Genomic DNA, 288,358 nt, shown 5'->3' with positions numbered 1-288,358 from the left:
AGATCTAAGGCCTGACAGTTCAATTCAGCCATGAGTTTGGATAAACCTTGGCCTTTGATTAGTTTTGTGGGCTTTATTTCAATATCATATCCCAAAATAGTGGCAATCCATTTGCCTCTCTTTCCTTCAGACCCATTCCGTGATAGAATGTCCTTTACTACTGAATTTGGAACATATGCAATGATGTGTGAGTATAAAACATACACTCTAAAATCCTTTATGGCTTTTACTAAAACAAGAGCTTTTTTTTCCATTATATTATACTTTAGTGTAGCATCTCTCAAAGATTTGTTGAAAAATGAAATACGCTGCTCATAACCTTGATCATTCTTTTGCAACAAGACTGTTGCAATAGTGTGTTCTGAAGAAAAAGTAAAAATTATAAAATCTTTTTTGAAATCAAGACTTATGAGGACATGTGTTTTAGTAAGGGCTTCTTTGATTGCTTCAAAAGAGTGCTTAGCCTCTACTATCTACTTAAGTGTTGGATCTTTCTTTAACATGTTATTCAATTCTTTGATTAGTTCTGCTAAGTTAGAAATGAATCTTCTAAGAAAAATTATTTTACCTAAGAATTACTACAATTCTTTAATGTTCCTAGGGTGACTGATATTTAGGATTGCCTCTACTCTAGCTGGATCAATTCTAATGCCCTCTTTTGAAATTATGTGTCCTAGGAGTTTACCTTCTTCTAGCCCAAAGAGTGTCCTTTTGGGATTCAATGAAATGCCAAATTTTCTACATTTAATAAAAATTCTTCTCAAATGATCTAGATGTTCGTTATCTGTTTTGGAAAACACTGTGATAGCAACTTGGTAAACAACTAAAAAGTCATGGATTTCATTTGCAAAATCTATGTCCATTGCTCTTTGGAATGTTTCTCTAGCATTCATCAATCCAAAAGGCATTTTCAAATACATGAAAGGACCCTAGGGAGTGGTAAATGCAGTCTTTTCTTGATCCTCTGGTTGAACTAATATTTGGTTGTATCTAGAAAATCCATCAAGTAATGGAATTCTAAATGACCCCACTACCCTCTAGAGAATGTGGTCCATTTTAGGGAGGGGATGGTTATTCTTCAGTGATACTTTGTTCAAGTTTCTAAAATCAACACTGAGTCTAATTTCTCTTGTTTTTTTTCTAGTGGTGACTAAATTAGAGATCTAATCTGAATATCTAATTGGTGCTATGATTTTTGATTCATACATCCTTTTTACTTCCTTTTCAATCAATGGAATAAGAACTGGATTAATCCTCCTAAGGTTTTGTTTAAAGGGTTTATGATATTCTTTGATGGTTATTTTATGTTGAATAATGCTGGTGTCATAAGATTTGAGGTCTTCATAACTCCAGGCAAAGACATCTTGAAATTTGTTAAACAAACTTATGTATTTCATCTTTTTAGCTGGAGGTAATGCTTTGGATAATTTAATAAGCTTAGTTTTTTCTTCTGTTCCTAGGTTGCATTCTTCTATGTATGATCTTAAAGGCTCCATTTTTGGTTTTCTAGCTACATCATTTGAATCAAACAAATCTTCTAATGGGACTAATCATTTAGGAAAAAAGTTATTTTTAAGGTTTAAAATCTCATAACCAACATTAACTAGTTCTTCTATTTCTACTTTTTAAGTTATCTATTTCTAATTTAGTGAATTTAGTGGGTTTATCTACATCATTTATATCTATCTCACCATATACGATGTCTTCTACTATACAATCAATATCTATGTTACAGTTTTGGAATTCTCTCTCAGCATTCATAAAATCATAGATTTGAGAATCTTGTGAAAAAATCTGCGAATATTTCAGATTATCAAGTATAACAGGCCTGTGTCTTACCTCTGCAGTGTACTGGTGATTGGGCTAAAAAGGTAATCTGTAAGTGCTAGCAAAAGTAGCCAAACTGTGTGATTGCATGTTCTGTTTCCTAGGAATAATTGCAAAATCAATTTCAATAAGTTCCTTAATCAGATCTAGAACAATTTCTCTATATTGGCTAAGTCTATCATTATTCAGATAATACTCTCCTTTAATTTGTTTTATGATCAATTCCGAGTTTCCCATGATAGAAACTCTCTTGGCTCCAAGGTTTCTTATAATTTTCAATCTTAATATCAAAGCTTCATATTCTGCCATGTTATTTGTGCATTTAAAGTTTAATCTAAAGGCATGACCTTCAGAATGATTACTTTCCATGTTATGAATCCAAACTCCTGCACCTGCTCCTAATCTGTTCATTGAACCATCAAAGTCTATGTGCCACCTAGATTCATGAAATATATTATCATTGTTAGGTTCTTTATGTTCTTGTTTTACAACTGCATTGTTGTCTTTTCCAATGTCTGAATTACACAAAATGAAAGAGTCCATATCAGAATGTACAGAATAAATAGGATAATTCTATGGTTTGTCTGTAGTACTAACCATGTATTTCATTAAAGTTTCTCTATAAAGCTTTTTAGGCTAACAAAATATTGAAAGTGTGGCATAAGACATGCCTAACTATAGATATCCCTACAATTATTCTCTCCATGAGTGAGACAATAGCATTCCATACTTTGGAGGGATATCAACAACTTCAATATCCATGACAATACTCATACCTGGGTATTGAACTAGAGTGACACACAAGTCTTTTATTAGGCCCAAGCATTTAACTTTACTAGAATCAAAAGAAAAAAAGATCTTTGTATGGTCTAGTTATATCTAAATCCAATGTTTTCCATGATTTTTTTAGGCATTAAACTGTGATATGCTACTGAATCTAACATAGAATTGTGTATGATTTGATCATGAATAGTCAAGCTAATGTAGAACGGAGGAACACCGTGTTGTTCATGTTTGGAATTTACTTCAAGACCAGATATTAACTTTGGTTGGTCATCATTTAGATTAACAGAGTCTTCTCCTTCATCTATATTCAGTGTTTCAATGATTTGGGCTTTGTAGGAATCATTTTTTATCAATTCTCTTAAAGTAACTGATATTTTCAATTTGGCGATTTCAGTTTGGATATGAAATGGAGTCTGTTTTTTTCCTAACTGAATGACTTCCTCCTTGGAAATTGGAGTTTGTGTAGTATTTTCCTTCTTATTTTTCAGTTGGTAATTCATTTTTTGTTTGGGTATCCATTGTTTTACTATTTTCAATTCTTTGACTTGGAATAGTTTGGGAAGTAGTTGAAATCTGAATAGCATTTGAAGCTTGAGTATCATTTGATTTTTGGACATCCTTTGAAATTTTAATAGCAACTGATTTTTGAATATCAGCTGAATTTTTAACTAGAGTATCTGTAATGTCTCCAATTTTTAGACCGGCTGCAACTTTTGGAGTGAAAGTTTTTTGGGTTTCTCTAGAGAGAATTTGTAGCACTTTGGTTGCAGGAGCTCCCACTGTTTTCTTAGTCTGAGTTTGGACAGTTTTATTAGTAGGGGCTTCTGTGTTTTTCTTACTCCTAAGGTTATATTGCTTATGAAATTCATTAATGGCAAATTCATAACCTTGTTTATAATCAAAGGACTCTCTATATTGTAACTATAATTGTTGTAACATGCATAATTCCTATTCTTCTTGGGTAAGAAAAATAATATTACCATCATTTATTCCCATTAAGTTAATCTGTGTGTCTTGATATTCTTCATTTTGGTGAGAACTTTCAGCATAGTTTTTTTGGAAATGTGGTCTAATCTGTTGATCAGGTGGCCCTTCTCTAGGGTTACCAGTATTGGGATTCTTCCTAAAGTCTGGATTTTTTATTTGAGGACCTTGTTGTTCATTATCCCATTGTGTTTTTCTTTCCATAATTTCTAATCTATCCACTAACTTTTCTAAACTTATAGCCAAAGTATCTATCTTAACATCTGAAGCGGATGGTTCTTCCTTAATGTTAAATCTCCTCTCATTCCTCATTCTAGCTCTTTTAGCCAACAAGTTAGCTTCTACACTAACTACATCACTCTACATCTATTCTAAAGTTGGAGGGTTTCTTTCTCTCAATTGGTAAGACATATCAATGTCAAAAAAATCAGGAAATTTGATTAGTGCCAAGTCTAGTGGAGGTTTTATATTTGTAGGGATTTCATTATAAATATTGTTAAACCTAGTGCAATAGTCCTAAATAGATTCATTAGGAGCTCTTCTAATGTTTTAATATTCAGATAATATTTGTAAAGGATTTTTCTTCCTTTCCCATCTATTGATAAACAATCTATGGAAAGCAGGTAAAGAAACAATATGACCAACAGGTAAATATTTAAACCATTTCTTGACATCTCCTGATAGTGTTTGTGCAAATAATCTCATTTGAACATCTTCTTCATCAATTTCATGTAATTCAAAATGATCATTCATTTTATTTACATGTTGTTGTGCAGTATATTGACTAATACCATCAAACTGAAAGATTTTACTCTAATAGTCTTGGGGCATGGCATGTGCTTGAGCTGGTAAGGTCAAAGGAGCATATCTGGCAGCCATGGCTAAGATTCTATATTGGCTAGGAGGTAAAGTGGCAGTTCTTGAACATGAACTTGAAAGGCTTACAGATGAGCTTGAAGTGCTAGAAAATGAACTTGGAGTATTTGGAGATGGAAATAAAACTCTGGGCGGAAGAGGAAGCTTAGGGATGAATGATTATGTGGAATGAAGTATAGTGGAAATGATAAATGAGGTGGTACTAAATAAAGATGAATTTGCAGACTCTGAAGGAATGGTAGAAGGCTTAGGAGTAGCAGCAATTAGGGCAGCAAATTCAACTGACCGTTGAAAATAGGCTTCGTCTATGTGTCTTATAGTATTTGAGGTTAAATCATTAAGTTTTTCAAAAGTGTCTAGAACATGTTGATCTAAATCAGGATGTATAGTATTCTTATTTGATTTAATAAATTGAATAAAACTAGGGTTGATTATAGTATCATGGACAAAAGTTTCAGATTTGGTACAAAACAATGAATGCTCAAATGATAAATCAAATTGAAGATCCTCTAAGTTTGATAACTCTTTAGGAAGTGAATTTTCTTTGGTTAGTTGACTAATGCTTTCTTGAATTTCTACATTATTTTTTTTTCTCAATATTTTATCTGGATTATCAACAATTATAGTAGGGTTTGGATCTGGATGTGCCCTGGCATATTATGTTCTTTTGGAAGCCAATTTTTTTTTTTTTTTTTAATGAAAACTTTGACAACCCTAAAATGGCCTTAAGGTGAAAAGATGAGATTTAGGATTTCCTTTAAGGCTTATTGAACTGTAGACTGATTTCCCCAGTATGGTCACCACTATTTTATCACTCTAAAATTTCCCTAGGGTTATCATGTTGTGTTTAAAGAAATGATAGAGGTAACCACAAAGCTACCTTTTAGATCAGGATCTAGCCTTACTAATGCTCAAAGAGGGCTCTCTCTTAATGATTTAACTTTATTGGATTAATTGATTTTAGGATAGTTATTTAAGCTTGGTTGGTTTTTAATTTTAATTGGTGGTGGAATCATTGATTTAGATGGATAGATAAGTGTCTTTTTACCATTGGACCATGGAGTCCAAATGTCAAGAAAATAGGACTCAATCAAGTTCTAAAGATAGTGTTCATAGGGTAAGGTAGCTGAGTAAATTTCAAATCTTTTAAGCTGGATGGTAAAGTGGTTTTTCAATCGAGGTCAAGGAGCAGTTAAGGATTCCTCAAACCAGATAATGAAGGAAATGAAAGAGGTCAATCGAAACTAGGGAGCAATGAATAATTCCCTACTATGGATATCAGAAGAAAACATCAAAATGAATAATTGTTCAAGACAGAGTGTACTTAAACAAATTATGAAGTAACATTCCAGTTATTTCATTCAAATTTGAAAACATGTATGTAGGTGAAATACTTAAGAAGATAGAACACCAACAGTCATAGAAGCTCTTGCCTACAAACAAATCCTTAAGGAATTTGCCATGGCCTCTGGCTTGGAAGTTAATCTTTCCAAATCTAAGATATTTTTCTTCAATACTCATATTGCTATTTAGAATAACATATCTAGAATTATGGGATTCTAAAGAGACTCTCTCCCCTCGAAATACCTGGGGGTTCCTTTAACTACAAATCTGTTTCACAAAAGTATTTGGGAGCTGATTATTAGTAAGCTGCAAGACAAAACTAGGAAATGGACTATAAGATCTTTAAATTTCGCTGGCAGGTTGGTCCTCACAAAGGTTGTGCTTCAATCTATCCCAATCTTTATGATTTCTGCCATCCCTACCCCTAAATGAATTCTGCATCAAATGAGAAACATACAAAGATACTTTCTGTGGGGCAAGGGGGAAGAAAAGAAGAAATGGGCCTTAGTTTCCTGGGATAAAATTTGCAAACCCAAAAACTACGAGGGTCTAGGATTGGATGATCCTAAGATTATTTGTAAGGTTCTAGGGGAAAAACTATGGTGGAGATGGATAAAGGAACTAGAAGCACAATGGGCTATTACTTGGAAAGAAAAATATGCAAGTGCTTGGACTGATAATGAACGCATAAGTATGGATGGGAATATAAGAGGTTCTCATATTTGGAACAAAGATTGGGATAATAGAAGATTAATCCAAGACCACAGCTTCTGGGAAATTAGAGAGGGAGAATTAGCCTTATTCTGGGAGGATAGATGTCAACAAGAACCTATTCTTTTTCAGGAGGACTAGGAGGACCTCAAAATAGAGACTGATTCTAAGGAGCTCACCCAAGTTAGGGATTTCTGGGATCGAACCAATAGTGCAGGGAAATGGAGAAAATGGAGAAAATTAGACCTCCGAGATGATAGTCATATTAAAACCAAGGCTGGAAGACTAATGAAAATGTTGGAGGAAAGAAAAATTCTAGTTTCTAGGGGGCATGACCAGATGAGATGGGGCAACAACAATGAGGGGAACTTCAATATTAGAGAGGCTAAACTCATACCCCTTGATCTTGATCCCCATGCTCCTAACAAGATTTAGCAAAACCTTTGGAAACAACAGGGTTGGATGAAAATTAAACTCTTTTTGTGGCTAGTTCTACAAAGGAAAATCCTAACTTGGAAAAATATCAAGAAGAGGGGATTCCTAGGGCCCTCCAGATGCCATCTCTATGAAGCCTAAGAGGAGACCATGGAGCACCTTCTCAACAATTTCATTTTCATCTCCAGATTATGGGATTCTTTTGCAACTATCTTCCATCAATCAGACAGAGATATGGGATGTATTTTCAATCCTCTAACCAAATGGAGGAGGAACTTCTCGGATAATGAAATTCTTGGTTCCGCATGGGCTCTTACACCAAGCTTTATAATTTGGAATGTTTGGAAAGAAAGGAACAATAGGATATTCAAGAATGTTAAGAATTATTCCCAAAACATCTTTGATCTGATCCTAAAACATATTAAGAAAACGGTTAGTACTACCATCAGAAATCTTCCCTTGAACCCCCCTTCAGCCACAGATTGGAGGATTCTCTGCCAGCTAGATTTGCAAGGTCTAGTTCCTCAGGGCTTAGTAAGGAAATATTCTATGGAGGACCCTGAGCTAGACTTCTAACATCCTCCCCCCAAGGGCTTTCTCAAATTCAACATCGATGGGGCTTCCAAAGGTAATCCGGGTGAGGGAGGCCACAGAGGGGTGTTAAGAGATGACACGGGAGATATTCTTCTCATCTTTTAAGGCCACTTAGGAAAAACCACCAACAACATGGCAGAGTTAATGGCCATGGAATAATGTCTTGAGTTCCTGGTTTAGGAAAATCATCATAACACAATCATTGACGCTGACTCCAAACTCATCGTGAACTCTGTCAAAAGAATAAGCTGGAGAACAAGACTGGAAAAAGCCTCTTCAAATTGGAGGCTAATCTAAGTCTTCCAACAGATTCATAGTCATCTACAGAGCCTTAGAATAGTCAGATTTTCTCATGTGCATAGAAAGGCCAACAAGCTAGCAGATTTACTAGCCAATCAAGGAGTGGTATGCAAAGATAATAAGGCAATGATGAATTGGCATGAATCCCCTAAAAACAGGCTAAAAATGGATTGTCAAAATCAAGCTAATGAAGACAATACAACGTTCCTTAAGAGAGAAATGGAGATGAGCACTATTAATCAGCTGGGGTTTGCTCAGAGGCATGCTCACAATGGGGTTTTTTGATAATGGTTCGACAAAGAGTACCGGAGATCCTCGGATCAATGGATGCACAGAAATTTACAGTTGCACTAACGAGGATAAAAGAGTTTCAAGGATGGCAGATAGGAAAGCGATGAAAGCTTTGCGCATCGGGTCAAGGAGGGTCGATGATGCGAAAATTCAGAAGAGGTTGTAACCTGATTACCAGAAACCCAGAGATTCTCTTTCCCAACCACTCTTACCACAACTAGGGTGGTTTTCTGTTGATCGCAGCCTGCACAAGTGGGAAGCGGTTTTTGTTTTTTGAGAGCGATCCCACTCAGGTAGCTCCACGTGGCGGTGGGGTCGGAAGAAATACCACCTTTATCACACACTATTTTCCATGTAAGTTGGTGGGTGCGATTTCCTTCTCCACCGTTAGATCACTTAAGGCATTTCAACAGTTCAGATTGATCGGGCTGGTTTGCAAATACTTGCGGTTTTTGGTGAGCAGCTTTTTCCTGCGGGATGGGTCTACAACCGTTAGATTTCTTAGATAAGTCCAACAGTCGAGATTCAAAGAAGAAGGCTAGGTCTGGCAGAGATGAGGTTCTTTGGGGGATAAAAGGTTCTTCGTACGGGCAAAAAAACCCTAATCCAAGTTTTCAAGTGGGAATAAGGTATTTTTTTGCATTTAATTATATGTCATTTAAGGATCCTACTCCAAATTCTTATACTCTACTTTGGAGGATTGTAAAGTTTTGAAGTTTCCCTTCTTGCTTTGAGCTTGGGAATTTTTATGTACTCTATGTACTTTATTTTGTGATTAATGAATAGAAGGTTCGACTCTTGCATTAGCAAAAAAAAGAAATACTTAAGAAGATAACAATTTAACAAATGAAAGATACTTCACTGAAGTGGCCCAACACATGAATCTTGTAATGAAATGCCTTTCTTACTCAGTCCAGTCTGCTGACTTGAAAATATTACAATAAACCCTCAGGTTTTAAATCAATGTAACTAAATAAATGTCTAGTAATCCACCTCTCTATACTTCGAATTATCAAGTAATCTATACAAAAAACTATTACAAAATATCCTAAATTGTTTTACGAATTATTCAAGGAAAAAGAAATATCTTCATGCAAGAAGATAGAGAAAGATATGTAACTAATGCAAGTTTTCCCTCTTTTATTGTTTATTGTTTTGATCTTTTGTTGTTTTCTACGTTGGTTTTCCTTTTACTCTGCCTTTGACTAATACTCTTTCATCTTTAAACTCTATTTTTCATATGATACTCTTTGACTTAGTTGATCTGTTGTTTTAACTTCACTGCCCTGTATTTCACTATTTACCTTGCATTTTTACAGTAAATCATTCAACTTTTCCCAAGTCTCTGCATCTAGTAATTTAATCTTTACCATTCTTCTGTAGACTTCATTAGTTTCTGTGTATTTTGCAAAAGTGGGCTTGTTTATAAAAAGATGTTTTACCTCATGCTAGAGGCAAAAGAGGTTTTCAAAAGTTTGATAAAGAAATTTTCCTGTAGGAATCCCTTTCATAGAGGAATTATTGGCTTGTTCCTTTATCACTTCTGTGATTTTCTTATCATAGTCTTCATGTGGCATCAACTTGTCATTAATCACCAATGGATTAGGTAGACCTTTCTGCCTCAAAGCATCGAATTTCACCATAAACCTAGCTATTGCTAGCTCCATTATTTGGCACTTCTCCTCAAGTTGTATCATCAGGTTCCTCTTGGTGATTACCTTCTTTACCTCTAGTATGGTCTCAGTTCTGTTAGCCATTCCAAGCTCCTACAATTCATACTTTTTCTTTGAGTGAAGGAACTAGATTATTTTTTAGGCTTCTTCTGGCATATTTCCACGTTCGGGTCTAACCCTTTGAATTGCCTCACCAGCCTCTTTGACTAAATCATTTTGATCAAATATTACCTATATAGATGGCCAAATATCATTAACTGAGTCAATGATATTGGCCCATAAAAGTTGTGTTTCTTGGGCTAGTGGATTTTTCCGTGTCAATTCTTCTCTAATTTTTGTATCCTTTCATTCAACCTGTTTAATTTCTGCGTTTCATTCCTATTCATGATTTGAGCCAATTTATTTTCATCCTCTAGACTTTTTATTTTTCCTTCGAGTCTATTTATTTCATTTGTTTGGATGGACATATCTTCCATGGCTTTGATCAGTTTACTTGCTACATCACTTGGATGAGTTGTTGCTGTTGTTGAACCTGTTGCTAATGTAGTTAGAAGTGTTGTAGCTACTGGAGCTGTTGCGGCCAATGAAGCTACCAAAGTAGAAGGAATTGTTATAGTTATTGTAAGAATAGCAGTGACAGTAGTTGCTTCCATGTTGGCATGTTTCTCCTACACTAACTTATCCATCTCATTCTCCATTTCTTTTAATTGAGCATTTAACTAAAGAATGAGATCCATCATCTCATCTTTTTGGCTGTGATTCTCTGGAACTTCCTTGGTCTGTGGATGTTTAGAAGGAGGCAATTTTAGTTGTTTCTTTAATGCAGCAATGTCTTCATTTTTCTTTTTTATGAGCTTCTCTGTTGCCTTGATGTCATTTGGATTATATCCAACCTCAATAACCAATTCTTCTAATGATTTAATTCTATTATCCTTTTCTTGTGAGGATGCCTTCTCTAGTTTAAACTGTGTTGTGATATTCTCTAGAGAAGTTTGAAGTTTTGTAGACTCATAGCTTTGTTGGTCATTGTTGAGTATATCATTTCTCCTGCTTGCTTATGAAATTCAATCTGATCTATAGGATGAACATTCTTGGCCAAAACTTCAAATTTTGTCTTGTTGTAATCTACTCATGACTTAGGCTATTGTACTGTAGGCTGCAAAAAGGTCGTTTGCATTTTTCTGGTTTTAATTTCAAAAGATGAAAGTAACCTATTCTGATTACTAAAAGTTTGTTTTAAATACTGGGCATAGGTTTCAGTTTTAAATGCCTCATTTCTCAACTCGATTTCTTTATACTTCTCCTTATATCTTTTTCTTTATCCACTAGTTTGTTGGATGAAGAAACTTCAATACTAAGCTACTTCTGAATAATTTGAGCATTGGAGGTTGATGGCTAATGAGTTTCTTCTAAAACTGTTGGACCTGTATTCTCTTTAACCACTGTGCCAATATCAATGATTTGAATTGTCTGAACTGTCTCTTCTTGCTCATTTACAGGATTTAGCTTGGGCTTCTTCCTATACAAAATTTCAAATGTGTCATGTGTTGTATCTATGCTTGAGCAAGAACCTTCTTCCCTAGTCCTTTCTACATTTTTTTCCTATAGGGCTGGAGTATGCATAATGGAACTAGTATCTCTCTATTTCTCCATATCTACCAAGGTGTTTTCTAACCACTCTAATTGGTTGGCATATTTTCAATGTCTGGCCAGGACTCATGCATGAAAGGGCTCGATTTAAACTTGAGTCTTAGTTTGTTTATGAATCCTAAAGGGTCATACTACCATTTGAAACTGCTACTGAACTTCATTTCCTATAAACATTTTTTTTCTTCTTCTACAGCCTCCCTATTATTGCAGATAAAAGGACCAAACTGGTCTTTTATTTTTGAACTGTGTTTTCTTCCTTGCTAATAGAAAATTCACATCTTTTAAATTTATAATCTTCCTGACATATTCTAACGCAAATATCCTCATGGGGAGATATTTGGGCAACTTATAAGGAGTGAGTTGGCATCCATACACCCTAATTTCAGTGTGGTCCTAGTATAAATACCGGTCTCCTATTCTACTATTTTTAGACAACTATAACACTCTCTTTATCTCCTCACTGATCCTGGGTCAATTGCTACTGCTTAGCATATTAACAACTGCGTAAACAAGAGAATCAATGAACCCCTTGTAGCTGAAAACAGTGGAATATTTTTGGATTAAGGGTGTCCAAAAGATAACAGATTTAGGATGACCCTTGGTGTCCAGCTTTTGGATGTTGACTGGAAACTTGTCTGATAGGAAATATAGGAACATATGGAACAATACTGAAGAGTATTTGAATACTCTTCCATTTGGAAATCTAATCAATTGATCATGGATTCTATCTGCTAAGAACTGGGAAAAATTGAAAACTGTAGCTAGAGGCTTACCTGGGAAAAAAATAGAGAGGAAAGCAAGTATAGGCTCATCTACATGCTCATCAGTGGTATATCCTAGAATGCAAGATAGCATGGTTACAATTTGTCTGGCCCTCTCAAAGAAAATGGTGGCAGAGTATGGAGGACTGTCTATAGGAATATGAGCCTCTTGTAGGATGAAAGTCTAAAAATTTTGAGATCTCTTTGGGTGGTCCAGTTTTAGGTACAGGTCAAGTAGGTTTTCAATGGAAAATGGGGTTTCACTAGGCTTTGGATGGATATGCAACATTTGGTTTATTGACTCTGCAGTGATTGTAAATAAAATCTGCTGGTTAGGAGAGACTATGGCTCTTTGGCTTGGGATATAGTAGAGTTGACATAGGTGTATGATTTTAGGGAACTGGTATACCCGTGGGAACAAGTATTTGGGCAAATTTGATTCACATAGATGAATGTCATCATTTTGTTTTAGGAATTTATCTTTACTACATTTGTGGAGTTTTAATATATGGCTAGGGGAAACAGTGTCTTTGAATTGGAAATCTTTGTCAACCAATGGGAGGTGGTGAATAACCAAGTGAGGGGCTTGCAGGGTTTTTTCATTCAAAATTCTTTGGGAAGCCATAGTTTTATTTATTTTATTGAATTAATCTTTATCTGGCTTAAGGAGTAAGCTTAGGACTTCTACAATAGTGCAAAAGGTGAATAGAGTCTGCAGAAAAGGGGCTTTTTGGATGCACAGTGTTTTATTTAGTTTGGAAAGGTTTTTTAATTAGTTCAATTGATTAACCTTTTATAAATATTGTGCAGAGCTTAAGTACACTGCCTTTTTGGTACTTTCAAGAATACTTGGAAAACGAAGATTTCGTGTGCAATTAGGGTTCTATGGGAGCAGCAGAGGATTCAATTGTCTTTACGCTACTTCAAATTGGAGTCTGCAATGTCTTCTAATCATAAATGGCGTTAACATAGTTGATTAGAGTTTCTGGGGTTTAGAATTGGTCAGCAGAGGTTCTTAGCAATGAAATAACAGTGAAAAGGGTAAAAATGGCAGCTTTTTGGTTTTTAACCAACAATGGTTAATTTTGGGCACAGATTTAATGTTTGAACAGTAGGTGGAGGCAGTATTATGGTTTATCTCACAACTTTTGAGTGTAGGGTGGTATTTTTTCAGAGGACGTGATGTAACGTGGGGCTACCACGTAGCAAACGGGCGATCGGGAAAAACCACAAATCTTGTGTGCTTTTGGGATGCTAACGATCAGATTTGGGAGCACACAATATGGTTTGTGGACCGTTGGATCTGGAGGTGAGTGATCGGAGGGTTATCACGTGGGGGAGTTGTGAGGGATGAGTCGGGGATTGATTGGCAGGGCCCGGGATAAGTGGTGTGGTGGGTTTAAATATATACAAAGGTTTTGTGAGGGTTGAGGAGTTATAAAGTGGGGGCTTGAAATATATAAAGCGGGACTATAGGTTAGAATAATATAAGCGTTGAGTTAAAAGGGTATCGGGAGGGTTTTTCAATGTGGCCTGATACATTTAACTTTTTAAACTTAGGATAAGGGGGTTTTAGTGGCTTTAAATGGAAAAGGGAAATTAATAAGGGAGAATGATTTTTAAAGGGTAATGTCTAGAAAAAGATGTGAAATAAAGGGGAAAAGGGTTAAAATGAAGGGAAAGGGTTTTTACAATGGAAATGTGTTAGAATAAGGGGAAATGAAAAGGTAAGGGTCCTTTGGAATCAACAAGGGGAAGAATATTAGCGAATGAAAAGTAATGAAGGGAAATTAATAAACTAGACATGTAGGGGTTTAATGAAATAGGGGGAAATTAGTGAATAATCTTTAGTATTCAGGCCCAAAATTATATATAACTTTTAGGGTAAATACCCAAAGTAGTATATGACTTTTGTGAATGTCCTTTCTCTTTGATAATTCGTCCTACATGTGAAACATAGGATTAAGCATAATGAATGTGTATTTGAGCTTGCAACCTTGTGCATTCTAAAACCCCTTTTACCTACCCTTTATTTACCCTAGAATTTTCTCTTCATTCATTGGGTGCATTTGAGCTTGCTGACCGTTTATTTCTTTTTCTTTGATAAGCAAACTGTCTATTTCTAATCATATAACTTCCAATGGCTCAGATTAAACTATTGAGCTCATTATGGTTCTCTACCTAACTACTGATATGCGAAGATTAAATAGTTTGGCTAAATCTTTATTCTTTATCTACCAACTTGAAATTTAAAGCATGAATGAACCAAGATTAAACTATTTGACCATCATGGATTGTGGCATTTTTGACAAGCTACACACAATCTTATTTTTGTAAGGAAAAGTAAAAACTAGTGGCATTTGAATTTACATCACTTTTAGAATCTATTTTTTATCTCTTTTGGTGGGGTTCATATTTTATTTTATTTTTTGATCCTTTTGTTTTAGTCATTTGATTTTTCTTTTAGGACCTACCCTCTTTACATTTTTTATTTTTAATATGGGAAAACATTTTGTAGAAAGAAAAAGTATGTACAATATTACAAGACTAATCATAGCCAATTCAAAATTATGAATCCTATTATTATAGGACCCTAACATAGTCACTAAACGAGGCATTCAATCACCCTTGGACTTTGGACAATGTAAGGTTCCAATGAAAGAAGGAACCATGATTGAATACCCCCCCCCCCCGACCCAAGTTTCATTTGTTGTCACAGGGGTACCCCCCACCCCACAATCGACAATAGCCATATATCATATTTGAAATTATTTTTGTCGTCTAATTATTTTGACAAAACCAAGAGTGGCACGCAGAGTGCAGACCACCCCCCACCCTCCTCTGTTAATCTCACAAGGGGAGAGGCCCCACACTCAATTTGAGTCGTTGATTATAGTTGTATGATCCAAGTCATCAAATCCACAACCAATCATTGTAATCACCCTGAAGAATACCCACTCTTTGAGGGTAAGTGGAGTTGATTAGGTCATTAATACATTGGATATTTCTAAGCACGAATGGAATATGGTTGACATAAGACACATGAAAGCAATTTTCAATGATTAGCGAACATTTCATTCACCTCTGAGGTGTTTTATTATGTCAATATAATCCATGTGTCAAAATGATCATCATAGTATCACTTTTTAGTCAACCTTTTTCGTAGGCTAACTCCATTACCAAAAAACATTGTCTAAATAAATCTAAAACAAAACATTTATTTCCTTGATTACTCTCCAAAAACCTTTTTCTTTGGATACCCACTCCTCTATAGTTACTAAAGACAATTAGCTAACCTAGATTATACTCCTTATATTGGAGTATATAGACCATAAACAAATCTCTATAAAATTTATCAACATGGTTTTAAAAGAGGTTCACTTCCATTTTTTTCTAAGATAAATATTAAACTTCCATGAAATCAATGTTTTATAAATTTCTTCATTTTGTTGCAACCAAACTGATGTTAAAGGAAAATAATAATACATGTGAAATTTTTAATGTTAAAGGAAAATATAAAATTTGTGTAACAAGAAGTAGGAAAGATGTACAACTTACACCGAGCTTCTACTACCATGAGAATTTAAAATGGAGTTGCAGTTTGATGACAACCAACATCAAGGATCTCTTTGATCTAATGTCCCAACAACATATCGCCTCCGAACGATCATTGACACCAAAATGAACTTACACCCTCAATGAAATCAAGCACCCATGGTTAATCGTGTTCAATGGCCCTCACCAATCACACACGTGCACACACACACACATGAATGAGTTCCATGACTATACCCCACATCGGTGTGTGTCCCCAATGATATAACGGTTGTGACCGCCCGTCAAAATCAATGAATTTGAATGATTACTCTCCATCCCCACCCATGACACTATGTGAGAAAAATGTTATGCAAGGGAATGTATTTACAGAGAAAAGAACACAAACTTTCTTCCACACACGTGATCGAATATTGTGTCACATGCTAGATATGGAGAGAAATATTAACCAAGGTAGAGGTAGATCAAATCACATTTTGCCCTGACCATGGATGCTTCTTATTCAATATTAAACCCATGTTGGTTCCAGTGAAACACAGTGTCGCCTGTGATTTCAAAAGTCAAATTATTGATAGAATTATTCATCCATTTCTCACTATGGAAAATATTGCTAAAGAAAAATAAAAAGTGCTCAATATTGACATGAAGATTGAGATTTTTTTCTATTTGCAAGCAATAGAGTTAGCTCTTAAACAAACATTTGTAATAATAGAACTAAACTTGTTTTATCAATTATCTATTTCCAAGACCGAATATGCATGATAAATCTATATGTTGTGCTAATTGCATTTCTTTCAATAGTTATAAACACAATTACAACTGAAAAATTACAAACAATTCATAATTATTATATTTTTATAATCATTGCAAATTTCAATATTGAGATTAATTCAAATAGTGAAAATAGTAAAATGTGACTAGATTACATATAATCAAAAAAATTACAAGAAATACAAATAACTATCTCTCATGATCTAAAGGCCATAATTGATGAAATTTGGACAAATTTTGTTGTTGAACAATGTCATGTCAATATTTCACATTCATACTAGAGTGATGATGATGCAGTTAATGCTTTATTACATTTCATGTGATTCTGTGTAAATAGTTGGTGTACTAGATAGAATTATTTCCAGGTGGACTTTAACACACTGTTTCTGAATTTTTTCTCATATGTTTCTTCCCTTATTTATCTTAAGCATTAACTTATTATACACATAACCTAAGGAAATAGAAATCTGAGAATCACTATTTTACTTTACACATACTTATGTATTCCTTGAAAGAAATTTTGGAGTTGTTGTCACCCCATTCCCTAATTTGTTACCTTTTATGACTTCTAGCTTTGAGTATTGAATAAGCTACAATCATAGTCACTTACCTCTTTTCCTATTCCATTACATAGGTCTCTCAACTTCTTCATCATCCTCATTCACAACAAGTTGATGACTGAGTAAATAAGACAAAGAGTACCTTAAATGCTCTTGCCATAAAGAGTACATCTATAAGCTATGAGTTTCTCAGGGATGTCAATTGAACTTGTTGTTTCATACATTCTTTTGTACCAAATTGGGCCTTTGGTGTTGTAAGGATTCTAGTTTTATTCAGTCATGTAATTTTCCCTATGCTTCTTCCTACAATGCTAAAACAACAAGACTTACGCTTCATCTTCCATTTCAGTTATGCATTTTGAATAAGAGTCCATATTTCCTTGGCTTGTATTCTATCATTCATTTTGACCTAGAAAATGCTTAGATGTGTGGAATCTATTATAATTTCTTCTTACCGCCAATTATTTAACCTATCTTTTGATGTCTTATGCGTAAACAATGTAACAATGTGATAAGTCTATAGCATGAACAAAGTAATGTCAGAACTTTGTAGCACGAACAAAGAAGAAAAATTAGCAAAATTCAATAGGTTTTCATTCGCTTAAGCTTTAAATACATGATCATTTCACCATTAATTTTTTACAAATGATTTTGATTTCGATAGTACTTTTCATTAATATCTGAAAAGATGTCTAAAACCGAACTCTTCATTGAACAAATATTGTAGTAATTCCATATAATTGTGAAATAACCCCCAATCTACGAGTTAACCACAATAAATTTTATTACCCTTAATTACATGTGTTAAAATTTAACATACATGGATTAATGATTTAATTGCAAATATTAACACTAACGTTTCACCTATTTTGGCTAGATCAACATCCATAAATCATGTATTGCAACTACCAAGTTTCCTTGTTTTGGGTGATATGTCATCACTTTGCACAATATACTTTCCATAGTGGCTATTACAAACTTCAAAACTTAAATTTTCACGTTATTTGACATACATATTTTCCCGTTCTATGGAAATGTTTTAGTGAAATGTCACATAAACCCAATCAAACTCCTATGACATAGATTAAGTCTTTTTGGAGTTTATTTTGCAAATTGACTCGTAATCAAGAGATCGTTCCAGTGATTATTAACATGTACTCTCAAACATTGTGTAATGATTATTGGTTGTAAACAAATTAATAATGTGCATAGGCCTTTACAACTAGAATCTATTCAATACATACACAACATCATTTCAACTTACATTGAATGACAAGTTTAACAAGAATTTAAATGAGGCTTCCATGCCAAAAAACACTACTCTACCATAATGTTGGAAATAACACTGAGAGGGGGGGTGAATCAGTATTATCAAGTCAATTATTTCCTTTTTCAAATCCAGATCATATACGCTACTTCAGTTAGTGAAAACCGCGTATATACACAAATACGTATAAGGAAACCCGCGTATACCATGCAAACTTATAATTTACTTTATCTTACAGATGTTGATCATTAATCTGTGTATCAGAATCAAATAAACAGTAACCAGAAACAGTGAAACAGAGAAGAAGACAATCACACACAAGAACACAAGATATAAGGTGGAAACCCAATGTGGGTGAAAACCACCTGCTGCAATTCGTCTCTATCTTCTTTTTAATTAGAAACTTCTTTTTACAATGATTATGTACTGGTGCAGTCCTTTACCAGTACGCAGGCTGCAACCTGCAGAGAGCTACAACCCTCTCTTGTTCTCCAGCTTCTCCTGGAAGGGAGCTACAACCCCCTTAGCTCTTGCACTAGCCAAGATACTATTACGTAGGTGCTGGCATACAGAAGGCTACAACCTTCTCTTTCTTCCAGGGACCACGTTTCATAAATTTTCAGACTGGATCCATCAATCATCAAGAATTTCTGCATCAAACAATCTCCTTTTCACCAATTAGAACTGAATCAAGTAGACTTCTCTGACAGCTATACCTAGAACACAGTAACAGTAACCACACACCAAATTCTGAACCCAGAATACTGCAACAATAAACAGAATCAGCTAGAACACAACTCAAGAGATGTACGCTACTTCAACAACTAGAAACCTGCGTGCATACGCTTCTGTGTTTAGACCAACCTGCGTATACACTATTTTTAATCACAGAACCAGCGTGTATACGCGCCTTCGCTTCACTGAACATGCATATAGATCTATAAAGGATAATTCATTCTTTCAAATATTCAAACCTTAATTAACCTAGATTACCAGATTTATAGATCAAGCATGCGCCACATATAACGGATCAAAATCATACAAATATACCATTATTCAAGCCTTAAGATTATGACCCATCAATAGAACTTATCCTTCTCTTTGCTCTAAGGTTGCTCCTTCATTCAAATTCAAATCTGCACCATAACCCAATCACCAATATTTTAGATCTAGCACTTTATCAGATATTCAATAATTCAGATGATTCTTTGCGAAATGATCTCCTTCCTCTTTTATAGTCTTAGGCCTTCCACAACACCATGGTCCAAAACCATAACAAAACAATACCATGGACCTGATACTTAGGATCAACACTCTTGACGAGATACCATGGCCCAAAACCATAGGTTCAATTACCGAGGACTAAGTACCACGGACCAAAAGTAAGTTCTCCAACATGTACGTGCTTTTCTTTGTGTGAAAGTGCATGTATACGCATACGCACCTTTGTAACGTCTAACTCGCGTGTATACGTGCCTTCGTCTAGGTGAACCTGCGTATATATCTTTTCCTTCATTCTGAGAGCCTGAACTGAGATCTGTCACCAAAGTGAGTTTCCATCAAGGACAACACCTATGCCACACCAGTGCCATAAAGCCAACCTGTGTCATAGTGCCAACAATCTCCCCCTTTGGACTTGATGGCAACCCCAAGATCCTCAAAGTCATTCTCCCCCTTTGTCATCAAGGGCAAAGGGTTGTGCTCCCCCTGAGTACATGCTGAAATCTCTGCTCTACTGTGCTAACCATGCTCCCCCTGACTGTAGGCAAGATCTACAAAAAGATGTTCTTCAAGAAGAACCATGACTTATACATCATAAAAGACCTTCCTATCCCAAAAGACTCTATACATGCATTCATCACCCAACCAAGTGGGGATCATCCACCCAACCAAGTACATTACATCATTCATCCCAGGCATAGTGGGGAAACCCAAAATAGGTCGTTACATGACCTTGACACAATAAAAGAGATACATGACATAGATACGAAATATCTAGAGAAATATTTATGAAAGTCACCAATAACTGATATCAGCAGCATCTGTCAATCACTATTCAGATCAGCAACCATGTTTTCCTTCTGTTCTCCCTCTGCATTTGTTCCACCTGAAACCAACAACAGTTGTGTACTAGAACCAAAAGCTTCTAAGATAATTCCAAGAATGCATTATCAGAAGTTTATCTACTCCCCATGAACCTGTGCTAGATGGTCTCTATGAGACCCATATCATACTTTCTTCATCTAGAGTTTGTCCCCACTGATTTCTTCCAAACCGCCATATACGCGACTGTCTCTGCATAAACCGTCGTATGTACGTGGATCCTCCTCAGGCAACTCGCATACAACCATTTTTCTCTGAAAAAGACAAGTTTCAATAGCAAGATGACACATCAAGTACTCCCAGCTTCTGTCTAAGGTATTCAAAATTTTCCCTGGGCAGGGCTTTGGTGAGAATATCAGCAACTTTTTCCTTAGAGGGAACATACTCCAATTTGACCTTTTGTTCCAATACTTGTTCCCAGAGAAAATGATACTTGATTGGTATGTGCTTAGTCTTTGAATGCATGACAGGATTCCTTGAGATACTGATAGCACTTGTATTATCACATAAGATGGAGATAGGTGGAGTACAAGTGATTTGAGAATCCTGCAAAGTTTGCATCATCTAAAGGAGTTGAGTGCAACAAGATGCGGCAGCCACATATTCTGCTTCAGCTGTAGATAAGGCAATCGAACTCTGTTTCTTGTTGAACCAAGATACTAATCTAGAACCCATAATGAATGCACCGCCACTTGTGCTTTTTCTGTCATCCATGCTTCCAGCCCAATCTGCATCTGTATAAGCATGGAGAGTGAGATCTGTATCTCTCGGATACCACAGGCCATAGTTTTGAGTTCCTTGAAGATACTTGAAGATTCTCTTTACTGCCTGAAGATGAGTTTCCTTAGGATTTGCCTGAAATCTTCCAACCATTCACACTACATGCATCATGTCTGGTTGGGTACCTATTAAATAAAGAAGACTTCCAATCATGGATCTATAAGTTGGTTGATTCATTGTTGCTGATTCATCATTTGCACTGAGGCTGCATCTTGTAACCATAGGGGTACATACTAGTTTCGAATCTGCCATGCCATACTTCTTCAAAATTTGCTTGAGGTACTTGGTTTGAGATAAAAAGATACCACCTTCATTTTGTTGGATTTGTAATCCAAGAAAATATGTCAGTTCTCCAAGCAAGGACATTTCGAATTCTTTCTGCATCACCAAGGCAAAGCTTTGAATCATAGCTTCTTCATTGCTGCCAAAAATGATATCATCAACATACACAACAAGTATTAGCAATTTGTTATTTTCAATTTTTATATAAAGATTGCTATCTGTTGATCCTTTTGAGAAACCTTGTTGATGAAGATATTTGTCCAGACGATAATACCAAGCCCTTGGAGCTTGTTTAAGACCATAGAGAGCCTTATTAAGTCTGCATACAAGTTTTGGATCATTTCCAAGGATGAATCCATCTGGTTTCTCAATATACACTTCTTCTTCTAAGTCTCCATTCAGAAAAGTTGATTTCACATCCATTTGAAATACTTGGAACTTCTAAAAGCTTGTGAGAGCAAGGAACATTCGGATGGCCTCAAGTCTAGCAACGGGAGCAAAAGTTTCTTCAAATTCTATTCCTTCTTGTTGAGCATACCCTTTACAAACAAGTCTGGCCTTATTTCTAATAACTTCCCCATTTTAATTCAACTTGTTTTTAAAGATCCATTTTGTCCTTATGACATTCTTATCTTTTGGTCTAGGAACCAACTCCCAAGTGTTGTTCTTTTCAATATGCTCAAGTTCTTCATCCATTGCTTTGACCCAGCATTCATCTTTGCATGCTTCTCTTATATTTTGTGGTTCAGTGGAGGAGAGAAATGCAAAATAGCTTGAAGCTTCTGTAATTGTTCTTCTTGTTTGTATACCTGCCTCTTTCTGCCCCAAGATTTGAGATTATGGATGATTCTTTTGAACGTACTTGGATGGAGTCTTTTCTTCTATCCTTATCTGTTCTTCTGGTGCCCCATGGGTTTCTTGTTCATCATGAATCTGATTTGATGTTGATGGATAGTCCTCATCATCTTCGAAATCTTCAGATCTTACCTGCCTAGGAGTGTTTTCTTCTTCATCAACCACTACATCAATACTTTCAACAAATTTTCCAAGCCTTTTATTGCAACACTTGTAAGATTTGTTGTGGGGAGAGTAACCAAGAAGAATGCCTTCATATGCTCTAGGTTCAAACTTTCCAAGATTTTCATCAGTATTTTTGATATAGCATTTGCTTCCAAAAATTTTGAAATATTTACCGAAGGAGTCTCACCATACCAGAGCTCATGAGGAGTTTGATTGTTGTTCACCCGGACATTTGTCTTGTTGAGAATAACAACTGTAGCAAATGCGGCTTCACCCCAAAAGGTTGCAGGAGTTCCAGACTCATCAAGCATAGCATGAGCCATTTGTTGAACCATTTTGTTCATCCTTTCCACTACTCCATTTTGCTGAGGAGTTCTAGCTGTAGAGAATTCCCTTCTTACTCCATGTTCTTCACAAAAATCAAAAAAATCATTTGAGGTAAATTCTCCTCCTCGATCAGACCTGAGGAATTTGATTCTGTGATCTGATTCGTTCTCCACCAAGGCTTTGAATGATTTGAACTTTTCAAAGGCTTCATCTTTGTGCTTCATAAGTCCTATCCAACACATCTTGGAAAAGTATTCTTCTCCTCGAGGTGACCTTTTCCTAGATGGACCACATACATCAATATGGACAAGTTCAAGCGGCCTGCTGGCTGATCTTTCCTTCTCAGGGAAGTTAGCTCTGGTTTGCTTACCAAACTGACATGATTTGCATATTGTATTGTCTGGAATTCTGATGTCTGGAAAACCACGAACTGCGTGGTATTTGCATGCTTTCCTTATCTGTGAGAAGCTAAGATGCCCCAATCTTCTGTGCCAGAGCCAGTGTTCATCATTCTTTCTTAGATAGCATTGATGTTTTCCTTCTTTGAATATGTATAAATTATTTGGAGTTCTTATGCCTTTGATCACTGTTTTTCCTGTATCAAGATCACGAACACTATGTCCATTTGATCAAAATATTACCTTAGTTCCTTGATCACACATCTGACTAACACTTAATAGATTATGCTTTAAGCCATCAACATACATGAAATTTCCAGATTTGACCCTTTCTTTCAACTGAACAGAACCTTTACCTTTTATGAGAGCAGGGGTCTGATTTCCAAAAGAGACCTTCTTCTCCTTCTCTAAGGCACTATATGACTGAAGTTTTTCTTTATCACCTATCATATGTTTCGAACATCCACTGTCGATGTACCATTGATTTTCCTGCCCTTCCGCATATAAGGCTATTCCACATCTTTCTGGTTGTGGTTCTTTTATTCTCCATGATTTGGCACTTGAGGCTTGCTCCTTCTGAGTTGTCTGCCGAAACCTACTCCTGCATTCAGAATCTTCATGACCCAAATTGTTACAAATAGAACATTCTATTTCATTTTCAAGAGCAGAGAAGTTATTGTAGGTCCTTTTCATGATCCCAGTCATACTCCTATGTTTATGAGCTTCTCTAGTCATGATTGTCTTATAGGAAACAAATTGAGCTGCTTTGTGACCAAAGTTATGACAAGAAAAACATTGGCCATTGAAGAAACTCCTGTGATTATCAAATATACTAGCCAAATGATTGTAGTTCCTATTGACATCCATTCTTGAGGAAAATTGAGAAGATTTTACATGTGGCTGGTTGTAGCTTCTGTTTGTCTTTAAAGTAGATTATACCCGATTTACCTGGTAGTCTTTGTTCATTCTTGAGGTAAATTGTCCCTGATTTACCTGGTGATTTCCATTGGGTCTTTGTTCACTTCTCCTTGTTGAATCAAGATAACTTTTGGAGGTAGATGGTTTCTGCGCTTGAGTTGTTTCTTCATTATATCCCAGACCTGTCTTGATTAGTGGAGAACGCTGCACTTTGATAATCTCATCTAAAGTGTTAGATCCTTTAACAAATCTAAGATTAAGAGCTTTTGTTTTCTCAATCTCTTTTCTAAGTCCCACAATTTCACATTCTAACTTTTCATGATGTTTTTCCTTTTCAACAAGTTGGAATTGAAGAGTATCTATGATCACATTCTTCTCTTCATAAATACCTTCTTCATCTATAGCATCCAAAAAATCATCATCTTCAAAAGCCATTAAAACTTTATAATTATGACCTTGTTCATCTTCATCACTATTTGAAAGTCCATCACTGTCTTCATGAGCGTAATAACTTTCCTTATTTATATTCTGTTTCTTGTTCCATCTAACAAGTTCCTTACCCTTGTCAAGCTTATCTTTATGAGGATATTTGGCAGAGTAGTGACCAACTCTTTCACAAGCAAAGCATTTTAAAGGTAACTTACCTCTGAATCTTCTAGCACCCTGTTGAAGGTTCTTGACAAAATTTGATTCTTCCTCTTCTTCTGGCATATGTCCTGAGTCATAGTAATCTCCTTTGCCTGAAGCCTTGAAAGCAGCTTCTCTCCTGTCTGATGGTCCTCCTTTCCTCATTTCGTAAGCAGTCATAATTCCATGCAGCTGTGACATGGTAAGGTTTCGTAGATTCTGTTTTTCTTCTATTGCAGAAAATTTAGATTCAAACTTAGAGGAAAAAGATCTTAGAACCTTTTCAACCACAAACAACCTCTTTTATTTCTTCACCCAAGTTTTTTCATATAATTAACAATCTCATCTACACGAAGGAAATAGTTAGCCACACTTTCATCATTGTGAATTCTTAGATTTTCATACTGAATTCTGAGGGTTTGAAGTTTTGCTTGTTTTACCTGTTCATCTCCTTCATAGCTTAGAACAATCTTGTCCCATATTTATTTTTCAGATTTATACTGCATAACCTTGACAAATTCTGATTGAGATAGACATCCTAATAGAGTATTGACAGCCTTTGCATTTGTTTCATATTGCTTCTTACCAGCCGAATCTGTAGGAGTTATGTATGGAAAAGTGTACCCTATATCTATGATATCCCAGACTTCTGTACCAAGAGATTGAAGATAGGTTGTGACTCTTACCTTCCAATAGACGAAGTTGGTCCCATCAAAAATTGGTGGCCTGATCGATGCTTCTCTCTCGTAGTTGCTCATGATGATGGATCTTCCTTCAAGCGATCAAGCTTCTTCAAAAGGACCTGCTCTGATACCAATTGTTGGAAATAATACTGAGAGGGGGGGTGAATCAGTATTATCAAGTAAATTATTTCCTTTTTCAAATCTAGATCATTTACGCTACCTCAGTTAGTGAAAACTGCGTATATGTGCAACTACATATAAGGAAACCCACGTATACCATGCAAACTTATAATTTACTTTATCTTACAGATGTTGATCATTAATCTATGTATCAGAATAAAATAAATAGTAACCAAAAACAATGAAATAGAGCAGAAGACAATCACACACAAGAACACAAGATATAAGGTGGAAACCCAATGTGGATGAAAACCACCTGCTGCAATTCGTCTCTATCTTCTTTTTACAATGATTCTGTACTGGTGCAGTCGTTTACCAGTACACAGGCTGCAACCTGCAGAGAGCTACAACCCTCTCTCGTTCTCTAGCTTCTGTTGGAATGGAGCTACAACCCCCTTAGCTCTTGCACTAGCCAAGATACTAGTACGTAGGTGCTGGCCTATAGAAGGCTACAACCTTCTCTTTCTTCCAGGGACCACGTTTCATAAATTTTCAGACTGGATCCATCAATCATCAAGAATTTCTGCATCAAACAATCTCCTTTTCACCAATTAGAACTGAATCAAGTAGACACTTCTCTGACAGCTGTACCCAAAGCACAGTAACAGTAACCACACACCAAATTCTGAACCCAGAACACTGCAGCAATAAACAAAAGTAGCTAGAACACAACTCAAGAGATGTACACTACTTCAATAACCAGAAACCTACGTGCATACGCTTCTGTGTTTGGACCAACCTGCGTATATGGTGTTTTTACTCACAGAACCAGCGTGTATACGTGCCTTCGCTTCACTGAACCTATGTACAGATCTATAAAGGATAATTCATTCTTTCAAATATTCGGACCTTAATTAACCCAGATTACCAAATTTATAGATCAAGCATGCACCACATATAACGGATCAAAATCATACAAAGATATTATTATTCAAGCATTAAGATTATGACCCATCAATAGAACTTATCCTTCTCTTTGCGCTAAGGTTCCTCCTTCATTCAGATCCAGATCTGTACCATAACCCAATCACCAATATTTCAGATCTAGCACTTTATCAGATATTCAATCATTCAAATGATTCTTTGCCAAATGATCTCCTTCCTCTTTTATGGTCTTAGGCCTTCCACAATACCACGGTTCAAAACCATAACAAAACAATACCATGGACCCAATACTTGGGGTCAACACTCTTGACAACATACCATGGACCAAAACCATAGGTTCAATTACCAAGGACTAAGTACCACAGACCAAAAGTAAGTTCTCCAACATGTACGTGATTTTCTTTACGTGAAAGTGTGTGTATACGCATATGTGCCTTTGTAACATCTAACCTATGTGTATACGTGCTTTCATCTAGTTGAACCTACGTATATATCTTTTCCTTCATTCTGAGAGCCTGAACTGAGATCTATCACCAAAGTGATTTGCCATCAAGGACAACACTTGTGCCACACTAGTGCCATAGAGCCAACCTGTGTCATAATTCCAACACATAATTTAATTCAATTTTAAATAAATCATATTTTAATTTCTATTGGTTCACACTACACTAAAAAATGGAATTTTAAAACTAATCTCATAACTTTAATACTAATTCTAAATTCTCATTTTAAAACTAATTCCATAACTTGAATCCACAGGGTGGAAAGCTTAAAATTTCTGTGTGGAATAAAGGATATGAAAAGGCGAGGTATGTGTGGGAAAGCCATTATACACCCGCTTTTTCACCTTAACACACATTCTCCCTGGCGCACACTTCCATCTCACACAATACTATTCTACATGTTCCTGACACTTAATAAAACTAGTAGAGTGAAAATTGCAAACTCGGGTTAATCAAAAACCACAAAGCATCAATTTCACGTTATTTTTCTCAGATATTTTCCCATTCCATGACAATGTTTTGTGAAATGTCACATAAACTTAATCAAACACCCACAACATGGATTAACACATACTAAAAAAATAATTAAGGCTTAATATTATGATTAACAAAAGCTCCCTTGCCAATAAATGTATGTCTTTTAAGCATTTATTTTGCAAATCGATACCTAATCAGGACATCATTCAAGTGCTTGATACCATTTAATCTAAAGAATTGCATAATTATTATCGATGGTAAACGTACAAAAGTCATTAAAACTACACACTTGGTTTAATTAAAAACTGCAAAATGTCAATTTTCATATTATTTAACACACATATTTTCCCATTTTGCGACAATGTTTTGGCCAAATGTCACATAAACGAGATCAACCTCATGTGGCATGGATGAATATATATTAAAAAAATAATTAATGCTTAATCCTATGATTAAAAATATCCCCCTATTTGTAAATGTAAGTCTTTTCAACATTCACAAAAACCCCTATGCTAGTAAATGTAAGTCTTTGGTGAATTGACACATAATCAGGACATTTTTTGAGTGCTTAATAGCATTTACTCCAAAGAATTATGTAATGATTATTATTTTGTAAACAAATAAAAGTGGAGAGGGCTTTGCATCCTATATTTGTCATAGCAAATTATGGAAATGGGATGTGCCAATGCATACAAAAAGCAATTTTTGAATAAGGACAACCCGCAAACCTTGCATTTCCTTAGTCATTCTTAGTGCTAACTACCCAAAGTGGTAGGGACTATGTTTTATGTAGATATCCTTCTTTTTTTAATATATAAATGGATAACACTAAATATAATCCTTTATATTATAAAAATATTGTTGACAAAGGAGAAAAGGTATATGAGCCCACAAATGGGGGTACAAAGAGGGTGAGAAAAGAAATAATATTTTCATTTCTACTAGGTGTCTCACTCTCATTCCCTGCATCGTTTTCCAATTATGTTGAGAATTCTTACAAACCATCCCTCGATCGTTTTCGCATGATGTTGAGAATTATTTCAATCCTTGATCATGACATTGAGAATTCTTACCAACCTTTACTTAAGTTATCCAAAATTGAGATATGTGGTGTTCCTTAAGGAGCACATAGCCCTATGTAAGGTTTGGATTATACGAGACACCATATTTTTTTATTAATTTTGAACCATTTTAATTGTTTAAATATTTTAGTAACTTATGACATAAAAACATACTAACAATCTATTACAATGAATTCTATGCATGTAAGTGACTAAATAAAATTGGAAAGTTAAAAATATACAACACCCATTAATAATTATTAGGCCAGAATTATCCATATCCAAACCAAATCATTATATCACCTTAGGAATCCCATTAGACAATAATCAAAACATATTCCCCTTCCTATACTAGAGCAGCAAAGGGAAAAGAATTCCTAAAAGATTGTACTACATAGAAGGGAAATTTGTTACCTAGTGTTTTTTTTGTAAGTTGATTTGTATTACCTCAAAAAAGAAAATTACATCATTCCATCCATCATACATAAGCATAGTTCAAGATGATACATTTACTACGGTCCTAATCTCAAAGACCAAGATTGATCATGGGTTTGTCCTTTTTGTTTTTCTTTTATCAATATCAATCCATTCTGAGGAGTTATCAAGAACATATGTAGAAGACACAATGACTTCATTTCTTTGACACAATTCCATTGTTAGGGGTTTATAAGTATATGTTATTTCCTTATCATTATCTGAGTTATCTAACTCATCGAAATGTTTATGCCCACTCATTGACAAAGCCAAGATTACGGGGGAGTCTCTTTCATTTACATTCAATGGTTGGACCCCATCATCTAAGGGATTATATGGCACAACATGTGGTTGAGCTGAATCTAAAGGATTCATTTTTTATAGCAATCTTTTTCTGCTACATGTTTCCTTGCTTGTGAGCCAAAGAATTCTTAGATCCTCTTTGATCTTTTGGGTCTTGTAATGTAACCCAATTTCACAATATTTTTTTCCTTGTGTTACCTTGCACATTTATTTGATTTATATATAGCATGCTTGTTTATTCTATTGTAATATGGTTTTATTCCTAGCCATTCTCCATCTGAGGCTAGAAGGACTTGCTTTCAAATTATTCTCCTTTAATTCTAGTATGGAAAATTCTCCTATGTATGAAAATTAACTATAGTTATTAACCCTATTCACCGAGCCATTCATATGTTAATCCTATATTACTTAATCCTTGTGCCATACAATTTTGGGTTTCGTTTAATCATAGACATATGGTTTCTTCTAGTCCTTGTTTAAAAGGTTTATGTCCACTTTACATTTAGAACCAACAACCTTGTATTTATATAATGATGAGCCTTACCACCACACATCACACCGCCGTTAATCTTGGGGTGTTAATAATATTTTTTTCTATGGTGTTTCTTTAATTTGGTACAAGAACGTAATGTATCCTATCCACCCATTAACATGTTACGTGAACCTAGCCACGCAGTTCCTCTTGTCAATGTTGGATAGTTGGGATCATTCAAGGTGATCCAATAGTGGGTTTGGAATTTTTGTTTTTTTTGCTAAGGTAAACTACCCTTTTTCTAAATGATTGGCTCCATAGGTAAGTGAATGATACTTGTTTTGGTTCTTTATTTTTCCTTCTTAAATTATCATTATGCTAAACAGTTTTTCATACTAACCTTTTACTTGGTAATCCTTTACAAGCTAGAGGCCCTAATTAGTGCTGAAAATGGTTCCAGTATTTTCATTCCTCCAAAACACATTATCTCTTGGCAATTTTCAGTCAACTTCTTTCCAAAGAGTCTACTCAACTCTTAGTTTGGTTTGGTAATGAATGGCCACCTAATTTTGTCTCAAGTAAACCAAGAGGATATTATCAGTCCCTCTCTATTTTTGTTTTGATTTGGAGGTTATGCTATATTTTTTTCTTCTTTTTAACCTTCCCTTCATTCTCTTATGTAGACCTGGTGTGTAATTTGTTATGGGTTTCCTAGAAATAACTCATTATTTTAGTGTTTTAGCTATGAGGGTTTGTTACACCCTACAGGTAATTTCTTGTTTTCTATCAAGTTTTTATTATGTTTGGAGTACTTGCTAACATTTTTGAACCTTTTATTTTTTATTTTAACTCATGTGGTATCTTTTTACAGGGTTCTATGGTGATGGTTCTCGTCTAGATTTTCCTTGGGTTTTAGAGCGATGACATTAGATTAGTTTTTCCCTACATCTCATGTATGTAGGCATAACCATGGGTTAGTTATATCAATTAAATGTAATGGATTTACACACATTTATTAAATTTTTTACACAAATAATCATAGTTAACAGTATCATTCAGGGCTTAAATTCCTTTCCTTTCCTTCTTGGCCTATTTGCTAAAATTGTATCAGTTTTTGGTTGGCCCTTGTCATTATACAGGTGATACAAGGCCTTCTCCTTAGAATATTATGCAGGTAATTTTCCTTATCCATTCCTCTATTTATTTTTGTTTGATTAAATTCCATGTATTTCATGTCGTTATACTTTCCCTTAAATCTACTGAAAGAAGTCCATGTCAGTGTTTCGATAGGTGTGCCATAAACCCCAGTGAGTGAGCCATCTCAACATCCTTTCTCAAATTTTCTAATTTTCAAGCAAGATATCATTGAATCCTATTTGAACCCTCTCTTGTTACAAGTTGGATGTACAAAGAATTTCTCGATGGCTGAGACTGAGCGAATGGTCAACTTCTATTCCTATTGCCAAGGGTTTACTTACTTAGTTTATGAGTACCCTTGGGGATCCATGAATGTTTAGTTACTTTAGATTTTCTTATAAACAATTTTATATTTGTATCTTACTGGTATTCCTATGTTAATTATTTATGTCCTTGTATAATGGCACTCTTTTGTTGCTCAAACATTATATTTGTAAATGATGAATACATTATCCAAAATTTATTCACCTTGTTTTGTTTTCCCATTATTTAATATTTTAAGTTATAAGTTATAATTGTAACACCCATCTCTGATACGCTATGGTGCTTTTTCTACCCATTGTAGTGTTTCAACACACACACACACACACACACATTTAGTATTTATTAGTTTTACCGATTGTTAACTAATACTTGCTTTATCTAAAAATTGCTATTATTTTCTTATTGCATGCTTACTTAATGTTATCACTTAGATTTTCCTAGAAGTTGTCAGAAGGAGGAAAGGGGTCTGAGGTAAACAAAAACCAACTTTTAAGTACAGAATCTTGCCAATATGTACTCAGAGAGGGCTCTTTCTTTATGATTTAGCTTTGTTTACTAAGGTATTAGGCTAGGTATGAAAGCTTGGGGTTTTGATTTTGATTGGTGATGGAATTCAGGAACAGATGGGTAAAAAAAAGTACTTCAAGCCATTGGGCTATGGATTCAACTGAATATGGCTTACTGGATTGGGTTGATTCAACAAAGGAGGGCTTCAAAGGGCAAGATAGTAAAACAAGAGGCAAATGGTAACTTGAAAAGGTGGAATGGTTTCAAAAGGGAGGAAGGGCAGTTAAGAATCCTTCAACAAGTTTCGAGGGGAGGGAAAGTGGGTGATCACTAATAAAAAGTAGTTAAGAATTCTTTACTAAATGATCACAATGAAAAAAATAAGAAACAAGGAGCAACTAAGAATTTCTTGTCTATAATAGTTTTGAAGAAAACATTAAGAAAGATAAACCTTTTAAAACAAATTGCAATAAAGCACTTTTTGAGATATCAGTATTTCATTTATCATTCAGATTTCATGAAAACAAATATTATTAGTAATAGACAGAGGAAAAACAATACTAAACAAGAGATATAGAATACTTATTGACCATTGTTTTGCACGAGAATCCTTGTGAAAGTCCTTTTCTTTATTCAATACTTCCAGCTCGCCATACAGGAGTTGCTCCAATAACACTTCTTTTTCAAAATAACAAGTTTACAGAAATGTATAAGAATCCAAACAAAAAATACTTCAAATGAAGAAGTATTTTTACTAATTGTAAATTGAAATATCTTGAAAACATATCAAGATTAGTTTCACAAATATCTCCAACTGTTTACATTAATAGAACTTAAATGAAGGACACTCAAAAATAACGAATATATTTAGCACTATTTTTATGAATTTATGGTGAAAAAGAAGAGAAATTCGAATTTGATAGCAACTCTTAGTTCATGATGAGGCATCCCAATCACTAACTGCATCCTTCCTTTGTGCATTCTGCCCCAGAAATTCTACAAACTTAGGGTCCAATGATATGTTTGTATATCTCAATCCGTGATAGATATGTAAAAGTGAAAGAGTTTATTGTAGATAGGAATTCTTTTGAGATAAATATCTCTTGGTTTCCAATAATTCAGCTCTAGCTGTTCACAATATTCTCTACAAAAAGATGTCAAAAACAGGACTTTGCACAAACTAAAAACTAGGCTGTGAAGACATGCACTTATATCCCTTTTGGTAATATCTGTGTAAAAAGTGAGATAGGTTTTTGTAAAATAGCCTGTTGGGAACACAAACCTCCTCCCGTTTTTCGAAATACTTCTTGGATTGTCCACAATAGTTTCTGCAAAACTATGACTTAAACAGGGAATTTCTGAATAATGTACCATTTCTGCTCTAATTTCATCTTTTAACCTTAAATTCCTTTCAACTATTTTTCACTTTTGCTTTGGATAAAATTCATTGTATCTGGTGAAAGTTTTTTCATCTTTGTTTAACCCTTGATTTCTTCATGTTTACTTTTATTGTTTACTGTTTACTTTTTACTTTTACCGCTCTGTTTTTCATCTGTCTTCACTTTGACATGAATTTGTATACTCTGTTTTGTAACTGTCGTCCCTGCTATTTATCTTCATGTTAGCTGATTTACTTGAATTTATCTTTAATCCTGATACACTTTGTTTGTTCTTTACTGTGTCCTTTTACCTTCAATGTGTAGTTTAGGTTTTTACTATCTGTTTCAACACTAAATCATTTAATTTTATGTTTCCTCTGCTTGTCTTTTAACTGCGTTTTATTTTCCATCTCTATTTGAATATACTTGATAACAATATTGGAGTAAATAGGTCTTATGACTAGTATTAAGACTGTTTATCCAAGGTTGTGGTCTTTTGATCACCTGTAAAACAAAACAAACTATTAAAAAAGCATTGGCTTGCAGGGGAAGTCGAAAAGGTTTCATTTGAGCTTGAGAGGTCTATGGAGTGAGTCCAGAATGCTTTCGGGAGGTAAACCATGCTTGAATCGGTTAACAGAGGCTTCAGGTGGCGCATATGGGTTACATAGGGTTTTACTGCACAATCAGGTGAAAACGAGAAAAACTGGGGTTTTTGTGTTTAAACGGGTAAATGGTTGATATTGGTGGGTAAACTTTGAATAAATAGTGGAAAATTTGTCATATGTGGAGAGTGGGAAGCGAGGATGGTAAGCGGATTTCATCGCACCACTTTTGGGAGACGAGTGGTTTTGGAGGAGGGTCGCACGATTCCATTGATCGATTGAAACGTTGCATCAACGAGTTTTGGAAAACCACCCATATTGTACCCTAAAGGTCGAAAAAAAGGCCTACGTGATATAAGCGAGGACCGTCGGATCTAAAGGATCCAATCGGATAGTATTCGGGGCAATGACATGACTGATGTATAACAGGGGCAGACCCGATATTAATTAAAAGACTTAATCATATCAGGGGCGATTTGATTGGTCGTTGAGTTCTTAATTAGCCTTGATGACTTAATTAATTCTCATTAGCATGGCGGGGAGGTTGGGTTCTTAATTAACTACGGATTAGCTAATTAATATCGTTTATTGTTTTATTTATAGTTATATTTAACCATCGGGGCGGGATATGTAAAAATTTGGGGTTTTTATAATAATATGGGTGCGGGTGTTTTGTTTTTGGGGAGTTAAATAATAATACACGTTAAAAGTTAATATGACTTTTTGGAAATTTAACATGCGCTAAGATAAAACGTTTCTGAAAGTGTATATCATCATATAACATTTATAACTTAGGCTAAACGAATATGAGGGTTTTGAGATATGGAAATGTTTTTAATTTCCCTAAGTAAATAGTATTCTACTTAGGAAAAGCTTTATAAAGGGAGTGAGTGACTTTATGAAGGGGTAATTGTTGATGAAAGGGACTTAAGTACTTTAGGTATTCCAAATTATTGGGCCGAGGGTCTGGTCCCTCCAAAAGTCAAAGAAATGCTCTGAGCCCCTCTAACCTGTTGTAGATACTTTTAGAAATTAGGGCAAATTAGTGAATTTCTAGGGAAAAATGAAGTAAGGAACTTAATTAATTTGACTTTGTTTCCTTGATGTGCTGTCTCCAATGTGAGTTGTGCTTTGTCCAAGTGATGAAAGAAAAATATTTAAGCATTAAAATTAACCATTCACCACACATCTATTCTGCAACCATCATCTACTTACCCTACCTACTTTATCCTAGCATTTTCACTTCTTTATTAGGGTGCACTTAGATTGGCAAACCCTTATCACACTTTCTTTTCTTTTACATAGTAATACCTATCTAAAGCTACACGTATTACATCCAAGGGCTTAGATTAAACTTTTGAGCTCCTTTTATTCACTCTACCTATCTACTGATCTGCCAAGATTAAACTATTTGGTCAGATATTTATTCTCTATTTCTAAAACATGGAATTGAAATATGAACTAGCCAGGCTTAAACTGTTTGACTATTCATGAATTGTGGCATAGGTGACAAGTTGCACACAACTTTTATTACACAAAAGTAAAATAGTAGTTGCATTTGGACTTGCACACTTTCATGGTCCTTTTTTTTGCGGGGGGGGGTTCATTTTCTTTCATTTTTTCTTTTTCTTTATTCTTTTTGTCCTTTTATTCTTTTTCTAGGACATACCCTCTTTACATTTTTTGATTTTTTGATTTTTTACAAATATGGAAAACATTGCAGAAGAAAAGGTATGTACATATTTCAGAACTAAACCAAGTCAATCATGATATATGACACCTATTGTTATAGGAACCTAACAGCGAGTTCACTTGGGGATGGCTTTCCTTGTGAAATGTCAAGAATACCGTCGACTAGTAGCCTGATCCATTGGGCCAATCCCACACATGTGTATGTACTGCTGTATAATCTTTTGACTGAAAACCTTGAACAGAAATTGTAGCCTTTTTTGCAAACTGAAATCTGGTATAACATATACTTGCTGATGGAAACTAAATTTATTCAAACCAAAATCCTACCTACTTACTCTAATCAGATTTCTAGCTGCTAGTTAGGTAAAATGAAACAACCAATGCAACCACTCAAGCATCATATACATTGGTGACTTTTATTGCTTGTGCTTGTTGGAAGTGGTTAAAATTGAAATCTTGAAATCAAATATAGCTTTGTTAACCTTTGAGAAGACAAGGAAATTCATGATTTCCTTTGTTAACTCTAGAAACTGTAGAAAAGGATCTTGTGAAATATATACACTATTCTTGAACTGATTCAAACAACTATGTAATTGTTCTGGATAGCCTCCATGCCATGAAACTAAAATGTCACTTTTATCTTTACCACCCTGCAGACTTTCATATGAGCATTGTGATGATACTCCTATTGATTGAAATGTCTGGCTGGTGAAACCATTATCATCTTCATTTTGACTCTCATAGTATGTTGATGGAGAAAAATTATGATTGCATTCATTATCAAACTCATCAGTTATGGGATCATGAAAAACTTGGAAGGATTGATGCAACTTATTACATATTGGTTTGAATGGAACTTCATAAGTTTCTACAAGTTGCTCACCCTTTTCTTTAGATATTTTATACCACATTCCCTTTATGTACCGAAATGATTCAAAATGAAGAGGCAAAGAAGCTTCACTTATTTCCAAATTTTCTACATTTTCTTCCTCACTTTCATAGCTGAAATGAATAAGCTGATCACTATTCTTAAGTTGGTGAAACTGGATTTCATTATTCCCCAAACGAGCCTTTGATTGCTCTGTAAATTTAGTTTGGATTTGAAGAACATAATTATCATCATACTGATCATATTTGGGTAAATCATCAAGAGAAGTAATGCCATCAAACACACACATTAGATCAGGAGATTTCTCCTCCATATATTTCTTTATAAATCTATCTTGTGATCTATGGTAGCTGGAATTAGCAGGAATTTGTTCATGATTATTAATATCTTGTTGTACTGATGGCTGCAATATATTGACCAAAGTATAATGGTAATCCTACCATATAAGATCTTCTGGATGATTTGTACCAAGAAAACAAACCTCATTCCAAACTGTTGCTTGATTTAAGTGATTAGCCAATTGTTTCTCCTCCTTATTATCCACTGTAACCAAGTGCTTTGAATACTCTTGATCTTCATCAAATATAACAACCTTATCACAAACAACAGGAAAATCATTATCATTATCTTTTTCATATAGAAGCTTTCAAGGGAGTTGCAAACTCTCATTAATTTTAGATGAAAGATCATGATTTATCAGAGTATGTTGTCTTATTTCATTTATATGCAAGGAAAGGAAATTTGTGACATCGTTTTCATCAAATAAATTTGACTGGTCTTTGATTTATGAAGAAACCACTACTTGTTGAAGATGGTCTTATGGTTCAATATTTTTTAGCTCTATCGCCTCTACCTCCAGATCTCCGGACTGTTGTTGGTTTTCATTGTTGTTTTCTATTTGAGCAAGTTCAGAGAACTGAATTTCTTCTTTATTCTGATTAGTTTGTTGTGCTGCAAGAATTGTTTCCTGTGGGGAAACTTCATGGGCCTCTGAACAACATACATCATCTTTTTCTTTCTGAGGGGAAGATAATTCAAGCAAGGCTTCTAGTTTTTGAAAAGGATTTTCTTCTAAAACCTCTAATATTTCATGATCCATGAACTAATCATCATCATCATAGTAATTTTCAAGATATTGAATAAAACCTTCAAAATATTCACAACAGTCTTGAATTAGCAATAGAGATGAATAACTTTCCTTGTATTTGTCATGAAATGCAGCATGAAAATACTTTAAAGAGTATATGCTAGAGGCTGGTAGATTTTTATACCAAGATCTAGCTTTTTCTTCTAAAGTTATCATAAATATTTTCATAAGGCAATCTTCATGTAATTTGACTTTAAACTTTCGAATGTGCATATGAAATTTTAATAAATGTAAAGCAGCATCATCTCCTATTTCATCTTTAAACAATGGAAGATTTTTTTACCAATTAAAGTTGGGCAAAGCATTTGGAAAACCTGGAATCTTTGACCTGTCCAAAGGAGCATACCACCGTTGATTTATTGAATTCATCTTGAAAACACTCAATGCTAAAATTGGGTCATCGTAGGTTCTTAACAACTCTAGATTCTTTTAGTAGTGGAGTCTTGAGTATTTGAGGCTTTTTGTTTGGAAATTGATCATCTTAAGATTCAAAAGGAAGATATATATTTACAATTTTCAAAGGGAAAATAATTAAAAAATTAATCTAAAATCTTCTCTAAAATACAATATACATTGGAAAATTCTATCAATTTAGAAAGAACATAATGTCTCAGATAAAAATCCAAGTTAAAACCTTGATCTTCTCACATAGTTCTTTCAGGTTCATTCCTCCAATGGAGTCTTTATTGTAGAATTGATTTGGAGTCGCCAGGTGGATGATTTTAGCCTTTGTATGTCAGATCACTATCCACCATCATAGATAAGATCTAAACCTGTAAAACAATTCTAAAGAAAATGTTAGTTCTCCCCAGCGGAGTCGGTATTATGTTATCACTTAGATTTTCCTAGAAGTTGTTAGAAGGAGGAAAGGCGTCTGAGGTAACCACAAACCAACTTTTAGTACAGAAAGGGGTTCGAGGGCTCTCTCTTTATGATTTGGCTTTGTTTAGTAAGGTATTTGCTAGGTATGAAAGCTTGGGGTTTTGATTTTGATTGGTGGTGGAATTCAAGAACAGATGGGTAAAGCAAAGTACTTCAAGCCATTGGGCTATGGAGTCAACTGAAGATGGATTAACTAGATTGGGTTGATTCAGCAAAGGAGGGCTTCAAAGGGCAAGATAGTAAAACAAGAGGCAAATGGTAACTTGAAAAGGTGGAATGGTCTCAAAAGGGAGGAGGGGCAGTTAAGAATCCTTCAAGAAGTTTCGAGGGGAGGGAAAGTGGGTGATCACTAATGAAAAGCAGTTAAGAATTCTTTACTAAATGATCACAATGAAAAAACTAAGAAACAAGGAGCAAATAAGAATTCCCTGTCTATAATAGTTTTGAAGAAAACATTAAGAAAGATAAACCTTTTAAAACAAATTGCAATAAAGCACCTTTTGAGATATCGTTATTTCATTTATCATTTAGATTTCATGAAAACAAATATGATTATTAATAAACAGAGGAAAAAAAATACTAAACAAGAGATATAGAATACTTATTGACCATTGTTTTGCACGAGAATCCTTGTGAAAGTCCTTTGCTTTATTCAATGCTTCCAGCTAGCCATATAGGAGTTGTTCCAATAGCACTTCTTTTTCAAAATAACAAGTTTATAGAAATGTCTAAGAATCCACACACAAAATACTTCAAATGAAGAAGTATTTATACTAATTGTAAACTGAAATATCTTGAAAAAATATCAAGATTAGTTTCACAAATATCTCCAACTGTTTACATTAATAGAACTTAAATAAAGAACATTCAAAAATAACAAATCTATTTGGCACTATTTCTATGGATTTATGGTGAAAAATAAGAGAAAGTCGAATTTGATAGCAACTCTTAGTTGATGATGAGGCATCCTAGACACTAACTGCATCCTTCCTTTGTGCATTTTGCCCGAGAAATTCTGCAAACTTAGGGTCCAATGATACGCTTTTATATCTCAATCTGTGATATATATGTAAAAAGTGAAAGAGTGTTGTGTAGATAGGAATGTTTTTGAGATAAACCTCTCTCAGTTTCCAAAAATTCAGCTCCAGTGGTTCACAATAGTCTCTGCAAAATGATGTCAAAAACACGACTTTGCACAAACTGAAAAATAGGCTGTGAAGACATGCACTTATCTCCCTTTTGGTAATACACGTATAAAAAGTGAGATATTTTTTTTTAATTAGCTTGTTAAGAACACAAACCTCCTCCCGTTTTTCGAAATACTTCTTCGATTGGCCACAATAGTTTCTGAAAAACTATGACTTAAACAGGAAATTTCTGAAGAATGTACCATTTCTGCTCCGATTTCATCTTTTAACCTGAAATTCCTTTCAACTGTTTTTCACTTTTATTTTGATAAACTTCATTGTAGCTAGTGAAAGTGTTTTCATCTTTGTTTAACCCTTAATGTCTTCATGTTTACTTTTACTGTTTACTATTTACTTTTTACTTTTACCACTTCGTTTTTCATCTATCTTCACTTTGACATGAATTTGTATACTCTATTTTGTAACTGTCTTCCCTATTGTTTATATTCATGATAGATGATCTACTTGACTTGGTCTTCAATCTGATACTCTTTAATCCTGATGCACTTTAATTGTTCTTAACTGTGTCCTTTTACCTTCAATGTGTAGTTTAGGTTTTTACTGTCTGTTTCAACAGTAAATCATTTAATTTTATGTTTCCTCTGCTTGTATTTTAACTGTGTTTTATTTTCCATCTCTGTTTGAATATACTTGATAACAATATTGGAGTAAACAGGTCTTATGACTAGTATTAAGACTATTTATCCAAGGTTGTGGTCTTCTGATCACCTGTAAAACAAAACAAACTATTAGAAAAGCATTGGCTTGCAGGGGAGGTTGAAAAGGTTTCATTTGAGCTTGAGAGGTCTATGGAGTGAGTTCAGAATGATTTTCAAGAGGTAAACCATGCTTGAATTGGTTAACAGAGGCTTCAGGTGGTGCAGATGGGTTACATAGGGTTTTACTGCACAATCAGGTGAAAACAAGCAAAACTGGGGTTTTTGTGTTTAAACGGGTAAATGGTTGATATTGGCGGGTAAAATTTGAATGAAAAATGGAAAATTTGTCATATGCGGAGAGTGGGAAGCAGGTTTGGTAAGCAGATTTCATTGCACCACTTTTGGGAGGCGGGTGGTTTTGGAGGAGGGTTGCGCGATTCCCTTGATCGATTGACAGGTTTCATCGGCAAGTTTTGGAAATCCACCCATATCGCACGCTAAAGGTCGACCAAAAGGCCCGCGTGATATGAGCGAGGGTCATTGGATATAAAGGATCCGATCAGACGGTAGTCGGGCAATGAGATGACTGACATATAATAGGGGCGGGCCCAATATTAATTAAAAGATTAATCATATTGAGGGTGATTTGATTGGTGGCTGAGTTATTAATTATTCCTAATGACTTAATTAATTCTCATTAGCATGGCAGGGAGGTTGGGTTCTTTATTAACTATGGATTAATCTTGTTTATTGTTGTATTTACTGTTATATTTAACCATAGGGGCGGGATATGTAAAAATTTAGGGTTTTTATAATAATACGGGCGCAGGTGTTTTGTTTTTGGGGAGTCAAATAATAATACAAGTTAAAAGTTAATATGAATTTGTGGAAATTTAACATGCGCTAAGATAAAATGTTTCCAAAAGTGTATTTCATCATATAACATTTATAACTTAGGCTAAACAAATATGAGGGTTTTGAGATATGGAAATGTTTTTAATTTCCCTAAGTAAAATAGTATTCTACTTAGGAAAAGCTTTATAAATGGATTGAGTGACTTTATGAAGGGGTAATTGTTGATGAAAGGGACTTAAGTACTTTAGGCATTCCAAATTATTGGGCCGAGAGTCCGGTCCCTCCAAAAGTCAGAGAAATGCTCTGAACTCCTCTAACCTGTTGTAGATACTTTCAGTAATTAGGGGAAATTAGTGAATTTCTAGGGAAAAATGAAGTAAGGAACTTAATTAATTTGACTTTGTTTCCTTGATGTGCTGTCTCCAATTTGAGTTATGCTTTGTCCAAGTGATGAAAGAAAAAGATTTAAGCATTAAACTTAACCATTCACCACACATCTATTCTGCAACCATCATCTACTTACCCTACCTACTTTATCCTAGCATTTTCACTTCTTTATTAGGGTGCACTTATACTGGCAAACCCTTATCACAATTTCTTTTCTTTTACATAGTAATACCTATCAAAATCTACACTTATTACATCCAAGGGCTTAGATTAAACTGTTGAGCTCCTTTTATTCACTCTACCTATCTACTGATCTGCCAAGATTAAACTGTTTGGTCAGATCTTTATTCTCTATTTCTAAAACATGAAATTGAAATATGAACTAGCTAGGCTTAAATTGTTTGACTATTCATGAATTGTGGCTTAGGTGGCAAGTTGCACACAACTTTTATTACACAAAAGTAAAATAGTAGTGGCACTTGGACTTGCACACTTTCATGGTATTTTTGTTTTTCTTGGGGTTCATTTTCTTTCATTTTTTCTGACCTTTTCTTTATTATTTTTGTCCTTTTATTCTTTTTCTAGGACATACCCTCTTTACATTTTTAAATTTTTTTATTTTTTACAAATATGGAAAACATTTTCAAAAGCAAAGATATGTACATATTTTAGAACTAAACCAAGTCAATTATGATATATGACACCTATTGGTATAGGAACCTAACACTTAACCCTTTCTTTAATTCTCTACTCACAACATATTGTATTCATTATTAATTCATAATGCATTTCTTTTATACAACTACTATTGATAACAAAATAACTATAATGCAACTCTTTCACTTATCTAGAAAACTTGGTCTTTTGGAAATATTTTAGGAACAAGCATGATTCCTTCAATCAGTGAGTTTCACATAACTACTCCCCCCGAGACGAAGACCTTTTTCTGTCAGTAAATATCATTAACCAATGGTAGTTCATCCTTCTCCTATAGATGCAAGAAACTTCATGCTCTTTCTCTTCATGTGTGTCTACACATTTTCTTTTATTTCTATGCTTAGGATATTTTTTCTTTCGAGCAAAATCTTATTCCTATCTTTTGTTCTTTAGCCTGTGTTTTTTCTCAAAAAATCATAAAGAGTTTAATAATAATCATAATATCCTCTTTTTCCCACACATCATAGCACTTATCTCTAGCTCAGATGTCTCTCTAATGGTGGTTATTCCTCCTGGAATCTTAGGGATCATGGAAGTTATCCAATCACTTAACAATTACTTGAAAACAAACAAACCTAATTACTCTCATACTTGTTCCCATAGTATTACCAAATAAAGGAAATAATTTATTTATTTAATATTTATTTATAATAATACACATATATCTACACGTTTTTTTCCCAAGGGTACACAAATATCTACACTTGTCCTTTAAATATTTCAAATTTAGTATCAACCTCATGGTTAGTGTATGTAATTCAAATATTTACAAATAAACATAAGACCATATAGCCTTGCAAAACTTAATTGCACCAAGGGTATCAAATTTCCCCTTCCCTTAATTTAAACATCGTCCTTGGTGTTTTCCCTTCCATCTCTCAGGTGGCCTCCTCAAGGCAAAAGTGCTTCCATTGCACTTTAACTTGGATGATATCTAAATTCAAAAGTAAATTTTCCCTCTTACCTAAAATTTGTGGAGGCTCACCTAGAATTTACCTTCTAGTTGAACCTCCACCACATTCCAATCCACCACATTCCAATCAATAATATGAGTACGATCATGAATATATTTGTTTAAAAGTGATACATGAAATAAATTAGGTACTTTTATTTGGGTTGGTAGTGCTAGATGGTAGGCCATTGGTCCTAATCTAGCTAGTATTTCAAATGGTCCACAAAACCTAGGCGTTAACTTAGCACAACTTCTCAATTTCAAAGTTCTCTTCTTGGGCCTGACTTTAATATATGCATGTTCCCCCACTTTATATTCCTTATGAATCCTTTTATATCTTTTATGTCTAACTCAAGCTACCTTTAATTTTTATTTTATCTTTTTTATTCCATCTCCTCTAAGAGATTAGGTCCCAAAGCTAATTTTTCCTTTGGTTGACTCCAACAAAATGGAGTATGAAATTTTCATCCATAAAATACTTCAAAGGGACTCATTTTAAGAGATGTTTGATCATTTTTTTCATAAGAAAACTCAATCATATGTAAGTAGTCTCCCCACTTAGTGGGTTGATCCACCACATACATGCGAAATATATCTTCAAGAATCTAATTGGTTCTTTGGGTATGTCCATATTTTTAAGGATGGTAAGAAGTTTGGATATTTAATTATGTACCCGTCCCTGCAAATAGTGCTTTCCAAAAAATGGAAGTAAGTTTTACATCTCTGTCAAATATGATTATTTTCGATAATCCAGGAAGTATAAAAATCTCTTTCATAGAAAATACAACTATATGAGCAACTTTACATGTTGATTGAACTAGTATAAAGTGGGTTTTCTTGCTCAAATTATCCACTACAACCATGATTAAATCATGTTTTCTTCAAGTTATATGTAGCCATGTAATAAAATCTAAAGAGTAAATTTCCCATTTCCATTCAGGAATTGGAAAGGGGTTTAATAAACCAACAAGATTTTGGTGTTACACTTCAAATTTTAGCCATTCTAGATACTTTTCTAAAAATTCAGCTACTTCTCCTTTCATTATTGACCAGCATAATTCCTTTATAAGCGTTGTAATAACTTTCTAGTATTCAGGATGAGCTGAAAAGGGCCTTTTATGATGATCATCTAGGAGCAATTGCTTGAGTTTAAGAACAATAGGAATGTAAAGACTAATTCTGAAGGTTAATAAATCATCCTTAGTTAATGCATATTTTGATTTTTCTATTTGGCCAACTTTGTTTATTACTTTGTCCTATATTTTCCTATATATTTGATCCTCCAAGGTTGATTTCTTAATTTCCCCATAACATATGTTTTAACATTGGTTAAAGAAATTCCACACACCTTATTTTCATTTTTATTTATTACATCTACAACTTTATTTTATTTTCATTCGATATGTTTGATATCAAAATCAAACTCACTTAGAAAATCCATCCATATCGTTTGTTTGGAATTTAGATTCAGTTGGCTAAAACAATACTTCAAGATGATATGATCAGTGATTAATGTAAATTTATTACCTAAAAAATAATTGTGCCACATTTTTAATGCATGCATTATGACAACCATCTATAGATCACACACAACATTATTTTTTTCATGATCTTTCAATTTTCTATATAAATAAGTGATCACATGTTTATCTTGCAACAACACCCCACCTAATCCTTCTAGGAAAGAATTTGTACATGTTATGTATTCTTTATTAGGATGAATAATTTTAAGTACAGGAGCTACAACTAATAGATATTTTAGTCATTCAAAACTTTATTGGAACTTTTGAGTCCAAATAAATTTAATTCCTTTTCATAGTAATGTGATAGATAGGACAACTTAGAGAAACCTTTAATGAACCTATTATTGTAGACTGCAATCCGAATAAAATATCTAATGTATTCCACATCTTTACGCATAGGATGATTAAGGATTGCTTTGACCTTTTCAAGGTCTACTACAATTTCTTCTTTGAAATTACATGTCCCAAATATTGGATTTGGTCCTAATATAACTCACACTTATTGAATTTGGCATAATGTTGATGTTCTCTAAGTGTTTGTATCATTATTCTTAGGTTTGGTTCATATTTTTCAAGTTTCTTAGAATAGAGTAAGATGTAATCAATGAAAAACAATACAAATTTATCCAAATATTTGTTGAAAATATTGTTCATTAAACACATGAATGTGGCTAGAGAATTTGTGAGTCCAAAAGGAAGCACAACAAACTCATAATGGCCATATCTAGTTCTAAAAGTAGTTGTATATATTTCCTCATCCTTAACTCTAAGATTATGATAACCAAATATTAAATATATATTGGAAGCGATAGTGGCTCCCCTTACCTGATAAAACAAGTCATATATTATAGGTAGAGGTTATTTGTTTTTTATTTTTAGCTTATTTAGCTACCTATAATCAATACACATTATGAAAGTACCATATTTCTTCTTCACAAACAGTACTGGTGCTCCCCAAGGAGAGACACTTGGCCTAATGTATCTCTTATTCAATAGTTCTTGAAATTGCATTTTCAGTTCCATAAACACTGGTACACTCATTCTAAGGGTGCCTTGGACACCAGTGTGGCCCCAAGTAATAACTTAATATTGAAGTCAATATCCCTTTTGGGTGATAGTTGAGGAATTTCATATGAAAAAACATGCTTGAACTCTCGTACCACCTTCAAATCATTTAAATTTCTTTCCTTAGTTTCTTGTGAAATTCTTCTACTTGTACAACAAATAATTTACAACCTTTTTGGGCACATTTGTTTAGTAGTAAGGTTGATATTTTCCTCGTATAAATTGATCTCTGCTTTTCTAACCAGTCCATTCCTCCCAATATATCATAAGATCCTAGGGGTAAAACATTTAGGTTAATTTTTTCATTACACCCATTCAAATTAATAAGATAGTCTGTAACCCAAATGGTAACCTCCCTTTTGGTACCACTCGCTAGTTGGACCAACTAATATTTTTTGTATTTTTATGTTCAACTTAATTTTTTCAACTATTTGTGGATTGACATAACTTAAACTAGCCCCTAGATCTATTTAAATGGACACGTGTTGGTTTAAGATATTACCCTCTATTTCAATTGTACTACATTGATCCTTAACCTGGAAATATTTTAGGGATGCATTGATTCTAATAATGTTTCTATCCAAAATGGAAAGTCTTCAAACATTAAGAAAAGTATCGGGAAAATTAGCTTGTTGCGCGCTCGTGAGCTAGCCCGCACCCCTGCCTTTAGCACTGCCTCTTACAGTAGCCCTGCCTAGTAGCCTGCTGCTATAAGGCTTCCTTCCTCCCCTTTGGCCTCTTGTTGGCAGGTTCCATTTGCACTGACCACTCTTGTTCCAGGCTTGGCAACCTTCTGTTGCTGAGCTTTCTTCTGCCCAATGTCTCATCAATCGAGGGATGGTCCTCATTCTCTGAATAGCGATCCAAACCAAGAAGTAGCTTCCACCTCCTTAATAGCTGATCAGGGAGTTCCAAAAGCCAAACCAGTTGCAAGTAAATTTGTTAAAAAACTAGATGACATTCCTGAAATATCCTTACCTCCTACTCTACCTCGAAAAGCAGCCATTTCTTTGGTCGAAGGGGGACTGATTGGGTAGTTCACAAGTCTGTGGCCCTCCCCCAGAGCAGTTCAAAAATGGGTGGAGAGAAACTGGAGTGCCAATATACAAGGGAAAATTGCAATCAGGTTCTGTGGAAGGGGCTACTACACATTTTTATTTGAATCTAAAGAAGATAGGAACCTTATTTTCAGGAATGGACCATATTTCATGGATTCGAGAGGCCTATATTTGAACAGGTGGTCTCCGGACTTTGATCCTGAGATGGACATCCCAAACGCAGTGCCGGTTTGGGTTAGGTTGCTGCATCTCCCACTTCACTACTGGGGGGACGAATCAGTCAAAGCTATAGGGAATGCAGTGGGCAAGTATATTGATAGATGTGAACCAAAAGACAACATGCATGCTTGCGCCAGGATCTGCGTGGAAGTAGATTTGGGAAAAGGGCTCCCAGAGGCAATCAAACTCAGGGTGGACCAGTGGACACACATCCAGCAGCTGGACTACGAGCAAATCCCCTTCAAATGCAAGGTATGTCACGAGTATGGTCATTTCGCTAATAGATGTAGCAAGCTTAAGGATGTAGAGACAGTTGAGAATGCAGAAACCCAAGAAAATAACTGGGAACAAGTGAAAAGGAAGAAAACTAGTAATAAACAAAATGCCCAGAACCCTCCTCAAGCAAATGAAAATACTGCTACTTCCTCTCACCCCCTCATCATCCCGGCTCCTCTGGTTGAACCATCTTCTAATCCCTTCGAACTCCTTGAAGATGACCCTCCATCTCCTCACTCCCCTCCCCAGCTAAATGCTAATTCCAGTGCTTCCTCCCCACCCCCCAGCTTCTCGCCCCCCCCCCCCCTCAATTGATAGAATCCTCACCAGAAATAAAGTCAAAGAAACAACCAATGCTCTGGAACAACCAAAAAAATCCGGGAGGAAATCCAACAAGGAACTTAGAGATGAGGCTGCAGCAAAGGACATTGCTATCGAAACTCAACAAACTATGGACACCTTCTTTGGAAAATAGAAAGGGAGTGTGGAGAAAACACAGCCAAAGGACAAGGTTGGGAACCACCATAAACCAAGTAAATAATGATCTTAGTCTCTTGGAACAGCAGGGGTTTGGGTTCTGCCTTAAAACTCAACGCGACAAGCGATTTGATAAAGCAAGAACAACCATATATTTTAATGATCCAAGAGACCCACCGAGAATTTCAAAATTTGATAGCAACTTCAAAAAATTATGAAGGAATAGCAACAAATTCAAACGGCGCATCAGGAGGCATTGGTATGTTGTGGAATAAATGGAACTGGAAAATTATCAACCAAAAACTCAACAGCAGCTGGGTTAGGACAAATCTAATAAAGAAGAATACAAACATCAAATATACGGTTATAAATATATACTCACCAAATCATTATAGAGACAAAGCCTTATGTTGGGAGTCTCTAAAAGAAGAGGTACAAGATGCCCAAATTGACAACCTAGTAATGGGAGGGGATCTAAATCTAATCTAGAATATAGAGGAAAAGCTAGGAGGTAGATTCATAGGACATTTTTCAAGTGCTTCCCTGGAGGATATTATTGCTGAACATAAGTTGCTTGATATCCATCCCAACAATGAAAAATTCACATGGAGCAACAAAAGAACGGGCATTCATAACATAAAAGAAAGGCTTGATAGAATCTTGATCCAGGAGGATATTGCAGCAAGTTTCTCATCCATAAAGAGTAAAATCGTGCATGCCTCGGCTTCTGACCATAAGCCGGTTGCGCTCATTTTGGACAAGTGGGAAAATCAGGGTCTGATTCCATTTAAGTATAGCAAAATTTGGGACAGCAAGGATAGCTTCAGGAATTTGATCAAAGAGAGCTGGGAAGAAGAGGTTCTGGGCTCCCCACAGTATGTTTGGGAGACTAAGCTCAAAAATGTGAGAGAAAAAATAAAAACGTGGGCCAGAGAAGAAGCTTTAAGGGACAAGAAACGAAAATCAGAATTGCAAGACAAGCTGGAGAAGTGGAACAAAGAAAAAGAAAGTCAGCAAGTTACTGAACAAGACAAAGCTCACGAAGTAGAAATGTTTGTGGCCCTCTATCAGCAAAATAGAAATGAAGAGGAGGAACTTAGACAAAAATCCAGATGTCTATGGATCCAAGCTGGGGACAAGAACACAACCTTTTTCCACAACAACCTCAAGATTCGCCATGCAGGCAACCAAATTGACAAAATCCATGTGGCAAGGTAGGAAATCAAGGGGAAAGAGGAAATAAAAGAAGCAGTGTTTCACCACTTTAAATCCCTCCTCATAGCTGAGGAACAACAAGTGGATAGCGTTGATTTTCTTCATCAAATTAGCATCAAAGTCAGAGATCAGCAAAACAGTGAGCTTGAGAAGGAGGTAACAGCAAAAGAAATAAGGGAATATGTTTGGAGAATGCAGCCGGAAAAAGCTCCAGGCTCCAATGGATTCACCATCGCCTTCTACAAGTGCCATTGGGAGACAATCCAAAAAGATCTGGTACGTATGATCAAGAATGTCTTCAAAAAGCACAAAGTGGGGGAAAATACAAAAACTTCTCACCTGGCCCTTATCCCCAAGGAGCCAAATCCTGTCTCCTTTGATAGATTCAGGCCAATTTCTCTTTGTAACTCTTCATATAAAATCATTACCAAGATTTTGGCAAACTGTCTAAAAAAATCCTTCCTTGTATCATTTCGGAAAACCAAGGGGACTTTGTCCCAAAAAGGCAAATAACTGACAATGTAATCCTCATTCAAGAAGCCATACATAGCAGCATCCAAAACAATGAAAGAGGAATGGTTATAAAGTTGGATATGGCTAACGCTTTTGACCGTGTTTGCCATTGTTTTCTTGCTGCAGTTCTACAAAAGTTTGGCATTTCAAACAAGTTTATTAGGATCATCGAAGCATGCATCTCCAACCCATGGATCACACCTCTGATTAATGGAAGACCCAGTAGATACTTTCGTAGCTCTAGAGGATTGAGGCAGGGATGCCCGCTCTCTCCTTTTTTGTACATCATTATGGCAGAAACTCTTAGCATACAGCTGGAAAATTAGCATTTGAGAAGGGAGATTACAGGCATAAGAATTGCTCGAGGTGTTAAAGAAATTAATCACTCTCTCTTTGCAGACGACACCCTTTTGATTGGGGGAGCATCCAGTATAATTGCTAGAAGGTTCAAAAAGGTGTTAGATGACTTCCTAGCTGTCTCTGGAGGTCTTTTGAACAATAAAAAATGCAGAATATACACCTGGAATGTGCCAAACAACATCATGCAAAGGATTTCCCAAATATTGGAAATCCCAGTACAGCAAAATTGGAGCCACTTCATATATTTGGGTTTACCACTAGCCAAAGAAGGGATTAAGACAGAGACTTGGAATAAACAAATCGAGAAAGTAAGAGGGAAAATCCAAAGTTGGGGAATGATGTGGTTAAACTTGGCTGGTAGAACCATCTTAATCAAAGCGCTCCTTTCGGCTTTGCCTATCTATCAGTTTTCATTAATTTTGGCCCCAGCGAGCATTCATAAACAAATGGAGCTTATAATCAGAGGCTTCCTTTGGCGGGGGGAGATAGGACTCCAAGAAGTTCAGTTTGGTTTGGTGGGATCAAGTCACTCTTCCATTCGAATATGGAGGTATCTCCATTCGTCTCCCAAACATAACAAACAAAGCTCTTGGTATAAAATTAGTCTGGCACATGCTTATTGGTCAGGATCAGTGGTGGGGAGAAGCCTTGGCCAGGAAATACCTCAATGGTTAGAGGTCTTCGCTGATTAATGGGCTGATCCCGGACCACCCTTGTACCCAAATTTGGAGACTTATCAAAAAAACCATTCCCCACATCAAAGATCAATTCTCAAAAAATCCTGGAAATGGAGAAAACACTTCCATCTGGAACGATAGAATCATGGGAGTAGCCCCATTAAAAGGACACCACAATCTGAATGATCTTCATGACTGGATGGAGGAGAAGGGCATATCTTCCTTATCCTCTATTTCAGAGTGGGATCAAAATAGATGGACTGCTTGGAAAAGGCCATCTCTTCCAAATCGCCTCTCTGATCAGTGGGAAGAATTGAAGGCACTTCTATATGGCTCAGCTCCGATAAACAAACAGAATATGGATACCTATATTTGGGACCCCAGCGGAGGAGACTACACTATCAAATCTGGTTACAACTTCCTCCGCAATTATAGCAACTTCGATAATTGGAGCCTCTGGCCTGCTGTGTGGAAGAATGCTTGTCTTCCTAAAGTCAAGTTCTTCGTGTGGACCTTGTTAAAAGGGAGGATTCTTACTACTGAGAATTTGAGGAAAAAGGGCATTCATGGGCTGTCAATGTGTGTTCTTTGCCAATCTGAAGAAGAGAGCTCCCAACATCTCTTCTTGAACTGTCCCATAGCCAGACAGTGCTGGAAACAGGTTATCAGCCCCCTCGAACTGAATATTGAGCCAATTGTGCAGTTATCTCCATTATTCAAAAATTGGGCTCACAGCTATCCCCATGCAAAGCGAAACAAGGCTGCCATCATAAGTGTTTGGAAGTGTCTCCCCTCCACACTTTGCTGGCACATCTAGTTGGCCAGAAACAAGTGCATCTTCAAGGGCAAAAAACCAAGTTCAGGGACTATTCTTTCCAAAACTTGGGCTCAAATTGCGGAAATGATCAATGCCAAAGGTATGCCTCCTCCAGATCAAACCAACTGGACACATGCAGAAAAGGTTTGGTACAATAGGATTCCCTTGGATGGCCTAGCCAAGATTTATATTCCAAAGAATGTTGGAAACAAACAAGCAAATTGGAAGCTACGGGGAAATGAAAGGGAAGTAGAGGGATGGATCAAAAACCAAAAAAACTTCATACTCTTCTTTGATGGAGCTTCAAAGAACAACCCCGGAAGAGCTGGGGCGGGTGGGCTAATTCTGGATCAACAAGGTGAAACAATATCAACGTTCGAGTGGGGGCTTGGGACTCTGTCAAACAATAGAGCAGAGGCTTATGGTTTGTTAATGGGAACCAGCCTCCTCACAAAGCTCCAAGCCAAAGATCCAATTATTATCGGAGACTCTGCTATTATAATAGCAGCAATGGATTCTGGAAGAGAATTTAAAAACCTAGCCTTGAATAAGATAAAGCAGAGAATCAATGATAATGTCAACCTGTTAGGGAAAGTGGTCTATAAACATGTGCTAAGAGTTCATAACCAAGCAACAGATGCCTTAGCCAACAAGGCAGTGGATAAAGAGGTTGCGACAACAAAAAAAAAAAATTCTATCTACGAAAAAACAATACCATAACCAGTCTTCTTGGGTGATATGGCCCATAATAAAATCCTGGAAAAAGCATCACTCATGGGAAGAAAAAGGAACTTAGTACTATGCATACCCAGACCATGATTTTCCAGCATATGACAGACACAAAAAACAAAGGACATCCACCTAGAGCAGCATAGAAAATCTTCCCCATTCAGAGCAATAAGTAGCGGATCCTCATGAAAAAAACATATTGTCCTCAAGACATGACAAAAGTAGGCAAAAGTCTTTTCAAGTGTAGGGGAATCAGATTTGTCACAAATCGCAATGTATCAGCTACCAGGAAGGATCACGAGGAACCTCCCATCAACTATTATAAGAAGCAGCCCGGGATCAGGTTTCCTCATAAGAAGAAGCCTCTCAACAGCGCTTGCAGAAGTTCAGGTTGCAATGTCTATTTTTGGAGGTTTCCTGAGGAGCATTAGAAGATACTCTTTTTCCCTTTTGTGCGTCGATAGAGGTATTGTTGTTTTAGTTATTTATCTGTGCAATATTTCTGCTAACACCCTGCTTGTTCTTGTGGTTTCGTTTAGTCTTGAGCTCAGGGCTTTTCAAGCTATTTCAGTGGTGACTCACTGTTCTACGCAGTTCAATCCCTCTCCTTGCCCCCAGATCTTCTCCCATCCACCCAGTTTCTTCCCTCCCTCATTGACAAAAGTTTCTCTGGGCCCCAGAAGTAAATCTGATCCCCCTATCAGGCTGATCCTTCCCCAATGCCTCATCCTTCCTCTCAAAAGCACTCTCACCTTCAAGCATCAACATCAGTCAACGATTAGTGTCTTAGCAGCTCAGAATGGTTGGAAATTCCATCAAATGGATGTGAAATATTCTTTCCTAAATGGAGATATGAAAGAGAATGTTCTTAGTTCCCAACCAAAAGGATTTGTTATGAAGAGTCAGGAACAAGAAGTACGCAAGCTTGAACAATCCTTGTATGGCCTCAAGCAAGCACCATGATCCTGGTACGATAAGTTAACTGAGCATCTTTTGAATCTCAATTTCAAACATTATGATCTTGATGATGCAACCTTGTTTGTCAAGAAAGTTGGAAAAATAGTTGTATATCTTATGGTGTATGTATTTGACATTTTGATGACAGGGAACAATGAGAGCTACATTGCAACCATAAAGAAAGAACTGAGGAAAGGTTTTGAAATGATAGATTTGGGCTAGTTCACTACTATCTTGGTATTGAAGTAACTCAACATCCGAAGTTTATATTTCTCTCTAAGAATAAGTATATTGAACATCTATTGAAGAGGTTTAGCATGATTGAGTGAAATCCTTTGGCTAATCTGATGGAACAAAAATTAAAGCTCACATCCACTAAAGGAAAAGAATTTGAGAATGCAACAAATTATAGAAAACTCGTATAAAGTCTCAAATACCTGACTACTACTAGACTAGACATTTCATTTGTTGTTGGAATCCTCTCCAGGTTTATGTAAAAGCCTTGTGAGGGTCACTATTCTACTGAAAACATATTTCTAAAGTACTTGAAGGAAACTCAAGACTTTGAACTCAAGTATACACAAGTGGATTACTTCAGCATCATTGGATACTCTGATTCATATTTCTATGGAGATTAAAGCCTGGAGTATCTACTTTAGGTTATTTTATGATTCTTGGATCAGGAGTTATCTCCTGGAGGTCACATAAACAATCAGTTCTAGCAAATTCCAAAACTGAAACAAAATATGTGGAAACAACTGAAGCAACGAAGGAAATTATGTGGCTCATGAAACTTCTCGAATATTTGCAAGAGAAACAAGTGCATTCAACTCCTCTTTTGATTGATAATACTTCTGCAATAAACTTGGTCAAGAACCCAATGCTCCATGATCGAATGAGGCAAATCAATACAAAATACCATCTGATTCAACATCATGTTGAGTCTAAAACAATCCACCTACGACATTGTTCAACAAATGAGCAGATTGCAGACATATTCACCAAAGTGCTTGGAAGGGAAAAGTTTGAAAGATTCAGAATGATTCTTGAACCCACCAACATCCCTTCAGGTTAAGGGGGGGAATGTTGACACCTAATGTTTTGGATTAGGTAAACTGATGTAAATATTGTAAATAGTAAAAATAAAGGGAACTTGGAAGACCAAGAGATATTTAGAGATGAAACCCAATAGTCTCTCTCTCCTTGTATATATTCATATTCTCCCTTAATGAAAATCAATTCAATTCATGGATTTACTCCTAGCCTAACACATTTGAGGTGATCCAACGATAGGTTTGACATTTTACTAAGGTAAGTTACTCTTTGACTTAATAATTTACTCTGTTAGTTTTGGCCCCAAATGTCTATGTCATTGTTAAGGAGGGGTTTGAACCTGTCCCTCTTAGTTTATCTATTTCTAATTTCATTAACCAGCTTTACCCTATTCACATTCCCATATATTATCTCATCAGGTTGTTGGATTTTTTGATAATGGAAAAAGATGTAATGACAAGTAAGCGACTGATACTTGTTTGGGTTCTTTATTTTTCTATCTTAAATTATTAGCTTGTGGAATAGTTTTGTAGATTGACCTTTTACATGTTATTCCTTTACAAGTTGGAGGCCTTGAGCACAGTGTCATTAATGGTTCCAATGTTTCCATTCCTTCAAAACACACTATTCCTTGGAAATGTTCCATTGGTTTATTTCCAAAGAGTCTATTCGACTTTGAGTTTGGTCTAGAGATGAATGGCCACCTACGGGTTCGGTCTCAGGTAAACCAAAAGGGTCTTATCGATCCTTCTACCTTTTTGTTTTGATTTCAAGGTTATGCTATATTTTTTCTTTCTTTTAAACCTTCTCCTCATTCTCTTATGTAGACCTAGTGTGTAAATTTGTTATGGGTTTCCAGAAATAAATATCGTACAGTGTTTCAGTTGTGAGGGTTTGTTACACACTACACGTAATTTCTTGTTTTCTCTCAAGTCATCATTATATTCAGAGTTCTTGATAATGTTATTAAACCTTGTAATGTTGGTTTTAACTCTTGTGGTGCCATTTTTCAAGGTTCAATGGTGATGGTTTTGGTCTGGAGTTTCCTTGAAGGTTTTAGAGTGGTGGCATTAGATTGGTTTCAGCCTACATCTTGGACTTGTAGGCTTAACCAATGGTTGGAGCTATGAGATGACAGCTAAGGGATATACCCACATTTCTTAGGGATTTTATGCAGATAACTACAACTAAAAGTGTCTTTGAGGGTTTATATTCCCTTCCTTTTCTTCATGGTTTATTTGCTAGAATTGTATCAATTTATGGTTGTCCCTTCATGTTCTATAGGTGATACAATGGCCTCTCCCTGGAAGACTATGCAAGTAATTTTCCTTATCTGTTCCTCTACAATTTATTTTTGTTAAATTAAGTGCAATGTATGTCATTTATTTATATTTTCACTGTAACAACACCCCTGACTTAAAACCATAAATAAGGGGCGGTCACCATGCAAACCCAGTCTTCAAAGTACCATTATGAAAATGGGGTATAAAAATTTTGAATTTTTTCAGTCCTCTCTAAACCCAAAATGATCATCACCATTGATTTCATATCGTTCAGACGAATCTGGTGATATAAAAATTTTCCTCATTCCAACCTCTTGAATTGAGAGATGTGGTCCTCCAAAGATATGCCCCACTTTACCCTGCCACATCATCTAACTGCCACATGGTAGTCTACCATTGGCCCACATGGCATTCGGGCTCATAAGCTAGTCGGGGTCGACCTTCTCCCCAATGCGTGATTTCACATTCCTATGGGTCCAACCCCCAACTCCTGACCTATTTAGGGTCGGCTTCACTCTTAGATCACATTAACTCTCCTTATGCCTCTCGGGTTGGTCTAACTAGACATGTCCAAACACATCATCCTATCTGCCCCACCTTAGCGATTCCTAATCATGACACTTTATTACCCATTAAGGATTCCTTTCCAAGCTTGTGTGTAAGGTAGGTTGCATGACCTCCATTTCCCATTGGTCCACTGCTCCACCATTGGGCTGACACTGCAACCTATGCCACATCACCTGGGCTTCCTTGACCCAAAATCCTCCCTTATTGCACCATTTAACTCTTCCAGGGTTGTTTTTTTTGGTTGATTCATCAAATGGGACCAATTCTCCACCAACCACAGTGTACGCTCAATTAATGTGACATGAATAACACCATCCCACTTCTTTGACCACAATACTCAAATTTGTTTCTTCCTGTATGCCTCCAGGGTGAGAGGGTGAGACCTACAGGCTTACGTGGGCTATTGGGTCTCACCTCTACACACCACTACCTCTAGTTGGCCCAAGTAGCTATCATGTCACCGTAGTGTCTAATTGCACATTCGATTTCATTAATCAACCAGGTGGTTCCCTTTTGGGGCACATGCAACGGTGGGTCACATCCTTTCACATCAATTTCTCCTAATTGGTGCATGTGGTTATAGCACCACTATTTATCAAACCTGGAGAGACTCTTGGGACACGTCATCGCGATACCTCCATCCTAACGCTTTCCTTTGTTACACTCACTCATGCCTCTAGGTATTCTACTGTGGGATAACTTATCAGGTGGGACCACCTTCCCACCAATTGACCATCTACAATTATGTGGTCTTTCCATGCACACCCTTAAGTGATATCATTGGGCTTTTACTTGTGCTTGCTCGCACTTCCTCAAAGAATGAACTACCAAGAAACATTTTCTTGTGGGAACTACCTAACCAAGGGCAAGCCCATTGGGCTTGTGTGTCAACCAACTGATCTTAGCTGATGTCATCGCGATCAATTCCTTTGGCAACACATTCAACCTTTCAAGATTTACCCTTGAGCCACGTAATATTACCTTCGTCCAATAGCGTTGAGGGAAATCACGTGTGCCAATACCAGGTGTCCATGGCTAGGTTTTGGTCAGGATGAAGAATAAGGTTGGCTAGATTTCATTATAAGTTTAAGGCTTTTCCCTCTTCCACCGCATCAAGGCTTGCACTCAAACTCTGCCATGGCCTGACTGGGGGAACCTTGCCAAGCCTTATGTGATGTGTACAATTTGGATTTTTATAAGTATCATGAGAGATTGCTCTAGCTCTCCATCAAGCACATTTCTCTCATTATTCTATCCATGAATTTTCACAGAGGTTCTGTAAATGTCAATATAAACACCAATGTTTGGTACTGTTCATGGTGGCTTTCTAAAGCACCCTACGGTGCTACCCCTCTTGAGCTTCAGTGAAACCTACTCTAATGAGTTAATGTACCTCAAACATTCCCCATATGAAAATAATAAATTCTACATAGGGTGGCATAGGAGTTCCTACAACCACTCTGTTGAGGACCTGCAATGAACTCCTAAAGGGGCTCCACCTCTCCTACCACATGCCAAGGGTTCCATGTTCCAAAACAAGCCTGCAAGCGGCTACATGGCGCTATGTGTTACCGGGAAAAGTGTCTATTTAGAACTGCTCAATCCCACTAAGGTGTGACAACTGCCTTAGAAACAAACAGAGAAAAACTACTTTTGTATTTCCTTTATGAACTATAGACAGAGAAGAATAGAAAGAACCAACCTGTGTCTTGTGCTAATCCTTTGATCCAATCCCTCTCTTCTTTGATAGCTTCCAGCTACTTGCTCCCTTACTTGCCCAGCTTCACCAAGTACCTGTAAGATCACAGAATAAGAAAACTATACAAAGACATGGATCTATATTCATAAATAACTTAGGATCAGATTTAAGTTAACCATACAAATGTAACAAGCATCAATGATACAAAAGCATGGAGGAAAAACTCAAATAGTTTTTATTGATAAACAAGAAGAACCAGGAGGAGTTACAACCAATGATTCCTGACCCAGCATCAACCTCCCAGCAAAGAAGTCCCTCTTCACCTCCAACAAAGCATAAATCACCCAATACTCTGATATTTGTCACAAAACCAACAACAATTCCTTACAATGTGCAAAATTCCAGCCTCTGGATCTCTGGGATGAGGGACCCATATATAAATGTATGCAAGGAGGATGAGTCAGCTTGCGATTTGATTAGTGTCTTCTCTCTGTTAGTTCTTGCTTCCACTTGGAGACTGAAGGCCTCTTACTCATCCTTGGTCGAATTCAGTGAGGCAAGTGTCATAGGAGAAGATTTTGGAAGCTTCCATTGTCTTTCCACCTCGCGGAATGACACTGCCATTTGCCATTTCTTGCCCAACGCACCCTCATAGTGCATTTAGGTGCGTTGCAACGCACCTAGCCAGTGTGTTTAGGTGCTATGCGATGCACCTAGCCAGTGGAGCAGCTGAAATGATCCTGTTTTGACTTATTCTGAGCAGTTTCTGGTGGAGAACTTCTGGGAGAAGCTGTAATTTGTTGACCTTGTTCCTTTAGGGGTTAGAACAACACTTTTAGGGACTTAGGAGCCCTTGGTTTATGGACATTTCATGCTTGGAGTTGCAAGGCACAAAAATGTCTATAACACTATGCAAGGGCTTCCATGGCCTAAACAGGAACACTAGGAAGCTTGTCAAAGACCTCTAGGATGTTAAGAATGCAAAGCTAACTGATCCTTCATGCAAGGGTTTCAAGCTATCCTTACACTTAAAATAGGAAACAATTATTTCACCGTTTGCATAATGCCACCTCAGTGGATTGACAGGCTTGTAACTAAGTGAATAATTATACATGTGTATACAGAGACCCTGCCAAGTAGGAAGTCTCTTATGTAATCATTTCATATTAATAGAGGGGATTTTTATTTCCAACATTTCCAAGTTTTAATCGAGATCCCTATGGATCCTTCCACTTCCTGTAAAATTTCATAATGTTTTTGTGTTATTTACATATATGCTATCAACACCACAGTTGAGCATTTCATGTAGAAAAAAATTCCAGTTTAGGGATACATCATAACCATTAATATGATGTAAATAATTACACATTCTATTGCATATTATACGTGTTATGAATAACACCAACAATAATTTCACACAACACTCCATTTCCAATCCAGAAGCACACACTTGCTTGACTTTCTTAGCAATGTCATTCATTTTAGAGATGTGATATATTTATATATATGATTCCATCATAACTATAAGTGCCATTTCCATGTGAGGATATAACCACATACTCATTAAATTAACATCATAGTTACAGTCCAAAAATCTAGAGCAATTTCAAACCGGAAATTCATCATAAATTCATTAACATTTAAACAATACATAAGGGTACTTATCTTTAAAGTTGTAGGGAAACTAAGTCAGGTACAAGGACTCTCCACCCAATCGTAGATAATTGCAGCCAAGATCACTTGCAATTTTCACCCCTGAGCTAGATTCTAGAGACTAAGGGAGATTTCTTTAGGGATCAATACATCAAATGTCAGCTAATATATGGAATCCACAGGACCTCCTTCATCCACCCACCAGCCACTCGCTCCAATAGCATACAAGGAATATTGAGGCCAACTGCCTCCACCCTCTACCTACCCAATGGCATCCAATCAATGCATACAAGGAACCCATAGGTTCACGATCTCCACCCAAGCACACAAGGAATCCAGAGACTTCTTCTTCACCCATGTACACACAAGGAATCCAAATACCAACTTCCTCCACCCCAAGAGTGTCAAGGGAATCCAAAGAAGAAATCCCCACCATAACACAGTGGTTCCACCCACTCTGGGGAATACATAACTCACTGCAATAGCAAGAGTTTTCAAAGGCTCTACCTCCAAGAATCGAAGGACACAATCCTCCACCCACACCACTAAGGGATTCTAGAGAAAACAATCTCTCTGCTTTGGTTTTACTGGGACTATAGAGGCATTGTTCCTCACCAAGGAGAGACCATATGTCCACCGAAATTGCCAACCAAAATCGGTTCACTATCCTCTGCCTGCTCTTCTCTTTTGCATCTTTCTTTCTTATGTTCTTCCCCCTCCTTATGCTCTTTGTATTCTTAGCACCTTGATCAAGAAAAGTTCCTCTTTCCCTCTCTCAATGTTGTCAACATCAATTCCAATGCCCTCTTTCCTCCCTACCTTGACTTCTGACTTCTTTTCTAGGCTTGCATTTACTGCCTCATCCTTGTTGCCTTGTGAGTGATATCCCAAGCAACATCAGCATATGTACCTCTTCTTGTAACCCATTTAATTCTGATAAAAAAACAATCCATTAAACACACCAAACAACCTTTAATGGATGTCCAAAAAATTCATAATTTTTTGCACAAGAAAACCTCTACATCCCAAGAAAGAAATCCTCCTCCTTAGTTTTGGAATTTGTGTCCCTTGAATCAGTATCCTTTTTCAATTTTGTGTCTACAAAAATATTTACAATGCATTTTTAAGAGAGAACCATGGTTGGCGTTGTCACATTTACCCTAAATTTACTGATAGAATTCCATGTGGATGTTTCAATAGGTGCACCATAAACCCTAGTTCGAAAGCTTCTCAACATCCATTCTCAATTTTTCTCATTTTCAAGTAAGAGACCCTTGAATCCTACCTGGGCCCTCTCTTCTTACTGTAACAGCCCTGGGTTAAAAGTTCACATAATAAAAGTTAATAAAGGTAAAATAAGATCCACAAGAAAGGGACACTTATTCCAAGTTGAATGTTAGGAAAAATATCCTAGTGGGCATTACTTGATGTGTTTATGACTAAGGGAAACTAGCAAAGGAAATGGCTAAGGCTTTGGAAATGCAAAAATGTATTTTTTGCACATTATTTATGAAAATAATAGAAATTAGGAGAAAAGGAAGGTGAAAGGTCGCAGGTTGCATGTGAGGAGGAAAATGAAGGAAAATCAGGGAAAATTGAAGAAATTAGAGGCATCATCAATAAAAAGACCTTAGAACATCAATTGGTAGCCTTTTGTCATCTTATCATCAGTTTAGTGTTATAATTTATCTCAAAGAGGATAAAGAAAGTAATCAAACAATGAAAGGAAAGGAAAATCAAGGAAAGGAAAGGAAAAGCAAAGAAAGACAAGGAAATCAAAGGAAGGAAAGGATCAAGAAGCTTCAGTAGGAATATTTGTAGGTAACAAATTGCATGTGTGATTTCCTAGCTAGTTTTGATATGCATGGTATGTGCATGTTGGTATTTGGTTCTTTTGTTTTCATTGGCATGGATTTTGTCAGGATTCAACAACGAATTTTAGCCTACCCTTTCCATTTCTAGATAGCCATGGTGTGATGGGATTTTTCTCAGTTTGAGCTTTGGATTGCCAGATGGTTTTGTAATCCAAGGTGAAGTGGTCTCAAGAAAATTCCAAAAGCCCTTGGAATCCCTTTACCGGTAATGGCAAGATACATTGTAAATCCTAAAGGTGGAGATAGGAAAATTCCTCAAGGATGGTGAAGAAATTTTGAGGCATCCAAGCTTGGTTCATTTTTGTGATCTCGACACCAGTTTAGGTGTAATCACAGTATGGTGATGGTGGAGGTGGTTTAATATCTAGATTCCCTTGGTTTTTTATTGATTGGTTTATCCCATGAGATCCCACATTCATGCTTGGAATATGGCACAGGGGTGATTGGCTAAAAGAAATATCTAGTTCAACCAATCTATGGTCATGTGGAACTTGGAAGTCCCAAACCCAGTTTGTAATTGCCTATGTTTAATAAAAGCTAATTTTCTCTTTATTTCATGAGTGAATGTACTTTTTATTATGTGGCTTTAATGGTTGTTCTCTTATGGTTATTTATCTAGTTATATGATGGTTATAAGCATGGTTTTCTGAAAGATATCAGTCATGGCTCTATTAATGTTTTTACTTGTAATAAAATAAATAATGAATCCAACACCTTATTGATGTTGTGACAGCTAATGTGAGAAGGTAAAGACCCTTCTTGTTAAACATCAGATAAGTTTTCAATCCCTCATGTTTATACTTGCATTCATGACCTGTAGGTGTCATATCTACCAAGTGTTTGACAGAATAACAGCCCCAGTTGGGTATGGTCAGGTCAAGTTATGCTTCAATTTTTTGGTCTACAAGCATTGTATTCATGTATTTTATGAGTTCTGGAAGTTTCATGGATTTCTGGGTAGAGGCTTAGCCCCAACCCTAGAAAGGAGCCTTAATTCTCGCATTCATTGGCACAACATTGGTAGAGAAAGGCCATAGTCACACTGATGTAGGCCTATGGGAGAAACTGGTAACCCATAGTCACATGGAAGCCTTGATAAGGGAGCAACTGGGGCTGTAGGTTAGGGAAAATGTGAGTTGTCTCAGGGGTCAGACACCTGGAGGGGTTCAATTACTCTTGGAGGTCCTTTGGCACCTAAGGGAAGCCAGTAAAGTCTTGTTGTGTCAACTTCAATTCCTTACGTTCATCTAGGAGGTTGATTCATATCATATTAACCCCTCATCTAATGTTTACCTAGAATAAGCTGATCAAAATGGGTATATGTGAGAGGAGGTGACATTACAAGGCGGTATCAGAGCAGGTTGCACTTCCTTTGGGTCATATCTGATACCATAAGGTGGTATGAGAACATGCTTTCACTCCCTATGGGTAAGTATGATGTTTTCAAGGTTATGGTTGTCATGCATGGGATCGAGGTATACAATTGGAATGATCATGCATGATGTTGTTGTGATTTTATATTATTACATGGATATGTTTATGATTATACATGTACATGATAATGTGAATTGATCTTGTAGATAAGATTAGCCTCCCTTGAACATCACTAAGATGGATTTAATTTTTGTATCTATTTGGTTTAACTGACATGGTATAATTGCAGGAAGAAGAGAAGTCAAAGATGACGAGTAAAATGGTAGATTGCAGTTCCTGTGACTCTCGCTAAAGATCAGTTGAGAAACAAGGAGAAGAGTATTCTCTGGGTATAGCAGAGATATTGAGGAGGTTAAGGAAAAATATTATAAGTTGTAATGTAGATAATGACAGGTTGGTTGAGGCTCAGGAAAGACTAGCAATGTCTCAGCAGAATAAGATAGAGGTTAATGCAGCAATCCTTCAAAGCTTGTCAGAGTTACAGAGACAGAGACAACTGAGGATCAATCAAGAGTAGGAAGAGAAAACTAATGGATCCTATGGTAGAAAGTCTCGGTCCGAATACAAGTTAGATACAGGGGACAAAATCAGAGGTGGTAGATCACTAGATACACCAAACAGGAGGATTGGTGTGTATGGGAATCATTCTAGTTCCTCATCTAGGATACATCATTACATTCATCATCGTCATCATCTTTATAGGAGGGAGTATTTACCTAAGGAGTTCAAGAACGTGAAGCCTCCTATATTTTATGGAGAGATGAAGATTCCAAAAGAGGCAGAGGCATAGCTTCTTGGAATGAAGAAATTATTCAGATTTAATAGCTATTCAGAGAACATGAAAGCTAAGATAGACACTTTTAGTCTTAAAGGGAAGGAAAATATCTAGTGGGAGGATTTAAAGAATGTAAAAGGTATTCAGAAAGAAGACTTGATTTGGGATGAGTTGGAGAAGATCTTCAAAAAGAAGTACTTGTCAGAAAAGTAATATGATGCTAGAGGTAAGGAGTTTTATGAGCTACAAATGGGTTATATGACAGATGGTGATTAAACTAGAATATTCTTGGAATTGTTGAGGTATGTTCCGTATCTCAAGGAGGAGAAAGCTAAGATCTAGAGATTCATCAATGGATTGCTAGTAGCATCTAGAGACCAGATTGAGTTTGATGAGCCTAGATCATTATAGGAAACCATCCATAAATTGAAGCATTGTTGTGAGGAGTGAAAGTGAAAAGCTGATCATAAATGTGACTTGAATGGAAATCAGAAAGTAAAAGGAAAATGGCCACCGAAGTGGGGAAGACCTCAAGATGTAGGTGAGAAATTAGTTGTTGCTCCTTACAAGAATTTCAATGCAGTTGAGAAGGGGCATTTTCCCTAGCCTCGAGAGCAACAGACTAGAGGTGATAGTAGAGCACCGTTGCAGCATTGGATATGTGGTAAAGATAATCATAAGAAGGGTTTTCCATTGTACCAGGGATGTAGGCCTCAAATCAATAGTGGTTAGGAGGTGCAGACAATTAAGGATGTTGGTCATAGTATTCCTCGTATTTATGTGGTTGTGGATAGCATGCATGTGGATCACCAGGCATCTATCATTGAGATGGACGGCAATATTTGTGATCAATCTATTTTTATATTTATTCATATTGGATCTAATTATAGTTATGTTAATCCTCACCTAGTGGGTAAGTGTGGCTTGAGAAAATAAGTGCATGCAAAGTTTAGGTTGGTGCAGTTGGCTATAGGTATGAAAAAAAGAGTTCATCATTTACTAAGAGATTGTGCATTTGAGTTGAATGGTATGCCTACAACAACACATTTTAATGTATTTCCATTGGCCTGGATCGTATAGTATGATTTTGGGTATGGATTGGTTGTGTCTTCACAGGACCAAGGTAGATTGTTATGACAAGGCTATTGAGTGCCTGGATGATAATGGAGAGAAGAGAATATTGCAGGGGAAGAAGAAGCCTACATCAATGAGGATGGTCACAGCTATGCAGGCTAAGCGCAATAGTAGAAAAGTGTGTATGGTGTTTGAGATTCATATTTCTAGTGACACAGGTAAGGATGTTGAGGATGCAGAAATCTTCAAGAGGTACCTTATATTGCAGCAGTTTCACAATGTGTTTCCAACAGAGGTTCCAGAGTTACCTCCGCACAAGGAAGTAGATTTTTCTATTGAGTTGGTACCAGGGGAAGCACCAACATCAAAGGCACCTTATAGGATGGGCACTCCAGAGTTAGTAGAGTTGAAGTTGTAGATGATGGAAATGTTTGACAAGGGATACATTAGTCGAAGAGTATTGCCTTGGGGTGCACCAGTATTGTTCGTGAAGAAGAAGGATGGTACTCTTAGATTGTGCATTTATTACAGGAAGCTGAACAAGGTGACGATCAAGAATAGGTATCCATTATAGAGGATTGATGACTTGTTTGATCAAGTGAAGGAAGAAACAATGTTCTCAAAGATATATTTATGATCAAGATATCATCAAGAATGTATCAAAGAAGAGGACATCTACAAGACTGCCTTGAGGACCAAGTATGGGCATTATGTATTTGTTGTAGTTCCATTCAATTTGACTAATGCTCTAGTTAATTTTATGTGTTTGATAAATAGTGTGTTTCATCCTTATCTGTGCAAGTTTGTTATTGTATTCATCGATGACATCTTTGTATATTCTAAGAATGAGGAATAGCATGCCAAGAATTTAGTAAAAAGATTGAGATTTCTAAGAGAGCACTAGTTGAATGCTAATCTTAGCAAGTGCAGTTTATTTTAGATAGAAGTACACTACTTGGGATATGTTGTTTCCAAGAATGGCATAGAAGTAGATACGGAGAAGATAAAGGATTTCATGGAGTGAGCAAATCCTAAAAATGTGGAGGAAGTCAGATCATTCATGGGCTTAGGAGGTTACTATAGGAGGTCCATCGGGAACTTCTCACACATTTCATATCTTATTAAATCATTACAGAGGAAAGGCAAGAAGTTTGAATGGATAGAGGAGTTTGCAACCAATTTTGAGTAGTTGAAGTAGTTTTTCACAAATTCTCAAGTCTTAAAGATTTCAGATCCAAATAAAGAGTTTGTAGTTTGTGCAGATGCTTGCAAGAGAGGGCTTGGTGGAGTCCTTATGCATGAGGGACAAGTGATATGATATGAGTCTACAAAACTGAATGAGCACGAGTAGAACTACGTGACTCGTGAACTTGAGTTGGAAGCTATTATCCATGCCTTGAAGATGTGGAGACATTATCTTCATGGTAGGAGGTTTCTATTTATGAGCATCACAGTTGACTAAGATATTTGTTTGACCAACGAAATTTGAATGCTAGACAATTTAGATGGTTGGATACCCTTATTGAGTTTGAATTTGGGATCAGATAAATAAAGGGTAATTAGAACAGGGTTATGGATTCTCTCAGCAAGAATGTGCAGTTGAACCATGTTACAGGAGTGAGCTCATATGGGACAGATTTACAGGATCAGATCTTATAGGCAGGATAGTAGGATGACAACTACATGGAGCTTATGCATAGGTTACAATAGGGTATAGGTGATCATATGTGGATTATCACCTTACATCAAATAGCTTGGTGAGATTTAGGGACATGATCTATGTGCCAGATGAGAGTGAACTCAATAAGCTTATCTTGAGGGAGTTTCATGTAAAACCATACTCAGGTCACCTAGATTACCAGAAGACACTGACAACAGTGAAGAAGCTAAACTACTAACCGAATCTCAAGAAGGAAGTGGAAAATTTCATGGTGAGATGTTTGGACTATCAACTATTCGTAGAAGAGTGTAAGCATCCAATTGGGTTGCTTCAGTCGATTCTGATTCGAGACTGGAAATGGGAGGTCATTTCCATGGATTTCATTATAGGTTTTTTGAGTACATCAAGACAACATGATTCTATCATGGTTGTAGAAGATAGGTTTAGAAAGGTAGCTCACTTCATTCTAGTAAAGACTACTTATTCAGCTAATGAGGTAGCACAAGCCTTCATCAGGGAGATCGTGAGATTGCATGGTGTTCCAAAAAAAATTGTGTCGGACAGATGCCAAGTTCACTTCCAAGTTTTGGAATGAGTTGTTTGCAAGATTGGGGACGGAGTTGGCCTTAATCATAGCTTATCATTCATAAATAGATGGATATATAGAGAGATTCAACAAGATATTAGAGGACATGTTGAGGATGTATGTCATGCATTAGCAGAGGACATGGGAGGAGTACCTTCCATTGGTTGAGTTTTCATACAACAATAGTTATTAAGAGTCACTGGGGATGAGTCTATTTGAAGGAATGTATGGTCAAAGTTGTAACACTCCCATAAGCTGGAGTGATTCAGTGAACATGGTACTTATTGGACCAGACTGCATGTTTGCAGACATGGAACAGGAAATGTAGGTTATAAATAAAAATCTAAAGGCAATATAGGACAGGCATAAAATTTATGCATACCAAGTTACGTAGGGAATTTAAGGAGTTTCAAGTTGGGGAGCATGTGTATTTATGCATCAATCCCAAGAAGATCTCCTTGAGGATAGGATCATGTGCCAAGTTGGTACCATGATATTGCAGGCCTTTTGAGATCGTTGGGAAGATTGGACCAGTGGCCTACGGACTTGCATTGCCTCCGACAGTGAAAGTCCATGATGTTTTTCATGTTTCATTGCTCAAAATATATGAAAAGGATGTTGATCATGTTATTGATTGGTTTGTATTGTAGGTGGATAAAGAAGGATAATTCTACCTAGAACCCCAATTCATATTGCAGCAAAAACATCTCATGCTCCAGAACATATCACTCGAACAGGTTAAACTGCAGTGGAAGCACTTTGGGCCTGATGAAGCTACATGGCAGATGGATAATCAGATGCAGAATATCTATCTTTAATTGTTTGTCGGTGAAGGAAAACGAGTCCTGGTATTTGTACATATTTATGTATGGTTTCTATTGTAAATATCGTGATGAGCTAAGCTATAAAGCTCCAATAAGAGGTATGGTTGTCATGTTGTCATGTTTTACATTATGGTTTTTCTTTTGAGCAAGATGTGATTGTAAATATTGCAATGAGCTGGGTTATAAAGCTCCATAGATAGTATGTTTTTCCTCTTCAACAGTTTTGTTGGTTCTAGGAGTGGTTTAACACCGAGGACAGTTTTCTCCTAAGGGGGAGGGGTCTGTAACAACCTCGAGTTAATAGTTCATGTAATAAAAGTAGGTAGAATAAGATCCACAGGCAAGGGACACTTATTAAAAGCTTAAAGTTGGGAAAAATATCCTAGTGGGCATCACTTGATGTGTTAATGGCTAAACGAAATTGGCAAAGGCAGTGGCTAAGGGTTTGGAAAGGAAAAAAGGTATTTTTGGCACATTATTTATGAAAATAATGGAAATTAGGAGAAAAGGAAGGTGAGAGGTCACAGGTTTCATGTGAGGAGGAAAATAAGTGAAAATTTAAGAAATTAGAGGCCTCATCAATAAAAATACCTCAGAGCATCAGTTGGTAGCCTTTTGTTAGCTTATTGTTAGTTTAGTGTTAGAATTTGTCTCAAAGAGGAGAAAGCACCAAGAGGAGAAAGAGAGTAAGAAAGCAAGGAAAGGAAAGTAAAATAAAAGAAGGACAAGGAAAGCAAAGGAAGGCAAGGATCAAACAGCTTCAGTGGGAATACTTATAGATAATACATTACGTGTGTGATTTGCAAGCTAGTTTTGACATGCATGGTATGTGCATGTCGGTATTTGGATCTTTTGTTGCCATCGGCGTGGATTTTCCTAAGATTCAACAGTGGATTTTAGCCTAGAATTTCCATTTACAGATAGTCATGGTGTGATGGCATTCTTCTCAGTTTGAACTTTGGGTTGTCAGATGCTTTTGGAATCCAAGGTGAGGTGGTCTCAGGAAAATTCCCAAAGCCCTAGGAATCCCTTGACCAGTAATGACAGGATACATAATAAAGCCTGAGGGTGGAGATAGGAAAATTCCACAAGGATGGTGAAGAAAGTTTGAGGCATCCAAGCTCGATTTAGTTTTTTGATCTCAAAACCAGTTTAGGTGTGATCATCGTATGGTGAGGGTGGAGGTGGTTTAACCTCTGGATTCCCTTGGCTATTTATGGATTGATTTATCCAATAAGTTCCCACATTCATGCTTGGAATATGGCACGAGGGTGTTTGGCTGAAAGAAAAATATGGTTCAACCAATCTATGGTTGGGTGGAACGTGGAAGTCCCAAACCCGGTTTGCAATTACCTATGTTTAATAAAATCTAAGATTCTCTTTCTTTAATGAGTAAATATACTTGTTATTATGCGACTTTAATGGTTATTCTCTTGTGGTTATTTATCTAGTTATAGGCATGGTTTATGATTTTAATTTTAACAGAATTAATAATGAATGCAATACTAATTGATGTTATGACAACTAATTTGAGAAGGTAGAGACCCTTCTTGTTAAACCTCAGATAATTTTTCAGTCCTTTATGTCAAGAATTTCATTCATGAACTGTAGGTTTCATATATACCAAGTGTTTAACAAAATGAAAATATTGGTTGGGGATGGTTAGGTCAAGTTGTATTTCTAATTTTTGGTTTACAGGCATTGTCTTCATATCTTTTATTAGTTCTGGAAGTTTCATGGATTTCTGGGTAGAGACTTAGCCCCAGCCCTGGAAAGTAGCCTCAATTCACGCAGTCACTAGCACAAAACTAGCAAAAAAAGGGCATAGTTTCACTGATGCAGGCCTATGTACCAACTAGGAACCCATAATCGCATGAAGGCCTTGGAAAGGGAGTGATTAGGGCTCTAGGTTAGGGAAAAGTTGAGTTGTCTCAGGTGTTGGACACTTGGAGGGGTTGGGTTACTCTTGGAGGTCCTATGGCGCTTGAGGGAAGTTAGTAAAGTTTTTTGTGTGGACTCCATTTCCTTAAGGTCATCTAGGAGGTTGACTCATATCATAGTAACCCGTCATCTCATGTTTATCCCATGTAAGTCGGTGAAAGTGGGTAGATGTGAGAGGAGGCAACGTTACATTTACTGGTAAAACATATAGATAAGTTCTTGGTGGTTGAGAATAACTGAAACAATCACTTTCTATTCCTATGGCCAAGGGTTTACTTACTCAGTTTATAAGTACCCTTTGGGATGCTTGAATGTTGAATTACTTTAGGTTTTCCTATAAAAAATTATATTTATAACTTACGAGCATGCTTGTGGTACTCATTTAGGCCCTTGTATAATGGCACTCTGTTGTTGCTCAAATATTAGATTTATAAATGATGAATACACTATCCATATTTTATTCACCTTGTTTTGTTTTTCCATTATTTATTATTTTAAGTTATAATTGTAACACCCAACTCTTATATGATTTGGTGGTTTGTCTGCCCACTATAGTTTTTCAATGTGTGTGTGTGTGTGTGTTCTCAATTTGACTCACTATTAACAAATACTTTCATTATCTTAAAATTATTATTATTTTATTTTTTCATGTTTATTTAAATTTTTCATTAATTCTCTATTCGGAACATAATGTACTTACTATTCATTCATAATTCAACTCTTTTATACAACTACTACTGATGATAAAATAACTAACTATAACACAATTGTTTCAATTATCTAGAAAACTTAGTCTTTTGGAATTGTTATAGGAACAAGCAGGTTCTTCCCAACCCGTGAGTTGCACACATCTACTTCTCTCGAGCCTCAGACCCCTTGTTGTCAATAAAATGTCATTAATTAGTGCTACTTGCTCCTTCCACTGCAAACTCAGGCAATATCCTGCCCTTCCTCTCCATGTTTGCACATTTTCTTTGCTTTCTATATTTAAGATTTTTTTCTTTCAAAACAAAAGCTTCTTCCTGTCTTTTCTTCCCTGGCACATGATTTGTTTTCTAGCAGACTTAGAGAGAGTAATAATAATCATAATATCCTCTTTTTCCCACCCAACATAGCACGTTTTTCTAGCTATGTTGTCTCTCTTGAGGTGGTTATTCCTCTTGTAATATTGGGGATCATGGAAGTTATAATTGTGAAAAATTCCACTTTAACGTATCCACTACTTGTGACTCCAACGACTTAACAATTACTTGACATCAAAGTACCCTAATTACTCTCATCTTGGTTCCCATAAAATTTCCAAATAAAGCTAATAATTTATTTATTTATTTATAATAATACACAAATATTTACGCTTGTCCTTTAAGAATTTCAATTTAGGCTTTCCATCCATGACTTTTTTTCTTAACATTTGGAATGGGAGAGGGCCCTTGATAAGAACGAAATGCATTCTAAATATGACCAAGTTGCTGATAGATCTTGCAGTGGAAAGCAATGTTCTCATAGTCCACTAGTTACGAATAAACCTTAACCTTCTAGTCGAGGGGGATTTTATCCAATGGCCCTTTGCTGAGATCTATTCCAACACATATGTGAGAAAAGTTGATAATACCCTTCTCAAACTATTGTAGTGGCTACAACACCCTCCAAAATTTTGGCCCACATCCAAAATTCGGAACCTCCCTTGAAATTTACTTGATGTTTGCAATCACTCGGGCTCACCTTGCAAGCTCATGTCGAGTCTTTTCACCCTCTTTACTTAACTTTTCAACGGATAGCATGTTTCATGTTGGTCCAATGTCGCGCTTGCAACCATGTTCTGGTCTTGCACAAGGTTTTTTCTCCGTGTGTACATGTTGTATTTGCTATGTAAACATCTGTCTTACTCACACATGAAGTTGTATCCACTGTTGCGTAAGCATAGTCACAGTCATTCAATGATCCATCGCAAGCATTGCGCTAGTCTCTCGCACCATCAGTTAGTAATGTTAAGCACATGTTGTCTTGATGGTTTGATTTTTCTTATCGTCAAGTTATGTTGAGTGTGTTTTCACAATGTTCACGTATGCACAAATTCACTTTGTCACACACTTAGTCATTTTGCTAAAGTTTCGACGACTGGATTGCCATCTAATAGCTAGACCTCCACCTTGAAATTAACTCGACTGATTGTCACCCAGAACAGAGCAAAAGTGTCCAACAAGCCATTTCAATCTACGTTGACTGCAAGATAACCATCCAACCCTCTTGCTAGTCAACCAGAGAGTTTGACTAGGCAGTCACCCCGGTACTCACTCCCGTAAAAAATTGTAGAAGTTGCAGACCTTTCCCACTTTGCTAACTAAGAAAACTACGCAGACAGGTCAGAAATACACCAAATGTCTGACCCTGTCTCCCCTCTAGGATTGCGCATTTTTTCCAGCGAGTCAGCAGTAAGCCGATCGGCTGCTCACCTAGAAAATTGAGTAGATTTCTGTGAAAGCCCCTCAGCATCCGAACATCCTGCTCAGCTTAGAAACTATGCAGAAGTGGTCAGTAGGTCAGCATCCCATCAATTGTGCAGTTTTTGCTTCCAAGGCCCTGCTACACAAACTGCTTCATCACAGAAATTGCGCAAATATGCCCTCCAGCCGGGCCAGATCCTGTGAATAGTCACTACCGATTTGGATTGTCCATCTCAATGTCCCAATGACCTCTACGCAATTTTCACCAGTAGTGCCCAGAGCTCACATCCTAGCTTGAAACTTTCCTCGCGTCATTTCGCAGCCTTTTCCTCTCTCCCTGTCACCTACATCCAAAGCCGAATGAGCATGCATCATGATACACTAGGAGGTTTATGGATTTGATGTCATCTTTTCATGAGTGATTACAGATACAGGGACATGAATGAACATGACATGACGATGAAGACGATGAAAAAGGAAAGTACATGCAAATGGATGTGTCCGTGAATAGGTGAAACATGTGAAGAGACAGTTTCACGAAAGGACAAAACATGTCAAGAGACATTTTCACGAACGAATGAATGATGAAACATGTGAATACATATTTTTGTGAATGGACAAACATGTCAAGCATGCCAAAGTTCAAACAAAGGAGCAATGTGCACATGCAACGTCGAGAGAACCTAATGACCATCGAGGACCTTCTTTGTATTTTCATATTTAAAGGCTTTTCATGGACTTAATTACTTATTCATGGATTTTATACCATTAATTATCCTTGTAACAAATATTTGTCTTTCCTAAAGTATTTGATAAACAAATGTATTAATCGTTGTGCCAAAATGGTCGAGTGTGGGTAGGATTCCTGCACCAGCTGGCGGATTCCTACACTCCAGTGTTGGCTGACCAACCGACGTGTATCTTTAGTAAAGGATCAGTTGACCTCTAGTTGGGCTTGAAGTGGGAGAGAAATTAGCGGATTGAAGATCAGGACCTTTGCCAGATATCCTAGATTAGTATTTTGTAAACAGCTGAAAAGCTTAGTTAATCGACTGTTATGATTTCGTTACAGCCGTAGGCTTGAAGGCTTGTATAGAATGTCAAACTCTGATAGGAATTAGTTAGCGATGCTATGGTAAAATTTTGCTAAGAGATTGTAATTATTTTGGAGTATCGTCTCTCTAGGTTGGATTGCAGATCCAAGATGTATTTTTGCTTCTCAAACTAATATAAAGGAATGCGCCAGTACATAGTTTCATTTCCATTTGCATTGTGATGAATCTTTGACTGGGCCCAACCAACCCAGATCGTTCTCCTTTTCTTTAAAGGTGTGTTAATTTACTTTAAAGTGCAAGAGTCAATATGCTATTTACTTTGATTTGTCTCACAAGTTACAAATTTGATTTCATTTATAGTTATTGTGTTACAAATCCATGGTGTGCAGGCTTAGAATTATTTGATTTCAATTTCCATAAGCCTTCCTTTGTAACGCTTGATTTCATTTCTGCAATATTGGTACAAGCATGTTGCCTGTACTAGTGCATTTATGGTTCTGCAAGTTTATTTCATTGGTTCATTTTCCCAAGTCTTTTACTCCTTTCCTTTCACAAAAGTTCTACATTCCTTCCTACAAGATTGATGTTTGTTTCTAAACTAAGGGAATTATTAATATATGAGGTTTCACTTAAGATTTAATTATGTTGTGATGAATATGGAATAAACGTTGTATTAACTTACAGGTTTGTTCTTGCATTGAACACTTCCGAAGAAAGGATTGAATTTCATGATTAACTATTAAATGAACCATCTCAATTAAAACATTAAAAGGAAGATCTAAATTTTATGCACAACTATCTCAGGAAAAGCATGTTTACGCAACTAGATAATTTCCATAATTACATAGAATATTTACCTGTTTTAAAGAAAGATTTACTTTAGCTTTTGAAAATCAGTTCATGTCTAGAATATAAGTTTGGTTGAAGCATCTTTCTTCTTGTGAGAATTTACTTTCGATTTTGTTTTCTTTGCACTCTATTTCACTTAACAGGATTTTTATTTTTCAAAAGTAATCTAGAAACCAAGTGTAGAAATATTGATTATCTGTTGCAGGAACCTCAGATCTAGTACAATATTACAGTGTTCGATCCTAAAGACTTAGAGTTCCTGCACGAAGGTAAAAAATTCAGTACAAGTACAAAACATCCTTCCAGTGTCTAAACCTCATTCTAGTGTAGCAACAACATTCTGTTACAGGAACGTTGTTATAGTACAGGAATAATAGTTTAGTGCAGGAAAGAATAAATTTGAGAGAGATACACTGAATATATTATTTATCAAATTGTCTCACTGAAGGTAAATATAAAGGGTCATTTCATTAGTTAATATTGTTCACAATGAATTAAGAATCCATTTTAGTTTATGCAAAAGCAATTTTCATTTATTCTAGCACCAAATTTTCTTTGAGTATCAATTGTCGCTTGATCGTCATTTTTCTTTTGATTATGTAAATTTGTGATTTAAGAAGTAGGAATAGAATCAGGAAAAGTTTGTATCATTTATGGAATTTCCTGTGCTTCACCTCTAAGTTTACAAAACTGCTGGTTGACAATTAAGTGTTGAAGGAGTCTGTTGAATTGTGATTCCTGCACCCAACATTCCGGCATCGTTGCCGGGGAGGCAATTAAAATTGGTAAGAATTTTCCAAAAACAATTCCAACAACAGGTTAAGTCTGTTATTACTTTTTTTGCAGTGTGCTTCTATTGTTTCAAGGATTTTATGAGTGTTGATTTCTCATTTTAATTGTAGCATTTTATTGAGTTTTTATTTTGTCATTTTTTGAGATGAATGCCTAAAAAGGGTAGGGATCCAAAGCCCAATAAGGGTCAAGGAAACATTGATAAATCTGAAGCTTTTTCTCATATTGGGCCTTCTCTTACAGGAAGAAATTCCAAACAAACGCAAACCCACCACACATGAACTGTCCACTTGGATTATGGAAACAATGGTTCAAGTGTGACACAACCAGCTAAGGGGAAGAAGGAGACTGTTGGACTTCAAGCTGATTTGACCCATAGTCGACCTTCTCAACCTGTTGAGAGTGTTTTATATGGAGGTACTAAAATGGCATAACACGAAGATCATGTTGATGGAACGGGCAAGAATCGGGTAAATGAGGAACAATCCACCTTTTTATTTCCAATCGTGGATCCGGATATAGTCATGCAAATGAAGAATATTCCTCCATCAGCTCTTCCTCATTTCCATGGTAAGGTACATGAGGACCTAGATTATTTTCTATTTGAGTTTGGTATCTTATGTAGAAGCTATGACTACTCATCAGATGCTCAAAAGTTAAAGTTGTTTCTTGCAACTCTCAAGGACGTAGCACTACGTTGGTTCATGGGATTAGGAGGAAACACTATAACTTCCTGGGAGAAAATTAAGAGAGTATTTTTGTTAAAATATCAAGATTATTGCAAAACTAGAGAGATGCAAGACGAGATCTTTACCATTGTACAAGGTGATGATGAGACCTTAGAGGACTATTTGGAAATATTTTTGTATATCCTCCAAAGGTTGAAGCACAGATTTGATCTAAGTACCATGAGAACCTTGTTCTTATGTGGACTTGCTGATGATGCTAGGAATAATTTAAATTTGTTAGAACAATGGGGATATTTCTCAAAAACCTTTTGATCAAATTTGCGACATGTGCAGGAAATTCTCAAGGAACCAATCTAGATCCGGCAAAGGAATTTGAAGTAGAAATAACAAACTTGGATCTACTGATGCTATGATTATTGGTTTGGAGAATAAAATGGGCAATATGAAAATTGAAATAATGAATAGTGTTAGAAAACAAGTAGACTCTTTGAAATTTTAGAAAAACTTGAAAAATAACAAGAGTCATTCTCTATTTTTTGTCCAAAATGTAGGAAAAAGCATCATTTGAAAGAATGCCTTGATGATGTTAAAGGAAGTAACAAATGTGTAATTTGTACAGAGAACCATGCCACCGAAAAATTCCCCTCCATACCTAGATTGAAAGCAGTGTTCAAGGTATGGCTCCTGAAGTTCCACCAAATTTTTTTAGTTATAATGCACATCCATATTCCTATCCTAACACTAATCACTCTCAACATTGGCAGCATGGGAACCACTATCAGTATGGACCACCCTCCCAATATTAACAACAAGGTTAGAGAGTTCCAAACCATTCACATCATTCCTATCCTGCACCTATGCAATCATATCATCCTACATATGCACCTTACCCAAGTCCACAACCATCATTGCCCCTGTTAAGTCAACCTATGCCACCATTACCTTTACTTCCACCTTTTATACCACCTCAACTTCCTGCTCAACCCATACCAAATTCCAATAAAAAATCGATACAAATGATTAATTCCATGAACCCACTTCTTCCACCCAGTTATCAGTCCATGTTAGTTGGGGTCAATGACCTCCAACTAATATCGAGGAAGGTAGTAACATCTAAAAAAAACAAAAAAACCCATGGTGATTATTGAAGAGAAAGGCGAGGAGGAAACTCCTATCCATTCTAGAAAAAATGTCACCATTCAGCCTATCCCAGTACCTTCTGAGCCTTTTCCATCTTCTTCAAACCAACCTCCCTATCCAGAGAGGCTAGTTATGGAGAAGAATGACCCCATTCCTGAGTCTAGTCTAGCTTCTAAGCTTAGGAATGATTTTATAAAAGTCCCTTTTCTCCAATCTATCATAGAGATCCCCATCTATACCAAAATCATTAGGTAAATTTGTCTCAAGAAGCCAGGAAGGAAAATAGTAGAACCCAAAACTATTCAATTTGTTGGAAGAGCAGCATAATTGATGACAGGGTTTGTGCAAATGGAAAAATACACCAGCCCTGGAAACCATGTTGCCTCTGTTCATATAGGTGATTTCCTTGTATCCAATGTGATTATAGAACTAGGGGAAACCATTAATGTTATGACCAATAAAACCATGGATCAGCTTGGGTTGGTCCATATTCATCCGACTCCCACTGTGCTTGAATTTGCAAACAGATCTAAGATCAAGCGGGAAGGAGTGTTGGATGATTTGGTTGTTTTGATAGACTCTTGGGAATATCCCATAGACTTCATTGTGCTTTAGTCAAAGAATCATATGGGAGGACATCCCTTGATCTTGGGACGACCATGGCTTGCTACGGCTGATGCTTACATTGGATTTCGTTCTGATGACATGTACATTTCACATGGGGACTCTAGGAATAAAGTCACCTTATATCCACCTGCTAGATCTATCCAGGAGTTTCGAGATACCTTATTGCTAGATTATAATAGTGATGAGGAGACTCAGTTAGTTTCTGTGATACATCATCATACTGAGTCAACTCAAGAGGGTGAGATATGAGACTTCCTAAATAATCTAGACACTATGCCAAATTTTGAATCATTGTGTCAGATCTTTAGTCTGGATTTTCAGGAAAGTCATGATCCCCAACCTTCCTCACCACGATCTCTAGCAGCATCTCTTTTCACTCTCGAACCTGAAACCACTCTTGTTGAAATTATTCCAAGCAAATTTTTACATATCAGTTCAAACCTGGATTCCTCTCAACAAGAGAAGCTTGTTAGTTTGTTGTGATACCATCTTGATGCCTTTGCATGGGGCTACAAAGACATGAAAGGTATCCCTCCTGAAACCTATACTCACCACATTTATATTCAGGAAGGAGCCCAACCTGTCTGACAACCCCAAAGGCGTATGAACCCATCTCTAAGAGATGTTGTGAAGGAAGAATTACAAAAACTCTTAGATGTTGATTTTATTTATCCTATTTCTGAGAGCTAGTGGGTCTCTCCATTGGTTTTGGTCCCGAAGAAAGATGGGAGATGGTGCATTTACATTGATTATAGAGAATTAAACAAAGACACTCTCAAGGATTAGTTTCTCATTCCTTTCATCGATCATGTGCTTTATACTCTTTCTGGTAAAAAGTACTTTTTTTTTAGATGGTTTTAGCGGTTACAACCAAATACAGATCACACCTAAGGATCAAGACAAAACCACCTTTACATGCCCATGGGGGATAGTTTCTTATCGAGTTCTTCCCTTTGGGCTATGTAATGCCCCAACTACCTTTTAGAGGGTAGTTTTGGCCATTTTTACTGACCTTGCGTGTGTGGAAATCTATACGGATGACTTTTTTGTGTTTGGTGATTCATTTCAGGAAGCCCTAAAAAATCTAGAAAAGTACTTTTTCATTGCCAAGAAGCTCATTTTTACTTGAGTGATAAAAAGTTTAGATTAATGTGTAAGGCAAGAGTAGTTCTTGGCTACCTCATTTTCGGCAAAGCTATCCAGGTTGACCTAGCTAAGTTAGAAGTTATTTTTCTTCCCGCACCCAAAACACAAAGGGAAGTGAGAGGTTTCCTAGGACATGCAGGATACTATAGGAGATTCATTGAGAACTTTTCTAGAATAGATACCCCCCTTTTTTTACTTTTAGCTAAGGATAGTGATTTTTCTTGGTCCACAGCTTGCCAAAAGTCTTTTGAGACATTACAGGAAAAATTAGTACAGGCACCAGTTTTGAGAGGACCAAACTGGTCCCTTACATTTCACTTTTCCTCTGATGCCTCGGATACTGTCATTGGTGCAGCTTTAGGATAGGAAGAAAAAAAATAGTCCTATGCTATCTACTTCATCAGTAAAAACTTGTCACCCGCTCAACTGAATTATACAGTAACTAAGAAGGAGTTTTTAGCTGTGACTTTTGCTATTAATAAATTTAGAAATTACATTACAGGATATGAAGTCTTTGTGCATACTGATCATTTCACAATAAAATATTTAATTAATAAACCGTTGACTAGCGGTAGAGTGACTAGGTGGTTACTTTTGTTGCAACAATTTCATGTTACTATTGTTGATAGACCAGGAAAATCTAACGTTGTAGCAGATTATCTTTATAGATTAAATAATCCTGGTGAAGTAATTCATGTTGATGATAATTTCCCTGATGAAAATACTTTTGTTGTGTCAACAAAATCCCCATGGCTTGCTGACATAGCCCACTATTTAGTCACTGGAAAAACACCACCTCACTTATCCGCTAGTGAAAAGATAAATATTATACAAAAAAGTGTTGCATATTCTTATGTTCATGGATACCTCTTTTACACTGGACCAAATCTCATTATTCGTAGGTGTGTAAGAGAGCAAGAAGTGTTTGAAATATTGAAATCTACCCATGATGAACCTTGCAGAGGCCATTTCATTTATAAGAGGACTGCATACAAGATTCTTCGAGCTGGATATTATTAGTCGTCCCTGTTTAAGAATGCCAAATAATATGTCAAGAAATGGGATAGCTGTCAATGAACGGGTCATCTAGGACAAGCCAATGAGATGCCTTTGTGTCCCTAGGTTATGATTAGACCCTTTGAAAAATAGGTTATTGATTCTATGGGACCTATAAACCTAACATATTTAAATAAAAATCATATATTAGTTTGTACAAATTTTGTCAAATTGGGTAGAAGCTAAATCTATTTATTTTGCTACTGAAAAAGTTGTTGAAGACTTTTTATTTACTGAAATATTTACTAGATTTGGTGTGCCTAGAGAAATTGTTTCTGACAATGGACTACATTTTATTTCTAATCTAGTATAGGGTGTGATGGAGCAATACAAAATTTGGCACAGGAAATCTACACCGAACCACCCGCAAGAAAATGGCCAAGTGGTATTCATAAACAAGGTAATTGAGTCCATCCTCAACAATACAATAAACATGCATAGGAAGGCTTGGGCCAACTGATTACCCGAAGCCTTATGGGCATATCAGACCACTTGGAGGAACAACACAGGACATACACCATATGAGCTATTGTATGGGAAACATGTCCTTTTGTCAATAGAGTTCCAGATCAAAAACTTCAGGACTATAGTTGAATTGGGGATAGATCTCTCATAGGCACAACAACAGTGTCTACTACAGTTAAATGAGTTAGATGAGTTTAGACGAGATGATGTTCAGCATAATGTATTAGTTCAACAACAACGCAAGAAGTGGCATGACATTCCATCAAGAATAAGCAACTCCAACCAGGTGATTGGGTACTCCTTTATGACTCCATATTTAAACATTTTAAGGGTAAATTCCACACATGTTGGATGGGACCTTATGAAGTGGTGAAATGTTTTGAAAATCGAGCGATAGAAATCAAAACTATTGATGGGTGATATTTAGTATTCCTTGTGAACGGGCATAGGCTTAAGGTATATTTTCAGCCCCTCACAAAGGAAGATTTTATGTAGCAAGTACAACAACAATCGAAAGTGAAGATGGTAGGTGGCCATGTGATCTAGGTGGATGTTGGTGGCCACCTATCTATCCCATTTGGACCCCCACAAGTGTCTCTTTCAGTTTTTCTGTTTCCTTAATTATAGCACAATTTACTATTTCTAGCAGTTTTTCGGGTCCTAAACTTCCGGAGCCGTTTTGAGGCCCTAAACGACGTTTTTTGGGAAATCCACCGCCTGCGATTTTTTTGGTCTAAAAATTGTCTTTTCCATCGTAGTCCTCGAAGAGATCTTTCCAACGGGCTATCATGCGCGTCAAACAGAGATAGTACGACCAATTCGCGACCCCGGGAAGTTGATGTACCAACTTACCCAAAAGCGGGACCCACAATTTGGCGTTTCATCTTCTAGGGTTAGGTTTTGGAATGTGAAGGGTTTTCCATTATTTCTCAACAATAAATAGGCCCTCGAGCCTCATTGTAACACAGTTTTTGGAGAACAGTTCAGAGGCATGTAGCCGACACATCTCTTCTCAGAGATAAGCTACCATCGCCCTAGCTCGGTTATTTCCATTTCTATTTGTAAGCATATTTCAGTATTTTACAGTAATGAAATGAAGTATTATTTCCACTGCATATTTGTCTTTATGGTTATCTCGGTATTTTGTTGCGTTCTTGTTTAAATCCGGATCAGTGTTATCAGAGCAGGTTACGATTCCATGGGAATGAGGGTTTCATGCATATTTCAGTCTCAATTTTTTTGCAGGAATTTTTTTTGGGTGGCGAATTTTCAGATCAGATCTGAAACATTTGGTAAAAAAATTTACAAAAAAAAAATACAGATCTGGATTCCTCTCGAAAAATCACCCAATTTCAAAAAAAATGGGGTCGAATTGGAGTTCGGATGTGGGAGATATCGCTGATTTAAAATCAGCTATTTTATCAGAATTTTTGTGATGGCGGAACTGTTGCAGTGCGAATCTGAGATCTCAGAGTGTCTAGATAAGGATTTCCAGCTCATGGGAAGATGCAAAATGAGCCTTCTGGTTCTAAAAACAGGTTATAATAAATATTCTGAGTTATATTGGCCGAGTTATGTCCATTTTAACTTTGGAGCAGCATTTGGAGTGGGTTTCCATTGGAGACGTGCCCTCCCACCCCACTTTAGTAGGCACCTGCTTCACATTCATCAGTTTCAACATAGCAGCATTTGGCTTGGGTTATTTGGAGACGTGCCCTCCCACCCCAGGTTATGTAGGCACCTGCTACTTCATCAACAACCAACATAATGGTTATGGGTCAACCGCATAAAATCCTTGTCATCGAAGTCCATTTGCTAGGCTGCACACTGTCAGAATCACAGTTGGTCACAAGCATTACAGGGTATCTCTATCCTCGGATCTTCGTTTATCAGGGTTTTGGGTTAAACACATAAAACCCTTATCTTCAATGGCTCTTCATATCCACAAAGGCTACGCAGGAGGGAACTTTACGCAATGGGGACCATTGCTTCTTAAGGCGGGAGGAATGATCCGAATGGAAAATGGCATCAACCCATGGTACTCATCCACCCATATTATTCATCGACCCATGGAATTTACCAATGGTATTGTAAATGGCATCCGCCCGTGGTATTGTAAAATCCACCCATGGTATTCATTCACCCATGGAATTGACCCGTGGTATTGTAACTGGAAAAATACTATAAGTAACAAGTAACATTTTGTAAAAGGACAGATTGTCCTCCACAATGTAGCCTTTACAGTTCAGAGGCATGTAGCCACCACATCTCTTCTCAGAGATAAGCTACCATCGCCCTAGCTAGTTTATTTCCATTACTATTTTAATAAAAAGTTTCTTTGTGGTTTTGTTTATTGGGCATTCTCCTATTTTTCTTTTGGCAATTCAAGTTTTCAGATCTTGGGGGCCTCTCCTCCCAAGATCCATTTCAAGTTTTCAGATCTTGCAGGCCTCCCCTCAAGATCCGGATCACCATGCCAACTTGTTATAACTTTGATTCATTTTTTCCCTGAAATTAAAATGAAGAAGGAGAAAAAAAATGACAAAAAAAACAACAACAACGAAGAAAAATATTTTTCCTGTGCTCGTGAAAATCAGTTTACTAACATGATTGCAGAAATATCAACCTGAAAAATAGCTTGCTGGCAAGAATATCAAATTCCAATAGAATGGGAATGTTGCTTGATCTTTAGATGTGCTAACTGCCACCAAGAAGAAGCAGGTTCAAGTGCAGGAACCAAGTCCTTATCCAAGTTTGGGATAGCTGGCACGAAATTTTTTATTTAAACAACAATCAATTCCCGTTGCATTTATTTTTCGGTTCATCACTATTCAGGCATATTTCAGGTAAAATTATGCCCTTCTTCTATTCCCATTTTCGTAAAATTCCCTCTATTTTTCTTCTTTTTATCCCATAACATTTACCACCCCTTCCTTCACATGGAAGTTGTCCCTATCCAATTTCGTTCTTCCCTCTTTTTCCCTGAATTTTTTTCCCATAACCCCTTTTCGATATGTCCCTCTTGGTAGTCTCACTCTTGAATTCCCTATCATCCTTCCCATTCTGAAAATTTACCCCCTTTCCCACTTCTTTTAACCCTCATGGATCATATTGAAGAATCTGATTCAAGCTTATGAATCAGATCAAAAGGCATGTATTGATACAGAAAAAGCTAGCAAATAAAACCTTCTTTATGATTCAGCAAATCCTTTAGAATCCAGCCTATGAATTTTATCAGAAATTTTTTGGCCACAATATCCCTGGTGTAGGTATATGTGTTTAGTGCAGGAATGCTCAGTGCAAGAATGTTTAGTGTAAAAATGTTTTGTGCAGGACTGTTCGAGTGTGGAAATGTTCAGTGTAGGAATGTTTGGTGCAGGACTGTTCGAGTGCAAAAATTTCCAGTGCAGGAATCCGCACTATTGAGCACTCCCAAGTACAAAACTACATGTCTTGGTGTAGGTGTTAGAGACTAGATTTGTCTCAGGCTGAAAAGACAAGGTTCTAGGTCCACATCAAACCACGCTCAACCTCGTAGCTAGCCCTACGAGGACAGGAAGGGGCTCTCTCCGGGTCAGTCTCGGCAAAAGGTAATTGATGAGGCTCGAGATGACTAAATCTGCAACTGATCTTAGGCTAGGTATTAAGTGCAAAGGATTTGATTTGAGTTTTTGGGGTTTTTGTGTTGGAAACAGGGAAAGGCAAATTGGACTCAGGGATGAGGCACAATTTCTGCAGAGTTCCGATTGGGGCAAGGAAGGCAATCACTTTGATGCTTTAAAGTGAGTGAGATGGATAGATCAGACTGGTGAGGAGCTAAGGAGAGCAAGAAAGTCTCAAGAATTCTCCTTAAACGGGTGAAAACATGGAAATTTAAACAAATTCAAAGGCAGAGCATAACAGTTAATGGATTCCACCTTAATCACTCATTTTTTCAAATTCAGAAGAAAAGAGAGGAAAATGATACACATTACACTAATGAACTTACAAGTACTTAGAGAAGAACACCATCAAAACATAAAACCACATGGATCCCAAATAGTGCTACGAAACCCTGGTCTTTCCTTAGCCAAAAATGCAGAGATAGAATGTACAATGATATGCCAAAGCAATCCCTAGTGTCCAACCCTGAAAATGACCTAGAAATTACATGATATAGACTAGCCCAACCCATTCCCTTGCCTCTAGGGGTTGAGCTCATCCTTCTAGGAGTTGTTTCAACCAATTCTAAACAAAGCACTAAAATCTAGGCAATCAAAAAAACTTGCTTCTATAAGGTAGGAAACTAATTCATTCATTAAATTTTCACTTTTTAGTGAATGAATCCTCTAGAACAAGTAAATAAGTGCCAAAATTACATCATTTTTACCCAATTACATCAAGATAGATCAAAAATTACATCACAAAGCAAAACTAGTCAAACTGACTGAATTTCTGAGCTGGAAGGTGAAAAATTGAGCAAAAATCCTATGTGCGCCACGACAAAATCTGTATGCGTCGCGCCACTTTGGAGCTGATTTTGAGGTACTTCCAGAAGTCCAAATTGAGCCCAAGTGTGCTTTTTGGAAAGACCCACCTGTCTAATTTCCAACCCAAATGGAATTTCGGAATTTGGTGCCCATTTGCCCCTCCAAAACCTCAATCTCCCAAGACTGCTTCCTGTGTGTGAAATTAGGGGTAGGGATGTCATTTTTAGGGTGTTTTTGACCTCCTGAGGACTCAAAACTTGCACAAACTTCTTGGCCATGCACCAAAATTCCTGATTTTTCATGAAAAAACCAAAAATATAAAGTTTTTTTCATTTAAGGCCTCCTATCATAAGCAGCGCGCCACGTGGCGCGATGCACAAGGAGAAAAACCCCGTTTTTTGTACAAAAATTTGCAAAAATACAAAAAATGCCCCAAATTTCTTGAAATTTGGGCTGGCACTTCCTAATTAAGTATTATGCTGGGCTAAAGAGGCTTCATCCAATATATGAAGACAATCGAGCTCCCTTTGCCTCTTTTGCTTCTTATTGCCTTCCTCAATTTTGCCTTCAAATTCCTGATTCCGGCCTTGCACACCTTGTTTCATGCCATGTAGTGGAAATCCATGTGCCTCAGCAATGCATGATCTTTGTCGGCCTTATCCAATAGCTTCTTTAATTGCATGTTAACTCTCTCGAGATTGGCCTCCTGATCCTCATTAATCTCTTGCTCCAATGGTGTGAGCTCAATTCTTCTCCTTTGTGCAGCTGGGCGATTCTCACAGATGTTTTGTAGCTCCATGATTGCCTGCTGATCTTCAAGCTGTTTGTTCCTCTGCTCCAAGTATTTCATGGTCCACTTAGCCCTCTCCAAGTCAAGGGATAAGGCTTCGATCCCTGTTTGGTGCTCCTGGATGATCTCTCTAAGTTTGGCGCTTTGTGGACCCGTATCCGTATCATCATCATGAATGAGAATGAAGTCAGTCTCTCTTTCACCTGAAGGCCCCTCATCCTGTATTGGCCACTTGCCTTTGTCCTATACCTATGATGCTAATGGAGGAAACGAGGCCCCTTCCACCCCGGGTGGAGATAACACTCGCTTTTCCGCTGCAAACAAATGTCTGGTGCCTCTCTGATATGTGATGAATATTGGCACAATAGCGGTATCATGGTGCTCATACTCATGAGAAGGTCCACCTTCATGCTTAACCTCTGATAATCCCTGTGAAGCTCTGAAGAAGTCACGAGAGATGAAATCATCCCGAGTGATGCCCTGTACTCCAAGCTGATGAACCACCAAAATCGTAATAAGAGAAAAATGATAGACACTGTTAAGTTGCTGCTAAGGGGTTTTATGCTGTATAAAGGTGGTCATCCTCTCTATGTTCTGGCAAATGAAATATGGAATGTTCATCATCCGTACCCTGGTGAAATGCATGAGCAACCTAATGTGATAAGCATAAAGATGAGAGAATTGTCCCTCACAGCTGAAATATTTCCTAATCAATCTCATTAGTGGAGCATATTCATCTTTCAGATATCGGAATGGGAACACTCCCTTGAGATGCCTCAAGAAACTGGTTTTAATGTATGGCTCATAATGCTGCCGGTCAATCTTCTGTTTCTTGTGCCATGGTTCAACAATGTTCAGTATACTAGTTGCTAATGAGACAGATTTTGGTGTAAGCGTGAAGGTGACACCAACTAAGGTAGCTTGATATCCATGTAAGTGCAACACAAAAAGACGAGCCAGCTCATGATGAAATTGAACACTAGCCACCTTTTGAAAAAACTTATAGCATGACTGATGCTGAAAACACTACATAGCAAGAGGGCAGGCCTGCAATTCTGTAAGGGTGGTTGGTTCTTCTCTAACATGTCTACCACCTTTATTAGGCCTCCAGGGTGCCTTTTCTTCCAAGAGTGAGTCACTTTGGGTTTCTACTTCATATTCTGATGAATGCTTAGATGCCATGACTGCTGTACAAAATACCTTGAAGAAAAGATGCTGTTATATATGAACTATGCTTGGACTACTCTTTAATAATGTATGAAACTGCTGTGTTGTAAAGCAATATAGTTGGATTCTGCCACGAAGGGGAAAAAACAAATGCAACCAGGGAATGTTAGGAAGGGGAAAACATTAGGGGATTAGGGAATATTGAAATAAATTTTATTAGGGAGAGGAGGGGGATTTTATGTATGGGAATAGGTTTTAGGGTTTGGGATTGTTGTATAGGGTTGGGAGATTTTTACAAGGGCTAGGGTTTTGGGGTTTTGGGATTTGAATGTAGGAAAGAAAATGTAGGATTGATGAACTTAGTGGGGGGGGGGGGGGGGGGGGTGGGGTAGGAAATGATGAAACAAGGGAGAAATGGGGAAGGAGGAGAGTCCTTGGTGACAAATCAAAGATTTAGGAACCCACAACAATCTTCCTTTGAAGGCACTTTAGATATAGACTTTGGATTTTTTTTCAACCGTTATCACCCATAAACAACCAACACTTAACACAAAATTTTATGCAACATCAAGAAGAAGGCCCTACCTGGTAAATTCAAGCAAGGAATGAGAAACTTGGACAAATTTCAAGCAATATCGGGCTGTGGACTGTATGCACCGCACCAAGAACCCAGTGTGTCACACTCGTTCAGAATAAAACTGGACAAAAACTCCTAGTGCGTCGTGCACTTCCAGTGCATCGTGCCACCTGTTTTGTGCGCCACGCCGGCTAGCTACAAGCTATTTCGCCCCAAAACATGCACTTGCTCACTCAATTCAGTTTGAAATGATTTTCTTTGACCTTGGCATGCAAAATGACGTTGATCTTCATGGCAAAAGCTTATAAAGACATTGATTTGATTTTTGGTTCTTCAAAACCCATTTTTGTAATGTTCTGAAATTGGCACTTTTTCACAATTAATGCAACTCTGTCTTTTTGTTTCCTCCTTGATTTTTTGGTTGAAATGATGAAATTCTTGGCAATTTTTTGCATGGATAGTTGTCATGGAATTTGGCAAAGGAGACCAGGGCTGTTCCTAAAGATTTCAAGAACTGAAAATTTTGGAAAATTATTACAAAAACGAAATGTCGACTTGTCTTCAAAACAGAGTTTTGAAGAAAAGTCATAATCCATCCATATGACGATAAAAATCTTTGAAATAATAAATTATCAAGAACCTCCCTCTGTTGCTGGCTTTATTAGACCTTGTTGAAGACCAAATTGACTAACCCTAGACCTAATGACTAAAATGACTGTTATGACCTAGAAACTAAAACAGGACTGCAAATAACTTTTAAAACTTTATTTTGATGGACAGACCTGAGCCAACAGTACAAAGCATGAGGGGTAGTGAATGAAAAAGTCCTTCCATCAAATTTATGGCATGCTCCTAATGGAATGCAACTGATCGAGCGAGATGGGACACCTAAAAATTAAATGCAAAAAGAGTTTTGATCTCTGACGGAGGGATGACCAGACCGAATCTAACATTGGCTCCAATGGGGATGGTAGCTCCTTGGAGGTGCCAAGAACGGCAGATATCTGGAAGAGCTAGATAGTGCCTTCATCCATTGGGCTATGGAGTCATTATTTTGACAAACAATACAAGACTCTGACTCAATTTATTTGACTGAAACTTGACTCTAAACGACTCAATGATGAAACTAAAATGACTGAAAGACTTGACTCAACAGACCAAACATAAATGACTTATGACTGACTTAAAACAAAATCTTTTGAAAAAGGCAGAAGTCCATCAAGATTTGAAATCATGATGACAACCACCTGTGTTTCTTACAAGACCATATACCATCAAACTATATCAAAATGCCAATGCAACCAATCAAGCAGATGCCTTCTTGATTGATTCTCATGATCAGATCTTCTGGTCAACAGTAAATACTTGTAACTGGGCATCCAAATTGCTAATTGACCATGATCTCCTTCATCACTGAACATTGTAATAATCACCTTCACTATTGCCTACAACAGATTTTCCATTAGATCATGAAAAACATGAAGATTTACCTCCTGCTGGAGAAACAAGGTATCTTTTTCTCTTGATTTTAATCTTCCTTCATCATGTACTTTAGTAAAAGTATGTTCCTGGTCCTCAGAAAATTCTGAACAAGTAGATGAGAAGATCTCCTCTTGAAAGAACATTTCAAAACATGAGACATATGAAGAAGAATCTGAAAGGGAATCCTGAATGGTCTGATCTTCTACAATATGAATATATTGTAGATCATCTTCATATGATATGACAGTCAGATTCTCATTACATTCATCAATCATGAGAAAAGCAACTTCAGATGATTCTTGAAACCCAAGCATGACATTTCTATCATCTACCAACGATTCATCCAGAGAAACCTTTTCACTTACTAGAGCGAAGACCTCATCTTGTTTGTCATAGAGGGAATGAGCTACCTCCTCATGAAGATCTAGTTCTCGTGAGATGGGGACAATTAGGTCTATAACTCTGTTTTCTCCATTTGAGGCAGCCTCAACCATGCAACTCTCTTTTTCCTCATCACAATCTGTCTCTCGATCTGATTTATAATCCCCATTATCTGAGATTGGAACATCATTTTCTTGCATATCATCTTTTATTTCAACCAGATCTGAAATAAAACTTCTTCTTTCATCATTTCCAGCCATATGGAAATCTTTAGTCTACTGATCTATAAAGCTTCTTACATGACTGCCATCCTTTTCAAAAGAGAAAGAAGTTCCACCATCACCTTCTTGACCATCTGCACACTGTAGATCTGCGTTAACTTGAGCTGAAACATGACCGTTCAAGAGTTGATCTATCTCATCTTCAGACAGAGGAGATAATACTTTTTGTTTTCTTGCTCAAATAGTGATTGTCTTCATTAATTTGAAGTGAAGGAGTGTACAAATTTTCCTCATATTGCTGATCCATTTCATGTAATTCCTGTTGGCTGTCAAGATGCAAAATTCCTTCATCTTCCATCGTACTAAGATCTTGATCCTGCTGCAAATTTTCCTGATCATCTTGATAAGTATCACTCTCTTTATGCTGCTCAAATGGATTTTCATACAAGGCCTCCATGATATCTTCATCCATGAAATTATCATCTTCATAATATTTCTCAAGGCTTTCAATAAAACCATAAGCATGCTTGCAACAGTCCTGGACTAAATTTAATGATGGATAAGATTCTTTATATCTTTCAATGAACAGGGCATGAAAATCCTTTAAACAATAAATACAGGCAGGCGGCAAATTTTCATACCAAGATTGGGCTTCACCTTCTAGAGTGACCAAGAATATCTTCATCAAGCAATCTTCAGGAAAATCAACCTTCAACTTACGAATATGCATGTGAAATCTAACCAGATATAAAGCAACATCCTTCCTACCATCATCTTTAAATGTAGGCAAATTCCTTGACCAATCTACCTTCGGGATTTTATTCGGGAAACCTGGGATGTGATCTCGGCTCATAGGAGCGTATCTTCTTGCAACCCGTTCCATCTTGAAAATCTTAAAGCTACTAATCTTCCTACAGTGGAGTCACCATGAAGCATTGATTTCTATATTTTTCAGTGAATGAAGTCGTTAGGTGAACGATTTCAACCTTCTTACGTCTGATCGTTGTCCACCATCAACCATCAGATCTGAACTTGATACATGTACTGGGGCAATTAACAAGTTAGATGTCACGTTTACAAGCTAGACCGGAGATTGACTGAAGCAGTGTTTATCTACTTCCGCTAATGCAAAGAAAGAGAGTTTCGAAGGCTACCTAGCTAACTTCAGGATCCGTCTGTAGCTTAGAAAACAAATGACATCAACAAGCAAACCATTTTCTTCCCCAGTACGGTCGCCACTATGTTAGATCCTAGATTTGTCTAAGGCTGAAAAGACAAGGTTCTAGGTCCACATCAAACCACGCTCAGCCTCGTAGCTAGCCCTACGAGGACGGAGAGGGCTCTCTCCAGGTCAGTCTCGACAAAAGGTAATCGATGAGGCTTGATATGACTAAAGTTTCAAATGATATTAGGCTAGGTATTAAGTGCAAAGGATTTTATTTGAGTTTTTTTGGTTTTTGTGTTGGAAACAAGGAAAGGCAAATTGGTCTCGGCGATGAGGCATAGTTTCTGCAGAGTTCCGATTGGGGCAAGGAAGGCAATCACTTTGATGCTTTAAAGTGAGTGAGATGGATAGATCAGACTGGTGAGGAGCTAAGGAGAGCAAGAAAGTCTCAATAATTCTCCTTAAATAGGTGAAAACATGGAAATTTAAACAAATTTAAAGGCAGAGCATAACAGTTAATGGATTCCACCTTAATCACTCATTTGTTCAAATTCAAAAGAAAAGAGAGGAAAATGATACACATAAAACTAATGAACTTACAAGTACTTAGAGAAGAACACCACCAAAACATAAAACCACATGGATCCCAAACAGTGTTGTGAAACCCTGGTCTTTCCTTAGCCAAAAATGCAGAGATAGAATGTACAATGATGTGCCAAAGCAATCCCTAGTGTCCAACCCTGAAAATGACTTAGGAATTACATGATATAGACTATCCCAACCCATTCGCTTGCCTATAGGGGTCGAGCTCATCCTTCTAGGAGATGTTTCAACCAATTCTAAATAAAGCACTAAAATCTAGGCAATCAAAACAACTTGCCTCTATAAGGTAGGAAACTATTTCATTCATTAAATTTTCACTTTTTAGTGAATGAATCCTCTAGAAAAAGTAAATAAGTGCAAAAATTACATCATGTTTACCCAATTACATCAATATAGATAAAAAATTACATCACAAAGAAAAACTAGTCAAACTGGTCGAATTTTTGAGCTAGAAGGTGAAAAATTGAGCAAAAATCCTTTGTGCGTCGCGCCAAAATATTTATGCGTCGCGCCACTTTGGAGCTGATTTTGAGGCATGTCATGAAGTCAAAATTGATCCCAAATGTGCTTTTTGGAAAGCCCTACCCGTCTAATTTCTAACCCAAGTGGAATTTCTGAATTTGGTGCCCATTTGCCCCTCCAAAACCTCAATCTCCCAAGACTGCTTCCTGTGTGTGAAATTAGGGGCAGAGAAGTCATTTTTAGGGTGTTTTTGACCTCTTGAGGACTCAAAACTTGCCCAAACTTCTTGGCCATGCACCAATAGTCATGATTTTTCATGAAAAATCCACAAATATAAAGTTTTTTTCATTTGGAGCCTCCTATCATAAGTGTGCGCCACGTGGCGCGGCGCACAAGGAGAAAAACCCTATTTTTTGTACAAAAATTCGCAAAAATACCAAAAATGCCCCAAATTTCTTGAAATTTGGGCTGGAGCTTCCTCATTAAGTGTTATTCTAGGCTAAAGAGTCTTTGGCCAATATATGAAGACGATTGAGCTCCCTTTGCCTCTTTTGCTTCCTTATTGCCTTCCTCAATTTTGCCTTCAAATTCCTGATTCGGGCTTTGCACACCTTGTTTCGTGCCATGTAGTGGAAAGCCATGTGCCTCAGCAATGCATGATCTTTGTCAGCCTTATCCAATAGCTTCTCTAAGTGCATGTTAACTCTCTCGAGATTGGCCTCCCGATCCTCATTAATCTTGCTCCAATGATGTGAGCACAATTCTTCTCCTTTGTGCAGCTTGGCGATTCTCGAAGATGTTTTGTAGCTCCATGATTTCCTGCTGATCTTCAAGTTGTTTGTTCCTCTGCTCCAAGTATTTCATGGTCCACTTAGCCCTCTCCAAGTCAAGGGATAAGGCTTCGATCTCTATTTGCTGCTCCTGGATGATCTCTCTAAGTTTGGCGCTTTGTGGACCCGTATCTGTATCATCATCATGAATGAGAATGAAGTCAGTCTCTCTTTCACCTGAAGGCCCCTCATCCTGCATTGGCCTCTTTCCTTTGTCCTGTACCTGTGATGCTAATGGAGGAAGCGAGGCCCCCTCCACCCCGGGTGGAGATAACACTCGCTTTACCGCTCCAAACAAATGTCTAGTGCCTCTCTGATATGTGATGAATACCGGCACACTAGCAGTATCATGGCGCTCATACTGACGAGAAGGTCCGCCTTCATGCTTAACCTCTGATAATCCCCATGAAGCTCTGAAGAAGTCACGAGAGATGAAATCATCCCAAGTGATGCCCTGTACTCCAAGCTAATGAACCACCAAAATCTTAATAAGAGCAAAATGATAGACAGTGTTAAGTTGTTGCTAAGGGGTTTTATGTTGTATAAAGGTGGTCATCCTCTCTATGTTCCGACAAATGAAATAGAGAAAGTTCATCATCTGTACCGTGGTGAAATGCATGAGAAACCTGATGTGATAAGCATAAAGACGAGAGAACCGTCCCTCACAGCTGAAATATTTCCTAATCAATCTCATTAGTGGAGCATATTCATCTTTCAGATATCGGAATGGGAACACTCTCTTGAGCTGCCTCAAGAAACTAGTTTTAATGTATGGCTCATAATGTTGTTAGTCAATCTTCTATTTCTTGTGCCATGGTTCACCAATGTTCGGTATACCAGTTGCTAATGAGACAGATTCTAGTGTAAGTGTGAAGGTGACACCAGCTAAGGTAGCTTGATCTCCATGTAAGTGCAGCACAAAAAGATGAGCCAGCTCATGATGAAATTGAACACTAGCCACCTTTTGACAAACCTCATAGCATGACTGATGCTGAAAACATTGCATAGCAAGAGGGCAGGCCTGCAATTCTGTAAGGGTGGTTGGTTCTTCTCTAACATGTCTGCCACCTTTATGAGGCCTCCGGGGTGCCTGTTCTTCCAAGGGTGAGTCACTTTGGGTTTCTACTTCATATTCCGATGAATGCTCAGATGCCATGACAGCTATACAAAATACCTTGAAGAAAAGATGCTGCTGTATATGAATTGCGCTTGGACTTCTCTTTAATAATGTATGAAATTGCTGTGTTGTAAAGCAATATAGTTGGATTCTACCACCAGAGGGAAAAAACAAATGCAACCAGGGAATGTTAGGAAGGGGAAAATAGTAGGGGATTAGGGAATATTGAAATAAATTTTATTAGGGAGAGGAGGGGGATTTTATGTATGGGAATAGGGTTTAGGGTTTGGGATTGTTGTATAGGGTTGGGAGATTTTTATAAGGGATAGGATGTTTGGGTTTTGGGATTTGAATGTAGGAAAGAAAATGTAGGATTGATGAGCTTAGTGGGGGGGGGGGGTGTGAATAGGAAATGATGAAATAGGGAGAAATGGGGAAGGAGGAGAGTCCTTGGTGACAAATCAAAGATTTAAGAACCCACAACAATCTTCCTTTGAAGGCACTTTAGATGTAGGTTTTGTATTTTTGTTTCAACCGTTATCACCCATAAAACACCAACACTTAACACAAAATTTGATGCAACATCAAGAAGAAGGCCCTACCCGATAAATTCAAGCAAGGAATGAGCAACTTGGACAAATTTCAAGCAATATCGAGTTGTGGACTATATGCGCTGCACCAAGAACCCAATGCATCTCGCGCTTCCAATGTGTTGCGCCTGTTCAGAATAACACTGGACAAAAACTCCCAGTGCGTCACGCGCTTCCAGTGCACTGTGCCACTTGTTCTGTGCGCCGCGCCGGCTAACTGCAAGCTATTTCGCCCCAAAACACACACTTTCTCACTCAATTCAGTTTGAAATGATTTTCTTTGACCTTGGCATGCAAAATGACGTTGATCTTCATGGAAAAAGCTTATAAAGACATTGATTTGATTTTTGGTTCTTCAAAACCCATTTTTGTAATGTTCTGAAATTGGCACTTTTTCACAATTAATGCAACTCTGTCTTTTTGTTTCCTCCTTGATTTTTTGGTTGAAATGATGAAATTCTTGGCAATTTTTTGTAGGGATAGTTGTCATGGAATTTGGCAAAGGAGACCAGGGTTTCGCCTAAAGATTTCAAGAACTAAAAATTTTGGAAAATTATTACAAAAACAAAATGTCGACTTGTCTTCAAAAGAGAGTTTTGAAGAAAAGTCATAATCCATCCATATGACGATAAAAATCTTTGAAATAACAACTTATCAAGAACCTCCCTCTGCTGCTGGCTTTATTAGACCTTGTTGAAGACCAAATTGACTAACCCTAGACCTAATGACTAAAATGACTGTTATGACCTAGAAACTAAAGCAGGACTGCAAATAACTTTTAAAACTTGATTTTGATGGACAGACCTGAGCCAGCAGTGCAAAGCATGAGGGGTAGTGAATGACAAATTCCTTCCATCAGATTTATGGCATGCTCCTAACGGAATGCAACTGATCGAGCGAGATGGGACACCTAAAAATGAAATGAAAAAAGAGTTTTGATCTCTGACAGAGGGATGACCAGACTGACTCTAACAGTAGGAACAATGGTCTTTAGTGAAAAATTTTGTAATATGGTGTAGGAATACCTGGTGCAAGAATGCACATTTGGAAATTTTATTCTTTGTTTCATGAAAATCATGTGTAGGCAGAATGACTACATGACTTACAAATTGATAGCATTCAAAAGAAAAAATTACTATGATTAATCTTTGTTTTATCATCTGCTAAAATAGGAAGGAAATATTTTAAGTACAGGGATAGTTAAGTTATGAAATCTTATTTTTTTAAGTACCATGTACACCTTGTGTGAAATAATGAAGTGATTGCAGGATGTGTATGATTTAACCCATCATCCCATACTTACCTTTTTGAAAGAAAAATTGTTACCTGTTAATGATGACCCGACCTCATACCATATCGTGCATGACTGTCATATTAATCATGGCACCTTAACCATCGCCTTCACTAATGATTATTTCTGCTTGTAACACAACTTATCTGTATTGTATCCATCCCATTGTCTACATTTAATAATTTAGTGTGACTGTTAGGAGGTGGCAGTATAGTGGCGGTTGGATAGCTCAACTATGACAAGGTTTGTTTTAAACAGAGCTCCTAAATCCTGACTTTGTGATCTTTCTAAATTGTTTTAGATAGATTTCAGTGAATTGAGGATGGTGCCAATGAGAATTGAACCCTGTTTCGTAAAATAGTTAGAGAAAACGGTGGAATGCCAGAACGATCTTCCACTGTTATAGGAATATGGGTTCCTCCCATTTTTGTTGAAATTTAATGTTTTTGACTCGACCATCGAGTTAGAGTTTTCTTGAACCTTCGATGGGAGCCAAGCCAAGGTAGGATCACTAGAATTTGAAGTAATAGAACAACCTATATCACAAGCCATGGGATTACCAACAGAAGGTGAGCAGTGGTTCGAAAAGGAGAAGATCGAGAAGAAAACATGGCATCGGTTTGTAGTCGACAGAAAACAAAAAGCGGATTGGAAAAAAGGACTTCCATGTAGTGCCATTCAAGGAAAATGGAAAAACCTATTGTACACATTACAGAAGTTCCTCACCTGTAAGGGTCGCTACTCATTGACCTTCTTGTATCATATTCGGTTGTTGCTACATTTCGAGTTGGGTAAGCTTATCAATTTCCCCTATTTTCTGCTCAGAATCTTTGAGAAAATGTCAAAAGGAGATTCGAGAGGTCAAACAAGCCAAGTCGCATGCAATTTGTACCATCATGGGTTGATTGAAATTTTAGTTAAGAAGGAATTGGAGGTCAAGAATATGACCTGGGAAGTATTTTTAAATGAGTTATAGAAAAGAGGTGCAGGGAAATCCTCCCCTAAGAAGAGTGAAAGCAAGAAGGGGAAGCTTGAAACCCTAACCCTGCGCCCTACTAGGACTAAGAATAGAGAAGAGTTAGTGTAGGTAGAGGAGTGAAAGCTCATTGTTGGAACCCTATCTGCATCAAAAAGGAGGACCTGAAGCTCGGTCAAGAGGACTGCCTCCTTGAAGGAAGCCCACATTCAATCAACTTCCCCAATCAGTTTGGACAATTCCCAACTTCCTTCACCAACCACAGACAACCTTACAGTGCTTGCAAATTTTGTGGCTCATACAGTGATTAGTGAGGGGGATATTGATGAAGAATACATCACACCCTTGTCAGTTTTTCCTGGAAAAATGAAAGAAAGGAAAATGATCCCGACACCTAGTGCAAGTGCGGGTAAAGGCCCAACAAAGGATCCAATGGATGTTGAAGTGCAGGGTATTGAAACCCTTCATGATATTGAAACGCAGGAGGTTAATGACCAAGGTGATATCAACCTTGATGATGTCAGCATTGGTCTGGAGTCAACCATCGAGAAAATTCCTACACAAGAACAATTCATTAAGGAAGACCCACTCTCCACCTGAACAGTTAGATAAAAGAGATTAAGAAACGTATCTATGGGTTGGAGGTCTTGAACCAGACTTTGAAAGAACAAGGGATATTGCAGAAACAGAAGAACACGGAGCTAGAAGAAGTGAAGGAGAAAAAATGCAAAGTGAAGATATGGAAATTCTTAGCATCAAAGTGCTATGATCATCTCAAAAAGGTGACCAAATAGCTCAAGAAGGCTCAAGGCAAGAAGGGGAAGACAGTGAAAATAGGAATTAGCATACAAATACAATACTGAAAGAAGGCTCCCTTGTTTTGGTTTTTTTACAGCAGGTAATGTTTGTGTGAAGACACACAACAAAATAGGGATGGGAGGATGTTGGTAGGCTAAATTGTCCTATTTTTTAACGTATATCCTACTCTAGACACATGACCTAAACCTCTATTTTGACCTAAGAACCTATTCATTCATGCACCTTTCTCTGAAATCATGCACATTCCTCCACCATCTTTGAATTTTCATATTTAAAGGCTTGTCATGGATTTAATTACTTACTTATGGATTTAATACCTTTAATTATCCTTGCAACTAATATTTCTCTTTCCTAAAGTATTTGATAAACAAATGTATTAATCATTGTGATAGAATGGTCGAGTGTAGGTAGGATTCCTGTACCAACTAGCGGATTCCTACACTCCCATGACAGCTCACCAACTGACGCATACCTTTAGTAAAGGATAAGTTGACCTCAATTTGGGCTCGGAGCAAGAGAAAAATCAGCATATTGAAGATCAAGACCTTGGCCAGATATCTTAGATTAGTATTTTGTAAACAACCAAAAGGCTTAATTAAGTTATTGTTATGATTTCATTACGGTCGTAGGTGTGAAGGCTTGTATATAATGTAAAACTATGATAGGAATTAGTTAGTGATAATATGGTAAAATTTTGTTAAGAGATTGTAAATATTTTGGAGTATCGCCTCTCTGGGCTGGATCGCAGATCCAAGATGTATTTTTGATTTTTTTGGGATGGGGTCCCCTAGGGTCAATTTTGGTGAAAAAGCCCAAGTTTTGTTGTATAAATATGTAAAGTCTTTGCAATTTTTGGTCATGGAGCATGTAGATAATTATAGAGTCATAAATGGTTTTACCCTTCTTTTATGTACGTTGAGTCAGCTTTTGAAGATCTACCTATGGTCCACGGACCATGGGATTGTATAAATAGGCGTGTCTTAGGATGTCTAAGAAAAGAAATGAAGTTTGGTCTATGGGATAAGTCTCAATAGTTAGCAGAGAAGAATAGGAAGAAAGGCTCAGCATCTGTGTGCACATAGGCCTAGAGTAGAGTCTGCAACTGAGTGTGCAGACCCCTGCCACTGAGTGCATAGGGAAGACTTGAGTCTGTAAGCATAACTGAGTATTAATAAAGAAGATTATTGCAGAAATACTTGTGTTTATCTCTTTCCTTCTATTTAAATGAATGTTCCTTATGTTATAATGGGTTTATGAAATAATGATATATTGATGTGAAACTTTACATGACTTATATTGTTATATGAACGCAATTACTATTAACTATTTACACGAAGATTATCTTGTTGTATGTTGAAGTTATCAAACACTTAAACTAATCTGAGTAATTACTGGGTTATAAGTTATATTTGATGCGCGTAAGTAGTGAATTTGCTGATTCAGGGACCGCGAAAGACAGTCGTAGGCCTTCGCAGAGGTCTAGAGGCTGATTAAAGGAAGTTACATTGATAAGCCTTAAAGGCTTATCAATCTATGCAATTGTAGAGTTAGGGCATAAAACGACATCACGCTCATCTCTGGGTGTGGAAACTTGGTTCGAGCATCCCCCCATACTAATTCCGGTGAAACTTCAGCCTGCGCTGCACGGATTCATGCCAAGAGGGCTAGTAGTGTAGGGATTTGTTTGGGGAAACTAACTCTAAACCTAGGTCAGGACCCACTAAGCCAACAAATGGTTCCGTTGCTGGGGCCAGGATCTGCATAAAGAGATGTGTGATTTCACATCATTGGAATCCGACCAAGAAATAAGTTGAGGAGTGGTTGGATAGAAAGATCAATGAATTCGTAGTGCAAGAAAATATAAATCCACACCTGACGAAAGAACAGTGGTTGGACAAATATTTATACACAAAAATACACAAGATCTTCTTCTGCACCTTCCTGATCGATCTATACAAGTGGATCGCTAAATTGGTAGACGACCAAGGAAGGTGGAGGCTTAACAGTCCAATAGTGTGGACCCCTGGAGCTAGTGCGGATATTGGAAGCTTATGAAGATAATATCACATGTGCCTTCGATCAGTGGCTTGATCGAGTCATAGGAGGATTTGTGACAGAATTCACGGTCGATACCTCAGTCAACTACAATGAAGCATAGTGATGCTTCTTCAAGGGATTGCGACGTAAGTATTTAATATCTTTGAATACTTGGATTAATATGCTCTTGTGTGAAAAGCGGGTTATGCCATTACCTTGATTTTTAGAGATACATGAAGTGGAAATTTCTTCAAGGATAGAGGGAGAACAAGCCCTGAATGTAGCCCATTGATAGAACCTCCTTTGACCAACGATGAGGGAGCAATATAGGCCTCGCCGTGAAGTGATTTATAGCTAATAAGACAGGTTTTTCGCGAATACCTCATCCGTCCTCACCACCTCCACCTTCACCTCTATAACATACACCTTCACCCACACCACCACCACCTCTGCTACCGTTCAACATGTCGAATACGAAGAAGTTGCCCATTTTCAAAGGCCATGGAAATGAGGACCCAAACCCGTTTTGGTTCTTTGAAAAGGTTGTGTGGATAGTGCAGAATATTACAAATGATCATATGAAGAAAGCACAGTTGGTTACTACTCTACAAGATTGCGCGTTGACATGGTACATTGAGTACTGCGCTGATAATCCATTGGCATCATTAGTGGACACTCAGACTACTTTGAATAAGGAATTCAGTAGGCCTAAGTCTGAAATGCAATCGGTAGTGGGATTCAAGGAAATCGCAATGAGAATCAGCGAGACACCCTGGGAGCTAGATCAGAGACTAAAGTGTGGAATCTGCGAAGCCAATATGAATCTCAAAGACAGCTAGCACTGTGATTGGTTTATAGTTGTGCTCCTTCCTAACTTGAGGATTGCTTTATCATAACAAAAGATAGGGACTCATGCAGAAGCACTGGAGATTGTAATGAGATTACATGAGACTCCTATCCAGGACACAATTTTGGGACTTCAATAGATTCATGCGGAGTTGCATAACCTCTTCTTAGAGTTTCAGAGCTTGAAGAAGGAAAAGTAGCTCAGCCGAAAGTGCGTGAAGAAGTTTGGTGCCTCAAGTGTAAAAACCAGGGGCATGATAAGGATCACTGCCCTATTTTCAAAAATTATATGGTAGGAGGAGAGTCAATGCCCCTAAGGTAGGAAGCTCAAGCTAGACCAAGTATAGGGCCCGTGATGTGGTGCGTTATCTGTCCAATAGAAGGAGAACATGTAACAGACAATTGCCACTTGTTGTAAAAATTTGTGCAAACACCACAACAACTATTTTGAAATTTCTATAAATCACTGGGCCATGATGAATGTAACTACCATAGCTATGAATTGATGATGGAAAGAATGCCTGCATATCGAATGCAAATAGAACATCGACCTCTGGATCAAGGCATCAGGGGAGTACGTAGAGGATATCAGGGACGTGGATGAGGCTGAGGAGGAGGAGGACTTGGTAGAGATTAAGGGAAAGTTGTTTGCTATAATTGTGGAGTGCCAAGACACTATGCTTGGGAGTGTACGAGCCAGATACACTCGTCATGTCGGTATTTTACTCAGTTTAGCCATGTGATAGAAGAATGCCCTATATTGACGGCTAAAATGCAAGAGAAGAAGGCATAGCCTCAAGATCCTACCCAGAACCTGCAAATGATGAGGGAAGAGCCTTGAGAAGAGGATCCCAATGTCAATATCATGCTACGAAGTGGTATGACGACTCGTGATGATAAGGGAAAATAGCCTAAAGAAGATGGATGGGTCTGCAAGGCTCCAGAAAAATAAGTTGGGTTTGATCTAGAGCGCGTGAAGGAAACATTCATGGAAGCAAAGAAAATCTTTGCTGAAGCCTCTACCTCAGGAAGTCAGGATAGGCAATATAAAGAATTTGACCCCTCTATGCTTACTACTTTCTTGGAGACTTGCATGAAACTACTACGTGACTACAGGGCTGTGAAAGGATTACAGGAGTTGATAAATAAATGTGCTGGTAGGGATAATGTGTCTAATGGACACCACGTGTCAGAAAGATCAGTAGATATAAGACGAGAATAGGACGTGAGATGAGGCTCACCACGCAAATAGGAGAATATGAGATGGATCAATTTATTTTGGATTTGGGGTCGGATGCGAATGTTTTTCCAAAACAGACTTGGGAAAAAATGGGGGGACCTGCGCTATATTGGTCTTTGATTCAATTAAGAATGGAAAATCAACAAAAGATTGTCCCTATGGGGAGATTGCATGGAGTAACTGTAGATAAATAAGGTGTGAGCGCATTGGCTGAATTTGAAGTAATAGATATTGTTGATGACAACAATCCATATTCTGCACTCCTTAGAATTGGTTGGGCTATCGACATGAATGGGGTCATCAATCTAAAAAAGTGGACAATGTCATTTGAAAGAAAAACTCTCTGCGTGGTAGTACCATTGGACCCTATAGAAGGACCACACTATACTGAACTGGTCCGCAACTATGAGGAAAGTGACGATGATTTGGACTAGATCTATAAGATAACAACGTGAGACCAAGATTGGGTTAATCCAATAGCTGATGTATGAATTGCATGGGACTGCAAAATCTCATGTACATAAGATTCAGACGAATAATTGGAGCATTGGAAGAATAGGTGACATGAAGTATCTACATTGCGATGTAATATTATGACTAAATTGTTGTGACGTGTATCATTCGAGGTAAGAAGTTTTCCTTATTATGATGGTCTAACTGACGTAGATAAATTTTTGGATGCATTTGAAAAGGAAGTGCCTGAGAAGCATAACTTCCAAGTGTTGGATTTGGCACTGCGCGCTACACCTGCACGGTGGTGGAGTACACATAAAGATAGCTTTGAAGAATGGCACAACTATAGAAGGATGATGAGGATGCAATTTGGTCTCCTCAAGGTACGATTGATTGAGAAGTATGATGGGAGAAACTATTTGCGTGATCATTTGGAAAAGTGGACTAATTTTTATGGAATGGAGCCGCAACCAGAGTTTGTGCATTTATTCTGTCACACTCTGGATATAATCCCTATGAACTGGTATTTAGAAATAGAGCTCTGCCACAACACTATCGAATGGGATATCTTAAGAGAGGGTTTCATGAGGACGTTCAGCTTTGAAGACAGATTCAAAAGTATTAATGAAGCGTTGTGGGAGGTTAAGGCAACAATATTCAGAATTCCGCAAGATCCCTTGGAATTGATTGAACTGAATTGGAGCACACAGCTGCACCATGCCTTGGAATGCTATAATATGATTGTTGAAGGAGAGGATGAGGATCCAAGGAATATTAACATCCCCGAAGTAGAAGGCTAATGCAAAGTAGAGGTACCATAGATAGCGAACCCCAACATCACTGTGCCACTGAAAAATAGAAAGTAAACATTGGTAAGAAGAAAAACCGAAGATAGGGGATTAATGGGATGATGTTTCAGTGGAAAAAGTTGTTGAATTGTTCCAAAAATATCAGGATTTATTCCTGACCAAATTTTCGAACTTGAAAGGAACCATAGGTGATTTGGGAATGATGAAAATAACTTTGAAATTGGGCTCCAATGGGGATGGTAGCTCCTTGGAGGTGCCAAGAACGGCAGATATCTGGAAGAGCTAGATAGTGCCTTCATCCATTGGGCTATGGAGTCATTATTTTGACAAACAATACAAGACTCTGACTCAATTTATTTGACTGAAACTTGACTCTAAACGACTCAATGATGAAACTAAAATGACTGAAAAACTTGACTCAACAGACCAAACATAAATGACTTATGACTAACTTAAAACAAAAGCTTTTGAAAAAGGCAGCAGTCCATCAAGATTTGAAATCATGATGACAACCACCTGCGTTTCTTACAAGACCATATACCATCAAACTATATCAAAATGCCAATGCAACCAATCAAGCAGATGCCTTCTTGATTGATTCTCATGATCAGATCTTCTGGTCAACAGTAAATACTTGTAACTGGGCATCCAAATTGCTAATTGACCATGATCTCCTTCATCACTGAACATTGTAATAATCACCTTCACTGTTGCCTGCAACAGATTTTCCATTAGATCATGAAAAACATGAAGATTTACCTCCTGCTGGAGAAACAAGGTATCTTTTTCTCTTGATTTTAATCTTCCTTCATCATGTACTTTAGTAAAAGTATGTTCCTAGTCCTCAAAAAATTCTGAACAAGTAGATGAGAAGATCTCCTCTTGAAAGAACATTTCAAAACATGAGACATATGAAGAAGAATCTGAAAGGGAATCCTGAATGGTCTGATCTTCTACAATATGAATATATTGTAGATCATCTTCATATGATATGACAGTCATATTCTCATTACATTCATCAATCATGAGAAAAGCAACTTCAGATGATTCTTGAAACCCAAGCATGACATTTCTATCATCTACCAACGATTCATCCAGAGAAACCTTTTCACTTACTAGAGCGAAGACCTCATCTTGTTTGTCATAGAGGGAATGAGCTACCTCCTCATGAAGATCTAGTTCTCGTGAGATGGGGACAATTAGGTCTATAACTCTATTTTCTCCATTTGAGGCAGCCTCAACCATGCAACTCTCTTTTTCCTCATCACAATCTGTCTCTCGATCTGATTTATAATCCCCATTATCTGAGATTGGAACATCATTTTCTTGCATATCATCTTTTATTTCAACCAGATCTGAAATAAAACTTCTTCTTTCATCATTTCCAGCCATATGGAAATCTTTAGTCTACTGATCTATAAAGCTTCTTACATGACTGCCATCCTTTTCAAAAGAGGAAGAAGTTCCACCATCACCTTCTTGACCATGTGCACACTGTAGATCTGTGTTAACTTGAGCTGAAACATGACCGTTCAAGAGTTGATCTATCTCATCTTCAGACAGAGGAGATAATACTTTTTGTTTTCTTGCTCAAATAGTGATTGTCTTCATTAATTTGAAGTGAAGGAGTGTACAAATTTTCCTCATATTGCTGATCCATTTCATGTAATTCCTGTTGGCTGTCAAGATGCAAAATTCCTTCATCTTCCATCGTACTAAGATCTTGATCCTGCTGCAAATTTTCCTGATCATCTTGATAAGTATCACTCTCTTTATGCTGCTCAAATGGATTTTCATACAAGGCCTCCATGATCTCTTCATAATATTTCTCAAGGCTTTCAATAAAACCATAAGCATGCTTGCAACAGTCCTGGACTAAATTTAATGATGGATAAGATTCTTTATATCTTTCAATGAACAGGGCATGAAAATCCTTTAAACAATAAATACAGGCAGTCGGCAAATTTTCATACCAAGATTGGGCTTCACCTTCTAGAGTGACCAGGAATATCTTCATCAAGCAATCTTCAGAAAAATCAACCTTCAACTTACGAATATGCATGTGAAATCTAACCAGATATAAAGCAACATCCTTCCTACCATCATCTTTAAACGTAGGCAAATTCCTTGACCAATCTACCTTCGGGATTTTATTCGGGAAACCTGGGATGTGATTTTGGCTCATAGGAGCGTATCTTCTTACAACCCGTTCCATCTTGAAAATCTTAAAGCTACTAATCTTCCTACAGTGGAGTCACCATGAAGCATTGATTTCTATATTTTTCAGTGAATGAAGTCGTTAGGTGAACGATTTCAACCTTCTTACGTCTGATCGTTGTCCACCATCAACCATCAGATCTGAACTTGATACATGTACTGGGGCAATTAACAAGTTAGATGTCACGTTTACAAGCTAGATCGGAGATTGACTGAAGCAGTGTTTATCTACTTCCGCTAATGCAAAGAAAGAGCGTTTCGAAGGCTACCTAGCTAACTTCAGGATCCGTCTGTAGATTAGAAAACAAATGACATCAACAAGCAAACCATTTTCTTCCCCAGTACGGTCGCCACTATGTTAGAGCCTAGATTTGTCTAAGGCTGAAAAGACAAGGTTCTAGGTCCACATCAAACCACGCTCAGCCTCGTAGCTAGCCCTACGAGGACGGAGAGGGCTCTCTCCAGGTCAGTCTCGGCAAAAGGTAATCGATGAGGCTTGATATGACTAAAGTTTCAAATGATATTAGGCTAGGTATTAAGTGCAAAGGATTTTATTTGAGTTTTTTGGGTTTTTGTGTTGGAAACAAGGAAAGGCAAATTGGTCTCGGCGATGAGGCATAGTTTCCGCAGAGTTCCGATTGGGGCAAGGAAGGCAATCACTTTGATGCTTTAAAGTGAGTGAGATGGATAGATCAGACTGGTGAGGAGCTAAGGAGAGCAAGAAAGTCTCAATAATTCTCCTTAAACAGGTGAAAACATGGAAATTTAAACAAATTTAAAGGCAGAGCATAACAGTTAATGGATTCCACCTTAATCACTCATTTGTTCAAATTCAAAAGAAAAGAGAGGAAAATGATACACATAAAACTAATGAACTTACAAGTACTTAGAGAAGAACACCACCAAAACATAAAACCACATGGATCCCAAACAGTGCTGCGAAACCCTGGTCTTTCCTTAGCCAAAAATGCAGAGATAGAATGTACAATGATATGCCAAAGCAATCCCTAGTGTCCAACCCTGAAAATGACTTAGGAATTACATGATATAGACTAGCCCAACCCATTCGCTTGCCTATAGGGGTCGAGCTCATCCTTCTAGGAGATGTTTCAACCAATTCTAAATAAAGCACTAAAATCTAGGCAATCAAAACAACTTGCCTCTATAAGGTAGGAAACTATTTCATTCATTAAATTTTCACTTTTAGTGAATGAATCCTCTAGAACAAGTAAATAAGTGCAAAAATTACATCATGTTTACCCAATTACATCAATATAGATAAAAAATTACATCACAAAGAAAAACTAGTCAAACTGGCCGAATTTTTGAGCTAGAAGGTGAAAAATTGAGCAAAAATCCTTTGTGCGTCGCGCCAAAATATTTATGCGTCGCGCCACTTTGGAGTTGATTTCGAGGCACGTCATGAAGTCAAAATTGATCCCAAATGTGCTTTTTGGAAAGCCCTACCCGTCTAATTTCTAACCCAAGTGGAATTTCTGAATTTGGTGCCCATTTTCCCCTCCAAAACCTCAATCTCCCAAGACTGCTTCCTGTGTGTGAAATTAGGGGCAGAGAAGTCATTTTTAGGGTGTTTTTGACCTCCTGAGGACTCAAAACTTGCCCAAACTTCTTGGCCATGCACCAACAGTCATGATTTTTCATGAAAAATCCAAAAATATAAAGTTTTTTTCATTTGGAGCCTCCTATCATAAGTGCGCACCACGTGGCGCGACGCACAAGGAGAAAAACCCTGTTTTTTGTACAAAAATTTGCAAAAATACCAAAAATGCCCCAAATTTCTTGAAATTTGGGCTGGAGCTTCCTCATTAAGTGTTATTCTAGGCTAAAGAGTCTTTGGCCAATATATGAAGATGATTGAGCTCCCTTTGCCTCTTTTGCTTTTTTATTGCTTTCCTCAATTTTGCCTTCAAATTCCTGATTCGGGCTTTGCACACCTTGTTTCGTGCCATGTAGTGGAAAGCCATGTGCCTCAGCAATGCATGATCTTTGTCAGCCTTATCCAATAGCTTCTCTAAGTGCATGTTAACTCTCTCGAGATTGGCCTCCCGATCCTCATTAATCTTGCTCCAATGATGTGAGCTCAATTCTTCTCCTTTGTGCAGCTTGGCGATTCTCGAAGATGTTTTGTAGCTCCATGATTTCCTGCTGATCTTCAAGTTGTTTGTTCCTCTGCTCCAAGTATTTCATGGTCCACTTAGCCCTCTCCAAGTCAAGGGATAAGGTTTCGATCTCTATTTTCTGCTCCTGGATGATCTCTCTAAGTTTGGCACTTTGTGGACCCGTATCTGTATCATCATCATGAATGAGAATGAAGTCAGTCTCTCTTTCACCTGAAGGCCCCTCATCCTGCATTGGCCTCTTGCCTTTTTCCTGTACCTGTGATGCTAATGGAGGAAGCGAGGCCCCTTCCACCCCGGGTGGAGATAACACTCGCTTTACCGCTCCAAACAAATGTCTGGTGCCCCTCTGATATGTGATGAATACTGGCACACTAGCAGTATCATGGCGCTCATACTGACGAGAAGGTCCACCTTCATGCTTAACCTCTGATAATCCCCGTGAAGCTCTGAAGAAGTCACGAGAGATGAAATCATCCCAAGTGATGCCCTGTACTCCAAGCTAATGAACCACCAAAATCTTAATAAGAGCAAAATGATAGACACTGTTAAGTTGTTGCTAAGGGGTTTTATGTTGTATAAAGGTGGTCATCCTCTCTATGTTCCGGCAAATGAAATAGAGAATGTTCATCATCCGTACCGTGGTGAAATGCATGAGCAACCTGATGTGATAAGCATAAAGACGAGAGAACCGTCCCTCACAGCTGAAATATTTCCTAATCAATCTCATTAGTGGAGCATATTCATCTTTCAGATATCGGAATGGGAACACTCTCTTGAGCTGCCTCAAGAAACTAGTTTTAATGTATGGCTCATAATGTTGTCAGTCAATCTTCTATTTCTTGTGCCATGGTTCACCAATGTTCGGTATACCAGTTGCTAATGAGACAGATTCTAGTGTAAGTGTGAAGGTGACACCAGCTAAGGTAGCTTGATCTCCATGTAAGTGCAGCACAAAAAGATGAGCCAGCTCATGATGAAATTGAACACTAGCCACCTTTTGACAAAACTCATAGCATGACTGATGCTGAAAACACTGCATAGCAAGAGGGCAGGCCTACAATTCTGTAAGGGTGGTTGGTTCTTCTCTAACATGTCTGCCACCTTTATGAGGCCTCCGGGGTGCCTGTTCTTCCAAGGGTGAGTCACTTTGGGTTTCTACTTCATATTCCGATGAATGCTCAGATGCCATGACAGCTATACAAAATACCTTGAAGAAAAGATGTTGCTGTATATGAATTGTGCTTGGACTTCTCTTTAATAATGTATGAAACTGCTGTGTTGTAAAGCAATATAGTTGGATTCTACCACCAAGGGGAAAAAACAAATGCAACCAGGGAATGTTAGGAAGGGGAAAATAGTAGGGGATTAGGGAATATTGAAATAAATTTTATTAGGGAGAGGAGGGGGATTTTATGTATGGGAATAGGGTTTAGGGTTTGGGATTGTTGTATAGGGTTGGGAGATTTTTATAAGGGATAGGGTGTTTGGGTTTTGGGATTTGAATGTAGGAAAGAAAATGTAGGATTGATGAGCTTAGTGGGGGGGGGTGGAATAGGAAATGATGAAACAGGGAGAAATGAGGAAGGAGGAGAGTCCTTGGTGACAAATCAAAGATTTAAGAACCCACAACAATCTTCCTTTGAAGGAAATTTAGATGTAGGGTTTGTATTATTGTTTCAACCGTTATCACCCATAAAACACCAACACTTAACACAAAATTTGATGCAACATCAAGAAGAAGGCCCTACCCGATAAATTCAAGCAAGGAATGAGCAACTTGGACAAATTTCAAGCAATATCGAGCTGTGGACTATATACGCTGCACCAAGAACCCAATGCATCTCGCGCTTCCAATGTGTTGCGCCTGCTCATAATAACACTGGACAAAAACTCCCAGTGCGTCGCACGCTTCCAGTGCACTGTGCCACTTTTTCTGTGCGCCGCGCCGGCTAACTGCAAGCTATTTCGCCCCAAAACACACACTTGCTCACTCAATTCAGTTTGAAATGATTTTCTTTGACCTTGGCATGCAAAATGACGTTGATCTTCATGGAAAAAGCTTATAAAGACATTGATTTGATTTTTGGTTCTTCAAAACCCATTTTTGTAATGTTCTGAAATTGGCACTTTTTCACAATTAATGCAACTCTGTCTTTTTGTTTCCTCCTTGATTTTTTGGTTGAAATGATGAAATTCTTGGCAATTTTTTGTAGGGATAGTTGTCATGGAATTTGGCAAAGGAGACCAGGGTTTCGCCTAAAGATTTCAAGAACTAAAAATTTTGGAAAATTATTACAAAAACAAAATGTCGACTTGTCTTCAAAAGAGAGTTTTGAAGAAAAGTCATAATCCATCCATATGACGATAAAAATCTTTGAAATAACAACTTATCAAGAACCTCCCTCTGCTGCTGGATTTATTAGACCTTGTTGAAGACCAAATTGACTAACCCTAGACCTAATGACTAAAATGACTGTTATGACCTAGAAACTAAAGCAGGACTACAAATAACTTTTAAAACTTGATTTTGATGGACAGACCTGAGCCAGCAGTGCAAAGCATGAGGGGTAGTGAATGACAAATTCCTTCCGTTAGATTTATGGCATGCTCCTAACGGAATGCAACTGATCGAGCGAGATGGGACACCTAAAAATGAAATGAAAAAAGAGTTTTGATCTCTGACAGAGGGATGACCAGACTGACTCTAACAGTAGGAACAATGGTCTTTAGTGAAAAATTTTGTAATATGGTGTAGTAATACCTGGTGCAAGAATGCACATTTGGAAATTTTATTCTTTGTTTCATGAAAATCATGTGTAGGCAGAATGACTACATGACTTACAAATTGATAGCATTCAAAAGAAAAAATTACTATGATTAATCTTTGTTTTATCATCTGCTAAAATAGGAAGGAAATATTTTAAGTACAGGGATAGTTAAGTTATGAAATCCTATTTTTTTAAAGTACCATGTACACCTTGTGTGAAATAATGAAGTGATTTCAGGATGTGTATGATTTAACCCATCATCCCATACTTACCTTTTTGAAAGAAAAATTGTTACCTGTTAATGATGACCCGACCTCATACCATATCGTGCATGACTATCATATTAATCATGGCACCTTAACCATCGCCTTCACTAATGATTATTTCTGCTTGTAACACAACTTATCTGTATTGTATCCATCCCATTGTCTACATTTAATAATTTAGTGTGACTGTTAGGAGGTGGCAGTATAGTGGCGGTCGGATAGCTCAACTATGACAAGGTTTGTTTTAAACAGAGCTCATAAATCCTGACTTTGTGATCTTTCTAAATTGTTTTAGATAGATTTCAGTGAATTGATGATGGTGCCAATGAGAATTGAACCCTGTTTCGTAAAATAGTTAGAGAAAACGGTGGAATACCAGAACGATCTTCCACTGTTATAGGAATATGGGTTCCTCCCATTTTTGTTGAAATTTAATGTTTTTGACTCGACCATCGAGTTAGAGTTTTCTTGAACCTTCGATGGGAGCCAAGCCAAGGTAGGATCACTGGAATTTGAAGTAATAGAACAACCTATATCACAAGCCATGGGATTACCAACAGAAGGTGAGCAGTGGTTCGAAAAGGAGAAGATCGAGAAGAAAACATGGCATCGGTTTGTAGTCGACAGAAAACAAAAAGCGGATTGGAAAAAAGGACTGCCATGTAGTGCCATGCAAGGAAAATGGAAAAACCTATTGTACACATTACAGAAGTTCCTCACCTGTAAGGGTCGCTACTCATTGACCTTCTTGTATCATATTCGGCTGTTGCTACATTTCGAGTTGGGTAAGCTTATCAATTTCCCCTATTTTCTGCTCAGAATCTTTGAGAAATGTCAAAAGGAGATTCGAGAGGTCAAACAAGCCAAGTCGCATGCAATTTGTACCATCATGGGTTGATTGAAATTTTAGTTAAGAAGGAATTGGAGGTCAAGAATATGACCTGGGAAGTATTTTTAAATGAATTATAGAAAAGAGGTGCAGGGAAATCCTCCCCTAAGAAGAGTGAAAGCAAGAAGGGGAAGCTTGAAACCCTAACCCTGCGCCCTACTAGGACTAAGAATAGAGAAGAGTTAGTGTAGGTAGAGGAGTGAAAGCTCATTGTTGGAACCCTGTCTGCATCAAAAAGGAGGACCTGAAGCTCGGTCAAGAGGACTGCCTCCTTGAAGGAAGCCCACATTCAATCAACTTCCCCAATCAGTTTGGACGATTCCCAACTTCCTTCACCAACCGTAGACAACCTTACAGTGCTTGCAAACTTTGTGGCTCATACAGTGATTAGTGAGGGGGATATTGATGAAGAATACATCACACCCTTGTCAGTTTTTCCTGGAAAAATGAAAGAAAGGAAAATGATCCCGACACCTAGTGCAAGTGCGGGTAAAGGCCCAACAAAGGATCCAATGGATGTTGAAGTGCAGGGTATTGAAACCCTTCATGATATTGAAACGCAGTAGGTTAATGACCAAGGTGATATCAACCTTGATGATGTCAGCATTGGTCTGGAGTCAACCATCGAGAAAATTCCTACACAAGAACAATTCATTAAGGAAGACCCACTCTCCACCTGAACAGTTAGATAAAAAGATTAAGAAACGTATCTATGGGTTGGAGGTCTTGAACCAGACTTTGAAAGAACAAGGGATATTGCAGAAACAGAAGAACACGGAGCTAGAAGAAGTGAAGGAGAAAAAATGCAAAGTGAAGATATGGAAATTCTTAGCATCAAAGTGCTATGATCATCTCAAAAAGGTGACCAAATAGCTCAAGAAGGCTCAAGGCAAGAAGGGGAAGACAGTGAAAATAGGAATTAGCATACAAATACAATACTGAAAGAAGGCTCCCTTGTTTTGGTTTTTTTACAGCAGGTAATGTTTGTGTGAAGACACACAACAAAATAGGGATGGGAGGATGTTGGTAGGCTAAATTGTCCTATTTTTTAACGTATATCCTACTCTAGACACATGACCTAAACCTCTATTTTGACCTAAGAACCTATTCATTCATGCACCTTTCTCTGAAATCATGCACATTCCTCCACCATCTTTGAATTTTCATATTTAAAGGCTTGTCATGGATTTAATACCTTTAATTATCCTTGCAACTAATATTTCTCTTTCCTAAAGTATTTGATAAACAAATGTTTTAATCATTGTGATAGAATGGTCGAGTGTAGGTAGGATTCCTGTACCAACTAGCGGATTCCTACACTCCCATGACAGCTCACCAACTGACGCATACCTTTAGTAAAGGATAAGTTGACCTCAATTTGGGCTCGGAGCAAGAGAAAAATCAGCATATTGAAGATCAAGACCTTGGCCAGATATCTTAGATTAGTATTTTGTAAACAACCAAAAGGCTTAATTAAGTTATTGTTGCGATTTCATTACGGTCGTAGGCCTGAAGGCTTTTATATAATGTAAAACTATGATAGGAATTAGTTAGTGATAATATGGTAAAATTTTGTTAAGAGATTGTAAATATTTTGGAGTATCGCCTCTCTGGGCTGGATCGCAGATCCAAGATGTATTTTTGATTTTTTTGGGATGGGGTCCCCTAGGGTCAATTTTGGTGAAAAAGCCCAAGTTTTGTTGTATAAATATGTAAATTCTTTGCAATTTTTGGTCATGGAGCATGTAGATAATTATAGAGTCATAAATGGTTTTACCCTTCTTTTATGTACGTTGAGTCAGCTTTTGAAGATCTACCTATGGTCCACGGACCATGGGATTGTATAAATAGGCATGTCTTAGGATGTCTAAGAAAAGAAATGAAGTTTGGTCTATGGGATAAGTCTCAATAGTTAGCAGAGAAGAATAGGAAGAAAGGCTCAGCATCTGTGTGCACATAGGCCTAGAGTAGAGTCTGCAACTGAGTGTGCAGACCCCTGCCACTGAGTGCGTAGGGAAGACTTGAGTCTATAAGCATAACTGAGTATTAATAAAGAAGAATATTGGCAGAAATACTTGTGTTTATCTCTTTCCTTCTATTTATATGAATGTTCCTTATGTTATAATGGGTTTATGAAATAAATGAATATATTGATGTGAAACTTTACATGACTTATATTGTTATATGAACGCAAATACTATTAACTATTTACACGCAGCGATTATCTTGTTGTATGTTGAAGTTATCAAACACTTAAACTAATCTGAGTAATTACTGGGTTATAAGTTATATTTGATGCACGTAAGTAGTGAATTTTCCGATTCAGGGACCGCGAAAGACAGTCGTAGGCCTTCGCAGAGGTCTAGAGGCTGATTGAAGGAAGTTACATTGATAAGCCTTAAAGGCTTATCAATCTATGCAATTGTAGAGTTAGGGCATAAAACGACATCATGCTCATCTCTGGTTGTGGAAACTTGGTTCGAGCATCCCCCCATACTAATTCCGGTGAAACTTCAGCCTGTGCTCCATGGATTGATGCCAAGAGGGCTAGTAGTGTAGGGATTTGTTTGGGGAAACTAACTCTAAACCTAGGTTAGGACCCACTAAGCCAACAAATGGTTCCGTTGCTGGGGCCAGGATCTGCATAAAGAGATGTGTGATTTCACATCATTGGAATCCGACCAAGAAATAAGTTGAGGAGTGGTTGGATAGAAAGATCAATGAATTCGTAGTGCAAGAAAATATAAATCCACACCTGACGAAAGAACAGTGGTTGGACAAATATTTATACACAAAAATACACAAGATCTTCTTCTGCACCTTCCTGATCGAACTATACAAGTGGATCGCTAAATTGGTAGACGACCAAGGAAGGTGGAGGCTTAACAGTCCAATAGTGTGGACCCCTGGAGCTAGTGCGGATATTGGAAGCTTATGAAGATAAGATCACATGTGCCTTCGATCAGTGGCTTGATCGAGTCATAGGAGGATTTGTGACAAAATTCACGGTCGATACCTCAGTCAACTACAATGAAGCATAGTGATGCTTCTTCAAGGGATTGCGACGTAAGTATTTAATATCTTTGAATACTTGGATTAATATGCTCTTGTGTGAAAAGCGGGTTATGCCATTACCTTGATTTTTAGAGATACATGAAGTGGAAATTTCTTCAAGGATAGAGGGAGAACAAGCCCTGAATGTAGCCCATTGATAGAACCTCCTTTGACCAACGATGAGGGAGCAATATAGGCCTCGCCGTGAAGTGATTTATAGCTAATAAGATAGGTTTTTCGTGAATACCTCATCCGTCCTCACCACCTCCACCTTCACCTCTATAACATACACCTTCACCCACACCACCACCACCTCTGCTACCGTTCAACATGTCGAATACGAAGAAGTTGCCCATTTTCAAAGGCCATGGAAATGAGGACCCAAACCAGTTTTGGTTCTTTGAAAAGGTTGTGTGGATAGTGCGGAATATTACAAATGATCATATGAAGAAAGCACAGTTGGTTACTACTCTACAAGATTGCACGTTGACATGGTACATTGAGTACTGCGCTGATAATCCATTGGCATCATTAGTGGACACTCAGACTACTTTGAATAAGGAATTCGGTAGGCCTAAGTCTGAAATGCAATCGGTAGTGGGATTCAAGGAAATCGCAATGAGAATCAGCGAGACACCCTGGGAGCTAGATCAGAGACTAAAGTGTGGAATTTGCGAAGCCAATATGAATCTCAAAGACAGCTAGCACTGTGATTAGTTTATAGTTGTGCTCCTTCCTCACTTGAGGATTGCTTTATCATAACAAAAGATAGGGACTCATGCAGAAGCACTGGAGATTGTAATGAGATTACATGAGACTCCTATCCAGGACACAATTTTGGGACTTCAATAGATTCATGCGGAGTTGCATAACCTCTTCTTAGAGTTTCAGAGCTTGAAGAAGGAAAAGCAGCTCAGCCGAAAGTGCGTGAAGAAGTTTGGTGCCTCAAGTGTAAAAACCAGGGGCATGATAAGGATCACTGCCCTATTTTCAAAAATTATATGGTAGGAGGAGAGTCAATGCCCCTAAGGTAGGAAGCTCAAGCTAGACCAAGTATAGGGCCCATGCTGTGGTGCGTTATTTGTCCAATAGAAAGAGAACATGTAACAGACAATTGCCACTTGTTGCAAAAATTTGTGCAAACACCACAACAACTATTTTGAAATTTCTATAAATCACTGGGCCATGATGAATGTAACTACCATAGCTATGAATTGATGATGGAAAGAATGCCTGCATATCGAATGCAAATAGAACATCGACCTCTGGATCAAGGCATCAGGGGAGTACGTAAAGGATATCAGGGACGTGGATGAGGAGGAGGAGGACTTAGTAGAGATTGAGGGAAAGTTGTTTGCTATAATTGTGGAGTGCCAAGACACTATGCTTGGGAGTGTACGAGCCAGACACACTCGTCATGTCGGTATTTTACTCAGTTTAGCCATGTGATAGAAGAATGCCCTATATTGACGGCTAAAATGCAAGAGAAGAAGGCGTAGCCTCAAGATCCTACCCAGAACCTGCAAATGATGAGGGAAGAGCCTTGAGAAGAGGATCCCAATGTCAATATCATGCTACGAAGTGGTATGACGACTCGTGATGATAAGGGAAAATAGCCTAAAGAAGATGGATGGGTCTGCAAGGCTCCAGAAAAATAAGTTGGGTTTGATCTAGAGCGCGTGAAGGAAACATTCATGGAAGCAAAGAAAATCTTTGCTGAAGCCTCTACCTCAGGAAGTCAGGATAGGCAATATAAAGAATTTGACCCCTCTATGCTTACTACTTTCTTGGAGACTTGCATGAAACTACTATGTGACTACAGGGCTGTGAAAGGATTACAGGAGTTGATAAATAAATGTGCTGGTAGGGATAATGTGTCTAATGGGCACCACGTGTCAGAAAGATCAGTAGATATAAGACGAGAATAGGACGTGAGATGAGGCTCACCACGCAAATAGGAGAATATGAGATGGATCAATTTATTTTGGATTTGGGGTCGGATGCGAATGTTTTTTCCAAAACAGACTTGGAAAAAATGGGGGGACCTGCGCTATATTGGTCTTTGATTCAATTAAGAATGGAAAATCAACAAAAGATTGTCCCTATGGGGAGATTGCATGGAGTAACTGTAGATAAATAAGGTGTGAGCGCATTGGCTGAATTTGAAGTAATAGATATTGTTGATGACAACAATCCATATTCTGCACTCCTTAGAATTGGTTGGGCTATCGACATGAATGGGGTCATCAATCTAAAAAAGTGGACAATGTCATTTGAAAGAAAAACGCTCTGCATGGTAGTACCATTGGACCCTACAGAAGGACCACACTATACTGAACTGGTCCGCAACTATGAGGAAAGTGACAATGATTTGGACTAGATCTATAAGATAACAACGTGAGACCAAGATTGGGTTAATCCAATAGCTGATGTATGAATTGCATGGGACTGCAAAATCTCATGTACATAAGATTCAGACGAATAATTGGAGCATTGGAAGAATAGGTTACATGAAGTATCTACATTGCGATGTAATATTATGACTAAATTGTTGTGACGTGTATCATTCGAGGTAAGAAGTTTTCCTTATTATGATGGTCTAACTGATGTAGATAAATTTTTGGATGCATTTGAGAAGGAAGTGCCTGAGAAGCATAACTTCCAAGTGTTGGATTTGGCACTGCGCGCTACACCTGCACGGTGGTGGAGTACACATAAAGATAGCTTTGAAGAATGGCACAACTATAGAAGGATGATGAGGATGCAATTTGGTCTCCTCAAGGTACGATTGATTGAGAAGTATGATGGGAGAAATTATTTGCGTGATCATTTGGAAAAGTGGACTAAGTTTTATGGAATGGAGCCGCAACCAGAGTGTGTGCATTTATTCTGTCACACTCAGGATATAATCCCTATGAACTGGTATTTAGAAATAGAGGTCTGCCACAACACTATCGAATGGGATATCTTAAGAGAGGGTTTCATGAGGACGTTCAGCTTTGAAGACAGATTCAAAAGTATTAATGAAGCGTTGTGGGAGGTTAAGGCAACAATATTCAGAATTCTGCAAGATCCCTTGGAATTGATTGAACTGAATTGGAGCACACAGCTGCACCATGCCTTGGAATGCTATAATATGATTGTTGAAGGAGAGGATGAGGATCCAAGGAATATTAACATCCCCGAAGTAGAAGGCCAATGCGAAGTAGAGGTACCATAGATAGCGAACCCCAACTTCACTGTGCCACTGAAAAATAAGCAAGTAAACATTGGTAAGAAGAAAAACCGAAGATAGGGGATTAATGGGATGATGTTTCAGTGGAAAAAGTTGCTGAATTGCTCCAAAAATATCAGGATTTATTCCTGACCAAATTTTCGAACTTGAAAGGAACCATAGGTGATTTGGGAATGATGAAAATAACTTTGAAATTGGGCGCAAATCCTGTTAAGTAGAGGCCATATCGCCTTAATCCCAAATACAAGGAAAAGGTCTGCTTGGAGTTGGAAAAGATGCTTGTAGCGGGTATTATTGAACCAATGGAGGAATCTGACTAGGTGAGTCCAATGGTTGTTCAAGAAAAGAAGCAGAAGGATGAAATAGGGATTTGTGTAGATCTCAAGAAACTCAACAATGCTTGTGTTCATGATTCTTTTCCAACTCGGCTCATAGATGAAGTACTAGATAATGTTAGTAGGTAGGAGGCCTATTCATTCAATGATGCATTCTGTGGATACCATTAGATAAAGATCGCGCCAAAATACAAGAGTAAGACCACCTTCACAACAAAATGGGGATGTTTGCAGTATATAGTGATTCCTTTTGGACTTAAGAATGCATTGGCAATATTCTTGTGCATGCTCATCGCGGTGTTCAAAGAGTTCATTTGCAAGTTCTTCGAAGTCTATTTCGATGACTGGACAGTGTTTGGGCTAGTTAAGCGCCATGTAGAGAGTCTGTGGTTAATGTTGGATACATGCCGAAGGTATCAGATTGTGCTGAACCTAAACAAATGCTTGTTCTGCATCCCTTTTGGTATCTTTCTAGGTCATGTGGTATGCAGGCAAGTACTTATGGTGGACCCTTCTAAGATCATGGTAATAGTAAATTTGGAAGCCCCAAGGAGTGTTAAACAGTTGCGCGCTATGCTGGGCCATACTGGATATTATCGGAAGTTCATCAAAATTTATGCTCAGATTACTGCGCCTATGGGAAAGATACTAATAGGGACGCTACATTTTGTTGGGATGAAGAATGTTAGCGTAGCTTGGATGTACTGAAGGAGAAAATGGTCACCGCGCCAATCCTAGTCTTCCTGGACTGGAAAAAGGAGTTGCATGTGCATGTAGATGCCTCTTGTATTGTGCTAGGAGAAGTGCTGACATAGGCTATCAAAGGAGAGTTGGATCACCCTATAGCATTTTTGAGCAGGAAGTTGTCTAAGGCAGAAAATAATTATTTGACGATAGAGAATGAAGGCTTCGTTATGGTGTATGTGCTCCAAAAGTTCAGACATTACCCGCTAGTTGGATATTTTAAGATGTACACAAACCATTCTGCATTGCAATATTTAGTCAATAAGCCTGTGTTGGGGGGGGGTTATGCAGATGGTTGATTTTGTTTCAGGAGTATGATTTCAAGGTGATTGTGAAGCTAGGAAGGTTGAATGTAGGGCCAGACCATCTGTCACACAATGAATAGGAGAGGAGCCTACCAATTTGGAGGAAGGGATGTCTGACACGTGGCTTTTTGCGTAGCGCGTAGTAGATAATCACTTTGCAAACATTATCCACTTTCTGACCATAGGGACGACTCCAAAGGAATACACAAGTCAACAAAAGAAAGAATTGGTGGTGCACCCGATAGACTTTTCTGTAATTACAGGCCATTTATATAAAATGGGATCGAATGAAATACTTCGATGTTATGTGCCTGACTTTGAAAGAAACAATATCCTCATTGAATCTCATGGAGGAGCTATGTGAGGCCATTATGCAGGAAAAGCAACAACACATAAGATTTTTTGCACTAGGTTATGGTGGGTGACACTGCATAAGGATTTTAAAGCATATTGTAGGGCATGCGATGCATGTCAGAGAACGGGCAATCCATTGCAAAGGGATGAGCTTCCTTTGAATCCACAGGTGTCATTGAAGCCATTTGAGAAGCGGAAAATTGATTTTGTAAGACCGATTCAGACTCTAGGTAAGAAAACAGGTGTGTGGTATATCATCACCGCGACCAAATATTTGACCAAATGGGCGGAAGCACAGCCTATGAAGGATTGTACAGGGGCAAAAAAACTAAAATTCTTGTTTGAATATGTATTGACAAAGTTTGGTTTCCTGAAGGTATTAATGAGCGATTGCGGTACGCATTTTCTTAATTAAACAAATAGTGCACTGATAGAGGAGTTCCAGGTTTACCATCAGAAAATTACACCATACCATCCTCAGGCCAATGGAATGGTTGAGTCTTTTAAAAAGATATTGGAGAATGAAATGACGAAGGTTTGCAACGCATAGTGGAATTATTGGGACGTGCATGTACCAGCAGTGTTATTGGCCTACAAAACAACTTTAAAATCCTTACTCGAATACATAGTGACTAGCCTACGCATAGCGGCTTTCACCTGAACGGCGGACCACGAAGCCTTATAAGAAAGGCTCACGTAGCTAATAGAGCTCAAGGAAGATAGGTTTTTGGCTGGATTCCATTAGCATGTTCAGAAGGGACGTGAAAAAATTTGCAATGATTGGCACATCAAACTACGCACCTTCAAGGTAAATGATTTTCTTTTTTTATATGACATTAAGTTTGATAAGTTTCCAGGAAACTTTCAGATGCATTGGCTAGGGCCATATGTTGTCAAAGAGACTACAGATGGTGGAATAGTTCATCTCTCGAAGTTGAATGGAGTTCCATTTCCAAGAAGGGTAAATGGAAGCCAATTGAAGCCATACACCGAGGATCCGAGCCAATCACTACATGATGGTAGCACAGTCTTAGCACTCTAGTCAATTGCAAGGAGGTGCAGTACTATAAAATACACTGCCCGGTTCATAGAGTTACGTGACAGGGGCTCTGTGCGAAACAGGATGGTGACACAATACCATAAGAAGCGTGAAGGGAGCTATGCTATAGGAGGAGAGACCGCACAACACAACCAGAAAGTAATTGTTATAGTCATTGTTCATGATTTGACTGCCAGAAGGTAATTAAGAGGAGCAGGGGGGCAACGTTTAAGGCATTTAAGGTTGAATTTAAGAGTGAAATATTTCGAAATCTGCTACTAATTCAACATCTATGGACAGATGTTTTGGGGGAACAGTCAAATTTGAATTTGAATTAACCTATAAATTATGCGTGGCCATCCAGCGAAAAACACTTTGCATTATTAGAAGTTCAATGTTCAGCTATCAATTGTTTATGAATCCTCAGGTTTACTCTGATTTGGTCGCTAGTTCTGTATTTGACAAGTTGCCTGAGGAAACCCAGCTGTTTATTCTCAACATGATGTCTAGACCAAGAGAGACTACTAGTACTAGAGGGGCTTTCACCTCTGAAGGATCTGCTCCAGAGCTGACGAGCATGGAGACTCCAGCTGTAGTGCCTATGGTGCCAAGGTCGCCTAGGCCAAAGTCGATCCAGGTGTGGGAAGTTCCCAAAGCTAAGAAGGACAAGGAAAAGAAGCCCATGTTGGTGCGCGAGTCACCGAGGAAGCATGCAGCCACCCAAGTTCAAAAGAGAGACAAACTAAGCGTGAAAGAAAAGGGAAAAGTGGTGAACTTAGAGGCTGAAGAGGGCGTGGAGGACATCAACACTGAGGGGGTGGATCGAATATCCAAGTTGATGGATTACATCCCTCTGTGCAAGGGGAAGGTGAAGGTCCCTAAGGACCCAGATGCAGGAAAATTCCTCCTTAATACACCCCTGCTACTGGAGAACATCACTTTTGAAGGTCTGCACTTGGCATGGATTCCCCATCTCAAACTAGAAGATTTGGATTTGGTGGACCATGAGAGGTTCCCCCACTTAGCAACAGAAAATTACATGAAGAGGGTGTTCTACAAAGAATTAGGTGTCACCGCGTTGGAGCTGATGGAGTAGATTCATGAAGTGAATCAGTTAGGGTTGTTGAACCTTTTATGGGTACCCCACTACCGCCGCTCCAACATCAACTTAATTGTGATCAACCAATTGCTAACCCTAGTGCATGGCAGTTGTTTGTGTATGAGCATGCAAATTCCCATCACTGATATGATGATCCATCAGATCACGTTTTTGCCACACTCAGGGTTGAATCAGGCCAAGGAGTTTGGCGGAAAGATGAGCGAGCATGACCTCGTAGTGAAAAGGAAGGATAAATTCAAGCTTGAGAAGAAGCTACGTGGGTACTCTATAACCTCAATCACTAACCCCACGGTGAAGGTTTCCACGCAGATCCTTGTAGAAAACGTTATGAGGAAATGTCGCGCGGACGAGGTTCTGCACCAGTGATTTCTTTGGCTGCCTACTGCGAGGAGGGTGTATTGTTCAACTGGGGGCACTATCTTTGTAGCTAGTTCCTCACGAGCTATCAAAAGGTGCTGGATGAGAGTAAAATATTCCACTATTCATGGTTGTTAGTCTCCATTTTGCTCGCCGCTTTGGATCTTCCGGAGGATTGTCAGTTTCCTCCTATGGATAAGCATTTGTTGAAAGCTACAAAGTTTGCATCTTTCTGGGCCACAAGAGAGACAAAATTATTTTGGGTGCTGATGGAGGCAAGTATTTGCATGGCCATCAACCAGAAGCCGTGGTTATCACCAACATGTTTGAATAGCTTTCGAGGTGCGCAGAGTTCAAAGCTTACTTCCACCACCTATACATATGAGCGTGGAAGGATCCACAACAAAAATGGTTCAACCTACCCTACCTCACTACAGATGACGCTATTGAGGAAGTCGTCAAGTGCTGGCTGACAGAGTGGCACTCTCCATTCAATCTAGTCGCAAGGACTAGAAATTTTGTGGATAAGAAACATATGGAAGGGGACAAGCATAAGGTTTAGCAGTTGGCTGAGAAGCGGAAAAAAGAGGTCGAGGAGAAGACCCGGGTGGAAGAGGAGTGCGCCGCGAAGCAGCGGGCTAAATAAGAGGAGCGTGACTCTAAGCACAGTGGTAAGTCTCCTTCGAGCCAAACAGAGGAGGAGGAGTAGTCAGAGTAGGGTGGCGGGGGTCAGGAGGAGTAAATCACTCCCTTCTGGGTCAAAAGATACAGAAAAAAAGGAAAGGAAGGATTGCAGGAGAAGTCAAAGGTGACAAAGTTTTCGTTGGATCTGATCACTTTAATAGAGTCACGTGACCTAAACGAGATAAGCAACAAGATGTGGGATACTATAGCAGAACTATTGTATCAGTTTAAGTAGAAGCAACAATAGGCACTGAGAACCATTCAGAAGGATCTATGCAAGTGGCAGATTTAGACAAATAGGATCCAGGTAGGCACAGGGCAGATCAACATTACATCAACAAGTTTGGCACCAGGGACCACTCAAGCAGTCGAGATGGTTCGATCGCTGGATCTTTGAACAAGAAAGTGGCTGATGACAAGGCCATAGTGAGTTCTTTGAAGAACATCTACCTCAACCTGGTCGCGCTCCTGAATGAGTACCTGCACACACTGCAGGCAGGTGTGCTAGCAGAGTTCTAGGTGTAGGAGCAACGCGCACTCAACCTCATAAGTGAGTATCGAATAAAAAATGAACATATGTTCCCTAAGAAGTCAGAGGAACTAAAGGCACAAAGGAAAATTCAGGCACAGAATACCCAACTTACAGCCATGGTGGTAGAAGCCTGCTGAATAGTCCCTGAACTGCATATATCAGAGGAAGCACCATTGGAGGTGAAGATCAGAAAGCTGGCAGAAATTATAGAGTATGCAACAGAAAATAAAGGAGGGCAGTGTAGGACCGTCAACAAAGTAGCTGGTGGAGCATATCAAGTAGGAAGCCACGTAGAGCGTGGTTGAGGTAGGAGTGGCACAAGTGGAGCTAGGGGATCTTTGCAATAAGATCTCCATGCTAGCCAAGTGACTCGAGGGTGAGTCACGATCTTTGTGTTGGGGACTTGTTGGGATGGGATCTTCTAAGGTCAATTTTGGGGCAAAAGCCCAATTTTTGTTGTATAAAGATGTAAAGTCTCCGAAGTTGTGTTCGTGAAGCGTGTAGATAATTAAAGAGTCATAAATGGTTTTACCCTTCTTTTATGTAAGTTGAGTCGGTTTTTGAACCCATGGTCCGTAAACCATGGGATTGTATAAATAGGTGTGTCTTAGGATGTCTAAGAAAAGAAATGAAGTTTGGTCTATGGGAGAGGTCTAAAGAGTTAGTGGAGAAGAATAGAAAGAAAGGCTTTGTAGTTGTGTGCATAGAGGCCTAGAGTAGAGTTTGCAGCTGAGTCCACGGACCCCTGCAGCTGAGTGTGTAGGGAAACCTTGATTCTGTAAGAAGAACTGAGTATTAATAAAGAAGATTATTGCATAAATACTTGTGTTTATCTCTTTACTTCTGATTATATGAATGTACCTTATGTTATAATGGGTTTATGAAATAATGATATATTAATGCACGAATTTACATGACTTATGCTATTATATGAACGCAATTACTGTTAACTGTTTACACGTAGATTATCCTATTGTATGTTCAAGTCACAAACACTTAAGCTGATATGAGTAATTACTGGGTTATAATTAATCTTTGATGTGTGTAAGTAGTGGATTCACCGATTTAGGGACCATGAATGACAGTCGTAGATCTTCGCAGAGGTCTAGAGGCTGATTAAAGGAAGTTACATCGATAAGCCTTTAGGCTTATCGATCTGCGTGAAGGTAGCGTTAGGGAATAAAATGACATCACACTCATCTCTAGGTGTGGAAACTTGGTTCCAGCATCCCCCCATACTGCTTCAGGTGAGACTTCATTCGCACTCTACAGATTGATGCTGAAAGGGCTTGTAGGGTAGGGATTTGTTTGGCGCAACTAACTCTGAATCTGGGTCAAGACCCACTAAGCCAACAACTTCTAAAGCTAATATAAAAGAATGCGATAGTACGTAGTTTAATTTCCCATATGTGTTGTGATGAATCTTTGACTGACTATGTTTCTCGATTTCGTAACAAGGAAACAAGTTGGTTGGTCAGGGCCCGGCCAACACAGCGTGTTCTCCCTTTCTTTAAAGGTATGTTAATTTAATTTAAAGTGTAGGAGTGAATTTGTTATTTACTTTTATTTTCCTCACAAGTTGCAGATTTGATTTCATTTAAAGCTATTGTGTTACAGATTTGTGGTGTGCAGGCTTAGAAGTATTTGATTTCAATTTCCATAAGCTTTCCTTTGTAATGCTTGATTTCATTTCTACAAGATCGGTACAAGCACGCTGCCTGTACTACTGCATTTCTGGTTCTGCAAGTCCATTTCATTGGTTCAGTTTTGCAAGTATTTTACTCATTTCCTTTTGCAAAAGTTCTTTATTCCTTCCTTCAATATTGATGTTTGTTTCTAAACAAAGAGCATTATTAATATCTGAGGTTTCACTTAATATTTAATTTTTTTGTGATGAATATGGAATAAACGATGTAGTAACTTTTAGGTTTGTTCTTGCACTAAACACTTTCAAAGAAAGGATTGAATTTCATGACTAATTATTAAATGAACCGTTCGAGTTAAAACATTAAAAGGAGGATCTAAATTATATGCACAACAATCTCAGGAAAATCCTATTTAACAACCAGATAATTTCCGTAATTATATAGAAGAGTTTTTTGTTTTAAATAAAGATTTACTTTAGATTTTGAAAATCATTTCATGTATAGAATATAAGTTTGGTTGAAGCATATTTCTGCTTGTGAGAATTTATTTTCAAATTCTATTTGTTTTGCACTCTATTTCATTTAGCACACTTTTTATTTTTTGAAAGTAATCTAGAAACCAAGTGGAGAAATATTGATTATTTGGTGCAGGAACCTCAGATCCAGTACAGGATTAGAGTGTTCTAGCCCAGAGACTTAGAGTTCCTACATGAAGGTCAAAAATTCAGTACAAGTACAAAACATCCTTCCTGTTATCACTCAGGTTGTTCCCTGCCTCCTGAAGGGAATACAACCGAGGTAACCACTAACCAATCTTTTAGTTGCAGGTCCTAGCCTACCTGCAACTAGGGAGGCTTCTCTCTTTGTAATTTAGCTTTGTTTTTGGAGTATTTTAGGTTAGTTATTATGCACAAGTTTTTGTTTTAAGTTTGTTGGATGGTGATTTCAGGCAGAGCTGTGATGCAAGTCCAAGACAGTTTGTTCCATTGGGCTATGGAGTCGATGATGGTGTACAGCTGAAAGTGTTTCTTGAATAAATTGTAATGCTACAGAGCAAGATAGGCAGTTTAGGAACAATTTTCAAATCTGGAAATCGATGGAGTGGATTCAGAGAATGAAAGGCAATCAAGAATATTTCATTATGCTGGCAGGGGGAAAGTGCATGAATATTACTCAGGAGCAATAAAGAATTCCTAAATAGTATTCAAAATGAAGGAATTAGTGCAAACATGAGCAATTAAGAATTCATATTTATGACTAATTCTGAAGAAAACATATTTGATAGCAGAGATTGAACACAGGGTGCTGTTAAACAAATCCTGAGCTATTCTTCTTTTATGTTACCAAGATTATGAACATATGTGCAATTTGCAAACACATAAAACATAAAAAAAAGTTTAGAATAACTTATTGTTCCATTTAATGACATAGGAATTTTGTAGCAGGTCCCAGAACATCATTTGCACATTCAAGCAGTGCAGAAACCATGAACTTCAACAGCCATTTGTATTAGAGAATCTCAAAAATTACAGTGCAGTCTCAAAGAAAATCACCAACCCCAAATACATTCTATGGGGAGGTATTTATACAAAAAACGAGATAGAAAATATCTTATGGATGAGTCTTCATGCAATAAGTTCCCTCGCCAACTCTTCAAAAAAAGTAAATGAAAGAAATAAATGTTGCAGTAATTGTTGGTGCACTAGCTGTCCACTTTGTCAGAGAAATTTGACTTTTTGGACCAATTGAGTCAGCTAAAGCTGCGTCTTTAATTTGCAGTTTCTGTGTTTGCTTTCCTGGTGCTTTGCTGAGTCACTTTGACTTCTTTAGCCTGCTGTCTTCATGCTTTAACCGATGGCCTGTGTACCCAATTTTGCTGACCTGTAGCTGACCAAAATCTGAAGCTGATCAAAAGAGGGAAAAGGGTCAAAATTACCTTGGCAAAATCCCCAACATTGCTTGCCACCAACCCTCAGTAGGTAGCTGATGTCTTTGTATCTTTATGAGTGTTTCATCAGTTTCAGTGTATCTGTAAAAATTGGGCTGAACCTCAAACAGGTGATTTGTTTCATGTTCAATATAAAACAGGTTCTCTAATTTTTCATACAGAGTCTGTCTAGAGGGAGGCCCTGTTTCCTCTAAGGTACTTGAGGATGCTGTAATTTGATTTGAGACATAGTTATTCATCCCGGTAGCATACTACTCACGGGTCAGCAGTCTGCCAGTGCTGGTTAATAGGCTGGGCAACCCTCTGCTCTGCAATGCTGCAAGCTTTAACTTGAAATCATCTATTTCAGCCTGCATTTCCTGGCACTTTCTTTCTAAAGTTTGCACAAAATTTCTTAGGGTCAGCACCTTTTTTGCTGTCAGTATAGTATCTGTCCTGCTACTGATGTCTAATTCTACCAGTTCCTCTTTGGTATGAGTGTTGAGGAAGTGAATCATTTTATTGGCCTGCTCATGCATATTTCCCAATGCTACTCTAGCCCTTTGAGTCTCAAACTGAGCTAGGCCTATCAATTCTATTTGTTCATGTATGGCCTAAATAGATCGCCATTGGTCAGTGATTGACTGGCCGATCTTGGCCCACAAAATCTTCTTGATTTCAGTCAGAGTTTTGTCTAAAGTAAGATCTTTCTCTAAGGCCTTTATTTTGTTGGCCAAGGCTTTTATTTCTCTTTGTTTCTCAGCCACTGTCATCTTGGACTTGTCATAGTTTTCTTCTAGTTTGGCCAACTTTTCTTTGGCCTCTTTCACCTCTGTCACATGAACTTCTAGCTCTTTGACTGCTTTCATCATTTCTTCCATGCTCATGCTAGATTTAGGTGTTGTTGTTGTTGCTGCTGCTGTAGCATCTGTAGTTGATGTAGTTGTTGTGGGTGCTGGGATAACATGAGGGATTGTTGCTACTTGTGTAGGAGGAACAGTAGCGGAAACAGTTGGAGTTGTTTGAGGTGGCTGGGAGGTCGACTCTCCCTGCTTGCCTTGAAATGCTTTCTCCAACTCTTCCTCCATCTGAATTATTCTTTGGTTCATCTTCATTAGCAGATCCATGGTATCTTCAACGTCTTTCTCTTGCACAAGTTCTGCAGTTTGAGGGTGCATGGTTACAGGTATCCTCAATTGCATTCTCAGTGCAGCAATATCTTCTTCTTTCTTCTTTATGAGGGCATGGATGGCTTTAGCATCCTTCTTAGGATCATGTCCTAGTTCCACAATGATTTCCTCCAATGTTTTTATTCTATTATCTTTGGCAGAGAAAGACATTCTTTCCAAATCCAATTGAGTGTTTGTGTTTTTCAATGATTCTTTCAGTTGATGGGCTAGCATGGCTTTGTCTGCTAGAGTGGAATAGACCATCTCACCTGTTTGTTTTTGCAGCTCTATTTGGTCCATCGGGTGTATGTCCTTGGAGAGGACCTCTAAGCTTGTCTTTATATAATCTGCAGTTGTTTGGGGCTGTGGTATCTTAGGATTGAAGTGATTCAGAATCATCTTTTCCTCCTTAAAGTCATAGGCTGCCATTAATCTCTACTGTTTGGAGGGTGTTGCATTGAGGAATTGATTATATAGCTGTACTCTTAATAGTGCATTCTGAGCCTTGATTTCCATGAAAGTTGCTTTGATGCCAGGCGGTTGCTTTCTTTGCTGCCTTGAGGTAGATACCTCCATACCATGTTGCCTCTCTTGCTCTTGCTGGAATGAGCTAGTGGGTGTTTGCTGGCTAGTTTCTCTTCCACTCCTCGGGCTCTCTATGACTTCTTCAGTAATTTCTTCCTCAACTTGAGGATCAACTCTCTGTCTTTTGGATTCTGGTTGCTGGATTGACCCACTTGGAGGTGTGGTCTCTTCCCTATCCCTATTTTTACATCTTTCCTCATTAAGAGGAGTCTGTAAAGCTGGCACCTGTAGTGCCTCAGTTTGCTGTGGAGGGGCCTGCCCTTGACTTTGCTCTTTTGAGGTGGTAGGATGCTCTGTCACTATTTCATGTTCTGCATCCATCACCTCCTTGCCTTTTATTGTACCTGTTGCTGGTGTAGATCTTTCTTGGGCAGCTTGTGAAGCTACAACAGTAGATGTGCCTTCTCCGACTTGATGTGGAAATTTGAATATTACCTGCTTAAAAGAATCCAAGTCAGGAATTTTTTTCTAAATATTTGACATTTTGCTCCATAATTTCTTCTTAGGTGAATTCCTCAACTAGTGTCCCTACCACCCACTCATCCTGGTTGGAAAATTGTTCAATCTGTGGGATTTTACAATGCTCATAGGCTGACAGCCTATATTTTATTTTTCTGGCACTAATAAATCCATCTGGGTCATAAGGAAGGGAGTCGGGACCCGGGAAAATTTTAAGAACCCCCCCTAAATTTAAATTTATAATAAATGGGCGAATCTCCATGGTATATAGGAAAAATAGAAGGCGATTTTATCAATAATACGATATGTATATATAATTTTTTGGCGAATCTCTCACCAGGCATGGCGAATATTTTATTCAATTATAAAATCTTGTGTTTATTGAATACACAAATGAAATCATTGCATTTCTTTAAAATATCTTTTGAAATCAAAATTACTGAAATTACATATGAATAGCCTAGTGGGTGTAGGATAAAATTCACCTGTGCCATTCACAGAAAGCATGAGAAAAAACCTAATACTATATATAAAACCAAGAAAAATTCAAATTCATCACTTCTAGGGACCTCGTAACCACCCTACCAATACACAAGTATGTTCCTGTTTGCAATTAGAAAAATTACCCAAATTACAATCTGTTTACTCCAGCATATGTTGGAAAGTTATAGAAGGATGACTAGTGCAATAAATCCATTCCTTTTAGCCCTATATTTATTTCAGTTTAAAATAGAAGTATAAAATTATATTTTTCCAATGTCTATGCTTTAAACATTCACCTTAAGATGTTTTTACAATATAATTTCATAAGTCTATTTAATATCTTCATTATCATAAAAACCAACCTATATCCATCTTAACTCCACATCTACACAAATATACTTGTCCAATGTCTATGCTTTAACCATTCACCTTAAGATGTTCTTACAATATAATTTCATAAGTCTATTTAATATCTTCATTATCATAAAAACCAACCTATATCCATCTTAACTCCACATCTACCACTCTTAGGGGGATGAAATCTATTTATCCCTCTGAGCATTTGGTAGACCCAGAAATAAGATGGATCTAAGATGATAGAATTTCCCCTTTAAATAGTCTATGCTCACATGAATACCATGGTATTACCGTGGGTCAATACCATGGGTTATCATAAACCTGGAGCTTAAAAATTATTATTAGTAATTTATAAAAATTAATAAAATTAATAGTTGATCTTTATTTTATTTTTTATTTTAACCAAGCTAAAATGTTTAACATACATTAAATTACAACATCCATTTTTACTCTTGATCGGATCAAATATTTTTTCAGTCTATGCTAGTTTTCATATCACGATATTTGATACCTCTCGGGGGTTAGTAGATCCAGAGTAAAAATGGATCTATGCTGGTTTAATTCCCCCATTTAAATAGGCTACATTCCAGGTGAATACCATGGGTCAATACCATGTGCCATTTTGGTGAATACCATGGGTCAATACCATGTGCCATTTTTATTTTTATTAATACTAATATTAGGGTTAATAATGTTTTTTTTGCATGGTATTAATAACAATCTAGTCCATGGTATTTGTCCCATAGTATTTTGACCATAGGTTTCACCTAAATATAACGCATTTTTTGAGTGTTCGTAAATATAAGGTGACTTATGGAGTAGATATAAAAAAATGTTTTATTTGTTTACCATACCTCTTGTTTATTTATATTTTTATTAAGTTACCATACCTCTTTTACAAATATGGTATTTGGCCCATAGGATTCACTTAAATAAAACCTCTTTCTTGAGCGTTCATAAATAGAATAAGGGTTATGGACTAAATATAAAAAGAGGTTTTGTTTATTTACCATACCTCCACTTTATTTATATTTTTATTTGTTTACACCCTTGCATGTATATAAGGTGACTTATGGAGTAAATATAAAAAATATTTTATTTATTTACCATACCTCTAATTTATTTATATTTTTATTAATTTACCATACCTCTTTTATAAATATGGTATTTGGGCCTTTGGCCCATAGGATTCACTTAAATAAAACCAATTCTTGAAAATGATTAAATAAAACCTATTCTTGAAAATGGGCAAATGGAAGGTTGTAACTCCTAATTTCAAGGGCTAAATTTACCGTTTTTACCCTCTCCCTCAAAATAAGGTGGGCTATTTGAGGTGATTTGTAAAAATGTACTATGATACAAAATATTTGCCCACTAAAAATTTAAAACCCCTTAATTTCGCCAAAGGGCGAACATTCTCCCCTAAAATTTTCTATGTAAGGGACCCACCAAAAACTCCTTTTCAACTTGAGTTTCTCCCCCAATATTTGATCAGCATCTTGCCAACCTTCTTTCTTGTTCATGAAAAAGGGGCCTAGTTGGTCTTTGAATTTCAGGAAAGCCTTTTTCTTGGCACTATGAAAATGAGTTAAATCTGAATTAATGAGTTGCTTGTAATACTCCAAGGCAAAGAGTCTCATTGGCACATATCTTGGGAGCCTGTAGGGACAGAGCTCACAGCCATAGATCATAATGACAGTGTGATTCTGGTAAAAGTACCAGTCACCTATTTTGTAGTTCTTTGAAAGCTGCAATATTTTCTGCATGTCATAGGATAGCCTAGCAGGAGGGGCTCTCTTCAGGAGACAAAAAACTGGATAGACAAACAGGTCAATAAATTCACAGTAAGAGTAGGGGGAGTTCTGGACTTCATGAAAGATTGAGGTCCAGAAAATCAAGACCTCTTTTCTCCTTTAGAGTCCAATCTTTCGATGGGGCATTGGAAGTAGTCTGGCTGATAATACATGAACAAATGATAGATATAGGATGAGTATTTGAAAACTCCCTCCCTATCCAGTTTCAGCAGTTGGTCGTGTATCTTGTTGGAGATGAATTTAGCATAATTATACTTGACAACAGGGGGCTGTCCTAGGCTAAATGCAGACAACATGACTAGTATGGTTTCATCAATGTGCTCACATGTTTTGAAACCTAGTACATAGGATATCATATCAACTAGCAACTTGCCCACTTCATTAAAGCACACATAAAGAAAAGGAGGTGGCCCTATAGGCTGGCGGTCTGCTCTCATGAACACTTTGGAAATTCAGGCTATCTCAGAGATGGAAATTTTAGGACCTTCATCAAGCAGGAATTTCATAGAGAGAGGCATCAGAAGCTGAGTTTGATTGAAGTTAAGCATTTGGTTGATTGAATCGGGAGTTATTTGGAAGAGGGTGCTCCCAGATGGAGACTTGACTGCTCTTTGAGATGGGTCATAGTTTTCACAGCATAGGCGAATAATTTCAGGGAAAATATTGATAGAAGGGAGGAAGTAAATGGGCAAGTTTGATTCCCAAATGCCATAGATGTCACTGTTGTTCAAGTAACTGTTTCTTAGCTGACAGAAGGTCTGCAAGTGGTTTCTGTCTCCAACCAAATCTTGAATAAGGTGGTCCCTATCAGCCAGGGGTAATGCTTCAAGCTCCTTGTGAGGTGCATTAAGAGGAGCAATGTTCAAGGCTACTGGGGTGGTCATTTTGGAATGCTTTGCGTGTGTAATATGAAATTAGGATTGGTGTAACAATTGAACAGTAAATATTGTCTTTGAAGCTTTGAAGGGAGATGGCAGATTAGACTGTTGCTATACATTTGGCCCCACTATGTAAATTTTATGGTAAAAGAGCAGATTCTGCAGAGTTTAGACAGTCTTTTTAAATGAATTCATTGGACTAATAGGCTCTGTGGGTAAACTACAGAGGGAATGGGATTGATTTCTAGCCAAAGGAGTGAAATTTTACAAAGGACTTTGACAAAGGAATTGAATGCATGGACAATTCGCAGACTTTGCGGCGAAAATGGTCTCGAAATGTATTTTAATGGCGGAATTTGCAGAGAGGGGTGAGTTTGTAGGGTTACTCTTGAACAAAGGGTCACCTAGTGAATTAACAGGTGGAATTTCAGGTGTTGGAATGCTTTTAGTTTGAATTCGAGCTCCTCAGTCAATTTTAATGGTGAAATTTCTAAAAAACAGGGTTTATGGGTCAACTGTGGGTAAATACATGTTTTATGGCACCGAGGGCAACTAGCAGGTATAGTTCGAGTTACGGGATCGAGCTATGGAGCCAAATTCGCGGGTTGACGCACTATGCAGGTTGGTGGGTGATTTGAACATAAAATCTCATGCAAAACGGCTCCACAGGAGCACAATAGAAAACAAACAAAATAGTCGTTTTCACGACTTTTTATTGAATTTTGGACATTTTGGCACTTTTGGCGCTTTTCGGGAATGACGTCAGCATGACATATTTTTCGCGCGGAGTGGGTACGGAAGATGACATGGCAGTCAACGTGTATGGTGATGTGGCGGACGACACATTGGCGGGGTGGTGACGTGAGCGGGTGATGTGGCAACCGTACAGGGCAGCGACAGGCTGATGCAGACGTGACGTCATTGGTGACGTGGGAGCTGACGTCAGGGGACAGGTGGCGGGCGATTTCCGGATTTCCCCGGATCGCTTTTGGCCCGGGGCGGTTTTGCAGAGAGGGCCTCCTATCACGCTGGGAGATTGACGTGTGGCGGGGGTACGATAGAAATACCACCCATCCCTCGGACACTAATCTCCGGTAGATCGGGGCACCCGATATGGCCGCCAACTGTTGGATGCTGGGCGCAGGATCAGACGGCGGTCGAGTGACGATGGACAGCGAGCAGCTTTGGATGTGGGACCCGCCTATTATTTAAATGTTTAATAACACGCCGGGGGTAATAAACTTTGGTTATATGAGTTTTGTGTGTTCGGCGCAGATGGTCACGGTTATTCATTTAATCAAATATCAAATGAAACCCAAAATATATGAGCGTGGTGGTTAATATGGTAAGTTTTACGTGTGAAGGGGTAAATGGTTATTAATTTAACCAAATGTTAAATTAATCCCAAACATTTTGGACATGGAAGGGCTAATATAAGTCCCAAATGGACATAGTATTCCCCAAACTAGGGTTAAATGGCTATAGTGCCAAAGGGTGGGGATATTTACACTTTTTTGGGGTTTTTAATATAGTCTTTTGCATTATAGGGATAGGGAAATGATTAAGGGAGCTAAATAATAGAGTTAGAGGTTAATATGACTTTATGGATTGAAACTGAATGGATGAATACTAAGTTTGTGGAGTGAAAACTCAGACATAGGAAGATGAAAGGAGCATGGAGTGATCATTTTACACAAGAAATGTGGCTTCTTTCCACTAAGTAAACTCAGAGTTCAACATAGCATTTCTCACAAAATGAAGTGAAACTGGACTATTGGGCAGATCCCAAGGTCCTGAGGGGATGTTAGTAAAAGATTTATGGGGAATGAAGGGGAAATTAGTCATGCTTCCATTGTTCTACAGTCCGACAACTGCCTTGGTACTTATGTCACTGATGATATGAGTCTTTCATGACAAGACAAAAAGTGATTATAACCTTGCTTCTGCAACCTCAAACTACCTACCCAGCCAAATACACCTAACATATTTTCTTCCTTTGATTGGGTGCACTTTAACAGGCAAACCCTGATCTTCCTATTTTCTTTTGACTGCCCTCCTATCTAAATCTACCCTTGTCTCTTCCAAGGGCCTAGATTAAGTAATTGGGCTCCTTAATTTCTCTACCTATCTACTCATCTGCCAAGGTTAAACTGTTTGGACAGATATTCTTTCTCTATTCTACAACAGCAAATTTAAATATGGAATGGTCCAGTTTGAACTGTTGGGCCATCCATCAAATGTGATAACAGCAACATTTGCACATTGTGAATTTGCAAAAAAGATAGGAGTGGCATTTTGACTGGCCACTTTCCTGGTCTTTCTTTTAGGGTTAATTTTCTTTTATTCTTTCTGACCAATTTACTCTTTTTTCCCTTTGATTTTTCTTTTAGGGCATACCCTCTTTTCATTTTTTAATTTTCTTCTTTTGTTTACAAAATATGGAACCATTGCAGCATGCAAGGATGAACATATTTGGCACTTCCATAGTCAATCATGAAAAATGAAACCTATTGGTATAGGAACCTAACAGTGGCTCCACTTGGGGATGGCTTTTCCTAGAGAAAAGTCAAGAACAATAGGTCAGATGGCCTTATTCTCAGTTGGCTGCTATAATTCAAAACTTCTTTCTTCTGGAAACCTATGATCTAAACCTTGGTAGCCTGTATGCAGTCCTTATGAGCTTATCTATGCAAAATTACAGCTCTGTCTTTGTTGGTTTTTCTGAGTGCTTATCATCATCTTATACTTCCTAAGTCTTCTTCTTGATCCTTTGCTGTAATTTCAAAATATACACCCAAAAGTGGTGTAATTCCTTGACTTTTTCTTCAAAATCTGTCGCATCTTGTTCCTTATCTAATTGTTGTAAATAAAAACTAATGGAAATACAAATATTAATGTACAATATACAGTTTTGTTATGTTGATTACAGAGAATCAAAAATAGTGCTTGAGCATTTTCCCATTGACTGGACCTTCCTCAGTATCTTTTCCATCCAAACTCTTCAAAAAATAGGTGTTGTTACCTTGCACAACTTGAATAACATATGGTCATTTCCAAAGTAAATCAAATTTCCCATGTTTCCCTTTATTTTCCCTCCTAGAGTCCCATCTCAGCACTTTGTTTCCTATGAAGAAATATTCAGCTTTTGTTCTTTTATCAAAGATCCTTTTCAGCTTCTCTTGTAAAACCTGACTTCTCTGATATACTTCCTCTCTTGTTTGCTGCAAGTCAATAGTTTGATTGATCCTTCTCTGAATATCATTAGGCTCTGCTTGTGTTTCTTGTAGTAACTTGATCACTGGGATTCCCAAGGAGGAGGGGAAAATTGCCTCCAGACCATATACCAATTCATATGGACTTGTTCCAATGGATCTTTTGGTGGTCACTCTGTCTGCCCATAGTGCATTCACAAGTTTTTTATGCCAATTCTTTTTGTTCTCCTCCAAGACCTTTTTGATGATGTTGATGAGGCTTTTGTTGGATGACTCGGCTAAGCCATTGCCTTGAGGGTGATAGGTTGTGGCATGGCCCAAGGTAATGTGGTACTTATGGAAAAAATTGATCATTATTTTGGATTTGAAAGCAGCAGCATTGTCTGTAATAATTTTTTCTGGACAGCCAAATCTAGACAAGATGTTGGTTTCTAAGAATTGCATGATGATCGAGTCATTGGCTTGCCTACAAGGGATGGCTTCTATCCATTTAGTAAAATAGTCTGTGGCAGTGAAAATCCACCTGTGTTGGCCAGAGGATGAAGGGTGGATTTCACCAATGAAGTCTAAACCCCATTGTTGGAATGGTCTTTTAGTTGCAATAGGTTTGAGGGGTAAAGGTAACAGCTTTCTCTTGCCTTCAAAGATTTGGCATTTATGGCATGAAACTACAAATTTTTTCGCATCAGTAAATAGGGAGGGCCAATAAAATCCAGCCCTTAGGATTTTATCAGCTGTTGATTTCCAATACAAGTGTCCACCACAGTCTCCTGCATGAAATTCCTTGAGCACTTTGTCAGTTTCATCCGATGTTAGGCAATTAAGAAAAATACCTTCATGATTTTTCCAAAATAAAACATTGTCTATAATACAAAACTTTGATGCCTTCATTTTCAAGAATCTCTTTTTAGTCTTGGACAACTCTGCAGGAGCTTGCAGGTTTAATAATACAAAACATATGTCTGCATACCAAGGTGATTGTAAAAAGGCTTGATTGATCTGTGGAGTCGCCATCTCCTGTTCGTTGTCCAGTTCATTGATGTCAAGGGCTAGGAAATTGGTTTCTATCATTAGTTTGGCTAACCCTTGTCCTTTTATGAGTTTTGTAGGCTTGATTTCAATGTCATACTCTAAGATGTTGGCTATCCATTTGCCCCTTTTACCTTCAATCCCTTCTTGACTTAAAATATCCTTAACCACGGCATTTGGAACATAGGCTATCACATGTGAGTACAAGATGTAAACTCTGAAATCCTTGATGGCTTTTACGAGGGCATAAGCTTTCTTTTCCATGATCTGGTATTTCAAGGGAGCATCTCTAAGGGATTTGTTGAAAAAGGCAATGGGCTTTTCACACCCTTGATCATCTTTTTGCAATAGGACAGCAGCAATAGTATGCTCAGATGCAAAGGAAAAGATCATGAAATCTCTATCAAACTTGGGACTTGTGAGGACTGGTGTTTTTGTCAAAGCTGTTTTGATGTCCTCAAAGGCTTGTTTAGCTTCCATGGTCCATTTGACTTTAGAATCTTTCTTCAACATATTATTCAACAGTCTTATAAGCTCAGCTAAATTGGGAATGAACCTTCTTAGGAAATTGATCTTTCCTAGAAAAGCTTGCAGTTCTTTGATGTTTCTTGGATGAGGCACTTGAAGGATAGCTTGAATTCTGTCCGGATCTATCCTAACGCCATATTTTGAGATTATGTGACCTAGGAGTTTTCCTTCTTCTAGGCCAAACAGTGATTTCTTTGGGTTCAATGATATGCCATATTTTCTGCAAATTAGGAACACTTGCCTTAAATGTTCTAAATGTTCTTGGTCTGATTTTGAAAAAGCAGTGAGATCATCAAGGTATATGACTAAGAAATCATGGATCTCTTTGGCAAAGGCTATATCCATTGCTCTTTGAAATGTGGCCCCTGCATTTTTGAGTCCAAAAGGCATTTTGACATATTTGAAGGTTCCCCAAGGTGTTGTAAAGGCAGTTTTGTCTTGATCATCCGGGTGGACTAAAATTTGATTGAATCCTGAGAATCCATCTAACAATGAGATCCTAGAGGCTCCCACTACCCGTTGTAGGATATGATCCATTTTTGGTAAAGGGTAATGGTATTTGAGAGAGACTTTGTTCAAATTTCTCAAGTCAACACACAGTCTTATCTCTCCCATTTTCTTCCTAGTAGGCACTAGATTTGAAATCCATTTTGAAAATCTAATAGGTGCAATGATTCCAGCTTCATACATTCGTTTAACTTCCTTTTCAATCAAGGGAAGGAGGACAGGATTCACCCTTCTAAGCTTTTGTTTAAAAGGTTTTTGATTCTCTTTTAAGGGTATAGTATGTTGGATGACTGAAGTATCATAAGATTTGAGGTCCTCATAACTCCAGGCAAAGACATCTTGGAACTCTTTAAACAAGTCAATGTATTTCAACTTCTGATCAGCAGGCAATGTTTTGGAGAGTTTTACCATTTTGGGATTTTCTGTGGTTCCAATGTTACAGTCCTCAATTTCTGCATTGAGAGGTTGCATCTTTGGCTTCCTAGGAATGTCATTTGAGTCAAATATGTCCTCTAAAGGAGTTAAGCCCATGGGCAAAAAATTATCCTTTAGTTCAATTACTTCAGACTCTGCCTCAGTTATTTCATCAAGGTCTGTTTGCTTTAGCTCTTGTAAATTCTTGTCATCAAAAGTTGTTGGGTGCAAAATCAGATTTGTTGTTTCAGCCGATATGCTTTGTTCAATTTTGTCTAGCTGTTGTTCGTCATCCATGGTGCTTGTATCAATGTTTATACTTGAGAATTCCTCCTTCAAAGTTAGGAAATTATTTATCTGTGTATCATTCTCAAAGACTTGCCAATTTTTGACATTGTCTGGGATAGCAGGTCTGTGTTTGATTTCAGCGATGAAGTGGTGGTTGGGTTCAAAAGGTAGCTTGCAAGTGCTGGAAAACGTTGCCAAGCTATGTGCATGTAAATTGTGCTTTCTAGAAATTTTGGTGAGCTGAGATTCTGAAAAGGTGTTAAGTATTTCAATGGCTGCCCCTCTGTAAGCTCTTAACCTGAAATCATTTGTGACAAAATTTCCCTTCATCTGTTGTATGATCAGATCTGAATCCCCTAGAATTGAAACTTTGGTTGCCCCTAGACTCCTAATCAGTTTGAGTCCTAACAAAAGGGCTTCATACTCGGCCATATTGTTTGTGCATTCGAAATTTAACCTATATGCATGAACTTCAACATGATCATTTTGCATATTGTGTATCCAAACCCCTGCCCCTGCTCCTAATTTGTTGACAGAGCCATCAAACTCTAAGTACCATAAGATTTATTGGTTGTGACTAGCTTTAAGAGTTTTAGAAGCTTGTTCAGTGGGCAAGTTTGGCTCTTGCAATTCATATGGTATATCATTTCCATTTGGAACATCAATCATATCAACAAATTTTTTACCTTGGGCACTAGATTGTTCTTCTATGCTTTGTGTTTGTGCTGCTTCTAGTAGTTTGACATCAGTTTTGGGACACATCCCACCATTATATAAGATGAATGAATCCATATCGGAATGCATAGAATAGATGGGGAAGTTTTGGGGTTTTTCTTTACTGCTAACCACATATTTCATTAGTGTTTCCCGGTATAATCTCTTTGGTTGTCCAAAGACTGAAATAGTGGCATAGGACATGTCTAGTTGCAAAGATCCGTGGAGTTTTGCACCCCAAGATCTCGATAAAAGCATACCATACTTAGGTGGAATATCAACTACCACCACATCCATCAAGATTATTTTAGCTGGATATTGGACTAAAGATACACAAAGGTCTTTGATTATGCCTAGACACCTGACCTGGCTGGAATCAAATGAGAACAAGTCTTTGTAGGGCTTTGTGATGTCTAGATCTAGTCTCTCCATCACAGATTTCGGCATTAGGTTATGGGAGGCTCCCGAATCAAACATAGCATTATGCAACACTTTGTCATGAATGTTTAAGCTCACATAGAATGGAGGAACCCCTCCATCTACTGTTTTACCATTGACTTCAGGACCAAAAATCAATTCTGGTTGATCATCTAAAACATTGACTGCATCCCTATTCTCTGGTATTTGTAGCGACCTATTGATTTGTTGTCTTTACACTTCATGTTTAGCTAATTCAGAGAGAGGAACAGCTATGTTCAGCTTACCTATTTCTATTTCTAAGTTGAAAGGGTTTTCTATCTGCATTTTTGTATTATGGACAGCAGACTTTTCTTTCTTAGCTGGATTTTCGGTGATCTCCTCTTGATTATGAGTGCTATTTTGGGGTACATCTGATTTGAAATTACTTTCAGGAGGGTAGTTTAGGTTTTCTTTAGAAGAATGGGATGTGTATGGCTGATTTTTTGAGGGCTGTAAGTCTAATATATCTTCCACGGTGACTTCCTTTCGGTCTAGGCCAGTTTTGTTATAGGGTTCTGTCAGGACAGCTTTATTCTTTGTTTTCTTTGGCTGTTTGGTATCCTTCTGCTTAATAGGTTCAGGCACATCTATGGTTCTGCTTCTTAGTTCGTACTGTTTATGAACCTCATAGACTGCTGCATCATAGCCTTCCCTAAAATCAAATGACTCTCCTGATTTAGTTTGAAATTGATTGATATTATGAGCTTCTTGGTCATCTTGTGTTAGGAAAATTTGTTGGTCATTGTTTAACCCCATTAGGTTGATTTGGGTGTCCTCTATTGGTTCACTGGATGGTGAGGCTTCGGCATAGTTCTCCTGAAATGGAGGTCTGATGTTCTAGTCAGGGCCAGCCCTTCCAACATTTGGATTTTGATTTTTTCTAAAGTTTGAGTTTCTTGGAGTATTATTTGGTTGACCTTCCCATGATGATTTTATTTCAATAGTTTACACCCTATCCCCAAGTCTATCCATGCCTTTGATGATCGCATCAAGTTTTTGTTCAAATGCTGAAGGTTCTTCCTTGAAAGTAGTTATTCTTTCAACTGTTGCCCGATTTCGCTTAGCAATTAGGTTTGCCTCCACACTGACAGTTATATTCTGCATGTGTGCTAAGCTTGGAGGGGCCCTTTCCCTCAATTGGTATGCCATATCAGAATCAAATCCATCAGGGAATTTGATCAAAGCTAGATCAGGTGGAGGCCTAAGGTTTTGAGGAATAACATTATAAACATTGTTGAACCTAGCATAATAGTCTTGGACAGTTTCTTGTGGGCCTCTTTTCAAGTTGTCATATTCTGTTAAAATGTGTAGAGGGTCCTTCTTCTTTTCCCATCTGTTTAAGAAGGTTTGAGAAAGAGCTTTTGAATCAGCTATAGAATTTGCAGCAAGTGCTCTAAACCAAATCCTTACGTCACCAATTAGACTTTGGACAAAAATCTTCATTCTCACATCTTCATCATCTTTTTCATAATTTTCAAAGTAATCTTGCATTTTCTTGGTATGTTGTTGGGGTGTATAAGAGCCAGTACCATCAAAATATGTGATTTTGCTCTGATAATCCTGAGGCATAGCCCCTGGATTTCCAGGCAACTGAAGAGGAGCATAACGGTTTGCCATATTTACAGGAATAAATGGGAGGAGCATAATGGTTTGCCATATTTACAGGAAGAAATGGGGTAGTTGAAACAGCAGGGACTGGAGTTGAAATATGTGCAGTGGATGGAGTTGTGGAGAAGGTGCTTTGGGAGGTGGATGAAGAACTAGGGGAAGTAGCAGTAATGTTAAAACAAGTTGAGGCTTTAGAAGGAGTTGGGATATAGTTCTGTTGAACTGTTTCAAGGTCTAAACCAGCAGAACTTTCTTGAGTTTCTTGTCTCCTAAGGGTCTTAGGGATCAAGTTGGGATTTTCAAAAACAGCTGGAGGATCTGGGTTAGGATTTGACCTGGTGTAACGAGTTTTCTTCTTTGGAGCCAACTTCTAAATCTGTTTTTTGGTATTTTCAGGTAATATTTTAAGATCACAGTTTTTTCACAATCTTCTACAAGGATTTCTTTGAAATATAGGAGGCTTTTGGCTTTCCTTTGAATATGTTGAAACAGGGAAACTAATCAAACCTTTGGAACAGCTGTTTATAGCCTAAAACTATACTCGAGATTGACTGAAGCAGCTTTTATTTACTCCTATAAATGCAGAGCAAAGACAGTTTCAAAGGCTACCTGGCCAACTTCAGGCTCCATCTGTAGCTTTGGAAAATAGACAGCAGTTATAAACAAACATTCAGTGTTCCCCATCAGAGTTGCCAATGATGTTATCACTTAGGTTGTTCCCTACCTCCTGAAGGGAATACGGTCGAGGTAACCACTAACCAATCTTTTAGCTGCAGGTCCTAGCCTACCTGCAACCAGAGAGGGCTCTCTTTGTAATTTAGCTTTGTTTTTGGAGTATTTTAGGCTAGTTATTATGCACAAGTTTTTGTTTTATGTTTGTTGGATGGTGATTTCAGGCAAAGCTGCGATGCAAGTCGAAGATAGTCTGTTCCATTGGGCTATGGAGTCGATGATGGTGTACAACTGAAAGTGTTTCTTGAATAAATTGTAATGCTACAGAGCAAGATAGGCAATTTAGGAACAATTTTCAAATCTGGAAACCGATGGAGCGAACTCAGAGAATGAAAGGCAATCAAGAATCTTTCATTATGCTGGTAGGGGGAAAGTGCATGAATATTACTCAGGAGCAATAAAGAATTCCTAAACAGTATTCAAAATGAAGGAATTAGTGCAAACATGAGCAATTAAGAATTCATATTTATGACTAATTCTGAAGAAAACATATTTGATAGCAGAGATTGAACACATGGTGTTGTTAAACAAATAATGAGCTATTCTTCTTTTCTGCTACCAAGATTATGAACATATGCAGAATTTGCAAACACAAAAAACACAAAACGAAGTTTAGAATAACTTATTGTTCCATTTAATGACACAAAAATTATGTAGCAGGTCCCAAAACATCATTTGCACATTCAAGCGGTGCAGAAACCATGAACTTCAACAGCCATTTGTATTAGAGAGTCTCAAAAATTACAGCACAGTCTCAAAGAAAATCACCAACCCCAAATACATTCTATGGGGAGGTATTTATACAAAAAACGAGATAGAAAATATCTTATGGATGAGTCTTCATGCAATAAGTTCCCTCACCAACTCTTCAAAAAAAGTAAATGAATGAAATAAATGCTGCAGTAATTGTTGGTGCACTAGCTGTCCACTTTGTCAGAGAAATTTGACTTTTTGGACCAACTGAGTCGGCTGAAGCTTTATATTTAATTTGCGGTTTCTGTGTTTGTTGTCCTGGTGCTTTTCTGAGTCACTTTGACTTCTTTAGCCTGCTGTCTTCATGCTTTAACCGGTGGCCTGTGTACCCAATTTTGCTGACCTGTAGCTGACCAAAATCTGAAGCTAATCAAAAGAGGGAAAAGGACCGAAATTACCTTGGCAAAATCTCCAGCATTGCTTGCCACCAATCCTCAATAGGCAGCTGATGTCTTTGTATCTTTATGAGTGTTTCATCAGCTTCAGTGTATCTGTAAAAATTGGGCTGAACCTCAAACAGGTGATTTATTTCATGTTCAATATAAAACAGGTTCTCTAATTTGTCATATAGAGTCTGTCCAGAGGGAGGCCCTGTTTCCTCTGAGGTACTTGAGGATGTTGTAATCTGATTTGAGACATAGTTATTCATCCTGGTAGCATACTGCTCACGGGTCAGTAGTCTTCCAGCGCTGGTTAATAGGCTGGGCAACCCTCTTCTCTACAATGCTGCAAGTTTTAACTTGAAATTATCCATATCAGCCTGCATTTCCTGGCACTTTCTTTCTAAAGTTTGCACAAAATTTCTTAGGGTCAGCACCTTTTTTGCTGTCAGTATAGTATCTGTCCTGCTACTGATGTCTAATGCTGCCAGTTCCTCTTTGGTATGAGTGTTGTGGAAGTGAATCATTTTATTGGCCTGCTCAGGCATATTTCCCAATGCTACTCTAGCCCTTTGAGTCTCAAACTGAGCTAGGCCTATCAATTCTATTTGTTCATGTATGGCCTAAGTCAATTGCCATTGGTTAGTGATTGATTGGTCGATCTTGGCCCACAAAATCTTCTTGATTTCAGTTAGAGTTTTGTCTAAAGTAAGCTCTTTCTCTAAGGCCTTTATTTTGTTGTCCAAGGCTTTTATTTCTCTTTTTTTCTCAGCCACTATCATCTTGGACTTGTCATAGTTTGCTTCTCGTTTGGCCAACTTTTCTTTGGCCTCTTTCACCTCTGTCACTTGAACTTCTAGCTCTTTGACTGCTTTCATCATTTCTTCCATGCTCATGCTAGATTCAGGTGTTGTTGTTGTTTTTGCTGCTGTAGCATATGTAGTTGATGTAGTTGTTGTGGATGCTAGGATAACAGGAGGGATTGCTGCTGCTTGTGTAGGAGGAACAGTAGTGGCAACAGTTGGAGTTGTTTGAGGTGGCTGGGAGGTCAACTCTCCCTGCTTGCCTTGCAATGCTTTCTCCAACTCTTCCTCCATCTGAATTATTCTTTGGTTCATCTTCATTAGCAGATCCATGGTATCTTCAGCTTCTTTCTCTTGCACAAGTTCTGCAGTTTGAGGGTGCATGGTTACAGGTATCCTCAATTGCTTTCTCAGTGCAGCAATATCTTCCTCTTTTTTCTTTATGAGGGCCTGGATGGCTTTAGCATCCTTCTTAGGATCATGTCCTAGTTCCACAATGATTTCCTCCAATGTTTTTATTCTATTATCTTTGGCAGAGGAAGACATTCTTTCCAAATCCAATTGAGTGTTTGTGTTTTTCAATGATTCTTTTAGTTGATGGGCCAGCATGGCTTTGTCTGCTAGAGTGGCATAGACCACCTCACCTGTTTGCTTGTGCAACTCTATTTGGTCCATCGGGTGTATGTCCTTGGAGAGGACCTCTAAGCTTGTCTTTATATAGTCTGCAGCTATTTGGGGTTGTGGTATCTTAGGCTTGAAGTGATTCAGAATCATCTTTTCCTCCTTAAAGTCATAGGCTGCCATTAATCTCTGCTATTTGGAGGGTGTTGCCTTGAGGAATTGATCATATAGTTGTACTCTTAACAGTTCATTTTGAACCTTGATTTCCATGGAAGTTGCTTTGATGCCAGGCGGTTGCTTGCTTTGCTGCCTTGAGGAAGATACCTCCATACCATGCTGCCTCTCCTTCTCTTGCTGGAATGAGCTAGTGGGTGTTTGTTGGCTAGTTTATCTTCCACTCCTCGGGCTCTCTATGACTTCTTCAATAATTTCTTCCTCAACTTGAGGATCAACTCTCTGTCTTTTGGCTTCTGGTTGCTGGATTGACCCACTTGGAGGTGTGGTCTCTTCCCTATCCCTCTTTTTACCTCTTTCCTCATTAAGAGGAGTTTGTAAAGCTGGCACCTGTAGTGCCTCAGTTTGCTATGGAGGGGCCTGCCTTTGACTCTCCTCTTTTGAGGTGGTAGGCTATTCTGTCACTGTTTCCTGTTCTGCATCCATCACCTCCTTGCCTTTTGTTGTACCTGTTGCTGGTGTAGATCTTTCTTGGGCAGCTTGTGAAGCTGCAGCAGTAGATGTGCCTTCTCCGACTTGATGTGGCAGTTTGAATATTACCTGCTCAAAAGAATCCAAGTCAAGATTTTTTTCTAAATCTTTGACATTTTGCTCCATAATTTCTTCTTGGGTGAATTCCTCAACTAGTGTCCCTGCCACCCACTCATCTTGGTTGGAAAATTGTTCAATCTGTGGGATTTTACAATGTTCATAGGCTGATAGCCTATATTTTATTTTTCTGGCACTAATAAATCCATCTGGGTCATAAGGGACCCACCAAAAACTCATTTTCAACTTGAGTTTCTCCCCCAATATTTGATCAGCATCTTGCCAACCTTCTTTCTTGTTCATGACAAAGGGGCCTAGTTGGTCTTTGAATTTCAGGCGAGCCTTTTTCTTGGCACTATGAAAATGAATTAAATCTAAATTGATGAGTTTCCTGTAATACTCCAAGGCAAAGAGTCTCATTGGCACATATCTTGGGAGCCTGTAGGGACAGAGCTCACAGCCATAGATCCTAATGACAGTGTGATTTTGGTAAAAGTACCAGTCACCTATTTTGTAGTTCTTTGAAAGCTGCGATATTTTCTGCATGTCATAGGATAGCCTAGCAAGACGAGCTCTCTTCAGGAGACCAAAAACTGGATAGACAAATAGGTCAATAAATTCACAGTAAGAGTATGGGGAGTTCTGGACTTCATGAAAGACTGAGGTCCAAAAAATCACAGACCTCTTTTCTCCTTTAGAGTCCAATCTTTTGATGCGGCATTGGAAGCAGTCTGGATGATAATACATGAAAAAATGATAGATATAGGATGAGTATTTGAAAACTCCCTCCCTATCCAGTTTCATCAGTTGGTCGTGTATCTTGTTGGAGATGAATTTAGCATAATTATACTTGACAGCAGGGGGTTGTCCTAGGCTAAAAGCAGACAACATGACTAGTATGGTTTCATCAATGTGCTCACTTGTTTTGAAACCTAGTACATAGGATATTATATCAACTAGCAACTTGCCCACTTCATTAAAGCACACATAAAGAAAAGGAGGTGGCCCTGTAGGCTGGCGGTCTGCTGTCATGAACACTTTGGCAATTCGGGCTATCTCAGAGCTGGAAAGTTTAGGACCTTCATCAAGTAGGAATTTCATAGGGAGAGGCATCAGAAGCTGAGTTTGCTTGAAGTTAAGCATTTGGTTGATTGAATCAGGAGTTATTTGGAAGAGGGTGCTCCCATATGGAGACTTGCCTGCAGTTTGAGATGGGTCATAGTTTTCACAGTAGAGGCGAATAATTTCAGGGAAAATATTGACAGAAGGGAGGAAGTAAATGGGCAATTTTGATTCCCAAATGCCATATATGTCACTGTTGTTCAAGTAACTATTTTTTCGCTGACAGAAGGTCTGCAAGTGGTTTCTGTCTCCAACCAAATCTTGAATAAGGTGGTCCCTATCAGCCAGGGGTAATGCTTCAAGTTCCTTGTGAGGTGCATTAAGAGGAGCAATGTTCAAGGCTGATGGGGTGGTCATTTTGGAATGCTCTGTGTCTGTAATATGAAATTAGGATTGGTGTAACAACTGAACAGTAAAGATTGTCTTTGAAGCTTTGAAAGGGAGCTAGCAGATTAGACTGTTGCTATAGATGTGGCCCCACGATGTAAATTTTGTGGTAAAAGAGCAGATTCTGTAGAGTTTAGACAGTCTTTTTAAATGAATTCATTGGATTGATAGGCTCTGTGGGTAAACTACAGAGGGAATGGGATTGATTTCTAGCCAAAGGAGTGAAACTTTACAAAGGATTTTGACAAAGGAATTGAATGCATGGACAGTTCACAGACTTTGCTGGCAAAAATGGTCTCGAAATGTATTTTAATGGCAGAATTTGCAGAGAGGGACGAGTTTGGAGGGTTACTCTTGAACAAAGGGTCACCTAGTGAATTAACAGGTGGAATTTCAGGTGCTGGAATGCTTTTAGTTTGAATTCGAGCTCCTCAGTCAATTTTAATGGTGAAATTTCTAAAAAACAGGGTTTATGGGTCAACCTTGGGTAAATACTTGTTTTATGGCGCCGAGGGCAACTAGCAGGTACAGTTCGAGCTGCGGGATCGAGCTATGGAGCCGAATTCGTGGGTTGACGCACTGTGCAGGTTGGTGGGCGATTTGAACGTAAAATCTTATGCAAAATGGCTCCACAGGCGCACAATAGAAAACAAACAAAATAGTCGTTTTCACAACTTTCTATTGAATTTTGGAAATTTTGGCGCTTTTGGCGCTTTTCGGGGATGACATCAACATGACGTATTTTTGGCGCAGAGTGGGTACAGAAGATGACATGGTAGTCGACGTGTATGGTGACATGTGATCCGGATTTAAACAGGAACGCAATAAAATACAGAGATAACCATAAAGACAGATATGCAGCGGAAATAATACCTCAATTCGTTACTGTAAAATACTGAAATATGCTTACAAACAGAAATGGAAATGAACCAGCTAGGGCGATGGTAGCTTATCTCTGAGAAGAGATGTGGTGGCTACATGCCTCTGAACTGTCTTACAATGAGGCTCGAAGGCCTATTTATTGTTGAGAAACAATAGAAAACCCTTCACATTCAAAAACCTAACCCTAGAAGATGAAACGCCAAATTGTGGGCCCCGTTTTTGGGTAAGTTGGTACATCAACTTCCCGGGGTCGCGAATTGGTCGTACTATCTCCGTTTGACGTGCATGATAGCCCGTTGGAAAGATCTCTCCGAGGACTACGACGAAAAAGACAATTTTTATCAAAAAAATCGCTGGCGGTGGATTTCTCAAAAAACATCGTTTAGGGCCTCAAAACGGCTCCGGAAGTTTAGGACCTGAAAAACTACTAAAAATAGTAAACTGTGCTATAATTAAGGAAACTGAAAAAAACTGTAACAAGCATTAGAGGAGATCCAAGTGGAATTAGCGGGTGGCCACCAATATCCACCTGGATCATTCCTCCCCCCTTAGGAAGCAATGGTCCCCATTGCGTTGAGTTCCTCCATGAGATGAGGGAACTTCTGCTACACTTGGTCCTTGGTGAGCCACTTGCCCTGGTGAAGGAGTTGTCCTGCTTTGACAACTCGATACAGTTGGATATTATGCTGGCGAGTGTGCTTGATCTGTGTGTCCATGATCCGATCAGTTGCAGCTTGTTCCTCAAAACGGCTCCGGAAGTTTAGGACCCGAAAAACTGCTAAAAATAGTAAATTGTGCTATAATTAAGGAAACTGAAAAAAACTGTAACAAGCATTAGAGGAGATCCAAGTGGAATTAGTGGGTGGCCACCAATATCCACCTGGATCAACATGGCGGACCACACGTTGGCGAGGTGGTGACATGAGCGGGTGATGTGACAACAGTACAGGGCAGCGGCGGGCCGATGTGGACGCGACGTCATTGGTGACGTGGGAGCTGACGTCAGGGGGCAGGTGGCGATCGGTTTCCGGATTTCCCCGCACCGCTTTTGGCCCGGGGCGGTTTTGCAGAGAGGGCCTCCGATCACGTCGGGAGATTGACGTGTGGTGGGGGTATGGCAGCAATACTGCCCATCCCCCGGACGCTAATCTCCGGCAGATCGGGGCGCCCGATATGGCCACCAACCATTGGATGCTGGGTGCGGGATCGGACGGCAGTCGGGCGACGATGGACGGCGAGCAGCTTTGGACGCGGGACCCGCCTATTATTTAAATGTTTAATAACGCGCTGGGGGTAATAACTTTGGTTATATAAGTTTTGTGTGTTCTGTGCAGATGGTCACGGTTACTCATTTAATCAAATATCAAATGAAACCCAAAATATATGAGCGCGGTGGTTAATATGGTAAGGTTTACGTGTGAAGGGGTAAATGGTTATTAATTTAACCAAATGTTAAATTAATCCCAAACATTTTGGACGCGGAAGGGCTAATACAAGTACCAAATGGACATAGTATTCTCCAAACTAGGGTTAAATGGCTATAGTGCCAAGGGGTGGGGATATTTACACTTTTTTGGGGTTTTTAATATAGTCTTTTGCACTATAGAGATAGGGAAATGATTAAGGGAGATAAATAATAGAGTTAGAGGTTAATATGACTTTATGGATTGAAACTGAATGGATGAAAGCTAAGTTTGTGGAGTGAAAACTCAGACATAAGAAGATGAAAGGAGTATGGAGTGATCATTTTACACAAGAAATGTGGCTTCTTTCCACTAAGTAAACTCAAAGTTCAACATAGCATTTCTCACAAAATGAAGTGAAACTGGACTATTGGGCAGATCCCAAGGTCCTGAGGGGATGCTAGTAAAAGATTTATGGGGAATGAAGGGGAAACTAGTCATGCTTCCATTGTTCTACAGTCTGACAACTGCCTTGGTACTTATGTCACTGATGATATGAGTCTTTCGTGACAAGACAAAAAGTGATTATAACCTTGCTTCTGCAACCTCAAACTACCTACCCAGCAAAATACACTTAACATATTTTCTTCCTTTGATTGGGTGCACGTGAATTGGCAAACCTTGATCTTCCTCTTTTCTTTTGACTGCCCTCCTATCTAAATCTACCCTTATCTCTTCCAAGGGCCCAGATTAAGTAGTTGGGCTCCTTAATTTCTCTACTTATCTACTCATCTGCCAAGGTTAAATTATTTGGACAGATATTCTTTCTCTATTCTACAACAGCAAATTTAAATATGGAATGGTCCAGTTTGAACTATTGGGCCATCCATCAAATGTGATAAACAACAGCATTTGCACATTGTGAATTTGCAAAAAAAATAGTAGTGGCATTTTGACTGGCCACTTTCCTAGTCTTTCTTTTGGGGTTCATTTTCTTTTATTCTTTCTGACCAATTTACTCTTTTTTCCCTTTGATTTTTCTTTTAGGGCATACCCTCTTTTCATTTTTTAATTTTCTTCTTTTCTTTACAAAATATGGAACCATTGCAGCATGCAAGGATGAACATATTTGGCACTTCCATAGTCAATCATGAAAAATGAAACCTATTGGTATAGGAACCTAACACTTCCAGTATCGAAATCTCATTCTAGCGCAAGCACAACTTTCTTGTACAGGATTGTTGTTGTAGTACAGGAATAACAGTTTAGTGTAGGAATAATATCTTTATAGAAGACAGATACACTTAATAAATTATTTATCACACTATCTCACTGAAGGTAAATATAAAGGGTCATTTCATTAGTTAATATTGTTCACAATGAATTAAGAATCCATTTGAGTTTCTGCAAAAGTACTTTTCATTTATTCCAACACCAGTCTTTCTTTGAGTATGAATTGCCTCTTTATCATCATTTTTCTTTCTATTATATAAATTTGTGATTTAAGAAGTAGGAATAGAACCAGGAAAATTTTATATCATTTCTGGCATTTCCTGTGCTTCGCCTCTAAGTTTACGAAACCCTCGGGTTGATAATTAAGTGTTGAAGGAGTCTGTTGAATTGTCATTCCTACACCCAACACCCATTTAGTTGTTCTAATATATATATTTATGAAAATGTGTTGTATAAGTTGTTAATGTTGTCCTGCTCGTGTTGGTTACTTCCTAGACATCAGACAAAGCCTTTTATGAAACCTATTATAACAACTGTCGCACTCGCACAGACTGCCCACTTGGTGTTGTACATGTTACCTTCCTTTGTGTGTTGTGCCTACTGCATCCATGTGGATTTATCTCCTAGAAGCTGTGATTTTCCTATTGTGTTGTTTGTCTCTAATAGAGTTGGGACTTCCTACCATCCGACCTAAGACTCACTCCCACCCTCTCTCTCTGTTGTGAAAGAACCTTGACACAAGTAACACTAGCATTCACCAGGCACGCGAACCTCATTGTTCAAAGATAAAGCAGACCAATATCTCGTGCTAACAAGCAAGAGATAAGGAAAAAATTTAAGATAATGGAAATTGGGCCATCATATCGGATGGGACTCTTACACCAAATGGTGTGAGGTCTAGTTGGGACTTCATACCGAGGAGATCCTCTGAATGTTGGCGGGTCTAGCACTGGCAAAATTTTTGGCGCTAAAAGGACGGCTGCCATTTTTTTATGGTTGAATGTCCTATCACACCCACTCATAAATCATCTATTCAATGCATTAACTTGTACTCCCTCTCACCTACTACGACTCTTCAGTTGGTTACTTCTCACCTCCTAGGACTGAATAAGAAATTTTGTATAAGAACCTTCACTCCATCCATCCCATCACCTGTCAATTGGCGAAATCCATTGGACTAATCCCAAGAATCCAACATCTTCCATATGCATCAAGAAAGCCAAAAACGACTCCCACATGGATTGTTGTATCATCAGTGGAAGAAGCAATTCTTGGCACACTTGAAGGTCTAGGAGAAGCTATTGAAGATGGAGAGGAACCTTCAGTCTTCCAACAAGGATAATGAGACACCCTTGTGATATTGGGCAGTACAAGAGGAAAAGGGGAAGGCAGTGTAGGAGGTGGATGTGGAGATGAACCAATAGACTCGGAGTTGGAACTGTCAAATTCTGAAGAAGAGGAGGAGGACGAAGAGCAAGAAGACATGACTGAGAAAAATCTAGAATGGATGACTCAGTGACCATTGGCCCTCCCAGGTGCTTTGCACAATATGTCGAAGCGGTCAGAGAGGATTATCACAAAGTTTGACCCTGACAACACAATGAAGGTAGAAGATCACTTAGACAACTTCTACATACAATTGCAGACACTTAAGGTATGCTACGATGACGTTGCATGTAGACTATTCCCATGTACCTTGGATGGTCGCACAACTGCATGGTATCACAACCTTCCTATTAACTCCATACATAAAAGTTTGTTGATTACAAGACCCTAGCCATTTTACTCAAAGAATTGGGAAGCCTGAAGGTGGTGGGATAAGAAAAGGTAAAAGATGTCAATCAGATGTTTCTATGCATATTGAATAAGTTTGTAGCAGACAAGAAACCTCATGACTCCATCACCATCGATTACTACACGTCTACACTGTCAACCAACATTACACAGTTCATCAAGCAAGCTGTGAAACCAACACTCTTGGAAAACTGCAAAGAGGCAATCGTTGTTGAAAAATACCTACATGTAAATGGAGTCATCAAGGATTATGAACAAGTGAAGGACTCTAAAGAGGCGAGAAGGAAGCCACAAGCTACGAAAAGCAAGGGTAAGGATAGGGAAACAAGTAATATTGAAACCATTACTTGCCTTATCAAGAACTTGACAACAGAAGTGTCTAAGCTTAAACAACAAACAACGGACACATCTGCAAACAACCAACCACCCAGATAGAGACAAGGAAGCATGTCATCAAGCAGCAAACATCTCCCAACTAAAACTACACAGAGCTCTGTGTTCCAGCTCGAACAGTGCGTGAATGACAAATTATGTTCATTTCATGAAGATGATCACTCAAAAAGGTCTTGTTCATACTGGAAGCAAGTATCAGGCTCAATATACAACTGTGCATTTCACGTAGACAACAATGCACAGGAACAAACGGGAGATACGGATAATGACAAAGATGTTGCACCAGATGAGGCATCAAGATCTGGGCATGTGGTAAACATGTATCAATGCTCATAGGAAACATAGAAGATGAACACCAAGAAGCAACCCCAAAAGAAAAATGATCATTACAATCTCAAAAGTAAGGGGGCTCCCCCTATAGTTGGGGAAATGCAAGAAAAGTTGAAATTGTTGATGAGGAAGGCTAATCGACCAGCCATCCCAAAGCCTAAAATGAAAAGAAAGTTCAAGAAGACAACGACAGACAAGACTACGTCCACGAGCATCAAACTGCAAAAACACTTCGTCAGACAACACAAATATCAATCATACCCCAGACACCTCAATGAGTCTACCCCTCTGGATTACAACATTGTGGAAGGCCTGAAGAAAACTCACACAAACATCAGTTTTTTCGAGTTGGCTATGATCCAAGGTCAGCAGGACATCTTACTGCACACACTGAGACAGACATCAATAGACAGTGCAGTGTCTACTAGCAAGGGAGAAAGCACACCTCTTGGATCACTTTCAACTATGCTAAACACACTCTGGATGGAAGAAGCAAATTATGTTTTCCTTCCATTCCTGCTTTCATTCGAAATATTCAACTGTAATGTTCACAATAGTTTGGTTGATTTTGGCATGGTATCCAACGTCATGCCACTCTCCATTGCCAAAAGGATCAATGCACAGAGGATCAAGACATCTAATAAGATCATCCAAATTGATCGAACATTTATACCAGCCATTGGCAAACTTTGCGATGTGATCATAAGAATATCTCACGATGGTCAGGTTCAGTAGTGCATAAATATTTTTTTTGTGGACATATGGGAATCGTATGGCTTACTGCTCAGCAAATACTAGTCCAGCAAGTTAAACAGATACTTTGCTACAAATTGGTCACACTTGTGGCTTCTGTACAAGGGCAAGAAAAATCAAATCCGGGTGTTATCCGAGAGATATACGAGGCACAATGTCACTCCCATCAGTGGATAAAATGAACTGTTGGCCTTTGCAGAGCTCATGTTTGGCAACTGTCTCTTGGAAACGACATTGGGGTTTTATCCTGCACAGCCAACCCCAACCTCACCAGATACGCAATTGGGTCTCCTTCCTTGCCCAACTAATGGAAATGAAACATGTACAATACATTGTAACATTAGTAGTAGTAGTAGTGGTGCAAGCGCATCGAACATTCCATGTACAGACGAGTTGTGGACCATGTATTTCGACGGATCAAAGACACAAGATGGCTCAGGAGCTGGGTGTGTCTTGATCGACCCAAACAACAAGAATCATCAGATCTTGAGTCGCTTGGAGTTCGAGAGCACGAACAATGTTTCTAAATACGAAGCACTTGTGTTGGGCTTGTAGAAAGCCATTAGCCTCAATGTGGCCACACTCAAAGTGGTAGGTGATTCAGAAATAGTGGTACGATAGGTACATAACACCATTCACTGTTTATCACCGCATCTCAAAGGTTACGAACAAGAGGTATAACAACTGATCTCTAACTTCCAAGCATTCAATATCACTGTTGTACCAAGAATGTGTAATGTAGCTTCCAATGCTTTGACAAACACAGCTTCTAGAATGTCACCGCTTAGGGATAGATTTACTATTGAAATTTTTTATAGACCATATATCCTGAATAACATAAATAAATTACACATGTTTGATGATGATTAATAGATATTTCATTTCATGGCCAAGGCTAACACCTTCAAGGATGCAGTGATAGATGACGACGAGCACGAGCGATCTTTGCAAGATGGGACTGATATCAAGAAATGCCACCTCATTCCCAAAGGTGTGGAAACTTTGGAAAAGCTCTATGAATTGCAAGAACACTTCCAGGGGACAAAGAATAGAAAAAATCATAGCTCTACTATGATTCATGAACTCATCGTTGAAAATAGTAACAAGAAATGCTAAAAATAGCATTGCTATAAATAGCAGTTCAACCAGTGTTGAACATAGCAACAAGGGATGAAAATGGAAGTGCTAAAAATAGCATTCTATAAATAGCATTTCGGGATACCTTCCTATTTTAGTTAGTCCCTAAACTAAAATAGTGAAGTAAAATTCGAATTTGATTTTAGCAATTGTTTCTAAAATAATTAATTAATTCATCTTGAGTTAATTAGTCAAGGAAAATAAAACATGAAGTCTATGTGGGGACATGCAACAGTTTCTCCATTAATTAAGGAATTTATCCATCAGTTAAAGAGATAAGGATGAGCTGTAATTAGTTGACTTAGTTAACTGAGTCAAGTCCAGTTAGATTAATTCAAACAGTTTGTTAAATTAATGTAAGTTCAGTTAGTTAATGCTTGCATGCATGTAACTACTGCACTTCAGATAACTTAGTATTATCTCATAAATAACTCATGCACGTCAATTCAGACAGAGACCTAGTTGAGATCAGATGGAGGAGAAGTGTACTATCAGTTGCCAGAATATTCCATTGTGAATATTCCTTGCATGCAGAAGGAATTCTTTCCTTGAGGATTGCGCAGGTACTTCTTCAAGTTTTGTGAGTGTGATGAGGCCAATTCACACATGTGGCTTCACTAGACCCCAAGAAAAACTGCACAAGGAAATAGGAGGCTTGGAGGGCTTGAGGAGGACATATACTATGTCTATTCAGTCTGTGAGTTGTATTGTTTGATTGCAAAGAGAGTAGGATAGCTTGAGAGCTTATTCTTTTTGTAACTTGAACAAGATTTCCACTTGTATGATAATACAGAGTTGGGGTTTTAGGCTAAGGCTTTCCCTGGGTTATTTCTTCTGTGTTATGTATGATTTATTTATCATTCTCAGTTATATGTGTTCTCTTGATCTTGCTTAATTCGATTACGCAAAGTGTTGTAGAAGTAGATCTTGTATTGTGTTTTAGTATATTGCATAATCTATTGATCTATAGTGGGAATTTCTACATGGTATTGGAGAAAAGGTGATCAAGCAAAAGAACAGTATACAACAAGGAGGAGTTCGAAGGTTTTGGTTCCTGAATATAGAAATCGAGTTCTTATCACATCTCAATTTCACCAATGGCATTCAACAGTTTAAGACTTGATTATGCCCTTGATGGAAGCTCAAATTATATAGCCTAGAAGGATCGCATGGAGGTAGTATTAGAGGATAATAGTCTAAAGGACTTCATTGATCAAGAAGTTCCCAAGCCGACTGATGCTTCTCAACTGGAAAAATGGAAGAAATGTGTGGCTAGAACAAGGAGAATCCTCCTAGAGGGAATTTGAGACCACATTGTCTCGAGCCTCCATGGGAAAGAGACACCATTTTCGATGTTGAAAACATTGAAAGATATATATCAGAACAGCAACGATTAGAGGAAGCTGGCACTGAAATAAAAGCTTCGTAAGATCATGTGTGAAAAGGGTGACACGATCTCTACATATCTGAACAAGCTCACCACCTGCAGGGATGAGCTTGGAAGTGTAGAGAACACGACCGCCGATGATGACATGGTGAGTCTTTCACTCCTCCGTCTTCCTAAGAGTTGGCATAGCTACCAATACTTGGTTAATGGAAGAGAAAAACTGCCAAATTAGGAACGACTTTGGTCGGATATGATGCAGGAGGAAATAAGAAGAAGCACCAGAGATGGATCCTCATCGAAGAAAGATGATGAGGAAAATCTAGCCTTAGTGAGCAAGGTGAGGAAAGGGCAAGGGAAGGCGTCCCATCCCAAATCTGGTTCTTCCCATGGTGGGAAGAAGATTGACAAATCAAAAGTGTGATGCTTTCATTGTCATGTAGTGGGCTATTATGCTACGAATTGTCCACAAAAGAAATCCAAGAAGGGTTCCTCGAAGGGATATGATGGTGAGGCACTAGCCTCATAATTTGAGCTGGATTTCTCACTTATCGCATGCATGGTTTCATCCATGGTGGGATGTGTGTGGTACCTAGATAGTGGAACTTCATTCCACATGTTAGTTGACAAGAATATTTTCAGTACCTTGGAGGAGAAGGATCTCCAAATGCAGACTGAGATGGGTGATGATGGAACTTCCATGTTTCAGGTGAAGGTATGGTTGTGTTTCAGAGAGAGAATAGAACTCCCTTCACCCTAACTAATGTAAAGTATGTACCATATCTGAAGAAGATTCTTGTTTTTGTCGCTATGCTAGAAGATAAAGGCTATGATGTAGTCTTTAGTAAAGGAATGGTATTCCTGAGGCATATCGGTACTGGACAGACAAAGCGAATATGGATTCGTGTCAAGAATCTCTACAAGTTGGAGGTAGATGAATGTGTTGCTTTGAGTTCCAAAGATGAGATGGTGTAGAGCCAAGAGGTTGGCAAGCTATGTCATAGAAGACTGGGCCACTTGCACCATGTAGCCCTAAAGATCATGCAGCAGATTTCTACCAGATTACCCAAGGGAAAAATTGAGCAGACGACTACATGCAAAGGTTGTACCTTGGGTAAGTATGTGAAATCTTCCTTTTCGGATCGAGACAATAGAGCTAGAGCAATCCTGGAGCGATTTCACTCAGATGTTTGTGGACCCTTCTCTAAACGAAGGTACTATGTTATTTTTATTTATGATTTTTCTCGTAGATGTTGGATCTACTTTATTCAAAAGAAGGATCAGACTTTCTTGAGGTTTTGTGAGTTTAAAGCCTTGGCAAAGAAAGAATCTGGAAAGAAACTAAAATCCTTGCATAGCGAAAATGGTGGAGAGTATGTCTCCCAATAGTTTAAAGACTTCTATGTTGCAGAAGGTATTAAACGGGAATTGACAGCACCCCATAACCCACAGCAGAATGGGTTGGCCGAAAGGAAGAACAGATCAATTGTGGGAGCAGCTCAAGCGACGTTGCATGACCAAAGCTTACCACTGCATTTGTGGGTTGAGGCATGCAATACAACAGTATACTTGCATAACAGAATCCCGCACCGTATACTGGGAATGAAGACACCTATGGAGGCCTATTCCAGGAAGCAACCTGATGTAAGTCACTTCCGAATATTTGGATCATCAGTTTACTGTCATGTGACCAAATATAACAGGAAGAAGCTAGACCTAATAGCTAAGTTGGTAACACTTCTAGGGTACACGGATACACCCCACAACTATCAGGTGTACCTGCCTTCCACTCAGAGGACTGTGGTGCGCAGGGATCTGAAGTTCGACGAGCAGAAAGCCATGCAAGTGTCACTTGAGAGGTAACTCAAGTTGCATGTAGAGGAGGAACTTTCAGTTCCTAAGGAGGAGGAGCCTCAAATTGATGCAGAGCAACTGCATGCAGAGGATATGGGAGTGGAGACATCCACTCATGCTGATACTTCCAGAGATGGGCGGAAATGCTCAAGGGAAGATGACAGGTTGATGCTAGGTGTGCAGGAGAATGTGGGACAGCCATCTTCTCAGCACAGATAGAGGAGGTTGCCTGAGCGGTACACAAGGTACATGGCCCTAGTTGGGGAGTGTGTAAATACCGAACCTTCTTCATTGGAGCAGGCACTGCAGTAACCAGTCTGGCTTGATGCAATGGTAGAGGAGTATGACTCTATCATTCAGAACAGTGTGTGAGATGTTGTCCCAAGGCCTCAGGGCAAGTCAGTGGTGAGTTCCAGATGGCTTTACAAGGTAAAGCAGGCAGTTGATGGCAGTGTTGAGAAACATAAGGCAAGGTTTGTTGCCCGAGGTTTCTCACAAGTTGAGGGGATCAACTATGATGAGACTTTTGCTCCCATAGCAAGGTACCCATCGATTAGATCAATTTTGGCACTATCATCTTAGATGGGGTGGAAGATCCACCAGATGGATGTGAAGACAGCATTCCTCAATGGGAAGATTGAGGAGGAGGTGTACATTGAGAAACCAAAGGGTTTCGAGACCTTTGATCGTGAGTCGCATGTGTGCCAACTCAAGAGGGCTTTGTGTGGGCTAAAGCAAGCACCCCGTGCTTGGTACACCAAGATCAAAAACTATTTCATCAGTTTGGGATTCACCAAGAGTGAAGCAGATGTGAACCTTTACCACATCATGGTAGAAGGTAAACCAATTATCATTGTTCTTTATGTTGATGATCTGATTTTGATAGATGATGAATAGCTCATACAGTCTTGCAAGGAGGACCTTGCAAGACAGTTTGAGATGAAGGACATGGGCCTTATGCACGACTTTCTAGCCATGGAGGTGTGGCAGAAAGATGGTGAAGTATTTGTGTCTCAAGGCAAGTATGCCAATGAGATACTCAGGCGCTTTCACACGAAGAAGTGCAAGCCCATGCAGACTCCTCTAGCTAGGGACTGGAGGAAGCAGGCTGCTACTTCAGGTGAGGTAGTAGTTGCTACTGTTTATCGACAGCTGGTGGGTTCACTTATGTATCTGGTGAAAACACGAGCTGACTTATGCTTTGCGGTGAACCAGCTGAGTCAAGCTATGGTTCAACCTACCAAGCTATTTTGGAAGGCAGCGAAGCATGTGCTGAGATACCTCAGAGGCACATCTCAGTTGGGATTGTGGTACAGATAGACAGAGGGAGTAAAGATTTAGGGCTTCACAGATGTGGATTGGGTAGGGAGTCCATGGTTGCTAGTCAGGCTACATGTGAGGCCATTTGGATGCAGAAGATTCTAGTGGGATTGTTTGGTCAAAGGATGGATCCTACGGTGATCTACTGCGATAACTAGAGTTGTATCAAACTCTCTGAGAATCCAGCTTTTCATGACAGGTCCAAGCACATTGATATCTGGTATCACCATCTTCGAGACTGTGTGGTCAAGAGGATCATGTTGTTGTTGTATGTTTCGGCCAAGGAACAGGATGCAAATATTTTGACTAAGGCATTGTCAAAATGCAAGTTCTAATTCCACAGAGACATGATTGGGGTTACTGATAATCCCTTTCTTGTTGAGAGGGAGTGTTGAAAATAGCAATAAGAAATGCTAAAAATAGAACTACTATAAATAGCAGTTCAACCAGTGTTGAACATAGAAACAAGGGATGAAAATGGAAGTGCTAAAAATAGCATTCTAGATAGCATTTTGGGATACCTTCCTATTTTATTCAGTCCCTAAACTAAAATAGTGAAGTAAAATTCGAATTTGATCTTAGCAGTTGCTTGTAAAATAATTAATTAATTCATCTTGAGTTGATTAGTTAAGGAAAATAAAACATGAAGTCTATGTGGGGACATGCAACAGTTTCTCCTTTAATTGAGGAATTTATCCATTAGTTAAAGAGATAAGGATGAGTAGTAATATTGAGTTGTAATTAATTGACTTAGTTAACTGAGTCAAGTCCAGTTAGATTAATTCAAACAGTTTGTTGAATTAATGTAAGTTCAGTTAGTTAATGTTTGCACGCATGTAACTACTGCACTTCAGATAACTGAGTATTCTCTCATAAATAACTCATGCATGTCATTTCAGACAAAGACCCAGTTGAGATCAGATGGAGGGGCAGTGTACTATCAGTTGCTAGAATATTCCATTGTGAATATTCCTTGCATGTATAAGGAATTATTTCCTTGAGGATTGCACAATTACTTCTTCAGGTTTTGTGACCGTGATAAGGCCAATTCACACATGTGGCTTCACTAGACCCCAAGAAAAACTACACAAGGAAATAGGAAGCTTGGATGGCTTGAGGAGGACATATACTATGGATATTCAGTCTGTGAGTTGTATTGTTTGATTGCAGAGATAGCTGAATAGCTTGAGAGTTGATTATTTTTGTAACTTGAATAAGATTTCCACTTGTATGATAATACAAAGCTGGGGTTTCAGGCTGAGGCTTTCCCTGGGTTATTTATTCTGTTTTATGTGAGATTGATTTCTAATTCTTAGTTATATGTGTTCTCTTGATCTTGCTCAAGTCGATTAAGCTTCCGCAAAGTGTTGTAGAAGTAGATCTTGTATTGTGTTTTAGTATATTGCATAATCTGTTGATCTACAGTGGGAATTTCTACACTCATTAACTTGGAAATAGAACAAGATCTAAAGTTTGTCAATCTCAGTACATGTTTCACGCAGCAAGAGCAGCAAGCCTTTCTCTGTCTGTTCAAACAGTACCAGGATGTGTTCGCATGGATGTACGATGATCTAAAAACTTATGACATGCAAATAATCTAACACATAATTTTGATCAAAGAAGAGGTCAAGCCATATCAGTAAAAGCTAAGGAAATTACATCTGTCACTTGAACCCCTCATATAGAAAGAGATCACCAAGCTGGTGGATGCACGGATCATATGAAAATTTCATCATTCTACTTGGGTTTCAAATCTTGTTCCTATATGAAATATGTTCGGGGAATTCTGCTTGTATGTTGATTTCTGGAACTTGAACCGTGCCTCAGACAAAGACAACTACCATGTGCCATCTATGGAGCACATTCTACAAATATTATCTGGGGCACATATGTTTTCTTTACTTGATGGATTCTTAGGATATAATCAGCTTTTGGTAGCTAGATTGGATAGAATCAAAACTACCTTCTGTACCAAATGGGGTACGTTCACATACAAAAGAATGCCTTTCGGGCTCGTGAATGCAGGTGCGACCTTTTAGCGCACCATGAACATCGCCTTCCATGGACTCATCATACAAAGCATAGTGGCATACCTAGATGATCTTACTGTGTTTTCAAGAAAACGGGAAGACCACATACGCCATCTGAATAAAAAAACTTGAGCGATGCTAGAAATATGGGATTTCCTTGAATCCCAAAAAGAGGATATTCACAGTGTTTGAGGGGAACCTCCTTGGACACATCGTTTCTAAGAGATGGATCAAGGTTGATTTGGATTGGGTTTGGACTATCACACAAATCCCTCACCCATCCAACAAGAAAGCAATGCAATCTTTCTTGGGAATGATAAACTTCCTCCAAAAGTTCATCTCGAATTATGCGCAGATAGTCAAACATATGCAACCCATGATCAAGAAGGATGTGGTTTACAGCTGGGCCAAGAGCGAAAAGTACACATTCACCCATATAAAGCAGGCTATTATAGAAGTGCCTACACTCTACAGCCTAGATTTCAACAAAGACTTCTTGCTATACACCTTCGCCTCTGATGACTCGCTCACTACATAACTCACTCATAAGGATGAGATGAAAAATGAACATCCCATCTCCTTCATGAGTGCAAGCATGCAGGGACTCGAACTCAACTACCACACTATTGACAAACAAGACTATGCAGTATACAAGGTGGTGAAAACTTTCAGACCCTACTTACTAAAACACCATTGCATAGTCTATGTGCCTCACCCAATAGTCCGCTCACAACTTTTACAAAAAGAGATAGGTGAATGACGTGCGAACTGGATGATAGGCTTGCAAGAATATGATCTTGACATCAAGCCATTCCACACTGTCAAGGGTCGTGGTCTTTGCAGACTCGCAGCATAGGAATTACATGTACAGGAGGAAGAAGTAGAGCTCGCTAGTTGTGAGCAGGCGGTTGAAATGTATGATGTAGTGCAAGTACCACTCATTGTAAATAGAAACTCTTGGTAGATAGATGTGTGCCAGTACCTTGAGAAGGGCACCATACCCTCTCACTTTTCAATCAGACAGAAGAGGGCTCAAAGATTTAGCTTGTCAGTTGGTGCACGAGTGCTTTACAGAAAGCACAACCATGAAATCTTGCTCAGGTGCCTCAAGGCACATGAATCAGAGAAGGTTTTGCAAGATCTACATGACAGACCAGTCGGGGGTCACTTTGTGGGAAATCCCACTACACAGAAAAGTTATGCAAGTTGTTTTCTACTGGCCCACATTATTCAAGGATTCACACGCTTACACCCATAAGTGCCCAGTCTGTTAGCGATGCACCGACAAAACACAAAGGTCAACAGCCCCACTACACCCTCTTGTAGTGACTGAACCGTTCGAACAATGGGCCTTGGACATCATTGGGGAAATATTCCCACATTCGTCGAAACAACAATGCTACATTCAGACAGCTACAGATTACTTCACGCAATGGGCAGAAGCAGTTCTGCTCAAGCAAGTGAATGACCAGGAAGTCATCAAATTCCTCTAGCGGAACATCATATCACGCTTTGGCATTCTGGTATCACTTATGTTTGATAATGCAAAGTACTTTTCATCTTTAAATCTTTATGATTTTTCATTACAAAATGGTATTGTTCTTAAACACTCATCTAAGTACTACTCGCAAGGAAATGATCTCGAAGAATCCACGAACAAAAACCTTATCCATATAATCAAAAAGATTATTTACTCTTAGCAGCGTAACTGGCACTCTACTTTGTCGAATTCAATATGGGCCAACCACGTAACACCCAAACCTTCTCTGAACACATCAACGTACTTCCTGGTTTATGGTAAATAAGCCATCATACCACCCAACATCTACTTGCCTACACTTCAATTGTCTCAATAATCCCAAGGCAACCCTTGCCAGATAATCCAATGTAGAAAGGGCACACTTCACAAACTACAAGAAGAAAGGATGAAAGCAAAAGAAAATTTTACACTCCACCAGAACTGTATCAAGAGATGGTTCGACATGAAGTCTGTAGGGAAGGCTAAATTCGATGTTGGTGACTTAGTCTTGAAATGGGATAAACCCCATGAAGACAAAGGAAAGCATATGAAGTTCTAGTCCCTGTGGATTGGTTCGTACACAATCCATGAGAGGCTTGTCCGATACATGTACTATCTGCAGTCACTTGACAGGAGGATAGATAACCTTCCTGTCAATGACCAAGATCTCAAACACTATTTTCAATAGGTCGGGCCACGCCCTGCGCTATGTACATAGTCGGCTTATGACTTATTGCTTGTTTTTCTTTATTTTCTTTGCTTACTATTTTTGTTTCATTTTGTTTTGTTTTCTTGGTACCTTGCTATTTTTTTTTTCCAAAAATAAGTGCTGCCATCTACTGAGTTCTAGCTTTTGAATGAGTATGTGGCTGAGATCTAAAGAGACTTGTGACACTGCGGCACTTGGCCAATCCTGTGTCCATCTTCCCTGTGCTTGGTTATAACCTTTGGCTGATGAAGTATTGATGGAAAATATGAACTGCCTGTAAGGGAAGTTTGGGTCCAACCATGAACCTATGTCCACACTATGAAACCTCGTGCCTGCACTCGGTCTTTTTCTTTGCGTGATCAAGCTCATCCAACTAGCAGAAACGGAGAAGGGGAAAATTTAAACGAGAAAACCTATGTCAAAGGTATTACATGCTTCTCTGAAGGAACAACCTCTTCTACTCTCAATAAGTTGGGATCCCTCTTCTGCCCCAAAAATTAATAATTTCCTATGCATAGTCCTCTTTAAAAAAAAAATACAAATGCGAAAGAAGAGAAAGAATTCCTGCGCAAAGAGGTGAAGCATGCAAATGCATCGGGGTACTGACCAGGCTCACTGGCACTAGAGCAATACATGTGTTCCTGTATGACTCCATTGAGGTACTATCTAGGCCTACTGGCAGCGGAGAAACACCAAATATGAAAACTTATACTCTGAAAATTTTTAACTCATGAGCCAAATTACCCTTCCTGGTTTCAAAACACTTTGATCAAGCTGAAACTTTTGTTGTGTTTGACTGAGTTGGCAAAAGGTGAACCATGTCTTTCCATGGGGTAAGTGGGAAAGACAAAGTAACCCACACAGCAACTCAATGCTCCCTAAAAGACCAAGGCCCTTTGTTATCAATGAATCAAAACAGAGAAGCTATAATTCTACCAGTGTGTCGCCAAGTGTTGTAGCGGCTGCAACACCCTCCAAAAATTTGGCCCGCATCCAAAATTTGGATCCTCCCTTGAATTTTACTTGATGTTTGCAATCACTCGAGCTCACCTTGTGGGCTCGTGTTGAGTCTTTGAACCCTATTTTTTTTACCGTTCAGTGGATAGCTTGTTTCATGTTGGTCACAATGTCACACTTGCAACCATGTTCTGGTCGTGCACAAGGTTTTTGCTCCATGTGTACATGTTGTATTAGCTATGTAAACATCCATCGCACTCACACACTAAGTTGTATGCACTATCGCCCAAGCCTCATCATGGTCATTCGACGATCCATCACAAGCATCGCGCTTGTCACTCACATCGTCGGTCAGTCATGTTAAGAATATGTTGTCTTGATGGTTCGAGGCATCTTGTCGTCAAGTTATATTGAGTGTGTGTTCGCAATGTTCGCATATGTACAAATTCACTCGCTCACAAACTTAGTCATTTTGTTGAAGTTTCGATGACTAGATCACAATCTAACATCTGGGCCTCCACCTTACAATTGACTCTACCGACTGTCACCCAGAATAGCACAGAAGTGTCCAACAAGACATTTCAATCTGCATTGACTACAAGCTGACCATCCAACCCTCATGATGGTCAATCAGAGAGTTTGACTGGGCAATCACCCTAAGACTCACTCCCCTCAAAAATTTTGCAGAAGTTGCAAACCTTTCCTGCTTCGCTAACTAAGAAAACTGCAAAGAAAGTTCAGACATACACTAAATGTACTCGCCTATCTCCCCTCCAGGATTGTGCATTTTTTCCAGCCAGCCACTAGAAAGTTGACCGACTGTTCACCCAGAAAACTGTGTAGATTGTGAAGCAAGCCGCCTAGTAGCCTAGCATCCTTCTCAACTCAGAAACTATGCATAAGTCGTCAACAGGTCACCCTCCCAGCAATTGCCAAGTTTTTGCTACCAAGGCCCTTTGTTGCACAAAGTGGTTCATCTTAGAAATTGCACAGATCTACCCTCCAACCAAGCTAGATGTTGCGGATAGTCACTGTCGATCTAAATTATCCATCTTAGTCTCTGAGTGACCTCTGCACAATTTTCACTATCAGTGCCTGGAGCTCACATCCTAGCTCAAAACTTGCCTCACACAGTTTCGTAGTCTTGTCCTCTCCCTTGGTCACCTGCATACAACAACGAACGATCATGCATCATGATAGACTAGGAGTTTTATGGATTTGATTTCATTTCGTCATGAGTGATTGCAGATACAGGTACATAAACGAACATGATGCAACAACAAATGGGATGAACAAGGAGAGTACATGCAAAGGGATGTGTTTGGAAATGGATGAAACATGCGAAGAGACAATTTTGTGAACGGATGAAACATGTGAAGAGATAGTTTCACAAATGGACGAACGACGAAACATGCGAGGACATATTTTCGTGAATGGACAAACATGTCAAGCATGCCAAAGTACAAACAAAGGAGTAATGTGCAAATGCAACATCAAGTAGACCCAATGACCATCAAGGACTCTGCACACCTTGTTATGCGGAGGTGAAGCTACGATACACCAAGAAGACATCCAACACTTAACAGCGATGCAATTCAACATGCACACTAGCAACAACATGAACACACCAGCACTGTCATGTCGAGTTGTGTCATGAGTCATGTCAGCCACATCACTACTATGGGCCATACTTTTGTTAATGAATGTAATGTAAAGTGGAAGTCCAAGAGACCCACTCGTAATTTGAAGAGTCATGTAATCTAAAAAGTCATGAAATTCAAATAGTCATGAGGGAAGTCGAACATTCACAAGGGCTAATTTCATCCTTGGCTATAAATACCCCGTAATTTGTACATGCAAAGGACTTTTCACCTTGGCTTCTCCCACATATCCTTGAGAGTTTGTAATCTTTTCTTTGAGGAGTGAGTAGTGGCTCTAACGCCCCGCCCACGAGGTAAGTGATGTATGGTGTATTGATGTGTCTTGGAAATTTCACTTAATTCAGAAGCCTTCTCATAGGCTCGCACGTTTTCTCACATATGTTGTAATTGTTTGTAATAATTAATCTTGAACACTTGTAATACATGTTTCTTTAACCTGTGTTAAACAATTGAACTCATTCAACTATTTTAATACATATATTTATGAAAATGTGTTGTATAAGTTGTTAACGTTGTCTTGCCCATGTTGGTTACTTCCTTGAGATCAGACAAAACCTTTTCCAAAACCTTCTATAACGACCGTTGCACTAGCAAGAACTGCCCGCTAGGTCTTGTACGTGTTATCTTCCTTTGTGTGTTGTGACTACCGCATCCGTGTGGATTTCTCTTCCAGAAGTTGTGCATGTCTTATTGTGTTGTGTCTCTCTGATAGAGTTGGGACTTCCTCCCATCCAACCTGAGACTCACTCCCACCCTTTCTCTCTGCTGTAAAAGAACCTTGACACAAGTAACACTAGAATTCACTAGGCACTCGAACCTCATTGTTCGAAGATAAAGAAAACCACTCTCTCGTGCTAAAAAGCAAGAGCTAAGGAAAACATTTAAGATAATGGAAACTGGGCCATCATACTGGATGGGACTCCTACACCAAATGGTGTGAGGTCGAGTTGGGACTTCATACCAAGGAGATCCCCTGAATGTTGGTGAGTCCTGCACCGTCAACACAAACCTATCAATGTTCATCTTAATGAAATTAACTAGTATGTTTCCCACGTGAGATAAGATTACCAAATGACATATATCAATAGGTAGATTAGGGAGCCTTACTCAGGCTGGAGTGGTGAGAGCCATAATGAAAATAGGATTGAAATCAAGAAACCAATGTTGAAAGGAGAGACTAGATCAACCCCAAAACCAAGGCCCTTGCTCAAAAACCTTATCATGGTTCTTGAGGTTTTTGAAGACAAAAAATTATTTCAAACAAAAAAATAGATAAATTTTCATGGACCATTTCTGATGCACCCATTCTTGAACTGCAAATGTTGATGGAAAAAACCCATTAAAATGAAAAACAATAATCTATAATGAATAATATGTGGAAGAAAAGTCAAATATAAAATGATCCACTTCTAAAGATGGAATGTTTGTTGTCTAATCTACAACAAACGTTATCCTTGAGAGATCTTTATGAGTTGGTGGAGAAAGCCTTGGCTTTAGGACATCCTTGAAGGATCTGGACTAGGAGGAAGAAGGCCCACCCCAGCTTTTGGCTCGATCGTTTAATATTGAGACTATATAGATTGAATTGTCCTTGGCTATGTTGTAATCGCTGAGCAATTTGTGTTCCAAAGTTTCCTACTTCTATGTAGGAGCCAAATAAACACAGAGAGGATCCTTATCTAATTCTAAATTTTTCCTACTCGTGAAGAGACATGATCTACGACGTTCACTTGCATGTAGAAAGAACCCACTGAGATTGGCCTCACAAATACCAAAAAGGTCATGTGATTTGTAATGATGGACTCAACTTGGATACAAGAAGAACCCTAAAACAAAAAAATACATGCCTTATTTTCCAAATCTGTAGCAATAACACCAAGATGAGGAGGTTTTGGATCAAATCTAGAGTCCTAAAATGAACAATCTCCCCTACATAAGGCAGTGGCTGAAGATGTTGAGTTTTCCATTGCAAAGCTCATATTTGTCCTTTAATTAACTTTGATTACTTAGTGTTATCTTTATTTAAGGGTTTTTTTGGTCAGTTGATGATGGACTAATTTTTTCAGATGTTTAGTTTTGTTTACCATTTTAGTGTTATAAGTTGGATTGAGTGAAACATAAATCAAAAATTTATTTGTTTATTTCCATGAAATGGTTAGCGAAATTGGTAAATAATTGAATTATTGTTAATAAATCAAATTTGGAAAAAAATGGTTTATGATTCATCATATAATATTTTCGAAACATTTGGTATTGTGTATTTTTCTATTTATGACATTAAAATTTTCTTTTTAGTTAAATTCCCTTTTTAATATTTATTAGCGATATGTTTGTTTCGTTCAAAAGCTAAATAAGGGGAATTCCTTTTGGGGTTATTAAGAATAATGGAGATGATTTCGAGCACCATCTATTACTACTTTCACAAACATGACCGATTGTGAAAGGGTATATTCAAAACAAGACAAAAAGGACCTTCAAGGTTCAAAGTTTGGTAGGGTACATTAGACGGAATAATAAATATATATGAAAGGACATGATGCATTTAAAATAAAATAGAATTAGAATTAGAATATATCATATATGAAAAGACAACCTTAAACAAATGCTTAACCCCTTATGAGTTATTTATGCATGCAAACAATAATTCAAATATCGTATAATTCATTCATATATATAATACAATACGTTTTTTAGTTTTATTTTTCTAAATATTTTTTTAAGAAAAAAAAAACTTGTGTTAAAATAAAATATAAAATAACACAATATAAAAGGAAACATTGATATAATGTGGCACACTTAATATGTCATTTTTGTAACCTCCTCTTCTTCTTATTACAATCTCTTCTTGTTTTACCATTCCCACTCAAGTCACACACGAGCAAATAACATAAAAATATTCTAATATTTTTAAAGACTTTATTACATGTAATTAACTAGCACAATATCAAGAGCTACCAAAACAATGGGTCATGAATACTATGGACCCAAAAGACACTTGTTTACCTAAAATAGATTTGACTCTTTTACCAAGTTAAGTTTAATCTTACATTTCCCTTTTAAAGCATTAGTTGGAATTTCGCATCCAACATTTTTCAAACTAGGGTATCAAGGAATCCTCCTATCATTCCATATTTTATGAGGGGTATGCATGTTTGACCAAGTGTTACATTTGTATTCCTATTTACATGGAATCAATAGTCTCTCACTCGTATACTATTTACAACAACTTCACTATTACTGCATGTGTTGGACTATGCTTGAAATTTAAACCTAAAAAATAAATCATCTTCGCCATTATAATTGAAGGCCAATTAAAACTTAGGAACTAAGTTTCTTCTTGGTTATGTCCTTTATTAATATGATTGCAGGATTCTAGCTAGTGTTTATCTTTTCCATAGTCAACTATCGATCTTCCAAAATTGAATGTATGAAATTGTACTTGAGCTATATATGTTTTTTCTTAGGATGGATGGTTGAGTTTTTTTGCAAGATTAATGCCACTTTAGCTATCATTGTATAACCTATTGTTCTCCCACCTTTTTCCCAGTTCGTCGATGAACCTCAATAACTGAATCATATCTTTACTAGCCTTTGTAGTAGCAACATATTTTGATTTTGTTGTTGAAAGTGCAACAATATTATTCAAATTTTAAATCCAACTTACTGTTATTCCAGCTATGGTAAAAATATACAATATGGTGCTCCTATATTATCCATATCACCTACCTTATAAGACACAACATATCTCTATAGAATATTCTTTGAACCTCCAAACAATAATGCTCGAGTAATGACACCTTTTAAATACCTAAGAATCCACTTTACTACTTGCCAATGCTCTTTACTTCAATTATTCATATGCATGCTCACAACTCCTAGTACATTTACAATATTTGGCCTTTTGCACACCATTGTATCCATCACACTACGAACTATCAATGAGTATACCTTGGACATGTATTATGTGTCCTCCCTTGTATTGGGACACATCTCCTCATTCGGTTTTAAAAGGCTATCCAAAAGTGTACTAAGTGGTTTTGCATCCTAAATTTTAAATATTTCCAACGCATTCTCTATGTACTCACCCTAAGACAATGTGTATGATTTTTCCCATCTCTTGTTATCGAGATACCAAGGGTTTTCTTTACATCACCCAAATCCTTCATTGCAAATTAATTAGCTAATTTTATTTTGACTACATTTATGTCATGCATGTTAAACCCCACAACAAGCATGTTATCAACATGAATAATAAGATAATATAGTTTCCATTATCCATCCTCTTTAAATCAAAAGAATGCTCAAAATGGAATCAGCTATATTGACCCTGTTCTATCATAAACCTATTGAATATCAGATACCATTATCTTAGAGCATGTTTTAGGCCATACACATTGTTCTTCAACATACATATTAGTTCCTCATTCCCTTTGACCTCACACCCCTATGGTTGCTACATATAAATCCCTTCCTTCAAATCCCCGTGAAGAAATATTATATTTCCATCTAACTATTCAAGATATAAATCTTCTATTGTCACTAAATGAAGTCATTTTAAATATAGAGGAAAATATTTTAGTAAAATAAATATCTTTATTTAGGGAGAATCTTTTCACCACAAACCTTTACTTGTGTCTTTCCACTTTTTAATCTCCCTCATGATTAATCTAGTACACACATCTGATTTGGGGCTTACATCCTTTTGGAAGCTTTACCAACTTCCAAATTTCATTTTCCAACAAGGACATGTTTTCTTCTTCCATCGCTTTATTCCTTTCTTTTTCATTCTCAACTGTATAATCCTCTTGAAAATAGTTAGGCTCACCCTCAATGCCTAATAAAATATAATTTGAGGGACGATACAAGTGTGAAGGCTTGTGAGGCCTAATAAACCTGCAGACCAATTGTGGTGTTGTATTTTTAAATTGAATTTCTTGTAATGGTTGTTATAAAACTTCTTCATGTTGTTGTTCATCACTTTCCATATTTTGTTTAGATTATTCTTAAATATGTTATCCATTTACTCATGGAATATCTATTTTCTCTTCAACAACTTGTCAACAACTCTCTTGATATATATATTATTTGTAGAATTCTTAAATATCTCTAATGATTTATCATCAACTAAATCTCATAATCGATCATTATGGAAATTTTAGGGTCAAATATGGGCCTCAAAATAAAAAAATAAAATTACTAATAAAATAATCAATATTCAAAAGATAATATCATCCCTAGAGGTAAATATTTTTGGAGGGAAAAGAAGAAAACCAATTTTTTTAGTTGTGTTTTCAGCTTATCTCCTTATAACTTTAATCAAATGTCAAGTATATTCAATAATTGGATGTGTAATTAATTATGCATACAATGAGTACCCACTATGTATATTTTTATGTAGATCCACACTAAAAAATTGAAAATACATGAAAAAGAAAGTGTTTCTTTCAATAAACACAATTTTTCATATTTTTTTTAATTTTTTTTATGCGGGTTTACTCAAAAGGAAGCAAAGTGGGTATGAGTTAGATGTGGAATTAAATTTTGTATCCATTGTTTGTCTATGCTTGACATTTTAGTAAACCTATAAATAGATAAGTAAAAAATAAAATAAGGAAAAATAGTTTTCCTTCTTTTTCTTTAGAAATTCAAATCTTATTTAATTATTTTCAATATTATTTAATTATTTTCATTAGGAGACCCATTTTATACCTCAAAATTCCCCTAATGAATCAAACTCAGCATATACATGTCCTACAAAACTACATTTCATGGATTTATCATCTAGCTTAGTTCTATGCTCTTTTGGAATATGCACAATTTCTTCACATCCAAAGCATTTTAGGTGAGAATAATTTACCCTCTTGTTGGCATTATGGCTAATGTGTTGTCATTGATGGAAATATACTTTTGATAAAGATGTCAAGATTATGATAGCAAGATGATTATGTAGACTTGTACAAATGTTACAGGTGATATGGACAAAGGAATGTTAGTGCAGAGACAGATGGATGGTAACTTAGGTAAAGTTTGAGAAAGTATACGCGAGTCCTAAGAAGCAAGGTCATGTAAAAATGCACGTAGTGGGAAGAAAAGTTGCGTAAAGAATCCTCACCATGGTAATTTGAATACCAGGGATCTTTACTGTGGTACTGGCCTACAGTAATTGGTGTGGCAATGGTTATTTGATCCCATCAAATAATACCAATGAAATTACTAAGGGATTGGCCTAAGGTATTGGCTAAGGCTAAAACTATATAAGGAGAAAGGAGAAGACTAATGGGTTATACATGTGAGATATGATCTGAAACAGGTGTGCACCAGGGAGAAAGGAGAAGACTTAAATCTGAAATATTTGAAGTGTCTTGACATACATGCTTGATTGATTTACTTATTGAAAATGTATAAGTAACTAACAATGATATATTTGTGTCTATAATGATGTTGTGATCTAAATTAATTATTTAGAAGTCTGCAATTTTGACAATGAAGGTTGCGGAGAGTGAAATTGTGTTTGGAATGAAATTTTTTAGATTTGTATGCAGGCGTGTCTGGGAATAGTCGTGTACATATGCGGATATGTCTTTACAGGGTAGCATATAAATTCTATGAATTTATATTGTATGTTGATATCCATACACAATTTTTGTGTAGAGTAAGCGCGTACATACGCTAATATGTCTTATGAAAGTCGCATATATGTGTTAGGGTTTGCATTACTAATAAATTATGACACTTGATCAATTTTGTTCTGATTGTTTTTATCTGTCGATGATTTCTCTATGATGATGATCTGTGTCTGACAGTGTGGATCAAGGTGATTTGGTTGTATTGATCAATTTGAATGATACAAAAGTATGACTAGGTGTGATTCAATGATATGTGATGGGTTCAGATATTAGTGATTGGTTCAGTGTTATGTGACTGGTGCAATGGTCTATGTATGATTCAGTGATTGATGATTCATTGTTCAGTATTTTGTACACAGGTGTGATACAGAGCAAGCACGAAAATACGCAAGTGTGCTTCAGAGCAGTAGTGTATACATTTTAATGTATGTCTGATCAGGGTTTGTAAGAACAACAATGTGTTTCTATGATGATTAACAGTGTATGGTTTGGTATATTGATGAATGGTTGTGAATTGGTATGATCTGATTGTTTATATCTGTTATGGATTGGTTTGATCTAGTTGCAATTGTTAATTGAGATTCAGTTCAATGATTGGTTTTCTAATGATACAATGATTCAGTTGGTTTATGAGTGAGTATTCGGTTTGGTATTGAGATTAGTAATGGTTGTGTGTCCAGTATGAAAATATGATGAAAGGTATCCTACAGGTTTGGATGTTTTGAGTATGAAATATCATGAAACAAGGTACATGAAGGGTGTAGAGGCTTGGAGCCTTCAGTGAGGGAGTCAAAGCTTCCTTCCAGTGGTAGTTGATAAATTTATGTAAGTGGTAGGTGATCCCTTCTGGTAGGAGTCGGTAAACAAGATCAAGGGGTTGTAGCTCCCTTCTAGTGGGTGTTGGAGAACGAGAGAAGGTTGTAGCCTCCTACAAGAGGGTACCTATGTGCTGGTAAGAGTTTGTGCCAATATAAGATTGCAAGAAGACTTTATTTATATAATAAGAAAGAAGAGAGAGACGACGACAACGGTGGTTTTCTCCCACATTGGGTTTCCACCTAAAATATTGATGTTCTCATGTGTTGTGTTTCTTATGTGTGATGGTTTATTCTACTCTTGCTGCTCATGGTTACTATCAATTTAATGGATAATGAAATAATGAATTGCTGGTTAGAGATGAAAATGTAATGAAACATATAAAAAATAGTTATCTGGATATACGTATTTTACATTTATCACAATGGCGTACATACGCGGGTTTCATGAATGATGGCAACATATATAAATCAGAATATGAAATGAAAAGTTTAAAGTGAGTTTAAAATACTAATCCTCCCCCCCGCAAACAAGTATTTTCCCCAACACCTCTTACTAGTCCAAACTTGTTCAAGAATACCACTATTCAAAGCTATAGTAGGAGATATATTTATGAGGTAGCTAGTTGCTTTATTGCTTCTACCCAAAAATTGTTTTTCCAATCCAAAATTTCTTCTCACATTTTCCGTGATCATGTGATTAATTCTTTATGCATTACGATTATGTTGATAAGTAATAGGGATATTTTTCTCATGATGTATTCCAAATCCATTCGAATACCCTTTGAATACATTGGAGAAATATGATATAGCATTATATGTCTTAAAACACTTGAGCAATTTATTAGTTTTTCTTTCAACAACAACATGAAACTTCTAAAATATCTTGAATACCTCACCTTTTCTTTTCATATGGTAGAATTAAACCTTCCTATACATATCTTTATAAATGTATGAGCTTCCTATTAGTGACTTAATATTTATTGGCCCAAAAACATAAAAATGTATCAATTCTAATAAATGTATGTCGTAATCATGGTCACTTCAGATAAATGAAACCCTTCATTCCTATAATATATGAAATCCTCAGAAAAGTCAAGATTATAAAGTCTTAAACTTGGAAACAAATTTTTACCAACAAGAACTTTGAGGCCTTTTTTGCTCATGTAACCCAAGCACTTATGCCACAAATTTTTTGATAGTTCTTATTTTGTAACATCATCCAGATCAGATTTTTCTACTATTTCTCTTAGTGTATACAATGTTTCTATCTTGGATCCTCTATCTATGACTCATGAATAACACCCCTTTACTACTTTCCAACCATTTTTTTCCAAAACTTGTGAAGCAACCTTTATCATCAATCATACTACACATACTAGACTCAGGAGCATACTTGAAACATGGCTAACACGTTTCAATAAGAAACTGTGTCCATCTTTTGTCTTGATTCAGACATCTCTCACTCCAACAATGTTGCAAAAGTGATTGCTTCCCAAGTGAAATTTACTATAATCGCTAGGATTAAATGTAACATAATTATTTTTATTTTGGTTACATGGTGAGGTACCCTATAGTTAAGAATCCAATCAACAATACAACTATAGGTATATGAACATGCATCTTCCATTGAGATTGTAATAAGACCTCACCATATGAAACTACAACAATGGTCTCACCTTAATCTTTCTTGCCAGTTTTTTTATTTGTGGTGGCTTGTTCTTTACCATTTTACTATTGCTTTCAAACTTGACGTTCTCTTTTCATGTGTCCTAGTTTTCCATAGCGATAACAAGTGAGACTACCTATTTTTGATGTTGAACTACCTCTTGACCTTGAATTCCCTTGAGAATGTCAATCAATTGTTTTCCCATTCGTAGTTAGAGTTAAATTTTTTCCTCCCTATTTTTCTGTAAGTGGTTTACATCAACGCTCTCCATTCATTAAGTTGTTTCTAACATTATAAAACTCAAATTTCCTGCAAGTGTTAGAGTGCCCATAACTACAATTAGGTTCTCCCAACTATCCAACAAGGAGCACATTAGTAAGATGGCTCTAATCTTATTGTCCAAAATGATTTTAAAAAAGGAAACTTGGATGGTAATTATGATGAACTAATTTAAGTGCCATGTTATTTAAGCACCCTCTTGCATCTTGATGATGTATAATTTCTCCATTATAAAAACCTTAATCGATGTTCTGTTTTTCTCATATAGATCATACATCTCTTGCCATAGAGATTTTTTATCTTCTCGCTGACTAAATTAAAGAATACATTCTTCGTTAGGAACTGATAACTTTTGGCAATGGCCTTTATGTCCATTTTAATCAAATCTTCATATGGAATTTATGAGGGTTTATTTGCTACTCTCTCAATTGGAAAATATTGATCCTTTAAAATTAGTATATCCTCCATTTATGTTTTTAGTAAGGGAAAATTAGCCACATTTAGTTTCTCCTTGTCACTAAGTTCCATTGTCTTGATGCTCAATGGGACCCAGCTCAAAAATAATTTGGCATTGCTTAAACAAACAAGAATCTAGTGACAACTCTCAAAACACTCCATGGCCCCTTTTGTTCAATGGAAAATTGCTCTAATACCAAATGTCGAGAATATATTATCACAAAGTAATAAAACTTAATACAAAAATAAAACAAAAAATAACACAATAGAAAAGGAGAGATTTATATATTGTGGTTCACCACAATATGGGTACAAATAAATTTCCAAGTCTTTCTTTTTTTTAGTCTAGATAAATAATGGATATCACTTACAACATTATTCACTATAGCCTCCTCTTCTCCCATTTACAACTTCCTCTCCTACTAATATGCTTAATCACAATACACATGACTATATTATATTAAAATATCCCAAGCCTTTTAAAGACTTTATTGCATGAAATCCATGAACATACCAATGGATTCTAATACCATGGACTCCAAAAACACTTAGTTACTTAAAATAGATTTAACTCTTTTATTGAATTAGTTTAACCTAACAATATGATGAATGTTATTTATATAAATTCTTTAATTATGTTGATACTTATCTATTTTTGAATAGGGATACTAGAATTTTAATTTAATTGTCAATAATTATTAGGTGGATGGCAAGGATTTGACCTCCATGGAATGTTCTAGAATATTCCTAGTAGTAGTTGCAGATCCAAGGTTGAGATCTATCTCAAAAGTAGGCATGTCCTTTTATCCCTTTTAACTAAATTGATTAATTAAAAAATGTCATATGAAATGAGTTATGGTTTTTTGGGCATGTGGTATTGATAATCCATGATATTGTAACAAAGCCTTTTTACAAGTTAAGAATTTCCATGGTAAAGTGAGAGTGAATCTCTATGGTTTAGAATCTCGTTATACGTTTTTTAAAATTTATATATGTTTAACTCATATATTAATTATTGTTATAATTAATAATAATAACAATAAAAATTTAAAATAAAATTATAAATTACTCAATTTTTATGATTTTTTTTTAATATTGTCAATGTAAGATATATCATGAAATAAGTGTTTTGATGCTTATAGAGTTTGATGTCTATCTGCATTTATGAGACATTTAATTTGTATGGATACACTAGTAAATATCAGTTATATCAATTTAATAATCAATATTGTTTATATAAATTTTATTTTTATTAATTTTAATATATGGGATGATGATGACTAACATCCTCTAAGTCTGATATAGTCTATTTTTTTTTACAGAATCGGGTACTTATATATTATAAAAGCCAACAGAACACTGTTCTAGTACATAAGGATAATAGGTGTGAGAGCTGAGGTCCAAAGGCGGGTGCGCAGACCCTGTTTCCTCGTTGCTTCTCTTAGTTAAACAGAAAGAAAAATAAAAACGGCTGAATTGCCTTACAAAGGATCCACCTAACCAGCAAAATTTGCAATACATGATAATTAAGGGAGATTTTGAGTGGCGGAATCTTCAGGAAGCGGGCCTCTCCTGATGCTGGCTTTTGTTGAAGCCTCGGCGTGGGGACTCTGAGTAAGGGAACGAATGTGTTCTATTGCCTCCTCCAAGTGACTGCATCTTTCTCTCAGCGTTTCGATCTCGGCCTTTCTTTTCTCCAGCTGTTTTCGCTTTGAGTTCCTATCTGCCTGGTAATCCTCCTTCAGCTCATTGAGACTCTTGGTCAGGCGGTTGATCATGAAAGTGTGAGTTTTACACATAGTGCAGTCCTTATTGTTGAAAATCTGATCGAGGGGATTGCTGGCCTGAGCCTTGGCGGAAGTCTGACCCTGTTGATCGGCCATCCTGGCTAGTTGGAGATGAGAAGGCGAGCCAAGATTTGGGGGAGCAGTGGAGGGGAGGAAATGAGATAGGGATACTGAGAACAGAGCTGCGCAGGGGGGGCCAAGGAGTGCCAGAAGGGCCTGGTGATCTCTGCTGCACCTGTTGAACCAACTGTTAGAGAATTTAAGCACAAGGTGTAAGCAAACAAAAATTACCGCGGTCGAGGAGCACTGAGTGCACTTCCGGTGGGAGCGATCCGCTTCAGGAGAGTGTCGTCGCCTGAGGATTTCGCGCAGCCCAGTAACGATGAAGTGGGAATGGTAGCTTTGAGCCGAGCTGCTATTTATAATTTGAAGAGGAGTCCCTCCTTTCGTGTGCTGAGTCTGAGAAGGCCTGCTCATGAAATGATTGGGATCTTCAGGAGTGATCTTGCTGCACACAGGATGCAAGTCGAGGCAGAGGGGCAGAAAAACGATGCAGAGGATATCTGCAGAGAGGATCTGAGACTCATGTGAGAGGGTGACTGATAATGCGTGGAACGGTATTGAGGACCTGTTCTGAGAAGAGAAGTACCAATTTGGACTTTCGAGGGGATAAGACATGAGGGGAGAGGGGACAGGAGGAAATCGATCTCGGGCAAGGCGGGATCTGAGAGCAAAGATCAAATCTTGTTTCAGGATCGAGATGCGAACTCCAGGATGGCGGCGGCGGGGATTGACTGATGAGTCAGAGGGAAAATCACGAGAGGGGTGAGGAAGCAATGATCTGGGAGCGGTGGGATGGGAGAAGGACGGCGGAGAGAGGAGGAAAGGATGGACGAATTTGGAGAAACCTGTGAGATGATTGCTGATATGACAGATTCCAAGGACGTTGTTCTTGTGAGCTGTATGACAGCTAGGAATCTTATGGAATCGCCCTGTCATAAGTTTCTTCATTCTCGCGGACCTGGCCTTGTTGCCTAGTAACCGCCTTGCTGGCTAAGGAGTCGGCCTCCGAATTGTTCTCTCTCAAGACGTGCCGGAAGGTTACAGCACCCAGATTTCTGATATTTTCCATGATTCTCCTTCTTATGTTGTTGAGGCCTGCCTTGCTGAATTCCTTACCTGTGATCATGGCTGAGATGAGAATGGCCGAATCCCCGATAATGATGGCGTTCTTTAGGCCCAATCTGGAGAGAATTTCGGAGCCTAGAAATAGACTGTAGGCTTCCGCTGTGTTGTTCGAGGCCTTACCAAGTCCCCATTCATAACTGCAGATGGGAATCCCCTTTTGGTCTTTAATTGTGCCTCCTGCGCCTGCTTCACCGGGATTATTTTTTGATGCGCCATCAAAGAAGAGAAGGGGCCTGTTTTGGTTAGAAATCCACTGTCTTACCTCTTCTTTAGTTCCCCTGAGTTTCCAGGTGGAGGTCTTCTGTTGAGTTTTGTTCTGAGGAGGAGGGCTCTGCGAATGATTAATGTTGAAATTACTGTACCAATCTCTTTCCTCTTGTGTCCAATCCGTCTGGTCTGGGGAAGCTATGAAATTGGCGCTGACTGCTTCAGCAATGTTTGCAAATGTCTTTGCTATGACATTGTCTAATTTGGGCATTTTGTTTTTGAAAACGTACTTGTTCCTAGCCAGCCAGAGGTTCCAGCATAATGTGGGAGGGATGCACTTCCAGACCCTAATTAAGTTATTCTTACCCTTTCTTGAGTAGGGGAAATCTTTCTTCCAGTTCTTCTGCAAGTTTTGTATCTGATCGGGGAGTCCCCTGATATCCAAAGGCCTTGTTATCTGATTCCAACATCTTTTGGCGAAGGGGCAGAGAAGGAATGAGTGCTGGATAGACTCTTCCTCTGAACGGCAGAAACAGCAGATCGACGGGCCTTGTATACCTCTCTTCCTCAGATTCTCGGCTGTGAGAATTTTCCCTTTTAGGAGGGTCCAGTTGAAGTGTTTTACTTTTGGGAGGCATTCGTTCTTCCATGCAGCTGTGTGAAGATTCCATTTTGGTATGGGGATTGAGTTTTGCAGAGATTTGTATCCTTCTTTTACTGAGAAGGGCCCTCCACCAGTGTCCCAGATGTACCTGTCTTCATTCTCCTTGTTGATTGGTGCTGATCCAGAGAGAGAGAGCTTCAGGGTAAGCCAGAGGTTTTTGAGGTCCTGCGGAAGTTGAAGGTTTTTCCATGTAAGCCACCTGTTTTGGTTCCACAGAGATATGTCAAAGAGTGTGAGTATCCGTCTTTCCTCCATCCACTCTTGCAAGGGCCTAAGATCTTGAAGGAGGTACCTTGGCTTGGAGTTCATTATTCTATCAGACCAGATTCTAGTGTTCTTTCCATTGCCTGGGAGTTTGGAGACGTTTTCTCTGAAATGTGCCAAGACTTTCTTGATGAGGCGCCACACCGGAGTGCAAGGCCTGTCAGCTATTGTATCAATAAGGATGTTGGAGTTTGGACCTCTGAGATATTTCCTTTTGATTGTCTCCACCCACCACAAGCCGTTTCCTGTGAGGATCCTCCAGATCAATTTGAGCCCTAAAGCCTGATTGGATAGACTTGGGATTTTTATGGATAGACCTCCTTTTTCATAAGGAAGAGTGACTTGTTCCCATTTGACGAGGCTGAATTTCTTCGTGTCCTGTTTACCTCCCTGCCAGAGGAAACTTCTCATGATGAGTTCCATATGTTTATGGATACTAGCAGGAGCCATGATGACCGCATATTGGTAAATTGGGAGACCTGAAAGGACAGACTTTATGAGGATGGTTCTGCCAGCTAGGTTTAGCCAAGAGGCGCCCTAGCTCAAGAGAAGGACTTTCATCTTTTCCATGTGGTTTGTCCAAACCTCTACTTTGATGTGATTCTTAGCCAGGGGCAGACCCAAGTAAGGAAATGAGCTCCAGTTTTTTTGAAGTGGAATGTCTAGATTTTGAGCTATTCTCTGCTGTGTCTGATAGGGCACATTCCAGGTGTACAGTTTACATTTTCTGTTGTTCAGCTTGCCTCCAGAAGCTTGAAGGAAAGCATCCAGAACTCTTTTAAACCTCCTAGCCATCAGACTGGAGCCTCCCCCGATTAGTAGAGTGTCATCCGCAAATAGCGAATGGTTGATCTCCTTGATTCCTCTTTCAATGCGGATTCCTGTGATTTCTTTTTTATTGCGAAGGTTCTCTAGATGAATACTCAGAGCTTCCGCCATGATGATGTAAAGGAAGGGAGAGAGGGGGCAGCCTTGCCTCAAGCCCCTGGAGCTTCTGAAGAAATTGCTAGGGCGGCCATTGATCAGCGGGGCAGTCCATGGGTTGGAGATGCATCCGCTGATGGTGCTAATAAAGTTGGGGGAGAAGCCAAATTTTTTTAGGACTGCATGTAAGAAAGAGTGGTCCACTCGGTCGAATGCGTTAGCCATGTCCAGTTTGATGATCATTCCACGTTCTCCTCTATTGTAGCTGCTGTGAATGGCTTCCTGAATTAAAATGACATTATCTATAATCTGCCTCTTAGGAACAAAGCCCCCCTGGTTCTCTGAAATCAGAAGAGGAAGGAAGTTCTTCAGCCTATTAGCAATTATTTTTGTAATAATTTTGTATGAAACATTGCAAAGCGAGATAGGCCGGAACCTATCGAATGATTTGGGATTTGCCTCCTTGGGAATCAGTGCTATATGCGAAGATTTTGTGTTGTCCCCCAACTTATGTTTTTTGAATACATTTTTTACCATTCTCACAAAATCTTTCCTTATGGTTTCCCAATGCTGCCTATAAAATGCCACTGTAAAGCCATCCGGCCCTGGGGCCTTATCTTGCTGCATGTTGAAGGTGGCTTCTTTGATTTCTTCTACTGTAGGCTCTTGCTCCAACTTGCGGTTGTGCTCCTCTGTGATTTTACTCTCTATTACACTTAAGAATGCATCGTTGCTATGTTGTTGGGGATCTGCCGAAAGAAGAGCCTTGTAGTGGTGGAGTGCTGCGTTTTTTATGTCTTCTTGCTCCTTCAGCTCCCTCCCTTCGACTTCTATTTTATCTATCTGATTGCTTGCCCTTCTAATTTTAACATTATTGTGGAAGAATGAGGTGTTTTTGTCCCCTGCTTTCAGCCATAAGCAGCGAGACTTCATCCTTTGTTCCTCCTCTTCTATACGATTTTGCCTGTAAAGCTCTTGATACATGTTCTTCTCCTTCTCTAGATCTTCTGCTGTATGTTGCATCTGCTCTTTTTCTTTATGCCATCTATCCATTTCTGCTATCAGTTCTGTTTTCTTTTTTCTGTCCTGGATTGCTTTCTCCCGTGCCCATTGCTTTATTGCAGTCCTGAGATGTTTTACCTTTGTTTCCCATACAAAATGGGGTGAGCCTATAACTTCGATTGCCCACTGTGTTCTTACCAGGGTGCGGAATTCCTCATTGGAGTCCCAAGCTTTGTTGTATTTGAACGGGAGAGGGCCGAAGTTGATTCCTTTATCCAAGGTGAGAACCACTGCCTTGTGGTCCGATGCTGTGCCATGAATAATGTAGCTCCTGATTGCTTGGAAATGTTCAGCTACCCCTTCCTGGATTAGGATCCTGTCTAGCCTTTCTTTTATGTTATGCGATCCTGTTCTCTTATTAGTCCATGTATATTTGCCGTTTGACAGTGGGGTGTCGATCAAGTTGAAGAGCTGAATGATGGCTTCTAGCTTGTCTCTCGATGGGTCTGCATGGAAGTTCCCGCCATATTTTTCCTCCACCTGCCTAATAAGATTCAGATCTCCCCCCAAAATTAAATTGCTGTTGTGGATGGAGGAGAGATCTGCTTCTATCGAGTTCCAACAGCTGACTTTATCTCTGTAATGGTTAGGGGCGTATATATTGTAGATGTGGTAAGCTTCTTGATTACTTTTGTTCCTTAGATCTGTTCTGATCCACCAGTTGCATAGCAAGGAGTTGGTGATTTCCCACTTATTTTTGTTCCATAGTGTTCCTATTCCTCCTGAAGCCCCGTCTGAACCTTTTGAGATACCTGAGAAATTTTTGAATCTTTGGGTTTGAAGTAGAAATTCCTGCTCGGTAGTTTTGGTCTCCTGGATTAGGAGAATGTCTGGCTGTTCCTGAGTTATTAGATCTTTGATTGCTTTCATCTTTAAAGAAGAGCCGATCCCCCTACAGTTCCAAGAGACCAATTTCATTATTTACCGGTTGTGGGGTGGGATCCTGATTTCTCCTTGGCCTTTTCGCCACTTCCTTTTGGCTTGCCTAGGAATGAATCCAAGGGTTGTTGGGTGCCAGTTGCCATCTCTTTGGCTGTTGTTTCATCCCTTAGCTCTTTATTCGATTTTCGTCCAGGTTTTCTCAGAGGTTCTGAGGGCTGGTTGGCTTCTTTGGCTTTGTTTCTAGTGAGAATTCTTTCGATGGTAGAAGGGGGGGAGGGAGGAGGGTTAGAGCACAGAGGGGTTGGGCGGGGGGATTGAGGAGGGGAAGGTGGGACTTCTTCAGCTAGAGATTCGAAGGGGTTGGAGGAGGAGGGAAACGCTGAAGAGAGAGGGGGAGGAGGGGTTGGGAGATTTGATACCGGAGGGGCTGCGGAGCTAGTACCCGGATTAGAGGATGACTTTTTCCTTTTTACTGCTTCCCATGGTGCTTCTGCATTTTCCTCGTTTTGTTCTACTTCATTTACTTTTAACTTGCTACATCTATTGGCAAAATGACCATACTCGTGACATACCTTGCATTTGAAGGGCAGCTGTTCGTAGTCCAGCTGCTGGATGTGCATCCATTGATCCACCTTTATCTTGATGGCTTCTGGCAGTCCTTTCCCTAGATCAACTTCGACGCAGATCCTTGCGCATGCATGCATGTTCTCTCTCGGTTCTGATCTGTCTATGTATTTTCCAACTGCATTGCCGATTGCTTTTACCGATTCGTCCCCCCAGCAGTGCAGAGGCAGGTGAGGGAGGCGCACCCAAACCGGGACCGCGTTGGGGATGTCCATTTCCGGATCAAAATCCGGGGTCCATTTGTTCAGGTAGAGACCTCTTGTGTCCATGAAATAGGGTCCGTTACGAAAGATGAGGTGCTTGTCTTCTTTGGTCTCGAACAGGAAGGTGAAGTATCCTCGCCCGCAGAATCTGATGGCGATCTTTCCTTGGATCATTGTGCTCCAGTTGCGCTCCACCCATTTTTGAACAGTTCGAGGAGAAGGCCAGAGGCCCGTGAACTGACCAACAAGACCTCTTTCCGATAGAGCTATTGCCGATTTCCGAGGGAGAGAAGGAGGTAGAATCACCTCAGGGATTTCATCCAACTTTTTAATGAACTTTGAGAAGGAGGGGCGAGGTCTGGCGTCTGAGATCTCTGACAGGAGGGAGGCGAAGACAGACTCGGGGTCAGAGGCAGGGGGGGGGGAGGCGGAACCTGCCATTGCAGGCCCGCAGAGCGCAGCAGAAGGCCAAGGCCAACAGTCGAACGGAGCCCCGCAGGTGGGGTCCGTGCAGGGCGAAGGGATTAGGCAGCAGCCCTGCCAGGCGAAGCCTGGGGGCGAGGGCAGAAACGTAGGGGAGGGCGATCAGAGATCGCAAGCAGCCATTCCCGCGCCGGCCATATTGATATAGTCTATTAGTCCTTAAGAATGTAAGATATTATTTGGAATTTTTTAGAAATTTATTTTTATGCTAAAAAGGAATTAAGAGAAGCATTCCAAGATCACCATTAATTTTACTTATTTAATAGGCCAACAATATTGGTAGTGTAACAAATATTTTGAAAATTAGATCGAATGTGAGCATAAGGTGGACAATATAAGAGAAAATTATTTTCATCTTCAACCCTCTTAGTGTCACAAAGGTGACACTCTTTCATTCCATGGTGTTTTGGGAATGGATCAATGACTAGTTTCTTTATGAAGCTCTTGAGAATTTGTTTTTCAGTATAAGAGAAAGTGTATTCCATCTTCAACCCTCTTAGTGTTGCAAAGGTGACACTCTTTCATTCCACGGTGTTTTCATAATGGATCAACAACATTTTTCCCTTTGAAGCTCATGAGAGATATTTTTTTTTTATTTTTGAGATAGGGGTTGATCATATCCTTCTAATATCTTAGTTTCCTTTTTCCTTCTAACTCTTTATCACCCTACAATTTCTCCTTAAATTTTGAAGTAAGAACATTTTAAATATTATTATTATTATGCAAAATGATCTCCTCCTTATCCCCAATGGCCTATCTAATATTAGGAATCCTTATGACATCCCTACTTGAGTTGAAGGTAGGGGGTTTAGCTAGAGCTAGAAGCAATTTTAGGAAACTATTAGGCTTCCATGTTGTTTAACTTCTTTTTATACATAAGATACCTAGGCATAGTTATGTTTTCAATCGAAGAAATGCTTGCTTCAAACAAAAGGATGGGATAGGGAGTATTATCTTTAATTTTGAGATCGTAAGTTTAAAACTACTTTTGGATATGTTCTATCTTCCTCCACATCTCTTTAGTGATATTGCAACACCAAATATCATTGTTATGAAACCAACTCAAGAAAAGATAGAAAAGATAAATCAACGCCTTAGAATTCAGCATCTTCGAGGGGGCAACCTCCTTTACATTACATAAATGAACAATTCTTGGATGATACAAATGACAAAACCTCCTTTCTATATATAGGAGTATAAGGAGTCACAATATAATCCAACCGACCTAACAATAATAATATAAAGCCAGAAAAATAAAAATAGAGGGATTCTATGGGGCACGGAAATAACAATATGGGGGTAATAGGGGCACAACAATATAAATAAGGGGCATAACTACAATAGTAATGGGGTAATCACTAGTATTATAGGGACCCAACATGCCCCTCTCATTCAAAAAAGTGTTGTCCTCAACGCTTGAGTAGTTCTGGATACTTCTACATAAAATTCTCATCCTCCCATAAGGAATCTTCAGTGGATAAGTTCTTCCACTTAATAAGATACTCTGAAATTGATCGATTTCGTAGCTGTCGAGTTCTTATTTCTGTGACTGCTTCCGGTTTCAATATAATTTTTCCTTCCTCGTCAAGTTCTGGCAATATTGTTTGAATTGGGAGATTGTCACCTATAACCTTCTTTAAACATGAAACATGGAAAACTGGGTGCAATCGGGAAGCTGCAGGAAGCTCCAATTTGTATGCCATAGTACCAATCTTTTGCAACACCTTCTACGGACCATAATACTTTGGTGATAATTTATTATCCTTCTTAGCTTGCTTTAGGGACATTTGCTTATATGGTTGTAGCCGTAGGAATACCCAATCACCTACATCAAAACTTCTTTCACTGCGATGTTGATCTGCCTGTTGTTTCATTCTATTTTGTGCCAACACGAGGTTATCCTTTAAGAGTTGGAGGACTTGTTGTTGATGTTCGATGTGATGTTCCACTGCCTGAACCTTAGAATTTTCTCTTAAATATGATGTGATGGATGGTGGTTGATACCCATAAAGTGTCATAAATGGGGTCATTTTTGTTGTTGTATGGAAGGAAGTGTTATACCACCATTCAGCCAGAGGCAACCATTTGACCCATTGTGTTTGTTTATCAGATATAAAGCAAAGAAGATATCCTTCCAAACATTTGTTTACTATCTCAGTTTTCCCATCAGATTGAGGATGATAAGATGAGCTATGAGCTAACTAAGTACCAAGACAAGAAAATAATTTTGTCCAAAAATTTCCAGTGAAAATGGGATCTCTGTCACTTACAATAATCTTTGGGTTTCCATGTAGATTTTGAACTGTTTCCATAAATGCAGTAGAAACTGTACTGGCTTTAAATGGATGTGATAATGCACAAAAGTGTGCATACTTGGTAAGTCTGTCAACTACCACCATGATGACACTCTTTCCCTCAGACTTGCGTAAACCTGTGATAAAATCCATTGAAACCTCCTCCCAACATTGGCTTGGAATGGATAAAGGTTGTAATAGACCCGGTGTCTTAATTGTTTCAACTTTATTTTGCTGGCAAACCAAACATTCTGCCACAAACTTTTGAATATCTAATTTAAGGCCATCCAAAAAAAATTCCTTCTTAACCCTGTGGTAAGTTTTTAAAAATCCTGAGTGCCCTCCTAAGGGAGAAGTGTGCAATTCCATAAGAATCTTTTGTTTTAGCTGGGAATTCTTACAGAGGTATAAGCGATCTTTGTACCATAACGAATCATTTTTCCAGCTAAATGTATCAGAAGTACTGGAATCTTGTTGTAGCTTTCGAATAAGTGCCCACACTTCTTCGTCATCCTTCCATTCCTCCCTTGCTTCGTTTATCCAATCTGGTTGTATAATAGAAATGGCACACAAAAATGCTTCCACATCCTCATCCTTTCTTGAGAGTGCATCTGCCACCACATTTTGCTTCCCTTTTTTGTAGATGATTTCAAATTCATAACCCAACATCTTTGTGACCCACTTTTGTTGCTCTTCAGAGGATAATCTTTGTTCTAAAAAGTATTTAAGGCTATCATGATCCTTTTTTACCTTGAAGTGTCTTCCCATTAGGTAGGGTCGCCATTCCTTAAGTGCATGGAGTATTGCCAACATTTTCTTTTCATAAATAGCTTTTCTTAAAAACTTTCCCTTGATTGGACGAATTTCAAAAGCAATGGGTCTTTCATCTTGCATTAGAACAGCACCAATTCCATTTCCTGAAGCATCACATTCCACAATAAAGGTTTTTGTGAAGTCCGGTGTAGCTAAGACCGGTGCTTGGCACATTGCCTCTTTAAGATGTTCAAAGGCCTGTGTTGCTTCCGGAGTCCATGAAAATGAATCTTTCTTCAATAATGTTGTTAGAGGTGCTGCTATTCTCCCATAATTCTTAACAAACTTGCGATAATACCATGTCAACCCAAGAAATCCTCGCAGATGTTTTATGGATGTGGGGATTTTCCATTCCTTAATGGCTTTAATTTTGCTAGGGTCTACCTTAACTCCTTCATGAGATACAATATGACTCAAATATTCCACCTCCTGGACTCCAAAGAAACATTTGGATCTTTTTGCATATAATTGTTTCTCCTCCAATAGTTGTAGCATCCTGTCAACATGGTCAACATGATCCTTCCAAGACTTGCTGTAGATTAGTATATCATCAAAAAATACTAACACAAATTTTCTAAGGAATGGTTTGAAAATTGAATTCATCAAACCTTGAAATGTTGAAGGTGAATTGGTAAGGCCAAAATGCATGACCAAAAATTCATAATGACCCTCATGAGTTCTAAATGCCGTTTTTGGAATGTCTTCAATCTTCATTCTGATTTGATGATATCCTGAACGAAGATCCAACTTGGTGAAGTAAATTGATCCATGCAATTCATCCAGTCATTCATCAATAACAGGAATGGGGAACTTATCTTTAATAGTGAGCTTGTTGAGCTCCCTATAATCGGGACACATGTGCCATGATCCATCCTTCTTGTGCACCAATACTACTGGAGCTGAGAAAGAACTTTGACTCGGTCGAATTATACCAGCCTCTAGCATTTCTGCAACCATATGCTTCCCCGTTTCCATAATTTTGCTTTCCATTTTTCTTGCTAACCTGAATGCCCTTTCTAATGAATCAGGTTCCCAAAGGTGAACATCATGTTGGATATTATCCTTTAAAGACCCTATGAACACATCAATCCTATGCTCCTCTGGAATATCTTTTACCCTTATGTTCAATTTTTGGAACTCCTCAATGTGCTCCATTACTGAACCCTTTTGTTTGAGACTTATCAATTGGCTAAAAAAAGTGTTGCTTTTTGTATCTTCATAATGTGCTATCAATTCTTCCGTAAAAATTGCCCAAGTGATAAATTGTTTACGAGAGAAAAGCCATTGATACCATACAAACTGATTTGGTTCCAAATATACAGTTTCCATACGTACCTTTTGTGCATTTTGCACATTATTGAGATCGAAGAATTGCTCCATCTGTAATATCCATGTGGCGGGATCCTTGCCATCAAACTTCCTCATATCGATTTTTGGAATATGGTGATTCTTCGATCCAACATTAGCGTCTATGGAATCATGATTAACATTTCTTTTGTTCTCATCATGAGTTTCCTTTACTACCTTTTCACCATTAGTGACCCTTTCTTGTAGCAACTTCTTCAATTCTTCCATGTCTGTCTTCAAATCTATCTTCAAATCTGCCATGTCTCTCTTCAAATCTGTCTTCGAATCATCCATCTTATCTTCCATGCCCTTTATCTTAGATTCCACGCCACTTATCTTAGCTTCTGTTAGCTTTTGTGAGCGTGACATTTGTTGCACTTGTTCTTGTAATTTTGATATATCATGTAGCATTTCTTCCTCTTCTTCATGAGTCATGCTAGAGCTTTCATGTTCCTTACTAGGTGTTTTCATTTTCTTTCCTTGGGGCATCAGTTACCGATAATAATGCTTTACTATGCCCTTTGAATTCCGTTAAACCAAGCTTACACAAAAATTTAAAAAAAAAACTACACACCTTTTTTCACTTTATAGAAGCCTGATATTGAATCTGATGTATCTCTATAATTTCGGACCATCCAGTTCTGAAATTTCTATCTGTAGTAGCCTTCTATGTCCTCTTTCCAATGCCACAAGTCTGAGCCAAATTGGATTCTCCAAGGAAGCGTTATGTGAAATCTCCCACAGTGACTTGGTTTTAGACTGGTTCAGTAGAGCGAACTTGTACGACGTGCCACGAGTCACTGTTTCAACCTTTGAATCTAAAACACACACACAAGAAACTACAGTCTATCTTATTTCTGTACCTTCTTACGAAATTTCAATCTGATCCCCACAGAGAAAGTTATGACGATTTTCCCCAGGTCACCTGTTTTGAATGTAATTCAGGAGTCTGCAAAAAGACCAACTTCCTTAGATCATATATCCGCAAATATCACGCGAAAAGCTCTGAAATTCTAATCCAAGGTTCTGCGAGATTTCTTCTCAAATGGGTTTTTTTTGCGACTTCTGAAACGTCACAGAAAAAAAAAATTATAGCGAAAATTCCACGATCACCTGTTTGGAGCAGCGAAACCCTAGAATCCAAAGCTCTGATACCAAATGTTATGAAACCAGCTCAAGAAAAGATAGAAAATATAGATCAACGCCTTAGAATTCAGCCTCTTCAAGGGGGCAACCTCCTTCACATTACATAAATGAACAATTCTTGGATGATACAAATGACAAAACCTCCTTTCTATATATAGGAGTCTAAGGAGTCACAATATAATCCAGCTGACCTAACAATAATAATATAAAGCCACAAAAATAACAATAGAGGGATTCTATGGGGCACAGAAATAACAATATGGGGGTAATAGGGGCACAACAATATAAATAAGGGGTATAACTACAATAGTAATGGGGTAATCACTAGTATTATAGGGACCCAACAATCACATCCACATAAAACAAGTGCAACATAGAAGCTTAATCCCTACTTGATAAATTAGAAAAGATATAATGAATATTTAAACTTAATATACATAAATAAAGAGTGTTATTTGTTAGAGGATAATTAAAATAAGAAAAACATTATTTACGCATAGAATTTGTAAAGGAGGATTGAACGATCTATCATAAAAGTAAAAGGAGATTTAAATATCTTGAAGATCAAGTTCATATAAGCAATTACCAATTGTAAATTAGGTATTGAAATTATCATAACACAATATTTTCACACACACAAATACACATTAGTTATTAACATTATCCAACTAGTACCCATGAAGTGTAGACTAGTTAGTTTATTAGGGGTTTAGTCCCTGTTACGTCTCCAATTCAATCCTCATGGGAAGGGGTTGAGGATGGAAGCCGATTTGGGGGATTTCAACTATCCCAATGGGCATCCAAGCTCAATTCAACTTCAGAGAATCCTAGTGATGGAATCAACTATCCTAATTGGCATCTAAGCTCAATTGAACTTCACATAATCCTAGTGATGGAATCCCACTGTGGGTTGATCATTTTTCTTTGATGCAATAAACATGTGGGTCGTGGCTTAGGCTTAGCCTAGTCACAAAAAGAAAAGACATGATACAACTTGTTTTCTTCCATCCAATAAACATGTTAGCCTTAACCTAGGCTCAACCTAGTAAAAAAAAATAAAAACATTATCCAACTATATATATATATATATATATATATATATATATATATATATATATATGGATGCACATCAATTATCAAAATTAGACCTAAACTTGAAATAGGGTCACTTGCAGATTTTTAAGACCCGTGGGGGTTTCGAATTTCACTTTATATTGACTCACTGGCCTTTTCTAAAGCCTCTTTCCCACCCACTTGGGGTTTCTATAGAGTCCAATATACTCATTTATTTTGACAGTCATTTATGCAGTGTTTATTTTAGTTCACATTTTGCTTATCATCTAAAATTTTATATGTATATTTTTTTAATCATGGACTCTTGTCTTATATGATATTTTATCTATAGACCTTTTCCATGTGGTTCTAAGTCATATATAGAACCCTATAATCTAGATGTATACTTTTGTTACATGCATGTTCTTCATATGATCTGCATACACACTAGGTGTGTCTACAAAATATAATTTGTATTCTCTTAATAAAAGTTACAATTTCCTTCTTAGGAAAAGAAAAAAGATATATATATATATATATATATATATTTCATTATACCAAAGATTGATACTAGCTACATCCATGGAAAACCCACCCATGTCTAGTTGAGTTGGTTATCTTTCATGTAGAAATGACTCCCAAGGAGCAAGCAAGTCAATATCAGCAGGACTGGAACCTAGGTGGGGAGGATCATAGCGACTTCTCCCTACCACCTAAGCTACACCTACTTGAAAATAAAATAAATATATATAATATACTATGTCAATAATAATTATATATAATGTGTGATAGTAGGAAGAGATAGGCAGAGCTCTAAAAACCCTTGCGGCAACTAGAGTTTTTCCTTATCTAGTTGATATAGGTTTAGATTGCATGGATTTCTTTGCAGATCTCTGTGGCAATCTGTTCAATGGTGAATCGTAGTAATTAAAATATGAAGATAGTTTCTTTTACATTAATTTTTTCTAGACAAGCAAGCTCTTCTTTAGTTTCATATAGTTCCATTTTGAAATCTAGATCTAGCCTCTCAATAGTTCAAGAAGTTCCTTCCCTCAATGTTCCTTTGAATGACGAAGTTTTCAGTGGCCATAAGTATTTTTCGGAGTAAGGTTTGGTTTTAAGGTTTAATGGGTTTTGGCCGTGTCTGATGAATTTTCATAAATGGATCTTTGAGACTTGGAAATCTTGCTTAACATATGATATGAATATTTACCCCATGGCTCAGGGTTTTTTAATTATTTTTTTGCACAATATTGAGGACAAGAATGTCGTTTGTGAATTGGGTAATGGCCCATGGTTCTAGGGTAGTGTTGGTCTCTTCATGTAGCCCTAGTCTCCCACCTTTGATCTGGTAACAACTTCAATCTCAACATTTCCAATTTAGGTAAGCTTACTCTTGCATCTTTGGAATCTCCACCCACTATCATCTATTGGAGATTATCTTGGAAATTTTTGTTGTCATAGCCCAAATATAGGAAATTATTATAAAACTATTTATGCTTGAATTTGTGTGGACATGGACTTCAATAAGAGTTTTCCTACTAAGATCAATTTGATGACCCCAAATCATGTCAGTGTCCAAAATTTCAAATACATTTTTTTTTTCATTTTGATGTAGAGCGTGCTATGAAATGGGGCATTTTTGGGTGGATAAATCCCTCTTGTTGACAAGAGTGATCTCCCTAGATCATAAAGGAAACTAGAAACCAACAGACAATTGAATAACTCTATTCCTAGGCTTACTTCGTTTGAATTGTAAATACAAAAGTAGGAGAATAAGCCTCTTACCTATTTGTGAAATGCTTAATGGAGATCCCTGCTCTGCCCTTATGCATCTTCTCAATGCTAAAAAAGACCTACAATCACATAAATACAAAAGATAAAAGGCATATGCAACATGACAATTCAAACAAGCTTAATCTAATGATCAACGATATAAGAAATTGAAATTATCTTAATGAATATCAAAAGAGACATAAATCATTCATCATTTCAGTAAGACAATACAATGTAAAAAAGCATTCATTTGTATTAATTCAAGAATAAAAAGTGCCTTAAAACCACTGCCTTGATGTCATGAGGTTCCTCCCAAATGACTCTAACCCTCTCCTTAGATGATAAGCCTTCTAATATAAATCCAACATCATAAGTGTATCTTTTCTGAGCCTCCTAATCCCTCTAGCCTATAGTCAATTTATAGTCCAAGAGGAAGAAGTTTCAAATCCAAAATTGAAGGATTAGATCCTCTAATTTGGGGATTAGGGTTCCTTGATGAGAGGAAATTAGCTCCATGATCTAAGGGGTATGGCTCTAATAGATATGACCCAAAATATTTTAGTTCGTATATATTTTCCGAACAATTCTTCTGGAATTAACTTTTATTTTTAGTTTTCTTCGAGTTGTGTGCGCGGTGTATAGTGCAAGACAAAGCATAGTTATGCACAAGTTTTAGGGATATAAACTCCAAATGCATGGAAATTGACTAGGAAAAGTGCACGGGTCATATAAAACAAGTTATAAATCAATTTTACCCAAAATTCACATCTTCTTCAAGGGTTTTTTATTGTTTTACCTCTAAGGGAGTGTAATGGAACATGTTTATGGATGGTGAGAGATGCATTTTAACAATCAAGCGCCATGGTGACAAAATGACGTGTAATAGATTCCCCCCTAAAGTGCGAAGTCTAAAAGTAGTTTTTTAAAGATTGAAGTGCTTTACATGCCAAATTTTGGATCAGAGACAATGTTCAGAAACCTGCAAGAACCATTCAAGGATTACAATCCAGTATATAATCATCACTGAGCTAAGCATTCCCATATTCAGAGTAAAACTAACTCAATGAACAAGTACAAAAAAACACAAGAATCATATCCATAGTAGACGCAACATGGGTGCAACCATCAGCTATTTTTTCCCCTGGGAAAAAGTCGTAATTTCTATTAAGTTGAGAAATTACATTTTGCACATGCCGAAGCATTCAAGAAGAGGCAGCAGTGCCTATCGAGTTCTGTCTGTAAACTGTTTAATCAAAAATAAACATCATTCTCCACGCAGGGAGCTGTCCAAAAAAGATACTGTAAGGTATAACAAAATTTGTGTCTGATGCTCTTCGCAGAGAGCCATATAGATCTATAAATATTTACAGCAAAATTACAAAATTATGAAACTGTAAATGGGCCTTAGCGCCCGATTTCCATCTGGTCATCAAAGGGCCTATGGTAATACTGGTAGAATGACCCTTCTCTCACCTCCTGAATCAGCCAATTGTCTCCTTGCCTGTGCGCTGCCTCTTTGGAGAGATGGTCAGCATCAGAGTTTTGTTCCCTGTAGATATGAAGACAAGTAAATGAGTCAAAAGAAGTTATCAGCCTCTTTGCCTCATCAAGAATGTTCCTTAATGTAAATGCATGACAATGTGATGCACCAGACAGCCAATTGCATACAATTTTGGAATCACCAAATAACTGGAGATGTCTACAGTTTTTAAGAATGGCAAAATGAATGAGGTGTTTTGCAGTGCATAATTCAGAGAAGTTATTGGTTCCTCTGCCAAGATTGATTTGTATCTTATAGCTGTGTGATTCATTAAGGTGAAGAATAGCTCCTCCCCCACACCCCACCTCCTGAGCTGAACCATCAAAAAAACCCCAAGGTTTTGATTTGTCAATGTCCAGTTGTCTCAATATGCGGATAGGACCAGTATGTTCTTCGTCCAGGATTAAGTTATACTCTGCAATGGTATGAAGAAGGATAGATTGCCAGTGAGGGACCTTTAGGTTGAATATGGCCTGGTTCCGGGCAATCCAGATAGCCTAGCAAGCAAGAGGCGGTAAATTAATAGCTTTCCCCGAATGTTCTGAATTCCAGTTTTCCCATGCTTCCATAATACTGCTTCCATGCCAATGTTTCAGATGCGAGAAATGAGAGATGAGGTCATTCCAGAAGCGAACAGTGATCCTGCAGGTCAGAAATAGATGTAATGTGCTTTCTTCGTCCTGGTGGCAGAGGTGGCACCGAAATGGTCCGTGGAAGGAGTGCTTCATCAAATTAGTGCCTGTGGGTACTTTGTCGAAGATGATATTCCACAAGAGCAGTCTAGTACGCGGGGCAGACTTGAGTTTCCATAATGACCTCCAAGTTGGCTGGATGACGAGAGGTATGTGAGTCTCCATAAGCTTTAAATAGCCGAGTTTCGGGGTATAATATCCATGTTTAGAAAAAGCCCAAATGATTTCGTCGGGGCCATCTGTAAGTCTGATGTGGGCTTGAGAAAGTGCATCCGTAAATACAGTCCATTCATCGTGCCATTGCGCCAGAATGTCAAGTGCTTGAGCACTGGTCCAAGCTTGATGAAGAAATGATGAGTTGGCCTGATCCCCAATGTGCATGATGTGAGTTATGCCCCTGTCATTAAGGTGTTGGATGATTCCTGCAGAGAGTCTGTGAGTATTTCCACATCCAACCCAGGGATCCAGGCCAATACGAACAGCATTTCCAGCCTTGATGCGCCAAGTTAAACTTTCTCGGAGTAAAGGAAGGGTACCAATGACAGCTTTCCAGATGGAGGATATGTTATGATGCACTCTTCGTTCACTACATATCCAGTCCATCACATTCATAGGCCATATGTATTTTGCGTTTGCAACTTTGGTCCAGAGACTTTCTGAGGTGAGTAGCTGCCAACCAAGTTTGGCAGCCAGAGCTCTAGAGAAGAGGTCAAGTCGCTTGATACCCCATCCCCCCCAGCGCTCAGGTCTTGCAATAGTGTCCCATTTCACCCATGCAAATATCCTACCCGGCTGGTGACCCTTCCAAAGAAACCTGCTACAAATATGCTGTAATCTGTTGAGAATACCCTTCGGTATCCAAGTCAGGGCCATCCAGTAAACTGGAGTGGCCTCAATCACTGCCTTGATAAGAATGAGCCTGCCTGCACGGGAAAGATAACGGTGATACCAAACTTGTAATCTCTTTTCCACTTTGGCAATCAGCCACAACCAGTCAGCGATCCTGTAACCATTAGGCTTCAATCGGAAGCCAAGATATTTAATACCATCTGCCAGGGTCAGGTTATTATAAGGAAATCGCTGATTTGCAAATGCAATTTCATTGACAGAGCATCCATATGAGGTGATGGAGGATTTCTGTACATTGATCATCATTCCAGTAGCATGTTGAAAAAGATGAAATGAGTTATGGAGGGTGGTAGAGTCTCCAATGCCGCCATTAAGAAAGATAAGGATATCGTCAACAAAAAGAAGGTGTGTGAGGATGAGATGATCAGTAATCTTGATTCCAGTAAGTAGTTGTCTATCACGAGCAGAAGAAAGTATTCTACTCAGCCCTTCCATGATGAGTAAAAACAACAGGGGGGAGAGAGGGCAACCTTGTCTAAGTCCTCTCTCAGAAGTAAAGAAGGGGGAGGCTTCCCCATTTAGAAGTACACTGTAAGAGACATCAGTGATACAGCTCATGGTCCATTTGATGAACTCATAGGGGAAGCCCAGATGAGTAAGCAGCAGCCTCAGATAAAGCCAATTGGTACGATCAAATGCTTTGGAAAGATCAACCTTAAGGATCATACCTTTCTGTTTTTTGATATGCATGGTATGCAGCAGTTCTTGAGCGGAAGCGATGGCCTCATGGATCTGGCGATGGTGAAGGAATGCAAACTGTTCTGCAGAGATGTGCTGAGAAAGTATAGGCTTGAGCCGGTTGGCAATGGTTTTAGCAATGATCTTGTAAAGGAAATTGCAGAGTGATATAGGCCGGAAGTCATCAAAAGTGCAAGGGGCGCTTGACTTGGGAATAAGAGCTATGAAGGTAGATTTAATGTCAAAGGAAATGCGACCTCTTTTTCTGCTATCTTCAACTACATTCAGGAGGTCTTGGCCTATGAGATCAAAGAAAGCAAGATAGAATTCTATAGTCCATCCGTCAGGTCCAGGACTCTTGTCTTTCTTGAACCATTTCAATGTAGCTTCTAATTCTGCCATCGTCACTTCCTTCTGCAGTTCGTCTGCATCTTCCTGCTCGATGTATCTGGGAAAAAGTTCGGCCACTCTCATAATTTCCATGATATTTGCCTGTGCAGGTGCTCTATAGATGCCTCTGAAATGTTCGGTGGCTAATCTGGTCAGGTTCCGTTGTGAAGTGACAGAGTCCCCTTGAGCATTCCTTAGTTCCCAGATAGTATTGATTACTTTATGCCCATTTGCAAACTTATGATAAAATTTAGTGTTTGCATCTCCTTCAGTGAGCCATATAGCTCTGCTTCTGAGTCTCCATCCTTCTTCTCTTTCTTTCAGAATTTGAGTGCGCTTAGCAATCAGGGCAATGTAATTCTCCTTACAAGCCGCTGAGGGGAAAGTCCCATCAGAGGATTCCTCAAATTTAGCAATGACCTTTTCAGCTTCCTTGAGAATTAAATTATCCTGAATTCGCTTGTGGTGAGCCCAATTCTTGGTGAGTTGCTTAAGTTCCTTCAGTTTCCTCACGAAACCCTCTGAGATATCCTCATCATCTCTGATAGCGTTGGTTCGCCAAAAGTTATGCACCAGATGTATAAATGAGGGATCTTGAAGCCAAGCTGCATTGAACTTATAGGGGCTCTTAATCTTGTGGGCAATATCTTCAGCTTCTAAGAAGATAGGACGGTGATCAGATATGCCCCCTGTGCCAACCCATTGCCGGACTCTGGGAAGTACATTGACTAGGGCTTCCTTAATGAGGAATCTATCTAGCCGCCTAGCAAGGCTCTGATCACCACTCCTGTTATTGGTCCATGTGAATTGGAGCTTGGCAGACGGTATGTCAACCCAGTGATGGTCCTCCAGTAAGCTGGAAATAGTATCGGAAAGGGAGTCGATCTGAGCAGAGTGTCCCCATGATTCACTATAACCAATAGAGAAGTTAAGATCCCCTCCAAGTATGATATTGTCTGCCTGGAACAGCTCCGAAGTAAGAAGGTTACTCCAATAATTAGCTCGGTCAGAACAGGGACCATATACATTGATTATCCTGATGTCATTAACAGCTGTATGAGTGCAGATGTCCATTCCAATAAACCCTCTCCCTCCAAAAGTGTTCTTGATCTCCACAACTTTATTATTGACCCCAATTGCCAAACCCCCTGATCTTCCAGACGCATCCAAAGCATGGAAGGTCCAGGAAGGAAGCTAGCCAGAGAGAGTTCGAATCAGGGGGTCAGCATGACAGAGAGTCTCTTGTAGGAAAACGAAGTCCATCTGTGCTGTAAGGAGAAGTCTCCTGAGGGCTAGTTTTTTGGCTGAACTAGCAAAACCCCGGCAGTTGAAAGACAAAAATTTCATTAGGGAATGGGAGCAGGGCCATTCCTCGCTCTAAGGGCCCGAATGATGGTTTGCTGTCGCCCCAGGGCGACCTCAGAGTCAGCAGTGTGTCTAGCCTTGGATATACGGGAGGGTCTGCCCCTGGAGGCCTTGTGAAATGGAGTTTGACTGAGATCAAATCCAACAGCATCAGGTCCTTGGTCTTTAGAGCGGGGCCGGAGGGAGTAGCGGGGCGGAGATGGAGATGTAATTCGAGAGGGGGAGGCCAGCGACGAAGAGATTCTGGATGGAGGAGCCACCAGTGAGGGCTGTGGAATGGTGCATGAGAGAGAGGAATGTGAGTGATTATGTATGGGATGGGGCGCATGTGGAGAAGAAGGATATATTGAAATGCCGGATGCAGGTGCAGATAAATGAGAAGATGTGCCCAAAGTCATACATGAAGTAGGATTGGACAGAGAAAAGTAAGGTGACTTACCCGAAAGCGTCAGATCCTCTTGTCCAATGGTCGTCTGCAGATCAGACGGGACCGGTTGCGGATCAGAGGGTACCCCAGCATCTCCATCAGTTCCAGCTTTCTCAGGTTCTTCCTCGATCGGAGGGGGTACCGGTGCCTCAGTGTTCTGATCAGGCTGGTGCTCAGGTTGGGTGTCCCGCGGCTGAGGAGCTGCATCTTCAGAGCCGAATGTACCAGATTTCTTGAGGAGTGGGCAGTCTCTGTATAGGTGGCCCACCTTGTGGCAACGGCGACATCTATATGGAACTCCTTCATAGTCGATGATCTGCCTGCGTTCAGTATCCCTCCATTGGATCGTAATGTATTCTAGCAGGCCTCCTCTCGTGTCCAGATTAATGAGAATCCTAGCGTATGCCATCATTCCAGTCTGCAGATAGGATTTATCATATCCCATATAAACACCGATAGCATTCTCAATCCTCTTAAAGATGTCCTCTGACCAGTACTGGAGTGGTAGACCAGGTAGCCTAATCCATACTGGTCCAATGCCAATTTGCTCCGTCTCAGGGTCGAAGAGAGGAGTCCATCTTTTCAGAAGCACCGGTGCATGGTCAAAATGCCAGTATGATGAGAGTACCCAGTTAGTATGGTCTGCACGCGCGAAACGGAGTGCGAACCATCCCCGCACGAAGGTCTGCACAAATGGGATATCAACCAGATGGTGACCCCAAACATCCGCTGCCCACTGCTTCAATCATGCAGCCGAGTAACTACGGCCACGGATGCGACCGACCAAGACACGGTCCACAAAATCCATGGTCTCACCCCAACGAATGTCTTCTTCTAACCGGAGAAATACGTCCTCCTCCCTGGATTTAAAACACTTATATTTCCGCTTAGTGCCCCTGGGGGGGGGATGACGAAGGGGGTGGGTAGGCAGAGGCGGGTTCTTCGACTGTAAATCCGGGTGCCGAGTCGGATGGGGGTGACCAAGAGGGTCAGAAGACGATGGAGCTCCAGTGAGAGGAGGAACAACGGTAAAACTGCCAGACGAGATCTCGAAAGAGACAGGGATGCCAATGGAAGGTCCCGGGAGGGAAGGGTTGTGGTAATGAAGGGGGATAGAGTTAGAAACCAGGGGAAATGAACCAGGGTAAGGGTTTATACCGCTCGAAACAAATCCTAGGTTAGCCGGAGAGTGCGGGGGAGTGGTAAGAGCGGGCCAGGAAGGCGGGTCGTCCGGGAGAATAACAGGAGGAACTGAATGCGGTTCAGAGAGCGGAAACGGCGGAAATGGGGCAGAATAATCCGAGCTGTACATACCTCCAGATGCGTCGAGGGGGGTGCGCCAAATGGAGACCCCTTCCAATGGGTCCGCAGAGTAATCGACGGCATCAATGTCTTCCATTGCCAGCTGCTCCTAGGATCTGCAGACACCTCGAAACGGAAAGTAGCCGGGGGAAAACGACAGTTGAGAAGAGGCCGTCCCGAGCAGTAGAGGATGTTCCGTCGCAGTTACGCCGTTAGTCGTGATGCGGGCTCAGAACACCATGAAGTTACCAGCAGGTGAAACGGCGGAGCGGTTAGGGTAAACAGTCACAGCGGAGAGCGGAACGGAGACGGGAAGGTGGTTCATGCACGGTCTGCAGGGTCCAGGAAGACCTAACCATAGCCCTTGCAAACCCTAGATCGTCCGTACTCCATCCTTCCAAAGGAGCATCTGCCGTTTGTATGTTACTTGGTGGTCCAACCATCAGCTATTATCTACATAATCATGAATATATAACTCCTTGCAAACTGGATTGATGAAACTAGATCTAGGGTCTTGATCTCCATATCTCGATCTGTAGTTCGAACATGGACATGTGAGTGAATGTCTCAAAGTTGAACATGGGAGAAACCACTTAATTATCAGTCAATGATGTGAACTGTTAACAAATGAGAGAGAACCCACCAATAATGGCAATGGCTCTCAAGGTACCCTCAGTACAATATATAGAGTGTGAAAAGATTATTTGAAGTCTAACACTCATAGAATTGTTCGATCAAAGGCCAGTGATGAGAACCTATCGTCAGAAGAAAAAAAACCTTCCATTAAGGCATGTAGGCCTCAAGGTACTAAAAGTTTATATATCAATTTCCTAGATAATGAGTTGAAGTCAATAGGAAGTGACCCATCATAGCAAAGCCTATGACACAAAACAAATTTTCAAGTTTTTAAGAACAGTTTGCAAGGACTGACTCAGGGATGCCCAACATGATTGAAGGATAAAATTTGCAAAGGAACAAGAACTGGATTTGAACTTCTCTTGAACACATAGTGACACAACAATTGACTTGGTAGAATTTTACTCAACGAAAATACTCAAAACTAGCTGAAGAATTTCAATGGCATTTTATTAATTGTAAGAAAAATGGATTTCCCAACCCAAACATAGGTGTGACAGAACGTCATTTTCAAGAGCGATATAATGCCTTTCTAATGAATGTAAAATGAATACCCTTTCTCAATTTCCCTCCACCATTACTGGAAAGTACCTCTTTATTTTTTCACAAGATTGAGGAGGATAACATATGCTTGTTATATAAGCTCATCCTTCGGATGAGTCCTCCAAAGTATTTTTAATGAACCCTGGGAAGGAGTGATTCAGTCTTGTTATGCTTAACAAGTCCTATACAGTTTAGTTTTTATGAGTCCATTAAAGGATTAAATCGATTTCTTTTTCATGTTTAATGAGTATTTTTAATGAACCCTGGGAAGGAGTGATTCAGTCTTGTTATGCTTAACAAGTCCTATACAGTTTAGTTTTTATGAGTCCATTAAAGGATTAAATCGATTTCTTTTTCATGTTTAATGAGTTTGAAAAGAACCAAAAAGAAAACTCGTTTATTTCTTTTACCGTAAAATTTTAACAAGCCCAGAGAAAGTAAGCCTCAATGTTTTTTAGTTTTAGGGAGTCAGAAGAAAAACATAAGTAAAACTCTGCCATGTTATTTTTTGTAAATTTAGTCCCTCAAGCCCGAAAAATGATAAAATAATGTAGGAGATAACTTTATTAACTATAATCAGTCAATGTATACCTTTCTCATAAATAGTCTAGTTCAGTTCGTAAAAGGGGTAAATGTATATTGAATGGATGGTTGTTCATTTACTTTTACGAGTTCGAATAATCAAGTGCTCGACAATATTTTCATGTTTTGAGAGTTTGAAAAGGGATTAAAAGAGGACTCTAGGGTTTTTCATTTTCGTGATTTTCAAGAGCTCGAAAAATTGATAAAAGTTTGTTCGCAATCAAAACGATCCATTTTTATGTTGTAACCTATCCTACACGTTAATCTCAATAAATTATCATAACTTCTCGATATTAGGTAAAAAAACACTGAAACTTGACTTTAAAAGGTTCAAGGCATAAAAAATAATATTTTAATCACCAAAAACTTACAAAAGTTCAAAAGGTAATTTTATTTTTTACCATTTGTTTTTTAACTAGTTTGAGAGTAGAAAGAGGGATTTTTACCACCAAACTTATGAGGATGATTATGAGTAAACCGGTGGACGAAATCATGAACCATTTCCCCCAAGTAAGAAATCTCTCTGATAACTACATTTTCATTGGTTTAAATTTTCATTTTAAGCTTTCATTTGATTCTTTTGGGGTTTCTTGATGCAGAACCACGATCTGGAATTATTCAATCCCAATTGCTGCAATTTCAACTGTTGTTCATTGGCAATACAGGTTTATGAAATCCCACATTGATTCTGAAATATTCAGACTGTCAGCATTAAAATAAATTAGGATTCAAAATGAACATAAGACCATGAAAAATAGATGAATTCCTCCTTGGAACTTTTTGTGCCTTTGTTCACTAGATGTATAAGAACGTTGAAGGTGCGAACCTGAAACTATTTGTCTGAACAAGAACAAAAACTCTAGAACAGGAACTGAGTTGTTGTCATGAGAACTATATTTTGAAATCAACAATATGTTGTTGGATCTCCTTACTGTCCTCACATCAATATATGCACAATGGTTTTATGTGGATTTCTTGTCAGGTTTCAATACACTTCCTTCCTTACCATCAATTCTAACTCCTCCTGTCAACATAAGCCAAATTTGCAAAGTATATGTCCACAACTGTGGATCACTTCATTTCATTAATATTACTCAACTCAGAGAAACCCTCTCACAAGAAAATTCACAATTCGATTCATTCTATACTATGTCTTTTCCACACATGAACGAGATTGAGGTTGAATTCATTTTACTCATGCCAGAATGCAATAGTTAAATTCAACAATCTAATTCAAACTGAACTTGTAACTGTAATATGCTTTAATGGTTCAAGGACCAAATCAAAATAACATTATATTCAATACAAAACACATTATAACTCATAATTACGACATACTGTAATAATCCCCCAATCCTTTACATCAAAGGATCAATTCCACCCAACATTGAGATAATGTATGAAATTGACAGGTATCAATAGAGAGAAATAATTCAATTCCATTCTAGAATTCAGCATTAACAACAGAAATGAAGACTAATGATTAATTCTAACTTATGCTTTCCCACAACTTCGTTATACTTATCTAAGGTTCAAAATTATCCACGATTACTCTCAGAATGATTTCACTCCTCCTGCAATTCTCAGGTATGCAGAGATATACCACGACTTTTTTGCCAGATTCTATTTCCTCTATGCATTGACTTCAAAATCTCAGAAATAATAGAAGTCTTTTCTATCTTGTTAGCTCAAACCCTAAAAGCTTTCAAGCTAATATCAACATAATCATATACAAACCTAGTAGAATAAAATTCAAATAACATATGGTAAGGCAATGCTATTTTATTAACCAGTTTCAAACATCTATAGTAATTAGGTTGATTTCCTTTATTTTAAATGGCCTTATTTCTCAACTCTTCATCTACGCTCAATTTCTACCTCCTATTCGATCCCCCAACTTTTTAATTCCTTCCAAGCATATCATGTTTACAATGAAAGGATTTTGAATGAATTTCAGTCCAGATCTTATAAAATATCCTCACCAAACTCCTAAAAGTCCTCTAATCCATCTTTTAAATCAACTAATCCCCTATTTTAGGATCCCCTAATCCCTAAGATCTCTATGAGGTCTACACAAGTCAAACATCTCTCACATTCTCAATTATATGAGAATATTTACAATTACAACCTCACACATGTATTTCTCACTCAATTTATTAAAATATACAAACTTCTTATTAATAAATTAAATTTCATCACATCCCCTAAGTCACCCAAATACAAACTTATTTTATGAGCAGGATGCTCCTACATTAGACTCTCGGTGTAGAAAAAAGGGCTTGTCACTTTCTCTAATAATGTGGCAGCTATGAGTCTCAACGACGTGCTACCTACAGGATCCAATTTTTAAATTGTCTTTGTGCAGTAATCTTTCTCTTACTTGGATTAACAATCACCTGCTTGTTGTTTCGTTTGTTCCCTATTATCCACTTGAAAATTTTTGTTTCCACTATTGTCTTCTTTATCTCTTCCTATTGTTTATTTCTACCTCTTTGGTCCGAATAATTTAATCCTCCACAAGATATCCTATACTCAACCAATTGTTCTCTAAAGGTTTCAAAATATTTAAAACCTTGTTCAATGCACCTTTTATCAATTTTTTTATCTTGTGCTTCCACTATCAACATCATGGGTTGCTTCCAAGAAGTTATTTTCTGATCATGATGTATATCAATCCAAAATTCACTGGCAGAAGTTATAATATAACATTCCTCTGCTTCTCCCATTTTCCACACATCTAATGATTTATGTGGAAGTCCTTCATCTTCCAACCCACTTGACTGTTTACTTGGTATGAAAAAATAAACCCAATCTCGTGTATTCTGATTTTCAATTGTGAAAATTTTCCCTTGAATTTCTTCATCTTGCCAATTGATCTTTGCATTCACATAATATTTATCTGCACTGTCAACTTCTACACAATCAAATATTTTGTGTTCACATCGTTTTGGACTTGTGAACAATTTTTGTTCAAATTCTGCCATTTCTCTCTCTCTACAATCCTCCTTGGCTTCAACAATACCCTGCATAAGAGTTGTTAAAATTCTACTTTCTTCATCTCAAATTCCATCCTGTTGGGAACATTGTTTTTCATGCAAATCATCCACTAAAGTTTTCTCTAAATCCTGAACAAAATTAAAAATCTAATATTTCATGATCATCATGGTCATATGACAATGATCATACCCAATTACATCTTCAAAATTCTGGTATTTCTGTTGCAACCAATTCAGAAATTCAAAATCTGAATTGTCTTCAAGGATATCCCTTTGATCTCTGTCATTTTGCCAAATATTTCTTCCTTCCTCAAACCTAAATTTACATTTCTTGTCACCCTGAAGCAATCTTTTCCATTCATCCATCAATGTTCCAACCTTATATTTTGAGAGAATTTCAAGAGTTTTCTCCCACTTTCCTTCATAAACGTCCAAAGAATATAATTTCTTTGACCATTCTCCTTTCAACTGCTCCATGGAATGTTGATTTCTTCCATCTTTTGTACCTACACATTCAAACATTTTGCAGAAATTACATTCTTCCTGACATTCCTTGGGCTCATGCTCAATTTCCAATATACATTTATCTTCTTTTTGGCTGCAATTTTCTATTACATGAGCTTTTCCTTGTACTTGTTGTCCATCTGCAAAAGCTCTCTGATCACAATCAGCAATCTGATTTTTGTCCCAATTAATTTTTGGTTCTGCATAACCCTCTTTATGACTTTTCAAAGCATAGCACTATTCTGTCCGTCCTTGAGAAATTTGTACAAATTCTTCTCCATTATTGTAATCATAAGTTAGTCTTCTTCTTTTCCTGGCTACATGAGATAACACTATCTCTTCATCTTCAAGTCCTTGGTTTCTTCCTAGTCTTTGACTCTTTACAGTTTCTTTTCCATTGACAGAATTGTCTTGAGCTGCACTCTCCTTATCAGCTCTTCCTTTTCCATAATTGCACGTCTGCAAGACATACATTTTTTTTCTTCCTTTGCTAGTTTCCAATAACTCTTAGTTATGCAAACAAGTTCTTCAGAAATATTTAGATAAACACTCAATTAAAAAATTATACAACCACCAAATTATACCTCCCACCGTACTCTTCTTTTCACAAAATTGTGAAATTTTGATCTGATTTCTTTCATAACCTTCTTCAAGGTTGTCTTCGTGACACAAGGTTGAACTTCCTTCTTTTAAAATAGTCCTTTGAAACTGTCCAACTCCATAATCAGCTACCTCCTTTTATCCTTTATAAGCATAGTCCTTCTTTTCTTGGACTGCTTCTCCTTCCTCCATTTCTTGCACTTGTTCAGCTCCATTTGCTTGATCTTTAGTACTTGCAATTTCACACTCATACAAACAATTAATTTGGAATACATTACAATTTCCTTTTTCAGTTGATGTCATAGACATCTCCTTTTTGTTTTGCTCCAAGCACTCCATCATCCCACCACTCTCATCATCATCCTCTCCTAGGATTGATCCTTCTTTAGGTTCAAAAAAGTGAACCTTTTCTTTCTTCATCTTTTACATCAACTTCTTGGCAAATGGTCTCATAATAGGCCACTTGACTCTTTTCCTCACATTCACACCATATTTCATATTCTCTCTTTTCTCCTTTTGTAGTAGTTATTCCAAATGATTGACTTGTGTCCTTAACTCAACCATCTCTCTATCAAATTCTTCATTGTCTACTCCCCTTCTGCCATCTGTTCTGGCACCTTCTTTCCTCCTTGCTTCTAAGCCTTTCCTCTAACTATCTGGAGTCATTTTAAATATCCTCTTGTGAACTTTTTTCACATCCACTTGGGAGCTGCACTAAAGCCTCTCTATTGTAGCCAGTTTCAATTACTGCTACACACTCCCTATCAAGCTTCCCTCTTGTGCTTGATCTCCTAGGATCACTTGGTTCTCTTTCCTCTAGAACCCTTTTGAGCATCCCCTTGCTCTTCTTTGGCTTCTGCACTTCTACTCCATCTCTTCTTCTTCTAACTGTATGGCTACCACAATTTCCTTGTTTGCTATTACCTGCATATACACATCAATATTCATCAGAATTAACCACTTAACAAGACCTTATTTCCAGGATCTTATCTTCTTCTCACTCTTCCTTTATATGGAATGACCTCAAGTTGTACTTTTCCTCAGTGTTTAAGTACCTTATACTAACTCTCCTCTACAATTCACTACACTCTTCTGCACTAAAATTAAATCTTCATGCACAATTTCCACTTATGTTGTTCTATCCCCAATCTTGATCCTATTTTAGAGAAAATCCGACTCTGATACCAAAATGATACAGAAACCCAATCCAGAATTACTCAATCCCAGTTGCTACAATTTCAACTATTGTTCAATAGAAATACAGGGTTATGAAATCCTGCATTGAATCTTAACTCTTCATACCATCGACATTAAAATAAATTGGGATTCAAAATGAACATCAGACCATGCAAAATAGATGAATTCCTCCTTGGAACCTTCTGTGCCTCAGTTCATTGGATGTATGAGAATGTTGAAGGTGCGAACAGGAAACTATCTATCCAAACATGAACAAAAACTCTGGAACAGGAACTGAGTTGTTTTCATGGGAACTATATTTTGAAATCAACAATATGTTGCTGGATCTCCTTACTGTCCTCACATCAGCATATGCACAATGGTTTTCTATGGATTTCTTGTCGAGTTTCACTGTGCTTCCTTCCTTACCATCAATTCTAACTCCTCTTGTCAACATAAGCCAAATTTGCAAAGTATATGTCCACAATTGTGGATCATTTCATTTCATCAATATTGCTCAACGCAGAGCAACCCTCTCACAATAAAATTCACAATTCAATTCATTCTATACTATGTCTTCTCCACACATGAACAGGGCTGAGGTTGAATTCATTTTACTCATGCCAGAATGCAATAGTTAAATTCAACAATCTAATTCAAACTAAACTTGCAACTGTAATTTTCTTTAATGGTTCAAGTACCAAATCAAAATAATATTATATTCAATACAAACCACACTAGGACTTGTAATTACGGCATACTGTAATAATTCCCCAATCCTTTACAGTGGAGGATCAATTCCACCCAACATTGAGATAATCTAGGAAATTGGCAGTGTATCAATAGAGAGAAATTAATTCAATGTCATTCCATAATTCAACATTAACAACAAAAATGAAGACTAAGGTTCTGAATTGTGCTTTCCCACAACTTCATTATACTTATCTAAGGGTCAAAATTATCCACGATTACTCTCAGAATGATTTCACTCCTCCTTTCAATAGGCTCAAACTTACACAATTCTCAGGTATGCAGAGATATACAACGATTTTTTTGCTAGATTCTATTTCCTCTATGTTACAGGGAAAAGTGTCTATATAGAAATGCTCTATCACACTAAGGTGTGACAGTTGCCTTAGAAACAAACAGAGTAAAGCTACTTTCATTTTTCCTTTATGAATTATAGATAGAGAGGAACAGAAGGACCAACCTCTGTCTTGCGCTAATCCCTTGATTTGATTCCTCTCTTCCTTGATAGTCTTTCGCTACTTGTTCCCTTGCACGCCCAGCTTCACAAAGTACCTGTAAGATCACAATAGCATAACACTATACAAAGACATGGATCTATAATCATAAACAATCTAGGATCAGATGTAAATTGACCATACAAATGCAACAAATATCAATGACACAAGAGTATGGAGGAAAACTTGAATAGCTTTTATTGATAAACAAGAAAGAGCCAAGATGAGTTACAACCAGTTGTTCTGACCCAGCATCAACCTCTCAGCAAGGAAGCCCCTCTTCACCTCATACAAAGCTTAGATCACCCAACAATCTGATGTTTGTCTCAAGAAACCAATAGCAATTCCTTACAATATGCAAAATTCCAGCCTCTGGATCTCTGGGATGAGGGATCCATATATAGATATCTGTAATGGAGATGAGTCAGCTTATGATTTGATTAGTGTCTTCCCTCTGATAGTTCTTTCTTCCACTTGGAGATTGATGATCTCTTACTCATCCTTGGTCGAATTCAGAGAGGCAAGTGTCATAGGAGAAGTTTCTGGAAGCTTCCATTGCCTCTCCACCTCACGGAATGACACTGCCATTTGTCATTTCTCGCCCATCGCACCCCATAGAAGGGCTGTTTGAAATGAAATGCACCCACATAGTGTATTTAGGTGAGATGCAACGCACTTGGCCAGTGGAGCAGCTGAAATGATCCTGTTTTGACCAATTCTGAGCAGATTTTTCATGGAGAACTTCTGGGAGAAGCTGTAATATGTTGACCTTGTTCCTTTAGGGGTTAGAAAAAACTTTTAGGGACTTAGGAACCCTTGGTTTATGGACATTTCATGCTTGGGGTTGTGGGCCCAAAAATGTCTATAACAGTTGCCAAAAGCATGTTGGTCGTTAATGTCGGTGTTTTATTGTTATGTGATGATGAATTATTAGAAGATTCTTCAAGCTGGGAGGAGAGATAAAATAAATACAATACATTATCTTCATAATATTTTCATGATCTGCTGAGGCGGGCATTTGTTCTACTTTATAAATTCATTTTCATGTACATAGGACAGACAATCGTCTGAGTGTAGACTGATGATTCTGGTAGAGCCATCATTCCTTTGATTGGATGATTATCTGTGCAGCAATGATGTACATTTGATGTCTTTATTTCCTTGAATATATATCACAGCCCGGATGGATGAAACTAGATCCGGGGTCTTCAATCTCGTTCGATCTTCACTCGAAGTACAAGTTGATCCATGTGAAGAATGTTCTGGAGTCGAACATGGAAAAACATCGCCTGATTACCAGCCAATGATGTAAGCTGTTAACAGGTGCGAGAGGAATCACCGATAATGATAATGACCCTCAAGGTACTGCAGTACAATTCACGTGGTGTGAATAAAGGACTTGGCGTCGAACACCACGCAAAATCTTTCGGTCGAAGGCCATTGATGTAAACCTGTCGCCGGAAGTGAGAAACTTGCCATTGAGGCATGCGAGCTTCAAAGTACTGAATGGGGTGTTCCTAGATCGACTTCTTGGATAATGAGCTGATGTCAACAAGAAGCGATCCATCACAGGAGGGCCTTAATGAATCCCACATCAATGACACAGAAAAGAGAAAATGATTTTAATGGAGGTGAAAATGATCTGGTGATATAAGGTTCAGGGTGGCGGTCATGAAAGAATGGAGTATAAATGTATGGTAGTGGGTGAGACACAGGTGAATTCTCTGAATGACTTCTCTTGAACATATTGGCGACACTGATGTGATGGATTGGTAGCATTAACCCCAAATGTGGATGGTATGATGGGACCATGGTGATGTGACCGGTGAATGAAACAACCCAACCCAACTCGGACATGGAGTGGAAGTGTCATGTTCAAGAGCGACTTGTTACCAACAAAGTTTCTTCAAGTTTTCTTCCCAATTTTTCCTCGGTCATTGCTGACCAGTACCTCTTTATTTTTGTCAAGCTTGAGGAGGATAACATATGCTTGTTCTATAATTTGCCCTTCGGGCAAACCCATCGCTATGTTTTAACGAGCCTAGCGATAGTGAAACTCGTTCTCGTCTATAGACAAGTTTGTCGCTATTAAAATTTTAACGATTTTAACGACAAAGATAACTCGGTCCTTTTCAATTTTAGAGAGTCTAAAAAGGAACGTAAAGGAAACTCCAAAATTCCTTTTTCGTCATCTAATCCCTTAAGTCCGAAAAAGTATAAAACAATACAGAAGGGATGAATTTTCGATACTTTTAAGGAGCCGAACAAAACAAGCGCTCGATCCTTTTGTGTAATAATCCCTCAGGTCCAAAAAGATTAAAATTTAGAGGAGGGATAGCACTTCCGGTCCCTTTAACGAGATGGAGAGGCCAATGGAGACTCGTCTTTTGAGGAACGAGTGATAAAACGGGTAGCAACTGATTCCAGGTAAGGTTTGGAATTTTCCAGTCACGGCAGTGTTACAAGGATGGCTAGTGAGATCACTCTTCGTAGTTGTTCCTCAAAATGGGTAAGCAATCAAATGGAGGTGAATGATCGGCCAATGCAAAAGTGGAGGTGATGGTGCAAACACGACCAAGGCTTTAATGGTTGAAGTACTACATTCACGATGGTTATTTACTGGGGAATAGTTCATTTTTTAATGAGCTTAAACTCTGGAGAAACAGTTTCTCATGGCTTATGTTTATTTTTTAACGAGCTTGAACTATGCGCTAAAACTGCTCGATGCGGGTTTATTTTTTAATGATCTTGAACCCTGCGGTAACACTGCTCGTGGTAAGTTTGCATGCCCCTAGCATAATAACGTAAATCAAGGTGCATGCCCCCCAAGCTTCATTGCATTCAACTCGGTGGTTGGAATGAAGGTTTACCTTTGAGATTTGGAAAGGGGGTTTGTTTCATTTTTTAATGAGGTTGACATGAGATAAGAACCATCCTCGACTCCTTGTTTCTTTTTTTAACGAGGTTGACACGAGATAAGAACCATCCTCGAAATCCACCATATTTACAGTATTTGATAGAAAATCAAAAACTGAAGGATAATTAAGGTTGCTGGAATAATCTTCGTGGTAATCTGGAAGATGGGAGCAATGGTGGTAATCTTCCCATGGTGCCTCTCCTATCATCATTGATTGAATGATTCCTTCGTCTGTAGAATGTACATGCGACCAAGAATCTGAAGAGGTGACATATTCCTTAGACCTATCTATCCAAACACTCGATGAGTGTTGATTTGGGTTTGTCCCCCAAGCCAAGAAAATTGATTGCTACAATATTTCTAAAATGGCGATGATCCATGCTAACAAAATGTTTAGGAATCTTCCGAATCCATTAGATATAGAAGATTTCATAGTGCAAGTTTCCACTGTGGCCACTTCCGCCAAATTGCTCGGAGGCGGTAGGGCAAAAGTACCCATTAAGGTAGGGTCTTTTAGGAGGCCTACTCCAATATTTTGAAGCGAATGATTGCTTCCATGGATCATTGGAATGCTTCCCGTAACTTGTGAACTGTTGGGGAGAAATGTTTGTTGGTCAATGATTGTAATTCTTCCTTGAAAGGGAAATGCAATCTTCCTGAAGTAGGTTCCCAGTAGGATGTTGTAATCGAGGTTTTCATGGATAACCTCAACATCAATTTCTACTGTTTTGCCCCCAGTTCAACTTGCAAGTTACTTAGAATCCCGTATGGAGTATATGATCATCCATCAAATGCTTTTAATGTCGTTGACGATCTCGACATGGGTGGTGAGCCTAAATTTTTCCAGAAACTCATCGACGTAATACATGTAGATGCCCCCTCATCAATAATTGTTCAATGAACAGTTTTGTTGAGGGCTTTCACTTGAATAAGGAAAGCTAGTTGAGCCGGTAATTGAGGGTCATATCCTTTATGATCAAAGGCCACAAGATTGGAATCCAATGGGTCAATCCCACCTATTGCTGATAATAAAGCTTGCTTTTGGGAGGGGCAATTTTGCGGTACCTCAAGTGTCGACATAGCGGAGGGTGATTGGGCCAGGTCCTCTACTATATTATAATTCTGTGCTACTTTTGCATGAGTATTAAATGTCGATTTGTGTACTACTCCCTTTGGCAACTTTATCATTGGTTCAGGAATGATGGGTGGCACAACTTCAGTCAAAGTTGTTGTCGAACTACTAGGTTGTTCATTAGACTTGTTATTCGATAGCTATGGATTCCTGTAATATTTATTCCTTGTCAAAGCATCATTTTTCTGCTCTGAGATAGAAAACATAAGCACTTGGGATCGAGAATCATTTTGATTAGCAACCAGTTTGGTTCCCGGGTTTGGAAACGGATCAGTCAATATTGCTGAGGTTTTTGAACTCTTAAATAGTTTCTTAACTTCAGCTTTATGTGGACAATCTCTCGTCCAATGATCCTCATCGCATATATGACACCCCGCAGGGGGTTTCCTTTGCCCAGAAGGGTTTGTAGAAGGTTTTTCAGGAGATGACTCATCCTGCTTCTTTTTTCTCCCTTTCTTTTTCTTCTTGCCCCCTGGTTGCTTCAGTTGTTTGCCCTTGTCAATCGACACGACATTTACTTCCGAGGCAAGAAGTTCCTCATTTTCATTTTGACTAGAAATCTTACAGGCCTTTTTGGATGTAGCCTTTGTCGATTTCGTGTCTGTTGCGCCAATCACGCCATCGCCGGCATGAGAGTCATTGTTTGATTTAGGAGGAGGAGGAACTGAGAATTCTGGTCTAGGAGCGTCAGGTATTTTATCGTAGAGCATGCCGGACTGAGTGTAAATTAAGTCCAAATATTGCGCACAAGAGATAACCTACTCTTCGGTGACGACTCCCCCTATTGCCACATCTTCCGTGATGGAAGGCAATAATGACTTAATAAACCATTTAGCTAAAAGCTGATCGGGAACATACGTTTTCACCATTCTACGACGACGTCGCCACTCATGTATATGATCAGATATATGAGTGGTCGTTTTTTTTGAAATTGGTAAGAAGTTCTGTTCCCGTTTCATACCTTATCGGTAACTGAAAATGGGTTAAAAAAGTTGTGGCTAGGGTACTAAAGTTGTCAAATGAAGCTCTAGGTAACTCGATATACCATTTTGCTGCCAGACCAGTTAACGTCCTCTGGAAAAGGCGAAGCCTAATCGAATCATCATTTAGGGTGTTTGATGAACACCACAGATGAAATGTCATCACATGATTCGACGGGTCTTCACCCGGATTTCCATTAAATTTAGGAATATCTGACGAAAGTTTATGCGGAATCGCTGGCCACTAAGGGGCATAAGCAATTGGATCATTCGTCAGCCAGTTTAGATCTGGTAATTCTAGAGTTGCTACAAAGGGCAAATGTTGATTCAGGTTAGGCGAAGCATACCCAGGATAAGATGGAATCGCCTGAGCAGTAGGTCTTTGCATACTAGCATAATGTATTTGATGTTGGCAACTTTGACAAGGTTGATGGGCATAACCATTATAATATGGTTGTTGATAACCGCTTTGGAAATGCGGTTGCCCATTACTTACAAAGACTTGTTGCTCAGGTCCTTGATATGATTGCTGGAATGGCGGTTGTTGAGATTGAACCAGCCATGGTTGTTGGACCATTTGTTGATGCCCAATACTGGATGATTGACCAAGATGAGGAGTCACAGTACTTGTTTGAGCCTGAGTCGCTCTAGATAAGGAGGCACTAACCTGAGGTTGTGATTGAGTCATTGAGATAAGAGGATGTTGTATTGCAACCTGAGAAACTTGGAGTTGACATACAACACGTAATGCTTTTACTTGCGATGCAGTCACCATAGCAAGTATAGTGGGAATATTCGACACAGGGTGGATTGGTTGCATTGAATATACAACCCTTGGTTGCTGAGGCAGTATTGGTACCCAACTGTTGGATGTAATTCCAGTTTGACCTGAACTTTGTTGTAAACTCCCATATGGTTATTCTCTGGGAGGGAACAATGAAAAGGCATACTGCCCTCCATATGGTGGAAATCCACTACTTAAAGGGTAGATTGGCCTTTGAAGGCACATTGGATCAATTTGTTGAGTTTCAACATAAGAAATACCAGATGATAATCCGGATGAAGAAATAGGAATTGACCATGTCATCGAAACAGTCCCTGATTGGACTTCGGCTTGTTGTTGATAACTTGCCGGGACAGATGGTATACCATTGAACATCGTTGGAGTAGCAGTAGGAGGTTGTGCCACTGCTATATCAGATGACACAGTCCTGGACGTCGACGGTTGTTCAGACATATCTAGTCTATCCAAAATATTTTCTAGCAATTCTACAAGAACTTGCGATGAAGGGAGACTAACTTCGAAGGCCAACGAGGGAAAGGCGATGATTATTCCATTTAAAATAAATTTTAGATGCTTTGACACAACTTGTTTTTCAATTTTTAAGAGTCGAGAAAAAACAAAAGATGACTCTAGTCGCCTTCGATTTTTAATGAGCCTGAAGTGACAAGTGCTCAGATGGACCTTTTCTGTAAAAGAGTCTAAAAAGGAACGAAAGGGAATGCTCTAGAAATCTAGGTAGAGGGATTACCAAACCAATTGCAAAACTACAGAATACTTTTTACGGTACGACAGTCAATCTTCCCGAATGCTGTGTTCAGTGCATTGCGATCGATAGGGCGGCAGACACGGCTTCCTATGGATAAAGGATTAAGCCTATTGGGGTCTCCCAAAATATACTCGATGGTACGTGGGAGCACAAGTCCGTATTGGCACTTATCGTCTCAAAGTGGAGGAATCACCCAACCATCAGTGAGAACAACAGTTACCAGGCTTTATGACGCCGGAATACGTCTCTAGCCTAGACTTCTAAATGTTGTGCGTTAGGTTCCAAAGCATTGTTAGATTCATTGAATTTATTTTATAGTTGATCTTGTTTATGAAGTTTGCCTTTTAGGTTCACCGGGAGATGTAGATGTAATTCCTAAAATGCAATCTAAGATGATAAACAATCTTTTTATCTTCTTTGAGCAATGAAAATCCTAGCTACTAAGGAAAGAAAGACAGAATCTTTCCACAAAGAGCAAAGAGCACACTTTAAATGCACTTTCCTAAATCAAGCCAATCAGACTGTCTATATGCAAATGCACATGCATGTATTTGTTTTCGACTTTCTTAGTATATGAATGCTAAAAAGAAAGTTGATGCACAAATCTGAATTTCTTTTCAAGCGACAAATACCAACAAGTTTCTTTTCGAAATCAAAAATGGAGACGATCACAACACCTTACGATTTTGAAATGAATACTTGTTCTTGACACTAGAAAATTACAAATTCAGACCAAAAACAATAGTAACAGGATAATCGACCATCAACAGCAATCAAACTCCTTCCTACGATTGAAATCGACACTTGTGACAGTTTCAAATCAAAGGACGACAGTACGATTACGCTACTTTTGCAAAGGAGAACTGAAAATGACTCAACAAACAAACAAAAACATTTACAGTTCTTTTGTACAAAGGAAGCGAAATAACAACAAGGAAAAGGGGTTTCAAACAGACATATATTGATCATAGGCAGCAAAATTCAGGAATAGAACTGGAAAGAATGAATCACAGAAACCAAAACTGTACAAAGACTAGTCTGATCAGCGCACCTGTAACACAAAGAATTTGAAATGCAGCGCACCTTCTCCACTCAGGAAGTGCGCTGAAGTTCAGATTCTCTGAAAAGTACCTACGCTGGGCTAGAAACGAGACTCTGTTTGGGTTCCGGGTCACAGTTTGTAGTTCAGTTCATGGGTTTTGGCCGAGCAAAAGGTAATCAGTAATGCAACAATCAGGGGTAGATCTAAGAAGGATCTAAGAGCTATCACAAGGGAAATCAGAGAGTTTGTGAATCAGTTGTTTAAATCATAAACAGGTCCCGTAGATGGACTGAAGTAGCATTTATCTACTTTTCATTTGCTATGGCAAATGCAGTTCGAATGCTACCTGTAAGTTTATGAAATAGATAACAAAGAATGATGAACAAACAAGCTAACTCGTCCCCAGTGGAGTCGCCATTTTGTTACAGGGAAAAGTGTCTATATAGAACTGCTCTATCCCACTAAGGTGTGATAGCTACCTTAGAAACAAACAGAGTAAATCTACTTTCGTTTTTCCTTTATGAATTATAGATAGAGAGGAACAGAAGGACCAACCTCTGTCTTGCGCTAATCCCTTGATTTGATTCCTCTCTTCCTTGATAGTCTTTCGCAACTTGTTCCCTTGCACACCCAGCTTCACAAAGTACCTGTAAGATCACAGTAGCATAACACTATACAAAGACATGGATCTATAATCATAAACAATCTAGGATCAGATGTAAATTGACCATACAAATGCAACAAATATCAATGACACAAGAGCATGGAGGAAAACTTGAATAGCTTTTATTGATAAACAAGAAAGAGCCAAGAGGAGTTACAACCAGTTGTTCTGGCCCAGCATCAACCTCTCAGCAAGGAAGCCCCTCTTCACCTCATACAAAGCTTAGATCACCCAACAATCTGATGTTTGTCTCAAGAAACCAACAACAATTCCTTACAATATGCAAAATTCCAGCCTCTGGATCTCTGGGATGAGGGATCCATATATAGATATCTGTAATGGAGATGAGTCAGCCTATGATTTGATTAGTGTCTTCCCTCTGATAGTTCTTGCTTCCACTTGGAGATTGATGATCCCTTACTCATCCTTGGTCGAATTCAGAGAGGCAAATGTCACAGGAGAAGTTTCTGGAAGCTTCCATTGCCTCTCCACCTCGCGGAATGACACTGCCATTTGTCATTTCTCACCCATCGCACCCCATAGAAGGGCTTTTTGAAATGCAACACACCCACACAGTGTATTTAGGTGAGATGCAATGCACTTGGCCAGTGGAGCAGCTGAAATGATCCTGTTTTGACCAATTCTGAGCAGTTTTTCCATGGAGAACTTCTGGGAGAAGCTGTAATCTGTTGACCTTGTTCCTTTAGGGGTTAGAACAACACTTTTAGGGACTTAGGAGCCCTTGGTTTATGGACATTTCATGCTTGGGGTTGTAGGGCCCAAAAATGTCTCTAACACTCTATGCATTGATTTCAAAATATCATAAATAAAAGAAGTCTTTGTTATCCTGTCAGCTCAAACCCTAAAAGCATTCAAGCTAATATCAACATAATCATATAAAAACCCATCAGAATAAAATTCAGATAACATATGCAAAGGCAATGCTATTTTATTAACCAGTTTCAAACATCTACAGTACTTGGTCTGATTTCCTTTATTTTAAATGGCCTTCTTTCTCAACTCTTCACCTACGCTCACTTTCTACCTCCTATTCGATCCCCCAACTTTTTAATTCCTTCCAAGCATATAATATATACAATGAAAGAATTCTAAACTAATTTCAATCCAAATTCTATAAAATCTCCTCACAAAACTCCTAAAAATCCTCTAATCCCTCTTTTAACTCAACTAATCCCCTATTATAGGATCCCCTAATCCCTAAGATCTCTATGAGATCTACACAAGTCAAACATCTCTCATATTCTCAATTATATGAGAATATTTACAATTACAACCTCACACACGTATTTCTCACTCAATTTATTAAAATATACAAACTTCTTATTAATAAATTAAATTTCATCACATCCTTTAAGTCACCCAAATACAAACTGATTTTCTGAGCAGGATGCTCCTACATCAGTTCTTATTTCGAAAAATCTAACCTTGTGTTATAGACATTTTTGGGCACTGCAACCCTGATCATAAATGTCCATAAACCAAGGGCTCTTAATTCCCTAAACGTGTTGTTCCGACCTCTAAAAGAACAAGGTCAGTTGATTACATCTTCTCCCAGAAGTTCTTCATGAAAAACTACTCAGAACTGGTCAAAACTCGACCATCTCACCTGCTCCATGGTCAAAGTGCATTGCATCCCACCTAAATACACATGGGAGGTGCGATGCATCTTGAAAAGCCCTTCTATGGGGTGCGATGGGCGAGAGTGGACAAATGGCAGGGTCAATCTGAAAGGTGGAGGATCATGGAATCTTCCAGAAACTTCTCCTGTGACACTTGCCTCTCTGCATTTGCCCAGGGATGAGTAAGAGATCATCAATCTCCAAGTGGAATCAAGAACTATTAGAGAGAGGACACTAATCAAATCTCAAAAGCTGACTCACCCCCCTTGCAAACATCTATATATGGATCCCTCTCTAGGGGCTGGAATTTTGTATCTTGTAAGGAAGTGCTGTTGGTTTCTTGGTGTAATATCATAGTGTTGGGTGACCTAAGCTTTTCATGAGGTGAAGAAGGGCTTTCTTGCTGAGAGGATGATGCTGAGTCAGAATAATTGGTTGTAATCCTCTTTGCCATTCTTGATTATTAATAAAGCTATTCAAGTTTTCCTACACATTCTTGTATGATTGATGATATATGCATTTGTGTGGTCAATATATATCTGGTCGTATATTGCTTATGATAATAGATCTATGTTCCTGGATAGTGTTATGCTGCTTTGATTCTACAGGTGCTCTTTGAAGCTGGGTAGACAAGGAAGCGAGTGGCAAAGATCTATTAGAAGGGAGAGGAATCAAGCAAGGAACCAAGCGCAAGACAGAGGTTGGTCAACTTTATTCCCATCTTATCTATTTCTCATAAAGGAAAACGAAAGTAGTTTTAGTTTGTTTGTTTCTAAGGTAGCTACCAACCTTAGTGGGACTAGAAGCTCTGCATAGACCCTAGATTTCCCGATAACAAAATGGCGACTCCGCTAGGGAGCGAATAGATTGTTTGTTTGTCTACATTTGTTTGCTTTATAAACTTACAGACGGAGCCTGAAGTCAAGCTAGCTAGCCTTCGAACTGCATTTGCTATGCAAGTGCAAAGTAGATCAATGCTGCTTCAGTCTATCTCCGGGTTTTGTTTATGAACTAAACAATCAATTTACAAGCTCTCTAATTGCCCTTGTGGTGGCTCTAGTAACCTCTTTAGAGCTACCCCTGTGATTGATTTACTGATTACCACTTGCTCAGCATAAATCCCTGAACTGAGCTGCAAACTGTGACCCAGAACCCAGTTGAAGTCTCGTCCCTAGACCATCGCACTGTCTCTTCTTTGGATTTTGGATGCATCGCACTTCCCGAGTGTAGTAGGTGCACTGCGTCTCTTTTTCCCTATGTTACAGGTGCGCTGATCAGACAAGGCCTCTTCTGCTCTTAGATTTTGGTTTTTGTGTTCACTCTTTTCAGCTCTATTCAGGAGTTTTGCTGCCTGTAGTCAGTATACCTCTGTTGAAACCCCATTCCTTGCCATTATCCCGCCTCCATTGTGCAAGGAATTGTAAATGTTTTTATGTATTTTGAGCCATTTTCAGTTCTCTTTTACAAAGAAGTAGCGTAATTGAACTGTCGTTTCTTGATTTGAAAGTGTCGCAAGTGTCATTTTCAGTCATAGAAGAGAATCCGATTGTTCTTGATAGTCGATTACACTGTTACTCTTGTATTTGATTTGAATTAGTAGTTTTTCAAGTTTCGAAAGCAAGTTTTCAATTCCAAATCGCAAAGTGTTGTCATTGTCCTCATTTTGTCTTCAAAAGAAACTTGCTAGTAATGTCGCTTTGAAAAATAATTCAGATTTGCGCTTAGCTTTCTTTTTATCATTCACACATTAAGAAGGCTGAAAACAAATACATGCATGTGCATTTGCTTTTAGACTGTTTGTTGGTTTTATTTAGGATAGTGCATATAGTGTGTGCTCTCTACTCTATGTTGAAAGAATATCATCTCTCTTTCCTTAGTAGCTAGGATTTTCATTGCAAAAAGAAGATTAAACAATTGTTTATCATCTTAGATTACATTTTAGGAATTCTACATCTACATCACGCGGTGAACCTGAAAGGAAAATTTCTTAAGCAAGATCAACTGTAAAATAAATTTAATGAATCTAAAAACGCTTTGGAACCTAGCACACAACATTTAGAAGTCTAGGCTAGAGACGTATTCCGGCATCGTAAAGCCTGGTAACTGTTGTTTTCATTGATGGTTGGGTGATTCCTCCACTTTGAGACGATAAGTGCTAGTACGGACTTGTGCTCCCACGTACCGTAGAGTATATATTGGGAGACCACAATAGACTTTACCTTTATCCATAGGAAGTTGTGTCTGCCGCCCTATCGATCGCAATGCATTGAACACAGCATTCGGGAAGATTGACTACCGTACCGTAAAAAGTATTCTGCAGTTTTGCGATTGGTTTGGTAATCCCTCTGTCTAGATTTCCAGAGCGGTCTTTTTCGTTCCTTTTCAGACTCCTTAAAGGAAAAGGTCCATCTGAGCACTTGTCACTTCAGGCTCATTAAAAATCGAAGGCGACTAGAGTCATCTTTTGTTTTTTCTCGACTCTTAAAAATTGAAAAAACAAGTTGTATCAAAGCGTCTAAAATTCATTTAATTCGGAAACATATTTCCCCTTTATTTTTAGTTGATCGATTAATCCGCAATCGTGGAAGAAAGTCAATTGAAACCCCGTCGTTCGCAGAGGCTTACAAGTCAACCGTATTTGTCTCCAGAATTGAAACTATTACGGACAAAGCGAACTCGTTTAATTGGTTCCAAATCCCCTGGTAAAGTCAGAACAAGTGTTCCAACACCATCGGAGACTCCGGTTACTCCAAACATTTCTGTTATCCCTGCCTTTACAGAAGAAGTTTAGCAGCCACCAAAGGACAGTAGAACTAATCCTAGTGTGAAGGTAAACACTTGTATTACTGAACCAGCTCCATCTACAGTTGATTCGGAAAGTTTTATTCCCCAAACATCTGTCGCTGTAGATTCTATACCTTCTTCGGCACCAGAAATATTTTATGGACCTGACTATCTACCTCTTCCACCTGGTTTGATTGCTATAGAAGAGATTTTGGAGGATCCTCCATCTAGTACTCCATCGCGATTTGGAGTCAGGATCACTCTATATCCTTCTTCATCAGAAATTAGTCTACCGTCATCGGAAGCTCCTGTAGAATCACTAGGTAATCTTTTGGATAGACTAGAAATGTCTGAACAACCTTCGACATCTAGGACTGTGTCATCCAACACAGCGACAACAGAACTTCCTGTTGTCACTCCAACAATGTTCGCTGGCATACTATCTATCCCAACTAGCTCTCAATCGCTAGAAGGGGCCCACTCAAGGGCTATTTTGACAGTATGGTCCATTCCTGTTTGTTCATCCGGAATAGTATCCGGGAACTCTTATGTTGAGTCTCAGCAAATTGATCTTTCAGGGTATCAATTTGGGCAGTCCGGTCCTCAAGGACAAACAATTCCTTTGAGTACCAGATTACTGTCGTATGGGGGTCAATATACCCTTTCATTGTCTCCTCCGGGAGGACAACCATACGAGAGTTCACAACAAAATTTAGGTTATGCTGGAATTACATCTAGCGGTTGGATGCCAATACTGCCTCAACAACCAAGAGTTGTATATTCGATGCAACAATGTTTACCTATGTCAAATATACCAACTATGCCGGCTATTGTAACGATGTCACAAGTACAAGCGTTGCCTGTTGTATGCCAACCTCAGGTTTCTCAGGTTGTAATGCAACACCCTCTTGTCCCTACAACTCAACCACAATCGCTAACTAGTGGAATGACATAGGCCCAAACAGGTACAATTACCCCTCATCTTGGTCAAATGGCCAGTATTGGACAACAGCACATGGCTTCACAACCATGGCTGGTGCAATACCAACAACCGCAATTCCAACAAGTATACCAAGGATCTAAGCAACAAATCTTTGTAAATAATGGGCAGCCATATATTCAAAACGGTCAAAATCAACCATTCTATAATGGTTATGCCCATCACCTTACAATGATTACAGCATCAAATGCATTATGCTGGTATGCAAAGACCAACTGCTCAGGCCATTCCATCTTATCCTGGGTATGCTTCGCCAAACCTGAATCAACGGTTACCCTTCGTGGCAACTTTAGAGTTACCAGATATAAATCGGCCAACAAACGATCCAATTGCTTACGCCCCTTGGTGGCCAGCGATTGTGCATAAACTTCCGTTAGATAGTCCTAAATTTAATGGAAATCCGGGTGAAGACCCATCAAATCAAGTGATGACATTTCATCTGTGGTGTTGATCAAACACCCTAAACGATGATTCGATTAGGCTTCATCTTTTTTAGAGGACGTTAACTGGTCCGGTAGCAAAATGGTATATAGAGTTACTCAGAGCTTCATTTGAAAACTTCAGTGCCTTAGCCACAACCGTTTTACCCCATTTTCAGTTACCCATAAGGTACGAAATGGGAATAAAACTTCTTACCAATTTCAAACAAATGACGGCCACTCACATATCCGATCATATTCATGAGTGGCGACATCGTCGTAGAATGGTAAAAACGTATGTTCCTGATCAACTTTTAGCTGAATGGTTTATTAATTCATTATTTCCTTCCATTACAGAAGATGTGGCAAAGGGAGGAGTCGTCACTGAAGAGAAAGTTATTGCTCGTGCGCAATATTTAGACTTGATTTATACTCAGTTTGGCATGCTCTACGATAAAATCCCTGATGCTCCCAGACCAGAATTTTCTGTCCCTCCTCCTCCTAAATCGAACAATGACTCTCATGCTGGCGATGGTGTGATTGGTACGACAGACACGAAATTGACAAAGGCTACATCTAAAAAGGCCCATAAGATTTCTAGTCAAAATGCAAAAGAAGAACTTCTCACCTCGGAAGTAAATTCCATCTCGACTGATAAAGGCAAAGAAACCAAGCAACCAGGAGGCAAGAAGAAAAACAAAGGGAAGAAGAAGAAACAGGAGGAATCATCACTTGAAAAATCTTCTGCAAACCCTTTTGGAGATAAGAAACCAAGTCGTCCATGTCTTATATCTGATGAGGATCATTGGGCAAGAGATTGTCCATATAAAGCTGAGCTTAGAAAATTATTCAAGAATTCAAAAACCTCGGCAGTATTGACTGATCTGTTACCAAATCCAGGAACAAATTTGGTTGCTATTGAAAATGCTTCCCCGCCCCAAGTGTTGATGTTGTTGGTTTCGAAACAGCAAAATGATGCTTTGATATCGATAAGAAATAAATATTACGGGAATCCACAGCTGTCGAACAACAAGGATAAAGATCAACCTAGTAGTTCGACAACAACTTAGACAGAAGTTGTGCCGCCCATCATTCCAGAGCTAACAATAAAACCGCCAAAGGGAGTAGTACACAAGTCGACATTTAATCCTCGTGCCAGAGTAGCATAGCATTATAATATAGTGGAATATCTGGCCCAATCGCCATCCGCTATGTCGACACTTGAGGTACTGCAAAATTGCCCATCCCAAAAGCAAGCTTTGTTATCAGCTATAGGTGGGATAGACCCAAAGGATTCTAATATTGTGTCCTTTAATCACAAAGGATATGATCCTCAGTTACCAGCTCAACTAGCTTTCCTCATTCAGGTGAAAGCCCTCAACAAAACTGTTCATCGAACAATTATTGATGAGGGGGCATCTACATGTATTATGTCGATGTATTCTAAGTAACTTGCAATTTGAACTAGGGGAAAAACATTAGAAATAGATGTTGAAGTAATCGACGGAAACCTTGATTACAACATCCTACTGGGAAGGCCCTGGATATATGCTATGGCTGCGGTTGTGTCGACCTACTTTAGGAAGATTGCATTTCCTTTCCAAGGAGGAATTACAATCGTCAACCAACAAACATTTCTCCCCAATAGTTCCCAAGTTATTGGAAGCATTCCAATGATCCATGGAAGCCCCCATTTGCTTCAAAATATCGGAGTAGACCTACTAAATGACCCTATATTAATGGGGACTTTTTCCCTCCCGCCTCCAATCAATCTAGCGGAAGTGGTGACAGTAGGAACCTACAATATGATATCTTCGATTCAAAAGATCTCAGAAAACGATATTAACATGGATCATCTGCAGGTATTTCCTCCAAGCCCAATAGAAATATTGTAGCAATCAATGTTTTCAGCATGGGAGGCAGACCCGAATCAACGCTCATCAAGCGTTTGGATAGATAGGTCAAAGGAATATGGCACCCCCTCAGATCCTTGGTCGCAAGTGCATTACACCGACGAAGGAATTTTTCGATAAATGATAATTGAAGGGGCGGCATGGGAAGATTACCACCATCGTTCCCATCTTCCAGATTGTCAAGAAGATACTCCTGATGACCTTCATCATCCTTCAGTTTTTGATTTCCTATCAAATACTGTAAAAAACTGTGGATTCCGAGCAGAACTTGTCCAATATTGAACAGACTATCGCCATAAATATTTCGACCAAAACAGAGGTTGTAGAGAATATTTATGTTGGCAAATGTTGTTCTCCTTCAGAACTGGAAATATATAACGCTCTTTTTCGCGAATTCAGAGATGTCTTTGCTTGGTCATATGATGAAATGCCAAGCATTGACTCGAGTATAGTTGAACACGAAATCAAGATGTATCCAGATGTGAAACCAGTACGACAATGGCTACGGCAGGTGCACCCCAAGAAAGTCGCTGCCATCAAGGCAGATGTTGAGAAACTTCTCCATGCTGGTTTTATTTACCCGGTTACTCTAACAAATTGGGTATTAAACATTGTTCCTGTGATGAAAAAGCAAGGAACGATTAGAGTGTGCCTCGATTATAGGGATGTAAATCAAGCTTGTCCAAAAGACAACTACCTTACACCCTTTATTGACCAGATAATTGATGAATGCACCGGATGTGAAATATTTTCATTTATGGATGGATTCTTCAGGTATAATCAAATAAATATCCGCCCACAGGACCAATCAAAGACTGCATTTATTTGTCCGTGGGGCACATTTTCATATCGCAAATTACCCTTTGGTTTAAAGAACGTAGGGGCAACATTTCAGAGGGAAATGAATTATGCCTTCCATGACATTAAAAACATCGTTCAACCATATCTCGACAACCTTCTGGCTCATTCGCAAAAGCGGGCCGATCATCCGCAACATTTGAGAGCGATATTTCTACGTTGCCAACACTACAAGATACGACTCAATCCACACAAATGTGTGTTCTGTGTTAGTTCTGGTCGTTTGCTTGGCTTTGTAGTCTCTAAGGACGGGATTCGTCTCAACCCATGTAAGGTTCAGGCAATCTTAAATTTGCCTCCACCTTCAAATTTGCTTCAGATTCAGAAACTCCAAGGGAAAGCAAACTTTCTGAGGAGGTTCATTCCAAATTACGCCAAACTTGCTAAAGGTTATACATGTCTATTGAAAAATGAAGTACCCTTCGTCTGGGATCAAGTCACGCAAGCTTCCTTTGATGCTTTAAAAGAATCCCTAATGAAAGCATCATTAATGTGCGCTCCTGATTATCAAAAAGACTTTAACCTGTATCTAGCTACAACTGATACAACCATCGCAATGGTTTTAGTTCAAGAAGACAACGGAATTGAACATCCTATATATTATTTGAGTAGGAACTTAAATGATACAGAAATAAAGTATTCCTATCTTGAAAAGCTGGCTCTCGCAGCTGTTCAAGCGATACAGAGATTTCGACACTATGTCCTCTTTCGAAAAACTACCATTTTGTCAGATTGCAACCCCATGACTTATATATTTTCGCGACAGTTGCTGGGGAGAAAATATTCAAAATGGATAGAAATTCTTCAAGAGTTTTATCTAGAATTCATAAAATCCAAATCAAAGAAATCCCTGGTTTTCGCGGAATTACTATGTGATCTCCCATCGTCGTCCAACGATGAAATATCTGAAGAAACCATCGTGGATGAATCTTTGTTTCTAATATCTTCAAGCAATCCGTGGTATGGAGATATAATCATCTATCTCCAAACACAAAAATATAGGTCTAATACCTCTTGCACGGAACAAAAACGTATTCGATACCAATCAAAGGACTACATGATCGTCGGTGATACACTTTATCGTCGTGGTGTCGATACAGTTCTGAGGAGGTGCCTCACCCATGAGGACGCCGAAAAATCCCTGAATGATTGTCATTCAGGTGTGTGTGGGGGGCATCAATCTAGTTACACTACGGCGCAAAAAAAATTTACGAGCAGGATACTTCTGGCCAACAATGTTCAAAGATTGCATAACCGCAGTCAGGAGTTGCCATGCATGTCAAATTTTCGATAGCAAAACCAGAAAACCACCCGCACCTCTGCAACCAATAGTTGTTGTCAGGTCATTCGCCAAATGGGGCATTGATTTCATGACATGTAACCCCACCTCGACCAGGGGCCATGGGTATATCATAGTCATAGTAGACTATTTTACCAAATGGGCCGAGGCGATGCCTACATTAGATAACACTGGTGAAACAGCTGCCCTTTTCTTTTTCAATCATGTAGTCACCAGATTTGGCATTCCACAGGCTATAGTCACAGATCATGGATCGCATTTTCGCAATCACATGATGGTTGAATTGGCTGCCAAATTAGGGTTGTCTCACGACATCTCTACTCTGTGTTACCCGCATGCCAATGGACAAGTTGAAGCAATCAACAAAGTCATGAAGCGGATGATGCAAAGGATGATTAGAGTCCACAAAAGGAGTTGGCACCTGATCCTGTACTAAGCCTTGTGGGCATATCGAACATCGGTAAGGAACGCAACCAGGTTTACACCCTTTGAACTTGTGTATGGCTTAGAAGTAATCTTACCAGTTCAGTGTGAAATCTCGTCTCTCAAACTCGCACTCGACCTTCTCCCTGGAACTTTAGAAGAGGAGGCTCATTTCTTGGAACTAATCCAATTGGATGAAACCTGTCATGATGCCACTTTGGCTAACGAAGCCCATAAGAAACGAGTCAAGGCGCAGTTCGACAAAAATGTCAAACCCCGTGTCTTCTCAGAAAGTGACTTGGTCTTACTTTACGACCAGGAATCCGATAAATTGGGAGAAGGTAATTTCAAGTCTTTGTGGATGGGCCCCTATATTGTTAAGTGTGTATTATCAAAGGATCCTACGAGTTAATGTATGACGACAGGATTCCACTGGCACAACCTCGTAACGGGTTGTACCTTAAGCGTTACTACGCATGTTTCAATGTGGTAACCTATATGCTTTTGTTACATTTTTGTTTTCACTAAGAGTAATTGTTTTGGTCAAATAATCCACTTTTTACATTTGTCGCAGATGTCGAACCTATTGGAATCTTTTGTTGGATATGATGACGGGGCGAGTCGTAGTTCACGGAACCTATGTTCTGCGGCCTAGGCCATTTTTGATCCAAGCGGCGAGTTAGTAAGTTGCAGAGGGGTATGTATTGGTCGGTCAACAAATAACATTGCTGAATATAGTGCGTTGATAGAACTTATCTCTGATGCCATCACACATGGCATAAGCCGACTTGTCGCTAGGCTAGACTCACAGCTTGTCATACTACAACTCACAGGTATCTACTCCGTCCGAAATCCAGCTATCTATTGCATGTTCCTAAGGGTCAATATTTTGGAAAGACAATTTGATTTTATTCAATATTAGCATATTTCCAGAAACTTAAACACATTAATAGACTCATTGGCAAATTATGTTTTAGATATACATTTGCAACGTTTATAAAAAGAAGCATTTCATCAGTATTTGCATCAAGATCATGTAACTTAACCAAAATAAAACTCTGAAAATCAAAAATATATATATATATATATATATATAACTATTTTATGGTTTACACATAATGTTCTGTAACCAAAACAAAATTGGTCAAATGACCCAAAACTCAAAATGCTAGGGGGCACCCTAGTCTAATGATGCTGGTGATAACAAGTCACCGCCTGTGCAATCATGCGTAAAAGCCTAGTCCACCGACTCGGTACGCCGATAATATGTCGTTGCAACCTCAGAGACAGCTCGTCAGTCCTCACGTTCGAAATACCAAGAGTGAGGCCTTCGACCTGATCCTGCAATGCTGAAAGAGTCTCGACCACATCAAGGTCGCGAAGGATAGCCCTTCTCACACCCTCTCCTGCTAGAGCAGCAACTGGCACTCTCAGGCGTACTACTGGCCAAACTGGTCCAACATCTGCATGAGCACATGAGTTTTGATTAGTCCTGATAGAATAAAGCACAAGAACATTATAAAAGAAATGATAAACGGAGATATGGTCATAGAATTTACCGATGACACCCCATTGCTCTCCAGCAGGCAGTACCAAATCCGGATAACCCCGGAAATCCATACCAGCATATGGATACTCGGAAAAAACCATCTCTTGATGGTTGAACCACTTGAAAAAGGTATCAGAAAAGGAAACTTGGGACTGACCAGCATGTCTGGCCATAAGGTCGACCCATCTCTGCATCCGTGGCTCAGTCGGTGGAGGTAAACCAAGTGAAACATACTGCGACTGCATCAGCGGGATCTTTTCCAAGGCAAAAGCTGTCAAGATAGAACCATATCCAAAGTTCTTCAATCTTCCATTTTTCACCTTGGTTAGTTGTTCTTTCATCACAGAGAGTACTGCATCACACCAGTTGAACACCTTTGGTTCAAGGCATTCCAAGGCGTACTGCATATAAGACCTGTTGGCCACATGGAGAGCCACACTACCAGCCAGTCTAGCAAAAGTAAATAGAATGGTCCTCAGGGACCTGTCAGTGACATCTCGGATAATGATCTTACCGTCCTTACTCGGCTGAGATCCCTCTCTGCAATACCTGCGAATGTAATCTCTCACAGATTCACCCCCACGGGCCGAACCTGATAATGAGATAGGGGCACCCCACCTCGATAAGCCGGTCAAAAAATAGATGTCCACGACAGTCAAGGGGATGGACTTGCCCCTAATCTGGAACACCTGGCTGGTAGGATCCCATGCATCGATAAAATATTGCAACAGGTTGATTTGCTGCCTCATGCAAGAGATGCAAAAAAACTTGAACAGGCCAAAGTTCCGCAGTGCATTTACCGTAATCGGATCATGTAAAGCAAGCATGTCCTCTTCTTCATGCTCACGTTCTCACCATGTAACAGGAATTTTCCTCCAATTAATCTCTGAAACAAACAAGAGAAGAGTCAAGATCCTGATTTGGTGAAAACAGGCAAAACTTTCCATGAAAAACTGTGCATAAATTGCCCTCTTTGGGCCCATCGCACCCCCAGCAGTGTTCTAGGTGGGATGCATGTTGACTGGCCAATGGCCAAGCCAACATGCATTGCACCTTTTGATGTAGAAGAGGTGCGATGGAGCTAGGGCAAGTGTTTCAAACCCCAGAGGCTCAGAAAAACTGCAAAACATGCTCAAAATTCAAAAAGGAAAGGATGAAACTAAAGAGCTCAAGTTTAGCTCCTATCTGGTCTAGACGGCACCGAGAATAGTCCATAGAATCTCCCATAATCAACTAGTGAAAATCAAGGGGGAAAGCACCTCCAAAGCTCCAACAAACCAAAGTTCCAATGAAATGGTAAAATGAGAGGTAAAAAGCACTTTTGAATCACTTTTCACGTAATTCAAGTAAAATGTTAGTGTTTTAACTCATTTTTCAAACATGTATTGTTCGTTTCTAACTAGTTTTATGAAGCAATTAAGCAGGCAGTACAGCCTTTGAAAGAACAAAGTTGTCAATGGTAAAATCAAGATAATCAATGACCATTATATCGAGCAGTTTTAACGTGGAATTCAAGCTCGTTAAAAAATAAACATAAGCAATGAGAAAATGTTCCCCCAGAGTTTAAGATCATTAAAAAATGAACTAATTTCCGGTAAATAACCATCGTGAATGTATTATCATCAGCCTTTGAAGCCTTGGTCGTGTTCTCATTATCACCTCCACTTTGTATTGGCCAATCATTCACCTTCATTTGATTGTTTACCCTTTTGAGGAACAGCTGCGAAGAGTGATCCTGTTAGCCATCCTTGTGACACTGCCATGATTGGAAAATTCCAAACCTTACCTGGAATCAGCTGCTACCCAAATTTATCACTCGTTCCTCAAAAAACGAGTCTCCTTTATGCTCTTTTCAAATGACTCGTAAAATATGAAAAGATTGCCGAGCAATTGGCCTCTCCAGCTCGTTAAAGGGACCGGAAGTGCTATCCCTCCTTTAGATTTTAATCTTTTTGGACTTGAGGGATCATTACACAAAAATATCGAGCGCTTGTTTTGTTTGGCTCGTTAAAAGTACCGAAAATTCATCCCTTTTGTATTGTTTTATACTTTTTTTGACTCAAGGGATTATAGGACGAAAAAGGATTATTGGAGTTTTCTTTACGTCCCTTTTTCAGACTCTCTAAAATTGAAAAGAACTGAGTTATCCTTGTCATTAAACTCGTTAAAACTGAATAGCGATAAACTTGTCCATACAGACAAGAACGAGTTTCACTATCGCTAGGCTCGTTAAAACATAGTGATGGGTTTGCCCGAAGGGAAAATTATAGAATAAGCATATGTTATCCTCCTCAAGCTTGACAAAAATAAAGAGGTACTAGTCAGCAATGACTGGGGAAAAATTGGGAAGAAAACTTGAAAAAAAAATTATTAATAGCAAGTTGCTCTTGAACATGACACTTTCACTCTGCATCCGTGCCGGGTTGGGTTGTTCCATTCACTGATCATATCACCATGGGTCCATCACACCATCCATATTTGGGTTTAAGACTACCAATCCATCATGTCAGTGTCACCGATATGTTCAAGAGAATTCGCTCAGAGAATTCACCTGTGTCTCACCCACTGCAATACATTTACGCTCCATTCATTCATGACCGCCACCCTGAACCTTATATCACCAGATCGTTTTCACCTCCATTAAAATCATTTGCTCCGTTCCATGTCATTGATGTCGGATTCACTAAGGCCCTCCTATGATGGATCACTTCTTGTCGACATCAGCTCATTATCCAAGAGGTCGATCTAGGAACAACCCTTTCAGTACTTTGAAGCTTGCATGCCTAAATGGCAAGTTTCTCACTTTCGGCGACAGGTTTACATCAATGGCCTTCAACCGAAAGATTTTGTGTGGTGTTCGATGCTAAGTCCCTTATTCACACCACGTGAATTATACTGTAGTACCTTGAGGGTCATCATCATTGTCGGTGATTCCTCTCGAGCCTGTTAACAGCTTACATCATTGGTTGATAATCAGGCGATGTCTTTCCATGTTCGACTCCAGAACATCTCTCACATGGATCGACTTGTACTTTGAGCGAAGATAAAACAAGATTGAAGACCCCGGATCTAGTTTCATCCATCCGAGATGTGATATATATTCAGGAAAATAAAGACATCAAATGTACAACATTACTGCACAGATAATCATCCAACCTAAGGGATGGTGGCTCTACCAGAATCATCAGTCTACACTCAGACGATTGTCTGTCTTATGCACATGAAAATGAATTTATAAAGCTGAGCATGGGAATGCCCGCCTTAGCTAGATCATGAAAACATTATGAAGATAATGTATTGTATTGTATCTTATTACAAGTCGCCTTCCAGCTTGTAAAAACTTCAGATCCTCATGATAAAGCATTTCACCCGACATCAACAGATTAACGACCTCATGCTTTAGGGGGCAATTGTTATAGACATTTTTGGGCACTGCAACCCCGATCATAAATTTCCATAAACCAAGGGATCTTAATTCCCTAAAAGTGTTGTTCTGACCCCTAAAAGAACAAGGTCAACTGATTACATCTTCTCCCAGAAGTTCTCCATGAAAAACTACTCAGAACTAGTCAAAACTGGACCATCTCACCTGCTCCATGGTCAAAGTGCACTGCATCCCACCTAAATACACATGGGAGGTGCGACGCATCTTGAAAAGCCCTTCTATGGGGTGCGATGGGTGAGAGTGGACAAATGGCAGGGTCAATCTGCAAGGTGGAGGATCATGGAATCTTCCAGAAACTTCTCCTGTGACACTTGCCTCTCTGCATTCGCCTAGGGATGAGTAAGAGATCATCAATCTCCAAGTGAAATCAAGAAATATCAGAGAGAGGACACTAATCAAATCTCAAAAGCTTACTCACCCCCTTGCAAACATCTATATATGGATCCCTCTCCAGGGGCTGGAATTTTGTATCTTGTAAGGCAGTGCTGCTGGTTTCTTAGTGTAATATCATAGTGTTGGGTGATCTAAGCTTTTCATGAGGTGAAGAAGGGCTTTCTTGCTGAGAGGATGATGCTGGGTTAGAACAATTGGTTGTAATCCTCTTTGTTATTCTTGATTATTAATAAAGTTATTCAAGTTTTCCTCCACATTCTTTTATGATTGATGATATATGCATTTGTGTGGTCAATATATATCTGGTCCTATATTGCTTATGATAATAGATCTATGTTCTTGGATAGTGTTATGCTGCTTTGATTCTACAGGTGCTCTTTGAAGCTGGGTAGATGAGGAAGCTAGGGGCAAAGATCTATCAGAAGGGAGAGGAATCAAGCAAGGAACCAAGCGCAAGACAGAGGTTGGTCTCCTTTATTCCCCTCTTATCTATTTCTCATAAAGGAAAACGAAAGTAGTTTTAGTTTGTTTGCTTCTAAGGTAGCTACTAGCCTTAGTGGGACTAGCACCTCTACATAGACACTAGATTTCCCGATAACACCTTGGGCCTGTGCGGTTTCCCTTCATCAGGACCGTGTTGGTCGGTAATTTTTAGTGTACAGAGAAACTCGATCTGTGCAGTTTCTATCCCGAGGAACTGCGCAGCTGTGCTCTGTTCACCAAAAATCAATGGTGCAAGCACCGAGGGTTTTCAAAAATGTAGAAATTCTACCCCAAAAAGTTGTAAATTTGTTTTAAATGTTGGAATAGCTCCCTTTAAATGTCATTTCCAGGATATTTGACCATTCAAAATGGAATGGAGGGAGAGAGAACAAGAAAATCAAGATGCGGTAACTTTGCAAGCTTTGAGAAATTGTGGCCTCTACAAATATTGGATTATTTCAGGAATGAAAGATCAATTAAAGCTCATGGCTTGGTTGTTGAGAACCTGGGATGTCCAGGATCAATATTTTGTGATCGGGGATCATCATCTCACCATTTATGTCGATGATATATATTTCTTAACAGGGCTTTCCTGCTAAGGGATTGATATGTATTTATATGGGAAAAGATGGGTGGAGATACTACTAACGATACTGTGGGAATGCACAACTCAAGGACGGCGGGGTTGATATTCAAACTATTTGGAACTTGGCCTTGAGAACCATAGTATTCACTATTACCAAACTGTACAATAGCGCAGCTCTTCACTTGGCCACAAAGGCCCAAATGCAAACCATCGTGGAATGTTGGCAGTCCACGATCTTTAACAGGTGTGAGGCAGCGGTTGTCAATATGAAAGGACAACTAACCTGAGCTAAGAATGGTAAACTAAAGAATTTTGGTTATGGTTCCATTCTTGTTTCTTTAACTCTAGAGAGGATTCAACTCCTCATACCACAACAAATTTTGGTGGATGATGGAGCGTCTCGGGATCCATGGATGTTGAGGTGGGTTTCACTTATGGCTCATCATGGAGGTGATGGTCCAGTGGTGAAATATGCTCCTGAGGTTTTTGTGTGGCTAGGTCAATAGATCATCTCGATCGAGGATTTCCCATCTGCAAGGATGGACTACAGGGGTGACCCAGATATCCCATTTTCAGTAAGGATGCAGTGGGGTGACCTAGGTAAAAACTTCTCATTTTTATGTTTCTTTTTTATGTTTTTATTTTTTATATGTTTTTTGTCTTTCAAGGCTAATTATTCGAAATGCACATGTAGATGTGGGCCTAGTTAGATAGGTTAGGCTACAGCGTTTTGACAGGCGAGTGGACTAGCCTGTAGCAGTTGTAGCACCAAACCTAGATGCAACATAGGCACTGACCGAGATGGAACACAACCTAGAGAGGTTGATTGTAGGTATCCCAGAGACCAGGACTGATGATTTGCCTCTCCAGTACCAAAGGCACGTGTTTGGGATTCCAAGACCACTCAGGCAATTGTTACACCAAGTTGCTCATGCTATAGTTGGCTATCATAATCATTATCATGCTTAGCTGCTTAGTATCCTAGGGCTACATTTTGATTTTTGTATCGGCATATTCGGATAATAAAGGCCATAGGGCCTTATGTCCTTGGATGATATATTTTTTGTGTAACATACTCTCAACATACTTTATCTAATGGAGACTAATACTTTTGATTTCAATTTATCTTGTTTAGTATATGGATGGATATTGTTTTTACTTAAAAATGTTGCAAATGTCTATTTAACACGTGATTGGCTAATGTGTTTAAATTTCTTAGAATGTGTTCATATTCAATGTAATCAAACTTCCTTTCCAAAATATGAACTAGTAAAAACATTCTTAACATTGACGGACTTGTTACTGTATAGACATTGTTCAAATCTATTACTATGAGTTGCGAATCTAACCCAACAATTAAACGTTGAATTCCAAATGAGATGTCATCTAATAATAGTTCAATGGCTACACTATATTCTTCTATGTTGTTCTTTGTTTAATGAAGGCATATCCCGTGAATGGAAACTAACTCTTCATTGGACGAATAAATGACCTAGGCTGTGGAAGACAAGTTCTGAGTACTAAGACTAGCACCATTAGCAAAGCCAATGTAATTTTGAGGGGACGTCAACATCTGCAAATCAAGTGTAGAACAAGATAAGCAGGAGAAGAAGTAGTGTACTGTAAAAATGATAAAACTACCACACACACTTATAATCATATAATACAAGTAATGTAAAAATATTCACGAAATATTTTATGCATAATATCTCTTCAGGTAAAGGCCATTTGTGGGCTTTCCTAAAGAAACGCCATCATAATCGACCAACTCATAGGCTCCTTTAGCTAATACATGTTTTATAATGTAAGTTCCATGCCACATAGGCTTGAATTACCTACACCTAATTTGTCATGTGCTTGATCGTAGACCAAGACTAGGTCACCTTTTGCATAAGAACGAGGATTCACAGTTTGATCAAACTGATCATTAACTCATTTTTTATGAGCCTCGCTAGCCAATGCGGCCTGACGGCGAGTTTCATCTAGATGTGCTAATTGCAAAAAATGCTCTTCCTCTGTAGAGGTAGCTGGTAATAACTCAATCGGTAAACTGCCTCCAAACCATAAATAAGTTGTAAGGGACTGCAACCCGTAAATGTTTTTGCAGTAGTACGGTATGCCCACAAGGTTGGAAAAAGCATGGTACACCAATTTACTTTATGGATTCCAATTATCCAATTAATCATGCTTGTTAAAACTTTGTTAACAGCTTCGACTTGACCATTTTCTTGTGGATAATAGGGGGTAGAGCTATCATGGCGTAGGCCGAGCTATGCAGATTGTTCAATCATCATAAAAATGTAAAAATGGCTACCATGGTCTAGAACAATGGCATGTTTGACACCAAACAAGGCAATCACATGATTGAAAATGAAAATTGTTGTAGTTTCACCATTTTCCTTGTATGTAGGCATTTCCTCGGCCCATTTCATAAAATAATCAATTGCAAGGATAATATAACCATGCTCCCTAGCCAAGTGCAGGTTATAGGTGATGAAATCTATGCCCTATTTTCGAAAAAGGACCAATAATTATAATAGGGTGAAGGGGAGTTGGGGGCTCTTGCATCTTGCGATCATAAAACTGGCGATTATGGAATTTTTTTACTGTGATTATATAATCTTTAAACATGGAAGGCCAAAAATAGCCAATGTGCAATATCTTTTGGCAGTGGCATACCTAGACATATGAACACGACACACTCCAGAATGGCAATCTTTAGTGCTTTTTCAGCCTCTTGAAAAGTTAGGAAACGTCGAAAGATAGAGTCAGCACCGCAAAGGTATAGAGTATTACCAACAATCTTATATTGTTGGGCTTGGTAGCAAATGCGACGATGATGAGTTCGAGAAAACTCAAGCCTAAAATTTTGGGTTTGAATATATGTGATGACATCTCCATACAAAGGATCAGATGTACTGATCAAAAAGAGAGATTCATCTGCAAGAGAATTTTATACCACTATTTTTGTGTCAGTATAGGAAATTCACATAATAATTCAGTGAAAAATAATGATTTTTTTGATTTAGATCTTTAGAATTCCAAATCAAATTCCTGTAAGATGACTGTCCATTTGGAATACTTTCACCCTAGCAATTGTTTGGTAAGAATGTACATCATAGGGTTGCAATTTGAAATGACTATCATTTTTTGCAAGAGTATATAGTGATGAAAACACTTAACAACTTGAACGACTGCCAAAGATAATTTCTCCACATGTGCATACTTGATCTCAGTTTTGGTGAGATTTATACTTAGGTAATAGATCACATGTTCATTGTTAGATTCATCTTCCTAAACTAATACCATGCCAATGGTGGCATATGACGCAACTAGATATAGAAAGTAATCCTGATGATAATCAGGTGGATACGATAACAGTGCATGGGTCAACATCCATTTCAATGCATCAAAAGCGTTTTTAGCAAGCTCATCCCAAATGAAAGTAATGACCTTTTTCAAAAGTTGGGTAAAACCTTTAGTCAGTTTAGCATAGTTAGGTATGAATCTACGTTAAAAGTTTTTTTTCCCCTAAAAACTTTGGAGTTAACAAATATTAGAAGGAGCAGGAAAGTTTAGGGTTGTCTATACCTTAAGAGGATCAACACGAATGCCTTCTTTTGAAACACGAAATCCTAGAAGTCGACCAGATTGTATGCAAAAAACGCATTTGTGTGAATTCAAATGAATATTTTAGTGCCTACATCTAATGAAGATTTCTCTCAAATGTGATGGATGGTCCTCTCTTCTCTACGAGTGAGCTGGTAGGTCATCTAGGTATGGTTGGAGAATGTGTTTTATATCATGAAATGATTAATACATTTCTCTTTGAAAGGTTGCAACAAAATTCTTCAAGACAAATGGGAGTTTGCAATAAGCAAAATTTCCCCATGGACAGATGAATGCAGTCTTATGTTGATCAATAGGGAGTATGTTTATTTGGTTGTAACAATAAAATCCATCTATGCAAGAGAAAATATCATTTCTGGCATCAACAATTTGATCTACATATGGGGTTGGGCAATTTTCCTTTGGAAAAGCTTTGTTAATGTCCCTATAATCGATGCATACTCTAATGGTTCCTTATTTCTTATTAACTAGTACAATATTGGATGCCCAATTAGTCAAAGAAACGAGGTGAATAAATCTTGCTTTTAATATTTTTACAACTTCAGATTTTGTAGCAGCAACTTAATCTTTGTCTAACAAGTTTGGTATTTGGATAAGTCTTGATTTCATGGACTACAATACTAGGATCGATTCCTAGCATTTCTTTGTAAGACAAGGAAAAAATGTCACGGAATTTCTGGAATATGGCTTTATATGTTTGAATTTCTTCAAAAGAATAAGAATCATCCATATGAATATTTTTCAGTAATTCTTGGTTTCACCGAGAAGTTAGTTGGCGTAGTTATTGATATGTTTCCTAAACCCTTTTTAGATTTAGAATAAAGGATAGACATCGAGCATTCATGATCATTCACAATATTAGGTGAAAACATAGATGAAAAATCATTCTCGACTTTGTCAAGGAAGGTTAAGGAAGATGAGCGATGATGGTAATCATCCCATGGGATTTCATCCAAAGTCATTACCTCCATGACACCTTCATCAATTATAAACTCTTTATGAAAAGGATCAGGTATTGATATCGGTTATCAATGTGACAAAGAGAATAATCATCGATGATCGTATTCACTCGATCATTTTCACATTGTGATGGGTTGGAGAAGGATTGAACTGCCTCATAAGTAAATTCAAAAGGGCTAGGTGGCATATGACTGTAATATAAGGCTAATTCTGACTCTGAAGGCACTTTCCAAGGATCAAAAGATTCAAAAGTGCTTGATGTAATAATATTGACCTAGGCAATGTTATGATGAAAAATTGGTGGAGGGAACACAAAATTTCCCATAAGAGATGATTCTTTAAGAAGACCAACACCAACATCCTCATATGCAGTAACTGATTTTCCAGCAAAAGGAACACTACCAATAGTGTTAGGGTCTGAAGAGTAATAATATAGTTGGTCTACTTTCGTAATTTTTCCTCTATGACAAAACATAATCATTCGAAAAAATGATGAGATGGAAACAAACATGGCATAAGTCCAAATTTGGCCTAGTAACAGATTATAACTAGGATGAGCATCAACGACTTCAACTTCAATTGCAATTGTTTTACATTCTAGCTCTATAAGTAGGTCATTCAAAATTCCATAAGGTTGAAAACCTCTTCTATCAAAGGCTTTCAAGGTCATGGGAGACTGATTGATAGTTGGAGAACCTAAACCTCTCCAACAAGAAATAGACATAATGCATCTAAAAACTTCTTCGGCAATTACCGTTCAAAAAATTCATTTGGTCTTGACAAAAACTGGTATCTAGAAAGCTAGTTGATGTGGGAGTCTACGTACATGATTTTCGAGATAAAAAATTATTACATTAGATTCTTTGGGATCAAATGATCCTATGGTTGATAAAAGTAATTTCCTTTGTGTAGGACAGGTCTGTAGCACTTTGAGAGTTGACATCGCTAAAGGTGACATAGTTAGATCTTCAACTATGTTGTAATTTCGTGCAGCTCTAGCATGAGGATTAAAAGCTGACTTTTGAAGAAAACTCTTAGGAGGTGGTTGAATTACCATATTAGGATTAGGTTTTTCAATTTTTAAAGGTTCAGAAGGAGGAGGAGTTGATGTGGAAGAATTACCAGGTGAACTGCAATCATTTCCATCTACACTAGCACTCTTAGATCCGTAGTCTTTAAACCTCGTAGCCACCATAACTTGTGAAGACATCATCATGATGTCCACCGATGTGGAAGAAGAATATGGGTTATGGGAAACCATTTTACTGTCTTGAGAAGGAAATGGATCCTTCAAAACAGTGGAAGTAGGTGAAACTTTAACGAATTTAGAAAATTCAGCACAATCAAGCCATTCCTTGATGTAATGATCATCATCACAGATTAAACAAGGATAGTGAAGTTTCTTCTTTTCATCAGATGGTTCATTCTTGTTTTATTTCTCCTTGGGAGAAATTTCTTGCTTCGTTTTTATTTTTCCTTTCTTTTTACCTCTGAATTTCTTGTTTTTTCTAGTAGATGAATCTACGACATTTATTTCAGCAGTAATTTTAGGAGAAGGATTTTCTTTAGGTGAATCTGGTAAGGCTGAAATATGAGTCTTCTTAGAATTTTTCTTTTTAGTCTTATATTGTTGGTTAATAGAACCAATCACACCATCAGCGGATTGTGATCCTATAAGAGCTGGGTTGATTTGACCTAGACTAGGAAAATCTGTAATTTTTTCATACAAAGTTCCAGACTGAGTATAAACAAGAAATAAGTACTAGTCAAGCGAAAAAACTTGCTCTTCAATTACAACGCCACATTTAGCAACATATTCAGTAATTACCGAAAAAATTTATTTTATAAACCATTCGGCTAAAATTTGATCTGGGATATAAACTTTAACTAAACGGTGTTTTCGTCTCCATTCACAAATATGATCTAAAATATAGGTAGACATTAACTATTTTAGAGAAGTTAAAAGTTCAGTACCATTATCATATTGGATAGGTAACTAAAAATGAATTAAAAAAGTAGTGTAAATGGCGTTGAAAGCACTGAAGGAAGCTCGCAGTAATTCAACATACAACTTGACTGCTGAACCAGTTAAGGTCCATTGGAAAATTCGTAACCTAATGGAATCATTGATTAATGATTTTGATGCACACCAAAGATGATAAGTCGTGATGTGATTTGATGGGTCCTCTCCTTATTTACCTTAAAATTCTGGAATGTCATTAGGCATCTTCGTAGGAATTGTCGGCCAAAATGGTAGATAGAAAATGGGATCATTGGTTAACTGAGATAGATTTGGTAAATCCTTAGTTGTAATAAATGGTAGCTGATGGTTAGGATCATGTTATAAGTATTGATAAACTTGAGGGACAAGTCGTTTTCCTTGTAGGGGGATATCCATGATATCTTGGAATAGCTTGAGCAGTTGGAATTTCCATGCCTCCAGGATATCCAACATGAGCCATACCAAATTGTAGTTGAATTGGTACTTGAAAAGTATGACCGGGGTATGGTCAATTCTAGAAAGGAGGACCCTTGCCCATTTGACTCTAGATAAACTATCCCTGATAAGGTTGATGGTGTAAAGGTTTACCTTGGAAGAGTTGACTTTGAAAAGGTTGGCCTTGAAAAAATTAACTCTGGGGTTGATCTTGAAAACCCTATCCTTGAAACGATGTCTCCATATATGGTATACTAGGTTGTACTACAGGAATTTGGGTTACAAAATGAATCATAGAAATAGTTTGATAAGAATATGCCTGAGGAATGACCTGAGTAATTGGATGCACCATTACTTAAGGAGTAATTGGAAAAGTTATTTGTGATACTCCTGGGATGGGATTTTGTGGAGAACTTGGGACTGGATTTTGAACAGATGTTTGTACAACATATTGAACCAGAGTTTGTGGAGTACTTGGGATAGGATGCTAGAGTGGTTGTTGAATAGGTGTTGATGGGTTACCTTGGACAGGATGTTGGACTTGTATAGGAATACCTTGAATAAGAATTTGTTGAATAGGTTGTCCAACAGGTTGAACAGGTTGATAAATTGGAACTTAAGGAGAAACTTGCATTGGCTATTGTTTATATGAAGGATTCCAGATTGTGTTCATCCCAGGGTATAGAATACCAATAACGGGTTGAGATATGACAGGTTGACCTAAACCAGCTTGAGGCATCTGATCATAACCCAGATAATTTCTGGTAGGAGGTTTCCCTCCTACAATAGAGTAAGATCCAACTAAATGTTTTCCTTCAGGAGGAGGATATGATGGTTGCTCCCCAGGCAGGTAATACTTGCCTGTTGGGTTAGCTTGAGGATTACCTACATTACCGGAAATCATATTTACATATTGATCATATGTCAATCCCTAGACAGTAGAACCAGTTAAAACAATTGACATAGTTGAAGGTTGATTTGAAGGAGAAGCTCCTGAATAAGTCCCATAAAGAGACTGATATCTAGGAGGGACTGATCGGCCACCATATAAAATTGATTCTGGAGAAGTAAAAAGCATAGAAGTATTTGATGACATATCTCCAGAAGTCATTCTAGACATATCAAAGCATGGTACAGTAGAATAAGGAGTAGTGTATCATGGAATTCCTTGACCTAAAAAGTTTAAGGGCGTAAAATACCAAGGGTTGGGTTGAAAAGTAGAAAAGAGAAGTTCTAGAATATATGTTTGATCACTGGTAGAAATTGGTGGACTAGGAGTAGGGGCTAAAGCAGCTAAAGGTGACTTAGGTTCAGAATCATCAGACTCAAGTTCTTTGATATCTGGTTTGGTCAATTATGAGTCTGAAATATCTCCAGTATCTGATTCTGCTCAAATAGGTTCAGTAATTATTGGATTAGTTACTTTTGAGTGTGATTCTAGTGTTTGAGGTTGATCAAATTCAGATTTTATTACTTTAAGTCCTAGAATAGTATATGTTTCTAGTTTATTTACTTCAATTCTTGTTACATCATATTCTAAAATACTGGAAGTTTCAAGTCCATTTGTAGTTCTGGATCCATTTGATTTTGATTTTTCAATTTTAATCTTTTCTAGCTAACTTGGCGTATATTGAGGGGGTTGACCTAGCATTATACGTGATTGTCTCGATAATTCAGCCACGCTAAATTCTTAAATTAGTAATTCAGACGATATCAAAATCACACCTAAAGTCTCTAAAAAGTATAAAAACAAAAAACAAAAAAAAGTAACACACACTAACAAATCTAGGGATTCAAACCACACAAGCTGACTTGTCACAAAGATAGAAAATTACTAGATAGTGATGAAATCCAACGTGGCAGAAATGAAAGAGAAAATTTTGTAGATATGAGTGATTGGAACCAGTTACACTGACAACCCATTTAATGAAATGATCTGGGGCAAGTAACTTCACTTATGCCATTTCGAGCGAAGATTACCCTCCAAAAAGTCCAAGTGAGTCTAGCCAACGTCTGTTCTAGGTACAGTAAGACCTTCCCTCTACTGTCACCTCAAGTAATAGCCCTAGGATTATGGTCGCTAAGGTTACCAACTACAACAATTCTTCCTTGGGGGACAGTCATAAATCGGGCATACATGCAAGGGCAGAGTAACAAAACTCAATCCCCTTGAAAGCTCGTCAACATGGTTAATTAGAGGTTTACTTTCAAGTGATCCCAAGTGCCTTTTGGCACCATTGTAATACGTGCAAATCTCTTTATCATAGCCAATGAAGTGGGTACGATCACTTCACCAAGTCTGACATGATGTCATGCTTAACTCATGTATAAGAAGAGCTTCCCAGAAAAAAACTGAAATAATCGGATTTATCTCCCTATCACAAGATTCTATTGTTTGTCTATAGCTTTGGAAAAATTACTCACTTTCCTATTCCAAAGCCCTACAACTTAAGCTACTGTAGGTGGTAAGAGCCCTAAAAATTGTAAAATTCTAATTAATTTTAATTAATTTTGTGTTATTAATTTGTTATTTACTCAATAGGTAATGAGAGTGAAACTTGTGATATTATGACTCAACTCGAAATTCTAATTCAATTAAACATGAAATTTGTAATCTATTGTTCAATGAAATTATAATTAAGGGAAGGTAAGAGTTTCTTGATTTTCTTGAAATAAAATGAAAAACTCGAAATTTCACTAAAATTCTTTTCACAAAACAAATTTCACTTTGATGCAATCGAGATGCAGAAATAGACTAAGATTTCAAATTTGCCTAAGAGATCAAACCAACTCAAAATGTCCTTTATCATTTATCACTCAAAATTTGAAACACATAAAAATCAATCAAGATCAATTTGGAAAAAATGAAATTCTCCTAGTGAATGCTTTAATTTAAATATGTCAAAAGTGTAATTATGAAAGACAAATAAAAATAAATGATTTACTTTTTATCATTCAGCAATGAAAGCAATTCTTCGCAAATACACCAATTTATGAGAAACCCTAATTGTGATTAAACAAAGAATTTGATCACATAAAAAGCAAGATTAATAATGAATATGGTGTATTTGAAATAAAAAGATAGGAATATAGTTATCTTGAAAACAACCTATCTCTTTTTTATCAATTAGAAAACAAGCCAGATAAAGCCCTAATCAATTTTGCAAAAGGGATTGATTCCCAAAAAGACTTCACCGAAGCACTCAAACAAGTTCAGAAAAGGTATTGGATAGTAAAAACAAATATGATGACACATTTAGAAACCAAAATTTAGACTCTGGCTAAGAGAAAACCTATTTTTCAAAAAATTATAGGAACAACACAGGGGAGCAGTATAGTTCAGTGTGCATGCGTATAGTTTTGGGGAAATGACTGCACAGATCTGGGAAGACCAAGAAAAACTAAAAAAGAAAGCAAATCAAACCATAAGATCTGAAAGACTATAAATTTGATAAGACTCAGGTCCAGCTAAACCAAAAGATTGGAAAGAAAAACCAAGGAAAGAGAAGAGAACAATAACATTCCTCAATGCAATCACCAACTTATTAGGCAGATAAATCTCTCTTGCTAACAAGAGCGATCTCCCTATATCCTAAAGGAAACTAGAAACAAATAGACAATTAAATAGCTCTTTTCCTAAGCTTACTTTGTATGAATTGTAAATTCAAGAGTAGGAGAATAAGCCTCTTACCTTTTTGTGAAATGCTTGATGGAGATCCCACCTCTGTCCCGATGTAGCTTCTCAATGCTCAAAAAGACCTGCAATCACATACATAAGAAAGATCAAAGGCATATGCAACATGACAATTCAAAAAAGCTTAATCTAATGATCAAGGAGATTAGAAATTGAAATTATCTTAATGAATATCAAAAGAGATATAAATCTTTCATCATTTTAGTAAGGCAATATAATGGAAAAAAGGATTCATTTGTATTATTTCAAGGATAAATAAGAGCCTTAGAACCTCTACCTTGATGTCATGAGGTTCCACCCAAATTCCTCTAACCCTATCCTTAGATGATAAGCCTTCCAATCTAAATCCAACAACATAAGTGTATCTTTTCTAAACCTCCTAATCCCTCTAGCCTGTAGTCAATTTATAGGCCAAGAGGAAGAAGTTTCAGATCCAAAAGAGAAGGATGAGATCCTCTAATTGGGGGATTAGGGTTCCTTGATGAGAGGGAATTAGCTCCATGATATGAGGGGTATGGCTCAAATAGATATGACTTAGAAACTTTCAGTTGGGATATATTCGCCCAACAATGCTTCTGGAATTCACTTTTTATTTTTACTTTTCTTTGAGTTGTGTGTGTAGTCTATAGTGGAAGACAGAGCACAGTTTTGCGCAGGTTTCAAGGATAGAAACTGCAAATGCACGGAAACTGACTAGGAAAAGCGCACAGGTCATATAAAACAAGTTATAAAGCCATTTTACCCAAAATTCACATCTTCTTCAAGGGTTTTTTATTGTTTGACCTCTAAGGGAGTGTAATGGAACATGTTTATGGATGGCAAGAGATCCATTTTAATAGTCAAGTGTCATGGTGACAAAATGATGTGTAACAAGCATGTAATAAAAAATTTCCACAAGCGTCAAAGCAACAAATATCGTAAAAAATACTAAATTTCTAATTGGCGGGAAGGAGCTTAGGGCGATCACTATACGATATACAAAGAGGAAGAGTCTCAAGATAATAAAGAACCAAAAGATAAACCGGAAAATCATACTACCAAGATAAATGCATCGGAGGAAACAAAAGTTAATAATAAAAAAATCACATGTTAGTGAAGATTCTTTGTACTCAGTGATAGTGGAAAGCAACAAACCCTCATGGAAAATGGATCCCTTTTGGAAACCACAAGGAATAATGTTGGAATGACAACTTGTTGGGCAGATGAGGAAGACTTCAGGAACAACAACGTGCACTTGCCAAAGAATGACCCATTGAAATCTGCAAAAAACATGGATTGGACTCAAGATGGGAAAAAAGGAAAAACTATTTCTCCAATAGAAACAAGAAGCTGGACTAAATCAAAACAAAAATAGCAAATAATGAAATGTAAAAGTGTATAGATATTGGGGGTTTTTTGGAAATAATTTAGTTGGAAAGAGACTAAAATTTTTGTATCATGGGGAACTCGCTTGAGGATTTGGATTGAGCTTCCAAGCTCAATTTCAAACTTGCAAGGAAGATTGGAATATGTAAAGGTTATGACCTTGTAATCCAGATTTTGTTAATAATATAAATCTCTACCCCTTTGGTTTAAAAAATAATAATAATAAGTATATATAATATTATTATATGTATAGTATATTAATTAATGTACATAATGTTGAAAGAGTGAGTCCATTACACGCGAGATGTTCATGAAATATCCAGAAAAACATGTTCTCAAAAGAAAAAACATTATCCAACTGATAAAAGATAAAATAAATATATATAATATACTATCTTAATAATAAGTATATATAAGACTATTATATGTATATTATATTAATTAATTTACGTGATGTTGAAAAAGTGAATCCATCATACCCAAGATGTTTGGGAAATTTCACAAAATTAAGAAAATTTCACAAAATTAAGAATTTCTAGCCGGGAAAAAATTGAAACCATTTTTAACATTTTTTATTAAAGATAACTCTTTTTCTTTTTCTTTTTTTATATTAGCTTATTACATTTTAATTTTGATTGTTTTAATTTGTTTAGTTGAAAGAAAAAAAACATTTACAACAAAACTTCAATTCTTTTTACCAATAAAATAATACAAAAATAAAAATTTTAATATATATAAAACAATTTCTTTAATGTTTTACATTATCAAATATAAAACATTAAACAAACAAATTTTACTGGAAAAAAAATTATAATTAACAAATATAATATATTAAACAAACAAATTTAAAAAAAAAAAAAAAATATAATCCTTTCCTCCAATATGGATTAAAAAATAAAAATATAATCCTTTCCTCCAATATGGATTAAAAAATAATATTAATTTTTACTAACGTATTCTAATATTATGTTATTTTATTTTTTATATTATGTAAATATGTTGTAATGTTCAAGATCTGTATTTATATTTATTTGAAATGTTAAAATAATGAAAAACATCGATGGTTATAAATCCGTATGAATTAAAGTGAAGGGTATCCATAATATTTGGGCATCATATCATAAAATTTTAAATTGATCGGCAACATTGACGTTAAATTTTGATTTCATTTTGTTGGTAGGTTTGACGATTGAAAGTTCGGTATTGTTTATGTCCTTTGATGTTGGTTTGGTTTGGTTTGGTTTGGTTTGGTTTGGTTTGGGTTGTTGATTTCTAAAACTATAGATTGGTTGTGGCAATATGCAAAAGGCACTTGTGAACCAAGTGAACAGTGGCAAATAATACTTGACTTTATAACCTTGTAATGATTGAAGATGGCAAAGACAATTTCTTTACTCCTATAAAGTGATTAGAACACTTATATAGAGATTATAATGACAAAGTATTTGAATAATTGTTTAATGTTTACCTTTATATTCTAAAGAGGTGTTATATTTTAGAGATTTTTTATTATAAATATTATTAATATGGTACAGATTTCGTAAAACAAAAAAAATTAAGTTGTATTATATTTATTAAGTTATTTGTATTTTTATAAATGGTAATTTGTGATTATTTGTGTTATTAAATTTTTTTTAGCACGTAGTTAACTTCTAATTTAAGATTTGAATTCTTTTTGACTCTATTGTTGTAATTATTTTTCTTGTTTGTATTGGTGTCCTAAGCCTATTGGTATTCATTAATCATTTAACTTATATGGTTGGTTGCATTAATAGTGTCTATATTAAAAGGATGGTGGTAGATTTTAGAGTTATTTTATTACAATTTTTTAAATAACAATAATAGGGTAGATTTGTTAGTAAAAAAAAAAAAAAGCATTGAAGCATAGATGAGATACATCCATAAGTTTCCAAGATAAATATTGCAAAGAGTTTTAAGTGTACACTAGTATGTCCAAATTAGTTCACCCCAATCACAATACTAAGTTCCAAACAAAGTCATATGGATACTATATATAGAAAATGTCACAGTAACATTTAGTTGGCATCAAAATATAACAAGGACTAACTCCTAGTCATCTATAATGAGAAAATATCATCAATAGCTACCCAATTAAGACCTTATAGTTCAACTATGGCATATTGGGTTGAGTTTACAAAAGAGATTTTGTGCTCACTGCCTTGAGTGTCTTCCTCTTGCACCACCTAGAGCTAGTATAAATAATTTTTTTTAATTTGAAAGTCATCATCATATTTTTAAGGTAGCATTACTTCCTGCAAGATTTTGCTGACCCTCAAAGCTCTATGAGAGAATGATAATGATTGCTTTTCCAAATTGTATGTAGCCTTGTTCAAGTCTCTTACTTTGACATGAATGTGAAGAATCCCAGTGAGTGATATCAAAACTCTTCTATAAATATGGTGAAGCATGGAGTCCAAAGGAAATGTTACGAAAGCAAGAGGATGATGGGATTATTAGAATCACATATTATAAATATAATTGAATTGGTAAATATCGACCCAACGATGCCTTGAAGAGAGTATATAGTTTAGCATGGTTGTTAGAGGTTATGCTTAGACTCCAAGAGTATTCTAGTTTCATTTGTCCTTCTAGGCCAAAGAGAATCCCCCTGCACCTATCATCCCTTTATTGCAAATATTGTATATATGTTTCCGATTTAATGAGAAGGAATATTATTCTTTGTCACAATTTGATGAAAGGTTGAGATTATTTTTTTATTAAATTACTTGCATTTTAAAGATGGGGGTTTGTGATTATTTCAACTATTAAAAGACTTTTTACATAGTTAACTCAAACCTTAAGATTTGAATTTTTTCCGATTGTTATAGTTGTCTTTCTTACTTGTATTGTATCACAAGCCTATTAATGTTTATTAACCATTTGACTTGTATAGTCAAGATAATATAAACACAATATAGATTCCTAAACTATTAAACCATTTTTTCTTGAAAATTATGATCAATTTTTTTAACTTTATATTTATTTCAACTTTATATATAGTTTGTAATTTCCTCTTCAATATTAACCAAATTATTCAAAAATATATATTGTCGGGAGCATATAAATGTTAATTTTTTACAAAATAAAATTTTATTAATAAAATATATAAAAATTATATTGAAATTATATATAGAGATAATTGAAATATAACAAAAATCATTAATTAGATTCGATTAGAATAGTTGGAAGAAATTATATTTATTTTTCTTTGTCAAATTCAATTTTGGTAAATCAAATATTGAATTCTTAACCAATATATCTATATAATGACTTTAAATTTTTATTAATTATATCTTTATAATGACTTTAAATTTTATTGTTTACTAACCTTGTAATTTAAAGATTTTAAATTTTATCTTCAATATCATTTAAAAATAAATTTAACCTTATATATAAAAATTCAATAAATGTAATAAAATAGCTTTATATTAAACTAATTAAAAAACCTAATACTTAATTTTATGATTTTTAAATAAATAGAAAATATAATAATTTGTTTAATATATAATTAAAAAATGAATTTTAAATAAACAATAAACAATAAAATACGATAAATATAACCAAATCAGATGAAGATAAAAGATCAAACTTAGACCTACCGGTATGTGTTACACTACATAATCAATAGAAGCTCGGAGATATCTCCGAGTCCAAGATGGGTCCACCACTATGGGAAACTTTTCAAGTATCGTGACTTTTTTTTATCTAAATGTGTTCCACTTTCTCACTTCCAAATCAGATGATGGGATTATTATGGCACTTCCAAATATCTCCATTCGCATACTCTAAAACCATAATATGCGGGAGACGCACTCATTGTAGGCATTTATTTGGGTACAAATGATTATGAAGAACTACTTGATTAGGTTAAATAAATTAATTATATTTAAGAAGATTTTTAGTTTATGGGTTAGTTTAATTAGTCACTGTTGTGATAATGAAGTGTTGTGTATCAATAGATTTGAGATTCAAATCTTCTCGAATTATTTGTGTGTGGAAGGAATGTATATAGGACTTTAGAGGTTATAGTGATTGTGGTCAGAATCGAACTCATGCCACGTGAGTACGAAACTAGTTTAATTGTTGATTCCTCCAGTGATTTAAAAAATTAGAGAGAGAGAGAGAGAGATTCTTATCTAAGTGATGTGATCTAAGGTGACATATGAGTTAGCTAGAAGATCTAAGAGTGATGAGACGATGTGAAATGTTAATTAGGACTAAGGAATTTTTAAGATAAAATAGGGTTGGTAAAAGCTCTTTCGGAATAATCACATAAAAAATGTATGGCGTCAAAGTTTCAAACCCTCTACTGGGGTTCATCATCGGGACAAGTATGGAGGACCTGACCTAACACGAGAAATAAATAGTGTTAGATCAATTCCTCCATACATGTTATGCAACCAGGTAACAAAATATAAGAAAATATAGATCAACATCTTCAAAATCATCCTCTTTGAGGGGGCAACCCCCTTTACATTACATAAATGAACAATTCTTGGATGATACAAATGACAAAACCTCCTTTCTATATATAGGAGTCTAAGGGGTCACAATATAATCAAAGTCGACATAAAAACAATAATATAAGGGCACAACAATAACAATACTGGGCTTCAATGGGGCACAATAATAACAATATGGGGACAATAGGCACACAACAATAACAATAAGGGCTATAATGACAATAGTAATGGGGGAATCACTAGTATTATAGGGACCTAACATGCCCCTCTCCTTCAAAAAAATGTTGTCCTCAATGCTTGAGTAGTTTTGGATGCTTCTGTATAAAATTATGATCCTCCCATGTGGAATCTTCAGTGGGTAAGTTCTTCCACTTGATGAGATACTCTGAAATTGATCAATTCCATAGCTTTCGAGTTCTTGTTTCTGTTACTGCTTCAAGTTTCAATATGATTTTTCCTTCCTCGTCAAGTTCTGACAATATTGTTTGAACTGTGAGCTTGTCACCTATAACCTTCTTTAAGCATGAAACATGGAAAACTGGGTGCACTCGGGAAGTTGCAATAAGTTCCAATTTGTATGCCATAGTACCAATCTTTTGCAACACCTTGTACAGACCATAATACTTTGGTGATAATTATTTATCCTTCTTAGCTTGCTTGAGGGACATTTTTTTATACGGTTGTAGTCGTAGAAATACCTAGTCACCTACATTAAAACTTATTTCGCTCCGATGCTAATCTGCCTGTTGTTTCATTCTATTTTGTGCCAAAGTGAGGTTATCCTTTAAGAGTTGGAGAACTTCTTGTTGATGCTCGATGTGATATTCCACTGCTTAAACCTTAGAACTTTCTCTTAAATATGATGTGATGGATGGTGGATGATATCCATAAAGTGCCATAAATGGGGTCATTTTTTCTGCAATATGGAAGGAAGTGTTATACCACCATTCAGCCAGAGGCAACCATTTGACCCATTGTGTCTATTTATCAGATACAAAGCAACGAAGATACCCTTCCAAACATTTGTTTACTATCTCAATTTTCTCATCAGATTGAGGATGATAAGATGAGCTATGAGCTAACTAAGTACCAAGGCAAGAAAATAATTTTGTCCAAAAATTTCCAGTGAAAATGAGATCTTTGTTGCTTACAATAATCTTTGGGTTTCCATGTAGTTTTTGAATTGTTTCCATAAATGTAGTAGAAACTATACTAGCTTTAAATGGATGAGAAATGCACAAAAGTGTGCACACTTGGTAATTTTGTCAACTACCACCATGATGACACTCTTTCCTTTGGACTTGGGTAAACCTATGATAAAATCCATTGAAACCTCCTCCCAACATTGACTTGGAATGGATAAAGGTTGTAGTAGACGTGGGGTCTGAATGGTTTTAACTTTATTTTGTTGGCAATCCAAAAATTCCACCACAAACTTTTGAATATCAGATTTAAGGCCATCCTAAAAAAGTCCTTCTTAATCCCGTGGTAAGTTTTTAAAAATCCCAAGTGCCCTCCTAAGGGAGAGGTGTGCAATTTCATAAGAATCTTTTGTTTGATTTGGGAATTCTTACATAGGTATAAGCAATCTTTGTAACATAACAAATCATTTTTCCAACTAAATGTATCATATGTATTGGGATCTTGTTGTAACTTTTGAATGAGTACTCACACTTCTTCGTCATTCTTCCATTCATCCCTTTCTTCGTTTATCCAATCTGGTTGGATAATAAAAATAGTGCAAAGCAATGCTTCTACATCCTCATCCATTCTTGAAAGTGCGTCTACCACAACATTTTGCTTCCCTTTTTTGTAGATAATTTCAAAGTCATAACACAACATCTTTGTGACCCATTTTTGTTGCTCTTCCAAAGATAATCTTTGCTCTAAAAAGTATTTAAGACTATCATGATCCATTTTTACCTTTAAGTGTCTTCCCAATAGGTAGGGTCACCATTTCTTAAGTGCATGTAGTATTGCAACCTTTTCCTTCTCATAAATAGCTTTGTGTAAATACTTTCCTTTCATTGGACGACTTTCAAAAGCAATGGGTCTTTCTTCTTGCATTAAAACAACACCAATTCCATTTCCTGAGGCATCACATTCCACAATAAAGGTTTTTGTGAAGTCCGACGCAGCTAAGACTGGTGCTTCACACATGCCTCTCTAAGATGTTCAAAGGCCTTTTTTGCTTCTGGAGTCCATGAAAATGCATCTTTCTTCAATAATTTTGTTAGAGGTGCTGCTACTCTCCCATAATTCTTAACAAACTTACGATAATACAATGTCAACCCAAGAAATCCTCGTAGATGCTTTATGGATGTGGGGATTTTCCATTCCTTAATGGATTTAATTTTGTTAGGGTCTACCTTCACGCCTTCATGAGATACAATATGACCCAAATATTTGACCTCTTATACTCCAAAGAAACATTTGGAGCTTTTTGCATATAATTGTTTCTCCTCCAATAGTTTGATCCCCCTCTCAACATGTTGAACATGATCCTTCCAAGACTTCTTGTAGATTAGTATATCATCAAAAAATACTAACACAAATTTTCTAAGGAAGGGTTTGAAAATGGAATTCATCAAACCTTGAAATGTATAGGGTGCATTGGTAAAGCCAAAAGGCATGACCAAAAATTCATCATGACCCTCATGAGTTCTAAATGCTATTTTCGGAATGTCTTCAGTCTTCATTCTGATTTGATGATATCCTGAATGAAGATCTAACTTGGTGAAGTAAATTGATCCATGCAATTCATCCAATAATTCATCAATGACAGGAATGGGAAATTTATCTTTAATAGTGAGGTCGTTGAGCTCCCTATAATCCAGACACATGTGCCATGATCCATCCTTCTTGTGAACCAATACTACTGGAGCAGAGAAAGAACTTTGACTAGGTTGAATTATACCAGCCTCTAGCATTTCTGCAACCATACGTTTAATTTCACTTTTTTGGGCATAGGGATATCTGTAAGGCCTTATGTTTGGAGGAACACTTACTAGAATCAAATGAATAACATGATCATGATCACGAATAGGTGGGAGACCTTTGGGAGTCTCAAATACCTTGGAATGATTGTCTAAGACTTTTTGAGATCTGGAGAATTGGATGATTTCGATGTGGGAACCTCTAGTGAACATAATTGTGCAATTATGCCTCGTTGTTATTTCTTTAGAAGCTTTGTCATTTCGTTAGATTTCATTATCTTTCCCAGTTTCCCTGCGATACCCCTTAATTCAACTTCCTTTCCTTCCAAAAAAAAATTCAAGAAAATTTCTTGAAAATTAAAAGCTATCGTACACAAATATTGTATCCGTTGGACTCCTAGTACAACATCAGCACCACCCATTGGAATGGAAAGCATTGGGATATTCAATACATATTCTTCCATGGATAGCTTGATGTTATGGCACTTTCCAAAGCAATTTATGGTTCCTCCACTTGCAACCATCACTTGACTCTCTGGTGCTTGATATAGGAAGCAATTAAATTCATTAGCTATATTACAATGAATAAAATTATGGGTACTGCCCGAATCAATCAATACTATTACCTTTTTCTTCTTGATATGTCCTTCTATCTTGATAGTTTGAGGAGTGGTAATTTTAGTCAATGCATTACAAGATATGGTCAGATTCATTTCTTCTTTCTATAGGGTTTCTTCCTGGTGTATATCCTCTTCATTTGATGTTTCTTGTTCCTTTTCTTCCTGCTCTTCACAATCTATGTAAAATAATTTCTTCTCTGCACATTTATGACCTTTAGTGTATTTGCTATCACAACTGTAACAAATCCCTTTTGCTCTTTTTTCTTCCAATTGTTGTGGTGTCAACCTTGTAGGTTGTGGAAGGCTAGGGGAAAAAACACTTCCATCTTTATAGTTATGAGTGGTAGGCTTCCTTATTGCCATAATTTTTCTTTCCATTTTTCTTTGCCAACCTGAGTGCCTTCTCCAATGAATCAAGTTCCCAAAGGCGAACCTCATGTTGGATGTTATACTTTAAAGTCCCCATAAACACATCAATCCTATGCTCCTCTAGGATATATTTTATCTTTATATTCAATTTTTGGAAGTCGTCAATGTGCTCCATCATTGAACCCTTTTGTTTGAGATTTATCAATTGGCTAAAAAAGGTGTTGCTTTTTGTATCCTCATAATGTGCTATTGTTTCTTTTGTACAAATTGCTCAAGTGACAATTTGTTTACAAGAGGAAAGCCATTGATACCATACAAACTAATTTGGTTCCAAATATAAAGTTTCAATTCATACCTTTTGTTTGTTTTGCACATTATGGAGATCGAAATATTGCTCCATCTATAATATCCATGTTACGAGATCCTTTCCATTAAACTTCCTCATATCGACCTTTGGAACATGGTGGGTATTCAATCCAACGTTAGAGTCTATGAAATCATGATTAACATTTATTTTGTTCTCATCACGAGTTTCATTTACTACCCTTTCGCCATTAGTAAGGATTTCTTGTAGCAACTTTGTCAAATCTATCTTCAAATCTTCCATGTTGCCTTTAAGTTTTTTTTCTATACCATCCATCTTAGCGTCCACACCATTCATCTTAGCTTCCATGCCATCCATCTTAGCTTCCACGCCATCGATATTTGCTTCCAGGTCATTCATCTTAGCTTCCATGCCATCCATATTAGCTTTCAAACCATTCATATTAGCTTCCATGTCTTTCTTTAGACCATCCATCTTAGCTTCTGTTACCTTTTCTGAGAGTGAAAATTGTTGCACTTGATCTCGTAATTTTGATATATCATGTTGCATGTTTTCCTCTTCTTCATGATTCATGGTAGCGCTTTCAGGTTTCTTACTAGGTGCTTCCTTTTTCTTTCTTCGAGGCATCAATTATTGATAATTATGCCTCACTGTGCCCTTTGAATCACTTAAAAATAATTTTTCAAACCAAACTTGGATCCATTCCTAAGGGATTGATTCTTCCATTGATTCATTAGGATCCATTCCTAAGGGATTGATTCTTCCACAAATGTCTCAGTAGTTATACTTATCGAAGACTTGATGGAGCTCTCTGAGGAACTGATGAAGGGAATGGACGGAAGCAGGTGGCAAGGTATGGCACCACCAATTAGAACAACCTTCACGGGTGAGGAAGAAATGCACGCAAGAAAACTCTTCATCATCGATTTTATAAGGTTCGTAAAATTGAAGAAAATTGGAAATGTGCTCAATTATGGACATTCCATCCTCACCATCAAAATTTAACTAAGACAGGTGACCGAGAAGCTCATCGGGTAGGGGGATTGATAAAGGGAAAAATTGGAGAAACACCCTAAGAGTATGAGTTGTGTATGATCCATTTTAGATAAGAGATTCAAACTGGATGCAATGGGCTCAACTTGTCATCTGGCCCTCCTTCTAGCACCATTATTTGGACTGTGCTAGAAATCTGTCAACCAAGGGAATCTCCCTGATATGAAGTCTTAACTAGACCTCACACCGTTTGGTGTAGGAGTCCCATCCAGTATAAAGGCATGGTTTCTGAATACTCAAAGATCTACCTTGGCTCTAGCTGTCAGCATGAGAGAGTGATGCAATGGGATCTTCGAACAACAACGTAAGTGTGCCTAGTGAGTGTGCAACACAACTGTGTCAAGGTTCTCTTACTGCAAAAGGGGGAAGAAAAGTGAGCCTTTAAGTGAGAGGTAATAGTACTGTTAGCCTCCTATACCAATAGGTTTCATTTTTCATGATTGACAGTGGAAATGCCAAAAATGTTCATCTTTGATGATACAAAGGTTCCATTTTTTGTGAATAAAGCAAAGAGTTAAAACTTGTAAAGAGGGTATGCCTTAAAAGAATAATCAAAGGGCAAGAAAATGAATTGGTCAAAAAAAAAAAAATTGAAATGAACCCCAAAGAAAGACCAGGAAAGTGGCCAATCCAAATGCCACTGCTATCTTGATGGATGGCTCAACAGTTCAAACTAGGCCATGCCATGTTTTAAATTGCCTGTTTTAGACTAGGGAATGAGTACATGTTCAAACAGTTCAAGCTTGACAGATGACTAGATGGATAGAGAAAGGAAGGAGCCCATCAGCTTAATCTGGGCCCTTGGAAGATATAAGGGTAGATTTAGATAGGAGGGTAGCAAAAAGAAAAGAGCATATGAGGGTTTGCAAGTTTAAGTGCACCCTCCCTGAAGTAACAAAAAATGCTAAGTACTAAGTTGGGTAGGTAGCCAGAAGTTGCAGAAGCCTGATCCTATTCAGTTTTGGCCTTGATCAGGAAGGCACATGTTAGCAGTTGCAGAGGTATCTATGCAGCATTTTAAGGACAAAATATAGGAGCATGTCTAACTCCCCCTGTTTTCCCCCAAAGACTCCCTTTCTAACATCCCCTTGAGGACTTTAGGACCTCCCTAAATAGTCCTCCTTGTATTTCTCCTTGGAAATTCACAACAAGTTTTCACCTTCTTTTCTGAAAAGAAGCCACATTTCTTGTGGAAAATCATTCCCCATCTATTTCTAAATCTAATTTTACTCACTAAACTTAGTTTTCTATTCCTCACTTTCAATCTTTCACATCCCCAATTCACACTGACTTCTAACCTTATTATCTAACTCCCTAAGTGCCCTTTTTCCCCCTACTACTATAGCACTATTGTGAAAAAAGCCCAAAAAATATGTAAATACCCCCCCCCTTTGGGCATTATAGCCATATATGCAAAGTTCGGCAAAGGTTACAGAATCAAAGGTTTCTTGTATTTGGTTCATTTTATAGTTGGGGATTAAATTAACACTTGGTTAGTTTAATAACCCTTACCTACCCTATAAACCACAATATTGCATTATCCCCGCTCATTGTATAAATTTTGGAAAAAACCCACTTTTATCCGCTTTCCCAAAGTCTGTATTTCGGCGCGCCCCACCAAAAACAAAAAACATTAAAAAATTCCCGCCGGGTCCCGCCGTATCACGTCCACATGTTTGCAGCCCGTCATCCGTCGGATCCGGGCCCTCCCATCCGACGGCCCACAACGATTTCAGACCACCCCCTCCATCCGTCCTTTACCGCCCGAAATCTGTCAGAAGGTGACGTAGGGCTGGGGACGCGTGCCCGTCTGTTATTGGAGCGGGCGACCTCTGACCATTACCGGGCCCGTACACTAAGCAGTCCGATAATATCGCTAACTACTATACATTACCGCTGTCCCGCTCCCATCCCACGTCATCTCTGCATCAACATTACTTCACCCCACCCCCCCCGCCATTCCTCCGACCTGTCCGCCACATCGCCCGTCCACGTCACTCCCAGTCACCAGTCGCCACGTCACTCCTCCGTACCCGACCGGACCAATGACGTCATGCTGACGTCATCCACTAAAAAGGAGCCAAATACCAAATTTTCTATATTATTGCACAAAAGTCGTTTTTTCCCATTTCTTTCGCCAAATACGCAGTGTATTCCTGCATGTCTGTTTACGTTTCCTGTCCACCAACTCCAAAGCTTGCTCCCTCACTGCTGGCACTGTGTGTTCACCCGAGCTTCAACACCGTCGTCATACTGTTCCCAGGTACTTATCAAATTCCCTCTACATACCTTGGTCCTTGCAGAATTCACTAAATCAAACAAGAAAAGAGGGAAAACATAAGAATTGCTAGAAATCCTGAGTAGCTAGAGCTTCAGTCCCCCACTGTAATCCCTAAATTCACCTGCAGAGGACCCCCATTGTGCAAAATTATCACAATTTCACAGCTTATTGCGCATTTGCGACTCTAAGCCATTGCCAGACAAATCCACTGAAAAAGCAATTCTCAGTCCCAGCATTTGCTCTTTAAATCTCTCCCAAAGAGCATTTCAACTCTGTTTCACCCCAATTTACCTGTTTCTCTCTGCAAATTGCCCTGCTCATTTGAAATTCACTGCCCTGTGTTGCTTTTTCCAGAAAGTCAAGTTCAAATACAATTCCAAATAACAGTAAACAATGGAGACCCCTGTGGCATTAAATATTGCACCTTTGAATGCCCCACATAAGGACCTGGAATGGTTGGCCCTTGCTGACAGAGATTATCAGATGAGAGAAACTGTAGAGCTGTGTAACAAATACCACATAGAAGCCATTTGTGAATTTAAGAAAAATCATAGAGATGGTACTGACCTCTTGGGAATCTGGAAATCCCATTTTCCAATCTATTACCTCCCTCAGGTCAATGAGTTCCCTGATTTGATTCACCAATGCTGCACAAATTATGACCCCAATCAAAGGGTTGTTCTGAGTCCTTCAGGATCTGTCTTATTTCATATCACTCCTGAAGCCATCAACCAAATGCTATAGTTTCAACCTACAAAGCCACTGGCTCCTCTTACTATGCAGTTTTTACTAGAGCAAGGTGCCAAGCTCTCCAACTCACAAATTACAAGAATTGGCCAATTGTTTATGCTTCCAGAATTCCAGCCCCGACAACCTCCCCCTTATCTGCATGCCTGGTTCAATGACATAGGGAGACTGCTAGTAGACATGATATCCTCCATCTTAGGGTTTAAAACCAGTGAGTTTGTGGATGAGACAACTTTGGTAATGCTATCCATGTTCACCCCAGGACAGCCCCCTGCTGCTCAGTATGACTATGCTACATTTATAGCCAATAAGATTCATGAACAGTTCATGAACTTGGAGAGAGAGAGGGTATTCAAATACACCTCCTATATATATCATCTACTATTGTACAATCAACCTGATAGCTTTCCTGTCTTCCTCAAAAAGTTAGATGCAAAGGGAAACAGAAGATCTATAATGTTCTGGACATCAGTCTGTCATCATATTCATTACTCACCATACACCTACTGTGAGTTTATTGACCTCTTCATTCACCCAACCTTGTCCCTACTGCAGAGTTCCCCTCCTCCTAGACTCACTGATGATATGCAGAAAATCCTCCAGCTTTCTAAGAACTATAACATTGGAGATTGGTACTTTTACCAAGACCACATAGTGATCAGAATATATGGCTGTGAGCTAGCCCCATACAAACTACCAAAGTATGTTCCCATGAGACTTTTTGCATTAGAATACTTCCGGCAGTTCGGCAATGCAGATATGATCCACTTTCATAGCAGAAACAAGAAAGCACAACTGAAAATTAAGCATTAATTGGTTCCATTTATCTTTAACAAAAGGGAAGAAGCTTGGGAAGAGGAAGACAAAATTCTAAAAGGCCTCCTCCTCAATACAAGCTTCTATTGGGCACCCTATGACCCTAACCATTTCATAAGCCTCAGAAGAATCAAGTATAGGCTTGCTACCTATGACCACGTTAGCATTCCAGAAATTGAAAAATATGCTAACCAATTAGAGTGGAGAGAAGGCACATTAGTGGAGGATTATTCTGAAGAAGAATTAGCAGAAAAAGCCTTTAAGACATTAGAAAAAGCAGTTGACTTGGAATATTTTGGACAGGTTTGTTCTCCAGCCCCTCGGCATCTTGGAGAAGCTGCCTCTTCGTCCACTATTCCCCAGCAGTCTACCAAAACAACTGATCAAACAACAAACATGGCTAAAGGCAAAATAGTACAAAAAGAGGAATCACCTCCTAATGTGGAACAACAAGTAGAACAGCAAGAAGGCACAGCTAAGGCACCTGCCTCCACAGAGCAACAAACACAAGAGCAAATCCCTCCAAGGCAGGAGGTAAAAGTTGAATCTTCAGTTTTACAAACACCAGCTAATGAGGAAAGAACAAGGAAAAGGGATAGGCAAGGGGACACTCCTCCTACTACTTCAACAGACCAGCAAGGCGAGAAAAGAGAGAGGCTAAATCCCTTTTCAGAGGAGGAATTGCCAGAGAGACCAACCGATACTATGTTCCCTCCTAGCATTGAAACATCGGCCAGATCCCTGCAGCAAGGACAAGACATGCCACATGGGGCAGAGGTGAGTTCTTCAAGGCAGCGAGCCAAGGCGGATTCTAGCATCAAGCAGCAGTTCATAGATATCAAGAAAAGAAATGAGCCTCACAAATACCAAATCTAAAATCAACTCTTGAAAATGGCACCAACTAATTAGCAGAGGCTAATGTCTGCTTATGATATTCAAGAACAAAAAATGACTCTTAGTCATTTTAGGCCTACTATGTAGCAACCTCAAACAACGGCTGATTATATCAGAACTAATTTGGAGATTTTCGCCAAAGACATCCACCCCATGGACCAAATCGAGCTACATCGGCAAACAGGGGAGATGCTATATTCCACATTAGCCGATAAAACCTTACTGGCACACCAATTACAAAATTCCTTACACAATACTACTGCTCAGCTTGAATTAGAAAAGGCATCATCTCAAGCCAAGGACAACAGAATCAAGTCCTTGGAAGAGATCATTATAGAGCTGGGACATGATCCAAAGGACCCTAGGGGTGTATAGGCACTATTGAAGAAAAGAGATGAAGACATAGCAGCTATGAGAAAGCATATCAAGCTGCCAGCTACCCTTCACCCTCAGACTGGAGAGGTTGCAGAGCAAAAGAAAGATCAGGATGTGGTTGCTTTGCTCCTGAGTTTATACAAGAGATTGATGGAAACAGAGAGTGCATTGGAGGTAGCATTGAAAGCAAGACAAGGTGAAGTACCAATGCAGCCAGCACAGACATCTACAGCAGGTCCTCCCACTGAACAAACATCAGAGGCAGGCCCTTCAGGCTCAGCACCAGCTACAAAAGTATACGCACCAACAACAACATCAGAATAGGGACCCAGCCTCAGCATGCAGAATATGATGAAGGAGCTTGAAGCTTTAGAAGCACAGATGGCTGAACTAAAAGAGACCAAAGATAAATTGGCTGCCATTGAAGAAAAGTATGATAAATCAAAGCAGAGCATAGCTAAAAAAACAAGAGAGGTAAGGGCTCTTGAGAAAAGAATAAAGGAACTGGAAAAAGAGCTTTCTCTTGATAAGGTTGTGGTTGAAATCAAGAAAATCCTATGGGCCAACATTGGTCAATCTATTACAGACCAGTGGCAATATATTGAAACTATCCATGAGCATATGGATCTCATAGGCAGGGCCCAATTAGAAAATCAAAGAGCAAGGGCATCTCTAGGCAACATGCCTGAAATAGCCAACAGGATGATCAATGTCCTTAACAATCGCACTGGCCCCCAGCTGGCAGCAATGGGTATCACCAGCAGAACTGATACCATTTTACTAGTAAAGAGAGTGCTTACCTTGAGAAATCATGTGCAGACATTGGACATAAGGTGTCAAGAAATGCAAGAAGATGTGAACAAATTTATTGAAAAAATCACAGCATTGCATAACAGAGGTCTTCCCAGTTTAGTAACCAGTGCAGGAAGGTTACTATCTCATGAAAACTATGCCAAAAGAGTCAATACATATGCCACAATCCAGATCACTGCATCAGCAAGTGCCCTAGAGGAAACAGGGCCTCCATCTGGGCAAAGTCTATATGACAATCTAGAGAATTTATTCTTTATTATGAATGAGATTAGACATCTTTTTGAAGTGCCTCCGAACTATTACAAATACACTGACGCAGATGAGACCTTAGGCAAAATCCTGAGACACCAATTGCCTACACAAGAATTTTGGATGGGCATGATACAAACTTTGCTATGAAGAAACAGGTTTATTCACCATGTTTTTGTGTATCGATCACAAGTCAGCATTTTCAGAATATTAATATTTTTGCTCTGACTGGGAAAGGAGTGGAAAAGGCCAACTCAGCAATCAAATTTGGCAACCAAAGCAGGACCTACAGATGCAGATGACGGGGCTGAGGCAGCCGCACCATGACAAAGCATTAAAGGGTAGATTCCTCAAAATCAATGCAAAGCACTCGACCGACCCGGTTGCCTCCAAAGGTCAAAGGATTTCTGACAGAAATGAACAGTCATTTATTGCTCATTTAAAGTAGCAATAACTATTGCATCTGCTATTTTTGAAAGTTGGTAAAGAAAGTTATTGAGCAAATGACTCATTGTTAAGATATTTTTGTAAAACGGTTGTATATATATCCCCAGACATAAACTTGTTGGGGTTGTTGATTTCTCTTCTGAAGATCTATACTGTAATTTCAGACTTTTAATACAAGAAGCTGATGGAATTTCAAAAGTTCTGAGTTGTTTGAAGTGTCGTGATGAGCTTGCTTGCTGCTGCAGGATTCCTGCGTTATTTCGTGTCTCAATAAGTTTTCTGAACCGTGTTACTATGTTTTCCTCTCTTTCATAATCCACTTATGCTGTATGTTTCGTAAGCTTAGCATTAGAGAAAAAGAATAGTTCAGGATTTGTTCATTGAACACCCTAAACTCAATCTCTGTTGTTATGTATGTCTTCTTCAGAATTAGTTATGAATGTGAAATTCTTAATTGCTCACATTTACACTGAGTCTTTCATGGTAAATATTGTTCAGGAATTCTGATCTGCTCCTGAGTAATATTTCGTTTCTCCATATCACCAGCATAGTGAAAGATTCTTAGTTGCCTCTCACTGGCTGGAAACAGTCCATATCCCACAATTTGAAGATTGTTTCACGAGTACCCATATGGCCCTGCAGTATCATCTTTCTCACTCAATACCTCAAACAACACATAATCACAGACTCTAATGCCCAATGGAATAAAACCCCTGAACATTGTATTTTAGCTGTTAGAAGATATCATTCAACCAAAACCTTAAACAAAATTCAGTGCATTATAACTAGCCTAAAACATTAAAAAACAAAGCTAGATTCTAAAGAGAGAGCCCTCTCTGATTGCAGGTGGGCTAGAACCTGTGGTCCAAAGATTGGTTTGTGGTTACCTCGGCCGTATTCCCTTAGGAGTCAAAGGGAACAACCTGAGAGTTAACTTAACTGGAGACTCCACTCGGGACCAGAAAATTTAAGCAGTCCCTTGACCATTCTAAAAATATTCTCAAAAATACCAAAAACAAGTTCAGAAGCTGGCTCCTAAAAAGAGAACTAGGCATACCAAGTCAAATCCTAACCCAAATCCTCCACCTATTTTCGATAATCCTAATTTGATTCCCAAGACTCTCAGGGACCAAAAGGAACCAGAAGAATCTGCTGAATCCAGCCCTGAGGCAATTCAACAAAGTTATATCCCAACACCTGTCAAACCATTGGTTCATCCTCACATAACCCGTTCTTCCCCCTCTTCCTCATCCACTTCCCAAAATATATTATTCACACCTCCACCCAACACACAAACTGCTATTGTTATCCCTGTTGTTCCAGTTGTACCCCTTCTACTTGTTGTCCCATTTATCCCCGCAAATATGGCTAATCATTATGCTCCCCTTCAGCTACCTGGTAATCCTGGGGCTATGCCTCAGGACTATCGAAGCAAGATCACTTATTTTGATGGAACCAGTACATACACTACCTTACAGAATACCAATAAAAATGCAAGATTATTTTGAAAACTATGAAATAGACGATGATGATGTAAGGATGAAAATTTTTGTCCAAAGTTTAACACGTGAAGTAAGAACTTGGTTCAGGGCACTTGCTGCAAATTCCATAGCTGATTCAGGTGCCCTTGATCAGTCCTTCCTGAACAGATGGGAAAAGAAAAAGGATCTTCTACACATTTTATCTGAATATGAAACCATAAGGAGAGGCCCACAAGAAACTGTCCTAGACTATTGCACCAGATTCAACACTGTCTATAATGCCATACCTCAAAATCTTAGACCTCCACCTAATTTAGCCTTAATCAAATTTCCGGATGGGTTTGATGCTGATATGGCATATCAACTAAGGGAAAGAGCCCCTGCAACCCTGGCAGACATACAAAACATAGTTGTAAGTGTTGAGGCAAATCTGATTGCTAAAAGAAATCGGGCAAGAACTAAAAGAAGAACCACTTTTAAGGAAGAACCCTCATCATTTGAGCAAAAGCTAGATGCAATCATCAAAGGTATGGACCGACTTGGGGACAGGGTAGAAACCATAGAAAGAAAATCATCATGGGAAGCTCAACCAAGCAATGTTAGAAACCCAAATTTTAGAAAGAACCAAAATCCTAATGTTGGAAGGACTGATCCTGACCAACACATTAGACCTCCTTTCCAAGAAAATTATGCTGAGGCTTCAACATCTAATGAACCAACTGAGGTAGCTCACATCAACCTAATGGGTTTGGACATTGAACATCAGGTCCTTTTAACACAAGAAGATCAAGACAATTATAATAACAATCAATTCCACACCAAGTCAAGAGAATCATTTGATTTCAGAGAAGGTTACGATGCAACAGTTTATGAGGTACACAAACAGTATAAACTAAGGACTAGAACTATAGATGTACCTGAACCTCCTAAACCAAGGGACAATAAGTAGCCAAAAAAGACCCATGACAAGACTATTCTTCCACAATCAGCTGGCAACTCAAACCCACATACCACAAAAGTCACTGTGGAGGACATCTCAGAACAACAGCCCTCTGAAAACCAACCAGCCCCGCTCCATCCTGCAAAGGCAAGGGCATATACCACCCCTGGAAACAAACATGGTACCAATTTCATTCAAAATCATGCCAACCATGAACAAAAGACCACTGACAACCCAGGCAAAAAGGAAAAACCTGCTGCACTGAATGCCAAATTTCAATTGGAAAAGCCTTTTAACTTGGAAACAGAAATAAGTAAGCTGAAGATATCAGTCCCTCTTTCAGAATTGGCCAAACATCAAGTATACAGATAGTAGATTAACAAGTCACTCCAAGTATCAGACAATAAAGATGCTGTGAATGTCCTAGATGATCAACCAGAGTTATTGTTTGGCCCTGAGGTTAATGGGAAAACAGAAAATGGAGGGGTTCCACCCTTCTATGTCAGTTTAAATATTCATGATAAGATTCTACACAATGCAATGTTTGATTCCGGGGCCTCATACAACTTAATGCCTAAATCTGTAATGGAAAAACTCGACTTAGACATCACAAGACCTTATAAAGATCTATTCTCATTTGATTCAAGCCAAGTCAGGTGCTTGGGATTGATTAAAGATTTATGTGTCTCCCTGGTCCAATACCCAACCAAAACAATCTTGATGGATGTAGTGGTAGCTGACATACCTCCTAAGTATGGTATGCTCTTGTCCAGATCCTAGGGGGCCAAACTCCAAGGATCTTTGCAATTAGACATGTCCTATGCTACCATTTCAGTATTTGGGCAGCCAAAGAGATTATACCGCGAAACATTGATTAAATATGTGGTAAGCAGTCAAGAGAAGCCCCAAAACTTCCCAATCTATTCAATACACTCTGAAATGGATTCATTTATTCTCTATAATGCTGACATCTGCAATAAAGCTTATTCTGAGCTACTAATGGCGGCAGAGACAGAGGAATTAAATGAACAGTTGGCCCCCCAACACCAAAACACTTTAGGCATAACTGATATAAAGAAGGAGCATGATGTATCAAGCAACTTGCCAGAAAACAATCTGGCCATGATACAATTTTCTTAAGATCTCAATCCAAATCTTGATCATGAAACCTTATGGTACTTAGAATTTGATGGTTTTGTAAACAAGTTAGGAGCTGGGGCAGGAGTCTGGATCCACAATATGCACAATGACCAGGCTGAGGGTCATGCAAACAAGTTAAACTTTCGATGCACAAACAATATGGTTGAGTATGAGGGCATTCTGTTAGGACTGAAACTCATAAAAAATTTGGGTGCAACCAAAGTTTCAATCTTAGGAGATTCAGATCTGATCATACAACAAATGAAAGGAAACTTTACCACAAATGATCTAAGGTTGAGAGCATAAAAGGGAGTAGCTATACAGGTACTTGATACCTTCTCACAATCACAGTTGACTAAAATTTGTAGAGAACTCAATCTACATGCTCATAGCTTGGCAACTTTTGCCAGCACTTGCAAGCTCCCCTTCAAACCCAATCATACTTTTACTGTTGAAATCAAACATAGACCTGCAGTTCCAGACAACATCAAGAATTGGCAAGTCTTTGAGAGTGACACACAGATAAATAACTTCCTCACTCTAAAAGAGGAATTCTCTGGCATTAACATTGAATCAAACACTGGAGATGATCAACAACAGGCACACACAATTACACATAATATATCAGCTAAAACAACTAATCTAGTTTTGCATCCTACCACCTTTAACATCGAAACTATACAAAGGTTGAGATAGATAGATGGAGATGAACTAGATGAAACATAAGCACAGGTAATTGAGCTAAAGGATAATTTTCTGCCGACAGGTTTAACCCCGTTTGAGGATCTCTTTGATTCAAATGATATCTCAAGAAAACCAAAGATGCAACCACTGAATGCCGAAATTGAAGATTGTAACATTGGAACTACAGAAAATCCCAAAATGATAAAATTATCTAAAGCATTACCACCTGATCAGAAATTGAAATACATTGAGTTGTTTAAAGAGTTCCAAGATGTCTTTGCCTGCATCTATGAGGACCTCAAATCCTATGATACATCAGTCATCCAGCACACCATACCTTTAAAAGAAAACCAAAAGCCTTTCAAACAAAAACTTAGAAGAGTGAACCCGGTGCTCCTTCCCCTCATTGAAAAGGAAGTGAAACGTATGTATGAAGCAGGAATCATTGCTCCAATCAGGTTCTCGGAATGGATTTCAAACCTAGTGCCTACTAGGAAAAAGATAGGAGAGATTAGACTATGTGTTGACCTAAGAAATTTGAATAAAGTGTCTCTCAAAGACCATTACCCCTTACCAGAAATGGATCATATCCTACAAAGGGTAGTGGGAGCCTCTAGGATCTCATTATTAGATGGATTCTCTGGATTCAATCAGATTTTGGTACACCTGGATGATCAAGACAAAACTGCCTTCACAACACCGTGGGAAACTTTCAAATATGTCAAAATGCCTTTTGGGCTTAAGAATGCAGGGTCCACCTTCCAAAGAGCTATGGATATAGCCTTCGCCAAGGAAATCCATGATTTTCTGGTGGTCTACCTGGATGATCTTACTGCCTTTTCAAAATCAGACCAAGAACACTTAGAACACTTGAGGCAGATTTTCACAATTTGTAGAAGATATGGCATATCTTTAAACCCAAAGAAATCACTGTGTCTGGAGGAAGGTAGACTCCTAGGACATATAATCTCAAAATATGGTATTAGGATCGATCCAAACAGAATTCAAGCTATCCTGCAAGTACCTCATCCGAGAAACATCAAAGAACTACAAAGCTTTGTAGGAAAGATCAACTTCTTGAGAAGGTTCATTCCTAATTTGGCTGAGCTCACAAGACTGTTAAAAAATATGCTGAAAAAGATTCCATGGTCAAATGGACCATGGAAGCTAGACAAGCCTTTGAGGATATCAAAAGAGCATTGACAAACACACCAGTCCTAACAAGCCCTAGGTTTGATAAAGAGTTCATCAATTTTTCTTTTGCATCTGAGCATACAATTGTTGTTGTTCTGTTACAAAAAAGATGACCAAGGCTGTGAAAAACCTATTGCATTCTTTAGTAGAGCCCTTAGAGATGCCTCCTTGAAATATCAGATTATGGAAAAACAAGCCTATGCATTGGTAAAAGCAATCAAAGACTTTAGAATCTATATCATGTACTCCCATGTCATTTCCTATGTCCCAAATGTAGTAGTGAAGGACATTTTGACCCAAGAAGGAATTGAAGGTAGGAGGGGCAAATGGATTGCCAAAATCTTAGAATATGAAATGGAAATCAAGCCTACCAAACTGATAAAAGGATAAGGTCTAGCCAAGCTGATGGCTGAAACCAATTTCCAAGCCCTTGACATTAATGAACTGGACAACGAACAGGAGATGGCGACTCCACAGATCAAGCAAACCTTTATGCAATCCCCCTGGTATACTGATATTAGTTTTGTATTGTTAAACCTGCAAGCTCCTCCAGGGTTGTCCAGAACTAAGAAAAGGTTCTTGAAAATGAAAGCATCAAAATTTTGTATTATAGACAATGTTTTGTTTTGGAGAAATCATGAAGGGATCTTACTTAATTGCTTAACATTGGATGATACTGACAATGTCCTCAAAGAATTTCATGCAGGTGACTGTGGAGGACACTTCTACTGGAAATCCACAGCTGATAAAATCCTAAGGGCTGGATTTTATTGGCCTTCCTTGTTTATTGACGTAAAGAAGTTTGTAATGTCTTGTCACAAATGTCAAATTTTTGAAGGCAAGAGAAAGCTGCTCCCTTTACCACTCAAACCTGTTTCAACTGAGAGACCATTCCAGCAATGGGGTTTAGACTTTATTGGTGAAATTCACCCTCCATCCTCTGGCCAACATAGGTGGATTCTGACTGCTACAGACTATTTCACCAAATGGATAGAAGCTGTCCCCTGTAGGCAGGCCAATGACTCCATTATCATACAATTTCTAGAAACCAACATCATGTCCAGGTTTGGTTGTCCAGACAAAATTATCACAGACAATGCTGCTGCTTTCAAGTCCAAAAAAATGATCGACTTTTGTCACAAATATCATATGACCCTAGGTCATTCCACTGCTTACTATCCTCAAGGCAATGGCCTAGCTGAGTCTTCCAATAAAAGCCTCATCAACATCATCAAGAAAGTTTTGGAGGAAAATAAAAATAATTGGCATAAGAAGTTGGTGAATGCCCTGTGGGCAGATAGATTGACCACCAAGAGATCCATTGGTACAAGTCCATATGAAATAGTTTATGGAATGGAAGCAAGGTTTACTTCATCTTTAGGTGTTCCTGTAATCAAATTGCTACAAGAAATAAAAGCTGAGCCCAATGACATTCAAACAAGGATCAATCAGACAATTCACCTACAACAAACAAGAGAGGAAGTTTATGAAAGAACCCAAGTACTGCAAGAAAAGCTCAAAAGAATATTTGGCAAAAGAACCAAAGCTAAAGACTTCTTTATAGGAAACAAAGTGCTGAGATGGGATTCTAGGAGGGAGGACAAAGGAAAACATGGTAAATTTGACTTCTTGTGGAAGGGAACTTATGTAATTTATGTTGTACAAGGTAATAACACCTATTTTATAAAGAGTTTGGATGGCTCAAACACTGAGGAAGGCCCAGTCAATGGGAGGATGCTCAAGCATTATTTTGACCCCCTCTGATCAAGTATTGCTCAATTGTAGATTGTACATAAATTTGCATTTTCAGTATGTTTATTTACAGCGGATAGATGAAGGTCCAAGGGAAGTAGATTTTGAGAAAGACTAAGGTGTTGTATTCTTTTTGGTGAATATTATCCACCTTTTCATGGGAAAGTAAGAGAAGGTACTTAGGAGCTATCTAGGAGATGAGAAACACTCAGAGAAGCAAGGTAAGAACAGTGCTGAGATTTCACAGCAGATCAGCTTAATGAGTATTTCATGCAAGTTTCATAGATTCAGATGGATGGTCTTTAACAAATGGAAAGTTTCAGACTGCAAAAAGAGTGATAAAAAAGGCAATATGACCTGCTGATCTTGACTTTTCATCTGGAAAAGTCATCCCCAAGTGGAGCCACTATTAGCCTCCTATACCAATAGGTTTCATTTTTCATGATTGACAGTGGAAATGCCAAAAATGTTCATCTTTGATGATACAAAGGTTCCATTTTTTGTGAATAAAGCAAAGAGTTAAAAAATGTAAAGAGGGTATGCCTTAAAAGAATAATCAAAGGGCACGAAAATGAATTGGTCAAAAAAATAATAATTGAAATGAACCCCAAAGAAAGACCAGGAAAGTGGCCAATCCAAATGCCACTGCTATCTTGATGGATGGTTCAACAGTTCAAACTGGGCCATGCCATGTTTTAAATTGCCTGTTTTAGACTAGGGAATGACTACCTGTTCAAACAGTTCAATCTTGACAGATGACTAGCTGGATAGAGAAAGGAAGGAGCCCATCAACTTAATCTGGGCCCTTGGAAGATATAAGGGTAGATTTAGATAGGAGGGCAGCAAAAAGAAAAGAGCATATGAGGGTTTGCAAGTTTAAGTGCACCCTCCCTGAAGTAACAAAAAATGCTAAGTACTAAGTTGGGTAGGTAGCCAGAAGTTGCAGAAGCCTGATCCTATTCAGTTTTGGCCTTGATCAGGAAGGCACATGTTAGTAGTTGCAGAGGTATCTATGCAGCATTTTAAGGAAAAAATATAGGAGCATGTCTAACTCCCCCTGTTTTCCCCCAAAGACTCCCTTTCTAACATCCCCTTGAGGACTTTAGGACCTCCCTAAATATTCCTCCTTGTATTTCTCCTTGGAAATTCACAACAAGTTTTCACCTTCTTTTCCGAAAAGAAGCCACATTTCTTGTGTAAAATCATTCCCCATCTATTTGTAAATCTAAGTTTACTCACTAAACTTAGTTTTCTATTCCTCACTTTCAATCTTTCACATCCCCAATTCACACTGACTTCTAACCTTATTATCTAACTCCCTAAGTGCTCTTTTTCCTGTTGGCATTATGATTCAGGTGTTGTCCTTGATGGCAACCCATTCAGGTGATAGATCACTATTCTTGATGATTAGCTCTCTATTTTTAAGAAGGACGCAGGAAATCTGTTCAGCAAGTGCGTCCCCGCAGGTATACCATGCAGAACCCGCGTCCAGGGACGCAGGCCAGCCGTTCAGGAGGTGCGTCCACCCAGTGCACACATTTCAAGGCAGAGAAAAGCACGTGGGGGTTTCTTGTGTGGTATCTAGCCGACGGTTTTTGTGTTTCTATGGTGTCGGCTCGTGGTATTGTTCCATGTTTTGGGGAGGGCTTGCCTATATAAAGCAAAGGAGTTCATTTGGATTTGGCATCATCTTGGTTGAATATCTTTTGGTGAGATCTAGTCCAGATCTATGAGGGTGAATCTTCTAATGGACTGTGATCTCTTTGGCGCATGATCAGATCTGTAGATCTGAGTGGTTGGGTCAGTTCTGAAGTCCTCATATCTTTTATATCTGAAGGGACGCAGGTTCAGTGAAGGACAAGTGCGCCGAGACGCAGGGAAGACCGGGCTCAGGTGCGTCTCTGAAGCAAAAGACACGGCGCGACTGTGTTATTGGGTGCGTCTCTGAAGCGAAAGACGCGGCGCGATAGTGTTACTGGATGCACCGGTACGCAGAGAAGCTTAAAGGAACAGTGCGTTTGCACGCAGAACAGCAGAAGGTAAACTGCGTCCAGTCGCAGGCCACAGAAAGAAAAATTGCGTCCCTGTCTTAAGATGATCTGTTAATTGTATATTTCTGTTCATAAGGTGTTCTGGGTTGTTCCTATGATTACTGATCTGATATCTGTAGTGGACTGTATCTGTTGTATACTTGTTGATCATTTGATTCTTCATGAAAAGAAGTAGGGGGTTGTAGCTCCCTTCCAGGAGTGACTGGAAAACGAGAGAGAGTTGTAGCTCTCTGCAGGTTGCAGCCTGCGTACTGGTAAAGGACTGCACCAGTACAAAATCATTGTAAAAAGAATTTCTTGAAAGAAGATAGAGACATATTGCAGCAGGTGGTTTTCTCCCACATTGGGTTTCCACCCTACATCTTGTGTTCTTTGGTGTGACTGTCTATTTTCTTTGTTCATGCTCATTATTTTATGGTACTGATATGCAAGAATAATTCAAAAGATCAAATAAGGAAGATTTGTCAAATTGATAGATAATACTGATTCACCCCCCCCCTCTCAGTATTATTTCCAACAATTGGTATCAGAGCAGGTCCTTCAGAAAAGCTTGATCGCTTGAAGGTAGATCGTTCATCATGAGCAACTACGAGAGAGAAGCATCAATCAGGCCACCGGTTTTTGATGGGACAAACTTCAATTATTGGAAGGTAAGAGTTACTGCATATCTTCAATCTCTTGGTACTGAAGTTTGGGACATTGTAGAAACAGGCTATGCTTTTCCTTCAGCTACTCCTACAGATCCAGCTGAGAAAAAGAAGTATGAAACAAATGCAAAAGCAGTCAGTACTTTATTAGGAAGTATATCCCAAACAGAATTCATGAAGGTAATGCACTTCAAATCAGCAAAAGAAATATGGGACAAAATGATCACAAGCTATGAAGGAGATGAACAGGTAAAACAAGCCAAACTTCAAACTCTCAGGATTCAATATGAGACTCTCAAGATGTATAATGATGAAAGTGTGGCTAATTATTTTCTTCGGGTAGATGAGATTGTAAATTGTATGAAAAATTTGGGTGAAGAAATAAAGGAGTCTATAGTAGTTCAAAAGATTCTAAGATCATTATCCCCCAAGTTTGAATCTAAAGTATCTGCAATAGAAGAAAAAGAAAATCTCCGTGTTCTCACTATGTCTCAGCTACATGGAATTCTAACTGCTTATGAAATGAGAAAGGAGGACCATCAGACAGAAGGGAGGCTGCTTTTAAAGCATCAGGCAAAGAAGATCACTATGAAGCAAGCCATGTTCCAGAAGAAGAGGAAGAAGAATCAAATTTTGTCAGAAATCTTCAAAGGGGTTCTGGAAGGTTCAGAGGTAAGCTACCTTTCAAATGCTTTGCTTGTGGAAGAGTAGGTCATTATGCTGCAAAATGCTCTTATAAGGATAAAGGAAAGGAACCAGTTAGATGGAACAAGAAACAAAGTGCAAATAAGAAAAGCTACTACACCCATGAAGATAGTGATGGCTTATCAAACAGTGATGAAGATGAACAAGGTAATAAATATAGGTTGTTAATGGCATTTGAAGATGATGATTATGAGGATGCTGTAGATGTGGATAACCTTTATGATGAAATTACTAGACTCAAGAGATGTATAGAAGAAAAGAACATGATTATTGATACTCTACAATTTCAAATTGATGAAAAGGAAAAACATCTTGAAAAATTAGAAGGTGAAATTGTTGGTCTTAGAAAAGAAATTGAGAAAACAAAAACTATTAATCTCAAGTTTGTCAAAGGATCAGAAACTTTGGATGAGATTATCAGTGTGCAGCGGTCTCCACTAAATAAGACAGGTCTGGGCTATAATGGAGAAACTTCTCAAGCATCCACTTCAAAAAGTTATCTTGATGCAGCAAGAAGAAATGAGCAAGAGCACAAGGAAGATCATCAGGTAAAGCAGGGACAAATGTCAAACAGAAACCATCAGGGGCAATCCAGCTTAAGGGTGAACAAAAGCCACAACCAGCCACAGGTAAAATCTTCTCATTTTGGTTCAAGAATAGATGAAAATAGAAATTACAATCAGTTGGCTGGTAGATTCAATAATCGCAGAAGCTTCTTCAATGGACAATGCTTTTCTTGCCATAACTTTGGTCACAAAGTAGCTCAATGTGTTGCGTATAAAACAATCATGACTAGGGAAGCTCAAAAACAAAGAAGTATGACAGGGATTACAAAAAGGACCTATAACAACTTTTCAGCTCTTGAAAATGAAGTCGAATGTTCTATTTGCAATAATTTTGGACATGAAGACTTTGAATGCAGAAGCAGGTTTCCGGAAAGAAAAGTACAAGAGTGGAAAAAGGAACAAGCCTCAGGCACCAAAACATGGAGAATAAAGGAACCTCAAACAGAAAGATGTGGGATAGCATTTTATGCAGAAGGGCAAGAAAATCTATGGTACATTGACAGTGGATGTTCGAAGCATATGACAGGTGATAAAGAAAAACTTGAGTCTTATTCTAGTTTAGAAAAGGGAAAGAAAGTCTCTTTTGGAAATGATACTCCTGCAACTATAAAAGGAAAAGGTATTGCTCCTTTAAAAGAAGATGTTAAGGCTGGAAATGTTTTGTTTGTTGATGGTTTGAAGCATAATCTTCTAAGTGTCAGCCAGATGTGTGATCAAAGAACCGAGGTTATATTCAGATCAAATGGATGTCTTGTTCGTGATCTTGATACAGGTAAAACAGTTCTCAAAGGAAAAAGAACTCCAAATAATCTATACATATTTGATGAAGGACAACAACAATGCTATCTAAGCAAGGATGAAGAGCACTGGTTATGGCATCGAAGGTTGGGACATCTAAGCTTCTCACAAATAAGGAAAGCTTGCAAATATCAGGCAGTTCGCGATCTTCCAGATATCAAAATTCCTGACAACACCATATGCAGATCATGTCAGTTTGGAAAACAAACCAGGACTAACTTTCCAGAGAAAGAAGGATCAGCTAGCATGCCTCTTGAGCTAGTACATACAGATGTATGTGGACCATTCAGGAAAAGAACACCTAGAGGAGAGGAATACTTGATATTATTTATTGACGACTTCTCCAAGTTTGTTTGGTTAGGACTTATGAAGCACAAAGATGAAGCATTCGAAAAATTCAAATCCTTCAAAGCCTTGGTTGAAAATGAATCAGGTCACAAAATTAAGTGCCTCAAATCCGACAGAGGTGGGGAATTTACTTCAAATGAATTTTTCGATTTCTGTGATGAACATGGGATAAGGAGAGAATTCTCTACGGCTAGAACTCCTCAGCAAAATGGAGTTGTTGAAAGAATGAACAGAACAATCCAACAAATGGCTCGTGCTATGCTTGATGAATCAGGAACTCCCGCAACTTTCTGGGGTGAAGCTGCACATACTGCTGTTATTATTCTCAACAAGACAAATGTTCGGGTGAACAGCACTCAAACTCCTCATGAGCTCTGGAGTGGTAAAACTCCTTCAGTAAAGCATTTCAAAATCTTTGGGAGTAAATGCTATATCAAGAATACTGAGGAGCAGCTTGGTAAACTTGATCCTAGAGCAGATGAAGGCATTCTTCTTGGCTATTCTCCACATAGCAAAGCATACAAATGCTACAATAAAAGACTTGGCAGAATTGTTGACAGCATTGATGTAGTGGTTGATGAGAAGGGATACATTCCTAGGCAAATACATCGTGAAGATATCGAAGAAGATGAAAGCTACCCTCAAAGACAGAATGATGAAGAAGAAGAACCTCAAGAAGAATCTCAAGAAGAACCTCACGAAGACGCAGAAGAACGAACAAGAATAGAAGAAAAGACTCCATCCAGATATGTTCAGAAGAACCATCCAGAATCTCAGATCATGGGACAGAAAGAAGCAGGTATACAAACTAGAAGAACAGTTGCAGAAGCTTCAAGCTATTTGGCATTACTCTCCTCTACTGAACCACAAAATATGGAAGAGGCATGCAAAGATGAATGTTGGGTGAAAGCAATGGATGAAGAACTTGAGAAAATCGAAAAGAACAACACTTGGGAGCTGGTTCCTAGACCAAAGGATAAGAATGTTATCGGAACGAAATGGGTCTTCAAAAATAAATTGAATGAAAATGGAGAAGTAATTAGAAACAAAGCCAGACTTGTTTGTAAAGGGTATGCACAGCAAGAAGTAATAGACTTTGAAGAAACTTTTGCTCCTGTTGCAAGACTTGAGGCCATCCGAATGTTCCTTGCTCTCTCAAGTTTTCAGAACTTCAAAGTATTTCAAATGGATGTAAAATCAGCATTTCTGAATGGAGACTTGGAAGAAGAAGTGTACATTGAACAGCCAGATGGGTTCATTCTTGGAAATGATCCAAATCTTGTATGCCGATTGAAAAAGGCTCTCTATGGTCTCAAACAAGCCCAAGGGCTTGGTACTACCGGTTGGACAAATATCTTCATCAACAAGGTTTTTCAAAAGGTTCAGCAGATAGCAATCTATATATAAAAGTTGAAAATGACAAATTGCTAATACTTGTTGTGTATGTAGATGACATTATTTTTGGCAGCAATGAAGAAGCTATGAGTCAAAGCTTTGCCTCAGTCATGCAGAAAGAATTTGAAATGTCCTTGCTAGGAGAACTGACATACTTCCTTGGTTTGCAAATCCAACAAAAGGAAGGAGGAATCCTTTTATCTCAAACCAAGTATCTCAAGCAGATTTTGAAAAAATATGGCATGGAAGATGCAAAACCAGTATGTACACCCATGGTCACAGGATGTAGTCTCAGTGCAAATGATGAATCTGCAGCAGTACATCAACCGACCTACATATCTATGATTGGAAGTTTACTATATTTGACAGGTACCCGACCAGACATCATGCATGCAGTTGGAATAGTTGGAAGATTTCAGGCAAATCCAAAGGAGACTCATCTTCAAGCAGTGAAGAGAATTTTCAAATATCTTCAAGGGACTCAAAATTATGGCTTATGGTATCCTAGAGATACAGATCTCACTCTTCATGCGTACACAGATGCAGATTGGGCCGGAAGCGTGGATGACAGGAAAAGCACAAGTGGCGGTGCATTCTTTATGGGCTCCAGACTGGTATCTTGGTTCAGCAAGAAACAGAGTTCAATTGCCTTGTCTACAGCTGAAGCGGAATATGTTGCTGCTGCATCTTGTTGCACCCAACTTCTTTGGATGATGCAGACTTTGCAGGATTATCAAATCACTTGTACACCTCCTATTCCTATCTTATGTGACAACACAAGTGCAATCAGCATCTCAAAGAATCCGGTTATGCATTCAAAAACCAAGCACATACCAATCAAGTACCATTTTCTCCGGGAACAAGTACTTGAACAGAAGGTCAAATTGGAGTATGTTCCTTCTAAGGAACAAGTTGCTGATATTTTCACCAAACCGTTGCCCAGGGACACTTTTGAATACCTCAGGCAAAAGCTGGGGGTTGTTGATGCATCATCTTATTGTTGATCATCTTCCTATTGGTGGTATAGGCTCAGGGGGAGCACATAATGCATTGTTGGCATTATGGAGAAGGAGATCTTGGAAATAGCTGCAATATGTCTCTATCTCCTTCATGATGGATTTCTGGTTATTTGTTACAAATCTGGAAGAGCATGAGCATAGGGGGAGTATACTCTTTGCCCTTGATGTCAAAGGGGGAGAATGAAGCTGAAGATCATGAGGTTGCCATCAAGTCCAAAGGGGGAGATTGTTGGCATTATGATTCAGGTGTTGTCCTTGATGGCAACCCATTCAGGTGATAGATCACTATTCTTGATGATCAGCTCTCTATTTTTAAGAAGGACGCAGGAAATCTGTTCAGCAAGTGCGTCCCCGCAGGTATACCATGCAGAACCCGCGTCCAGGGACGCAGGCCAGCCGTTCAGGAGGTGCGTCCACCCAGTGCACACATTTCAAGGCAGAGAAAAGCACGTGGGGGTTTCTTGTGTGGTATCTAGCCGACGGTTTTTGTGTTTCTATGGTGTCGGCTCGTGGTATTGTTCCATGTTTTGGGGAGGGGCTTGCCTATATAAAGCAAAGGAGTTCATTTGGATTTGGCATCATCTTGGTTGAATATCTTTTGGTGAGATCTAGTCCAGATCTATGAGGGCGAATCTTCTAATGGACTGTGATCTCTTTGGCGCATGATCAGATCTGTAGATCTGAGTGGTTGGGTCAGTTCTGAAGTCCTCATATCTTTTATATCTGAAGGGACGCAGGTTCAGTGAAGGACAAGTGCGCCGAGACGCAGGGAAGACCGGGCTCAGGTGCGTCTCTGAAGCAAAAGACGCGGCGCGACTGTGTTATTGGGTGCGTCTCTGAAGCGAAAGACGCGGCGCGATAGTGTTACTGGATGCGCCGGTACGCAGAGAAGCTTAAAGGAACAATGCGTTTGCACGCAGAACAGCAGAAGGTAAACTGCGTCCAGTCGCAGGCCACAGAAAGAAAAATTGCATCCCTGTCTTAAGATGATCTGTTAATTGTATATTTTTGTTCATAAGGTGTTCTGGGTTGTTCCTGTGATTACTGATCTGATATCTGTAGTGGACTGTATCTGTTGTATACTTGTTGATCATTTGATTCTTCATGAAAAGAAGTAGGGGGTTGTAGCTCCCTTCCAGGAGTGACTGGAAAACGAGAGAGAGTTGTAGCTCTCTGCAGGTTGCAGCCTGCGTACTGGTAAAGGACTGCACCAGTACAAAATCATTGTAAAAAGAATTTCTTGAAAGAAGATAGAGACATATTGCAGCAGGTGGTTTTCTCCCACATTGGGTTTCCACCCTACATCTTGTGTTCTTTGGTGTGACTGTCTATTTTCTTTGTTCATGCTCATTATTTTATGGTACTGATATGCAAGAATAATTCAAAAGATCAAATAAGGAAGATTTGTCAAATTGATAGATAATACTGATTCACCCCCCCCTCTCAGTATTATTTCCAACATTTCCCCCTACTACTATAGCACTATTGTGAAAAAAGCCCAAAAAAATATATATATATGTAAATACCCCCCCCCCTTTGGGCATTATAGCCATATATGCAAAGTTTGGCAAAAGTTACAGAATCAAAGGTTTCTTGTATTTGGTTCATTTTATAGTTGGGGATTAAATTAACACTTGGTTAGTTTAATAACCCTTACCTACCCTATAAACCATAATATTGCATTATCCCCGCTCATTGTATAAATTTTTGAAAAAGCCCACTTTTATCCGCTTTCCCAAAGTCTGTATTTCGGCGCGCCCCACCAAAAACAAAAAACATTAAAAAATTCCCGCTGGGTCCCGCCGTATCACGCCCACATGTTTGCAGCCCGTCATCCATCGGATCCGGGCCCTCCCATCCGAAAGCCCACAACGATTTCTGACCACCCCCTCCGTCCGTCCTTTACCGCCCAAAATCTGTCAGAAGGTGACATAGGGTCGGGGACGCGTGCCCGTCTGTTATTGGAGCGGGCGACCGCTGACCATTACCGAGCCCATACACTAAGCGGTCCGATAAGACCGCTAACTACTGTTCATTACTGCTGTCCCGCTCCCGTCCCACGTCATCTCCGCATCAACATTACTTCACCCCACCCCCCCGCCATTCCTCCGACCTGTCCGCCGCATCGCCCGTCCACGTCACTCCCAGTCACCAGCCGCCACGTAATTCCTCCGTACCCGACTGGACCAATGACGTTATGCTGACGCCATCCACTAAAAAGGCGCCAAATACCAATTTTTTTATATTATTGCGCAAAAGTCGTTTGTTCCCATTTCTTTCGCCAAATACGCAGTGTATTCTTGCATGTATGTTTACGTTGCCTGTCCGCCAACTCCAAAGCTTGCTCCCTCGCTGGTGGCACTGTGTGTTCACCTGAGCTTCAACACCGTCATCATACTGTTCCCAGGTACTTATCAAATTCCCTCTACATACCTTGGTCCTTGTAGAATTCACTAAATCAAACAAGAAAAGAGGGAAAACATAAGAATTGCTAGAAATCCTGAGTAGCTAGAGCTTCAGTCCCCCACTGTAATCCCTAAATTCACCTGCAGAGGACCCCCATTGTGCAAAATTATCAAAATTTCACAGCTTATTGTGCATTTGCGACTCTAAGCCATTGCCAGACAAATCCACTGAAAAAGAAATTCTCAGTCCCAGCATTCGCTCTTTAAATCTCTCCCAAAGAGCATTTCAACTCTGTTTCACCCCAATTTACCTGTTTCTCTTTGCAAATTGCCCTGCTCATTTGAAATTCACTGCCCTGTGTTGCTTTTTCCAGAAAGTCAAGTTCAAATACAATTCCAAATAACAATAAACAATGGAGACCCCTGTGGCATTAAATATTGCACCTTTGAATGCCCCACATAAGGACCTGGAATGGTTGGCCCTTGCTGACAGAGATTATCAGATGAGAGAAACTGTAGAGTTGTGTAAAAAATACCACATAGAAGCCGTTTGTGAATTTAAGAAAAAGCACAGAGATGGTACTGACCTCTTGGGAATATGGAAATCCCATTTTCCAATCTATTACCTCCCTCAGGTCAATGAGTTCCCTGATTTGATTCACCAATGCTGCAAAAATTATGACCCCAATCAAAGGGCTGTTCTGAGTCCTTCAGGATCTGTCTTATTTCATATCACTCCTGAAGCCATCAACCAAATGCTACAGTTTCAACCTACAAAGCCACTGGCTCCTCTTACTATACAGTTTTTACTAGAGCAAGGTGCCAAGCTCTCCAACTCACAAATTACAAGAATTGGCCAATTGTTTATGCTTCCAGAATTCCAGCCCCGACAACCTCCCCCTTATCTGCATGTCTGGTTCAATGACATAGGGAGACTGCTAGTAGACATGATATCCTCCATCTTAGGGTTTAAAACCAGTGAGTTTGTGGATGAGACAACTTTGGTAATGCTATCCATGTTCACCCCAGGACAACCCCCTGCTTCTCAGTATGACTATGCTACATTTATAGCCAATAAGATTCATGAACAGTTCATGAACTTGGAGAGAGAGAGGGTATTCAAATACACCTCCTATATATATCATCTACTATTGTACAATCAGCCTGATAGCTTTCCTGTCTTCCTCAAAAAGTTAGATGCAAAGGGAAACAGAAGATCTGTAATGTTCTGGACATCAGTCTGTCATCATATTCATTACTCACCATACACCTACTGTGAGTTTATTGACCTCTTCATTCACCCAGCCTTGTCCCTGCTGTAGAGTTCCCATCCTCCTAGACTCACTGATGATATGTAGAAAATCCTCCAGCTTTCTAAGAACTATAGCATTGGAGATTGGTACTTTTACCAAGACCACATAGTGATCAGAATATATGGCTGTGAGCTAGCCCCATACAGACTACCAAAGTATGTTCCCATGAGAATTTTTGCATTAGAATACTTCCGGCAGTTCGCCAATGCAGATATGATCCACTTTCATAGCAGAAACAAGAAAGCACAGCTGAAAATTAAGCATCAATTGGGTCCATTTATCTTTTACAAGAGGGAAGAAGCTTGGGAAGAGGCGGACAAAATTCTAAAAGGCCTCCTCCTCAAGACAAGCTTCTATTGGGCACCCTATGACCCTAACCATTTCATAAGCCTTAGAAGTAACAAGTATAGGCTTGCTACTTATGACCACGTTAGCATTCCAAAAATTGAAAAATATGCTAACCAATTAGAGTGGAGAGAAGGCACATTAGTGGAGGATTATTCTGAAGAAGATTTAGCAGAAAAAGCCTTTAAGACATTAGAAAAATCAGTTGACTTGGAATATTTTGGACAAGTTTGTTCTCCAACCCCTCGGCATCTTGGAGAAGCTGCCTCTTCGTCCACTGTTCCCCAGCAGTCTGCCAAAACAACTGATCAAACAGCAAACATGGCTAAAGGCAAAACAGTACAACAAGAGGAATCACCTCCTAATGTGGAACAACAAGTAGAACAGCAAGAAGGCACAGTTAAGGCACCTGCCTCCACAGAGCAACAAACACAAGAGAAAATCCCTCCAAGACAGGAGGTAACAGTTGAATCTTCAGTTTTACAAACACCAGCTAATGAGGAAAGAACAAGGAAAAGGGATAGGCAAGGGGACACTCCTCCTACTACTTCAACAGACCAGCAAGGCGAGAAAAGACAGAGGCTAAATCCCTTTTCAGAGGAGGAATTGCCAGAGAGACCAACCGATACTATGTTCCCTCCTAGCATTGAAACATCGGCCAACTCCCTGCAGCAAGGACAAGACATGCCACATGGGGCAGAGGTGAGTTCTTCAAGGCAGCGATCCAAGGCGGACTCTAGCATCAAGCAGCAGTTCATAGATATCAAGAAAATAAATGAGCCTCTCAAATACCAAATCTACAATCAACTCTTGAAAATGGCACCAACTAATCAGCAGAGGCTAATGTCTGCTTCTGATATTCAAGAACAAAAAATGACTCTTAGTCATTTTAGGCCTACTATGCAGCAACCTCAAACAACGACTGATTATATCAGAACTAATTTGGAGATTTTCACCAAAGACATCCACCCCATGGACCAAATCGAGCTACACCAGCAAACAGGGGAGATGCTCTTTTCCACATTAGCCGATAAAACCTTACTGGCACACCAATTAGTAAATTCCTTACACAATACTACTGCTCAGCTTGAATTTGAAAAGGCATCATCTCAAGCCAAGGACAACAGAATCAAGTCCTTGGAACAGATCATTATAGAGCTGGGACATGATCCAAAGGACCCTAGGGGTGTACAGGCACTATTGAAGAAAAGAGATGAAAACATAGCAGTTATGAGAAAGCATATCAAGCTGCCAGCTACCCTTCACCCTCAGACTGGAGAGGTTGCAGAGCAAAAGAAAGATCAAGATGTGGTTGCTTTTCTCCTGAGTTTATACAAGAGATTGATGGAAACAAAGAGTGCATTGGAGGTAGCATTGAAAACAAGACAAGGTGAAGTACCAATGGAGCCATCACAGACATCTGCAACAGGTCCTCCCACCAAACAAACATCAGAGGCAGGCCCTTCAGGCTCAGCACCAACTACAGGAGTATCAGCACCAACAACAACATTAGAACAGGGACCCAGCCTTAGCATGCAAAATATGATGAAGGAGCTTGAAGCTTTAGAAGCACAGATAGCTGAACTAAAAGAGACCAAAGATAAATTGGCTACCATTGAAGAAAAGTATGATAAATCAAAGCAGAGCATAGCTGAAAAAACAAGAGAGGTAAGGGCTCTTGAGAAAAGAATAAAGGAACTGGAAAAAGAGCTTTCTCTTGATAAGGTTGTGGTTGAAATCAAGAAAATCCTATGGGCCAACATTGGTCAATCTATTACAGACTAGTGGCAATATATTGAAACTATCCATGAGCATATGGATCTCATAGGCAGGGCCCAATTAGAAAATCAAAGATCAAGGGCATCTCTAGGCAACATGCCTGAAATAGCAAACAGGATGATCAATGTCCTTAACAATCGCACTGGACCCCAGCTGGCAGCAATGGGTATCACCAGCAGAACTGATACCATTTTACTAGTAAAGAGAGTGCTTACCTTGAGAAATCATGTGCAGAAATTGGACAAAAGGTGTCAAGAAATGCAAGCAGATGTGAACAAATTTATTGAAAAAATCACAGCATTGCATAATAGAGGTCTTCCCAGTTTAGTAACCAGTGCAGGAAGATTACTATCTCATGAAAGCTATGCCAAAAGAGTCAATACATATGCCACAAACCAGATCACTGCATCAGCAAGTGCCCCAGAGGAAACAGGGCCTCCATCTGGGCAAAGTCTATATGAAAAACTAGAGAATTTATTCTTTATTATGAATGAGATTAGACATCTTTTTGAAGTGCCTCCAAACTATTACAAATACACTGAGGCAGATGAGACCTTAGGCAAAATCCTGAGACACCAATTGCCTACACAGGAATGGTGGATGGGCATGATACAAACTTTGCTATGAAGAAACAGGTTTATTCACCGTGTTTTTGTGTATGGATCACAAGTCAGCATTTTCAGAATATGAATATTTTTGCTCTGACTGGGAAAGGAGTGGAAAGGGCCAACTTAGCAATCAAATTTGGCAACCAAAGCAGGACCTACAGATGCAAATGACGGGGCTGAGGCAGCCGCACCATGACAAAGCAGCAAAGGGTAGATTCCTCAAAATCAATGCAAAGCACTCGACCGACCCGGTTGCCTCCAAAAGTCAAAGGATTTCTGACAGAAATGAACAGTGATTTATTGCTCATTTAAAGTAGCAATAACTATTGCATCTGCTATTTTTGAAAGTTGGTAAAGAAAGTTATTGGGCAAATGACTCATCGTTAAGATATTTTTGTAAAACGGTTGTAGATATATCCCCACACATAAACTTGTTGGGGTTGTTGATTTCTCTTCTGAAGAGCTATACTGTAATTTCAGACTTTTAATACAAGAAGCTGATGGAATTTCAAAAGTTATGAGTTGTTTGAAGTGTCGTGATGAGCTTGCTTGCTGCTGCAGGATTCCTGCGTTCTTTCATGTCTCAATAAGTTTTATGAACCGTGTTACTATGTTTTCCTCTCTTTCATAATCCACTTATGCTGTATGTTTCGTAAGCTTAGCATTAGAGAAAAAGAATAGTTCAGGATTTGCTCATTGAACACCCTAAACTCAATCTCTGTTGTTATGTATGTCTTCTTCAGAATTAGTTATGAATGTGAAATTCTTAATTGCTCACATTTACACTGAATCTTTCATGGTAAATACTGTTAAGGAATTCTGATTTGCTCCTGAGTAATATTTCGTTTCTCCATATCACCAGCATAGTGAAAGATTCTTAGTTGCCTCTCACTGGCTGGAAACAGTCCATATCCCACAATTTGAAGATTGTTTCACGAGTACCCATATGGCCCTGCAGTATCATCTTTCTCACTCAATACCTCAAACAACACATAATCATAGACTCCAATGCCCAATGGACTAAAACCCCTGAACATTGCATTTTAGCTGTTAGAAGATATCATTCAACCAAAACCTTAAACAAAATTCAGTGCATTATAACTAGCCTAAAACATTAAAAAACAAATCTAAATTCTAAAGAGAGAGCCCTCTTTGATTGCAGGTGGGCTAGAACCTGTGATCCAAAGATTGGTTTGTGGTTGCCTCGGCCGTATTCCCTTAGGCGTCAAAGGGCACAACCTGAGAGTTAACCTAACTGGCGACTCCACTGGGGACCAGAAAATTTAAGCAATCCCTTGACAATTCTAAAAATATTCTTATAAATACCAAAAACAAGTTCAGAAGTTGGCTCCTAGAAAGAGAACTAGGCATACCAAGTCAAATCCTGACCCAAATCCTCCACCTATTTTCGATAATCCTAATTTGATTCCCAAGACTCTCAGGGACCAAAAGGAACCAGAAGAATCTACTGAATCCATCCCTAAGACAATTCAACAAAGTTATATCCCAACACCTGTCAAACCATTGGTTCATCCTCACATAACCCATTCTTCCCCCTCTTCCTCATCCACTTCCCAAAATATATTATTCACAACTCCACAAAACACACAAACTGCTATTGTTATCCTTATTGTTCCAGTTGTACCCCTTCTACCTGTTGTCCCATTTATCCTCGCAAATATGGCTAATCATTATTCTCCCCTTCAGCTACCTGGTAATCCTGGGGCTATGCCTCAGGACTACAAAGTAAGATCACTTATTTTGATGGAACCAGTACATACACTGCCTTACAGCATACGAATAAAATGCAATATTACTTTGAAAACTATGAAATAGACGATGATGATGTAAGGATGAAATTTTTTGTCCAAAGTTTAACAGGTGAAGTAAGAACTTGGTTCAGGGCACTTGCTGCAAATTCCATAGCTGATTCGAGTGCCCTTTATCAGTCCTTCTTGAATAGATGGGAAAAGAAAAAGGATCCTCTACACATTTAATCTGAATATGACACCATAAGGAGAGGCCCACAAGAAACTGTCCTAGACTATTGCACCAGATTCAACACTGTCTATAATGCCATACCTAAAAATCTTAGACCTCCACCTGATTTAGCCTTAATCAAATTTCCTGATGGGTTTGATGCTGATATGGCATATCAACTAAGGGAAAGGACCCCTGCAACCCTGGCAGACATGAAAAACATAGCTGTAATGTTGAGGCAAATCTGATTGTTAAAAGAAATCGGGCAAGAACTGAAAGAAGAACCACTTTTAAGGAAGAACCCTCATCATTTGAGCAAAAGCTAGATGCAATCATCAAAGGTATGGACAGACTTGGGGACAAGGTAGAAACCATAGAAAGAAAATCATCATGGGAAGCTCAACCAAGCAATGTTAGAAACCCAAATTTTAGAAAGAACCAAAATCTTAATGTTTGAAGGACTGATCCTGACCAGCACATTAGACCTCCTTTCCAAGAAAATTATGTTGAGGCTTCAACATCTAAGAACCAACTGAGGTACCTCACATCAACCTAATGGGTTTGGACAGTGAACATCAGGTCTTTTTAACACAAGAAGATCAAGACATTTATAATAACAATCAATTCCACACCAAGTCAGGAGAATCATTTGATTTCAGAGAAGGTTACGATGCAACAGTTTATGAGGTACACAAACAGTATAAACTAAGGACTAGAACTATAGATGTACCTGAACCTCCTAAACCAAGGGACAATAAGCAACCAGAAAAGACCCATGACAAGGCTATTCTTCCACAATCAGCTGGCAACTCAAACCCACATACCACAAAAGTCACTGTGGAGGACATCTCAGAACAACAACCCTATGAAAACCAACTAGCCCCGCTCCATTCTGCAAAGGCAAGGGCATATACCACCCCTTGGAACAAACATGGTACCAATTTCACTCAAAACCATACCAACCATGAACAAAAGACCACTGACAACCCAGGCGAAAAGGAAAAACCTGCTGCACTAAATGCCAAAGTTCAATTGGAAAATCCTTTTAACTTGGAAACAGAAATAAGTAAGCTGAAGATATCAGTCCCTCTTTCGGAATTGGTCAAACATCAAGTATACAGACAGCAGATTAACAAGTCGCTCCAGGTATCAGACAATAAAGATGCTGTGAATGTCCTAGATGATCAACCAGAGTTACTGTTTGGCCCTGAGGTTAATGGGAAAGCCGAAAATGGAGGGGTTCCACCCTTCTATGTCAGTTTAAATATTCATGATGAGATTCTACACAATGCAATGTTTGATTCTGAGACCTCACACAACTTAATGCCTAAATCTGTAATGGAAAAACTCGACTTAGACATCACAAGACCTTATAAAGATCTATTCTCATTTGATTCAAGCCAAGTCAGGTGCTTGGGATTGATTAAAGATTTATGTGTCTCCCTGGTCCAATACCCAACCAAAACAATCTTGATGGATGTAGTGGTAGCTGACATACCTCCTAAGTATGGTATGCTCTTGTCCAGATCCTAGGGGGCCAAACTCCAAGGATCTTTGCAATTAGACATGTCCTATGCTACCATTTCAGTCTTTGGGCAGCCAAAGAGATTATACCATGAAACATTGATGAAATATGTGGTAAGCAGTCAAGAGAAGCCCCAAAACTTCCCAATCTATTCAATACACTCTGACATGGATTCATTTATTCTCTATAATGCTGACATCTGCAATAAATCTTATTCTGAGCTACTAATGGCAGCAAAGACAGAGGAATTAAATGAAAAATTGGCCCCCAACACCAAAACACTTTAGGCATAACTAATATAAAGAAGGAGCATGATGTATCAAGCAAGTTGCAAGAAAACAATCTGGCCATGATACAATTTTCTAAAGATCTCAATCCAAATCTTGATCATGAAACCTTATGGTACTTAGAATTTTATGGTTATGTAAACAAGTTAGGAGCCGGGGCAGGAGTCTGGATCCACAATATGCACAATGACCAGGCTGAGGGTCATGCATACAGGTTAAACTTTCGATGCACAAACAATATGGCTAAGTATGAGGCCCTTCTGTTAGGACTGAAACTCATAAAAAATTTGGGTGCAACCAAAGTTTCAATCTTAGGAGATTTAGATCTGATCATACAACAAATGAAAGGAAACTTTACCACAAATGATCTAAGGTTGAGAGCATATAAGGGAGCAGCTATACAGGTACTTGATACCTTCTCACAATCACAGTTGACTAAAATTTCTAGAGAACTCAATCTACATGCTCATAGCTTGGCAACTTTTGCCAGCACTTGCAAGCTCCCCTTCAAACCCAATCATACTTTTACTGCTGAAATCAAACATAGACCTGCAGTTCCAGACAACATCAAGAATTGGCAAGTCTTTGAGAGTGACACACAGATAAATAACTTCCTCACTCTAAAAGAGGAATTCTCGGGCATTAACATTGACTCAAGCACTAGAGATGATCAACAACAGGCACACACAATTACACAGAATATATCAGCTGAAACAACTAATCTAGTTTTGCATCCTACCACCTTTAACATCGAAACTATACAAAGGTTGAGACAGATAGATGGAGATGAACTAGCTGAAACAAAAGCACAGGTAATTGAGCTAAAGGATGATTTTCTGCCCACAGGTTTAACCCCGTTGGAGGATCTATTTGATTCAAATGATATCTCAAGAAAACCAAAGATGCAACCACTGAATGCCAAAATTGAAGATTGTAACATTGGAACTACAGAAAACCCAAAATGATAAAATTATCTAAAGCATTACCACCTGATCAGAAATTGAAATACATTGAGTTGTTTAAAGAGTTCCAAGATGTCTTTGCCTGGAGCTATGAGGACCTCAAATCCTATGATACATCAGTCATCCAGCACACCATACCTTTAAAAGAAAACCAAAAGCCTTTCAAACAAAAACTTAGAAGAGTGAACCCGGTGCTCCTTCCCCTCATTGAAAAGGAAGTGAAACGTATGTATGAAGCAGGAATCATTGCTCCAATCAGGTTCTCGGAATGGATTTCAAACCTAGTGCCTACTAGGAAAAAGACAGGAGAGATCAGACTGTGTGTTGACCTAAGAAATTTGAATAAAGTGTCTCTCAAAGACCATTACCCCTTACCAAAAATGGATCATATCCTACAAAGGGTAGTGGGAGCCTCTAGGATCTCATTGTTAGATGGATTCTCTGGATTCAATCAGATTTTGGTACACCCGGATGATCAAGACAAAGCTGCCTTCACAACACCATGGGGAACTTTCAAATATGTCAAAATGCCTTTTGGGCTTAAGAATGCAGGGGCCACCTTCCAAAGAGCTATGGATATAGCCTTCGCCAAGGAAATCCATGATTTTCTGGCGGTTTACCTGGATGATCTTACTGCCTTTTCAAAATCAGACCAAGAACACTTGAGGCAGGTTTTCACAATTTGTAGAAGATATGGCATATCTTTAAACCCAAAGAAATCATTGTTTGGTCTGGAGGAAGGTAAACTCCTAGGACATATAATCTCAAAAGATGGTATTAGGATCGATCCAGACAGAATTCAAGCTATCTTGCAAGTACCTCATCCGAGAAACATCAAATAACTACAAAGCCTTCTAGGAAAGATCAGCTTCTTGAGAAGGTTCATTCCTAATTTGGCTGAGCTCACAAGACTGTTAAACAATATGCTGAAAAAAGATTCCAAGGTCAAATGGACCATGGAAGCTAGACAAGCCTTTGAGGATATCAAAAGAGCATTGACAAACAAACCAGTCCTAACAAGCCCTAGGTTTGATAGAGAGTTCATCATTTTTCTTTTGCATCTGAGCATACAATTGCTATTGTTCTGTTACAAAAAGATGACCAAGGCTGTGAAAAACCTATTGCATTCTTTAGCAGAGCCCTTAGAGATGCCCCCTTGAAATATCATATTATGGAAAAACAAATGCATTGGTAAAAGCAATCAAAGACTTTAGAATCTATATCCTGTACTCCCATGTCATTTCCTATGTCCCAAATGCAGTAGTGAAGGAAATTTTGACCCAAGAAGGAATTGAAGGTAGGAGGGGCAAATGGATTGCCAAAATCTTAGAATATGACATGGAAATCAAGCCTGCCAAACTGATAAAAGTACAAGGTCTAGCCAAGCTGATGGCTGAAACCAATTTCCAAGCCCTTGACATTAATGAACTGGACAACGAACAGGAGATGGCGACTCCACAGATCAACCAAGCCTTTATGCAATCCCCTGGTATACTGATATTAGTTTTGTATTGTTAAACCTGCAAGCTCCTCCAGGGTTGTCCAGAACTAAGAAAAGGTTCTTGAAAATGAAAGCATCAAAATT

The sequence above is a fragment of the Pinus tabuliformis genome, chromosome 8, assembly GCF_031772625.1.
Source record: "Pinus tabuliformis cultivar Carrire ecotype Pingquan chromosome 8, CPIR1, whole genome shotgun sequence".
NCBI classification, from domain to species: Eukaryota; Viridiplantae; Streptophyta; class Pinopsida; order Pinales; family Pinaceae; genus Pinus; species Pinus tabuliformis.
This window is presented reverse-complemented; position numbering follows the sequence as displayed.